This window comes from Acipenser ruthenus, chromosome 26, assembly GCF_902713425.1.
Source record: "Acipenser ruthenus chromosome 26, fAciRut3.2 maternal haplotype, whole genome shotgun sequence".
Taxonomy (NCBI): Eukaryota; Metazoa; Chordata; class Actinopteri; order Acipenseriformes; family Acipenseridae; genus Acipenser; species Acipenser ruthenus.
The window spans coordinates 18,711,652-18,956,492 of NC_081214.1; the positions used below are offsets into that span (position 1 = coordinate 18,711,652).

The 244,841-nt window shown below is 37.2% G+C and overlaps 3 protein-coding genes across 6 annotated transcripts; 2 read left to right on the forward strand and 1 right to left on the reverse strand.

The window, feature by feature from the left end:
• Positions 1-95,400: 95,400 nt before the first annotated feature.
• LOC117430781 (neuroligin-3-like) lies at positions 95,401-210,989 on the forward strand. 4 transcript variants are annotated; one of them, XM_034051249.3, is made up of 8 exons: positions 95,401-95,703; positions 141,846-142,562; positions 143,821-143,880; positions 151,335-151,394; positions 154,953-155,102; positions 180,237-180,422; positions 202,001-202,790; positions 209,111-210,989. In XM_034051249.3, the coding sequence occupies exons 2-8, from the start codon at positions 142,085-142,087 to the stop codon at positions 209,937-209,939; spliced, it is 2,553 nt and encodes an 850-aa protein (XP_033907140.1). In that variant the 5' UTR covers positions 95,401-95,703; positions 141,846-142,084; the 3' UTR covers positions 209,940-210,989. The 4 variants fall into 4 exon arrangements, with proteins under 4 accessions (XP_033907140.1, XP_058857124.1, XP_033907144.1 ...); XM_059001140.1 differs by lacking the exon at positions 95,401-95,703 and adding an exon at positions 118,386-118,407; XM_059001141.1 differs by lacking the exon at positions 143,821-143,880.
• Positions 210,990-226,731: 15,742 nt separating this feature from the next.
• Positions 226,732-230,149, reverse strand: LOC117430838 (regulator of cell cycle RGCC-like). Its single transcript, XM_034051350.3, has 5 exons — positions 229,978-230,149; positions 229,515-229,676; positions 228,487-228,567; positions 228,105-228,167; positions 226,732-227,356 (listed from the first exon to the last, which is right to left on the reverse strand). Exons 1-5 carry the CDS (start codon positions 229,997-229,999, stop codon positions 227,340-227,342), a joined length of 345 nt encoding a protein of 114 aa, XP_033907241.3. The 5' UTR covers positions 230,000-230,149; the 3' UTR covers positions 226,732-227,339.
• A 5,114-nt stretch (positions 230,150-235,263) lies between these two features.
• On the forward strand, positions 235,264-241,621 carry LOC117963468 (protocadherin-20-like). Its single transcript, XM_059001430.1, has 2 exons — positions 235,264-235,383; positions 238,167-241,621. Exons 1-2 carry the CDS (start codon positions 235,336-235,338, stop codon positions 240,729-240,731), a joined length of 2,613 nt encoding a protein of 870 aa, XP_058857413.1. The 5' UTR covers positions 235,264-235,335; the 3' UTR covers positions 240,732-241,621.
• The last annotated feature ends 3,220 nt before the right edge of the window (positions 241,622-244,841 follow it).

Here is a 244,841-nt window from a genome sequence, read left to right on the forward strand (position 1 = left end):
TATTATCACACCTGAGAATTTGCAGCCCTTTTAAAATTAATACCAGAACACCTACTGTGTCATCTATATTACAAACCAACGGCCTTTTGATCGAAGCAGTCTGGGGATCTGAATGCCAGCACCAGTTCAATATTCCAAACCTGTAAAAACTTTGTTTTACAGATGTCACTTTTTACTTTTAATAATTTCATTGACTAAATTATTTAGATCAATTGAATAGACCCCAGTATCCAGTACTGTCTAAAATGTTCCAACAGTGTTTTTAATGATGCCTGTTTTGCTGTGGCATGCAGGTGTTTTTCCCTTAGCTTTGATCACTTCCTGGCACCCACTTGGCAGGAAGGCAAGAAGTGCTTGGACATACTTGATGCCAAGTTCATGATAGCAGACTCAAATCAGAGTCTTCACTGTATCTTGTTTACTGCCACTTTCTTATCCATCCATCCATCCAAGGCGACTTACAGAGACTAGGGTGTGTGAACTATGAATCAGCTGCAGAGTCACTTACAATTACGTCTCACCTGAAAGACGGAGCACAAGGGGGTTGTGACTTGCTCAGGGTCACACAATGAGTCAGTGGCTGAGGTGGGATTTGAACCGGGGACCTCGTAGTTACGAGCCCTTTTCTTTAACCACTGGACCGCACAGCCTCCTCTAATAGTAATAATAGTACAATATCAGTCCAACCACATTGCACATGCAGCTGTGCTTCATTAGCAAAGCAAATGTATTGATGCTGACTAGTAGCTGAATTTTTGCTCAACCAACCCTTTGACAATTAAAATCTCAGCAAATGTTTGTGCAGAGGAGCATCTGTGTGTGCATAGGAAATTAATTTGTTCTTTAAATCTTAGCTTATACCATATTCACACTACCTAAACAATGTACGATCATCTCAATTGCAAATGTTTATTTAGCATCATTTAGGTAATGTGAATTGGGTATTAGTGTTTCCCAGACTGTGCTATAAAATGTGTTTCTTTAAAAACTGCACATTTTAGACATAAGTAGCTAATGGAATTGCACAGTAGGTAAGATTTATGGACTTATTTTGTTGGCTACAATTACTTTAAACAATGTGCGACCATCAATGTGATTGTGAATGGAGTGAATGACAATCACATGATTTCAGTGTGGGATTATCTTTTGCCCACGTTCACTGTTGGAACTCTTATGGAATTAAATGTATAATATATCTCTACAGCTCTATTACATAATGAATACACTCTAAACATAATTCCAGGCCCATACTATGTTGAGCATCAGGGAAATCTAGATTAAAGAGCTCTCTGACAAGCCAGGCTGAAGCATGTGAGATATTTGTCTCCACTGTGAACAAGAAACAGCAAATCCCTAACTTACCATTAAAGCAACATTACTTATTGAAGGTGGTACTCGCAGGTGTGAGATAACAGTGGTATCCCAATCATTAAAACAAGTGTAGCTTCACTAATTAGCACTACCCAGGATCTGGAAAGAACTCCATTAGCAGATGTCATTACGACTGAGCTGTTAACCTGTAAGGAGCACATTCTCAGTTGCAGGTCAGAGTAGATGGAACACTGATTTGGGTTGGCTTGAACAGGTCTGTACAGTCTTATACAGTATTCACACTATCTGTTAGTAACTGCCCATTTATTTTCATCTAAATGTTTTGTATGATTGTCTGTTCTTCTGAGTTCACATCAATGTATTCATTTATGAGAGTAAATGACAATAAATTAATTTTACATTATAGGGTTTTTAATGGAACATGTTTGTCATGAATTAGCTTATCCATGTCATCAACCACCAAGTCTACTGAACCAGTATAACCAGCTGAACCCAGCATATACCAGTGCTAATCACTGCTGTGATTTTCCAGCAGGGCATTTAAACTGTTGTGAGCATTTTTAGTCCTTTCTATTTCAATTTTGTATTTCAAATATCACAGTCATTTTCACATGCAATATTCAATCCCAGTGCTTTAAAATGTACGGTATCAAGATTATGTAAGTGATAAAACTTTTTGAAAAACAGGGCATTTTCGTTCAATTGCTAGTAAAATACTATGCCGTTTTTTGAATTTTGATTTCTATTTACCTTTTAAAATATTGTACCTTTACAGTCTTAAATGCAAGGATGACAATAAGACTCCCCTTGCATATCTGTTTGAGAAATGCCATTTATTAGGCCCATCTGAGCCTTTCCTCTTTGCTGTTTTGCCTGATTAAGCTCAATTGGACCTAATAAAGCTGTGGTTTATCATTCAAGAGCTGGGCGAGGATACTCCTGTGATTAGCATAGCATCACAAACAACAAAACAAAAACGATGCGCCTGTTTCAGTTACCTAGGGGAAAGATGATTTGTTGTAGCAGACACAGATGCTATGGTTTATTTGTCCCAACATTTTCTCCATTCATATGTAGTTTATGGAAATGTAAGGGATAAGACATTACATATTTTAGCAAAGCTTTAAAATATTTTTCTCTCTTATTCTCTCTTTCTACTGAATCGCACAATACGCATGACCTCTCCTGCAGAGAAACGGTATGTTGGAATTACATACTGTAGATTCTTTTTTTGATGAATAAGTCACGCTGAATAGAAATGAGTCAAGGATAAATGCTATACACTTTCTTCCACAGAATATATATATATTTTTTTTGATAAGCTTGGTACTGGTGCATAATATAAAAGTCTGACCTCCCAGAATGCATTAGCAACACAAGCTTACAGTATATCATACAACAAGATGTTCTTTCACTCTTGTCATTCTATTTTAGAGTTATAGTCATGATATTTTGGAGTTACAGACAAACACTACCATTTCAGCGAGGAATTACATTCTACTATATTGCTGGATGAGAAACAAACCGGCAAATTAACACCCGCCAATAGTATCCTATTAAAAAAAAATACAGATGGAGATCAGCAAGAACTTTATGTATTATAGCTTGCTGCTCTCTGTTACTTCAGTGCAAATTAAAATGTCCATATGTAAAACACATTATAAAAATAGCCTGTAGTGTTTTCAGGAAACACAGACTCACTGAAAGACCAACCCAAACCTATAATCGGTGTCTGGTAATACCAGGGGTTTACCATGACTCAGAACCAAGCGTGTGACCCACAGCTTGTACCATAGATGCACTGCACAGCAGCATTAGTAGGTTGCTTAAATTTGTTGGTTTAAAATGGCTTCATAATTAACTATTCATCTAAGCATGACATTTAAAAACAGAAATGGAGATTAAAAACATACCCCCCCCCCCCCTTCAGAAGCAGTTGTGGTGTACTAAACTTCCCAGAAAACCAAAACTAAACAAACCACCAATAACAGGTGTGTTTGGGCAACATGGTAATAGATAACCAACTTCCTCCTGTGACTGAGAAATTACCCATGGACATAAATGTCTAGAAAATACTTCAGAAGCAGTTCTGGGCAAAAATAATCAAGCAAACGCAACAGTAGAGACTCTTAAAGAACATACACAATAGGATATTCAAGAGGTAGGAAAGTAAATATAAGAAAAATGTAGCTGATAAAAACTATTCCTTTCAAGTGGTTTCAAAAGAAATCCTTCCCAGCAGATTTTCTCCTTCAAAAGTACTGCAGTGTGCTTTTCTAAAACTTTTTTTTTTCTTTGCAGTTTAGGTTGCCTTGTAGGTTTTACAAAACCGTACACAATTAGTATTCTTTTTGTTTTGATGTCTTGAGCTGTGCATGATGTGCAAATAGATTGCTTTTCAGACATTTACCGGTTAATCTTATGATTTACCAAACCTTTTTGGTAAATGCAGGTATGTCATCGAAGTATTTATTCCTGCATATAAGTTGTCAATTAACAAAATAATCATTACTGTCAAATAATATATGTATTTCTGCATACACATTTTCCATTAACAAAAAACATTGATGTCGAACAATATATGTATTTCTGTGTACAAATGTTCCATTAACAAAACAACATTAATGTTGAACAAAATACTTATTTCTGCATACACATTTTCCATAAACAAAATAATGATTTTGTTGGAACACTTTTTATTGCACATACAATGTTTGAACCCTTGCCCACCAGAAAGAGACGCTTAGAAACAACTTCCCTGCCATGTTGGCAACTACAGAAATGCACGAAAGCAATTAGAAAGACATTCAGTTATTGGCCAAAGGCACTTAGTTATTCTTGAGATTTACCGGTAAATGTCGGAAGCAAGCGTTATCATGTTTATTTCGAACACTTACTGCAACATATACATCTTTTCTTCCCAAGGCAACACATTATCTGGTGCATGTTCCTGCTTGCCAGCTGTGCCCTGAGCACATCACATCACCTGAAACTGCAAGCAAAGGGGTTACTGTTATTTTACTGACTTTGCTATATAGAGAAATCACTGGAAGCTGTGTTTAGACAAACATCTTCACTGGTGTGCCTCTGCTGTCCTTTTTTCCTTTCTAAAACTAATAAACAATTTAAGACCACTTCTAACTAAGGCTACGATTTTGTCACCGAGGTCACGGAAATCACGAAAATCATGAATTTAAAAAAACAAAATCAGGGAAATCTTGGAAATGGATGTAAAAACACTTTTGATTAGGCGGTTCCTTTATTTCCTTTAGAAAATGCTGTATGTCATGCACTGAAAATACAAATCTGCGAATACCCTACTGTATCTGTAAATTGTTGTGTATACACACAGCATTTACGTGTAGCTATGTAGGTCAACGAATGATATAGAAGCAAGCATATAAATTGGTGACAGCTAAAATGCAACGAAAATTGTGAGTAAGCTGTTTTCTGTAAAGACAGAAGAACAAATGCAACAGAGAAGTGAAGTTTACCAATTTACAGAGGCTTTCTTTACAACATGCTGTTTGTTTCAGAATCATGGAATATTAAAGCCTGGTTCATACATTACTTCTGTTGCAGATGAATGCGATATGTCAGGCGCAGACAGCTACAAGCTGTGTAGCTAAACTATTTGCTGTACGGGAAGCATCGTGTCGCAGTCCTTTTGACTGCGCAAAGTGGTCACAGCTGTTGTTCATACTTTAAATACAGACTGCATTCGCAAAATTGGATAAATTTACTTTTAAATAGATGTGCTGAGTTTGTACCTCCATATAAGAGGATTTCGAAAAATACAAAGCAATGTCATTGGTACATCTGTCCTCTCAACCAACACAACAGAGAACCCAAAAGGGAGAATTTAAAACATTATTCAGAGATGCCGGTATGTGACAGTGAAAGATATTTTAGGTATTTTAGAATGACAGATGAAAGGTTTGATCTGTTAAGGCTGTACGTCTTTCCAAAAAGACAGACGCCGCAAGATTGTAGATTACGTAATTCCATCCAGAAATGATGTCAGTCTGAAGTATGTAGCCTACTGTAAGATTTGTACTGTCATCAAAAGCAATAGTCTTTATAGTATTGGTTTTGGTGTACTATTTAAAAGCATTTGTAATGGATGTAGCTAAAACTACATTATTTGAACTTTCCGTGAATTCTTTTTTTTTTGCCACACCTCGCTTCTGAAATGTACTAAAAATTACAGTGTCAGAATCGTAGCCTTACTTATAACCCCCGAAATCAACCCTAAATTGAGAACATTAAGAAATCAAATATCTACAATGCAAAAAAAACTTTGAGTAACATGGTGCAACAAACTAAACTTTGCTGCCTACTAGCAAAAGCAGGCAGCTACAGCCTACTGTAGATTTCAACAACCCTTGTATAAATGAGAAGAAAGATGTGTCCAAACTAAATCATTAACCATTGAGAATTCCGGGTCCACATGATCTTTGCATGTCTATTTACAGGTCTGACATTCAGAGTGAAAGATGAATGTTTCTGTTGTGTTTGACAAACAAACTCAGATACTACATTTTAATGTTGTGCTGTTTACTAACACTCAATACACAGAGGCAAACGCGCTTCCATACTCTCGTATCCCTTCATGCAATGCTCTCTAACGTAAAGTTCCTTCCCTCTTTACGGTACCTAACCCAAGTTCCCTTGTTTTAACAAGAATGCAACATTAACTGTTGTAATGAACAATAACCCATACAAAACAGTTTCATCAATCAGATGCGATTCATTTTACGATGTATGGACGGAGTATTGTTTGTTGCAGTGAATCTTATTATGCTTCAAAGCTTTTTCAGTTGTAGTTACACCTCCTACATCTTCCCTTTTCCAACAATGGCTATTGTTAAACCAGTAATGATTCTATTACTTCCAATCAGCAAAGGCAAAAGTATGCTGTGGTCGCATTTTCTGGACCTTATCTCTGCGTGATAGAGTGCAATCAACTGGCGATGCTTTAGCTGCCATTGTGACTCCACACCCTTCATGAACTTGCTGTAGAAAAGAATGATGGAAGAGAACTTCTACTATTTACTTTCAGACATCAACCTTGTAGTTCTGCTTCACTTACAGTATGTACTGCTCAAGGTCACAGGACACTGGCCTCATACTACTTCACAACTCACATATCAACACCATCTTCAAATGATGCGCTCTCTTTGTAGTAAGAAAGAATGGTATGCTTCTGCGATAAGTGCCGATGCAATAGATATCTAGCTGCTATTGTTGCTGGATGCAGTTGTGCATGACTCTAAGAGACATGCCCAGATGTCTGTTTAAACAAATGATTTCCCCTGAAAAAAATATTATTTTATTAATAATACAATAAATAATACAAAGTAAACATTTTACTGGTTGTAGTTCTTACTGCAAAATCCAAACTATACAGAAACACATACCAGGTCAAAATTAAAAGCAGTTTCCAGCCGTAACCAACGCTTTGCATTGTATTCTTCACAGTTTTACAGAATAACATTTTCTGAAAAGATTAACATCCATACACATTATAGATTATTCCCTTCCTGCTGCTCTCTTGTCATTTTAAAAACACACCTCCTGTAATTATAATTAGTACAAACTTGCCCAGGGGCATGGAAGAGATAGACTGCTCTGTCTGAACAACTATTTAAAATTGGTGTCATTTTGAAGTACTGGAAATAGCAGCCACAGATGAAGTGCAGTGTTTAGAGGAATTCATCCAAGACTGGCATGCTGGTTCAGAAGATGTGACCTCCCACTCAAGAATACCGATGAGCTGACATTTTCTTGACATGGTGTATGATAAGGCAACACGTGTGAAAAGCATACTAAATCAGGTTAATAGAGGTGGAATAATAAAATAAACATTACAATTGTACTATTTTGAATGTTATTGCTAGATTGTACTTGTCTGTAGTTATTTTGTCCTAACCATTTGTACAGGTAGTGGTAGCCACATAATATTTTTACTATTGGTTATGAACATATTGACAAACCTGCTGTGGGTATTGACTATATACTGTGTGTGGCAGCGTGCAGAGAAGCAGAAATCATTGAAAAATAATTCATTTGAAACACATAGTAGTATTCTGTCAGCAGGCAATGTATGGTGTTGGATTTCAGCACTTGCTGTAGGTTTGAATTATGAATTATCCAAGAGAGTTCAAATATGAATATTATTACCAGTTGACAAATCTCAACAAAACAAATAAAGTAGAAATTGTTCAGGAATAAAAAATCATAAATAGATTTTAAAAGGTTTTAAAGGATTTCAGCTGACACTAAGTGGGTCCTTCTCATACAGTATTTAAAAACAACGCTTTGGGTGAAGGGAATTAATATAATCCATCGGAGGACAGAATGACCTGTTGGACCATATATACAATGGCCTTTACGGTGGGGTTTTGTTTGAATAAAACTGTTGCATCTTGTTCAGAACTCTGTGAGCTTGGCAAGTAGTCTGTTGCTTGTCATAATACGCTCCCTATGTATCTTTTAATTGGCCTATCAGTGTAAATCACATGGGATTCTACAGCCCTGAAATGCTGGTTGAAGAGATGGTCAAGGTACTCCACTAAAAAAGAAAACCATCAATTAAAGTCCCTGTACCGTACATTTCTAAAGTCAATCAATTCTTGTCTAGGCTCCCAGCTGAATCTAATTTTTGTAAACCTGTGCACCATTTTATATGCCTTCAACATATAAAACAAACCAGAAAATTCGGGGGGGGGGGGGGGAGGGGGGGGGGGCAAGGGGGCAGGGGGGTTATGGAGTGCGCTTTGGGGGGAAATATGGGCGAGGGGGGTGTGACTTGTGCTGTAAGATCCATCATTAGTTGGGGGCTTTTTTAAAATGTATTTTTGTATTTAGTTATTTTAGTCACTGCAGCTGTTTAGCAGATTTATTTGCATGGAGAACCATGTGTTAAGATTGATGTGATGGCCAGTCTGAGCTGGGGATTCATTATGTTGGCTGTGGCGCCCCCATGGGTTAAGGAAGCAAAACTGGCAGGGACTGTTTCTTCTCATCGGGCTATAGCGAGCCCTGCTGGCCAGTCGCCCAGTGAGCTTAGAACGGACACCTGCAGGGCTGACCTTTGTCCTCCAGAGGCCGGTAGATCGCTGACATCCGCTTTTGATTTCCTGGGTGTAAAAGAGAAAGCCGGCTCAGTCATGGGATCGGAGGACACTCACTAAACCTTTGGTTCTGAGCTGTTTGGGGAATTGCTGCAGTGAGGGGAAAAAATGTAGGACTAGTACCTTTTGAAACTTGCAGTCCTGATGTAAACTTGCTAGTCCTTATGTGAAGAACCTGGAGTTGGAATCAACAAAAACAGTTGGGGTCCCTAAAAATAGGCTTAGATTTTATTTTGTTAAAAACATAAACACCGTTATAAATTTATATTTACATTTTTTTTTTAACAAAGCACCTTCGTAAATGCTCATACAGATCGATCAATTCACCTGTTTGCACCTTGTTACTGAGCGACACTGACAGCACCAGACGGGATGACAGAGGAAAACATTCTGTCAGCTGTGTCACCTTGCCGACCATGCAGCTCCACCTGAAATTGTATTTTATTGTACATTACATGTGTTGCTATTTACAAGAATGCTGGCTGGCTATGAATTACTATCTACAATAATTAATGTACTCATGTACACACGCGGTCTTCACTAAAGGCCCAATTTAAAGACAGTACGTTTCACTGTAGCTCACAGGATGAAATTGTTAACAAGGTGGCTATATTTCTTTTTAATTAGCAGTGGGAGAAAACCGCTTCAGCAAGTAGAATCTGCCAGAACTGACAGACACTGTATCTACTAGGTTTAGATACTAATTAGAGCATAACAAATACAAATGAAAAACTAGGGAAAAGGAGATCTTTTCAAGAAAGCTGGGAGACTTTGTATAAATGGATTTTATATTTTTAAACGCTGCAATAACAGTTCTGCTTGTGAAGCATCCACACTATAATTTGACAGAATAGGTGATTTATTTGCACTGTGCGGGACCTTATTTTTCCCCATTGGTGCTTGAGTTCCAGAGCGCTCACGGAATCACTGCCTGTGAACCTATTATCAGTGATTAAAGCCCGGTTTTCAAACAAACTGATTATCACTCACCAGTACTGTATTGGTATAAGAAAAGTGTGTTTTAAAAAAGCAATTTCAGCTTCCAATCACTTACAATACGCTGACGATAATGTAAACAACACCAAGCTACAGACAGTGAGTCCCAAGTTTTAAACGTGTTACTGTTTATAGATAAGAACTCAACTTTAGAATGAATATATTGTGTTATTATGTTTTAAGTAACATACTACGATAATGTTCATTATGGTAATTGTTTGTTTATTAGTTTTAAAATGTTAAGTGAAATGTGGCCTATTGTTTGACCTCATTAGTACAACCGCCCCCCTTTGCTAATGACATCTTCAGTCAGGGTCGTAACCTGGTATAAATCTCCAAATTTTTGTAAAATGACTTTACACTTACTTCAAAAGATGCAAAGTGTTTTAGTAAATTCAAACGATAACTTTGCATCCCGCGCAGAGGGAGAACACAAATGTAAAACTTCATTAAGTGGGGTTGACATTGCAGGGGAGATGAAGGGAGGTTTCAATTCCAAGTTTTCTAAGTATTATTTGTCAATGCTTATTCACCACTGCTACACCCATTAGAAAATTGACTTCCTTGCAATTTTTAACGCAAGACTGAACGTGAGAGTATATGTATACATTTGTTTAAAGTACTCGCCCAGAGGACTACTGAGACACAGACATCAACTAGTCCTCATCAGATTTAATTCACCGTGGGCGAGAGGGTGGGTGTGTGTTTCTAACCCTGAATATATGTTTTAGTAAAAAATGTTCTTCAGACATCAAGAATGTTCGTGTTTTTAACCCCTTTATATAGGGTATGGATATATCTATTGTAGGCACTGTAGTTCTGATTGCATTTGATACAAAACATATATATCAACACACTAGTAAGTTCATCTAGAATAGACAGGGGTTACATATATACCATTCTCGTTTTCTGTGTGTCTGAGCTTGAAGTGTAGGCTGGTCTTGGTGGTAGGAACCTTTTCAGAAGCTGTCTAACTTCAAATATTGTGCTGCTTCACTGACACAAGCATCCTTGCTTGCTCCAGTGCATTCACAATATTCTGAAGAGGCTTGATGCCCAAACAGGCATTACAAAAGGTATCAAGCCTTCTAGCTTTTTCTTTTACATGTTGCCTTCTTTTCATATTTTGCATCAATTATTAATTATCAATTATTAATGTCACTATTGCTGTCTGTCTGTTGCAATTGCATTATCTTTAATCTGCTAGTGTTGTAACAAATCAGCCTGATTCATTTTGTCTGATGTCGCAATGGCATGTTTTTTTTGTTTGTTTTTTTTTCCAGAAAAAAAGAGGCTTTCTTAGTTGGGGCTCCCCGGAGGTTTCTTGCAAGTGTTTTTATGCCTATTCCTGTGATTTGATGCATAATATACTGTGACATGAGAATTTATTAGGATAATTCTTTCATGAAGTACATCTTTTTTTAGTGCTTACATTCTACAGCGTCACAGAAAGGTTTAAGAATCCTTCATTTGCACTTGTCCCTGATTCAGTGCTTCCCTGATTCAGGGAAGACACCCCCCCCCCCCCCCCCCCCCCCGAAAGTGGTCCTCTCTTTATCAATCAAAAACTTTCATACGGTCCATTTCATTGATGTTTGCCTGGAAAAACAAGGCACAATGCACCCACATTTAAATACTTTAAACTGTTCATAAATATGTAACTGTCACATACAGCAGCCTAATTATTATCCTGCATTCTAAGCAGGTTAAGTCTTGTCCTTGTTAACCACTCAATTATCTTTTGGAAACTGCTCTATTTCAATTAGATTTAATTTGATCAATTAATTGAAATATTTGAATATTTTATTTCAGTGGATAAATATTTGAAAACAATGAAATATCTTTAACCTCTGGTTTAATGGCCTGTTTTGAAGTTATTGAATTGAACATGTTTAGCATTTTCCTCTTTAGAAATCCTCCTTAATCACTATGTGTTGAGACTGGGTACATAATTATACATTTAGGGTAATAATTAGGTTTTAGTTTTTTATTATTAATTAACTATTTGGGAATAGCTGAAGGTATTTATTATTTTATTTCAAATAACTTACATGTATTTAAATATTTTCAAATAGTATTTGTTTTCTGCAATTTAAAAAAATATATATTTTCAAATAATATTTGGCTTTGTGCAATTAATATATTTTTATTTATTTTATTTTTTATAAATGTAATCGTTGCCAATTATTTTTATTATTTTCTCCCAATTTAGAATGGCCAATTATTTTTTAAGCTCAGCTCACTGCTACCACCCCTGCGCTGACTCAGGAGGGCGAAGACGAACACACACTGTCCTCCGAAGTGTGTGCCATCAGCCGACCGCTTTTTTTCACACTGCGGACTCACCATGCAGCCACCCAAGAGCTACAGCGTCAGAGGACAACGCAGCTCTCAGGCAGCTTACAGGCAAGCCCGCAGGCACCCGGCCAGACTACAGGGGTTGTGGTGTGCGGTGAGCCGAGGATACCATGGCCGACCTAACCCTCCCTCCCCCTGGGCGACGCTTGGCCAATTGTGCGCCGCCCCCTGGGAGCTCCCATCCACGGTCGGCTGTGGAATAGCCTGGGTTTGAACCGGCGACCTCCAGGCTATAGGGCGCATCCCGCACTCCACACGGAGCGCCTTTACCGGATGCGCCACTCGGGAGCCCAATATTTGAATATTTAAAAACAAAATTGATTTATTCGAGCATATATATTTACATATTTCAACTATTTGAAATAGTTGGTGTTTTCAAATTAAATATCAAATACAACTATATTTGTCGCAGGTTTACAAAAAAACAAATTGTCAAAAGAGAAAACATTGTATACTTTTCTTGTGAATAGGACCGCATTTCATTGCACTATGCAATCACTTTAGATGATTTTGTATTGTTACAACTTTCAAGGCTCACAGTTCTGTTCTCAGCAATGACACAATTGTCAAACTTGGCAGGAAGGCAGTGTAGCTTTGAAAGATTAAAACATATTTACTATTTACTATGTTTACTGTAAACATCCTATTCAGAGTAATCACAAATGCTTTACTGCGAACACTGCTATTCACAGACTGATAGTCTTCTCTGAATAGTTATGAATAACATGTATTTGATTATTTTGTAAGACTGAGAGGCTATCTTTTAAATACCTATACAGTATACCCCATTACACCTTTCTTTATTTACAATTCGTATCATTTATAAAAAGTGTGCAACTCTGCCCATATTGATTTAGTGCATAACAATGCAGAAAAGGCTTTTCCTAAATCAAATGCCTCCTTTTGTGTTTTACACAGAAATATAAGAAACTCAAACTCTTAAGAGATAAGGAGTAATTCTCTCCGCTCAGACTGAACAATCCCTTCTAGTCACGAGACTTACGTTTTTTCATTTCTTTAAGGGCAAAAGGCTTGCATATCGAAATCATACAACATAATAATATCCAATGTAGTTTCCTATTTTCTCACATACCTCACATTTAGGCATTGTGATTGAGTGGTCCTACGTGTCTGACTGCGGAGTGAGTCATGCTGGTTGAAATCCTGGTTTTGCCAAGTTAATTTAGGAACTTTTTGGTCACAGTTTTCTCATTCCAAAAGAAAGGTAAATGCATTTTCCTACATGAGGGATTACATGTTACACAGTGTTCACTTTTAGCAGGGATTACCCATTTTATACAGTATAGTTATTATATAGTAAGGGGTATTTTCAGAATATTCTCCCAATTAGTGTGAGTAATAAAACAGGGGCTGTTTAATATGTTTCCATGTGCTGAGCCATCTGTGCTGTTTTAAGAATGCCTGTTTAAGAGCTGGCACCAGAAAAGGGAGCTTTAGCCAAGCAGTATAACAAACAGGTCATAAACAACCTCATATGATAACTAACAAGATAATTTCATAAATCTTAACTGTTGTGCACTTTTGTTAATAATTACATAGGTCTCAAATGTGCAGTTTTGAAAGGCACATGCTATATTCATATTTTTGTTTGCAGGCCATGCTTTCAGATTGAGTTAAACTTGCTGGGCCATTTAATCTGGAAATAGCTTCATTAACAAACCAGCTGCTTCCCCTTTTTTATTTTATTTTTTATTAAGTTAGTCGTTGCCAATTATTTTTATTATTTTCACCCCAATTTTGGAAATGGCCAATTATTTTTAGGCTCAGCTCACCGCTACCACCCCTGCGCTGACTCGGGAGGGCGAAGACGAACACACGCTGTCCTCCGAAGCGTGTGCCGTCAGCCTACAGCTTTTTTTCACACTGCGGACTCACCATGCAGCCACCCAAGAGCTACAGTGTCGGAGGACAACGCAGATCTCGGGCAGCTTACAGGCAAGCCCACAGGCACCCGGCCAGACTACAGGGGTCGCTGGTGCGCGGTGAGCCGAGGACACCCTGGCCGACCTAACCCTCCCTCTCCCCGGGCGGCGCTCGGCCAATTGAGCGAAGCCCCCTGGAAGCTCCCATCCTCGGTCGGCAAAGGAATCGCCTGGACTCGAACTCGCGACGCCCTGACTATAGAGCGCATCCTGCACTCCACCTGGAGCGCCTTTACTGGATGCGCCACTCGGGAGCCCCCTGCTTCCCCTTTTTGACTGACATGCTTTTACTTAGAAGACACTGTTGAGGTGAAATGACCCAGGAAGTGTAACAGATTTCCTCAGTGTAAGACATGGAAACTGAAAACTTTCTTTAACTTAATGAAGTAGCAGATATGTTTTAAAAATGAAAATGCAGATTTGTTGTAACTATATATATATATATATATATATATATATATATATATATATATATATATATATATATACAGTACTGTGCAATAGTTTTAGGCAGGTGTGAAAAAATGCTGTAAAGTAAGAATGCTTTCAAAAATAGACATGTTAATAGTTTATATTTATCAATTAACAAAATGCAAAGTGAGTGAACAGAAGAAAAATCTAAATCAAATCAATATTTGGTGTGACCACCCTTTGCCTTCAAAACAGCATCAATTCTTCTAGGTACACTTGCACACAGTTTTTGAAGGAACTCGGCAGGTAGGTTGGCCCAAACATCTTGGAGAACTAACCACAGTTCTTCTGTGGATTTAGGCAGCCTCAGTTGCTTCTCTCTCTTCATCCCAGACAGACTCGATGATGTTGAGATCAGGGCTCTGTGGGGACCATACCATCACTTCCAGGACTCCTTGTTCTTCTTTACGCTGAAGATAGTTCTTAATATGTTTGGGGTCGTTGTCATGCTGCAGAATAAATTTGGGGCCAATCAAATGCCTCCCTGATGGTATTGCATGATGGATAAGTATCTGCCTGTACTTCTCAGCATTGAGGAGACCATTAATTCTGACCAAATCCCCAACTCCATTTGCAGAAATGCAGCCCCAAACTTGCAAGGAACCTCCACCATGCTTCACTGTTGCCTGCAGACACTCATTCGTGTACCGCTCTCCAGCCCTTCGGCGAACAAACTGCCTTCTGCTACAGCCAAATATTTCAAATTTTGACTCATCAGTCCAGAGCACCTGCTGCCATTTTTCTGCACCCCAGTTCCTGTGTTTTCGTGCATAGTTGAGTCGCTTGGCCTTGTTTCCACGTCGGAGGTATGGCTTTTTGGCCGCAAGTCTTCCATGAAGGCCACTTCTGACCAGACTTCTCCGGACAGTAGATGGGTGTACCAGGGTCCCACTGTTTTCTGCCAATTCTGAGCTGATGGCACTGCTGGACATCTTCCGATTGTGAAGGGAACTAAGCATGATGTGTCTTTCATCTGCTGCAGTAAGTTTCCTTGGCTGACCACTGCGTCTACGGTCCTCAACGTTGCCCGTTTCTTTGTGCTTCTTCAAAAGAGCTTGGACAGCACATCTGGAAACCCCTGTCTGCCTTGAAATTTCTGCCTGTGAGAGACCTTGCTGATGCAGTAGAACTACCTTGTGTCTTGTTGCTGTGCTCAGTCTTGCCATGGTGTATGACTTTTGACAGTAAACTGTCTTCAGCAACCTCACCTTGTTAGCTGAGTTTGGCTGTTCCTCACCCAGTTGTATTCCTCCTACACAGCTGTTTCTGTTTCAGTTAATGATTGTGTTTCAACCTGCGTATTGAATTGATGATCATTAGCACCTGTTTGGTATAATTGTTTAATCATACACCTGACTATATGCCTACAAAATCCCTGACTTTGTGCAAGTGTACCTAGAAGAACTGATGCTGTTTTGAAGGCAAAGGGTGGTCACACCAAATATGGATTTGATTTAGATTTTTCTTCTGTTCACTCACTTTGCATTTAGTTAATTGATAAATATAATCTATTAACATGTCTATTTTTGAAAGCATTCTTACTTTACAGCATTTTTTCACACCTGCCTAAAACTTTTGCACAGTACTGTATATATATATATATATATATATATATATATATATATATATATATATATATATATATATATATATTATTTCTGAACTCCCTTTGTAATTGTAGTGTTTTTTTGTTGTCTGTTTTTAGTTTTTTATTTTGTCTCCTCTGTATGTATGTGTGTATATATATATATGAATTCTGGGGTTGCTGGATCCTAGGGGGAAGAAGCTAAACGATCTATGAAAAGTTGAAATATGCACAAAACAAAGGCAAGCAAAACATTAGTCAACTTTCATACCTATCAACAGTTACTTTAACATAACTAGGGTATTGTTTAAAAATGCAAACCTCTGTAAAAGATTAGACTAGCACTCTTAATCAGCCCCTACTGATCATACAAACGCACAATATTTCCACAGCTAATTGGAATGGGACTGTGATGTATGATAATTTGTGCAGTGATTATAAAGATTAATTTATCTCATGCTGTTATATCCATGGCAGGGTAGTTTGTCATGCACCGAGTTCTCTTGCTGCAGCAGCTACTGCCTCCTAAATATATACAATTACCCTTTATGTAGAAAACTAAGATAAGGTGCATATCTGAATGTAATGCTCAGGGACTGTTGTGCCAAAAGCCCTACCACCTTTGCAACAGAGAGCTAATTACACCCTCCCAAATGCATCACAAAGGCTTAGTCTGAAAAATGTGTTGATGGCTGATCTGCAGGTGCCCTTTTGAGGATTCAATTGTATAGCAACTAGTAAAAAATAAAAACAGCTTGGGGTCAAAACAAGCAATTTATCTTAATGTGATTTATATACAGACCATACTGTAGTATAAAGTGCTTTATTAAAGCTGTTGCAGCAGCACCACAGGATACTGTGGCAACACATGTCCCTCAAATAGTGTTACATTTCCTTACGTTCAGTACCGTATTTTATAATTGTAACGGTGAGGACGAAGAAATACATCCAAATGGATTTATATAGTAAGATGGTTAGGGTGGTTTATTGTGCCCTCAGCTTTTGACAATTACTCAAATACGACTGTATGTGTAAAAGTGTGTTCTCCTTAGCTGAGGAGCTGCACTTCACCTCTAGTGGCCTGCCATAGATCTATATATCAAATAGTATCACTCGCTCTGTATTCTAAATACTGAAAACCTTGTGCCTGGAAAAATAAACAAGGTAACCTCATTATTTCCTTTGCTTTTAGATTCAATCTGAATAAGTATTTTGACATCATAAACAACACAAGCCAAGTGGTACACAATATCTGATAATTCCCTAATACATGATTAGGGTAACAATACAAAGTCTATGCACTTAAGCATTAGTATAGCTATGGTTATATAAGTCATGAATTTGCTATAAAGAGCTTACCACTCCCCTAAAATTAACATTGTAGCATTATAACACTTGTAATTATGCAGTGATCACATACTGTGGTAATTGTCCTTTTTGCAAATCACATTTTAGCATTTTTGTTGAAAAAAAAAATTGACTTGACACAGAAATACAATTTTGGTCAATAAATCTTGGATTTTGAAGAAAGGAACATGTTGGTATATAGACCAATTCTTTTTTTCCTGCTTTATTTTGATGTTTCTTTTCTCTTTGGCTGAAGGCTGGAGTCTAGTTTTGAGAATCAATATGAAGGCTGATACGTCTTATTTAAATGTACTGGTAGATTAACTTTGCTGTTATCCGTCAAAAGGCTGAAATCTAAGGAGCTGAGTGATTCATCTCATTAGATTTTTTTTATAAAATGCAGTAATGAAGTAGAAATGAGGGGATCTGTTGCTGAAATGTGAATGTGGCTGCACTGTCATGTATTACCATATATGGCAGAAATTGATGAAAAGAGCCCTGCAATCTTTGTTCTCTTTCTGTAATGTGCCAAAAATCACTCTAAGATGATCTAGCCAACTGTCAATTTAAAAATCCCATGCTGATATTGCAAGGTGTTCATATTTCTTAGATGAAAAATAGGGTCATAGTGTTTAATGAAAAACTACACAAATACCGTTGTAGTGACATGGCTTTGTTTAGTTATTAATAAACACTACACAAATATACTTGTAGTGACAGGGCTTTGTTCAGTTATTAATACATATATAGATATATGCCAAAATACCATGACCCCTCTGTGGCACTACATGTTTATATAGCTGGGTCTACATCATTTCCAGTGCATTGTCTGTGGTCTGTATATCGATGTGTCTCTAAAGAAACCAAAATATTTCTTACATTTTATATCTACTGTGGCAGAGCGGATCTCTGCCTGGGAGAAATGTGGGGGTGTGGCTGTATTCGCACAGCCACAGGTGTAGTTAGTTTATTGAGTTTAATTTGTGTCACCTGCCTGTAATTAGCAGGCCTAGGTATACTACAGAAAGAAAATGTTTGTTCTGGGCAATCTCCAGTCTGTGCGAAGAGAAAAAGAGAGGCTGTCATGGTGAAGAGACCTGATGTATATTTCTAAAAGGCTTAGCCGTTTACTGATTCACACAAAACAATTTTAAACACACACACACAGACAAAAGATTTCCACACTACCTTTTTAGAGACCACACAGGCCTCTTCACCATGACAGCTTCTCTCTTCACAAAGACTTTTTTTAAATGTGTAAATTAGCTACTGTATTGACCTTTTAGATAAGAACATACATACAAAGAAAAGACTGGGAACGAAAAAAGGCCATCCAGCCCATGAAGGCTTGTCTCCTGTTAGCACACCATTCACTCCTACTAGGAAGCTCTCATTTAATAGCACAGAATCTAGTCATTTTTTAAATGTTCGCAGTGTTTTAGATCCTACCACGCTATTCATGTATTTATAACTCTTTGCATTATAAAGTACTTTCTACCTTCCGATCTAAACATACTTTTATTGAGCTTCCATTTATGCCCTCCGGTTCTATGTGGTCCAGTGGTTAAAGAAAAGGGCTTGTAACTAGGAGGTCCCCAGTTCAAATCCCACCTTAGCCACTGACTCATTGTGTGACCCTGAGCAAGTCACTTAACCTCCTTGTGCTCTGTCTTTCGGGTGAGACGTAGTTGTAAGTGACTCTGCAGCTGATGCATAGTTCACACACCCTAGTCTCTGTAAGTCGCCTTGGATGAAGGCGTCTGCTAAATAAACAAATAATAATAATAATAATAAATATGAAGTAGTGTCTTGGGTTAACTTTATACCGTTTATGATTTTATAGATTTCATTCTTTTTGTAGACTGAAGAGATTTCATGATTTTAACCTTCTTCTTATCTCACGTCATTACGTCCTGGAATTATATCATAAGCGTTGTCATTAGCTGTAACATCCTCAAGAAGTCAAACAGGTTAGTTAAGCACGACCCCCATGTTCTGAATCCATGCCGGCCATCCCCTATAATATTGTTGTAGGACTTTACATTTGAATTAAGCTAGACACCTGGTAATTTCTTCAACTTGTTTATTTTCAGAGAAGTTCAGCTTCTGTGGAGTATTAGTTTGACGTACGTTCTGGATTAAAGGGGTGCATGTCAGAGCTGAAACAATTCCCCAGTTTCACTGGAAAGCTGGTGCGGAAATAAAAGCTGTAAGGCATCAGTGCAAATACATGTTAACTTAAGTTATTGAGCCATATTTTCAAAGCGTTTACTCCAGTTTTTAATTACCTCCTAGTTTTTTGAACGACATAAAACGGCAGTTTGTTTTATAAAACTAGAATCAAACAACAAAGTTATATATTTCAACTTCTCTTAAGGACTCTCGAGGTGTTTTGTTTTCCATTTTGTGACATTGACATGATTTTTTTTCTCTTTTTAAAAAAACAGGAATTAAAGACTAGAGTAAACACTTTGAAAACTTGTACCATTGTGTCTTATAAGTAAGTGACTTACCGTAAGTGGGAAGAATAGAACTGAAATCTCGTTTTATGAAACCTTTCCAACAGCTATTTCTAAAATTCAGATCAACAACTCCTATTACAACCCCAGCAGACAGAAACATGAAATGCATTTTTTTAGTTTAATACAAAATTGGCATCATACACTTTGGTAATCACATCCACTTTAAAACAACAATATGAGGAATGACAGCTTGCTCAATAGATGGAGTCAGGTTCTACACTCGTCAGCAAGGCTCAGAACAGTGACAGACACATGAGATATATGTTTTGCCCAGTGTTTGAATATTCAGCATACAGGAGTTGTGCTCTTTCCTGTATGAAAGTTCCAGGTACACTACTCGGACTGTAGAAACAGAAATTTTCCTTTCAATCTATTAGCTATTGAACCTGAATCTATCCACCAGCCCTGTTTCAGCATCTTGGGCTAATTCAAATTCACATTCCATTTGACAATTTAGTCGAATCAAGTTTAATAATGTGCAGCATAATTTTCTGCCTACATCATCCTTTTTGTAATTCATTGACATTAGGTGTGTATTGCATATCTTTGAAAATGACAGTGTTTCCATGTCTGGTAATCTCGCCAAGGTTTATATGCCAAGCCTGTCTCATGTTACTGGTACCTCCGAATGTCAAGGGATTTACTGTGCTCAATGACGGTATGGAAAGTGATTTATCTATAATTCATTTATAATTTTGAATAGGGCACAGTATTATCAAAATAACATGTTTATCAATCCAGGAAACTAATATTACACACTTGGATAACTTAAATTGTCTGCTTCTATATCTCATAAATGACTCAACACCAATTCAATTTGGGGTTTATTTAGAAAAGGGATTAAACTGTGAAAGGTTAGGTGGTTTGTTTATATGTGCTTTTATGCATTTGCGCTTGTTCCTTTAAAAGCACAAAGTGTGGCAAAGCATTAGCTTAGGCAATCGGCTTATGCTTTTTGCATGAGTTTAAGATATGTTTGATAACTGGTAATTAGCATTGAATTTGGGAAAACTATGAATATAAATCGACAAATTAACAGGTTTATGCATTTTGCATGGAATTTCTTTCTTCTGGATTATTACTAATGGGGTGGATATATACAGTACATACCAAAAGACAAAACTGAGACTACTGTCACTAATTTGTGAGTTAGCAGTGTCCACATTCCTGTAATTTTGTATGCCTGCTGACACTACTTTTATGTCTTGTTTGGATCACCTAAGTAGGCCCAGACTGGTTATTAAATGAATGCAGGTATAACTGAACATTTCAAACTAAACATTTAAAAGCCAATTTATTTCCTATTTTAACCCTGGCTTATTCAGTCATCCCTGCTGGAATGGTTCAGTAACTGATGGGGAAGTGGGAATTGGAACAGGCATTTGCTGGTTTCTTACTGAGTACCCAGCAGAAAAATAAACCTGTTAACAGCAATTACATTCATTCATGTATGGGGACAAAGCCACCATCAGGCAAAATTTGGTGTGTATATCTCAGACAGCCTACATTTTCTTTTATAGATTTGAATTTTACCCCCAAAATGCTGAAAACCAGGTTCCTTAAAATAGAGGGTGGGGTTGATTTGATCAACAAAATGGAAATGTGGCAAGAACAAAATTCAAGGTATTTATTATGGCACCAATTAGTTGTAGATTATTAACAAGAAAAACCTAAGTACCAGTCTTCAAGTCTTAAGAATTTCTAGCATTCGATAATCATTGATACAAAATTGAGATGGGCTGTAAATTAATAAATTAGGGAAAACAAAAAAAACAAACGTTTTGTGTAATGTCCGGTTACAGGTAGGAAATCTTTAAACCAATCCTGTACCTGAAACAAGAACAAATGCTAAGTGCTTTGCTGATGTAGCATCCTATAAATGGTGTTTATGATGCACTGGAGCCTAGATGAGGTCTGGTTCCTAATGAAAAGGGCATTAGAGATGAACAGAATCACAGCATGGCTCTTGACAATATTTGATCTGAAATAGCAGAGATGATGTCATATGATTGTTTTCTAAATATAGTAATGCATTCAACATGCTAATGAGAATTTATCGGTTGAATTATTGTTGTTTTTCCTGTGTTAAAAACCGCCCTCCATGCACAATCTGTGCTAGCATGCAATGCAAAAAGAAGTGCGTCTGTCACTTCTGCTGAGACTGGCCGCAGCATGCTGGGGATCAAGAGCCTTTGTCGCCATGGAGATGGAGCGTTACTGTTTGAACCTGCTGCGGTGATCTTCAAGCATGCTGTTACAGCTGGTGTGAAAAGGTCTGGATTTGTTGTTTTGAGCAATGAAATAAGACAAAAAAATGAACCACTTACTGTAAACGTAAATAACGTTTATTCTAACGTTTACTTTTTCAGACAAAGCAACTTAAGGATATATGAAATACATAGCTGTTGTGAGCAGTTTTATTTCGGTACAAGTACTATATGTGAGTTCTGTAACGGTCATGAATGTTCATAACATGCAGTATCTAGGGCCTACTTAGTGGTGGTGATCAGGGATTTTAGTGAAAATGCTATTTACAAAAATATAGTTTTCTTTTTCTCACCTTTTCGCTTGCCTTTTTATGATGATTGCCGTTGTGTTAACTGCTCATCCAATACTGTGTTATCAACTAACGAGAATTGTACACATTTCCTCATTTCATTCAAATCATATGACAAGATTGCCTTTCAGCTTGATGTTCCCTCCTACTTACACTCTCTAGTAGCAGGTTAGACCGGAGTTCAGAGGTCACATTGTCATGTCGTTTAAATGGAATCAGGAAGTCTGCTCAGTTTTAGGCAGTAAGAATTCTCCAGACACACTCAAAGCAAGTTCAAAGTCATGTAAAGACAGATATGGAGAAAAAACGATAGTTTTGTGTTGCAGATGGAAACACATAATACGTCAGGTATGAAATAAGGCAGTTAGAATTCTCCAGACCTGCTAAAAGAAAGATATGGAGGAAAATGATAACTCAGTATTGCAGCATCCAAACAGAGAACCACTCTGAATGGTTGTAAATATCATGAAAAGACAGGAGGCACACATACATAGAATGACATTTGAAACTATATGCTCATTAAAAAGACATGTGAAGCTCATACATACCATACCAGTTACAAAAGCCTGATCAAAAAGTTTATTAAAAAATAAACTGTTTCTACACACATAATTAAACTGTGAACAGAACTCCAGAACTGCAGAGCATAGCAGCTAAAAGCCCTACCACCACTGCTTGTTAAACCCCCCTTTTAAATACATGGGTGGAAATCAAAAGGCTATCGGTAGCAACGGACAACTTTGATGGTTAATGAAGGAAGAACCTTTAGATGTGTCTTTTTTTTAGCTGATTTCCAGAGGGCACAACAGGCATTTACTGTCCTGCTGTGGTAATGACAATCAATTGCTAAATGCTCTTTGAAAACACATGGCTTACTGTATTCACTTAGAAATCCCTAAGCATAGTGTAGCAGCTAGTGCAACAGCAGTATATATGGTTTCAATGGTTTTTAATCTTAACATATAAAAATGCCCCCAAAACACCTCTTACAATACTAGAAATACTACAAATGTACAAGTTCACAGTTATGTTTTATACATGCTGATCCCATCATGTACATCCCTCATTTGGCTGTACATTAGGGATGCATTGTAATTAGAAATAAAATATGTGCTTCTCAGCACTGCATTCAATTCCACCGCCTCTGCATAATAGCAATTAATCCAATGAAGAATAATGCTATCTCCTCTGTGGGTTTTGGACATGTCAATTTATATTCGCATGGGGAAATGATAACTAGATTTATGAATATTTTTAAATGAATACACTTCAATCATAATGTATGGTAGAACAGACCAATGTTGACTTTAGTTTTGATTGCTAGGAGTCATTAGTCAGTTAAAGTGAAAAGTACTGGGTTTAAATTAAAGCCATTTGTTGAATGACTTACTAAAATAAATGGCAGAATTTAGTCAAAGGGATGAGTGTATGTCATTATTAATGAAGCTATTTAAAGATAATCCTGTTATGGGTATGACACACAGTATACAACGTATGTTAACTAATATATTCTTATATTTGTACATACATTTCTGTTTAGTCATGTGGCAATGTGCCCCGTCCCTGTGTGCATTTGTGTGTTGCTGGCGTATGTAAATGTTGGTGTATAGTCATTGGTACACGGGATATAAACGGGTCTGTGTTTCACGTGTATTTAAAAAGTGTAGATTTGTATTTAGGCACGAGGAGAGCACAAATCACTTCACGTGCTGGTTAAATGTAATATGTGAGCACGGGGTTGCACAGAATTAATTCACGTGCTGGGATTCAAGTGAATAATTAATTAGTAATTGAATCCCAGCACAACAGTATATATAGATGCACGTTTCATTCAGTCGGGGTTGGATGTTCGGTGAGTGGGGAACGGGATTGGAGACGGAGGTAAAGATAATAATAATAATAATAATAATAATAATAATAATAATAATAATAATAATAATAGTTAAATCTGCTCACCATGTTTTGTCTGTGTAGTCCGTTTTGTTTGTCTTTTTATTTTGGCGTGTAGTGCCGTGTCCTGTTTTGTGTTCCAACCTTTTATTTTCTGTTCTGTTTATTAAATGCTGAGCGAAAGCATTCGCTCAGCTTCACCAAACCACACATCTCTGTCTGTTTATTTCCTGCTTCTGGTCTGACGCCACCCACTCCGGCCGTCTTTGTGACACGTGGTGTCCTGCGTGGGATCTACAGCGCCTCCAGGACTCAGGCCAGAGCAGGAACCGCATATTTGGATTAAAAAATAAATAAATAAAAAAAAAGAGGAAATGTGGCAGAAGACGCCATCAAACTGCGGGACTGGATCTGGGAAAATGCTGGGCTGGAGGCCCAGTCAATACCAGTAGCCGTCCAGTTCCTGCGGTTGATGGACAGCGAGCGATGGGAGGCGTATGCAAGGGAACACACCGTAAGCACCTGGGAGGAAGGTGTGGAGTTGGTCCTCAGCTACCTGGAGGGAGTTATAAGTGGAACAGCAGCCCAGGTAGCAGGTCCACCAGCAGAGGAAGAATGCCTGCTGTCCCCATCTCCACCAGCAGAGGAAGAATGCCTGCTGGTTTTGCCTCCACAGCCCAAGCGGGAGGAGCCAGAGCGTCCACAGCCCGAGCGGGAGGAGCCAGAGCATCCACAGCCCAAGCGGGAGGAGCCTGAGCGTCCACAGCCCAAGCGGGAGGAGCCTGAGCATCCACAGCCCAAGCGGGAGGAGCACGAGCGTCCTACGCCTGAGTGGGAGGAGCCCGAACGTCCTATGCCTGAGTGGGAGGAGCCCGAACGTCCTACGCCTAAGTGGGAGGAACCCGAATGTCCTACGCCTGAGTGGGAGGAGCCCGAACGTCCTACGCCTGAATGGGAGGAGCCCGAACGTCCTTCGCCTGAGTGGGAGGAGCCCGAACGTCCTACGCCTGAGTGGGGGGAGCCCGAACGTCCACAGCCCAAGAGGGGGGAGTCGGTGCGTCCACAGCCCAAAAGGGAGGAGTCGGTGCGTCCACAGCCCAAAAGGGAGGAGCCGGTGCGTCCACAGCCCAAAAGGGAGGAGTCGGTGCGTCCACAGCCCAAAAGGGAGGAGTCGGTGCGTCCACAGCCCGAAGAGAGGGAAGTCGGGGCTTCCACAGCCCTAGGACCCAAGCTGCCAGCAGAGGGAGAATACCTGCTGGTTCCACCTCCACCAGCAGAAGAACAATGCCTGCTGTCCCCATCTACACCAGCAGAGGAAGCATGCCTGTTGGTGCACCTGCTGCTGCCATCCCGAGAGCTAAAGGGGGAGGAGCCATCGCTGCCGTCCCAAGAGCCAGAAGGGGAGGAATTGCAGGCTCAACCCCCTGAATTTTTCTGGGGGGGAGAAGGGCAGGATGCTGGTGTCCCCCAGCAGCCTCTAGTTATGCTGCTGAAGGGAGCACGGCGCACGCCAGCCCAGCCGCCACAGCCTCCCTCTGAGTGGCCAGCATCAGCCCCATGGCCTCTGCCTCCACCGCAAGGAGCAGAGCAGCAGGAGCTGCCTCTGCCTCCGCCACCTCCACCGCTTCCTCCACTAGGAGCAGAGGAGCAGGAGCTGCCTCTGCCTCCACCACCGCCAGGAGCAGAGCAGCTGGAGCTGCCTCTGCCTCCGCCACCACCACCGCCAGGAGCAGAGGAGCAGGAGCTGCCTCTGCCACTTCCAGGAGCAGAGGAGCAGGAGCTGCCTCTGCCTCTACCACCACCAGGAGCAGAGGAGCAGGAGCTGCCTCTGCCTCCGCCACTGCCAGAAGCAGAACAGCAGGAGCTGTCTCTGCTTCCCATACTTCCACCACAGGGAGTACGGTGGCCGGAGCCCCAAAAAGGGGAGCTGTTGGCCACGAAGAAAGGGGAGGAGGTCTGGAGACCTGCTCCCACTGCAGCAGTTTCGCTGCCGGAGATCGTGGGGGAGGTCAGGAGACCTGCTCCCACTGCAGCAGTTTCGCTGCCGGAGATTGTGGGGGAGGTCCGGAGACCTGCTCCCACTGCAGCTTCTTCACTGCCGGAAGTACTGTGGTCGGAGCCCCACCAAAGGGAGCTACCAGCTACAAAGACAGGGGGAGAGGTCAGGAGATCACTTTCCCCAGCAGCAGTTTCGCTGCAGGAGTGGACCAGCATGCTGTCAGCCGTGCCACTACCGGCAGGGGTGCTGACAGCATTGCCAGCCATGGGCCCACTGAAGCCTCCCTTCCCAGCCCGAGACTTTGTCCTGGACTGCTGGATTTTTAAGGGGGGAGGTGGCCGTTGAGGCCATGTGTGCTGCGCACAAGGGGGGGTATATGTGGCAATGTGCCCCGTCCCTGTGTGCATTTGTGTGTTGCGTGCGTATGTAAATGTTGGTGTATAGTCATTGGTACACGGGATATAAACGGGTCTGTGTTTCACGTGTATTTAAAAAGTGTAGATTTGTATTTAGGCACGAGGAGAGCACAAATCACTTCACGTGCTGGTTAAATGTAATATGTGAGCACGGGGTTGCACAGAATTAATTCACGTGCTGGGATTCAAGTGAATAATTAATTAGTAATTGAATCCCAGCACAACAGTATATATAGATGCACGTTTCATTCAGTCGGGGTTGGATGTTCAGTGAGTGGAGAACGGGATTGGAGACGGAGGTAAAGATAATAATAATAATAATAATAATAATAATAATAATAATAATAATAATAATAATAATAGTTAAATCTGCTCACCGTGTTTTGTCTGTGTAGTCCGTTTTGTTTGTCTTTTTATTTTGGCGTGTAGTGCCGTGTCCTGTTTTGTGTTCCAACCTTTTATTTTCTGTTCTGTTTATTAAATGCTGAGCGAAAGCATTCGCTCAGCTTCACCAAACCACACATCTCTGTCTGTTTATTTCCTGCTTCTGGTCTGACGCCACCCACTCCGGCCGTCTTTGTGACAAGTCATCACTGACTTTTTAAAAGTCAGAAGTTTAAAGCCTAAATGTGGCCGCAACAGAGCTCTCAGAAACATGTCACACCTGAGACTATCTGGTTAAGCATAGTGTAACCAGCAATCAGCCCCTGCAGCTCCACACCTAGTTGATTTTAGAAACACTACATGGGAGTCTGTTAGGTAGGCCTATGTTGAAAACCCTACTATTTTACCTTCCTCTCCATGAATGTTGTTCTAACCCAATACATGTAATAGTATTTTACAGGCATGTTGTTTTTTTGACTGAAAAAGAAACACATTTTTGCATGTTTCACGTTCAATCAGTCTTTATATATTAAAGCGCTTGCCAGCTGGCTTGTGAGAATGCTGAGGAATATTGTAGCGCTTGCTAGCTGCCTTGTCAGAAAAAGACCCCAGCCTCCCAGCTGAAGGACACTTTATTAAGGTATACTCTAAACTCAAACCCTGGAGAAGAGGCCTAGTTCAGAACTTTCCTTAGGAGTCACATGCTGAAGACAGATTGCTTGGTCCAGTCACACATGCACATCTGATAATCTTGATCCATGACCTCCAGCCCCAAACTTCTATCCCCTTCATTGCACCATGCATTCAGCCTCGGAGCAACAATCAATCTTGAAAATATATTTTTTTGTGAATCAAAATATGTTTACTCATCTATACCGCAGGTAAGTTTGGCACACACAACTGAAATATTCCATTCAAGAGAGCATTATAATGTCTGCTACACTGCCTCCCTTTAATGATGAAATGCTCATTGTTTCCTTTAGGCCAGTACATTAGCCCCAATGTACCAAACAAAAAGGTTAGGATCTGTGAATTGGAAAAGAACAACCTTAAAATGCTCCAAGCAAGCCTTATGCAAACCCTTTAATCACATCAAAGTGAAGAGAGGCATCTGCTGCCTTTTTGTCCTTTGTAAGGGCTTGCTTGATGTCTGTCATCTTCCCAATGTGTCTTTTTCCCCTCAATCTACAGAGAAGTGCAAATATCACTGGAAGCAAAGATCTCCTCTGGGGTTTCCCTTTTTTAGATGTGTCGCTGCCACTTTTCAAGGAACCCATAATGAGAAGGTAGTCAGTCTGCCTCCCGCTGACAAAGAAAAAGAATAAACATCCCCCCCACAAGGCATTAAAGCAAAGGGAGAAATAGGATCTCTTTATGAATGCAGCTTTGATCCACACTTATCCAGAATTTTGTGAAGAATGTGTTCAAGTATAGACACTTGCTATTTAATCGGTTGTATTAAAACATCTGTGATTTACTCTGCAGGGAAGTTGATTAATTTAGAACTAGTTTAAAACAAATACACAGTAAGTGCTATATTGATTCTTCAGATGACACACTCCTGTTGATTTACAGTAGCTGTCTTTTAACACTTGTTTTGGTAGGCCATCTAAACTGTCCGATTTAGTAAAAATCCTTATTTTATGTAATATTTTCAGTATGATCCTTTTTTAGGAATGTATGAAAATTAACTGGTAAAAGCTCTAGTTTCTAAACTGCTTGTAAACCTGTCAATGTTAATCATTCTAAATTGGCACTGACCTACCCTCTCCAGGCCTTGGAACACTTGGAACTTGCGTTTCAAAAATGTAGAATAGTTTATTACGATGATAGAACGATGACATCAACATTCTAGAAAAAGAACATTCCATTCTGGGTGACAACAGTCGTTGTAAATGTGGCCATTGTTATGCTTGGCTACAGGATCTCTGCGATTTAAAGAGAACTTCAATACACTACTCATAAGTGCTTTACTTGTGCTGTAAAGCAGTGTCTCTGTCTTCAGTGCTATAGATTATAACAAAAAGCTTTACTGCAATCTTCATTTTTTTATATAACAGAACTGTAATACTGCAGGTGTATAGAAGAGGATATAGTGGAAGCAGTCATACAAATACAGGGGGTGGGGTCTGTCTGTTCGTACATTCGCCCATCTGTATGTCACACTTAGATATTTGCACATATCTGGAGAATTGCTGATCCAATTGTCATGAAATTTGATAGTAACATTAGGCTATTAAGAGGAATATATGGAGCTGTCAGTTTGTTCATTTATCCTTCTGTACAGTTTGTCACCCTAACAGTTGTGTATATATCTTGGAGAACTGCTTATCAACTTGTGATTAAACATTCCATTACAAATTCGTATTCTATACTATTATGGACTTGCTGTTGATATACCCTATTGTCATCAACTTATCATACTGATAGCTCTAATTTAAACTTTGGCCCCAGGTGCACATAACAAAGGGGAAATAGGGTCCAATACATGCTAAGACTAATAGAAACAGTTTTCAAATGGAATTAAACTACATTTTTTATATATTTGAAAATTAAATTATTTAAAAAATATATTGGTAATATATAGAGCACCGTGAAATTCTTTTTATTTTTTATAATTTTTCGTTTCATTTTTCACAAATTTTGTTTTATTTTTCAAATTTCGTTTTATTTTGTTTTATTGCAGATACACATTAATAAAACAACTCAAATAGATGTATATCAATAATAGTATAGTATACATCATGTTTTAACCACATACATATTTTTTATTAAACATTATCTGTTTTTTTTTTTTTTTTTTGAGCATTTTGACATAAACAGACCTCACACAGAAAAATAATTTAGTTACCATAATTTCTCATTAACGGCAGTAACGGTAATGTAAGTCCCCCACTCTTTTTAATGAACTGCCTATTTACAGTAAATACTGCCATGCCCTCTATAAAAATACAATAAGATAAAAATATTATATTATATATATTTTTACTGCCTTACAGTTGTGGGGCTGTAATAATAATTGCACATACAGCAATCTACCCATTCAAAGAAAAACACTAGGAATTGTATTTCAATCCCATTGCACTGAAGCAGGGCTCCAGTATACAAGCTTGGGGTTTCTCAGTGTTTAAACACTAAGCAAAGCAGATTCATTCATTCAAAATCATTAAAAACCAAGACAGCATTTCCTCCAGTGCAAAGTTTGCATCACTTGAAATAAAACAATTTGCATACTAATACAAAATACAAGCAAACAAGCCATATTTTCCCCAAAAGGAATACACAGCTAATGCTTAACAACGGTATCTTTCGACTCCCATTCCAGCCGATAGTTGCAAAATCTGCACATCATTATTTTGTCACTGTCAGCTGCGTACATACCCTCATGCTCAAATTATTTGTAGCATTGTTGAATTGTTTGCATTTCATTTTATTTCATGCTATTTCGTATTTGTGAAAAACACAGGGCTCTAGTAATATACATGTAAGACCATGTATTCCACGTCTCTGTCCTTTCCTCCACTTTTCTGTATGAAGTATTTCAGTAACAGCTTTGATATTATTTTATTGGGAACAATAACAACAATGCTGAATATCGGCCTTCAAAACAGCAAATGGAACAACTTTAACAGTGAGACCCTCAAGTGGAGTAACAGAAAACTGTAACAAAAACACAGTGTAGTTTTGTGTTATGGTGGGATGCAGGAATCGTTTTCAAACTACCAGCATTTTAACTGCAGTAACCTTTGCGATTACTCACAGGAACAGGTATGCCTTGCTGTGGGAGTGTTATTTAAAATATATATATATATATATATATATATATATATATATATATATATATATATATATATAACATTTCTGGTATATTAAAATCAGACACGTTGACATCTGAAAATAATAACAATAGAAAATACTGGGAATATGTCTAAATTCACATACTCTGAACACAATTTCTTGATCCACAATTCAAAATAAACTGTTTAATTGTTCAACAACCCTGTACAGGATTCACAAATAAAAAGAGAAAGAGAAAAATATTTTTTAAAAGCATTCTATATCTGTATAAGGTCATCAGTTCAGATACAATAGAACCATTTAATCATTCTGCTCACTACAGTCTTTCTCGAGCACAAAGCATGTTCTGAACTGAACTGTATCAGCATCTGGGCATTTCTTTATGGTGCAGGGTGAGGGAGGTACATAACACACAACCTCAACAGTAAATGTAATCATATTTGAAAAGTGGTCTTACTAATCACAAAGAAACACAAGCTAGTTATTGATTGTTTTTAAAGTGAGTCAAGCATTCTTCAGCATAATTTTCATAATGTAAAAATACAACATACGTACACAAATAAAACTTGCACAAAGCTTCCAATATTTGGTATAATTATTTTTCTGCTGCTGTGTAGCTTCTTATTCGATAGCTACGTCTGGTTCAGTATCAAATGGTAACAGCTGCCAACGGTAGAATTGTAACACAGTGGTAAAAGTTTTATACTTTCACACACCAATCATATAAACACGCTGGCAGTCTATGTTTTGATCAACGAAAGTGTGCTACTGTACCAGGGTCTCACTTCAATATTTGTTCCAACTTCTAGTGTGTTTTAATTGCTGATGATGCTATGGTTGTGTACCAGCACTGTACACAGTATCTCCATGACATTTTGTTTTTTTTTTCTGCCACTGTACTTCAGTTTTGTACAGCTGACTCCCATTTTCATAAGACCATTTTTTGGTTCCTAACCTCCCTTATTGTAAAATAAATAATGGAGGTGTTGAATGTATTGTTATAGCTACAGTATATTGATAAGATTACATCTGTAACAGTTGTACAATATGTGTAAACAAAACAGGGCTCTGCAAAAGGGTTAACAGCAAGACATCCGGAGTGGTTTAATGCCATCTACTACAAATCCCCTGCATAATGGCGAATCCCTTGGGGGACGACACAAGGATTAGAATACGAAAATAGCGACTGTGTAATAAAGCAGTTCTTGGATTAACCTGATTTATGAAGATGGCAACCTTCGTTTGCGGCAGTTCCTTTTCAGAATTCGATTAGTATAAACAGTAAAAAGCAACTAGAGGAATCAAGATCAAACACCATTTTGTTTTCCACAGTAGAAATACAGATGAGTACCATCCATAAATATGTAGCCCCCTACAACTGGTGAATGGGAATGAGCTAATTAAATGTGTTGTGTATGTTACTTTATACCTTGCCTCAATCCTGCCTGGCTGAGTGGCAATAGGATACTGGGATAGTGTTAACCCTGTTGTGACTTTTGTTCACTCTTAATATTATCTGTAGGGTCAAAAACACAAGACCTCACCAAAGAAAATAATAATGGTGTTAAATCAAGGGGTCATACAGCTGAGCAGGTGGGTTATACAGTATCCATCTATATCACAAGCATTTTTTCCTTAAAGCTAAATACAGTAACTGTTGTTTGATGCTTTTGTGGCAAGTCTACTGTGGAAAGGAAATAAATAAATACATTGGATAAATACATTTGGCAAAGGAATGGAGCTAAAGGCAACATGAGCTAACCTTAACCTCTGAGCAAAAGTATACAGTAAATGCTTTTAAATAAGCTTTTATATTATTTTACATTATCTTCAATGTCCTCTGTTATCGGTTTTCATTTTGTAAAAATAGTCCTGAGAATGTATCAACAGTCTGTTTGACATGGAAAGCCAGTAGTTAACACAGCATCTGTATTACAGTGTGTTAGCCTTGAATTGCACTTAAACTATTTATTTTACATAAATGTATCTACCGACTGTAAAGTTTACTTGGTATAAATCAGTACTTTAACATGTCTGTTTGTGGCAAATGTCTGAAAAGTGTTAATATGGTAACATAACAAACAACTTTCTGCTCGGTCCCTAAATGAACCATCTGGGTTGTTTAGTTACTCGATTTGTAACATTAATGTTTTACTTTTGCAAAATGTGCATATTCCCTTTTGGTATAAACATCTTGATAAATATAGCCCCCCCTAAGTCTGAAATGAGAGTTTGAAGCTTTATGTAAAGCTAAGCCAGGATAATGCATGTCATAAAAACGTGTGGAACCATGTGCCTGTTGTACGTTGTATTAATTACTGTCAAAAAGGTTGCTCATTTAAAATGTTAATTTGCGCATTTGCTCTTTTAGACATAGTAATCAGCTGAACCTGTATAATGGCAGGAAGCAAAAAACAAAATAATTGCCGCTGTTTTAGCCATCCAGGCTTGGTTTACAATGATCCGGATGATGCTTTTCTTTCAAAGGGCAATGCCCAAGGCTTTGGTATTATACATCCAGGGCTGCCCTGTTCCTATGGTTTCACAAAGTCTTTGTTTATTGGTGCATGAACAGGTTACAAAATAGATTTCTGTAAATAATTCTAAGATAACTACCAGGAAGCTGTTGTTCATCAACCTTCAGGGGATATTCTAGAGATGAAGGAAGGGAAGTGTGCAGCTGATCCATTCTCTTTTTCTCTATAGAAATGTGTTACTAATACAGCATTTCAGTTATATAGGCAGAAGCTGCTGTCACTGGATGATACAGCATTGCATATATTTCCAAGCTGCACAATGACTACAGCAGACAGTTTGCTTGTCACATCTCAGACCTGGGTCTAAATCTAACACAGAATGTGAAATGTGTTCTGATAGTCTCGGATTACTTCATGAGCTTATTCCATAACAGACTTCCATTTTATTCCATAAGAACCTCCATCAGAAATAATTTGGGGCACAGTACCAAATTTTGAAATGCGACTAAACTCCTTAAAAGTTTATTTGTAGTTTGTAAAGTGCTTTCATGTGGGGTTGAACCAATGCCCCAGCATACACATTCAGGAGGTTGCCATGCTGTTTGAGATTGTGTCTTTAGAAGGTCCTGCCTGCTCCCACTGTGGACAGAGAAGATCCAGTGTCACTTTTAAAAGAACAACCCTGTTGCTGTGGCTAAACCTCTCCTAATCTCCAAAAGTGACCAGTAAAAAAAAAAAAGTGATGTATGTTACATGCTGGTGCAGAATCTACTGCCATCTTTCCACCTACAGTGGTATCTTATTGACAGTAAAGTGTTTCCAGGCTTGGCTTATGTGAAATAGGCTACGTGGAAGGGTAGCATTGCAGTCATGGCAAGCAATGGGGATAGCAGAGGCAGGAGATACAAAAAAAAAAAACAGTCAAGCAAGAATACCAAATCAAAGACATAACAAACACTAGCTTCACTATCACAGCTCTAGGTAACTCTCCCAGCCCTACAATAAAGGCTGGCTATTCTTTTATACCATGTGGCTTGGCCTAATTGACCATCACTTAATCAATTGGGATCCAGCCATATTCTGCACATGGATTAGCAGGGATAGGAATCTCACTCCATCGCTTATGTATTTAGCACACAGTGCAAGGCCCTTCCATTGGCTTTTTATTTTTATTGTAAACTGTAAATGTCATCTCTGTTCATCAATGCTCACACATTATTTTTTCTTGTATGGATGTTTGCTTTCATGTTCTAGGACTCATAAACTGTGAATGACTTAATTAGAGTTTTGTATATGCCATCATAACGGTAGGGGACATATGTACAATTGATGATTGTTACAACAAAGTATTTTCACAAAACTGAAAATATCCACCCACTTGCAGCTTTTAGATCTATGAGCATAATCCTTTGTGCAAACTGGCATGATTTTCTGTGTTTGACAAAAACACCCTACTAGATATGACTTGTCTTCATTACTATTTAACTGTTTTACAGAGCTAGGGAGGTGCTACACATATTGTATTACTTTCAGGTTCTGTGAAGTCTACAGTAGAATCATCATTTGTGGTGTGGACTAACCACAAAATAACAATACTGGTATTTCATTAGAAACCTACCCCGTGTATCTGTTTTCTTGTATCTGCAGTGGCTGGCATACATACAGTAGATGTCAAAGAAAATGAATCACCAACATAAAGGCTAATTTTTTAGTTGCTTGGCTTGTTACCCCAACCTACATGACATGGAAGTAAGCTGACATTATTGACAACATATTTAGCCAAAATGCATCCTGTGCGAAAATAAATGGCCTCTTAGTTTTCAAGAACAGGAATATGATTTTCTTCACAGCTAGAATGCATAATAAATGGTGAGTAGCTTCAAATGTCCTTTTATTTCTTATCTTTTTATGATGTTTACAGTTACTGTGAGATTCTTAGTTATGTTGCTCCAATATTACATGCGGAGAAACAAAACTCAGAACCGCTCAAAATAATTATAAACATTATAATAAGGTAAGGAAAAGAGTTGAAAAATAACCTTTGAAGATACTTATCATTTAATACGTTTTTATTCAAGGGATTTGAAAGTGGCCTGCTCAGAAACAATTGTTCTGACCGCTGCAATAGCATAGACTCCCATTCTAGTCATGTATGTCACTGAGTCACTGTAGGTTTTTGTGCAGTAGTATTGTACACTAGTAATATCAACCATTCACATTAAACACAACAGTTTAAGAGCCTCTGGTGACAAAGTCATGGGGAAATAATCATTGCTAAGACATGAATACACATTCTAGTACATAATATTTATTTCTATTTAAACTGGGTTACATATTGGGTTTGTTTGTATTTAAGCCTGTTAGGTCCAAAGTTACTTTACATGTATGAATTACATTATTTATCCATAATGTTTTTACATTTTTTTGTTAATAATGTGTACATGTTTTTTGCAGTATAACTACAGTATATTTAATTATAAAATCACAAATTGGGCGATTTTAGTAGATTGAAAATCTACATACAATCTATCCAAGAGTTGGTCACCCAGTGAAATCAGTACAGACAATCAGCAAAATGTTCTGATATCTAACTGTGACTTTCTATGTGAGAGCAAGAAGCAATTGGTTTTAACCTTTGAATTGTAAGTTATAGGTCAAAAGCAAGCTTAAGGTAATATAGCATTATTTAGTCAGGTACAATTTAACTCCTGTTTTTTTTTTTTACTGTTTGCAGGGTATGATAGAACATATAATGTTATTCAACCCTTAAATAGACATATACAATGCCGAAGGGACTAGTAGATTGAACTATTGAACAATGGGTCCAGGCTTTAGCATGTATACATACTGTATTCTCACTTATTTAAATCTACAGAACTACAAATCCAATTGTGGTGAACTTGGCTCAGGATATTTTTTTAGCACAGATCATGAGAGTATGATAATTGAAAGATATACGTTTATTTATAATGGTCTGTATATGTCTGTATGTACATATGCACGCCACACTTACATTTGTACTGGTTTTTAGGTGTTTGTGAATAGACCTGGTTATGACATGATTCTTTCAGATGCTGTATATGTTGGAATCTCTTGGTCCGTACATCACACTTTCATTTACTTGCACATACAGTGGATGTAGGTCATGGTGATCCACTTTTTGCTTCAATTTTATATTCAGTGCTGTGGCCGGAGGATAAACGTTACTGGTGCAGTAACTCGCTGTATAATCTTGTCCTGTCCGATCAGAGGCGTTCTCTTTCATTTCCTTTATTTCAATCTTGAAATTTAGAAAGACTTTATCTTTAAAAAAAAATCATTTGTTTTCTTTTTTTTTTTTTTGATATCCAGTATGAGAGAAGACCCCAATCCAACTGCACAATACTGGAATTCATCCAAACTTTTCAAAAATAAGTTATGTGTGATGAGTCATCCTAATGCTACAGGAAGCCAAATATGTCAGTAGAGGAGAGTGATATTGTCATTGCTAAAGTAGAAGAAAAGTTGGGCTTGCTGGTAAGGCTCTAAAAGAAACCCCCAGATTACAAAATACAATTTGACAGGGATAATATGGAGAAGGCTGTTGCCATTTCTCCTTATCATAATGATACTGTTGATGCACAACAGCTACTGTGTGGCTTGTTTTTTGACACTTCCTTTTACTATGTAAAACTTTGGTATATTAACACAAACTCGCTGGTCTAAATACTGTCATCTTTTAACATCTCCCCTTTTAAGAGGCTAGAAGTCATTTCAATTCTACATCTGGTGGCACATTATGATTCATTCTGTCTGACCTGTGCTTCAATTTTAGTATACCCTAGAGATGTCATAAGCCTTGGACTTCAAACCACTCCACTGTCATGACTATTCTGTTAACACGCCACTCAGCGTAGCCTCCGGGTCTCCAGCCCATCTTCTCAACAAGTAGCAACACACTGGGCTATAAACGCATCAATTTCAGTGTCATACGGTTGGTAATATTGTAGTTTAAGGATCCATTAAGAAAAAAAAGAAGAACTTGTCTATAAATATGATAAGATCAAGCAGCTGTACATAAAACTGCAGTAATTCATTTGGGGGCTTCAGGTGACAAATTAAACCACAAGAGCAAATATAAACTACAGATGGAATCCCTGTGCTCAATTTGAATTGAATGTATTTTACATGCTACCATAACACACCTTTATATGGCACTTTACTGAGAGAAGTGTGTTAACTGAGAGTGGGTCTCAGGATTTTTTAAAGTAATATCACTCAGAGTAGATGATCAGATTTTTGTTTATTAAAATCGGTATCAGAAAACCGGACATTTACAGCCTTAATTGCTACAGTACAACCTAAGTACTAAATAATAATACAACTGTAAAAATCATGTTGAAAACGTGACCTGTTTTGTTCTTAGTAGGTACCCATGATAGCAATAAAGCTTAGGCAGTGATGGCGGTGTGGTTTCAATCTCTCTCTCTCTCTCTCTCTCTCTCTCTCTCTCTCTCTCTCTCTCTCTCTCTCTCTCTCTCTCTCTCAAAGTTTGACATAATTGGGGCTACCCTGGAGAATAATTCCAACTAGTCTACATTAAGGGGTTAAAACTAAATAAACATGGTCTATGGGTTTTATAGTTTCACATAAAATTTACAATTGAGTGTTTAACGTTGTGGATGAACATACGAAATACAATACAGTGCGTCCCTTTAAAGTAAGATAGCTTTAACTGGCATGCAATATACCTATTTATTACCGCATTCACTTTTTTCCCCAAATTAGCCTAGTTTGACACATTTGTGGCTACCTAGAATAATTCAAACTCAGATCGGTAATTCAAAGTAGCCTCACTTTGACATCAAGGAATGTATTTATTTATGTATGTATTTATATATTAATATTGTATGAAACTGAAGATGCCCAGATAAAGAGAAATAAGAGATTTTTTTATTTTTTATTTAGTAGTCGGCAATTAATTTTACCCCGTTTTTCTCCCAACTTGAAATATCCAATTGTATTTAGGCTCAGCTCACCGCTACCACCCCTGCACTGACTCGGGAGTGGCGAAGATGAACACACGCTGTCCTCTGAAGTGTGTGCCGTAAGCCGACTGCTTCTTTTCACTCTGCAGGCCCACCATGCAGCCAACTCAGAGCTACAGTGTCGGAGGACAACGCAGATCTGGGCAGCTTAAAGGCAAGCCCGCAGGTGCCCGGGCCAGTCTACAGGGGTTGCTGGTGCGCGGTGAGCTGAAGACATCCTGGTCGACCTAAGCCAAGAGTCCCTCTCCCTCTCTCTCCCAGTGCAGCCATCAACTGCATTGAAACCACACTGATATACCGCACTGACCTGACACCCAGCTCAGCGGCCAGAGAAACTGCACTCCTCCACTCCCTCCTCTCCACATCTATTAACTGCCCAATCTTAGTGACCCCCTGCTGACCAGCAATGACACAAAACTTTACACTTGAGAGCAGAATTGTGTATTAAAGGCTCTTCCAAAAGCCAATACAGCCCCACTGACTCAAACCCCGTCCTCACTGCCATAGTGTGCCAGGTGAGCAGCTCCCCTCTATAGAACCCAGATACCACAGACAAGATCAGCCGGCTAGTTCTCATTAAAAACAGCTGCCTGTCAAGACTAAACCCTCCCACCCCGTGAAAAAAACCAAACACAATTCAGGAAAAAACAAAACCTCTGTAAAGCCTGAAGCTGCCATCTCACTGGAGATGTCAATTAAGCCATGCCTCCCTTCATCTACTGGCAGATAGAGAACACTTTGTTTTACCCAGTGCAACACATCCCAAAAGAAATCGAACAGTACTCTCTGAATTTCTTTTACTAGAGCCGGTGGGGGGTCCACACACGTTAACTTGTACCAGAGCACTGAGGCGACCAAGTTATTAATAATCAACACTCTGCCTCTATAAGAAATCTTTGCTACCAACCACCTACATCTCTGCAATCTACTCTTTACCTTATCCAACACTCCCTCCCAGTTCTCTTGAGCTACTCCCTCCCCTCCCAGGAACACCCCAAGATGTCGAAACACCCTCTTATTCCACTGTAACCCCCCTGGTAGATCTGGCGGTCTGGTGCCCTCCCAATCCCCCATTAAAAAAGCATTGCTCTTCGCCCAGTTAACTCGAGCAGACGACACTTTTTCAAACATTTCCTGGCATTGATTTAAGGCCCTAATGTCTTGGTTGTAGTATTATCACGGCTATGTCTTCTGCATAAGCCACAACTTTAAATGACTGATTGGAGCAGTTTGGAATAACCAGACCCTGTAGTACCTTTTTCTCAATAAGGGGTTGAATAGAGAGAGAATAAAACATTCCAGAGAGAGAGAGCATCCTTGACGAATTCCTCTCTGCACTGGAAAGGAAGAGCTCAACCCACCATTTATTTTCAGGACGCTGAACACATTACTATAAAGCACCTGAATTTTCCCCACAAACTTAGGTCCAAAGTCAAATGCACTAAACCCATTTAATAAATATCTGTGATCTACCCGATCAAAAGCTTTTTCTTGATCAAATGAAATCAACCCAGCTTTAAATCTAAAGAGCTTGGAGGCTGCTATCAAATCACCAATTAAAAACGCATTATCAAGGATAGACCTGTTGGGTACACAATATGGTTGATCCTGATGCACAATAGTATTCATCACAGTCCGTAGTCTGTTTGCCAGTACCTTAGACAGTACTTTATAGTCCGAACACAGAAGACTTACAGGCCGACAGTTTTCTAAGTTGCAAAGTCAACACTGCCTGCCAGCAGCTTGTTCTCTCTCATGCACTTCCCACAGATCTATCCCCACCTGAGCCCAGAGAGCTTTATAAAACACAACTAGAAGTCCATTGATTCAAGGAGCCTTTGCATTATTTAGCCCTTCCAGAGCCACAATAAGCTCCTGGAAGGTCAGCCCCTCCTTAAGCCGCTCCCTCTCCTCTTCAGGAACCTGAGTCAGACCCCTGAAGAACTGCTGAGCCCCCTGGGACTCTTCCACATCCTCTGCAGTGTACAGGTCCGTATAAAACAATACAGGATGTGTCCGGATGGCCTCAGGTTCCCTGAACTCCTGCCCAGTGTTAGTCTTTAGGCAATGGATCAGCTTGCATTGAGCTGACAATTTTCTCTAATCCAAATCGACCTGTGAAAGATTTTGAAATCTCGAGCGCATTAGCGCTCCATGTACCCATCAACCAGATCTAACAACGTTTTTTTTGTTATATTTTTAGGCTTTCAAACAGCCTGTCATCAAACCCATCCTGCAGAGCTCTATGGAGCTCAGTGATAGCCTCCTCCAGCTCTTTCATAACTCTAGCTGTATTTTGGGTAGTGTGTTCAGTGTGCTGCTGACACAACAATTTCATCTGGACTTTAGACACGTCTTAGTGAGGAAAAGATGTGTTTTTTGCTGCCAAAAAACTTAAAACATTTTACAAATATGTGCACCTTGCAACTGCATTATATTAAAGTGTCAGTAAGATTTATACTGTGATCAGAAAAATCTACAGGGTGAATAGTAGTATCTGTTGTTAGATTTAAATCATTTTTAAAACAATAGAATCTGTCTAATCTGGCCAATGATATATGGCCAGAATACCCTTTTGCCCACGTATACTGCCTGGCAGTGGGGTGCAGATTCCTCCATGTGTCCACTAGTTCATACGTGTTTAACACAGAGAGCAATTCCCTAACCGACCTGGATGGGGCTCTGAACTATTCCTATCTAAACATGCATTTTCAGTGCAATTAAAATCTCCAGACACCAACACAATCTCCTCATTCTGGCACTGAGCCAATACTTCATTTTAGGGTTTTAGAAAAATACCCTCTCCTTCCCATCACTAAGGGCATAAACATTTATAAAGACAAATGTCTTCTCTCTTCCACACACCTGAACCTTTAAAAGCTGCCATTTAATTACTTTGTTAATGTTAAATGAATCAGGACCAAACCCTTTGCAAGTCGTTGAATCATTGACTTTTTATTTAGCAAAGGGAAGTGCATGAATGATTCTATCTTTTTACTGGCTCCATATTTTAGTTGCAAACTTCCTATGGCGTGAAGAATGTGTGTGATATGTGTGCACTACCTGACATTCTCACCACAATGGAGAGAGAATTTGGAGTTTCTAAACTGCATGAAAACCATTCCAGTGTTCTATGGTTTGTTGATGCTTTTGCAGCTGTTGACTCCACTTACTATGTTTGAACAAGTAGCCTATTCACTGTGACAACATGTAATTAGAGAATGATCTTACAATTAGCATTCCAATTACTTGTAAACACTTTAATATTGTTGATAGTATCTAGCATACTAGCATGGTTCTCTGGATACTAAACACATATAACCATAGATTGTTACAGTTTTGCTGTGGTGCATTGAAGTGAATAATATTGCAATTTGAAAAACTTCAAAACTGATATTCCACTGTATATACCCCATACTGGATAATGAAAACAGGAACAGATTACACAGGCACAGCAATATATTATTATGTCATGTTTCATTATCTGTGTTATGACAGGGTCTGAAAACAGGTCACCATCTTTAGCTCAGCAGTTAATAATTATCTCAGAGTAGTTCAGTCATCAATATGTGTTCTCTCAGTTTGTGTGCCCCGGTCGCTGGTTTCTAGTTTACAAACTATAGTGGACTGCCACCAAGAGAATTCTTGCTGGGAGCAAAGATAGAAAAAAAAATCAATTGCTTGTGAAAGTAGAATTTGTACACTGCTTCCCTGTTCCACTGTGCTTGAGATCCATAGAGGGGTCATCATGGAAGTGCATGAATGATTCAATCAGGATTGGAGCATACTGAGTTTTTTCCTTCATGCAGTGCTGCTTGTGAGAGACCCAAATTTATTAAAGGTGAATTGTCATTAGTATCGCCCAAATGCTTAATGGCCCAGATTGTGTCAATATAAATATTTAACATAAATGTTAATAAATAAATAAGGGAATTCCAATCCCCTCCTTGTCTCCAAATGTGAAACCAAATGTTATCTATAACAACTTAGTTCCTAGGTTACCGAAATTAAAAAAAAAAAACTGAAAGACCAAAAAAAGTTAGAATAAAAGGATCTGTTCAATAAATTCCATCTGGGTAGTAATTAGTAAAGCTCTGTACTGTCCTGGACAACCAAGGGTTAAATTACTCAAATTTAAAATCAATTAATGCATGTGATGTCTTAATCAGTGATTTAAAAAGAAATGATGATGATTCTCTTTTCGTAGTGTTTTTATTTAGTCCACTTATTCAGTATTTTTCACTTACTTTATAGTTTAAAAGATTGTGGACTGGTTTCTAGTCATTGATATTGTATAATATAAGTAATGTTGTTTTAAACATATGGATATTGTGCATTGTACTAATTGAGAACATATTGAAAATGGTCTACCAATGAATGTGTTCATACTTCATATTAAATATTGTATCCATAAATGCCAATTTCCAAATAATATCCCTGTTTTTATAGAGAATAATATAGATGTTTAGCTTTTTTTTTTTAAACTACAAACTAAACAGTTCTGAAGACAAAGATTTAATATTGGTAAAATGGATAGGAGAGGAAAACTCAGTGTTGTTGTTCTGTATAAGGGAGTGTCTGTTTAACTCACATTTCCATAACACTCTCAGAAGCAGCAATTCTTGATGTTCATACTTCCCACATTGAGGACAGAAAGGGAGGGATGCAGTAAAGTGGTCGCTCTCCCATCAGCAGGTAATCGCTGGCTGGGTCTGTGATTGTGAACATTTGCTTGGTTTTTGCCGGGTTCAGTACCATGGAGAGCGTCCAGTGCTGAACAGGTACAGTATGTGCTTAGAGGATCTGCTTTGTGTTGACAATGACCATTGTAAGATAATTACCTTGTTAAACTGTGTGGCTAAGCGGAAAAAAGGGTTTGTCAAAGAATAAAAAATCATAAAAATGAAATAAAAAAAAACAGGATGAGTTTTAAACTTTCACCAACAAGAATTGGTTATTGCTAACAACCGATAAATCCTGAAAATTAAAGCATGATTGATTCTCAGGGTCCCTGGTCATTAACAACAATAACTAATTAATGCAGAAAATGAATTGAAATGATCAACTTCAACCACTGATGGTTGTTGACAATTACTGGTTGTCAGCTTTAGCCATAACATATACATTGCTGTCCCCATCTTTGATGGTTATATCTGTGGACAGTTTATTTATGGCAGTAACTGGTTAGTATTAAATGCATGTGGCCAATAAAACAGCTGGCTTAGTTTCAATTAGTTTTTCAAGTTCAAAAATGTCAAGCATTTTTATTGGCAGCTTACCAGGAGCAGGGTAATGCAGTTAAAATAGGTCAGGAAGCAATTTGAGATGTCATTTATTACTGTACATTCAGCTTCTAGCAATGTAACGTTTTGCAAAAAAAATTACATTTGGACTTCTAAGGCAGATATTGGGGGAATGCTTCAGAAACATTAGGAAACGTTTAAGGCAGTGCATTGCCTAGTATCCGTTGTGCATAATTACATGGGAAGACATTAGCGTTTGTAACCTTTCTAGTGTATTACTTTATAAAATGGTCAAACTTAGCTAGCAGTATTGATGTTGGGGGTCCATTCTGAAGTGAGCAGAGTGGCTGTGTGCTTTAAAATGATGCGAGTACATAATCATGTATCTGCAGTTCCTCTGTCATTTCTAATGTTTTGTTTTGTATGCTGGAATCCTTGCATTAGCGTACGGTATTGAAGGTCAGCTCCTGTACTGTAATCCCTTGGTATGGAACTGCACACAAAGTTAATTGCAGTTTATTAGCAGAAGAAAGCTGTTCATAAAGTGTAGTGTTCATTGGTGCTCATATGATTTAATGTCATGGTTGGAATAATGCCCGATTCCTATGTTTTTTGTTGCATCTATGCAGTAAGCGGACTTGCATCACAGAACATGTAGGTTCTGACCTGCTTAACAAAACTTTGTTTGACAACTTTCGTAAATGCTTCAATGGATGATTACAATTTGGTGTTAGCATTATTACTTGGGTCTGATTTGGGATTACGTTGGTAACCGTGCACCTGATACACACATTGGGGTGTATCAATGGATCTAAACAGAGACCAGTCTAAATATCTCCACTGTGTTTGGATGATTAATGTAAGACCCATTGGTTCTGAAAATCAAACATGTAAAAGTGTATCTCTTTCATGTATTTCTCATGGAAAGTATCAAGAAGAGGCCTATTGTAATGATGGAATGTTAACAAATCCTTAGCAGTGACAGTGGAGTTCTCATACATCACTTATAATGAAGAATGCATTTACAGTAGGGGATTCCATTTACATTACAAACTAATCACTACTGTTAGCGGCAGACCTTTCATTTACACAAAAGTGTGTATGATTAAGAGAGCAGAGTCTGGGAGAGACTGGGCGACCACACACGCCCCAAGCGCTAATTATATAACTCAAGCACAAGCACAAACAGTTATAGAGCTTTTACACACGTCTCACAAGCAGGGGCCAGAATCCATAACAGCAGTGTGTCACACAACACTGCCTGGTAATCTCTCCTGAGTCGTCATGGCACCAAACTAACATGGCAGAGTAGAGTAAATGTTTCTCAGCCAATAAGAGACACACTTTCATTCTTTTAGATTTATATTACTTTGTAGTCCCAGACTTGAGACTTCTACCATCTGCCTGTGTCAAGATGTTGACAAAGGATATAAAAGTGATTCACTTTGTTCTTCCTTAAAGAGCAACCATTGAACCCATCAGTGAGTAGAGAACTTTGCTGTCTATTGTGTATGATTTAAAGTTACTCAACCCATAGCTGAGCCAATTCATATCACAACATGGATGTTAAAGCTGTTGTTTTATCTTTGTGCTTTATAGTTCTTTGGGGGGCATTTTTTCAATGTACATGGACTTCAGTTTTTACTGTCCATACAAATCTAGGGAATAAAATCTTCATAGATAGATGGTACATCCAGTCAGTTCTTATGAAAGGACCTGTTTAAATATCAATGTAAAATATTGATGCTGTATTAATAACAAATAGTTGTGTTAACGCATAAACTCGATATAAGAGATATGCTATTTTATCTCAGATAGTTGATGGTTATATTTCAGGCACACATGCTTATAAATACTTATGTAAGCTGTATGAAACCCTAGTTTTTAGTGCGACAATGTAGGACTTGTGAAAGGTGTAGTAGCACTGACTACAGTCAGGCACCAGAGGTCATGAGACCACCTGACAACAGAGGTCATGTGAACTTTCCTTTACAGCTCTGTGAGCAGACCTCAGTCCTGACTGACTGACCATCCCTGCTATTCACTCCTGTGCCCCTCTCAATCGGGGACTGACAATTGTGAAAAAAAAATAGTTTGAGACAAATGCCTTACTACAAAGACTTTACTTAACGAAACATCTTTGAAAGTGCCTTAAAAAAAACACTGTTTCAATAATATAAAAAATAGATATTTTTTAATTTACTTTACAGAATGTTACTCTGTATTAACTACCACTTGACAAAAGTGTTTGTGTTAGTTGTTAATGGTTAATATAGTGTGACTGATAAATCTTCTATAACTCTGGTGGAGTTTGTTAGCCCACTGTATAGTGTAGTGTCTATACATATAACTCATATACAGATCTTTTTCCATTTGCATGTTATAAAAAGCCAAATTCTTGTGCCGTGCAAAGCTGATTGGAAATGCCTCAGATGAACAGTGTAACATTTCCAGTGGTATGAAAAGCTTGCCTGTCACGCACTAATAGTTATTAGATTTGCACTATGAAGATAGGGTCTGAGGCAGCTGACTAACGATGAGCGATTGGTAATGCTTTCGTTTTTCAGGCGGCTGATTCCCTTCTTGTGTCATTCCTGCAGCTCGACGGCAGATCAGAGAGGGATTTGTTCATGGTTTAATACATAATAATCCTGTTAAATGGCAAGGAAATCAAAGTGGTGTATCTATTTACTGTAGCAGACGAGTTTTGATTCAGTCATTGAGAGTGCAAGATGTTCAATTTCTTTCCTTTTGCTTAAATAAAGAAGGAAAGGAAAGATTATTTAGAACAGCCACAGGTTAAACCTTTCCGAATTTCCTTCAATAACAATAAGCAGTTGTTTTTACCGCTACGTTAGAAGTCATTTTCAGTTGATCAGTTTATCACTGCAGTACAAAAACACCATTTGGATTTTTTATTTCTGAACTGGACTAGATTTCCAGATCTTTACTCCAAATTGTTATTTGGCAAATAAAAAATTATGAACACAGACATTTACTTTTGGTGTTTGCAAGTAATCTTTTTTTTAATTTATTTATTTTTATTTTTTTTATAGAAAGAAAGACATTGTGCATTATAAAAATATAGGGTAAAAGTACCTGGCTCTATCCCACTGTTTTCAAAGACAAAGTATTGTCCGTTATGATTCATGAAACAATGAACTGCATTTATGTACTTTAATTAAGTTGATAAGACTGTACTTATTTTACATTTAATATTTCATTTAAGCAACAGAACGCCAATTATTAGGCTTACCGTGTGGTAATTGACTATGTCGGAAAGGTACAGCAAGGGTGATTACTGAACAGACAAGGTCAACTACAAGGTGTGAGCTACAGTGGTGGATGGAGTAGGGTATAACATGAACAGAGTTGCTGTATGGGTGAGAGTTAAAGATTTACAACAAGAACAATAAATCTACCCTGAACTCCCTCAGATCCTAATCTGCTGGGTCGGTTTCCTGATTTTTGGTAAATGTATGTATTCGGCTTCTGAATCTCAAATTCATTGCCGTACCATTAACTACAACAATTGATATGAAGGTCAGCAATTGCTTAATGATCAGCTATCACAAGATAGAATAACTATAACTAGTAGAATAACTGTGATCCTGAACAGCAGAGAGTTAGTTTGACCTTGCAAGGGAAAATGTATGTGACACTAATTAAGAATGCAAGGGAATGGCCGACTGTGGCAAAGTGGTTAACAGTGTGCAGGTGCAGGAATGCAGCAGTGATCAATGAACAGACAGACAACGATAATCCAGGTGCAATGATTTTTTATTTGTAAATCCAATGGTCTGATGACCCAAATACAGGAAACAATAACAATGCTAACAGGCAATACAGCAGCGTGTATTGCTCTGTTTTAATCCATGGGTTGGACCCGAAATAATAATAGTCCTGTTCCTAAACACTCACATGTAACACAAAAAACAAACACAAGTCCACAGTGAGTGTGATAGTGCTCGTGGTGTAAATACCGTTATTTGTGAAGCAATAGTGTTGTCCGGGTAAGTGCTGGCCTTTGGCAACAGCTCCGGATCGTGTTAGCTGTCTAATAATAACAAACAAGTATTCTTTAGACACAACAAACAAAACAAACAAAACACTCATTCCGGTTCAACATTTAACCATACAAAGAAACAGATCACTTCATTATGCCCCCTTTTGTACCGTCAATCATGATCCCTTGGTTAACTAGTGCAACTGCTCCTCCAATCCGCGGCTGCCACGTCGTTTCCCTTCCCGATGATTTAGTGTATCGCAGCTCCACCCCCTTTCTAGATGACCGACTTCCTTCTAACCCTGGGAATGAATTGTCTGACCATCCAGCCCAGGGCACTCTGTTCCTTTTACACAGCGCCCTCACAGGTCGGGAGAGAGATTTATCACCAAGAATCATTCTGTCTCTGTCACACTGACCCTGAAATAATAATTGCATTTTGGAGACTTGGTGTATCTATCCGATTAGTTCAGATCCCCTTTCTGACAGGCAAGGCTGTAATTTTGACTGAAATGCTTTTGAAGCATTTGATGAATTTTTAAAATGTCCATGCCATCATATTTGCAAGGCATTTGCCGACTAGAAAACATTTTTAAATAACCATGCTTACACACAAAGGGAACAGAACATAGGCAGGCAACTGGGAAATGTTCATTTTCACATGACAACCTCAAGATGAAAACAGTGTTAGTTTGTATTTCCGAATCTGACAATGAACCCCATGATGATGGGAACATCATCGTCTGCCAATGTGGTTAGAATGAATAAGTAAGGGTTCTGCTGGGATAAAGCTTTTGTCGCTGAGTGAAAAAAAGGCTCTAATCTAGGGTTACCACCATAAACACTTGAAGACAGGTCAGGTTTTTTAACTCGCCTCTAAATGAACCAATTTTAATCAATAAGTAAAGTGAGTGTGAATCCTGTGAGCGGCTTCAATAAATGTATTTAGTTTTTTAATGGTGGTGGTGATTCTATATGGGGATCATTGTAATAACATGGATTCAAATTGTACTGTTTGAAATGTTATATGCAAACCATATCTATTAAAATAGTGCAATTCTGTTACTACAGAAAACTTTGCACTCACCCACAATCTTCTTTGTTTAACCTTGTGGTTAAGTTTTGTATTTATTTAATACGTTTTCCTGCTTCACCCCTGGAGGGGTGTGCTTTTGGTAACTAGTAAGTAAAACAATTCATTAATTTAGCGACAGTTCATGCAATTCAGACCCACTATCTAAATAGCTTGAAATGGTTAATTTGTACTGGATAAGAGTGGTCTGTATCTTTAATATGGCGAGAGGTAAAGAATGTGGCACTGACAGGGTTAATGTTCGGCACCTGTATTATACACCTACTGTGTGCTCTGTGCAGGATTCTGGTACAGAACATGATGTCGGCACATGGTTAATTAAATGAGCAGCTTTTAAAGCTTTTTTTTTTTAATCCTCAGCCATTTAATGTATCACCATATCGCTTGGTAATGTTGTCACGCAGTGTTAATTAAACATGTGATATAGACTTCAACAGTGGACTTTTTTTATTGCTTTCATTGTGTTCTCCCGGGCTTTTTCTGTGCTAGTACCAAAGTTCAGTGCTCTACGTCAGCTACAGAGCATGTGTGGATATACCCCAAGTGACTTAATGCCAGCCCTGTGCTTTTCACTAGCAATGTATAGATAACAAGTACAACATATTGGCTTTGAAGTCTTAGATGACTCTGCATCATATACTTTTGCAAGTACTGCTATAAGCATGATCTATTTTGCCATTAGGAGTGCTTATATAATTGGCTTATAAATCTTACAGTGATATAGCAAGTATACATTTATCAATGTGAAAATCCAAAGACCAGATTAGTCTTATATTGAATTGGGGGAAGGGCAATAAAAAGGTTAAATGCGCAGTGACCTGTTTTGCAATTAAAGCTACTTTTCCTTCCACCCCCTCTCATTTCCACTTTGTAACCAGGCAACCACGGAACGCCCTTGGCTTGTAGGATAACATTATCTGGTTCTATTCTCCCAGAGTGGAAGCTCTCTCCACTGAAGCAGAATGATCCAGCATAATTGAAACTAGAAGCAGTAGGGCAAGGATGAATTAGAAAGTGTATTTTATTGCTATTCCTCTTCAAATCTACCACGACACATACAAATGAAAAAGAAGCGGAATTCAATCACACGAGAAAGCTAAATTCTGGAGTCCCAATCACAATCATGATACCAGTACACATGTGCAACTAAAAATAGTGGGGGGCAGTGGTGGAAAAGTTAGTATGTATATATATATATATATATATATATATATATATATATATATATATATATATATATATATACTAACCCTTAATTCATTTGTTAATATATTTGCACACTCGTTTTTAACAGTTAATTACACAACAAATGGATATTAAAATAAAGCAGGACCAAACATCTATAATACAGTATGTGACCCTGGAGCAAAGCAAAGAAATTGTAAATATTATTATTATGTATTTCTTAGCAGACACCCTTATCCAGGGTGACTTACAATTGTTACATTATTTTTACATACAATTACCCATTTATACAGTTGGGTTTTTACTGGAGCAATCCAGGTAAAGTACCTTGCTCAAGGGTAGAGCAGCAGTGTCCCCCACCTGGGATTAAACCCATGACCCTCTGGTCAAGAGTCCAGAGCCCTAACCACTACTGCACACTCTAAATTTGGTCTTCCCTAACCTTAGTGGCACAGTCCTTCTGTCATCTCTAACAACCTCACAGCAATACGATAAAAAGCAATGCACATTTCTACACATGTTTTCAGTTATTTTAGTAAAATTGCACTGGATATTGAAGCCGTCATCCAAGCGCAGGAGGTAGAAAGAAATAAACACCACACATGACAACAGCCCCTTCACCAGGACAGTCCAGATTCCCACACACATTTTCTGTATCATGATGCATGGTTACAAAATACCAATACTTAATAAGATTCATCACAGTCCCAAGATATGTTTGTGTCTACCACCTGACCTACCTACTGACAGGAATGCTTCTTTTGACACACCCAGACCCTGTTTTATTGACATCCATCAGTTCTTGGCACAGTTGGGAATATCCCACGAACCATTTGAGGAAAACCATGAAGCAAAAGAAGGAAGTAACATCTCACGTGAATGAAAACAATGGCATCTATGGTCAGAGTGCTTTGCAGCATTACCGCCTTCCTGTATGATCAAGTCATATCTCCGTATAAGGTTGGACCTGACTAGTAAAACCCCAGAGGCTGCAGGCTGTGTGGTTTGTTGCCGTGCAATAAGAACTCTCCCCTGAATCTAAAAATCACATAACCAAGCATACTCATTCAGGGGTGCTGTGCTGGAGGTGCTGTCCTACGAAGAAGAGTGTGCTACTGTATCAAACCACACTGCACTATTTGCTTCAGATCCATGTGTTACCATTGCTGGTCATGCTGTGGTCTGCTAACAGTTCTGTGAGAGTTTCTTCAGGGTAATACAATAGCATTATAATTATATCACAATTGCATTTTTCTGACTTTCAAGCAAGAGGAGGTGTTGAGAGAAAAAGAAGGGCTGCTGAATCACCACCTGATAATCCTACCGTAGACTCCAGTGCACTCAAGTATTATTTCAAAAATCGTTATTTTACACTCCAGTCAATACTTTCGATCACACGAAAGTATTGACTGGAGTCTGTCAAGGCAAGTCTGTCAAGGCACTTTCAGCGTGCCAGAGGATAGCACTAGTTCTACAGTTCTGTATGCAACTCATTGAGTATATTGGAAACTCCTTTTATTGTTGTAACGTAAGGTGCGGTGCCTTATTTTTAGAGATATTTCCTGTCACTCAATCTGACTTGGAGGAATGTCTGACAATCTGACAATGGCCGAAAATCCTGTTTTACATGTCTCAAGAACATTGTTTTTGATTTACAGGGTTTTGTAAGAGCTGTGGAGCAAATGTAACAAATACGTAACAAATAACAAATACAGGTTTGTTGCCGATTTACAGAAAACTTTTTGGACCCATATATGGATATCATATATAAACCATGTAACACCCTAGTAAACCATGTACTATTTATGGTCAACCTTGATTTACCATGTGTTTAAATTATAGATTGTAGATACTGTATATTGTTTGATTTTACTAATAAGTGAGTACTGGAAGTATTGAAAAGGTTATTGCCATTGTATAATTTAAACATTCATTCATAACTTTAAAGTTAAAAGGTACATATTGTAACTCCTAACCATCTTTCATTACAATGAATGTCTGTTCTTGAACTGCCTCAATCCTTTCTACACTGGGGGTGTTCTTGGCTGAAGCTGAGACCTCAGTTGAAGTCTATTATGTATTACAAATTGCTAGTCACTCTCTCAGACATGGTGGTCAGTTAGAGGCACAGTGTTGCTTTTGTATTTTTCTTTATGCTGCAATTATAAAACATCTAATCTTTCATGCAGACTTCTCTACGTCATTTGAAAAGGTCATTATAAAACTGTCATTATCATATATATAGTACTAAAATAAACTTAAATGTAATGGCAAATGTTGTGACTAGAAGTCTATTTCAATGTCTTCCAATAAATTTGAAAACATGAGATTGAATTTAACAATATATTTATGAAGAAACCTCTTGTCATTGACACATAAGCAGATACTGTAAATGACAAGACCTCATGGCAACAGCATGAAAAGGTTAAAATTTAAAACCACTTCCTGATTTAAAAAAAAATGAAATTAATAACTGAAAAACGACTTTATCTCTTTCAGCCCTCCAGCTTTTCCTTATTAGTTTCTGAGAGAACCAGTTTGTATATCTATACAGTTAATGCAAACATTAAAAAATAAATTATTTCATTCATTCATGTGCCTTTTCATTAGAAATTATCAATAAGACGTATTTGTTATACCCATAAGCATGCATACATTACTTTACAGTGACAAACATGATGCTATCAAGTTAATGCGGTTTACAAAAATTTAATTATTACTGTTTTATACGGTTGTTATTAACTGCAGGGCAGGATTAGTATTTTGTATTTCCAAAGCATTCCAAACAAATGTTCTACAAAATGTGCTTAAATACAATATGAGGATTGTCTCAATTAAAGTTGCTAAACCTGTGTCTGCCATTTTGCACTTTATTTAGCAGATTTACAGACACGTGAGTAGGGTTGCCACCTGTCTGGGTTTAACCCATAGAGTCCTGGAATTGGCATCTGTGTCCAGGTGGCAGGAATTAACAAGCCTCTACGGGGGATGTCGGTGAGCTACTGAACTGTCAGGTACAGGTAAGGAGAAGTCCCTCCCGGGCTAGAGCGACCCATCAGCAACTTTGTCGACTTTGCACCTTCAGGGTGTTAACCTATGATCCCCTGACTTGATCACCCTGCACACCACTCAGTCGTGCCTGTACCAGGTGAGCCCTTTTGGTCATCAGGGCCCACACAACCTAATCATAGTTACAAGTGCTTCACCTTTCTTGTAATAGGATGCAGTATTTACATTAAAACATGCTAAATAGGTTTCACTGGGAGCCATTAACAAGAGCAACAGAAGCCTTTATGACATCACTTGCACTTAATGAAATCCCACACTTATTACTACCAAGACATGCTGCAAAAAGTCAGCTGTGAGATGCAAACCCAAGGTCAAGCAGGATTGGATTATATTTAGAATGAATGGCATTGTGAGCAGTTATCAGAACGGCTGTAGCAATACTATATTATTGTAGCAGAGTTTGTGGTGGGTGGAGGAAGTACCTCGGCAAAAGAAGAGATCATCAGTGCGAGGCTAGGTAATCTAATGCACAGGGTACCTCTGGCTTTATATCACTAGATCTAAACACTGCACAAAAGACTCCTCTTAACTAGTGCCACACGACATTATAAGAAAGCAATCATAGCTGAGAAGTGGGTTGTATCAGTACAACCCATGCCTTCATAAATGTTATTATAAAATGGCTTGTGGTGTATAGATATCAAACTGATTGCAATGAAATTAGATCTGTAATATTGGTTTTACCCATATTGGATTGGAAGAAGTCTTGTAATGCCTGGCAGTTAGGATTTTTAAAGCAAGCTCATAGTCAGGAAAATTCTGGGAAAGACAGATATAGAGGAAATGGATAATTTAGAACCCAAAACCCCACTATACAAAAAGCATAGGGTACAGTAAAAAAAAAAAAAAAAAAAAAAATTGTTGTTCAGATGTATTTCATTCAACCATTAAGGCAGTTATTATTATTATTTGTTTATTTAGGAGACGCCTTTATCCAAGGCGACTTACAGAGACTAGGGTGTGTGAACTATGCATCAGCTGCAGAGTCACTTACAATTACGTCTCACCCGAAAGACAGAGCACAAGGAGGTTAAGTGACTTGCTCAGTGTCACACAATAAGTCAATGGCTGAGATGGGATTTGAACCAGGGACCTTGTGGTTACAAACCCTTTTCTTTAACCACTGGACCACACAGCCTCCTTAAACCCATTACATGGTTTAAATGTCCTAATTGGAGGGTATTGAGCTTCAAATACCCCTTTTAATGGATTTTTATAACTTCCTGTTTTGATATTTGCAATTATTCTGTGTGGTTCTCAGATCTGTTACTCCAACATTGAGATTCAGTCATTTTTTAAGTTTGCCTGGCGTTTGAAGCAACATAAAGACATTCAAACGATGTCACTACCTTATTGCTCATGTGAAATATTATAGATCTGAACAAAAGTACTGCCTGCATCACAGTTAGCAATTTATTCTGAAATGTCAATTACACTGCTCCTTATATAATTGAAACTTTGAAAGTTCAGGGGGACCTGCTTTGTCTTAAAGTAGTTTTCCTAGTTCTAGCAGTAAAAATAATAGCATGTGAAGCTTTTCTTCTTGGCAGTACAAACTCACATCCGCATTGTGAGACAGTCTGCTTTGATCTTTTTGCAGTCACTGTAAATGAACACCTGCATTATGACTCCTGGTGTGCCACAAAATAAACCTCAACCTGTTCCATCAAACAATCTTCAAGCTTTGAAATTATATAGATTTCAATGGGGAGATCAGGAACAATAACTTCTGGTGAGTTTTCTTTTATTGATTGTTTTACTTGTTCATGTACTACAACTTGTGTGTATGTGCAGAAACATCTCTATTAAGTACTGATCTCTTACAAATAAGTATGGGTCCTATTCACAAAGCTTTAACTTGTGGGTTATTAAAAAAAAAAAAAGTTAGTAGCACCATAATACACTGTCATCAGTGGGTAATTCCAGATGGTTCCTGCTCTTACATGGGAACTACTTGATACATACATGGAAATGTCCTTGCGACCAACAAATTGTTGCTCGATGTATTAACATGGGAACCCATAATCTTAAGTGCTACCAAAAAGTCTATTACATGAATAAACCATTAGTACCATGGGTCAGTACTAGTGCTTTATGGAAGACCAGTGGTGCAGCAATATAAACCTGCACACTTCTGTTTGCAATGTGCAAGCCTTGGAATTGTCCTAGTACTAACCACAGGAGCAGAAGCAGCTACGTCACTGTACTATATGCCCTGGTGCCATGCAGGTGCTTGCTCTCCCTGTTTGACATCTCAATACTGTCTGTTTGAAAATAACATGTTTTTAATAGAAATAAACTTAGTTTAACGTATCACTAAATGTATCTTATTTGTCAAGACTATCCTAGGTGATTTGCCTTAAGATACACATACAAATAAAAATGGTTAAATTCACTGAATGCTTCTCTGCAGCAGACTTCTGTTCGCACTGGCACATGCTGAGAATAGTCCACAAACACTACACTGCAGACAGTTAGCTGTATGACACTGGGAGCTTGACATTAGTTGTACCTGTCGACAGTTTGACACAGTTCATTCTGGCATTGTGCCTCCTCCCTCTCCAGTACCCAGGCCATATGCCAATATCAAAACTCTGCAGGGTTACAACTTCAAAGACCGTCTCTGTCTTAGTCTGCCTGATAAACAAATCCTACACCTTAGAAGACCTGCTAGGCCATTCATGCTGACTTCTCTGTGCTACCCATTGCCTGAGTTTGGAAGGTGTGTTTGTTGACATTACAATATTTAAGGTATTCCTAAACACTTTTATATTAAAATACAAAATATCTCTTTAGTCTCTCTAGCTGGTAACTGGTAAAGCCACAATACCAGTATCTACGGAGTTGATCTGCCTCTTGGGGGCATTAGGAATCAGAAATTATGAGACTAGTAAATCAACTGCATGGGAAATTTGCCAAGCATTCCATAATCTCAGAATGTTGATATTCAAAAGTGGATACCACCAGGTCAACTGTGAAGCTAGACTAAGGTCATGTTCATTTGGCCACATTTCGAACCAGTTGCAGTTTTGGTATTACACTAACATAAGACATTCTGACACCCAATGCATTCTGTAACGATTGCCAGAATTAGAAAAAATACATACAAATAGTAATTGCACCAAACCAATCCCTATACACATATATATTTGGATTTCATGAGAAAAGCACAGAGCTTCAAAGACTAAACAAAAGTCAATGACTCAGTAAAAAATACCTTTACTTTGAAGTTAAATGTCAGGGTTTTAGAATATACTTGATTCAATTATATAGTTTCTGCTACTGCCAATTAACCAGTTTACTTACAAAGAACCTATGCATCCCTCCCACCAATATAATCAATATGACAAAGAAAATGTCTGTAGTTAAGTACAAGCCATAAAGGTTCTGACATTAATTAAATTGTGTAAATGGAATTTACAAAAGTCAATCTTTTCACACATTAAGCTTCTGTGTCTGTCACTGGCTGAACAAACTCAGAAGAGTTGGACCTCCAAGATAATTCATGGTCAGTCGAGTGATAATTTTCTGATCCGTAAATCAAAATATCTTATTTTAAGTCAAGCTCATTTTTGAAGGCACTGATCTGAATAATCAGTTGTGTGCATCCGAGAAGGAGACTGGGGGATCATATTAGCAGTGTAATTAATGACTGCACCAAACAAATTCCAATATGCTGCACATGCATTTCTCTGTCTAAAAAACGTAGTCACTTAACCTCCTTGTGCTCTGTCTTTCGGGTGAGACGTTGTTGTAAGTGACTGAAGTATAGTTCACATGCCCTAGTCTCTGTAAGTCGCCTTGGATAAAGATATCTGCTAAATAAACACATTATCATAATAATAATAATAATAATAATAATAATAATAATATGCCATTTTCTTCAGTGTATCATCCAATGACCTTCTTGGTGTAATATGACTGACTGATTAATAATTTTACAATACACTCAGTAATTAATTGTTCCTCAGAACAATATTATGGTTTTACACAATCAGTATTATTTTAATGCTCATTTCACATGTGTGAACTGGTACCATATTTGCCAAACTGGTATGGAGTATATTAAATTGTTCTAAACAGTGAATGATCTAAATACCACCACTCTCTTGATCATTTAAAAAAAGGCTATTTTTTGAGAACAAAGCTTATGCCAATCAGACTGTTGTAATGGGCTTCACAGTACATTGAATTAAATGGCAAAGTAGAGGCTGGAGATGAACCGGGAACCTGGCGGCTCAAGGCAGATGTCTTACCTTTCAGCTAAAGAGCTAGTTGCAGCCAGGTGGTTAAGAACGTGTCACACTGTTCATGTCGAGCCTTAGCATTGCCATTTATTGAATCAGTTTCTAGGGGTAACCCATTAAATTCTTCCCCTGCTAAACGAAACCTTGTCTTCGAGCGCAACCCAGCACTTATCTACGCCCTGTCTCCATCTATGTGGAAAGTGTGGGAGAATAGAATGATTCAATTACAAGAAATGAACATTCGGGATTTTAACTGTAGGGTGTCATTGTAATGGATTGGCATCTTAGCCCACTGAATGAAATAACTATGGGGGTTCATATTACTCATCTAATAGTGCAATTTTGTCTGTAAAAGTATGTAAAACATTAGGGATGGTCCTATTTCAGTCATTTAAACTACAGCATTTAGATCAATAGATTAGACCAATGTCCTGAAGTTATCAAGGTCTTAACACCAAAATTCATAATTTTTTGTGAAAAGAAAAAAAAAATGTGTAAATATATATATATAACACACAGAATCTAGTCATGTATAAGTTACAAGGTAGTACCATGCAACACAAGTTTGAGTTCCTAAATAAGGTGTCTCATTTGTTGGGTTACTTGTTTTGTTATATTGGAACCATTTGCATTCTGGTGTAAAGGCTTCTGTGTTCTTTGTTTGTAGTTTAACAAAATGCAGTTATAAACATGAGCGAATAACTGAGCATTGGGCTAACCTCGGCTGTGGCCTGCAACATGTTTTGCTTACTAAAAATCAAACAAGTTGATAACACTCCTACATTTTGTCCATTTATCCTTTCCCTCCAATAAACCTTCAAGCCAATTTTGTTTATTTTTTTTCTGTGTGTGCTTCTATTCAGAGCGCTTTCATTTCTAATCTTTTATTGTCTGGCATATTGTTCTGGAAGCTTGGGACCTCCCCTGGGTTTGCAGAGGAAAATCCATTTTTCAGGGCTCTATTGAAAATTATAAACTATCAGATATTTCTTTCCAGGATAAGTCTCCTATAATGATGTGGCAATGTAGCACAACATGTTAGTGCACACATCCATAACATGTTATGAGACAGTGTTGAAATAGGCTGGACAGTTGAGTTGTAACAAATGTGTAGATGAAGCCACATATTTATGCCACCTTTTTAATTTACTCGCTTCGAGATATATATCAAGTAATTATGGTATTGCAGTTAAGTCTTTATTAGGAGACCAGTTGTGTTAAACAGCTTTCAAGGCTAAGTGGATAGGTCACTTGCATTCAACTTCACCCATGCTGCCATGTTACCAAGTTCAATCACTACTTTTAAGCTACATTGCATTATATACTAGGTCTAACGAGGCAATTTAAAAATAAGTATTGTGTTATCTGTTCATCTGTCCCAGTACTGTATTCAATCCAAATTACCAGAAGATGTGGAACAATTATATACATGGTACTGTATTGATTTTACCTGAATTGTTGTCGTTGGCACTGCAGTCGTGGTCTGTCTCGTTTAGCCACTGTGCTCCTTGTATCATTCTATTTATATTACAGTTGAAACTGAACAGTTGGAGATCTTTATTTTCAGTGGCTGAAGTTGATCATTACAAATTGAGAATGTATTTATAATTTGGACATGAAAATTCACTAAATCCATATAGGGTGTTATGCAAAACCATCTGTTTTTGTTGGTTTTACTGGCATGCGTTTTTTTTTTTATTCATAAAGAGGGTTGGCTAGCACCTTAGTTTGAGCCTTTCCCCATAATTTACATAGATGTTAAATGATTCATAAAACAGAAAATTATGTAAAATGTGTTTTATACATTTAAAGAGTAAGCGGGGTTTCCAAAAAATATAGCGTTACACATCCCCACGTGTTGCTATAACTGTTTAAATAACGTGCCTGTATTTTTTCATTTAATTGTTATTAACATCTGACAACTTTATACACATCTGACTTTAAACTCTGTTTCAAAGCTTTTTTCAAAGTGGCTGCTCTAGTGCACTGATGATAGTGTAAGGATTATTGCCCACATTGTCAAACAGGTAACACAGCAATAACAATCCATGATGTGGAACGGAACAAAAAGCCAGAGCACTTGTTCTTTATTTATTTATTTATTTATTTATTTTATCACTCCTCCTGCAGTGATTTAGAGGACAGATCTCAACCCCCAGTGCACTAGAGTGGCCATTTTGAATAGAGCTTTGAAACAGAGTTTAAAGTGTCAAATGTTGTCAGAATGTTAACAATGAACAGAAAAATTACAGGTACATTATTTAAACAGTTGTAGCAACACGTGGGGATGTGTAACGCTATATTTTTCAGATCCCCGCTACTTACTCGTGAAGGGTTACTATGTTTTTTGAAGCAGGTGGCAATTTAACACAATATTTATTTCTGACAATATATTCATGTCAAGACCTCTTTCCATTGGTAAATTAAAATGACGAGACCCGAAAAGGTTAAACGCTGACCACTCACATTCCTAAACTTAAAAACGCCTCATACTCCCCCAGGCCAGATCAGTTGGGGTCTCATTTAGAATTGTGTGAGATTGATTTTCCATGAAATATTAATTAAATTTCAAAGGAAGAGCTTACAGTGCCATTATTTTATTTTTTTAGTCATCTTTATCCTTGCCAATAAACCATGCATGGTTTATCCTTGCCAATAAACCATGCAGTCCCAGGACATTGGGGGGTGGGGGGAGGATATTTGTGATATTTTAGTTTTTATTTTCTTTTGGCCTTAATCCAAATTTCATTTTACAAACAAAACTACATAGAAAACTGTGCAATGGTAGCTCCTGTTGCTAAGCAACTTAAAAGGTTATGAAAACCATAAGAATTGAAACATCAAAAAATAATTTAATATTTCTTACAAAGCAAAAGTTGTTCCAAAGATATGTGTCTGGTATAACCTACAAATATTTTTTGTGGTTCACATAATGTACGTTCAATAGCTCTGCCAGTAAGATTTTGGTACTGTTATTGTTTGGTACTGCTACATTGTACCCTTAACAACTTGGAAATTCTTACTTGGCAGTTAATAACTGTTATATTTTTAAATTTTAAAATGAAAGTTATCCTGTTTTTATAAACTTTTATACAGTTCAACATGCCAGACATGACAATGAACATTCAGAAACAATTAACAGTAGAGGTATTTTTAGATCTTCTAATTACACAAATTAGTTGATTGCCACATACAGTATTTCCTATTTATGTCAGTTCTCATTGATCTTCCTTGTTTTTTTTTACCATCCTATAATGAGGTCCATTGCTGGTGATGAACTACAAGCCAAGTTTTTTTGTCTCATAGGGTTTACTTTTAAATGCATTTTAGTTTTCCATCAGTATCTCTACATTAATTTTGCCTGTTAAATTCAGCTTTGGTTTAGCTTGTTATTGTTTTGTCATTGTATGTAAGAGCATTTCTTGGCTGTATTTTAATTGAAGCCTGCGGTGAAAGTACTGATAAGTATCACCGAATCAAAGAAAAGCTCATTAGAAGATTCAGATGAGGGTTTCTTTCTCTGACTAGTTATGCTAAAAACTACTCAGAGGGCTTTGATGCATTAACACATGAAACTTCAATTCTATTGCCTACTGTTATGCAACTTACTTTCAAGACTTAACTCAAGATGACATGTACTTCCACTGATGATTTCAATTTACAAGGCATTTTGGATTCTTGTTATTTTTTTTTACATGTTGAAATATACAGTATCTTGTTGAGAGGATTTCACATGGGATGTCTTTGAAACACTGACAGGACCTTGACCCAAATCGGGACCCTGGGTTTATTAAATAGAGAAACACACGCCATCTGAGCTCATGTTAAACCAAACTATGTATGTTTACAAGTATGTATTTGACAAGACGATTGTGACAAGTTAATAACATGGTACAACACATATACGCACACAAAGTGTTGTGATTAATATTGGTAATGACATTAAACTCCTTGTACATGAGTTATGTATTAATGATATACTTATACAAGATATATGTAATACATTAGCTTAATTTGCAGTTGTAAAAATGTCAATTAAAATACCCCCCTCCCACCTCACTGTATTTATAATAACAATACAGTGTATAACAAATTACAAATTACTTTCCTGATGTTGCAAAAAGTTTTGCAACCTGTTTTCCCTATAAATTAAAGGCTCTTGTAATTTGATCTTCTAGATACCTATACTTTATTCATTCTGTCTTTAGAGACTACAAGGGCCGAAAATTCATCTGTAAAGCAGAGTTTCACACGAATACCCTATCTACACTATAGTACTTAAATAATGTGATCAACACACGATGAAACCATGTGAATGCCATGTACTTTGATATGTTTTAATTCCGAACAGACTCAGGTTCTTCATTGGACCATTATTAAATGTGTTTATTGTGTAACAAGTTGGCACTAATGGCAGAGGATTTATCGAACTGTTACTAGACTTTTTTAGATTCTACATGAAAGATAAATATAAAATGTAAGAATTACATTAAAAGAATATGCAAAGGTTACATTTGAAAATGAAAAGATTAGTTTTCCATCCAACTCCTTTGCTTTCTTATTTAGTGTCAAAATCAGACTATTACATGGATTCATTGAGGAGTCGGCTCAAAACAAATACTTTACTCCAACAGCTGATTGTATTTTGGTATTTTTTGTGCTTGAGAATAAACAATGAAAACTAAGAACCCAACAGTATCTGTCCTTTAGCTCGTGTGAATAGGGTAGAAATGAATTATAAGAACATAAGAATATAAGAACGTTTACAAACGAGAGGAGGCCATTCAGCCCATCTTGCTCGTTTGGTTGTTAGTAGCTTATTGATCCCAGAATCTCATCAAGCAGCTTCTTGAAGGATCCCAGGGTCAACAACATTACTGGGGAGTTGGTTCCAGACCCTCACAATTCTCTGTGTAAGAAAGTGCCTCCTATTTTCTGTTCTGAATGCCCCTTTATCTAATCTCCATTTGTGACCCCTGGTCCTTGTTTCTTTTTTCAGGTCAAAGAAGTCCCCTGGGGTCAAAGAAGTCCCCTGGGGTCAAAGAAGTCCCCTGGAGTCAAAGAAGTCCCCTGGAGTCAACACTACCTGCATGTGTACAACAAAATATCCCCTTATTAAAAAAAGATTCTGCACAGTATGGTGTTGATATTGTGTTAGAATACAAGGTCAATTAAAAAATGAGATCCGTTCAAAAAGTTATTCAAAGCTGGAGCATTAAGTTGCAAATTTACCCAGTGAGATATCTTTCAACACTTGCATAAGTGGAACCCAACCTGTACTGACAATTAAAATGAAGCCGAAAGAGAAGATGCTACCACACAGAAGTGCAGCTTCATTTTAACATTATCACCTCAATTTGAATATCATTTAATGGTGAGATTTCTCAGGTGGTAATGACTGTCACTGAGGGGTTTCTCCTCACTAACTGCAATAGAACTGAGCTGAATTACATTACAATTAGTGTGAGCAGTGGCAAAGACATTGGACTATATTCTCATTAAGTTATACATATAGATTCGAATATAGTAAAATGTGGGGGGGGGGGGGTTGAAATATTTCTGTATAAGAGTGTTAAGATACAGAAGAAATTAAGATAAAATGCAAACAAAAAAATAAACTAAAGGATTTATTAAAAACATGTGTAAGGTACAGACTACATCTTTTTTGTATTGTTGTTTATCATTTTGGATCTTGCACAATTCATTTTGGTCAATACTATTTATTAGACATCTAATTGACTGAAAGTTTGGCTTTTATTGGCCTGAGAGGCATTCATTAGCTGCTGGGAATAGTTTCCATCTAAACAAAATCTTAGCCATCTTAACAGTTCACTAATTAAATAAATAGGAAAAGTCCAAATAAAGGTACATGTAATAAAAGTTAAAGAAAACAGACAAACAGAATAATTCCAATCTGCCTTGCTGCCATTTCAAAACCAAGAGTAAACACCAGCACTTGTGCCACAATTCCACCTGTGAATGGGAATAACTTGAATGTGATTCTGCTATCAGCCTTTTTCTTTTCTATCTGAAACAAAAACACATTGGAAATGTGAAAAAACACCAAGTTATTGAAAGTGGTTTTACAGTTGTGACATCCTAGTATATTTCCATGTTGACAAAACAAGTTAATTGTCTTAAACTCGGATGTATTGTAATATACATATGTGTGGATAAAAGTGCCTGGGGTCTGCAAAAATCTGCAAAAAAACAGGAGAAAAGGAGAAGGACATTTTTACCATACTTTGGCCACTTATTTCTCCTACTGTATGACAGGTATTGACTTTTGTTTCTACATTTCACTTAAGAGTGTTGCGAACTTCAAATTAAAAGTGAAATGGTGCTTTTGGCTGATTTACTTTTGCTGCGTCATACCCTGAAAACATGTAAACTATACTTGCTGTATAGAGAGTCTCTGGCAGTTCTCACTGATAAGTTGGTGCGAGGAACTACCATTCCTCTCAATCAGAAGCAAGCTAAAGTCTTACTGGTTGGAATTGGGACTCTGTCAGCTCCACTTAGGATTTGTAGCTAGCAGAAAAATCGGTCTCTCCATGAAGTATCATGTAATAAGGTCAACAACAAGATCTTTCTCAGTATTGGTAGCCAATGAAAGTTTCTTAAGACTGGAGTGATGTGCTCCACAGAGCAGGTGCAGAAGAATTCATGACCAGCTTAGGATTTGACAGGCAGTATTACATTTAGAGGGTTTTTGTGTAATGTTTGGTTTCAGAACAGATTGGATACTGCAGATGAAAGCTGCAGGTGCTGCTGTTTGCTATTGTAATGAGATGAGATTGATTGACTTTCACAGACTGGTAACATGGTGTAGATGGAAATCTGGGAGTATTTATAGCCATCTGTCAGTCTGTCTTTCTGTCTGTAGAACTAACATTTTTACAAGTTACATGTTCGTGTTAATGTTAATGATGGATCTAATTTTGTATTTACAGTCATGGCGTGGGATGAATGTCACTGACATGCTTATTGTACAGTAGCCAGTGTATGTTCCCTTCATTGTTTATCCCACAATTGACTGATATCTGTATTATGCATGTTTTATCATGGCTACACTATGCACTATTACCATAGTAAACCTTACTGTACAATGCTTAATATGGCACCAGCTAACTTATGCTCAGCAAAATACTGTACAGTTTCATAGTAAGACTATGGAGTATCAGAACATGGTGATACAGTTCACCATCACCAGTCATTGTTATAGAATGTGACCATGAAACGATCAATTGCCAACATAGTCCCATAGTTTACTGAAGGGCTCTACATTTGGGGTCTGCACATGGAAATTCTGTTAACTTGATCAAACAGCTTACATTTCTATGTGTTTATTTTTTATTTAAATGTTGTATAGCTTTTTCTTAGAACCAAGATAATCTAGAAAGCAATCCATGCCCAATTACTTGGCAATAATATAGATTATGATGTAAATGCATCAATAGAAAGTTCGAAGGGATTCAGGGTTGTTTTAATGGATGTATTCAGTATTCTTTCCATGATTAATTTGCTCCAGGCAATCTCAAAACAAGCAAAAGCTTATGAGTTCTAATTTATTGTTTTTCATTTATTGAGCATCGGTAGAATAGAACAAGGCTACGATAAATAACAGATAATAACAGCACATGCACCATGGAGTGTACTACCAGTGAAGGATGCTCTTTATTATTTGAGGGGCTTTGTGACTCAAATGGGTAATTTACACTAAAACTGGCCTGCTGTAAAACAGTTTTTAGTTTGAAGAGTGGATTACCAATAGTTACTATTGAATAAAGCTACTACAGGAATTGATGACTATTGTTAACATCTATGTTTGTATTTGAGTTGCATATGTTCATATACCTGTACGTCATACCAGTAATTAAATTCTCATAGGTCTAATGTCTCTTAAACAGTAGGCATAGAACTGAAGATGTATTTGTCAAATAAATAATCCCCTGTTAGCAATATGGTACCAGGTTCGAGCAAGATCCTGTAAATGTTAGCTTGCGTGGTTCAGGGGGCGTGGAGCTGGGTGCTTCCAATCCTTCAATCTCCCAATTTTCTAATTTCCTCTTAATTAGCATCTATTTTCTATTTAAGCCCTGATCACCTGCACCTTTTCTGTCTAGTGTTTCGTTTTTGTAGCAAACGCTCAGACGCCGTCGTTTTGTGCTCCACCGCTAAATATCTAAACTTCGCTGCCTCGCTCTGCAGGTCATTTCTCTGCACAGCGCTGCCAAGATATATTATCAATCATTTTCCTACCTGCTCAGGTGATCCTTCTTTTCAGACAGCGTCTCTTTTCGGCTTCAAGAGCTCCAACGTTTGTCTTTCCTGTTCCATCCAGCAACAGCGCCGTTCAAGAGCAGCGTTATTACTCAACCTGTCTGCAACTTTTTCAGAAAGACTGGTCCTCTGCTAAACTTTCAAGCTCCTTCGACAAGACATCGACATTCACGTTGTCAGCGATTGCCTTACTTTAAATCTATTAAATCCACCATTAAGCTTTGTCGGCGGAATCTCTCTTTACTCCTCGCCTGCAATCAGACGCCCCTCCCCCGATCCCACAGAGCCAGCACAGTTACCGTTCCATCGGAAGATCCTGCCCTGGACCTCCATTAGCTACGTTCAACCTTTTAAAAGACGTATCCTGCCCATTTCAACCAGTGGCGGCTCGTGGTTTGACTGGTCACAACATGTTCCAACGACAGTGCTGCACTGCAACTTTTCCACCCGCGCCTTACAGACCATGGTTACCACGGCAACGCCCTCATTTGAGACTGCGGGGAGTGGTTTGTTGCGATGGTGACCAGGCAGCTTCATCAGGCTCTGCGTGCTCTGTGCCTCAGTACTGCTGTCTTCCGGCTTCCTGTTGCTGCGCTTTCACAACTGGTGGAGACGAATTCAACGCGCTGAATCATGACCTCTAAGTACTGCGTTTACTTATTTATATACATGACTAACTGTCCTAACATCTCTAGAACATTTATTATTTAAATCTAAGGGAATAAGCAAATGTTGTTCTACATAGACAAGGATTTTTATCGTAATAACTTCATAGATTCTACCCTGCTTCACTCAAGTCAATGGTTTAATTCCAATCATAACCTCTGGATGGCAGTATAATACCACAAGTTCTCTCTCTATATATTAAACGAGTTTGGTATCGCTGCGAAGCTCGGACACTACTGCTTTTCTATTTATTCTCGCAGTTATTCTCGGGAGTTCCACTCCTGCCTCATCCTTTGTCTATCTATATCAACTGACATTCTTCAATTTCAACTCTACCTGCCCCCCCACCACCCTTCGAGGACATGCTCATGAAGCCACGCACTTGTCGGCTTTCTGAGATGCTCCGAATCTACCGTCACGTTAACTTCCAGCTTCCCTGCATCAGGCTTCCATCCCAGTGACCTCTTCCTGTTCCCGGATTCGTGCTTCCTCATCTGGCTTCTCTCCTTCAAACCGACAAATTTCTCCAAGGCACTTTATTCAACCTTCAAGTTTTCATTTCAGCAACGTGAGCTGCCAGTCAGAAACGGAAACCATGTCCTACAACTATCATCATTTCAGTCAAGTGTCCTCCTACCCTGCGATTAGACAATACACTCAGACTGCTCCCAACCAAATCATAGATTTTGCAATAGCCTCAGAGCAACGCATTCTTTATCCTCTCAGGTTCTACAGCGGCCTCAGCTCTATGCATTCTTCATCTCTGGCTTTATCTAAATCACTTTTCACTCAAAGACCTTTATCCATCGCATTCAGCAGATCTCTGTGCTCTACAGCAGACCACCACACTACTGATGGCAGTCCACCGTTCACCATTACAGATCACTGCTTCAGCGGATCTCTGCGCTCTGCAGCAGACCACCACACTCTACCAATGGTAGTCCACCATTCACAATAACAGATCACTGCTTCAGCAGATCTCTCTTTCTACAGCAGACCACTGCTCATCATTGACCGCGCTTCATCGTTACTTCTTTAGATCTCCGCACCGTCCAGCAGATCCCGTCCCCTCTGTTAATTGCTCCTCACTGCAGCAGATCTCTGCTTCCTCTTCAGATCTACTCACTATTATAGCACGCAAAGTTGCTTTAGTTTACAGTTTAAATCTGTACCTGCACTACTCCAGAGCTTCCAACGCTTCCGATTTCCTCCAATATGCAGATCACGGCAGCATTCCACAATCAAGGCTAATGCTAATCCCCATCTAATCAAAATACGAGGTGCTCGACCTTCTCAGCAATCTATTCAGATGTCCTCACATCCTCTCAAATATTACAGCATTAATGCATGGTGAGAGACGTGGTATGAGACTGGAAATCCGTCTTGATTATGAGTTAAGGAGTTCCACTACTAGGAGAATGACTGGAGTTGTGAAACCGAATCTCTGAACGCGAGTTCACCTTTTCCATTTCAAGCGGACAGGATAGTAGCAGACCGCTGATCGATCCTGTATTAACTAACTTATAGGATGGTCGACATCTCCTCTCTTCCCTTGTTTCCAGAAAATGGAGCACAAAGGGTGCTGAGCTTCCCCAGCAGTCAATTTACAATGTTCGTTCAGTTCCAGCCGCTACCTCAACCCTCAATTCCAGCTCCCCTTCGGCCTCTACTTTCGGTATCCAAGTTCCGTCTGCTGCCCCCCCCCCCCAGACTCCCCAGCTTCATCAGCTGCTATTTGACTGAAACCTACTCTCAGTAACCTGCTTCAATCTGCTCCGCATTTCATGTCTGCATCCCTCGCCCTTCTTCGAGAGCTGCATATTCGACAGCTTGATCAGTGTGTTCAGCCTTTTGTGCCCAGAATCAGATTCATCCTATTCCTTCAAACAAAACCAGATCCTGGCTTTCATCATCCACGGTAGGGATTCTCTCTCTCTCTTCCCCCCCCCCCCCCCCCCCCGTTTTCTCCATACCAGCAGTTCGCCTGACCCTCCGTGAGATTCTTAAGAGCCTTCCCTTCTGCCTCCCCTTCTCGCCTGTCTACATCAATGAACATTCTGTTTGCTCATTCTACTGTCCGGAAACGCCACTTCACCCCATACAAGGATCTACCTATGGAGATCATCTGCATCTGAGCCCTCTTCTGTCTTCTCAGGAGCTCAGAATCCACAGTTTCTTCTACTTCTAATTTTACTCCATCATTCAGTTGTGTACCTCCACGACGGATCCATTTCAGCGTGGTCACTTCATTCAGCGGTCAAGCAGAGTCCCCTATCTGCCCATTCTTTTCAATGTCAAGGTATTTCTCTGCATCTCAGCCTTCTTCAGTCTCCTCAGAACTCGAAGTTTCTTCTGCTTCTAATTTACTTCATCATTTGGCCGTACCTCCAAGATGGATCAATTTCAGCATGGTTAGTTCATTCAGCTGTCAAGTAGAATCCACTATCTTCCCTTCTTTTCAGCATCAAGGTATCTCCCCAGCAAGAAACCTTAACCCCCCCCCCTGCCCCCTAGACCCTCAGTTCATTGATTCCTCTCACTCCTATCATCTCTCATCGCTGGTTCTCAACCCACCTCTCCACCCTCCAGAGCAAGCCTCCTTCCTCTACCCCCCCCCCCCCCAAGAACCCTCAGTTAATTGATTCCTATCATCTCTCATCACTGGTTCTCAACCCACCTCTCCACCCTCCAGAGCAAGCCTCCCTCCTCTACTCTACCCCACTCCTCGGATCACCCGTCACTGGATCTCAACCTACCTCGCCTCCAGAGCACGCCTCCTCTACCCCCCCCCCCCAAAATCATTCTGTAGGCACAGCCCCCTCTGCTGCAAGGGCCAACATCAATCACAGTCAGATCATGAGTGTGGGGAGTTGGCCCTCTTCTGCAGTGGATTCTTTCATTCATTCATTCTCCTCTCATAAAGTTGCAGCCCATTTTAAAATCGCTAGCATGCCCGGAGTGGGGGCTACCTGTCTGCCGGAGCCACCAGAGGTTTTCCCCTAATCGGCCTCAAGGGGTTTTTTCCTCTCCACTGAGCGGCAGGTATACACATAGTCGCATCCTACTAACAAATTACTAATCTCCCTCTGTTTGTCCTGTTTGTCCTTCTGGTCTTTTGTTTATGTTATGCGTAGGCATGTACTGTCTCTTGTTTGTCGCACGGTGTGGGAGTTTTCGTGAGGTGCCGGGGGTCCATCCTTTGGGGGGCAAGTGAGTCTCACTTCCCCGACCTCAGGGCTAGGCATCCGCCTCCCTTACCTTCAGGGGGGTTCTCACCATGTGAGTCAGAGCGGACCCCCGGCCAAACTCTGTCCTGTCGCAGCTCCTGCGCTCATCTTGCCTTACTCGAGGCTCTGTTCTATTCTGCCTCTCTTTCAGGACGTGGTCACTCGTGCCGAGTCCTATACTAACCTCAATGCTTTGTCCTTATTTCAGGTCCCAGGCAGCGTGACGTCTCGGCCTATCAGGGGTTTTACGAGCGCCTCTTACAGAAGTCTCAGATGCTGGGTACCTCTCCAATCTCCTCTCGAGGGGCGGCTTTTCGAGTCATAACCCTCATTAGTGTTTTCGGTTGCTGGGTCCTCTGCCCCTGGGATGTGTCGGCATCGTCGCCCTCAGTCAGCGACCTCTTTTCTATCCTGTCCTCGATTGCTGGGTCCTTCGCCCCTGAGATGTGTCGGCATCGTCGCCCTCAGTCAGTGATCATCTTGTCTATCTCATTTCGGTTGCTGGGTCCTCTACCCCTGGGATGTGTCGGCATCGTCACCCTCAGTCAGTGACCACCTTCTGTCCTACTAACAGCTTCTTGCTGCTTCTTCTGCCTTACTCTTCAACCCAGCTCACGCCCCGTGAAATGTTAGCTTGCGTGGTTCAGGGGGCGTGGAGCTGGGTGCTTCCAATCCTTCAATCTCCCAATTTTCTAATTTCCTCTTAATTAGCATCTATTTTCTATTTAAGCCCTGATCACCTGCACCTTTTCTGTCTAGTGTTTCGTTTTCCTCCTCCTCCCCTCCTCCTCCTTCTTACATGCCTTCGCATCGGTCGTCTCTGGGGGGCAAGTGAGTCTCACTTCCCCGACCTCAGGGCTAGGCATCCGCCTCCCTTACCTTCAGGGGGGTTCTCACCATGTGAGTCAGAGCGGACCCCCGGCCAAACTCTGTCCTGTCGCAGCTCCTGCGCTCATCTTGCCTTACTCGAGGCTCTGTTCTATTCTGCCTCTCTTTCAGGACGTGGTCACTCGGGCCGAGTCCTATACTAACCTCAATGCTTTGTCCTTATTTCAGGTCCCAGGCAGCGTGACGTCTCGGCCTATCAGGGGTTTTACGAGCGCCTCTTACAGAAGTCTCAGATGCTGGGTACCTCTCCAATCTCCTCTCGAGGGGCGGCTTTTCGAGTCATAACCCTCATTAGTGTTTTCGGTTGCTGGGTCCTCTGCCCCTGGGATGTGTCGGCATCGTCGCCCTCAGTCAGCGACCTCTTTTCTATCCTGTCCTCGATTGCTGGGTCCTTCGCCCCTGAGATGTGTCGGCATCGTCGCCCTCAGTCAGTGATCATCTTGTCTATCTCATTTCGGTTGCTGGGTCCTCTACCCCTGGGATGTGTCGGCATCGTCACCCTCAGTCAGTGACCACCTTCTGTCCTACTAACAGCTTCTTGCTGCTTCTTCTGCCTTACTCTTCAACCCAGCTCACGCCCCGTGAAATTCTTATAAACATATTTTTTCTTGGATCCCCCAAAAAATGATCCATCAAAATAGTAACAATGATAGTGAAATGTACAGTACTGCTTGCTGGTCCCCTTACATTATACAAAATCCTACAAAATGGAAACTTTCTGAATCTGAGTTTCTCAAGAAGAATTATTACTGCCAACTCTAGTCTTAACCCTTAAACTAATAGACAAATAAAAAAAGTGGATATTGTTGTTATTGTACCAGTTTAGCTGCAAATGAAGTACAGAACTGTTTATTCATGCACCAGTATTTACTTTGAATAAAGAAAGTGTTGACAGTTGCTATTAGAGTGATGAATTTGTATGTATTTCCTGCAACTCTGTTTTAAAAAACTCATTAGGGCTTCACAGCAAGAACTGCTGAGCAATATGTATAAACTGCTTCAACATTTTGAATTTATTAAGTGGTATTTTCTTATTTGTTTTATAAGAAATCTAGTATGCCCTTAAAATGGTACATCCCTATTTGTAGCTGTAGGGAGTCCAGGGACATAAGCTTTTTGCATCCTTGAAATCTGCTTGACACAACTTCACTTTCTGGACCAAATAGTCCCTGCTTCTGCAGTCCTTCCTTGTAACCAGCAAGTACAGTACAAATACCAAACTGGTGCTATTGTGTCTCAGTTAAAAGGAAGGTCATTAAAAACCCAATAACCCCAAAAAACTGCATGTTGGCAATCAAAACATTTTATTTTACAGTACATGAATGACAGAGATGTGGCTTGTACAGTAAATAACATGGAAGATATTGTGACAAGCAGCTATTTTCTGTATTTTAACTGGAGTATTTTGGTGATGGTAGTACATTTTCTTGGGTTGCTGCATTGGCAGATTATGGACAGCTAGGGTGGCGGTTTGTATTGTTTTATATTGGTGCTCATTGGTGCAGAAGGACTATCTAGAGGCACTGTAATGACAAGAAAGGTCTGTACTTGTCACGGTAGAAAATTTAAAAGGAAAAATTGTAAAGTGAATCACCATATGTTGCTTTTAATACAGTATATACTGAAACATCTTTAGTGCTGTTTTTTAAATGTAAGGTAAGGCATTTCTTAAAAGGAATTCTAACCAAAAATCAATTATCCAGGCTGCCTTTTATAGTAAGGTTTACTTTTGTAGTTTATTACTGTAACTGTTAACAAATGGATAACACAGTAATAAATGTTGTTCTTTTTTGTTAAGTTTAGGTAATGTATAGTAACCTATTGATAAACTAATAAAAAGACCAGTTAATCCTTTAAAAAAAAGACTATGTTTGGGAAAATCTATATATCCTCATCTGTAATTATTGTGAAAATAAACAAATCAACAGATTTTTATCATAGTGAAAATAGGACTGCACATAGTTTAAAACCACATGGGACATTAATTACCAGGTCTGAAATAGTTCCATTAATCAATGAACTTGTCTTTTTTTAACCTTTTCTGCAATTCTTTTGCATATGCTACCAAAGAGAAATTGAACATGAATACAAAGCAGTGTGACAGGCAATTAACCTGTATCAGTGGACCTGGTGATTACCAATTAAACCCTATGATTGTATCACAGGAAAATACCCACCTCACAAATATATTAATGTTGGATTTTTATACAAGCCACAAAATGACTGGACATTTTATCCATCTATGCATTGTGCACAGTACATCGGATTTGTGTTGGTCAAAATATACCACATCATTTGCACAGGGCTTTTGCAGATTATTATTTTATAAATGATTATAGTTTACATTTTCCAAACAGATGCACATTTAATTTTTTTTCCTACCTGAATTCTGCTCCATTGATTGACTATGCCCTTGTTTCTATCTTGACACTCTCCTCGTGTTTTCAGTTGTGTACAGCCCCTAATGAGCCCTGTGCTTCTCCTTCCCAGAATCCTACTGGAAAATGACAATGAAGCGTGGTTGAGAGTTCACCTGTGTATAATACAAATAGTACTCCAAACCAGAAAGGGCTGAATTCAAGAGAGGGATTAAACTAGACTCCTGCAGTTGTGAGATGGGAAAACAGAGGCTCGTCCCACAGGCTGAACTGGCCCGTTGGGAAGCATTGGACCTCCACATGGTCACAGTGAAAAACAATAATAAAATCATTCAGGTTTTTTTTCTTAAGAAGGGGCCTTGGTTAGATGAATCAATGTGATTTAATCACAGTTTAAGCATCCACACAGGTTTTAGGAATGCAAACTGCAACAACATTTTGTGTGCAACATGAAAACCCAGCTGCCCAACATGTTTGGGTCCTACAGCACAGCAGTCAGAATATGTGGATAGCTATAGCAAGTAAAGGCAGGTACGCATTTCAAATATATATTTTTTGTGCGATTAAAAAAAACAAAAAAAGGCATATGTTGTGCATTTATCTTCTTTTCCATCAATATATTATACGTCCAGAATACTCCATGAACGAGTGCTTTGTTTATTACACTTATGAGGTAGCTGTAACCCACCTAGGCTATCCTCATGGGTTGAATTACCTCAGTACTATAACATTCATGGTGTATCTTCTGCACATCAATTTATAGTTGTTGTTTGTTTTGTTTGGTACAATTTTAAAATAACAACAATTCAGAATCACTGAGAATCTAGTAAGCACAGCCGCTTCAGTGGTGGAAGATGTTGTGCCTGCACCTCAAACAGCAGCTTCATTGTATCCTCCACCACCCCACTCCATCCCCCAAATAACTATGGTTTATATTTTGTCCTCGTAAGCCACCAGAATGGGTTTGTAAAAGACAACTGTTCAAATCATGACTCTTCTCTAGTCTTCTTGGTCAACCAAAAGTCCAACTCCTTCACTGCAGAGAATTCACATCCCGCACTTCCTCTTTCAATACAGAATGAGATCTCACCAGTGACCTGGAAGATAATTGAGTCACTAGATGACCCATATAATTGTTTTTGTTGTGCATTTTGTTAACATTTTTTTATTTGTTTTAACATTGAGGACCTTACTGTATGTTGAAAGCTATTGTTATGTGTCTATAGTATTTAGGGCCCCACTAAGTCACAGCTCATGTTAATGGTATGAATGTGATTTGTTTTATGTCCTGGTACCATGCAGTCACTGAGAAGTGGAAGTCCTTTATTGCAAAAGGGACAAAGCTAATTGAAGGAGCCTCTTAGGTTAGTCACTACAGTACCTGAACTGCCCAGGGTGGTTAATCTCTTAACCCTCGATTCATCCTAACTCTATTCTCAACCACTTAGAATTAGAGCTCTTGGAGGTTATGGAACTGCATTTCCTAAAGGTGATTGGCCCACAACCAGAAATATTTTTATTTAATTTGTTACAGGAATTTAATTGACTTTTTAAAAGATTGCACATTAGAATAGTAAACGTTATATTTGTTTCATATTCCACATGCAAGCATAAGTAGCAGGGTTCTGAAAAATATAGCGTTATACATCCCCCTGTGTTGCTACAACTGTTTAAATAACATACCTGTAATTGATCTTTTCATTGTTAACATCCTGACTTTTTACACTTATAACTTTAAAGTCTGTTTCAAAGCTCTTTTCAAAATGGTCGCTCTAGTGCGCTGGGGTTTGAGATCTGTCCTCTAAATCACTGCAGGAAGAGCAATAAAAAAAAAACACGACGAGTGCTCTGGCTTTTCTGTTCTATATCACATGGATCCTTACTGCCGTGTTAGCTGTTTGACAATTCGGGCAATAATCCTTACACAGTCAGTGCACTAGAGCGACTATTTTTAAAAGATCTTTGAAACAGAACTTAAAGTTATAAGTGTAAAAAGTTGTCAGATGTTAATAATGAAAAGAAAAAATACAGGTATATTATGCAACACGTGTAACACTATTTTTCGGAACCCCACTACTTACTCTTTAAATCCTGTTTATCTTTGACCATCATTTACTAGCAATTCATGATCTGCAGGGCTAGTAAAAACAAACACAAAGTCTTCAACAAAATTGTCTTATATAAACTGCTATTAGCATCTTTTCATATATAGAAAAACTTACCTTTAACAGTTTAAATTGACCCCTTTTTAGTCTCATTGAAAACATATTAACCTGGCAACTTCTGGGGTTAGAAAAAATATGTATGGGATTAGTATTTGTTAGTTCAACAGGCCAGCCATATTACAAATGTTAGATCATGGGACAGATTATATCAATATAACTATTGACTACAATCCCCTTTAGTAAACTCCCAAGAGACTATGTGACATTTTGTGCTGACATAAATATCATATGATATCTGAAAATGTAAATAATGGTTTGCCTTATTTTAAGACTTGAAGTAGACACACATCAGACACAGTGTGATTTCCTTTGGGATGACACAACATATCTGCAATTATCTAACAGGCGACTCTGATGAAATCTAAAGTATAGGCTACTTTTGATAATAATTAGAAAATAATTTGTCTAGATATTTTTAATAGTAACGCACAGTCAAACATAGACTGAATTTTATACAGGCTTCCATGCTCTAGACTTTTTACAGAAATTCAAACTATGTCATTTTCCAGAATTATCATTGGTACAATAGTTCAAACATTTACCTGGAAGATAATTACATCAATAATTGAGTCAATATTGCAATGATGATGACATTGCAATATCTGCTAATAAATATTAATAAACATACTGTAATTTACAATGCCAGGCATAGTCATCTATAGTGGATGATTCTCTTTATGTATGGCATTTCAACATATATTTAAATCGGTAAATCACATACCACAAGTATATCCACTTCTTTGACACGCTACTCCATGATATTCACCTTCATGTTTTTGTAGCTCATAATAATTCATTCATTTAAACACTTAATCAAAAATATGTAATTTGAATGGCCTTTGAAATAGAGCTCAGACTAATTAGAACCACAATTATGAATACAAAAAGATATCCTTTTTTTCCAGTTCATTTTTAGAATCTGTTATTTCTTGGTAGAACACGTGCTTGGATAGGGAGCTGTCTCCTTCTGTCGCACAACATATTTGCTAAAAATAGGATTCAATTCTATTTTTGTTTTTGCATCGCTTCAGTATCGCGCTAACGTTGGCTGTGAAAGGTTCTTATCAACAGTATAGGTTTTATTAGTTTTGCCGCATCGCTGGGCAGATTAGCTTGTTTCGGGCTTTAAATAAGACTTGGAGCTGTATTATATCTGGTTGACTGCTCAGCCGTGCGGCCTGTTATGAAAGGAAGCAGTCCTGTGTTGTTTCTGAGTCGCTAATAGAAATTCCAGTGCTGAGATGCTCTACGTCTGTGAATACCACTTTGGCCTTGATTCTCAGTGTCAGCTACCTTTATTTTTTGGAGAATGTCTAGGGGCCCATTCTGGTTACATTGCAGTATCTTTTCATTAAAACTGCTTTCATTAAAACTATGTTTGGGAGTTGTTGTTGTTGTTGAGCTCAGACCTGAATAGACTTTGCAAATGCATGTGTGATGACAAAAAGATTCAGACTAGTGGGACTAATGGCCTTTTCTTTTCCTTTTCGTGACAGCTCATCATTATTCAATGACCTCTGATCCAGAGATCCATCAGAGATTTGTTTTATGTGAGCATATGCGCTCGCTGGTCATGATCCAAATTTTGTCTGACGTAACAAGTATGATTAATTGACAGACAGGAATCTTAAAAGGCGAACCTTTGGTGTGTAGTGCTAGCTTGTTGCACACTGTTCCTTTTCTCTTATCTAATGTGTTACTTAGCATTTATTTTAGAATGTTTGGTTCATTGTCTTCAACAAACAATTGTCTTTTGCTATTGCCTGGAATGCGTTATTACCAGGCCCAGAAGGTCCTCCAACCTTTTTGGTGCATATCAGTATCACAGATAATATCCATATGCATGTTGTGCCTGTTTGTTTTACTGAAAAGTAGAAGTACAGTATGTGCTATGTTGATTATTCCAATATATTGTAAATCTCTTTCTATCCACTGGCTTTTTTTCAGAAAACTTAAAATCAGTGTTTTTGATGATGACAAACATTGCTGTGTTGTACATTGCACATTTCATTTCCATTTAAATTTACGGTTAAGTTATTGGATTTGTTGATTCACTCAAATACTGTTTTTTTTTTATATACAGTACATCTATTTTTGATATCAACTTCTTTTCAAGTTTTATTTTAATATTTTTAAAGCATTTTTTATGTGTTTTGTCTTTGCTGCTGAGGATAATGGGTTACATTTGGTAGGCAGGATTACTGAGGGCAGTACTACAGAGAAATCATGAAAATATTTATTAATTTTGGCCACTCTGAATGTCAATCACGTTGGCTTCTCTATCGAGGCTGTTTTGGAGCCATAAAGAGCCTTAAAGATGACTTCTACATACACACATACATGCACACATATTAAAATAGTGAGTTTTCAGTTTATTGATTACTTTTATTCTTCATTAAGTATTTCTAGTGATTTGATGAGTATCCCGTTAGATCTTGAATCTCTTTGGCTATAGAGCTTTTTGCTGTTTTTGAATTCTCTGTACTTTATGTATAAATATATGCAGCTACTTTTCATTATAAAACACGGTATGATCAATTCCCAAGTGGTTTGTTACACTAGGTTTGTAAACTGACAAAGAAGAATGCAATATGTCTTTTTTTTCAACTTTATACAATACTTCTGCAAAATGAGCATACTGAGAAAACCTTACCACGTATTAAGTCACGATGCGTATCATTTTAATGATGGTATTGTCTGTAACAGTGCTGTTTGTGTGAGTTTTTCTTGTGTGAGTAAGTTTTCGTTCTAAAAGCTCTGTGTAATTTTTGTTCTTAATTATTTTTTTATATAGTAAACTTCAAGCAATTCAGCAGGGTCACTTTCAAGTCATTGTTACACATACATTCCCATTTTCAACCACCTGGTCTGCTTCTAAAATCTGAATTTCTAAAGTGAGGTGGTTTTATAAAATGACTACTAGAGGTGAGTAGCTGTAATTTCAGCCCCCCTGTGGACTTGTGATTGTGTAGAAATTTACCATTTACTGACTCACAGTGCAGAGGGGCTGAAATTACAGGTCTGTTCATTCTTAAAATCACTTCAGGAATTCAGCTTATAGGACCCTGCTTTGGGTGACCAAAGGACTTTATTTAATAAGCTTAGTTTTTCTAAATAACTGTATATAACCAGACCTGAGCAAAGGCATTTTGAACCCACTGGTTTTGTGATTTTCAAGACAAGAGGATCTAGTTGAGGTGAGGTCTCTGACCACTGTGTGGAATACCTCCCCTTCCCCACTGAGCCTCTGAATGTTTTCGCATGCTCTCGGACCACTTCATCTGTTTGCTTTCTAACATCACTTTGTCACATACCGCTGCATCATTTCACTTGGTAAATATTTTAAAATAAAAACTAAAAGCCTTTCTGAGTATCTAAGATCCATTAGAGCAAACATTCTTTATGTGATCCTTTATTATTTATTGGTGGCTGAATATACTAAATAAATAAATAAATAAATACCTCTATTTGATTATCTACATATCATCATCACTTTTGTAATTCAATTGGGTGCCATTCCTGGAGATGTTTTAAAATGCATTAAGGGGATGCAGCACTAGGTGTGAATTACATTTCCATCTTACATCTCAAAAACATTACCACAATCTATACAGTACAATCTATACAGAAGGCTCCAATTCTGACTTATTCTATATAATACACAGAATTCTCCTTCCAAATTTCTCTGGCCATTTTTCTAAAACAGTAATACAGACTTAAAACTAAATAATGTATGGTTTCTAATTTTAAATAACATAGCCAGTACATCCTTTCTTTATTTTCTTCCATAAACACACAACAGACAATTGTTTGTACCTGTATCTTGTTTTTTAGTGTTAAGCAAACTTTCCCCCACTATTTGCCAGTTTTCTCTCTATAGATTTGTATTCTTCAATACTCGTCGAGTCAGTCGAGTACGAGAGCTGGTTCTTCACTCTGAAATAGGAGCGGATGGACGGAGCACCACGGGGTAAAATGGCTACTGCTTTCTGTTCAGTCTATTGAAATTCTTTCAAATCGCTAATCTTCCTCTAAGAATTTAAATGTGATATATAATGTAATAACTGGCTTTTTAATTTGTTTAATTACCTAATTTCAGTACAAATAAAATTCATCTTAAAAAGACTCTTTTTCCCTTGTCGGTTGGATTCTTTACAGTCATTTCAAATGATGTGAGTCACTAAAGCTTATTCCATTATACCATCTGTTATACCTGCTGCTATATCAGCGGGCATAATTAGCTACATTTTTTAAACATACCACAGCTATGTAGGTTTCAGAAGTCTTGAAATATTGAGAGTCTACAAGTAACCCATTTATCAAAATGGCATCAATATTGTTATGAATAGTTGTGTAACAATTAAGTAATAATGCCAGAGAAATCGGTCCATTCCTCCTAGTTAATGGCCACTTGGTCAGTTAATGCTGTGAGATGAAACCAAGTTATGTGCAGATTTGTTAGCCATGCTGTTTGTGCTTCTGTTTCTTATTCCTATTATGGTTGCAGCACAATGGTTTCTGCTTTCTGTATTTTGACACAAAAGGTTGCTCTGAGACCGTTTTGTATTTCATTCTATTCAATTTAAAATGAAGTTTTGGTTTGCCTCTTTTTTTAAAGGTTGTTAGGTATTTACATGGCTATCGATTGCCTAACAGCAAAACAGGCACCTTAAAACTGACTAGGATTATGACATTAAAATGATAAAGAATTGCTTACAAATGTAGTGCATTATTTGTGTGGCGGTTTGATAAAAAAAAAAAAAAAAAATCTTAATAAGCTCCATAATCCTTTTACAAAACCTTTCTTAGGAAAGGACATTAGTGACTAAGGGATTGAAAGATATGCTTGTGGGAGGGAAGATTTTTTTGCTTCTATTAGTTGCTTTCCAGGGATTGGTACATTGAGTAAGAAGACAGTCCCCCAAACTGAGCTACTGAATTAAAACATTACACTTAAAAAAAAAAATACATACATACATATCTCATATAATAAGGTCCTCTGTGTCATTCCCTTGGGAAAGAGCTGACCGTTCTGATTCATTTGTGAGCAGGTACATTTTGTTCTTTTTGTTGGCTGCTGGCCAGTGTCCAATATATATATTTTTATATATTACTGATCAATTTCTTCTGCTTTGTAGTTATAGATATGCTGTGGGAGTGTTGTTTTTTGCACACTGAAGTTATTAAAAATAAGTCTAAGACAATTCTTTGTTTTAAATGACTATTTCATTATTCACATTCAAAACTGACAATATTTTCCCCAGAATTCTCCAGAAAGGGTTGAAACCATAGGAAACTGAATACTTAAATCAGTCTCCCCTTCTTTTTATACTGACAGCCTCACTTTAACAGTTATTCAATGGGTTGTTTATTACGTCACTTTCCATTGACAGAGAAAGAATTCAAAAACAGCAAACAGCTCTATAATCCAAGAAGAATCAAGACCCAGCAAGATCGACCAGTCACTAGGAATACTAACTAAAGATGAAAAGTACTTGATAAGCTGAAAACTCAGTATTTTAATAATTAGCTGCAATGTTTCAATAGGTAGACTGATGTCAGCATCAGGACTTGTCGATTGCAATTATCAAGTTCATCAAATTATACATTATTCAGATGATTTTGGATGGGCAGGGATTTTAGTCAATAATTGCGGAACCTGCAGCAAAGGCCTGTGTCCATATTTACCTCTTTCCTCCGGGGATAATGAAATTGACTTCATTATACAACCTTAATGAGTTGCAGTGATTTATGATTTAACTAAGTCAATTAGCTAAGCAGGTTCCCCATTTAAAGTACATTTGTAAGCATTTTATACCGGCAGAGTAATCTCCTGTTTTCAGTTGACACCAATCTAAGATATTTATACACTACCCTCCAACAAGTATTTGCAGTTGAATAAATGCAGGACGACTGGGTGGGGCATGTTTTCTTTTTGCAACAAAGAAAATCTTCAATGGTGACAGTCATGACTGGTAAAGGTAAAATAACAAATAAATGTCCTATGCAGTAACCCACATCCTCAGAATATGGAACAGTATCTCACAATAAGTACCTATGTGAAGTTTCATCAAATATGTTTTGGAATTGAATTTGCTGCATTGTTTGAAAAGGCACACGATCCCTGTATGGTGATTGCTTAGTAATTGCAAAAACCATTACCCTGTGATTTTAGATTGGAAGAATACATAAACTGTGTAAATATCTGGGAAGTATGAGCAACCCAGCAATGGATGTGAGCAAGTAACACAGCGGTGTCTTTTTCATGATCTTTAACTCTGTTTATACCATCTGGTGTGTGTGTCCCACACCCCACTCCTCCCAGCTGTTTTATTGACCCACTTATTAACATTACTACAATAAAGTTACAGTGAAACAAAGCTGTATTAAGATGTAGCACTGTTTAGATTATTAAAATATACCCCAGAGACACGTTTGAATGAGATCAGCCCATCAGGGATTTCCACCTGTGTTGGTGAAAACTAAACAGAGTTCTAAGACAGAAACCTAAATAGAAATATTAGCATTTGCCATTGTGCTAATATTAGATCGCAGTACTGAATAATTTTTCACCAATTCACTTTCAGTGCATTGTAATTGCAGATCATTTGATAAGAAAAGAGAGGGTCCTTCTTGAATATCAGTTTCATTTATAAATATACAGTATGTATTTAAAATTAAATCAGGATAATTCACATCACTGACTCTTGGATGATGAAATAATCACTTTGGCATTACTTTGAAATCCAGTTTGAATTAAAAATTAAAGGAATTTCGGAATCAGAAGAGTTTTTTTTTAATATATATATATGTAGTATTTATCAGACTCTCTCTTGAAGAGGATGACTTTTAGGTTTAAATTTTATCACTTACCCATTGGCAATTGTTCACTTTGATGTGACTACAATTAACTCAATATGATGTGACTACAATTAACTCAATATAATTACTTTTCTGTCTGGGGTTTAATAATGAACAGATGGAAACCTTATAAGTGGGAGATAGCTTTATCTCTCTATTTCTCCCTCCCTAGGACTTACAAGGAGTAAAGTGGAAATCAACCTGAAAGACAGGCTGTAAATGCGTTCAACTTGGTATCAAGTTTGGTGTTACTTTTCACTTGCGATAAGTACAAGCAGTTGAAACTTATTAACCCATAACATGTTATGGAATATGTTGGTATGATAAAACTGGAGCTAATCCCTATAACAGGGAGTGGCTGCTGAAACCAAGGTTTGGTTTCCCTTTCCATAAAGCAATATTGCATATTGTTGAAAAGTGGAAACTTGAAGAACCAATTCTAAAAATAATTATTATTTATTATTATTTGTTTATTTAGTAGACGCCTTTATCCAAGGTGACTTACAGAGACTAGAGTGTGTGAACTATGCATCAGCTGCAGAGTCACTTACAACTACGTTTTACCCGAAAGACAGAGCACAAGGAGGTTAAGTGACTTGCTCAGGGTCACACAATGAGTCAGTGGCTGAGGTGGAATTTGAACCGGGGACCTCCTGGTTACAAGCCCTTTTCTTTAACCACTGCATTAATATTGCCAAATTCCACAAACTGGGATTGGAAATGGGTTTACACACAGTCTAGGATAAATTAAAATGACAAGAATAATGATTTGAAGCACTTTTTACTTTTCCTGAGCATTATCAGCTGTACCGCATACATATCTGACACCCTGGGATCCTTCAAGAAGCTGCTTGATGAGATTCTGGGATCAATAAGCTACTAACAACCAAACGAGCAAGATGGGCTGAATGGCCTCCACTCGTTTGTAAACTTTCTTATGTTCTTATGTTCTTATATAAAGACATATAAACACATCATTAAAAATCTTACTTAAAGTCTTAATAAAAAAAAGTTGTGGGCTAGTTTAGTTTAGTTTAGTTTAGTTGGGTTATAACCAGTGATGATAGGATCCTGTTTGGTGCATGAAATATATCGATTTTTTTTTTGTTATCAGAATCAACATAAACATATAAGTTCAATATAAATCAGATTGTAACAATAAATAAAACCCTGTGTTAACAGATTTTTAACCCTATTGCGTGGTTATTTATATTGTGGCTGGGCAACTCAATTTTAGTGTTTTATTTTAGAACATGAAAAAACACTTTAAACTTTTAATTATCAGATAATGTAGTGTTTTTATTACTGGTAATAATTCATTCATACATATTCGCAATTTGCCATTTTTTCCAAAATCGTAGATTTTAGAAAATGTTGTTTGACGTTCTGCTTGAATTCAATTTGTTTGAGGTGATTAAAAATATTAATTAAACCAGATTTACTCTTGCTTTAAATAGAGCCCAGAAGCTGATGGATGTAAGACGGAGAAATGCTTAGAGAGATAGAGCAGTGCCAAATAGCTGTTTGTAACCAACACCATGACCACTGATGTCACACTATTTTGAACGCCTCTTCTCTTTTGCTTTTAGAGGCTGACAGTCGGTAGAGCAGAAGTGTTCTTCTGGAAGAGGAAGGATTGACTCAGCTCTCTACCTCAGTAGAATACAGTAAAATGAAAAAATGCAACACACCTACAGTGCAGCTGCTTTGAATCAAAATATGGGTTACTATGTAACTACTATGTAAATACACAGTAATTAGACATTTACTGTAAAGTTTTAAAGAAAGAACAACATTTATATTGCAAAACAAGAAACTTTTATTTAGATTTGATTTATTTGATGTATTCTACATAGATAGTTTAGTGAGCTGGCAGTGGGCACTGACAGTCTTACAAAACTGGACAAATCGTATGCAGATTGATTTTGAATGACAGCTGATACACTGGCATTACAGCAATCTGCTGTCTGCTAGATGCCTGCTGAAGCTGGAAGCTAATTTACTGACTGCACTGAATCCTTCTGTAATATTTCATTTGATATAGTTGTTGAGTTTAAATAAATCACCGGATGAAACATTCCTTTGTCCACACACAGACCAGTAAAACGTTTGAAATGATAAAATCCTATTGAATTCCAATAGGCATTTAAATATTTGTTTAGATGTGGTTTTTAAAAAAGCACCTTGGTCCTCATCTGACCTGTGCAGTGCTCCAGAATATTTTCTTTCACTTTTCTTCACCAGAAATCGATAAACTCAGCAGGTGGTAACTTTTAATAATGCTTTAAATTGCTGCAGGCAATAATGATATTGTTATTAGTTATTATAAAGTCATTTTGAATTCCCCTTAATCTTGCCTCAATCGTCACCTTAACTCAATTGACTGTCAATGAGAAACCAAGGGAAAAAAAACGATAATTATTGTATTAATTAGTCTGTAGTCGTGTTATTGCCCAACTCTCTTTGTGCTTTGTGTATATTTTTAACTCCTTTGCCATGGCTAGATGGCATTCAATTTCAAGAAAAGAAAATCTGTATTGTATTGTATTTCTACATTAAAGTGTATTTCTGTTACTTTGCTTTTTTTGATGGCTAGATAGACAGCATTATTTAAACATGCTTAGCGATGTTACATTTAAAAATATGCACAGGATAAAATCCATATTGCAATTTGGGAAGAAGACGCTTGTGTATCTCAGTGGTGCACAGCGAGTGCCTTTCTAGCCCCAATATATGTTACAATCATACCCTTAATTACTGTATTAATTGAACAAATAGCATCTATTTTCAGGTTGTATTCCATGAATTAGTTCATTGGTAACCTCTAAAGCATGATGTGGAGTTGTGTATCCCTACCTACCTTCATAAAGAGTTGAAAAATAAATAGTGGAATAGAGAATTTCATATGGTATTGGAAGATGAAATATGCAATTATGTGTGTATCGGTATAAAGCTGCAATGGCTATTACAATTCAAGTTTCTCATAAGACCAGCCGTGTTGTGTGTGAGTTAGGGAGGGGATATGTGGTAGAAGCCTTTTAAAATATAAGCAGTGTGAAGCCTTGGCTTGAAAAAATGCAATTTACATTTACCATGGGGAACTTTTGATAAGAGAGAATTCAAGGACTGGCTACACTTATTTGGGCAATTCAGTCCATATATTATTCTTGTGAGTAGGAAAGTAAATCCCATCAGACACTTTATCTTGCCACTCTGGTAACTTTAATATAGTCACTGGGGCTACATCTATCCTATAACATGCTTAACAATCCGATATTCAGGCCATAACAGTAGTCAAACGGATCATTTTAGCTCACTTTTGGTTGTGGAAGGACTGAGCAGTTTAAAGAAACAGTATAACAATAATATAATATCTATAGTTTTATATAGCAGCTTTCATATTGGACCACCATCACAAGGCACTTTACAGAGGTAGGTTGTGAATTTATGCCTTCACTGAACTGTCAATCATGCACTGTGCTTCATAAACTCATGCTCATTGAAGGCCTTTGACCCACATGTAGGCATAAAAAAGTCATGCAAGGACTGCGGGGTGCCTTTTGGCCAATGCTCTATTTTTAACATTCTTCTGATAGGAATAGAAGCAATGATCCAATATGGATATACTGTCACCCTGTTATAGCATTGAGTTAGTTACAAACTTGGTTCTTATTCATTTTCAAGGAAGCCTGTTCTGTGTAAATAGATCATATCGCTATCTTTAACAAGGCACAGTGCAGATTCTAATACCGGTAGCTACAGATACCATAATACATGATTCAAGTTGTTATTGTTAAGGGGGGCGTCTCACTGGAGCTTTCCTAAGATAAATTAAAAAGGCACAACTATTTGGAATCACAAATAAAATCTCTGAAATTCCTCGCCTTTCCTCGTTATAGCTAGCTAAATATGCTGACTGCTATTCTGCAGGTTCAGGCATGTTGGGCCATTAAGCACTCACGTTGCTCCAAACTTATTTAGCAGGGTGATAGAAACCCAGAAGGCTCCATTTAAGTCAGCAGCAATATTTTCCTTTTGTTCCTAAAACATATGTGGATGTTTGTTTGAAATGTGACCAAAGCAACTGTTTCGTCTAATTTAATTATCTACAGCATGTCTTGTAGCATTGTTGCAATGTTAGGGGTTGGTTGAAAAACGAGAACACCAGCTGTGCATCCTTCACTTTTGTAAATACCTGGTGATAAGCTCTTCCCACACAAATACCCGTACAAGTTAGCATAGCATAATATTTCTAAAACAAATCTAGTACATCTAATGCCTCAGTAGTGGTTTAAACATAAGTATAAGTTCTTCAGACCAGAAGAGTGGATCATTAAATAGAAATGCCTCCTTTTTCCTAGTTAGCTTCTCCTAACCGTATGAAGGTCATCATCTTGAGCCCCAGCACCATTGTTCAGTTGACCTCACCTGTATTTATTGGGTGCAGACTGAAGAGAATGTACTTCTTCAGTAAAAGCTTTAATCTTTTGAAAATAGTTTTAATGACCTTCAACGTGAATGACAAAAGATGCATGAGTTTCAAGGGAGCTTTGTGCATTTTACCACCGACATCACTGTGCACAGACCTCACAATCGGACACCCATGGTGGCTGTATAGGAGCTGTTTAATCTCCCAGAATCACTGGCAATAAAAATGATTAGTCAGAGAGCAAGACAATGCAATTTATTTCACAACAATGTACACGTTGGAAAATTAATCTTTATATAATGTGATTGTGTGTGTGTGTTTGCTTTATGCAAATTAATAAGCATTATTAAATAATGACGGAGAACGTATATAATAGGATATTGAACATGTAAGAAATGTAAAAAGATGAAAATATTAACGTATAAATATCCCTTTAAGATTCACTTTTTTTTTGGAAGAAGCTTGTGTCAAATAGCAGATGATATACCTTGGGGCTAGGCTGATAGGTAGGGTTTTTTTTAGCAAATCTGGAGGAGTTGTAGTTCATCAGTGGTCATATGTTTCATCCTCTTCACCTCGACTGAAGTGAATTCCAACATCAGGTTGTTGCCCTGTTGGTTATGGAAAAACAGAAAAAAAGTTTCTACTAATAAGACTGCTAGTAATAATATGTTGCTGCATACTGTGATTACTGGCTTCAATATATCTCCTTGCTAGCACAGAAGAGCATGAGCAGTAATGTGTGTGGGGGAGGACTGGATCATCCATTTTAGAAGTGTAAAGAACTAATATGGAAAAGCAGATGAGTCACCTATGCTAACTTCACTGTTGGTGAAATTTTTTGTCTGTAGCTAATCTGACAAAGGGTCTCTGGTTAAGTGTACTTTAAATTGTGTAATTGTCCCCTTAAAATGCTTTAGCTCACAATATAATTAAATAACGCCAACAGGTTGTGCACGTACATGTGTTATATAATGTCCTGTTTTGAAAGAAATCATGTTATAGTAAAAGTGTATTTTTATTTCAGGACGTCATGTATGGTACTAGATTTGGTTGAAGAAGTCTCTGTTTGCACACCATACTTCAGCTAGTGTTTCACTTGCTTGGCCATTTCATTGGTCATTCTTTACTTTCATAAACCAACCAGCTGTTTCCCCTATTGACAAACCTGCTTTAACACAGAACACAGCCAAGGGGAAATGACCAAGGGAGTACAAGATACCTGAGAATAAGGCATAGAAACTGAGAGATTAGTACCAGATGCAATGTTTCTATCAAAACTGCACATTTCAGATATATTTGGCTAATGGAAGTGCAAATCAGATAAGATTTTTTTAATTATTTTGTTTGCTAGAATTATGTTAAGTGGGTGACTGTATACGATATTACACTGCAAAGTTAAGTCCAGATACAAGTTGTCACTTTTAGAATAAGAATGGAACCTTTCTTTCCAGCATTCTCTTGTCTCTTGAAAGTTTTAAAGTTACTGTACTTCCTGGTGCCCAATCTCTTCCTGTGTTGTAGTTCAAACTCATTACAGTGGTCTATGTGCAATGAAGACTTACTGCAAAGTTTAAGCAGTAGCAATGTTTTGGAATATTTTCATAAACCTAAATTAACATAAAAACAATTAAAGAACCAAAAGATTATCAACACAGTACAATGTAGGACCAAGTAAAATGTTCATAAAGTTAATATGTATTTTAAAGCATTGAATTAAAAGAGAAAGTTTCCTTTTGATACAATACAAAAAAAAATAACCTCAAACACCAATGCCACTATAAAGAAGTTCGATTGAAATCTACACATTGGAAACTTGGCCCTATTTTGAAGCCAATGCAAAAGGAAGGAAGCTTCATATGCTGTACAGGATTGAATTTCCTTTTGCAAGATAATAATCTTGTTGGATAATTCATTTAGGATGTTCAGGATTAGGATGAGCAATGGAAAGCGTACAATGCCAGGTATAATATCATGACATTTTAATCCGGTTGGTAATCGAGCTAGTGCCCTGTGTGGAGGTGCATTTTGTTCGAGAGGAAACAAGCAGGAGGCAGAAGGTAGGGATGTAAATCATGGATAATCCTTGGATTCAGATGCAAAGATTAAAATCTGCAGCATTGGATTGAAGCACAGGAACATGTATCTTTGATCTTTTCCTTCTTTACTGAATTACAAAACATATTCTGGTTGTTAAGAGATAAGAAAACTTGGGTAGCGGTTGTCTGAGTTGTGGAAATTAAAATGGAAATGTCATTTCAGACAGGCCAATCAGAATCTACCTGAGGTTATTCTACCTGAGGCATTCCCACCACTGTCCTCTCCTGCACCTCTGCTGCAGCGGGAAGTCATTGTGGACGAGATTCTGCCCTTTCTTATGCTAATACGGATCTTAAACCAAATAACAGATTTGTGACCATGTTTTTTGTTCAATGGCCGACTATATCTTCTACAAATAATTTTTATGAACATTTTGGCATTACAATTAAAAAAGAATAGGAGTTTAGTAAAGACTGGAGTAAACACTTTGGAAATTAGGCCCCTATAGGGTCTATTAAATTTGTTCTAGTTTGTAGTTTGTGATAGTTTATGATTCATGATTTCTCCTCTTTCTATCGGAACAAAATTGACAACATCTATTCTACGCTCTCCCACCACAAACCCAGTTTACTGCTTGACCACCTTGACGCTCCTCCGGTCTTATTGTTGTCTTATTGTTGTCCTATGCACTGGAAGTTTAATGTAGATCACCTGATGATGTCGTTGTCCCCTTGTTTTCTATGAAGTTCAGCTGTTCTGTTTCTACTTAATAATGGAAGGGCAAATAAAGCATGGCTCAAAAGATGATGCTAATTAATGACACCTGTTCTAAATCCACTGCTTACTGATGAAATGCTTCAAACTAAATCTCGAGTCCTGCTCTCAAAAAATTAATTTTTGGTGGTCTACAATTATTATTTCAGACAAAGGTAAATAAATAAATAATAGAAACACTTTTAAAAGTTGTAGTATATTTGTAATAATGAACTAAGCTTTTGAACTAATTTAATCTAAACATGGCAGATCCAAGTACTGCTCTTGTTTAAATCATTAATATGATCCTTCACGGCATGTTACATATTTTTACAGACAGAAATACACTTGATAAACTCAAATGCATTGACAGATGTTCGATTTTCATAATCTTGGTTTAGATCAAGATTATGAAGGTGACACCTTTATAAGCTACACAACATGGTATAAAACATACAGAATCCTTTGAAAACCGACATTGCAGGCATATCAGTATTCAGAACATGCTTTCATAACATTTGTTATAAACCAAATGTACTGTTATATTCTAAATTCAGCATTTCAAGTGCAAGTCTATAACTTGTACCCATTAACCAGTTTATTAATGATCTATTCAGTTTACAGTAAAAAGAAATGCTATGGTAACACACTCGACAAAAATGTTAGGAATGCTTCTATGTAATGTCGGTTTTCAAAATGATCCTGAAGGATCTGTCTATACAGTGTTTTGTAATTAGTGCTGAGCTTGTTGGCTAAGGTGGACCTGCACCCTATTACCAGCATTATGGCTGGAGTTTCAATTTTTTATCCAAAAATGAACAAACAAAACTTGTCAAAAGAATTTGTTGGGGGACAAGACCTTAAATGCTTTATAAGATCACAACAAAATGTTAGCATCCCAATCTGTCACTTTCCTTTTATTCTGATAGATGTGTGTGTGCCATCTTAAAGCAACAAGACAGCTTGAGCTAAAACAAACTGCCATCAGCAAAAATTGTTGTTTTTTTTTAATTATTATTATTATTATTTTACAATCTGTTAATACTTTATTTAGTTCACCAAATTTTTAAAGGAAATGCAGCTGGCTTCCACATTATTGTCTTTTTCTGGTAAATAATTTCTACGGATGCTTTCCTTAGGCTAATCATTCGACCAGCTGCACATAATATAATCACATCAAGCCATTACTAAATCTATTCCCAACATTAATTAGATTATTTACAAAAATCATAAATGGGTGGACAGTGAACAGCATGGAAAGATATTTACTGTGACAGTTTGATGAATTTCAAAGGTTTGAATTATGCATTCTTTCCCTTTTGATAAATGGTAGGTTCTGTATGTGTTGTCTTATTTGATATTAAGACAGAAAATAGAATAGGTTTACAACCCTTATACAAAATTGTGTTCATTGGTGTTGTTTTTATAGGTCTATTTCTGATGCTGTTGTAATAATGAACATTTATTGTCCACATGATTAAACAGGATTACATGGCGCGTACATGAGAATGAAAATTAAATAAAATAAAGAAGTTCTTAATTGCCATTCATGAATTCAAAGTACTACCAATTTGTGAAATGGCATTCAGTTGCTACCAAATATAATTTTTTTTTTTTAGACCCCAGAATGTAAAACCCAAAACAGATAGATGTGGAAGAGAGGTTCTTAGTTTTATCAGGTAATTGAACTCATGAGCAATATTTAAATATATTATTATACATATCTCATAAGTCCTGCATTATATGGAATTGTGATGGCAGTCCATCCTCAAAACATTCACAGAAATAGAAACTTTTAGAACAGAATTATGCTCTAAAATAGAAGGATAATAGAGCTGTTTCAGTCAATCCATTTCTATGTTTTTAAACATGTTTTTCTTTTAGTTATAGTTTAGTTTATTCAATTAGACTGTAGATTCCATTAATTGGTTAACAAAATGTTAATTCATCCATACCGGTAACTATAAAACACACAGTGGTGGTATTATAACAATGTATACATTGCAATGATACACTTCAAACCAAAACATCAAAATGTATACATTTTATTGTACTTAATTTTTAAAATTACTAACAAAAAACTATATCAGGTGAAGCATATTCAATTAATGCCATTCATTTTATTATCCTTGTGGAATTTACACTCTTTTACTCATACTTTATTTAAAAACAGTTCATATGAAAACCGATGAAGAGCAAAGCATATTCTTTAAAACAGGCTTCAACTGGTAAAAGGCACTTTGTGCTGGGTGAGTCATGCATCAGGAGCTTGCTGGTTCAAATCTTGGTCCTGTAGAGTTGTGAAACTTGGCCAGGGGTCAGGGACAGGAATTTGCCTGGGGCTAATTTGTTTTCCCCCAGCCACAGTGGCCCCTACTGTCCGACTCCAGACAAGGCCAGACAGACAAGTCAAGCTGTCCTCCAGGGTTTAGTTGCTTGGTTAAAACACTGCTTTGTTTCCGCTGTGAAAAAAGATGATTAGCTAGACCTCAGGAATGAATGACCTCTGTCTTTACTTCTTCTGGGTCAAGATATGGGTTACATTGGTGAGGTGACATTCAAAGAATGTGGGTACATATAACAAAAACACTCTAAATTAAGAAGAAAAATAAGGTACAGGTAGCAGACAAAAAAAGGAAACACCAATGTAAAGTCACTTAATAGGGAGTTGGGCCACTATGGTATCCCGCTCTGTGAAGTTCTCGGCGGACCATTTTTGGTGAAACTGGCTGCTTGCACCCCAGGTTCAAATTTGCAGTCAATTGATCTGCAGTTGCTCGTCTGTTTTGCCTTGCACTTTGAATTAATGCACGGATATCACAATCCTGGAGTATGCGCTTCCGCCCACTGTTGCCCTTTGCTGATGATGTCTTTCCCTTGGAGTTCCATGCCGACATCACCTTAGACACCATTGCTCGTGAAACATCAGCAAGTTGAGCTGTCTTGGTCACTGAAGCTCCTGCCAAACGCGCCCCAACAATCACCCCTCTTTCAAAGTCACTGAGGTCACCTCGTGCAGCCTTGCTAGCCATAATTATAGGCAACCAGCCCTGTCCAGCATTTTTATACATGACCCTAAGCATGCTGGGATGTTATTTGCTTAATTAACGCATGAGCCACACCTATGTGGAAGCCCTTGCTTTCAATATACTTGGTGTCCCTCATTTACCCAGGTGTTTCCATTTTTTTGTCCACTACCTGTATTTAACCAAAGAATAAGTTAGAATTGTATGAATAGGATCTGATAAAATGAAAAAGAAGAACAATTCCTCTGTGTCACTGAGCTCTGGTGGCGGGGTGATTGACTGGATGCTGATTCTATCCAGCTTACTGAATCTTTTGCTGCTCCATCTTGTTATTCCCAAGTCAGACAGCCAGCATGTGTTATGCTAGGATTGCGATAGGGGAGTGTCTAGCATCAATCAATCTATATATGATGTAGATAGCAGCCCTTATATCAGCGAGAGAAAGTTTGAAAAGTGACCCTGTTTACTGGGATACATTTATCTTTACACTGAACGATAAATCTAATAAACGGCTGTTCAAGCATTTGCACATATTGTATTTATTTAAGAGTAAACAGTGACATATGCGTAGTGCTATGTTTTCCAAATGATATGGTAGTTACTGATCATTATTCATAATGCAAAACAAACTGGCTGTCTGATTCTCCGGGAGTATCAAGATGGCAACACAGTGATTTCACTGAGGTGCATAAAAACCGCTGGCTGTAGACTGTCCAGTCTTTCCTCTGCCATATGAGACTGACTTAGTTTCACCTGCTTTGTACTGTAGAAATTCACACAAAATCAAAATAGTGAGTAGATGAACAAATTATACAATAAACTATGCAATAAATAATAAAGAATATTTTGTTGGCAATTTGTTACTTTAGTTTTTTTGGTACTAAGTTGGAGTACACATCTCCCTTCCCATCTAACACGCGCTAACTTCTACAGTCTACAGCAGGTCTACTGCAGCCTCAACATCCAACATTGAACTGAACTCAGTATAGTAGAGCACAACATTATTACATCTCAGCTTTGGAGCAACCAAACTCAGAACCATTTAGAATGATTGCAAACACTATTAAAAATAATGGAAAAGACTAAACCCTTTCCATTAAATCAGCATCTGAAGCTTTTTATTCTTTAAATGTCTTGACATATTCGACATTTGCATGCCACCGCCAATGCATCTGAACAGATTAAAAACCATTCTGGCACATTGTGAATATGGGGCAAGTTCAGCTTGGGTCAGGATGGCATGAATTCAAATGGGTTTGAAATGAGAGACAAAGTCACCATGACCCCAGGAGATGAGTTTGTTTTAATAACCCCCTGGTGCTGCAGAGTGACAGGGTGGCATGCAGGGAGAAAGATTGCGTCTCTTCTGTTGTCGTTTTTTTTTTCTTTTTATGAAATACCGTGCATTAAAAACTACTGTTAAACAAGATTATGGTAAATATTGGCTATGACCAGGAAAGGGGCTACAAAATGATTAAATGAAATATTTTAGAGACAGTATATATGCATTCACATTTTCAAAAACTGTGGCACTTGACATTTACTTGTACAATTTATTTCCTTCTCTTCTGGTCCCTTGACTGACAGTGGGGAGAAGCAGCTAATTAGTTATTTCTGTTTCTGTTAAGAGGCTGGACTATGTCAAACCTCTCGACATTATTATGAGCTACCTAGTTTTCTGCAGAGTAAATGAATAGACACAATTGGGACTTTGATGACAGACAATTCCTTTTTTAATAGAAAAAAATACATCCTTTATTTGTATTTCCATGCTGTTCCCTTCATAAATTACTGTACAATTTGGATTCCTAATTTGCCCGTTTCACTTTTGGGACATGAAAACAGATGCTGTTTAATGGGAATTGCCCCAGACCATACTTTATGTTTCATTTGCTTGTTTTGCGTTGCAATATCTTAATAATGTAGCCCATTTTTATAATACTGATAATGCATCTAAGTAGGCTTCAGTGGGGGCTATTCATTGATCTAAATACTGCCACTGTTTCATATCAGAAAGGGACAGAACCCACTTACTTCTAGAGACAAAAATAATCTAGAGACTCACATTGGTATAGAAGGTGGCTTTCACAAAGACCCTTTCTTTAAAAGTTTTAAACAGCAATGACTGCCGACATCTAGATCAAATTATAAATAGTTATAGAACTGGTTACTTATCCAAAAATAATTGTAGGACAAGTGAGCATAAGGTTTGAGCATTATATTTGAGATTTATAACATGAATTGTTAGAACTGGAGGATCTTGATGCTTCTTTAAATACAAACTGATTATTTGAATATATGAATTCTGGCCTGTGATTGGTTAAAACCTCATCATAGGAGCAAAAATAGATTGAACTATTGCCCTAACATTCTTACACCACCGGGCAATAGTCTCCCTCTGTTATGTGATTGGTTCACATCACTGTCAGTCCAGCACCTTTTCAAAGGAACGCCCTTCTCCCCTGCACTACCTACAACAAGAGAAAATGGCTGAATCTGAAAAAAACCTGCTGAATAGTGAATTCTGTGACTTAACAGACAATTAATTACAAAACATTCTACAAAAGAAACATGTTCCAAACGCTAAAATTGTGATTAAACGTCGCTGTCACTGTTTTGTGACTTTCTGAAATTCAACTTGACGATGTAAACAAATATGACGGCCGGGATAAACTGAATTATGCAGCAGTCAGCAAGCCAGACGGAGAGCTGGACGCCAAAAAAAACTTTGATAACTATTCAGTATGAACTTCACAAAAATGTTCTGTTATTTATTTCTGTTATTTATTTATTTATGCTGTATCAGCTATATTTAAACAACATATATAGAGTCATATCTACTATCCAGCCTTGCTTCACTTATTTTCTTGATTGATTCATATATTAAATATGTACTGCAGACTCAGCTCATAGTGGAAAATTAAATGCCCCTCAGGAAGACTATTGTTAACTCCAGGGTGCAATGTCCTCTATCAGTAACAATAGTCTTACCTCAGGGCAATCATTTTCCATTATAGCCCTCTTCTCTAATCCATATTTACTGTGTGTGTGTGTGTGTGTGTGTGTGTGTGTGTGTGTGTGTGTGTGAAGGGAAAAAGGCCAAACACACTTTTAAAGGTTACCAAACTGAATGTGTGGTGAAAGTTTATGTCAAAGTAACATTTTTTTTTTTTTATTAAATACAGATATTAAAAATTACAAATTGTGTTCAGTTGTGTCTCGTATAAATTAAGTTGATTCACAACATTCATATAGCCAATTCCATCTTCTATCTCTGTTCCATTACCAAAATGATTAAAAATACATAATAACAAATAATAATAATAATACATAATGTAGAGAAAAAACTTAAAGTGGAAAGGCAGGTTTCAATGGATATCTGTACATTGTTTTTCAGTGAAAGAATTTGGAAAAAGTATCAATAACAAAACAGAATAGCACATTGAATTAGTTACTTTTTCAGCTACCGGTTCTTAAATAGTTAAACAGCGTGACCCTGAAAGCGTGTGCCCCCAGTTGCTAAGGAACGCGCATCTCCATGCGCGCACATTTTTATTGCACCATGACCGCGCAGCGCGGACACAGACAGACTGAAATCTCACGGATGGGCAAGATTGTGGAGCATCAATACGGAGCATTGAACCTGGATCGAAAAAAAGGGTAAAACCACATTTGGATGCAACGGGAGAAAAGGTGGTAAACGTTACTGAGAAGCACACGGTAAAAAGGAAAGGAAGAATCAATTTCGGAAAATATTGAAAAGACAAGGTTGTTTTTTTTTTTATCAACTGTAAGTGGCTTTTTATTCAGCAGGCAAATGTGTAATCTGATAGTTCTTCAAAGCAGGTGAGTGGAATTGGGGAAGATTTTTCTTATTAGGTGTTTTGTTGTTGTTGTTGTTTAATCTAGTTGAAGGGTCAAATTAGTGGTCGTTATGGTTTTCCTAAATCCCATGGTTATATGACGAGAAGCATAACGAAATGTAATGACATATCAAGTAGACAAAACACCTGGTTATTAACGTTTTATTTGTTTGGTGGAAAAAAAAAAGTTTAGGTTTTGAAAATAGAATGTATCAGCTGTTTTGTATTAGCAAGTAAGTATTTAGAAAATGCAAATCATTTTATGCAACTAGTACCTGAAAAATACTTTAAGGTGAAGCAATCTGAATTCAGTTAAAAATGCACTGGAAATATATTTTCACCATATACCGACAGTACATTATTTTAATCTCCAAGATCTTTTACTGACTATGTAGAGATAAGATCTAAAGACAATAGAGGGACCCAAAATATGAAGAGAACACAATATTTATCATTAAAAAAAGAAAAAATGATTTAAAGCCATTAACAAGACATGTACTTTTTACGCTGCGGTGCTGATACAGATCCAGAAGTGGATACGGGGCAATAGTGAATAGCCTATAGCATTTAGGATTGAAAAATTAGATGCTGCGGTTATTTAGTTACATTACTGTTACGGTAGGATTTCTGGTTGCATGACAGCGGTTTATCAATGGATATGTTTTTTTTTTTCTGCAGGCAGCCTAATTAATACTTACTTAATTATAACATAACTGTGAAAATCTTTGAAACCGGCTGTGTTTCAGACCGGCTTCTGTAGTCGTTTATTGAATAAACATGGCTGCAATTCGATTCATTGAATTAACTTGATTCCAAATTTGTTCATGTGTGTTATTTTCCTCCTTTGGCACATTAGTGTAGTCTCGTGAAAGGGAAAATGGCCTACGTTTCTGAAAATGTAGCAGCTTTCTTGAAAATGTTTCTTCAGAAAATGAGATGAATATGCAAAACTCACGGCTGGAAAACATGTTAGCAGAAAGTGCTTGCAGAATTAGTTGGGATTTGCATTTCTTGATATTAAATACATGTTCAACATGTATACAAAGACCTGTTGGCTAAAGGTTCACAATGCAGTTCAGACCATTGAGACACTTTTAAAGCACTTTTTTTGCCCAAAATATTGAAGGATTCAAATTCAAGTGTTCAGCTAAAGCTTTTTTTATGTGACTATAGGCTGTTCTACTAGTCAGAAAAATGTTAGCTTTTTTCTGTTTAGTCGTTTTCATTATTGTGACTAACTAAGTTGATGAATGTATTTCTAAAGGAACGCTTGCACGAATCTTCGTTATCCAGCAATGTGAACGCCTATATTCTGTGCGTTATGACTTTTACATATTTAATCTGAATGGGTTACCATACCACCTTAAGTTTTAAATATAATTTATTGTAAAGTTCAGTGTAAGTATCGTCAGAATTTGTATGTTGGTCCCGTGCATTTGATATCATTAGAATTGTGTTGTAAAACTTAAAACATTAATTAATTCATGATGAATTATTTTGCAAACATGCCGAAGGGGCCAGCACCAAAGCGGTTAAATTCTGTCATTATTAAGAATTAGCAGAAGGATTGAATAGCAAAAATTGCCAACCTCGGAGTTGTCATGGTGATTTTTTGAATAAGTAATTGTGCGAGTTGAGCTGAAACATTTAAACTGATAGTTTTTTTTTTATATATATATCGTCAAAGGGAACAACATTAACCGTTATACAAAGTAGAGTGCATATTATTATTTTAGAGTTTCACATAATATTTTTTTACCATACAGTTTTTTTTTTTTTTCTGGTGTGGAGCCATGTTTTTCTTTATTTTTGTGGCAGGATTTTGCATGGATATGTACTTAGAATGTGTTGTGTTTTACTTCTATTTATATTCCTGTCTCGTATACTGGTCTCTACCAGGGACCCTGCGGCTCCACACACTCAATTCAAAAGGAAGGAAAAAAGATTCCCAGTTCTACTTTTCATTTCAATCGAGTATCGGCTGCATCCAAACAAGTTTAGACTGTAATAGTTGTTTTGTTTTAACAGGTATTAATATTTATTAACGGACTGGCAGAGAAAAAAATAAATAAATAAAATAGAGAAATATATGAACAGATTTTTATTTCAACAAGGTAATAACAATCTATTACCAATCTTTTTAATTCAACAAGGTAATAACAATCTATTACCAATCTAATTCTTGACATTAATTCATGCTTTGTTCTTTTTTTCTATAATGACACGTCATAAACCAGTTAAAAATGTAATACAGTAATACAAATGTTTAGCTAGTGTTTTAATTATAAGCATGTTTAATGTGCAATGCAGGCATGGACTAATAATACTGTGTTGTCTAGAATCCTACTATATTCTGTTTATAAAGTGATGCCATTTAAGAATAGGCCTATTGAATACTAAGTGCCATTGTTTGCAGCAGTGAAAAACAATGCCTGGGGCATATCCATAAAGGTGGAATCAGTGGCTGCCATTCATAAAGCTACTTGGATTATTTAAATACAACATAACAGTATGGTGATGAAGATAAAGATAAGGAGAAAAGCTGACATTTTTACCATGAAATTTAATTTCTGAGGGTTTTGTCTATGATTAGGATGTCAGTGTGTTTTGTTGATTTAACATGAAATATTTTTAAACAATCCTGTTTTATGAGTGGAATCCAATATTGCCACCAAATGTCAGTTTGCTAGCAGGCAGGCATGCTAAAAAAAACTGCTAGGGGGAAGGTAGTGGAGGACCAATCAATGCTGGCTGTAACTTTCAAAGGGGAGACTTTATAACCATTAAACTGCATTCAAGGCAGCTTGAATCACCTAGTATATTCAGCTGGTCAAAAACGAAATGTTGACTTTGCTTGGCCAAAAACTGTGTTTTGGAAGTCATGTGACTGTTACCATAGCGACCTTACTAGTACTGCTCTGGTGACAAAGATGAGGTGAGTGGTGCTGCGATTTGTATTCTTGGATTCAACCCAGGTACTGTTACACTGCTGTTCAGCACCTTTGGGCTCATTCAAGTAAAGCTGCTTATGGTAATGGAATCAATCACATGTATATGCTTCAGCCAGGATACCAGAACTGTGATGTACCATGTTATATATAATGGCTGCTAAAATGGCTGATTTTGCATGCTACGCACAGAAATGCACTAACTGGTTGTGTAAACCCATAGAGTGACGCCTATGTTACTGTATGTAACAAGGGGGTAGAAGACATGGGGGGCATATAGACAGGGACAGCAAATAAATACAACATGTATTAAATATAAAAATTATATATGCGACAACTTTACTTCATGAAGCCTCCTCTTTGTGATGTTTGTCTGTCACCTTAGTTGTGTCACCTTCAGACGGTCATTGGATTAAATGTTTTACCTTGCAACAGAACCTTTGACAGGGAGAGTGAAAACAAAAGCATAAGTTATTATTAATTGCCATGTCATGCGGGTGCCATTAGACTGAAGAGCTGAAACTGTCTGAATATTAAAGTAGCTTATGGGAGTACATTTAATGGCAGCAGCTATTTGGTAAAAAACTGAAATTGTGCCATGTCATGTGACACAGTTCTGTTATGGATAATGATCCCTGTAGGTGAGACAAGGTAATAGAAATGAAAACAAGAGCTATTACTACCATGCAAAGAGCATATCAGTGGTCAAGTTGCTTGTTTGATATGGATTTGTTACTTTTGGTAAAGATTTATGGAAATGGTAACCTTGGAAACTTTTTATTACATTTTTTGATATATTGGTATTTCACTGTTACCACAAAAAAATAATATGTTTTCCAAGGTCTGTTACCCGAAGTACAATTCACAAAAAAAAAGTGTGTGAAAGGAAAATATCCTGATGTCAACCAACTCAATAGGGGCCTCTGTGAGGTTTATTGAAGTTATACACAGATAATGATCTGCATATATATGCAGGTTTTTCTGTAAATAAGTCAAGAGTTAAAGCTTTGCACATTAATCAACAATGGAATTTTTCTTTCAAAAGATTGTGTGTGAAGACCCTTGTAAATGTAGTTTTAAAGATACCTGTGTTATCCTTTCTTGGGTATATAGGCATTTCTATCCCACTATCTTTATTAATGATTCACCTGAGTAACACTGCACAAATGTAAGTAAATTCTGCGTATACATGGTAAAAAGGTACATTATTCAGTTGGGTGCTTTCAGGGGATGATGTCTGATTTCATGATTCCTCAGTCGGCTCTTTTGATGGAAATAGAGTTTAATAAGAAAGGAGCAGAATTTCAGCAAACACTGTCTGCAAGGCAAGATTGCAAAAAAACAAACAAACAACACATTGCCAGTAAGTAAGGTCAAGCCACAAACAATTTTGACCTTAAACACCAGAAGCTTCAATTGATACTAAAATGTCTTGGCAGGGTATGCCATTCTTCAAGTTTCTGGATTGTAAGGTCAAAGCAGCTTGTCTCTGCAACAGAAATGCCACTTTTCATGATCACTGTTGGATGTTCATAATCGCTTAAGACAATTCCATTCGTTTTCATAACAATTCTATGAGGTTGGCTTTTACGTTGTTTTGTTTTTTTTATTTTTTTTGCACCAATTGACATATCCCAATATGTTTGATTTGTTTGACTAGATGCATTAGCATGACTGAAGAGCTGTTTTAGAAAAGTAGTATTGTTCTTGCTCAGAAGATATGATAACAAGCATAAACTATAGTATCTAAGAGAGGGAAGAGTCACATTGCTGTTAGCAGCTTCAAACTAAATGACTAACATTGATATTTGCATAGGCAAACCTGAACTTAAAGTGCTTTCAATTGTAGTATCACTTTTAGTAGTGAAATGGTCATAACAGCAGTCTTCCTTTGCTGAAATTTAGATGTTGTCATAGCAACAGTTGGTTTGAGTGAGAGGTTTACTTGGAATCCATTTGTAAACCGTAGGTGAGAATAAATTGTTTGCCTTGATCCCATAACGATTTAGAAATAGCAGTTTTATTTCAGTGGCTCATTTAGATAGCATGCAGAACTCTGAACATCACTGATTGATTAGCTCTGATTCATGAGAATGGCTTATTGGCTCAGTTTCTTGTCTGTCAAGATCCTAGTTCCGCCCCCCAACTGCCTGTTTCCCGGTCTGTTCCATCCGACTTGGTGGCAGCTTATGTAATTATAGGGTTGTTGTGTTTGGGTTAAGCCATGTATTAGCTTTTGATTTGACCCCCAATTTGCTTTATGAAAGCTTTGTTTTCCGAAGCTTGGTGTAGGTTCTCGCAAAGCTATCCACAATCGAACAACTTATCTGAATTGTAATTTGTTTATATTGTTGTGTTTTTTAAAGCAGCAAGTGGCCTATGTAATGTACAGAAATATAATGTGTCATATGGGAAATACATTGTTTTCCTGGAGGTTACACGTTCCATTGTATTTAAGTATGTATGTATTCCACTTCATTTCTCAGAAACACATATCTCCCTGATGGGAATGTTGTGTTTTTTCAAGGCATTCGTCACAGTACATTTAAAATGTATACAGTATTTATATTAAAATGCATATCTGACACATAGGTCTGGGTTGCAGTGTTCTCCTTAGTGCATTTTAATATAAAAAAGCTGTGAAGAGCTGCTCTTGAAGTTGATATACGAACATGGTTTACCCAGAGCTACCATTAGGATGCATTGTTTAGAAAGATACTACATTTTTGAGCTGGGGGAAGCATGGTATTGACTCAATCTTCATAAACAGCAAAATCAAAACTAGTTTATGCTTAGATATTTTGACAAAATCTTTAAATATTCAGTGAAAATAGTAATTTATAGTAATGCATTTAAAACAATTGTAGACCTGGTAGTTAAATGATATGATTGCATGTTATATATAGTTATATTTAATAAGCTGTATTAAAATGCAATTTTCTAGAAACAGAGCACTAACCAAAGCAATATTCAGGCCTGGCGTTATGGGAGAATGCCTGTTCAAACTATACATCCTGTACACGAGCTTTCTGAGACAAGGCAAGGCTATTCCTTTGAGACTACCAGATTACGGTGAGTTGTACAAATACAATGCAAGGCACAAAACAACTGTACAGTATTAGCAAACAAGAAATGTCAAATAACAATCAACAAGCAGTAGCTTCAGCATGTTTGATACAACAGCAATTATTTGACAAAATACTTGTGGTATTAATTTCAACAGTGGATTTTGCATTATTTAACCATTATGCAAGTTGTTCCTTCTGTGTGATCATTTAGTAGGGATCACCTTTTTGTTAAGACATAGCAAATATAATTGTCAAATGATCTGCCTTTTACAGTTCTTATTTTCAAAGTTTTTTTTTTTTTTAATGATTAGGTGAGAATTGTGTTTTGTGCTGGTTTTCTCACGTTTTCCTTTCCCATGCTCTTTTGTATTTTCTAAACTGTGAATTATTTGCCTGCGGCAGCATCAGGATTTCAAAATGATGCCGCAGTGTTTGATCAAACAGCTCTAATACAGATCATGAAGCCTTTTATTTTTGTTTTTTTTTGTTATTTCATCTCAATCTCTGTTGTTTTCAGTGTTGTTTATCGCACGAAAAACTGAGACACTTAATTAAGGCAAGTTACTATGCCATCCATAACTCCCAAACATAATATATAAAGTAGTACTTTTTAGTTTTGGCGATATGTTGAAAGACATATGAGACTTCATTAAATCACTTTGAATAGCCTGTGAGAAACCCTTTGTCTTTGTTAGAGCCAATCAGTAATATTGGAGGAGGGCAAAGAGAGATCAAATGAATTGACAGTTTTAAGGGTACCCGAGTCGCTCACTTGAAAAAGGCATGTGGTGTGCCTGGTGAGCCAGTATAGTAGGTTTGTGGCTATGAAAAATTGCAGCTCTTCACTGGGAATTCCACAGAGACAGGAACTGGTCTCCTCATCTCACTACAGCGGTCCCTACTGGCCAGGTGAGCGGTGTGCTCACAACGGACACTTGCAGGACTGGCCTTTGTCCTTAAGAGGATGGTAGCTCACCGTCATCGGCTGTGAAGCCCCTGGGTTAAAATAGGCCACTGGCTTGGCCTGAGCCATTGTGGGGATTGCTGTGGTGAGAGAACATAAAATTGGAAATTCTACATTTTTATTAATTTACAAAAATACTAGTCCTGCGCGAGTCTGATTTTTACGACCTGCTGCAACACTATCTTCTTACATGTGACCCGACCCGTTTTAATAAGACCTGCAACCCAATTTGAACCCACAGGTTTTACAAGCAATTAATCCCATCACGTTAATTATATTCATTCGCTATGATTCAAAAAGAATTCCACACTTTTGATTTAGCTTTCAAACTATTATCCACTACATGATATAAACCCTGCGATATATTTTGTTTCACCTTGTCCACATACATTTTTAATGTCAGCAAGCAGACGTGATAAAACCATCTTGCAATAGTCAGCTGATTCCTCGCTAATCACCTCCTGATTTAGTGCAGGAAATACTGGTACATTTGCCTTCTAACACGTTATTTGGGAAAGGGTTACAGGTGAGGACAGATAACGTTTTTTGTGATTCATTTTCAGACCCGAGCCTGACCTGAAAATTACATTTTATGACCTGAACCGCAAACCGCGATAAAGTTCACATTCTGACCCAAACCTGACCTGATGCAGGACTCTATTCTGCCTATCCCAATCGTCTATTGTAACTTTTGTTCTCTTATCTTTAGTTTACTGACAACCATCTCTGGTGGATGGAGATCTCAGGAAATCATAGCTAGGTACCTGACAGTACAGTGCCTGGAGGACAATTCAGTTTTGAATAAAACACATGGATCTTTCATGTTAATCTTTTTATTTAATTTTCAGATAGTTGGTATTTGTGTAATACTTTTATGGTACTATGTCACTGTATAAATCTTAATACTCCACATAACTGCAAAACAACAGAAGCATTTTTTTGTACATTTGAATACAAATAAAACCTTTAAAATTATTTCACAAGGGTTGACATTTTTGTATTCTATGCTTTATGGTATATTAGAATATTCATTAAATTGAGACGGTACTTTAAAATAAGGGGAAGTAGGACAGTCTGCATATTCAAGCTTAGCAGTTGCCTTCCAAAGGTTTGCATTTGCTCTTGGAGATTGATGTTATCCATCTTTCTTGAGTGCATTGCATATTTTAATTTCTCCACAGGATCAGGCAGAAATGCCATGGCTGCCAGAGGTCCTGGCTGTCGGTTTAAATCAGTGCTCACCTAGTAATAGGTAGTGACAGTTCGTAGCTAGTCTTGATTGTTCTCCTTATAAAAGAGGAACCGTTTTTATTTTTAATTCATCAAACCTAGTGGAAGAGATAGGACACCATAAAAAGTGTGATTTTGTTGAGTGCAGTCTATTGTTGTGTGCATCACCGTGCATGAGATTTAGTTCACTGAAGTATGGGGTATCTTAGGTTCACAACACAGAGAATGTCAGAATTATTTTGAGCCTAAATGAACAAGCATTCGACACTAATCAGTTGTTAGTTTGATATGTACAGTAACTGGCTATAGATGACTGTGTGCCTGTTTCTGGAGCCAGGCAAATAATAAGCCTTATCTGATTGGGGGTGGAGGTGGGGGTGGAAATCCAGCCTTGTACCAATTTCTTACATTGAATTCAAGACATTTCAGCCAATTTTATATTATAATCAGTGAAACAGGAGCTGTAGTTTGTGCTTTCTACAAAACAGAATCCACTTTCCTAGTTCCCATTTGGAGGCAGTGTTAGAATGGAGTAGTAATTATAGCTTAAATAAGGTGTCACCAATAAGATGAATGGCAGTCGCTAAAAGAGCATGCAACATCTCAGTTGCGGTCGACAATTTTGTAACACATCACAATACTATTTTTATAATATGTTGTTCACAGCTGCATTGAACAAAGCTACAGTACATGACATGGACTAACACTCTACAAAATGCATGTAAAGGTTCCACTAAACAATATCTGTCACATGGACTCCAATAAACCTATGTTCTCGATCCCCAGTCAAATCGTAGCGTGCCTAAATAAGCACGGTCATTTACCATAATAAAAAACAGTAATGAAAAAGAAAATGTAGAGTATAAAAAAGCGCAACCAGATATAGCCAACGAAAGACAACACATTATTCAAATTCTTTGTCGTATTATATATTTAACGTAAAAGGTAAGTTTATTTTTCCGTTAAAAGTGCTCCCGGCTATAAAGTTCTGCCGCCTGGCTGTTCAGAATTCCTGGGGAGAACCCTGTGTATATATATACTGAGCATCAAAAGAAACGTATCACTTATATTTGAGCATCAAAAGAAACTTATCACTTTTATATTTGGATAAAATGACAAACTTTAGAGAAGGTGCAGTGACTTTTTTTTGTGCTTGGATATTATTGTCTTTGTCAGAACAAATAGAACTACTTAACAACATTTACTGATGAATCATACTACCTGACTTCCTATGTCTTTCCATCAGTATAGATGTGTACTACAGAACATGCAGTGTTCGCTGTTGCTTAATTCAGAGATTGGCGGTAGCAATTTAAGTTCATTATGTAAAATGCATAAATTGCATGCTGCTCAGGATTCGTTCTGTTGAAAGGACTGAGGTTTGAAGAATACTATCAGAGTGCCCTTAACATCACTGTGGGTAAATTACCATGGAAACTCTGATACCCTGGGGCTAGCCCTGATCCCTTGGGACAAGCTGTTAAGCAGCTTAGTAAAAGCTTGTAATATGAAGACATTGCTGGGGTCCCAGTAGATGCTTGGCATTTGAATACAACATAAAAGCCATAATATTTGCCATCGAAACATAGTAATTTTGCAGTCCTTTGGAAACCCATAATCTGTGTCTTTTTGTAAATACTGTACTGCATAAACTATACTTTAAATAAACTGATTCTAAATTAGCATTTTTCCTATGTATAAAAAAAAAACAGTAATGAATTATGAATGGGCTAACAATCTGAAATTATCTGCATTTAATTAATTTGGTGGGAGTCACTATAATTAAAATAATTCATAAATCAAAAAATGTATTGAGATTCAAGCATTGACTAGGCCTCTTCCTTCAACACAAGTGAATAAAAGGATGCTGAAAACATTGAAAAACTGAGCCTCTCTTATTAGGCCAGATCAGTAAAATATGCAAGAATGGAAGTGCCAAGTAAAAATATACTGGCTAACAGGCCACCAGTGTCATGGCTATTAGTTAACGTCATAATTCCGACAGATTGGGGCTTTAACTTCTTAAAATCTAGGATAGAACATAATGAAAAGGCAATGATTTGAGTGATGCAGCAGATTACTGCACACTTCCATGTGATGTGCGTAGTTCTTTTATAGAATCATGAAACTAGATGTTCACCATACTCACCTATAGATCACAGGAAACACTGGACTGTTTTGTAAATTATACATTGAATGCAGGTCTATTCATAATACTGGTCTCAAATTCTTATAAAAAAAAATAACTGACAGCGGACAGGTAAATTCGATTTTTTTTTTATTATACATTTCCCTTATAATTGTCTCTGATGAGTCTTATGATTGTGTCATTTCCGTAAGCCTAGTAACCAGAAAATCATGGGACATGGCTGTTACTAAAAATACCATTCCTCTGAATCGTGGCTGTTTGATAGGTCACAGCTTCCAATTAATTGTACTTCTTTTACCTGCTTAATATAGCCTACTGTGTGTGTTTTGTATTGTTCTCTATTGCTCTTTCTGCTTAGATCATTGATTACCAAGCTTACTAATGTAACAAATGCCCTTTTTCAACCATGGAAGCTGCTTCTCAAAAGTTTCCTAACACTCCTAAAAAAAACTTCTAATTACAACTATTTTGAATGATTGTAAACCTCACAAAAATGTAAGGGAACAGTATTTAATAATTAAAATGTAATGGTAAAAATGATAACAGCACTTGATAATTAACTGTACTATTATTGTATTAAGCTGAAGAGTAGGTGTACTCTCGTGTACTCTCTTATGATCCATAATATGTGAGTATGAGGTGACAGAGCACTTAATGTGTTAAAGATTCATCCATACCTTACATGGGCACATGAGAGATGTGTACTTTGGCATTCAGTTGCAAGAATCTAGCCTGAAATTGAGTGTTATTTGTGTGAATCCAATGTGAATGTGAGTGAAGACTGGCTGTCGGCTCATCACCATGAGAGGCAATGTGGAGCAGACAGCAGGCAGTTTTCAGTACAGTGCAGTTTGGAAATTATATGACAAGGCTGAATTTTCTTAAACGTTATTCAATCAGTTTGCTTGGATAGCTTGTAAATATTTACTATTACTATTTTACACATACACTTAAAGGGTACTTAAGTACCCCATTTGTTGCTACAACTGTTTACTTAAGGTGTGTGTATTGTTTTAATTTTTTTTTAACATTTTGACCACTTTCTTAATCTTGAGTTGCATTCCTTGCCTTAAGATGGCTTCCCATGTACCGGTATGGACGTATCAGAACTACATTTCCCATCATCCTCCTGCTCACATATGTAACTGAGATGGATTTACCAGTGAAAATGTCAAAACAATACACACACCTTACGTAAACACTTGTAGTAACACATGGGAACATGTAACACAATAAAATAAAAAGGTCCTTATGTACTCTTTAAGTGCAATATGATCATTTATTTATCGGAAATGATGTATGCGTTTATCGAGGTTTAAAAGATTTAATCTATTGATCCACCAGAGGCTTATGATATTTAACATCATACCCTTATTAAAAAAATAATAAGATTTGGCTTAAGTGAAAGCATTATATTGATTGTTTAACTAACACATGGCAGAGTATTTTGCAAAGTGTATCTTGAAGTTTTGCCTTAACAAATTGTCCCTCATTAATTTATCTTTTTTATTTTTATTTTTAATTGTCACACAAACTGGTTCATCAGGACCATTGCACGCATTGTAATACACATTTGATCATAACTTGAGTGTGTCATTGTATACATTTTGCATGATTTTTTTTTTCACGTTTCCCAAACCTAAATCCCAAATATTCTAAGCTTCTTCAGGCCTGGGTGTACGGAGAAGCTTTTAGCAGTGTCTTCGCTCCCAGTGTATTCACCAGGGCACCCGTCATGTAGAAAGCTGCTAACACGTGGTCCTGTCTCAAGATCGGGCTTAAGCTCACCTTCTCCTAATGCAGGAATTCAATATTGCAGAGTTTCAGCTGGTTACCATTTGATCTGTTATATCCAGTGTAGACACACACCTGCAAGAGACTGTGTACCCCTCTCTGAAGAATGCACCAGCTTCCTTATGCGATTGTATTTAGAAATGTAGGACTCTGGGATTAATAGCATCACAGGTTTTGTTTGTCTCATGCCACTCCTCACAGCTCTTTCCTGTCAAGGCCTGGAACCCGTAAATTAAGAGAGACTCCAAAAGAAAAGTTCAAATTGCTGTGATATCGCATGAAAGAGTGACCTTTTCGTAGAGTGTTGGGGTGTCTGTCATTTGCTGACATATAACACTTAAGATCTGTCTGAAATGCAGATAAACCGAACGCAGTGTTCTGCCTCCCTGTTGCTGGGGTTAGCTTTCTCTTTAATTTCATCCATTTTTAGATATTAGCAATGAAGGCAGTTCGCAGAATTCTCAGACTGCAACCAGTTGTAGTGGGTGGTATTTCTTCAAACAAGTGGGAAAGGCATGTGTGGTATAGGAAACATTGTCGGCAGAGAACGCTTGGAGCACTCAATAACACCCCCTCACTAAGCCACTGCTGCAGAGTTATGCTATAGGCTAGTCTACATACAGTTTGTGCCATACTATATTAAAAAAAAGAGTATGGAGATATACTTTAGGCAGGCATAAGTAGTGGCTAAAAACCCAACTGTGGTTCAGTATGTCAATTGAGATCCTATCCCCCATGACCCAATGTAATGCACTTATGGGACCTTGTGATTCACAGTCAGATATCACAGCTGGCCATCCGTATTCCAGGTGTTCCAAACATAATGGAAGAATGCTTAGCTTGGGAGGACAGATTCTTTACCAATAGTCTCTTTCAAAAGGAAAAGCAGTCTGACTTCACTGTTTCTAAGGGTTAACATCAACAGATACATGCAGATCCAGCTGTAAGAAGCCCTATTGAATGTATCCCACATTCCATGATATTTAAGAGTGTGGGGGAAATAGATTAAATGTATTCAAAGCCATTCGCAGACCACATGGTTACCCAGTGGTGTTACGCTCATTGTGGAATAATGGGCTGTAAAAAGCTGTCATAAAGCTGTTGCAAAGCATAGTAAACATCAAAAGCTTGATTAGCAGAACTAAGGGGACGTTTCAGGTAATGAAGTGCAAATAACGACTTGAAAATGTTGCATAAATGAGAGCTAAGCTGTTGGACTGCAAATGTCTACTTGCAATGGAAATGGCCTTGGTAGCTTGCTTTGGATACAGGTCTTTTACCTACAGGTATTTTGGTTGCAAATGTAAGCTACGTTCGTATGTTACTCGCATTGTGGGGCCATGTTTACAGTGTCATGTATGGATTTGCTGCACTGTCACTTCCTACCTTCCTTATGTCTCCCAATGTGCAGATCCCCACCATTACAGAAAGGTGTTAGCTTATAAATATGTATGCCGGTGTTATACAGGTAGATTTCTTTGCCTCATTAACTTGACTGTGGAATTGTATAATGTCCCCATTCTGTTAAGATAAGTAGTCAACAAGGAGCAATCAGCTTATTGCTCATGTGTTCCAGGACACCTGAAGTGCTTCTCAGAACAGATTTTTTTTTTCTTATAATGAAGGAGGTGAAACAAATTATATAAAAATAAACTTTACAAGACGTCACATTTGTTTTCCCTCATCATTAATCTTCAACCTCGGTTTTATATATTACACAGCCTGAATGCATTATCTAAATAGTTTCCTAAACTCTTAACCTTGCATGTAGTTTTCTCTAAAAATTCTCTGAACAACTTAGTTTGTGTTACAGAACACCCTGCAGTGTATACAAAAAAAAACAACTAATATTTATTATCCCTTTTTCCCGTATTGCAATGTTTTTCAATCTAATCCGAATTGTTTTGACATTTTTATTCACACATCATGAGTCACTAATGAAAACCTTGAGAGTGGCAGGAGAAAGCATTTCTCTTATAAGCCCTAGAGTATGCAGAGTATGCTCCCTCCTGCAACATTGCTCTTCTGTTTTCTGTTCCCATAATATGCCATTCATTTCAATTGGAGCACCAGCATGCATGAACCAGATACTCTGATATGTTTTGTGAAAAATAAACGACTGGCAATATTTAAATGTTGATGTCCATGCTGTGAATAAAGTTTGTACAGTGCAGAAGAGCTTGACAAAAATCAATATTGCAAACAAAGATAACAGACATAGTGAAATCAGGAAAGAAATGTTAATGAAGCAAGGATGCAGCCTACTGTATACGGGTACTTTAAATAAGATAGCAACATGTTATTGTAGGTACATGAAAGGGGTTAACATTTGAACTTATTTGTCATAAGGCATACGTAGTGTTCTGTGTTGCCGATTTATTCCGAATTTTACCGAAACAGGATTTTACTGATTTATACCCGATTTTTTGTCAATTATTCAATATTATCCTGGGTACTATTTTCTAGAAATACACAATAATTTGATTAAAATGCTGTTTTATTTTGACTCTGACATTGTAATAAGCAGCCCTACCCTACACTGTATCCTAAGATACAGCAGATGTTTAGATGTAGGATCAAATAACATTCAACTATGGTTCTCTGTCACTTCACAAACACACTATCATCTGATTATGTTGGCCAATCGAAGTCTGATTATTGTGGCAACTGCTTGGCATAGTAACTACTAGCTTGATCAAAAATTAAATTGAAATACTTACAAGAAAATATAATATTTTTAGTGGATGAGGAATGGGGAGAAAAAGTAAATCAGTTATGAATATTCAAAAGAAAGCGTTTAGAAGTATACAAAAAGCAAAAATAACAGAAGTGGGTCAGATGAGAGAGGATGCATAGCGCTGCAGATACTGCTGCATGAGGTACATGTGGGCGCTGACAATAAAAGAACATACTGAAAAACAAGCGACACATTAAACTAAAACAAGAAAGTGAGCTGAGAGGCAAGCAAGCCCTTTATCCTGCTTTTACACATGCTTTATAAAAAAAAAGCGAAGAATGACTGTGTTAATGAGTTTTTTAGAGCGCTGTGCTTTGCTGGACAGCCACTGTTTATTGCTGATCAGTGTGTATTGATGACTTCGTACTTTCTGTAGTAAAACACTGCCTAACGCCAACAATCTTAATTGTAAATATTTAAAGATACTATTTCCGTCATCATAGCAATTGCCCAAACGTTCGTAAAGTACCAGCTGACTTGGGAAAATGTGGCTTCGACTTGCACAGATTCTGCTTCATCATACATGCCAGGGACATTATTAATCAGAAACCAGAACTGCTACTCATCATATTCCACATGTAAAGTGTTTTTTTGTGAGATTTTATTCCTCGATTTTTACAGATGTTTCAATTAAAAACGATTTTGTACCGATTTTATCCCTATTTTAATATATATAAAATAAAACGCGGAACACTAGGCATACTGTGTTTATACTGCACTGCACTTCTCTCTATTCAAGGCATCCTCAATTTAATCTACCAGTATATACCATTGAACTGTTTCATGATTCATTTGTAGGCACATTTAACTTTTAATTCTTTAAATGATGTTGTTGAGTAGGCATCTTCTATTTTCAGAAGTACTCTTTTCATCTTTTTATTTTTCTAGATGAAAGCTCCTGATTTACAAGAACATTCTGTTTGCAGGGCCACATGAGTACAGTTCAAACATTTCAGAATGTTTTTCAGGTCTATTGTGATGTGTTTGTTATGCAAATCTGTTGAAATGCCTAGTGAGGATACATCACAAAATATAGACATGCATTGTAAAGATCATTTTAGTATTCCTCAAAAGATCAGTGGTCTGGAAAAAATCTATCAACTGGGCTTCAGTTGTGTTGCAGAAAGTATTTTGGTGGTCTTTGATCTAAAGTGTTATCTATTTTTGGCTGTTTATATGCATCTGTAAAATCATTAAGTATTCTGGAAAAATTGTGTAGACTAACATCAGACTACCACTGCCTCTCTGCTTATCTTGTTTTATGAAGTAGGCTTACTAGAAACTCCTACAAAATAAATAAACATTTGTCAAATTGTATGCATAAGTTTCTTTTTAATTCTACTTAATACTATCTTTTGGGTGAAACATTTCAATTTTCTAATGCTGTACTGTATCCCATGTGTGACGAAAATTCGTATTATACATTTGTGATTGTCCTAAAAGATTTAGGGCTGCATATGTTCAGAGTTTTTTCCATTCTTTAATTGATTTCTAGTTTTTGAAAGGAGAAACAATCATGTTAATGTTACAAAATATAAAAAAAACCTTGAAAGCACTTAAAAGTACTTGAATATATATATATATATATATATATATATATATATATATATATATATATATATATATATATATATATATATAGTTTTCTGTTTTTGTTGTGAAATTAACATGTGTTCTTCAGAAAATCAGAGTTGATTCAAGACTGGGGTTTGAAAATATCACACTTAGACTCAAAAGAAAAATACTAATTGTGAAAGCAAATCAACAGAATTTGAATTCACAATTGGTAGATATTATTGACTGATATTTATGTACGGGATTAACAATGGTAAGTGTTGAATCAGTAAAAATAATTAACTGTTTAGAGTGCCTTTAGGCACAAGAGACCGTGGGTTATTTTCTTACCGATTTCAACACTTTGAGTTTATGCCACTTAAAACATGTCTTCCCAAGTCATACTAGTTCGTAATGAGATTCAATTCAATTGCTCTTTTGTTACACTTAGTTCAATGTTAAAATGTTTGTCTCATATTATGGGAATGTTGTCATGAGTTCCGCGGAGTTTGAGTTTGAAATTCCACTTACAAAGTGTCTGCTGTAAGTGAAGATAGTAGCAAGGTTTTAGATGTAGAACATGACAGTAGCATTAGAAAAATAAAAATGCAAAAAACTAAGGAATATGAACCAGGTACGGAGAGTAAAGTTATTTATTGTTTTGATGAACCTAAAACAGATGTTGTTATGCTAGGCCTAATCCTCTCAGTATTCACTTGTGCTCCTTTGTCCTCTGTGGTTCAGTTTTTATATTCAGCTGCACTTCACATTCTTGTTGCCATAGAATTGATTTATTAATTACGATGTCCTTGTAGAGCGATACTGTCTTGAGAGGGGACTAGTGCGCTCGTGTACCGATGTGACTAAAATGCTGCAAGTTGATTACTTTGATAGCAAAATTATATTGAATGCATAGAGGAAGCTCCATTACAGGGCATTACCACATCGTAGATGGACGGCGGACTTTCAGATAGATTAGATTGTCTATCTTTAAAAAAAAAAAAAAAGGTAACTACACATGTAAATTGGGAGGCTCCCGAGTGGCGCATCTGGTAAAGGCACTCCGTGTGGAGTGCAGGATGCATCCTATAGCCTGGAGCCCGGTTCGAGTCCAGGCTATTCCACTGATGAACGTGGATGGGCCGAGTGCCACCCGGGGGGGGGGGGGGCTTAGGGCAGCCAGGGTGTCCTCTGCTCACCGCGCACCAGCGACTCCTGTAGTCTGGCAGGGTGCCTGCGGACTTGCCTGTAAGCTGCCCAGAGCTGTTTTGTCCTCTGACACTGTAGCTCTGAGGTGGCTGTACGGTGAGTCTGCAGTGTGAAAAGAAGCAAAAGGGGGTGGCAGTGGTGAGCTGAGCCTAAAAATAATTGGATATGCCAAATTGGGAGAAAATAATAAAATAATTGGCGACTACTAAATTATAAAAAATAAATAAATAATACATATGTAAATTACAGATTTTAAATATTTAAAATGACAAAAAAGCACCTGTTTTTAATCGCAATAAAACCCTGATTATTTTGGTAGTTGACCTTGTCTGTACAGTAGCCCTCAGATGCAGTCAACTGCCAGATCATAATGCCAGCAAGTCAGAGTTATATTGCTTAACTAGGCAGCCACTGTATGCTGTTGCTCATTGTAACCTGAATTTTGTAAGCCATTATTATATTATAAGTTTGTAAGCCATTATTATATTATAAGTGTTCTTCCTTCTTCCCTGGAGTAGTTCAGCATAACTGGTCTCATGTAAATGTATGCATTTCTAGTCTTGGGGTGCCAAGAAATAAAATATAGTGAGACACAGCTTCATTTCATATAAACGTAGCCTATATTGTCAATATTGAAAGCCTTACTACTAGACATACCTCCTGTCATGGTCAACAAATCCATTAGATGACTATCAAGATCCTTGCATTACCAAGTCTTTTCTTTTTCGTTGTTATCCAATGACCATTATGGTGCATTTTGCTGTGATTAAGGTAATGGCTGCAGTTAGTTGTCAGGAGAATTTTGCAATTACACTTGCATCATTTTTTAACAGTGCAAGCAATTGTGGTGTTTGCTGCTATTTCATAAAAGCATTTGGTCATCTCCACTTTTATACTCAGTATGCCATTTACAATACTTTGCTAGCTGTATTAGCTGTAATGGTGATCATTTTTTGAATTATTGTCAGTATTGTTTGCCAGGTACACTTGGTAAATGTACTTTGACGTAACGTATTAACCCAGGATACAATCTGTGACGACCCCAATCATTGCATTAGGTAAGACAGTATCAATGGTTTTGGACTAAAAAAAAAGGGTTTTCCATCTATACAGCTTAACTGATGGATTGAGCTGTGTGGCAGTTTAGTTAATCATGACTTCTGTCTGTGTAGATTCACGGTACAATAAGTAAAACCCTTTGCACTGATAATAGACTTTGTATCTTGTTAAGGGTGTGTATAGTAATACTATATTTCATAGAGCTAATGTCTGGGAGTTTCATATATTATTTTGTATTTAGCTTCGGGGCTGTAAACACATTGTGTTATAAATATTTCATGTTCTTTTTATTAAATATTCACCTCTGTCAGTCATTCTGAGGCACAAAGAGCAAAAGCTTTTTTTCTTGTCTGTGGTTTTGAGAATAACTTTATTCAGCACACATCTGAGTTTATTTTACCTGCAGTCATGGAGTAGGCTTGTATCAACACCATTAAAATCTTGAAAGAAAAACAGACCATTGCATACACTGCCTCCCCAGTTTAATACATATCAGGCCAGGCCACCATGTGATCACAGCCTTGACAAGATGTGGGATAGACTACTATAGGTGCTGCAAAGTGCCTTGAGACCTGTAAACCCATTCAGTCATTTACAGCATATTTTAGTTAGGCAGAGGATTGCAATGCAAATTGTATTGAGATCACACCGTTCTGGCATGGTGGATTGGTGCATTATACTGAAGTCTTGAAAGTAGCCATCACTATGTGCAGCATTGTTGGGTGGACTTGATCCACAACAATGCTTAAGTAAACTATGCATTCTTTTGGCCTTCCAAAGTAATAAGGGACCCACGGTATACATGCCCACAACAGATCGATGCCAAATAATATCGGGTAGACACATTCTGATCAGGTGGCAAGGCAGTGTAAATCTCAATAAAAGGAAGCGATTATCACAAATTTTAAATGCAGTTCTCTGTAGAATGTTTTATGATTTTAAAATAAACACTTGAAATGTATTTGCTTGCGATTGTAAGTCGCTCTGGATAAGGGCATCTGCTAAGAAATAAATAAATAAATAATAATAATAATAATAATTAAAATAAATCTCTTTCATGGGGGAGAGAGCTTTGGCAGACATGCAACATGGAGAGTTTTTAGCAATGTACTGGTATGTGCGTAGGTAGAAAATGAAAAGCAGAGTAATTTAGCTCAAAATTCTGGTAAAATTCTGGTAAATATATTCAAGGCTGCAACACGTTAGAAAAAAAACCCTGATTAACTACACAATTAGAAACTTTTTTTATGATCGATAACTCCAACCCAGACACTAATCCCTAAAGGCTCTGAGACCATAATGCTAAATGTGTAATCAGTGTATTTCTTCTTTTTTTTTTTTTTAAATGTCAGGATTTTGTATGGGAGCCAAGTTTTGGGTTCTCTCAATCAAGTTGACATGCCTTAAGTATTGTAACCCAACTGTTGGGCTCAGCACACACAAACGCATCTAAAAGTTTGACTCATTTAGTTCTTAAATGCAGTAATGGCGTGTATATGGGGCTGCACATAATTCATTACAGAAGAGTGTATTTTAGTTCATACCGTATAGAAAAGTTCACGCTGTAAATATGACTGGCCTGTGCGAGCATTGATGGGGATTTTATTTTAAGCAGTTTAATAAAGGAGTCTAAATTACAAGATCACATTAATTGGATATCAGAAGTATTACCAAACTGGTGGTTACCTGCTAAAGGCTCGGCTGCGTGGTGTGAAGGGCGAGTCATACAGCCAGAGGAACAAAAGCTGGCTGTTTGAGGTTGATAATCTTCACTGGGGATTCCACAGGAGATGCTGCATTGGCTCTGGGGCTCCCACCAATCAGGGAATCACAGTCGCTCAGACTGTTTCTCCTCACCACACAACAAACTGGCATTATTACTGCAGGGGCTGGTAGCTCCATGACATCCACTTGGGGCTCCTGCGTGTAAAGAGGTGAATGACTTGGTCGTGGGATCGGAGGATCTGAGCTGGTGTGAGGATTGCTCAGGTGTGGAAACAATTATCCATTCTAAATTGGGGAGGAAAGTGTTTCCCAAGCTTTGGGTCTCAAATAAAACCAAATAAATAAAATATTTGCCCCCTTGAAATTTACATAGCATACGGGATAAACAAATGACACATTATCAGTGATTTTGCAGGATGGGCTTCATGTTAGCTGTTAAAATAAAATATTATTTTTCATTAGCTTGTAGTAGGCATACATTTTCTCAATCACTCGAAAAAGTTCAAGTGTTTAATGATGATGGTTACCATGGAGACAAGGTCAAGGTTAGCATCATTATCATGGGCAGTAGGGCAGAGTACCTAAGCCAATGGTATTGCTACCATTAAAAAGCGCCATTAATTGTATGGAATTGTAGCAAATGGCAAAAGTTTTGTAAATGTCTATTACATTTTGAAACAAAATGTCCATTCCAGTAGGAAACCATTGACTTCATTAATGCTATTTCTGTGAGGTCAGTCAGTTTTTTAGAGGTATTTGTTTTTAAATATTGTTTGGCAGAAGTAAGCTCCTTGTCATATCAACCAGACACCCAGCACAACAGTGGAAGCCAGCGGTGATCAATGTAATAGTGTGAATTCACTGAGATAACAGGTTAAGCCTCACACGGCTGGACTAGTAAATCAGTGTTGTTTTGTCATCTGTCTGAAATTGGAACTGTTTTGTATTTCCCTCAGTACATCTTTTGGCACTATCCTTAATTACTTAGATTCTACCAGTGCTGCACATGAGACACATAACAGATTCATCTTTGAATCACTACAAGCCTCTACTGTATTTTAAGCCTGCTGCAAACTTTTACTACTTGAATTATTTACAATACAATAATCTGGTTCCCCACTTTTTACATCAATCATCCCTCTGTGTTTCAGATGTAAGCATAAAACTAGATTAAGTGGTTAGTATCACTCTGTATCCATATCCTTCATACCCCAGTTTCCATGAATTCCCGTGAAAAGAAGGTGCTTTCCCTCCAGAGTTACACATGCTTTCTCAGTTCACAGTGTGCTTACCCCTTGAAAAAGCTGATTGTCCAATGAGTTGGTCCTCTTATGTACTGTAAGGAACTCGTTTAGTTGCTCCTTTGGTCTACACCAGAATTCTCCACCAAAAGTGGTGGGGTGGAAGTGGTAGCCACAGTCTCTGTGATTGTTTTTGTTAACAAATCTGTATTTCAGTGAGAAACATAAATTGGAAAATTCTGGCATTCATATTGATCAGTGAATAAATAAAATATAAAATGATTTACTGTGTGGAAATTGAAGACTGCATTTAATGGGAAGCTGATATCAGTCATGGTATTTATACTGAAGGTAGTGAAAATACTGTTTTATAATATGACCACTAACCCCCCCCCCCCCCCCCCCCCCCTTGTAAACGGTTCATGTAAAAGCATATGACATCTGGCACCCCTACCCCCCCACCCCCCCCAAAAAAAAAATTATATGTAGGTAGGTATATAGCTACTGGTTTTCAGAAACGGTTCTTCTGTGGCTGTTTAGATCAACTGAATAGACCTATCTTGGGAATTGCTCGCCTGAATCTGATGAAAATGTGCTTGGACAGAAGTTTTATAAGTAACGCTGTAAATCAATTGTGTGTCAACATATGTATGGGATGCTGCTGTAGGTGGTATGGTCAGTTAATGCTAAGGGGAATATTGTCCTGGTAGGAAAGAAAATAATATCTGAACACTGACAGGGTCAGCTGAGCTCTCCACAGCACATACAGTAAGCTTTCAAGTCAGATTTTCTTTGGAAAAGCATTGGGAAAGAAGACCCGCTTCCCCTGTGTTTCTTCTTTCTATACTCATTTTCCAAACCATCACTTCCATCAATCTGACATATTCTTCTGAGTCCATATAAAAGCCCCTCTGATGGTGTACACTTCATTTTCTGCTGCAGGATTACTTGTATCATTTATGGTTGGATGAAGAATGCATATGGATCAGTGGTTGGAAGGACACTGGTTGTGAGTAAAACTACTCTTTAACAAGATAAACATTGATCTGCTTCTAACACAGCACATCCATCTATAGCCTGATAGTGACTGGTCAAGTCTCTAGGGTGAGAAATCGAAGAAGTAAGAATCCTTGGATCACAGTGCTCATATCCAGCTACTCTTCATGCTGAGGGATCGGCAGCTTTTTCTGTGGTTTTAGGAGAGATTGTGGATTTGCTTTGTGATTTAATAGTGTTAGGTTGGGGTATAGGGAGTTTGTTCTAATTACCCGGTGTTTGTGATGTGGCTACATCCATCAGGGCCCGATCTGAAGTGTGGCTTACTCAAGTTAGGAAAAGATTAAGTAGCTTCAAATTCAATTTTCTTTTACTGTCCCCTTGCCTTTTACAATGCTTGAAATCAGTCTGAATTATTGCAATTACTCAAATATTGTGGTGTTTAATTTTTGAAAAGTCTGTTAGGGTGCTTTGGTGCTGCTGTTCCATTCTAGTTACCTGCCATAGACATATGTAATGTAGGCTAGATCAGTCAAAGTGTCTTTTATATTAGTAAGAGCCAGCAATGTATTACAAGGGGAACAAAATGAACCAAAAGATCTACTAGAACTGAAGAGCCGCTACTGAACTCAGTCAAAGCAGGCTATAATAAATAGAGCATTTCTTTGCACTCAGATCGATTGCAAACATCATAAAAAGGTAAGGAGAGAGATGGAGGCTGGACACGAATCGGAGACAACACACATTCCAAACAAGTGTCTTAACCACTGTAGAGAAGAACCAGGCCTGTTTGCACAAGCAGTTTATGGATATTTTAATTCTGTCTCATCTTCAGAGGTCAGAAGGATAGGGAAATGACAACTTATTTTAAATGTGCCCTGTAATTGCGAGATAAAACAAAAAAAACAATGACAGTTTCTTAGGAATAGACCAAAAATAATTCAACAATATTTTTTTTTATATCCATAAATGTGGCTGATAGTTTTGTGATCATAATATTTTTCGCCCCTGTTTCCCTATTCTAGTAGAATAGTCTTTAGGAGTTTGCAGTTGAACATTGCATTATTACCAAATGAATCAATGTGATCAGTGAACAAAATAAACAGAATTATCACATTTTGTCCCAGGTAGGGAAAGGAAATTGATTTAGAATGCTGCTCATTAAACTTAATAACACTTGCAATGACTCTTGATATTAAAAAAATCCAATTACCTAAATATAATGAGTATTTAGTTTGAGGAATATTGCATACATTATAACCAAGATGTCTTTAAATAAATATTTGTTAAGTTAATGCATTCATTTAAATGATTGTGGTACTATTTTGCTTGCATAACAGTAGGCTTACACAAATTAGGTGTTATTATCTCATTTAGAACTCTGTTATATCATCTAAGGTAACCATGCACAAAAGCCCATTATTAAATGGCACATATTTCGACCTGTCTAAATTCATTATGTAGGGTTACCAACAAACCCTATGGGTTTTAATTGTAAGTTACATTCAGGTTTAAATGATGCCTGAGCTTGCTTGTGGACAGGTGCTGTTTGCATGGTCTGTCACAAAACAGAATTCAATTAACCATTCCTTGGGGATTCCTTCCACAAAAAATATAAAGATCGGTTAATGAGCATTCTTCAATCTGTGTGGTCTTGGGCTGGAAATGTTAAACTTTGGGGCTACAGCTTGTTGAACGTAAGTCACCTGGAAACTAAGTTGACCTTTATATTGGGTCTTGGGTCAGTTAATGTTTTGTGGCACATATGCCCCCATTTTAACAATAACCTATTTCATACAGCATGCTAAGAGGCTGTTACATATGATTCCTGATTTCAATAGTGTGCAAACTTCACAACATTCGTTAAACAATGTGCTTAACCACATACTTATTAATGTTTCCCCTCTCTCAAAATCAGCTTAAAGTTTTGTATTACTCAAAAAGGAATCCATGCAGGCCACAGTTGCTCTAATTGTTTTCAGAGTCAGACAGGTGCTATGCACTTTTTTAGACTTCGGTGCCTCCTACTTCACATTACAATGTGACCTTGCTTCTGAAACTAGTTCCTTGTTTATGACTTCCCAATCTCAAGGGTTGCATGTCAACATCATTAAACAGAGATACAGATCCTCATTAAAGCTGATTTTGCAAAGTTTGAACCTGTGATTAATTTCTGAAATGTCAGAACGCAATTTAAAATCATAAAGGGCATCATTTATGAATCTCAGTAGCCCCAAGTTCATTAAATTAGCAATGCAAAATGTGTGGATTGGTAGCACTTGATTACACTGGTCAGATTGCTATAGCATTAATGCAATGCTAGATCTACTGGTGCAAGAACTGTTTCTTTCTCTTACTAGCATCTTGCTGCAGTCACCGTTGAATCGGTTAGCCCTTTACTCTGTTGACAGTGTTATGGCGGGTATTTTTCTTCTTTGTAGTGTAGCCTTTGTATATTTCCTTGTTATTTGTTGTCCATACATTCAGGTTATTGTGATATTAACTATTAAACAGAACTATTTGTCATCATAAAAATATTCTCAAAGTAGTAGAGTACATGTGAAATGTCAAATAGACTCTGTAGGGTCGTACATATTATCATGGTGTGATAATACCTCCATCTTCCATTTAAAAGAGGTTGAGAAATGAGAGCTGGCCTATAAGATGAATGCTTTTCATTAAAAAAAGCTATATATATATATATATATATATATATATATATATATATATATATATATATATATATATATATATTAGTATATTCTGCAATGGCTAGTTTAATTTTAAAAAGACTTCTTCAGACCTCATAAATGAAACAGGTCCAAACCCTGGATATGAGATGCTACATCTCAACAGGCTAGAAATCTTCAAATAAATAAGTAATTGAATAATATAGGCCATTGAAACTGGGAAGGGCTAGTCTCTCGTGGTGTACAGGGGGCAGGAGTTGGTAATATGACCACTGCACACATGATTGCTGGCACACTGCTTCAGTCAATAAAACATGATTCGTTTAAATAATCAATACAGGAAGAAAAAAAATGAGACAGCGGCAATATCTTAAACACTGACACATATACTGTACTTCTGATCTGAGGAATTCAAGATCCAGTTTTAGACAGCAATGAATTAGAAACGTGTCATATCTACTTTTTAATAAAAAATACTTATTTTAAGAAACAGACTCTATATTAGGGGACAACTGCATTTATTAAAAGCAGCACAGAACTGCTACCAAGAGGGACCAAGTTGAGCTGTAAACAGGATTCAACCAATATATAGATTGCTAAGAGGTAAACAAGCTAATTAAGCCCAGCTGCTACTCAATCCTCTTAATTAGAATGCCCTTTAGGAACAGGAGTTCACTTTCCGTGTCTGCAGGGGGTCATTTCTTTTCCACTGTTCTCCCTATAAATAAAGTAAAAACTATAAAAGAACTGTTACAAATTACAGGGTTAAAATCCCATTATTAATACATGAATGCTACTTTTGGCTATAAGGTATTGTAATAGCTTAGTAACAGTTTTATTCAAAGGGATTAATCAGTTATTGGTTTGTTAAAGGGTTTAATACCTGTCAGCTCATAAAAGCCAGGGGATCCAAAAATCACCTGGTATATGACATTAATATATTCTGGCTGTCCACTGCACACACTGTAGATGTATCTTTATCATAGACAGCTTTCTGACATGGGTCTCATGTGCCCAAATCACTTGACTGTTTTTTTGTATATTGTGTCTGTGATGTGTGTGGCTGCTATGATTCTTTGCCTTTGCTTATTTATTTTGGTCCTGTCGTACCATCTGCTCCTGATTTTGCTCAGGTGGAATTGTTCAAAGGCATCGATTTGTTATTCTTCCAGCTGTGAGGTGCCTAGTCTCTCGCTGCCAATCACGACAGAGTTTCAGATTTTGACTTTGACTGTGAGTGAAATATGATTATGACCTTCACACCTCGTGGAAGAGGATGAAAGCACTATTACGGATGTGATAATGCACCTTAGAATGCCTTTCATTACCACTGAGACGAGATACTGGATGGGAAAGAGGTGTTCGCTCCTCTCCGGTCAGTGTTCCTCGCTTTAACATGTCAGCTCTCCTTTCAGCTTATCCCCAGATGCGATAGTAAAAGCTTATGTCAAAATGCAAGCTGGAGTGGTGCATCAGATGGTTGAGATTAACCAGCTTCATGTGTGGTGAAATTCAAGATTCAGTAGTGCTGCAATTAAATTAATTCTGAAATGCCTCCACCCCATCCCCTTAAACACCCACACACTGATGTTAGTTAATTGTGTAGAGAGATTATATTTGAGTCTAGCATTTGAGGATATTGCTTACACTAATGTAACAATGCACTTTTACTTTTAGTATCTGCTTTTTTCATTTAAAACTGTGGCATCCATAATCCTGTTCACCAAAGTAAATTATAATTCCTTGTCGTTCCTTTACATGTATTTTTTATTACATTCCCCAAAATCATCACAAGAGGAACAAAGCTTCCATCTCTCGTCTGCAGGTGGCTGCATTTCAGTATTGTGGTGGAATTTGTTGATGATGTTTAATTAATTACTTTAAAGAGATGATTATGAACTTTCGGGTAAAACGATTACTCTTTTCCAGGCTGACCATTTATCATGCAGTAATTTGTCCCTGAATTTCTTGAAAGTCCTTCTGAGTTTTAGCTGCCTTTTAAAATGAACCATTTTTATGTGTGCCAGTTATTAACCTCCATAATGAATTCCTCACTGCTGCATTGTAAGGTACAACTTAGAAACTCAAATAGCTAAATATTATTTAAATTAAACAAGTTTTTTTTTAAAAAAAGAAGAACATTTACCTTGTTATTTATTGTATTCCAGGTGTTCTAAATTTTAAAATAATTAGCACCCAGATACATTGTTGTCAACCATTCCTTATAAAAAAAAAAGCTCAGAGAGGTATGGTACAGCATTTAAAAATAAATGGTGAACAATGGTAATCTAAAAGCACATTTACTGTGGTGAACTTTTATAAGGGGTCAGATGTATATATTGTGTGTGGATAAAGAAGACTTCTCATTGTACTGAGATGCTTTGAGGGTTTGCTTCAGCACAGGTCGTTCTTTAAATAGTCAAGCAGTCAAGTGCATAGCCTTTAAAAAGGACTATTCCATTCCTTGAATTCACTGTTTCACTCATTTTAAGAATTATGGTAATGTCAGCCCAGGGCCAAATTGGAGCGTTACCTCAGACACTGTATATATCTATACACCTTTGCCAGGAGGAAGCTAGACTGGAACATTTCAATAGCGAGGTACTACCACCAATTTCTCACCTTACTTGTGCAATAAATTCACTGGAAAATACAAATTCCCTGGGTTCACCTCTTGATATTTTATAAACCCAATCAGAACCGGGTATCATACATTTTCCTTTCTAATGTATTTCACAGAACACTCTTCTACGAATACAGAACACACTTCTAAGAACACAAGCGTAAGCAGAAATGACTTTAGTGGTATTCGTGTGTTGCACCAGTGAGTACCTTAACCACTATGCAGTAGAAAGGCTTGTCTGCTTTGTGGTAAAAAGAGTTTTTAATCCCATCTCTCCGATTGGTGGTCAGAATCCTAGCGGCAGTGCACTGCCCGTTACAGATACTTAAAAATGTAGAGATATTGATTGCAAAGCAAATGGCAACATGACAACAGAAAATGAGTGGTAGGCTATGTGTTAACTATATCAGGCCAACTTGTGTTCAGGCTTCAACTTTTGAAATCTTTCTTAATGGTTAAAAACTGTATTTCTGGGGAAATTAATATAGAGGATGGCCTATTTTTGGGTTTTTTTTTAATGTATGGTAAGCCTTTTGGGATGTCCTTTATAATGAATATAATTTAGAGCAGTATTTGAGTGTCTAAGTGTGACAGATTGTGTAGCTGCTGCCAACTCAAGGTCACCCCTGTAAATGCGTTTGCATCTTAGAGAATCGTTACAGATTAATACAGTACTTGCAATAATGTGTTTGTGTGAATGTCTTCAGTATTAAAATCCCTTTGAAGTTATTAAAGTAACCAAATAGGTACAGTTTTGACAAATATGAATAGAGCTCAAAAGCTGGCAACTACAGTAGTGTGCTAGTTACAGACCAATACATTCTCATTGTGGGAGTTATTTTCAAAGCTTGGCAAATTTATATACGGTACATTTCTGATAATCCATGCTTATACCATTCGGGCCGTATGTTCACCGATCTTCCAAATTTATATGGCCTAATGTAGGTTACTGTAAATGTATATTGGAAATAAAAATACACTGAGAGACATAGAATAGCAGTAATTGATCTTAAAACATATTTGTATGGTGGGTTGCAAATTATAATGACATTTATTTTCGGTATGAAAATAAAAAAAAAGATGTAGTCAAATACAACCTTTGCCAAATATCAGACTTGTGACACTTTACCATGAGCAGAACTTTTTTATATAATGCTTTATTCAGACTCCCAACCTTTGTAATGGGAGTTCATTGAATTATCCAAAGCATGGGGTAAAGTCTGTGTCTGCTTATTCAGTCGCAGTTCCGTTCATCACCCAGCCCCTGAGCAAACAAGGGCAGAGTGAATCAGACCCCAGTCCTGCCAAAAGGGACACAAGCTTCTTTTTGTTTTTAGGGAATTTTTCAAGGAGCGGAAATGAAAACATATGCCAGAAATAATCTCTGTTTCAATGCGTTATGGGTGATCAATTGCTCAGCCCTTTTAATTTTCAGTACGATTTTAGATAATGCAAGCATGGTGGTGTAGTAGTAGATTTGAAAGTGGCAGTTAAAAACATCCATTTGTAAATTAATTGCTGTTCCATTGAATGCCATGCACTTGATCAGTTTCTGGCACTATGAGGGCCTAAAGTGATTGTTTCCATGGCAACGCAGCTGCTCTGTTGGGAATGAAGTTTACATTTAAATCAGTAGCACTCTGATATTATCAAACCTTTTCTCTAAACTTCCTTGGTGGGGTGAATACCCCCAGAGCCCCCAGCGTCATTCTTTGCCTTGGCTTACACTGGTAGTTTGTATTTGAATTAATGGTTGCGCAGTTTATGTAGGCCAGCATGCCTTTCTTGTGGCATTGGCTGATGTTAGCAGTGCTTAGGAAAGCAAAAGGATGTTCTTCTTTACCAGTTCAGCAAAGTGGTAGTTTTACTGTTTTTGTTTTGTGGTTTTAATCTTGGATGTTGGTCTGTATTGTTATAATTAGTATACTGTACACAATAGCAGTATATTTGGATTACTATGTTTGGATTACAACACAAAAATTGCACAATAAAAGCAAAAAAAAAAAAAAAACGACATGGCTATATAAAAAAAAAACGATATGGCTAATCAAGTACTGGAAAATAATTAGACATGAATTAAGAATGAAAAATGGTAGACGATAAGATAGAAAACAGGCTTTATAAAATTACTCAGTATATTCTGCTATTGTGCAGCGCTTATAGGGACTTATCTTGATGGAGTGTTCCTCAGGTAATTAACATAACATTGATGTGGGAAATTTCAGATTTTCTTAAACCATGGTGACTGAAGGTGGGTTAGCTGTATAATGAATAAGAGTTTCCCCTGGAGTGATATCCACTAAGCTAAAGGTTACAGTCAAATTACTTTCCTAAAGCAGAGTACATCTCAGCAGTACAGGGCGGGAACATACAGTAAAGTATTGTCTGTGAAAGAAAATAGAATATCGTTTCCGTAGCATTTTTCTGCCATTTATGTTTATTCTTCCCCATTTAAGTTAATTACTCAAACGGTTCTGGGGTTTCTATCCGACTGCCCCTGGTGTCTGTCTTGAAGAACCATTTGGGGTCAAAGATGGTTCAACTATAATAACCTTTTTATTTCCAGTACCACAGTTTGGGTTGGTTCAAATCATGGGCATCCATGACTGATTAGAAATGATGAGATGCAGTGATTTCTTTCTCAAAATAAACTTTTTCTTTGTGAGATTCTACATGCTGGTGCTATACATTCTTTGCACTTTGATTTTATTAACATTTTTAGTAGGAGAGTTTGTATCTTTTTAATATTTAATCTGGTTAAAATATGTATGTAATATGATTATGTTGAAGATATAGATATATTGTATTATATGTAAATGTTTATATACCACAATGCTTGCCTGGGGACGCTTGAGGTAGCTCCAGTTATTTGAAACCACATTCCATCGTGTCGTAATCATTTCACTACTATAAACCTTTCAAATGCAGTGCTGTTCAGATTAATGCATAACAGGGTGCTTCGTTGTCTTTTACATTACATAATCGAAGCCAAAAAGCCCTTTACTTTGGGAAAAATGTACAAATGTTTTTGTAGAAATGTTTTCTAATAAAGATAAGATTCTACAATTCCATTTCAAAGAGAACTAATTAGCTTGTGGTTGCATTCAGTGACTTGTCTTATCAAACAAAAGAGTGTTCAGTTTTGCAGTAACACTAATTACCTTCATTATTTTTATGTATGGGGTTATTTGAAGACCTTTCTAGTTTGACGCATAGGAGCAAGGCTTCACATGACATACCTTCAACCCAGTCACAAAAGACAAAAGCAGCCATAGCTGGGTCGCTTGAACTTCATGGTTGATTATAATTTTAATTAACATGGCAAGAACCCTGAATTTGCTTTTGCACAATGCAATATTTCTTCCTACCTTATTAAATACAATACATTCTGTCGTAATTGTAGAAATGTTGATAGGAGACCTACTGTAATGATGGGGTGTTTGATTCTGTTTAATTTCCTAAAGGTTTTAATTTTAGGATTAAACATTTAAACTCTAACATATTTGGAAAATATGTTTGCCATTGACATGTTGTTTCTTTTAGTATTCCTAATATAAATGACTACAGTATAATTTATATAAGACATGTGGTCAACACAAATGTGTTTATGGAATAGAATGAATACTGAATATTAAACACAAAGACCAGCACTTTCAAAAGCATATTTCTGATAACATGTAAAAGTTTAAACAAATATTAAAACTCTAAACTGTTGTCACCCCCACTGTACTGTACAGTATGGACTTTCCCTTTAAATATTGTTCAGACAAGTGTGGTCAAGCCTCCTGCCCCTGATCTTTGCTGTCCTACTGACTAGACATTCAATCCCCTTTAATGAGACAGACTGCAGATGTGTAATCTAGAGTACCATTATGCTTCATTTCAAGCAATCAATGATATTGTCAGGTGCTGTATTGGCTTTGCAGTGTGAAAGAATATGGCTATAATGCATCACACCAACATCCCTCATTATGATAGCAGCAGGAGTACTACAAATAACGCATTTGGACTTGCATTAAGGTTTCCCTGTGACCCACAGTACTCACAGCCCTGATCATAACCAGAAAGAACAGCAGTCATCTAGTTTCCTGTAACCAAGCCTAGGATAAGATTTTATCATGATGAAGATCTTTTGTTTTAAAATTATTATTCTGATGTTGACTACAGTGAAATACAGGAACCATTGTTGACCTAGTTAAAGGCTTTTTTGTCTTATTGATTATTCAGCCATAACTTTAAACACATACAAAACTGTAGAACAAAGTCAGGTAGACATGCCCTGCTCATAACTGGTGATTCTGGAAGCACTTTACAGTTTTAGTTCTTATGAGAGGTTGAATACAACTGTCTATATATTAACAGAGCTGTCTTTAAAACATGTATAGAATTGAATCTTGTTGAAATACAAGATGTTTCTTTTTAGTGCTATTGTATGATTAAGTGATATGGAGGAATATCAGGGATATACAGTAGGGGAGGTGCCACGTTCATAAAGCACACAGCCACGTTTACATTGTATAGAGGTTTAGATATATCTTGAGAATCACATTTGCAAAGTGTTTGAGAGTTTCTATGGATATAAGGAGATGCCTATATGTCTTTATGTAAGTAAATATGTTAGACTTACATTTTTACATGTGCATATACTGTGGATGTAGGTCAGGGGGATCTACTTTTTCATGATAACTATATCCTCCCTTTGTGGAGACCCTGAATAAGCTACTTTACATATATTTTAGTTGAATCATTGAAATGTTGCAGTAGATTTAAGCCTTTTACCTGGTTTCTCTACGTTGACATGATCTGAATCCTCTCTAGTATCTCAGTCATGTCCGAATACTGATCACCACACTATTGCAAAACAGGAGATAATTGCAGAATGTTAGTGGTCATTATGGAGCTTTAGACTGAAATGTAAACAATTAATGTTTCTTTTTTTTTTTTAGACCATTACAAATATCTGAAGGACCACTGGCTATGAAATAATATAATAACAATGTGTAGGAAAAGTGTTAACTTCATCCTGTAATTTCCTTGAAAGGATTAAAAAAAAACCTTGTCATTTTACAAATTGGATGCCAAATTACTAGTGATAAATTGACATTTAAAAAACTTTGAAAATACAGTTTAGCTTTGTTTCTGAAACCACACGACAGAGCTAGACAGAACCATGCATGATAATATTTTAGGCCTATAAGGCTGTTTTTTCATGGTTTTCATGACTTTCACATCAAATAAACATGAAATATTGAAAACTGAGAATTAGTCAAGGGCCGTTTATACCATAAAATAATTTGTAAGTATTTGTAAGATTTACTGTCAACATGGCCTAACCATGAATGAACCACATTTGTGAATGACAAATCGTGAAATACCGAGGGATTTTTAATTTGTTTTTAAATGTTCGTTGTCACCCACTTGCTCGGATGATCTCCGTGATATTAATAAAACAACATTTGCATTAATTCCATTCCTCCTTGACAGCAGAACAGAATGTTCATCAATATTTATGTTCTGGCTAGCTAGATGCAGCGCAACATGAACCTCCCCCATATCTGAAAAAACATTTTATTTTCATATTATTCCATTGGGAAGAAAAACAATATTTATGAATAATAAACTGCTCTTTCCCATTCTCTTTACTAACCGGCACATTGTTGACTTGGCAACGTGAGACCAGCTAATGATATCCCTGTATGCTGCCACTACACACCACTGTTTTTACTTAAGCGTGTTGTTTCAACTCACAAATGTGTAACAGAAATGGGATAACTGTTTCTGCAATAGTATAGTTCACCCGTTGAAACAAAGCTTTAGTCTGATACTGTAGTATAGTGTGCTGCAGCTGGGTTGTGTGTGTCTGCTGTCTCTCAGGACCCCCTTAAAGGGTTATTAACCCTAGCAGGCTATATGTACGTGGAGGCTATAACTATAGCATGGGTTTCAAATAAAACAATATACAAATTATTATCGCTAAGCAGAACCCTAACTGCTAAATTATTTTAGTTTGTTCTGTAATTATAGATTAAATGTTACATTTGGAAAATACACATTTTGTAGCATTCCAAGTGTTATATATATATATATATACAGAAGGTCGAGTAATTTATAAACTGTCACAGAAACCAGAGATGGAATTGTTTTCCTGTAACTCACTGAAGAGGCCCCTCTATTATTTTATTTTATAATACATGGATACCCTTGTGATGCTAATATTAAAGAAGTCGAGGTTCAGCAGTACAGTTGTTGTTTTTTTCTAAACATAGAGTTTCAGTGCTGTACAGACGTTATCTGTTAGTGCGTCAGCTTTATTTGGGTGACTGGCTTTACCTTGTTTTAAGGAACATGGGTAGGAGAGTTGATTGATGTTGTTCTGTGAAAATGTGTTACATTTACTGTAAAAAAAAAAGCTTTTAAAATGACCAAATTCCAATTGGGCTATATATATATATATATATATATATATATATATATATATATATATATATATATAATATTCTATTTTATGTATTACTATGCAGGACAGCCACTATACACACAGTATACCTTTTCAGGTCAAGAATCACAGTTTAATTTGGCATTCCTATAACAGAGTAAATAGTATTGGAAAAACAAAAGCAACTATTCAGTCGTGCTGTATATAATTGTATACAATTAGATTAGACTCAATTAGACTCAAGCCTCAAATCTTCAGTCTGCCAGAGAAAGAAGATCAATGAATGTACTTTCAATATCCACGTCGCTGATTATAATTTGTGATGCCAATTTTACATCAACGTGAGACAGGCATTGATATATTTCGTGACAAACTCTAAAAATAGACAGTAAAGCAGTATGCAGCAACAAAGTACTTTTAGATAATACAGTTTGTAAATACTGTATAGCATGGTATGCAGAGTATTCATTCTTAATGAGGAGACGTTTTGTCCGGTAATGCTTTAATGTGTTTACACATTAAGAGGATTATGTACAGACCCAAAAGTTGCCCCTCTGGTTTTGAAATATTCTCCTGTGTTTCCTTAAGCAATTACCGGCTTTAAATACTCTTATGTAGACAGGCAAGTGGCACCCACGCAGGAGTGGATCAATAGAAGCATTAAGATGATGAGCTGTCAGGAAATTCTGATTAGGTAGATAAGCTCTTCTTTTCTCTTTACAGCTAAATGGGCAGTCTTGGATCAGATTCAGTGCTCCATTGTAAAACAAAACAAGGGAGATATGACATTACAAATGTCCATGCTCTGACCCTTCTTCCCCATGTTAACTGCCTTAGTATTTCCTGATAATTAATGTTCCAAATTGGTAAGCATAACAATGTACTAATATGATGCCTGTGTTATGTTTCTGTGTATCCATCTTACCTGCCACATTTTTTTCATAACTGCTATTTGAATTCAATGCGGTGATTTCAGCTGTTAAACAGGCAGACAAACCAGTGTAGATATATAACCCACAACACAGCTGTAATTTGTTTAACTTCTGAGTGACTGCATTGTTAAACTGAGCAGCGTTTTTTGCCCAAATAATTGGATTAGCAGGGATATGCACCCTAAGAAGGGGGTGTTAATAATAATAACCGTCATTCCTGAGCTAGTGGGCACAATTATCCCCAAAAGAGTAGAATTGCCAAGCAATAGCTGGATCTGTACTTTACAGTTTAATATTGCAGTGTTACTTGGTTCAGTGCCTAATACCCCAGGAACATCCACGCCTCCAGGAGCATCTCTGACACATACACCTAATCCAAACCTTAAAGTCACTGACAGATTTCAAAACTGCTATTTACATCCCCAGGGGGCGACTGAAATACCATTTCTCTATTCAGTAGAAACTCTTCAAAGTGTGGGTGTGGAAAATGTATCTAATTAAACAGGTCTACTGCCACTCTTAGCACACAAGGTAGTTAATAGCCTGGTACAGCTGTCAGCTTGTGATTCTAAGTTTTGTGCTTATGAATTTAGTGGTCATAAAAAGGTCAGGGACAATGGCACTGGCTACAGTCTGACAAAGCTGAGTCTGGGCCTCTTAATCAGGGACTGGCGAATTGAGCTGGTTTTGTCAGGTGTAACCAAGCCAGACATCAACCCAGGCCTCCAATAGTCTATGGCATGAAAAGCTATATTTGTGGCACTGCTTATCCCTGTATGTGCACAGATGTAATATATTTTTCTAACTGCCAACCACAAATGACAGCTGTAACAAATGGAACCCATTAAACCAATAGATGCATATCTACAAAAGAAAAATATAGATATTGATTTACACAGCCACCTATTATACAATAAACTCCTTCCTTCTGACCAGCTCAATACAAAGACCTGCTCACCATTAAGAACACTCTGCCCGCCCCCTTTCAATTGGAATCTGAAGATCTCGCTCAATTATTGTCACCTATTAAGATCGTTTTACTCCGTCCTTTAGGTTGCTTATAATAGAGAAGTCGTATGGTGCCTGATCTCTTTATATTGCTCATGATTACTGGAAATAATTTTCTTGGAAGTCCAGATGGTTTGCTATAGAATACCAAAGTACTTGCAGACAGCGGCATTGCCAGCAGTGGCAACATAATGGATTTAGATCAAGTAGAACACAAATCAGTTCTGTTAGTCAAACATCTTACAGCTCTAGTCGGCTCTGTCAGTCATCAGAACATCTTTCTTATCAATCCGTTAAATTCACTTAAGCCTGTCAGTGTCCATTGTCAGCTCGACTCTTTCAAGTAATGAAGATCAGCATAGGTTAGCACCTGATTCACTGCTGATCTAAACTCAACACTACTGGCTGCCTTGTGCTACATATGCCCATTAGCACAAAATCACTGCATTTTCATTATAGTGCCACTGCATTGTCATTGCAGGTCATTTGTTAAAGAGCCTTCACTGATAAGAGTCTTGGAAGTACAAGGATAGACAAACGAGCAGAAAATTTGACAGCATGTCTTTTTGTCTTCTTTAAAGTTTGAACATCTCAGAATGTTTTGTCTTTATTCATTGCTGTTGAATGCCCCAAGGGACAGCTTTATTTAGCTGTTCACACGTAAAATTAGGATTCTGTTAATCCATTGTGCTGTTTTTTTTTTTATGCCACAATTGCAGGGATTTTTTTTTTTTATGTAATTACTTAAATGGGTTAGAAAATATTGGTATTAAGCTGTCTGTCTGGATCCCAAAGAAATTAATTTAAGTTATCCATTTTAAATACTTCGGAGTATTGCCTGAAGTACTAGTAAAAATACTCTCATTCCAGAATGCTCAGTATAGAACAAATACAGTATGCCAGTGTTTTTCTTTTTCAACGGAAACAAAAACAGAATATTTAAATTAATTCTCTGTGTTTATATATATATATATATATATATATATATATATATATATATATATATAATTTACTGCTTGGCAACTGTATCTCCCTGGTGTGGGGCATATTCTCCTGCTATACTCTGACTTTCTTGATTACTCTGATGGTGGTGGATAATTTCAAGATGACAATGTACCAATCTCCCATGTGCCAGAATTGTTATTGAATGGTTTGAGGAGCATGACAGAGACTTCCAGGCATCTTCCAAAGGAGCGTGATTGGGATGAACCTGAAAGATGCATTAATCATAACGAACATCCCCCTACCTCTGTTTAACAATTGGATGGAATATCAATGACTGGATGAACATCCTTCAAGACACCTTACAGCATTTTGTGGAGCATATGCCACATTGTGTCAAGGTTATGATTAGGGCAAACAGTGACCCAACCTGATATAAGGTACCTGATATTATTTTTCTACTTTAAAATCAATTAAGGTAGTCCTAAAATTTGCTGAAGACTTTGATTTAATTCCCTTCGATGTTGACATAACTCGATCATACCGTATAATATAGGGGCTATAGTAGTACAATAATTACATGAATGTTACCTGTCATGGACTTTTATTATGAATAAAAAAGCAGCAATAAAGTGACCATTCTGTTGTGTTTCTGTTCTCCACGTGAAATAGCCATCCTCTAATCAAGGCACTTTAGGGGTATTTGATTTGAACAGTGATGGGTGGGACCCCAGCGTTGTACAATAATAGGAGCTTGCTACTCGCTGGGAGACACGTATTCCGGGCCGTGATCTCTCAGCAGCTTCTAAGTGCTGAAATCCTGCTTCAGATTCTGATGTCATTTTAAATGTTTTTTCCACTTTTTATCTTGAACTTTCATTGTAGGCAGTGGGAAAATGCACACTGCACAATTGGAAGGCAACTGTGTGGTATGTGAGAGCCCTTTTATTGTTGAAAGTATTTTAAGAGATCTCTTGTTAGGGAATGTCCTGCTCGCCTTTATAAGGGTTGTCAGGGTAAGAGAACATAAGGCCAGAATTTGCTACAAATTAACCTGTCGACTCATAAAAGTTACATTTATTATGAGTAAATTATAAATCTCATGGATCGTGTCAGGTTCTGATTAGAGCAGTCTTTATCCCACAGGTAGAGGCCCTCTAAAAGTTAACAGGACTTAATCTTGAAACTCGTTTGAAACAGTGACATAAACTCCAAGCAGCCTAAGCAATCTATAACAAAAATGTAAAAAATGTCTTACACAAAACAGTTGTTTGGTTTATGATAGCATTAATATTCTCAGCAAAAGTCATTACCTGTAGATAATTTACCATGTCATTCATCAAGTGCCCTTCGGCAGGGACACCTAACTGCAGGTAATGGCAGCTATGTCGGACATCAATGCTTAAAGCTGTTATTAAAACCTTTCTAAAAAAACTAGATTTTGAAGTGTATCCAAAAGTTTAAATATCTGTAAATATTAAATTTTAAAGCGGTAAAGCTTTAAAATTCAGTAACTTATATTGCTGATAATATCTTCACTGAGAATGGGATTCTAGCTTTGTAGAACTCCTGGCGACAAATTCAGTGGTTCTCCAGAAGCACAAAAAGAAACATCTAAACAAAAGAAAGTCTGTTTCTTCTTCGCAGTATGTGTTCAGAATATGAAAGACCATATCTTTGGGATGGATCCTAATTCTGATTGTATTGAGTCTGTGCTCTTGCCAGCATGCATGTTATTTTCATTTTACTGGCTTTCAGAAGCAATGTAGCTTTAAAAATAGCTTTTGTAAAGATGTCACCAGATACCAAAATATTAAGAAAGATTATGACATCTTGAAACCTACAGAACCTCTGCCAATTTAGACAGAAGAACCCCAGTGTCCCTTTGTCTTGAAGAGCAGGCTTTTATGCACAGTGATTGATGGATCTTGCTGGTTCATTACCCTTTGTTTATAAATAATTTTGCCCTATCTGCAGTCTGCTTTCGCAATACAATTTCAGTGCCTGGTCCTCCAGTTATTATTGGAAAACCAGAGGTTTTTATCCTATACTTTGAACACACACTAAATCATAACACTATGTAACACAATTTTTGTTCCTGGGTAGTAAGTGTTATTTCCTAATTGCTTATGCCTCAAAAGTATAGAAAATGGCTATTATTCCCCACAAACTTTGCTTTTGTGACCAGGACAGTGATATTTTGAAATGTACCTATTTCCAATGAGAAAACGGGCGAATTTGTGTCTTTTCGTTCACATAAAGTCAGAAAAAAACAACATATGAATCCAAATTAACATGTATTTATACTAAAGTAATACAAAAATGACTACAAAAGATTTAGAAGCGAGTAGTTTTTCGAGATTTACGATTATACTGTAAATCACTTTCACGAATCAGCCCCCAAATGTAGTCTCCCATCATGTTCTCGTTATACTGTCCTTGGTAGCGGCGTTCAAAGTCCAGTATATCCTGGTGGAAGCGCTCACCTTGCTCCTTCGAGTAAACTCCCATGTTCTCCTTGAATTTATCAAGATGAGCATCAAGGATATGGACTTTGAGGGACATCCTACAGCCCATTGTGCCGTAGTTCTTCACCAGAGTCTCAACCAGCTCCACATAGTTTTCGGCCTTGTGATTGCCCAGGAAGCACCGAACCACTGCGACAAAGCTGTTCCAAGCCGCTTTCTCCTTACTAGTGAGCTTCTTGGGGAATTCATTGCACTCCAGGATCTTCTTTATCTGTGGTCCGACGAAGACACCGGCCTTTGCCTCAGACAGCTTAGGGAAGAAGTCTTGAAGGTACTTGAAGGCTGCCGACTCCTTATCTAGAGCTCTGACAAATTGTTTCATAAGGCCCAATTTGATGTGCAGTGGTGGCATCAGCACCTTCCGGGGGTCCACCAGTGGCTCCCACTTGACGTTGTTCCACCCCACAGAGAACTCGGTCCGATGTGGCCAGTCCCGCCTGTGGTAGTGCGCCTTGATGTCCCTGCTGTCCCAAAGGCAAAGATATCAGGGAAACTTGGTAAAACCGCCTTGGAGACCCATCAGGAATGCCACCATTTTGAAGTCTCCTATGACCTTGATGCCATCTCAGAAAAATGCAGATATGTATCCACTTAGGCAGCTGGAACTAAACTGAACTGGTGGGCTTAAGGCCCCTGTATTTATACTACTATTTATATTACTGGAAAGTTCTAGAAAGTTCTAGAAGTTACTCCAAGTTTACTCAGCACTGAATCTATCTGGAATGTTCTGGAAAATAGGTAAATTTCAAAATATCACTGTCCTGGTCACAAAAGCAAAGTTTGTGGGGAATAATAGCCATTTTCTATACTTTTGAGGCATAAGCAATTAGGAAATAACACTTACTACCCAGGAACCAAAAAAAAAATAATAATAATTGTTACACAGTGTAATCTGCAACATTACACAAATGATCTTAGTTGGGTAGTCTACATATGCTAAATGTAACATGACTCTTAATTAAATCTTAGTTCAAATAGATATCAAACACAGGGCCATAGTTTTAATGTGCATAATGTAATCTTTCCAACACAATGTACAGTATCACATGTAATAATGTCAGCTAACTGCTAATTAAACACAAAACTGTTTGCATAGATTCAAATCAGACCACGGTGTAGGTTCTGCATACAGAAATTACATTAATGTAAAACAAACAGCTGCCTCTGCCTACACTGGAACCAAAAACAATGTATTTTTCCATATAAACATATCTGCTTCAAAATGCATTCTGTAAACAACCTAAAGTGTAAAGTGTGTATATATATATATATATATATATATATATATATATATATATATATATATATATATATATATTGTACTGAGTATATATTTAAGAACACGCTATTGCCACAAAATGTTATATTGCCAGAGATTATAGAATGTAATGTATAGTTTTGGTAGAGTTGGAGAGTGTTATATTATTGCTATAACCACTTATTCAATTGTCATTAAACTGTTCATTGACATTGGCGGGGGATTTAGTGTATGTTAGAGGTGGACTTTTTTAGTTTAGGATTGACACTGCAGCTTTAAATAGCTTTACCACAGGTCATGGTCAAAAATGTTTTTATTATTTAAATGCAAGGACAGCAACCAGCCCTTTTCTGAGTCAGCACTGTCTGTTTATAGTATTTATTAGTGACAGCAATGCCAAAGGTGGCAAGAATCAATAGAATGAGCGCTTGCATGATTTTCAGACATTTGTCTTGCTTGGGTTCATTTGGTACTTTACTTCTGGACCATGGTGAGCTACTGGATTATTTGTACTAATTTCACAGTAAGGAAGGCACATACATGTTTATCTGAGCCCTGGTTTGTCTGCAGTGTCTCTCTGTGCCTCTCCTGGTCTGAGCCCTGGTTTGACTGCAGTGTCTCTCTGTGCCTCTCCTGGTCTGAGCCCTGGTTTGACTGCAGTGTCTCTCTCTGCCTCTCCTGGTCTGAGCCCTGGTTTGACTGCAGTGTCTCTCTGTGCCTCTCCTGGTCTGAGCCCTGGTTTGACTGCAGTGTCTCTCTGTGCCTCTCCTGGTCTGAGCCCTGGTTTGACTGCAGTGTCTCTCTGTGCCTCTCCTGGTCTGAGCCCTGGTTTGACTGCAGTGTCTCTCTGTGCCTCTCCTGGTCTGAGCCCTGGTTTGACTGCAGTGTCTCTCTGTGCCTCTCCTGGTCTGAGCCCTGGTTTGTCTGCAGTGTCTCTCTGTGCCTCTCCTGGTCTGAGCCCTGGTTTGTCTGCAGTGTCTCTCTCTGCCTCTCCTGGTCTGAGCCCTGGTTTGTCTGCAGTGTCTGTCTGTGCCTCTCCTGGTCTGAGCCCTGGTTTGACTGCAGTGTCTCTCTGTGCCTCTCCTGGTCTGAGCCCTGGTTTGACTGCAGTGTCTCTCTGTGCCTCTCTCCTGGTCTGAGCCCTGGTTTGACTGCAGTGTCTCTCTGTGCCTCTCTCCTGGTCTGAGCCCTGGTTTGACTGCAGTGTCTCTCTGTGCCTCTCCTGGTCTGAGCCCTGGTTTGACTGCAGTGTCTCTCTGTGCCTCTCCTGGTCTGAGCCCTGGTTTGACTGCAGTGTCTCTCTGTGCCTCTCCTGGTCTGAGCCCTGGTTTGACTGCAGTGTCTCTCTGTGCCTCTCCTGGTCTGAGCCCTGGTTTGTCTGCAGTGTCTCTCTGTGCCTCTCCTGGTCTGAGCCCTGGTTTGTTTGCAGTGTCTCTCTGTGCCTCTCCTGGTCTGAGCCCTGGTTTGACTGCAGTGTCTCTCTGTGCCTCTCCTGGTCTGGGCCCTGGTTTGACTGCAGTGTCTCTCTGTGCCTCTCTCCTGGTCTGAGCCCTGGTTTGACTGCAGTGTCTGTCTGTGCCTCTCTCCTGGTCTGAATATGTGTGTCTAGAATATGTATTTTTCTGGTTTTGTTAAATACAAATACATATATCCTCTGGATATCTGTTTATTATGCTGTGGCATGTGTTTTGAATCTTCCTTTATTACTGTCTCTGCACACAGTGAAATGTGGCATGTTTATTAAAGTCACCAGCGTGTTTTACCTTTGACCTGAGCAAGGTCTTTTTGTAATGAGGCTAGTACAATGTCTGCTGGCAGTTTTTCATTCATTCTCATACATCCTACAGTTCAAAACATATCTGAGGAATACTATTATAATTCAGGAATGACGCTTGGTAGAACGCTGAACAATTGATTTTGAATAAATATTGTGCAGTGAACCCAAGCTAGCAGTAAACTGCTTACTGTACCTGTGAGTGTTTGTTCAAACTATTGGGTTAACATTAGTATTACAAAGTATAATATGTTATCACTGTGAATGCTAAGAGACAAAAGTCCAGCTGTTTAGTCACATGCTCAGAGCCTCAGGTTCTACTCTGTGTACAGCACAGCTAAATGAATTTGCTCATTGCTCTGAGATTATTTGTTGTAGTAGATATGAAAAAAATACCTTTGGGGAATTTGACCTTGACATCCAATCCAGAAAACTTACATATTCAATTAGTTTACTGCAATTTGTTCTAAAGAGTATGCTAGATAGATACCTTCCCCTATTTCATTTTCTAAAACACCTGTATATTATTTTTTTAGTGAGTGAGTATCCTTTTTCAAAGGTGTACCAATTATATTCTTGTGAGAACTAACACTTAGTTATCCATTTTAATTTTGCTGCAAATAATACCACATCAAGACACTGAAATTACTGAAAAGCATCAGGCTGTAAGTCTTCTTTGTGAGCAACTGTTCTCTGTTTTTCTGGAATATTGTCTTTACATGGGTGGCAAAATAAGTTAGGATGGGCCTTGGGCCTTAGGGGGGCCTATTTAATTTTGTGTTGATAAACACATATATCTAGTTCTTTTGCTCCACAGGCTTAAAACGTATTTAGCAAGACCTGTGTTGTTGCACAGCTCAGTTTCTCTAGATAATGTACTACTATAGTTCACAATTGGCATCTTCCAGTGGTGTCTTGGGGGCTAGTGAGATTACAAAATATTACTTTTAAAAATGACATTGCATTTAAGGAACAAAGAAACAGACTTTCCTGGTTTTTGTAGTCCCTGGGCAATGGACCTCACCCCCAAATCAAAAATATTTTTCTATCAAAAAGGTTTTCATAATCAGTAGTCTGTCACTAAACCGGACATATCTGGAGACATGAGTTGTCCGATTTAAAAAAAAATTATAAAAAAGTAATTTTGTAAGAAATACAGTAGTAAAATCAAATAAATATCTGCAGTGCACTTTCTTTTTACTTTAGCCTACCGGTAACACAAAATGAATCATGCTGCTGTATTGTACACATTACTGTACAGTGTGAAAATAGTAAAAGATTATTTTTAATTGAAACTCAATTATTTTAGCACATTTTCTTTTTTTACTGTAGCCTACTTAGTACACAATTAACAGAAAACAGAACACACACTACAGAAATAATCATTTTAAAATGTACTTAGAAAATGTGACAGTGCTTATTGCAGTTTTTTTAGATGTTTTTTTTTTTTTTTTTGTAGTATTTTCCTGTTTTTGACATCCAGATTTGTGTTTCTTTTTATTTGGGTGTTTCAGAGGTTTGGCAGGTTTCATTTTTAATGGTTTAAAATCATATAATTATAATAGGCGTTTACGCATATGATAATAGACGTTATGATAATGAGGCTCGACAAAACGCTTGTCGATTCAAAGTCTTGGTTGTTGGAAAGTAAATGTGCCAGTTAAAGAATGTCTTTAATTGGCACATTTGTATAATTCTGGCATCGAGATCAGCCAATAGCTTTTGGCTTTACGAAGAACTGGGGACGATGGAAGCCAATAGGGAGTGAGAAGAGGCGGGACTAAGTGAACAGGACTCGAGAAAAGAAGGGAAGCAGGAAAAGAGAAAAGAAAAAAGGGGAGATCTGAAATGTTTCACTGCACTGCACGCATACAGTTTAGTTTACTGAAAACTAAACATTTCTAACCCTAAAGGCTGCTTGAGTAGGATAGCTGGCACAGGAATAGTACATTTACTCATATTTGTAATTTTTTCTGTATGTGTGTGGGCCCCCCTCTGGCGTTGGGGCCCCGGGCTCTTGCCCGGGTGCTGACACCAGCACTGTCAAGGTCTGCAGTGCCACAAACTGAATGTGGTTTAGACATTAAGAGAGATGTCACTCTCTGTACCGTGAGTCATCTATGAAAGCTGAAAGCTACAAATATTGCAGACAGCAGATCTTACAGGCTTTGACTGAGGGTTGAAAGTAAGTATATGTGTATCAAAGTCTGCTGAAATGATTGGCTTGAGATGACTCTGGACCAGTCTGGACACTAGACTTCTCTGTCAAATCAGAGGAATTAGAATCAGATATATTAGGCATGGTCATGTATCCATCCGCAACCAGTCTAATAACTTCTGACAAAATGAAAGCTATTAGAATCATTAAGATCAGCAGGATCTACATCAACAGTATGGACAAACATACCTTTATATCTACAGATGCTCTCAAACACTTGCGCTAAAGAACATAGCAGGTTTTATTACAATTGGCAGTTAGATAACAACTTTAGAAATGTAAAACTCTGAAGTGTGACATGCTTACAGAAGGTATGTATATATGTATGTATGTATGTATGTGTGCACATGTGTGTATCAATGCATGCATGGGGGCCTCCACTATAGCCACCTCGCCAGCGTTATGCATGCAAAATGGACAAATCAAAAAAAATATGGACTCGTCCTGAAGACACAATTTTTCCTTTTGATTAAATTATTTAATGCTTAAGAGTCTGTCCAAGTCAAAGTTCTATCATCATTTAAAACTACTGTGAAACTGTTTTCTTGTCTCATTAGAGATGTTCTACCCTGTCACCTGCAGTAGTGAAATGGACACATGTGCAGGCGAAATAGTTTTTGCATCTTTGAGAACAGTTTAGGAATATGGAATCATGCTTTGTCAACTTTCCATTCAAGTGTAACAACAATACTTTTGTGTTTCAGCGAGGGTAAGCATGACTTTTAACAGTTGATTGATATCTGTCTTAGAAAAGCAATTTACAAGCCATATGCATTATTAAAGGACTGTTTCGAGTAATACAAACTGCTTGTTTAAGTGGTGTCGTCTTTTTTTTTTTTTTCAACAGATATCCCTGCTCATGACAGACTTGAGTTATCATTTTTATATGTGTATAAAAATGGAAGTCTAGAAAATAAAATTAATTTATAAATTACAGAAAAAAAATGTGAACTGTTTTCTGCATATCGTTTGGATCAAATTGATAGATTGCTTTCTAAACAGTGTGGATTATAATTTCCCTTTGTTTTTTTTTTCTTTACAGTACCAGCTAAGTGCCCTGCTCAGTGGACTGAAAAGAGCCATCTGTGAATGAAGGCCCGGCTTCAACCAAGGGAGTCCCCTGCTTCGTCCAGAGGGAGATTTTTACTGACTTATCTTCATCTCTACCAAACCCATGTTAACAGCATATCAAAGAGGATTCAACAACTGAGAGGCAAGAACATCAAGGCTGAGTTTGGTGTTTATGGTGGTGTCCCTCACTAGCGGTCTTTCTCACGGACAATGTGGCTTACATCTAGGAGACGTCGTCCATTTTCATTGTTACGAGAATGGCACTGTCTGATGACTGGATCATACTGTAATGTTATCCTGTGGATATTGAGTTTCTGTTTGTCCGTCATGGTGGTCGATGGCCAAAGTTACTACCCAACTGTAAACACTCACTTTGGTAAGCTCAGAGGAGTGAGGGTTCCATTACCAAGTGAGATTCTGGGACCGGTCGATCAGTACCTCGGAGTTCCCTATGCCGCACCTCCTGTCGGAGAAAAACGCTTTATGCCCCCTGAACCTCCATCTTCCTGGTCTGGAATAAGGAACGCCACCCATTTTGCACCTGTTTGCCCACAGAATATTCATAACGCTGTGCCAGAAATTATGATGCCCATTTGGTTCACCTTCAACTTGGATATGGTTGCAACTTACATACAGGATCAAAACGAGGACTGTTTATATTTAAACATCTATGTGCCAACTGAGGATGGTGAGTCTGTCGGGTACACGGGAAAACAAATTTTATTATTTAAAATTTTTTAACTGGTCTATTTGTCACAAGAGTGTTGTGTTTGAAGCATGAAGTGAGTGTTGTCTGCTGCATGATGCTGTTTGTGTCCACCATGTCGGTCTCCCATCTTGACTTGACCTCTTCATCCCATCTGTCATCAACTCCCCCTTTCCATGGCACTGTTATGGGTTCCTCTTTTGTGTTACATAAAGGAAAACAAAACCAAAAAAAGCAACAACTGGGAAATTAAACAATCAAAAAGATTGGAATGTAACAACGCGGTGCATCTTCTTCAATGTTCTGTCTTGATTTCTCTGGGGTTCACCTAACCTGTTTCTTGAAAGAAGGGTGCTGATTAAGGTTGATGAAATATTCTTTCTGGTACACAGGAAAACTGTGACGTTAATCAATTCAATGTAAGACCCTTTGCAGTCTATATTTTCAACAAAACCATACAAAGCCTTGGAATATACCTCCTATTTGAGTAATAAACTGACTAAAACAAATGTGGCATGAATTAAATAAAGGATGTGGAGACAATAATCGCTATTACAGGTGAAAATGAAACAGGCAGACTAACACAATAGGATTCAGACTGTAATTAATGTTCAACAGTGACATTGCATGAATTGTACCTTAAATGAGTTAGTCTTTTGTTATGCTAATGTCCTATATTCACCAGACTTTCAGTTTGTTTTGTTTGTTTTTTTAGATTTTTTTGTTAGAGTAATCATCTTAATAATAATTGTTTTTTTATATATATAATTATTATGAAAAACAGCTTGCATAACACGTATGGCTTTGCTGTTTTTCATATATGAAATGATACCTCAAACCCTCTCATAAGTGCTTCATAATTTGTCATTTATAATTTTTAGTAGAACATGGCTTTAAAAAGACTTTGGTATCTCAAACAATGCTTTGTTTGGTGTTAAGAATTCTCCTTGTTTTCGGTTCTTCCCAAATAATGGGTGCAACAATTTCCCCAAAACATTGTAATGGGTCTTATATGAAAGTGCATGTATACATGGACTTCTTGTGTCCCAGGATGCTCTTATTGGAGAATATTTTTGCAACCAGCACCCATATCCAAAAAGTTTATTTTGTATTTGTTGTTGTTGATATGGGGGGGGGGGGGGGGTTGGGGATGGGCGGGTTCAGTTAAGTTGTGCTTGCATGCGTCCGGTATTTCTACTGGAGCCTCCTGTTATTTTGTAGTCTTTTATTCATTTTTCAGTAAAACGAATATCCAAGGAATGTGCCAGAAAACCCAACAAGAAAATATGTAGAAAAGGAGGTATGTAGCAAGCTGACAACGAGAGAGAAGAGAGGCGACTGGTACGTCCTCTCAAAAGCCTGCAAGATAACACCATCAATCAACTTCGAAATGAAACTGCTAAATGGGTTAAACAGAGCCTTGCGATACAAATGAATGATGTTTGTGTTTGTTGTCTTTTGAAACAGTGTTCCTTCTCCACGCCTGCCTAAATTTGCATTAAGAACTGCACAGTACTGTGCACAAATGGGTTCCCACAGTTCAGGTTGCAAATGTAAATGTATGGAGTCGACATTAAGACAGGGAGTAGTGATATGAACTGCTACTAACAATTAGTACTGTAGCAAAATGTCTGAGAGAGAAGCAATTTAACAAGTGTATAATGCATAACAGATAACGTGAAAGTTTTTTTTTTTATATATATAGCTAGCGTATAATCACCCAAATAGGGGGTGCATGCATACACAATATTAACACCACACATTTTAGTTTCACAACACTGTCATTCTGTTGAGTAGTAATGCAAATGTGCAAACACCTTTTCCCCCACATCTTGTATTGTACATATCTTCAGCCACATTGCTTATATAGCTATGCAGTTGCATGGACTTATTTGAAACCAAAGACACAATTGCATTTTCATAGAAAACAGTGTATACCCAAATATAAAGGCTATGTGCATATTTGCATAATTATATGGTTTTATGGTACCAGATTGTTGGCATCTGGTGCATGTACTAATAGCATTTTTTCATAATTTAATCAGTTTATTCTGTAAATATTTAAATATTAAACACAGCCTCTGAACACACGTAAACAAATTACTAAGGATATTTTAATAAAATCACATAACATTGTAATATTCTTATCTAAAGAAGAGGCTCTGCAAAGCTAAATTCACAAGTTCATGCTGACAAGTCATGTAAGAAAAAACATCCATCAAGGCAGCTCAATTCATTAGATGTAGCTTAAGTTTATGTCTTTTAAAACGTTTTTTAAACATATTGCAAAATCTTACTGGAGCAATTTTCCAGTTGCGAACAGTTTAGTTTTAAATAGAGTTTCATAGTGTAGTGCAATACTAATGGCAGATAATAAGAAATAGAAATGCACCTGTGAAACACCTTTTAATCATTTAGTTATTCAGTTATTAACATTACCGTTTACCATTAACTTTTATTAATTGTCCAATAGGTGGTATGTAGACATTTGTATAAAAGTCACATGCAGTTTGTGGTCCTGTAACCTGCAGGCTTCTGAATCAGAGCTTCAGAGCAACTTTGAAGCTTTTACAAAAAGGGCCTGTCTTTCGTAAAGCGGGTTCTATAATGCTTGAATTACTGTGTCTTTATAAAATGACACCCCCCCCCCAAAAAAGGTACATTGTCAGAGAAGCCGCAAAACATTTTTGCAACGTTCTGAATTTTTGCTTTCATTCCAAAGAATTGGAGGATACATTTATGCTGGCAGATCAATGGGTGAGTGTGAAAGGCTGACGTCACTGTCAAGGCTGGTTACCATCAGGGAGAGAGACACAAGATGCTGCAGTTTAAGCGCTATTGTGCATGTTTAATTAAACACAAATAAGAAACAAAACACACAAAAAAACAAATAGGCGCAGTGTCCAAATAAACTGTTTAAACAAACAACAAAAATGACTGGACAGTCACCGCACAGCACAGCACAGCACAGCAATCTAAACATCAACCTTAACACCAACAGACAGTTTTTGCCCTTTTTATACACCTGTGGTTGGAGCCTAATAAATCATCAACTATTCCATTATGGCCCCAGCCACATTCCCACATGTGTTCTGGCAGGGAGAAATTTAACCCCTTCCCTGCCAACCCAATATTCCCTACACACACCCACACATTACACCGGCAGGGCTTCCACCCTGCATCAGTGAGCCAGGGGATTCTGGGTTTAGTAAGGAGCTACTGGGAAGTGTCCCCAACATAATATAGAGGTTGTAACTGAGTATCACACCCCAGGCTCCAGGTTCAGAGACCCAACTGGCCAACTGATATGGTCTATCCAATACTATCAAGGCTGTAAAGAAGTTAATAGAATTATAGGAGTGCGCTGTATCATCTATCATATTACCTCTCAAACCTTACATACTCACTTAAAATGAATACAGTATCTGAGATTTGAGAGCTGTTTTGTATTGGCGTATGGGGAAAGAAAGCTGTTTAATTAATTTTGTGTTAAGTCGATCTGTAGATAAGGAGAGAAGTGGTGGTTTAAGCTTTAACAAAATGAGTAGCTGCTGATGCTTGCCGAAAAAAAAACAACATACTGTTTTCATTTTTCAGCTGCTGAATCATAAATCTGTTTTAATTAAATGTTTATTGGAATGTCTTGTCTTGGTTCAACAGACTTCTTGAATGCTTTTAAAAAGTAAAGTGATGTTATGAATATCCAATAATTCTTGACATACAGGTGGATAAACAATATTACTTGCAGGCAGCCATAAAAACTCGGTAATGAATTGGCCAGTTGCTTTTAATTATTTTCAGTTGACATTTAATCACCTAGCAGACACCTATTGTATTTTTCCAGACCCTCTAGCTTTCTAAATGAGAAATTATTTAATTTAACACATATGAAATATGCATATACTTATGTAACGGGTGCCTGTTACATGTGTGGGTCGTCACAGCCAAATACTGAGGCAGACAGAGCATTGGGTGTTGGCATGCCGCACAGGTGCACAAATTTAATAACATAAGTGCTGCAACTAGGGTACCAACAGTGGTATCCCTAGTGTCACATTTAATAAAGAAAACAAAGCTAAAAATAAAAGTTTGCCACACAAGGCGAGCACTAGTCTCACTAAAAGGAATGTCCTGCTCCAGGAACCTACTAAACTACGCAAACCCTGTCTACACTATTTGGGATCAACATCCCCTAAACTGACCTACTTTTGGGATCCTGGAGTCCCGGCATTCACACAGAGACACCTGCCTCTTCAAACGGCCTTTTCAAATGGCCTCGGTTGGGCAATGCCTTCACGCGCACCGTCTTGGAGTGGAAGGGTTTCGTGTAGTAGTTCTCTCCATGGAGCAGACGCATTCCTCCTCAATGTAAACACAGCACCCGTCTGCTTAGCATGGCAGAGCAGTTGCCTCGAGCTGTGGTACAGAGGCATTTTGAGCTTCGCGCAGCCTCCCCGGGCACGCCCCCTCCCCGGACACGCCCCCCCGAGCAATCCGGAACTCCCGGTCAGCTCAGCACCGGGCGAGCCTAACTGCTCAACTGGTTGCCTAGCAACGTGTCTCAATGTTGCACGTCCCAGCTACTTCCATAAAGACACACACACACACTCAAGAACCAGCGACAGGTTATCCCTGTCACAGCTTATTATAAAAAAAGTATTTTAATCCCATGGCCTTCTACCTGTAGATCAAATAATTTGAAATAAAAATGTATATAATTAATTACACCCTGACCCTTTCCATATTGAACAGGAATATTTTGAAACAAAATACATCAGTTCCACGTCCACAGTTTATTTTATAAATAAGTGTTCTTTCTCATTTGTTTTTTTGCACATTTTCTTGTAAATCATTCAACACATTTAAATTGCTGGAGGAGCACATTGCCTATATAAACCTGGATTGTTTCACCCTGTTGAATAATTACAGTTGATACTACAGAGTATACAACAAACACTATTAGTCACATACATTACTAATACTCTGTTTCCTGACTTGTTTTTTACTTCCTTTTCTATATTATTTTTGGTGATTCTTGTGCTGCTTTTGCAGCTTTCAATCCAATTTTTTGTTTTTTCCATTTTCATTACCATCTGTTTCCCTTGAGTCTTTTGTTAGATTTGTCAAACTTTTAAGCTGTATTGAAGGGCTGTGTTTTGAAAGGTGAAAGTGTTGCAGCTTGAGAATATTTTCTCTTGCCAACACTTTGGTTTCTTCTCCTCTCTATTATTTAACAAGCCCACTTAAATTACTGAGATTTAGCAATATAAAGGGAAAGTCTCATTTGGGCTTTTGAAGATCAGTTTTAAGTGTATAACATTTTTGGTTGTAATCGCCTGTAATTGTTCAGCAATTCACATTTTAGCATTATATATATATATATATATATATATATATATATATATATATATGAAACGTGGGCAGCTGGCTCTTTGAGCTAAAATATATATATATATATATATATATATATATATATATATATATATATATATATATATATATATATCCCTATCCCTACATATCCGGACAACAGGCCACAGAGTCACTTCAGCCATACAAAATTGCTGCCTGTGAGATGAAACTGCCTTGAGGACAAAATCCCACTCCACTATAACCTCACCCTTCATTCATCTGCACGGTATTGCCATTGCACAGATTTGCAAGGATGAACATGCCTCCATTTCAGAATGGAAATGCAAATGTTTTCAACACCCCCTTGATTTTAGTGGCTGACAGAACTTAATTTATTCTGTGATTTGTATCAGTTAGCAGACAGTGTAAAACGGGTATATTGGGATTCGTATTGGATTTGTGTCTGCAGTTTTCTTTTGTAAGAAAACTTCTCTCTTTGATATTCCGAATCCTTTCCTGAAACTTGTTTTCTTTCTCTCAAGAGTCTTAATCTCAGTTAACTGGGTGTTCTCAAGATAATTACTAATTAGGGCACTGGTTCCCACCTCCTGGAGCTTCTCAATCTGGGATCCTGTGTGAAAACTTAGGTTGTCTATAAGAAGAGAATTATTCACTTGTGATTCATTATCTTTTCTTCTCCTAGGGCCTCCAGCATCTACAATATTTTTTTACTCACTCCTCTCCCTAATTCTTATGCTATGGTCTTTTTTTAATGAACGACCACAACTGATGGATGATAGCCTCTTTCTCTGTCCTATAATAACCTATACTAAATTTCTATGCCACTTGTGCTTCTTAGTAGATTCACGATAGAAAACTGCGTTTTGCTTTTTTAAACTCCAAATGCTTCAACAAGAATCTTCTGAAGACGTTGTGTGTCGGATGAGCTCTTACTTGTGTTGGTGATGGGATGGATGCCTGTTGTTCTGTGCTGTGCAGATTAATAGGTTATGGCTTTTGTCATTCAGAACTCAGATAGGGCTGATTGTGATGATGAATTATTTAAACCAGGTTTACAAGATTGCAGCACCTAAATAATACAACTTCAGGAAAGCTGCTGAAGTGATCATTAGAGACACATAATGCATTGGATTGCCATCAAAAGCCATCTTTACTGCCTTGCACTAAGCAGCAAGGTGGAAAGGAACCATAAAATACATAGTATACAGACACGGAAAAGAAATAAACCCAACAGCTAAAATATAAATGACATTGACATTTAAATTGATTGAATTTTGCTTATGGGCAGGATGACATTATTATGTGGGAAGTTTGGCAGCTCCCAAATCTTTCCTTTTAAAGTAGAATTTCCTTTTTTTCCCTTTTGTTTAGAACATGGCCACCAAACCTCACTGTGCTCTTTAGCATGTTTGTTTTTGGTCATTTGTCTTATATTTAGTTCTGTGTCTCCTCGTCTTTGAATCAGGAACTGCTTGAGACAAATGACATGTTGGATTGATCTTTACCACACACCCTTATTTTCATCTCCTCCTCCTATTACCTGTTCCTGATTCCAGACAAACACTCAGAGGTCAGTAGGCGGGGAAAGATTCATGTGATATGTCATTTTTCTCAGTGGGAGCAGTTGCTGGATCAAATGAGAAACAGCAGCAGAGATGACAAAACTCCTTATTCATTGAAAATCCAGGGATAGCAATCGGTAAAAACCATTTAAACACCCCTCCAAAAGAACACAGCCTGTGTATCTATTTATAGATGTTGGGATTTTTATTCAACACAATGTGGGATGTCACACTCCTATTGTGAGTGTTTTATAATGAAAGTTTCAATATCAGTTTAGCTGAAGTACTGTCCAGATGCAGTCAACATGTTTACACCAATTATACTAAACATGACATTTGAAATAATTTGGTTTAATTTACATAAGGTTTTTGTTATCACAAGTACATGTATCCACTACAGTTAATCACGTCACCTTGTCTTTACTGTTTAGTCTTGATTTCTAAAATGCACTGACCAGATAATTACATTTCAAATCAGGAACCAAACAATGTGTCCATCTGTTTTTCTTACGTTCTTCGTTGAAGTTGTGTCATACAGTATCGTTCATTAAGAATGCCGGAAAATAATTAATGTGAGCAATCTAATTAAAAATACACAAGTGCAAGAGAACAGAAATTATGAAAAAAGTCAACAAGACAAGTGATCTCCAATGTACCTTGTCTTCTGAACACTTTTAACAGGGAAGGGCCTACTAATTAAAAATTGCACAGTTATTGTAGACAGACATTTTAATTTTGGTGATGTTTTTGTAGATTATTAGATAGCATAGTTTGGTGCATTCAAGTTTCTTTTTCTTTATGAAGTCTTTATAATTTCTGAATATTGATGCAAGGAATACCAGTGTAATTTTTGTATTGTGATCAAAAAATATGTCAGTGTTGCATGAATGTCATATATTTAATACAATATACAATTCCTAACTAAATGCATTTTTAGAACAATTAGATCTTTTTTACATATGACCTTCTCTTCCCTGTAAATGTATCAGTTTTTTACATTGGCTCATTAAGAACAGAAAAAGCAAACATAAAATTAACATTTCAAGCTTTCAACATTTTATACCTTTATTTTGAGATCACAAAATAAATTAATTCAGAATCTCGACATTTCGAACAATTCTGTTAATGTCATTTATCCACGTCATCAATAAGGTTTGAATAAATGAATAGTATGCATATCAACATATGTTTCAATTAAAACACATGCAGTACTTAAACAGACTATTTTACAGCTACAAACTATTCTAATATTAAATTACAAAATCCAAACTGACTTTTGGACACCTTGTCGAGTTTTTAAGGCGATGCAAAGGATTATCGGATATAACGAGAGGCAATGGAGCGGTGCAGGATTGAGCTGATTTAATCGAAGTTTAAAAATATATATTTTTTAAAGTTTGCTTCTTACACATTGTTATGCATTCAATTAATGTTGTTTGAACACCTGCACAACAGAACCTACTCCAGTTTTTTAAGCACAATGCAGTCAGACACAAAAACATTGGTTCTGTTGTGAAGCTGAATTGTGGGTGTAAGTCTGTGCTATAATGGGTTATTTCCTTACAGGTGCTTTTAAGTGGATATAATGTCACTTTTGGAAAAAACAATTAATTGAAGGGTTTTGATGAAGATGATCCTACTTTCTTCAATCTAGAGGGGTGGAGTAGATCATTACAAATGACCATCTTTCCTGCACAATAACTTAGACAGTGAGCTTTGAAGATGAATGGCTTGCTGTTTTTCCTCTTTTTTTGTCAATCATGCTGTTTTGAATTTTCTTGTTTCTTTGTTTGTTTTTCTTCCCTTGTTTTGATGTCAGGAGCCCACGTTAAGAAACAAGGCGAGGATTTATCTGATAACGATGGTGATGAAGACGAAGGTATTGTTTTGGTGCTCGAAGCAGAAGCATGACATACCAATTCTTGAATTTCATTATTTACTAATTTGTTCATTTATGTCGCAAATGCATGTTGTCTTGCACTTATACCGGAAATATAAATACAAAAAATAAGCCTTTAAGAGAGGAAATGTTTTTTTTTTTTTTTTTGGATCAGAATCGAATGGTTATTATTCTATATTAAAAAAGTTATGAATGATATAAAGCCTTGTTTTATCTCTACAACTGGTAAGTGTAACCACAGCAGATATACATAAGTGATTTCTTAGTCAGGGAAACTGAATTTTACGCTGATGTGTACTTTCACAATAGAAATATATTGTGTTCATGTAATAGAATATCAATACCAAAACATAGATAGACCTACACCCACTGTTGCTCAGAGAGATCTTTAAATTACTCCAATATTAGAAGATTCACTTTTTCAATATTAAAAGTGTTTTGTGATGAGTGAAGTCTCAATGATTGGAAGCCGTATCCCCAGGGTTACCCCCGCCCCCCGCCTTCCATTTGAACAGTGATGTCTTTCTCTGCATCTTGTATTTCTGTATTTGTGAGCCATAACTTTGTATGTGTATCATTTCATGGGGTATGTTTCAGGCACAGAAGCATGTTCATTGTTCTTATGATCCATTGTTGTGTTGCCACTTCAAGTATTAATTATGTATATGCACAGTATATAGTGCAGCCTTACAGTTTGGAAAGATGCACATGCTTACATAGTGAAGCTGTAACCCTACATTATTTTAAAATGGCTGTTCCTTTTCATTAAAACTGCTCAAGGTTGCAATTATAATGATAACTGATTCATGAATAACTTACATAAATTAATACTTTAATGAATAGAGACCAGGAAGACACCCTACTAATGATTCTCCCTGGAACAGTGAAAGTAATTGAAATCAGTTTGTTGCCTGTGTGTAGGAAGATCCAATCTAATTGATTGAACATATTAATACTGTTGTGTATTTTTTTTTTTTTATGAATATCTATTGTATTTAAGTATAGCACGTACAATTGAGATATATATGTAACCCTGTCGCAGAGCTGTGTAGCAAATACCATTAACCATCCTTCTTCTTTAGAGGCCAATTATCAAATTGTAATGTCAAGATAGGGACTATCACAAGGGTTCTTATGTTTCCCATAATTTCAATAGCAAGCCCTGTTAGATACAGTACACAGCTATATACAGCAGCTCCAGAAAATACTTGGACACCTTTGTCATCCTGTTTTCAGAGCTGCCCTGAGTGACAAGAATTCCCTCAAATACATTTGTGTTTAATAGCATTCATATCCTCTGCAGCGATCATTACCTGGAGATAGTTAGCTGCCCTCATCTTCATGTCATGAAGGGCCTCTGCGTCAGACATTAATACTTCAATAACGTTCACGTCTTGCCCATTAGGCCCACTCAGACCCCTTGTTTACTTAATATCTTGGTATCCCTGAATAGGTAATCTTCCCCACATCAAAAATAGGACAAATATTTTAATTAACAGGTTGTGCCACGAATGCAGTTGAATATTTGTAATAGTGAAATTGCTAAGACAACATACTAGCGTGTTACTAATTTATTATTATTATTATTATTATTATTATTATTATTATTATTATTATTATTATTATTATTATTATTAGTTACAACAAACCAGCATCCAGATACTTTTTGAAACTGTTGTGTGCATGTTTGTATCATGTATTTTAAATGAATAATGGTATTATTTATACATGTTTAACTGTACCTGGTAGATTCGCTTGGTATTTACCTCTACAACAAACTAGGTTTTTAACTCACTTCACAATGCATTCTGGTAACCCTGCATGTCTTAAAAAAAAGACAGGAATGAATTGGGAAGTAAAAACAGAACTTTTATAAACTGCCACAGTGAACCTGGAGCCATACAGTCACCATACATCCACCCAAACCCCAATCCAACCTCACCCCTCCATGTCCTTTATTGACAGTATTGACACTCAAGCTCAATGTCAGTGGGCTAAACACGATGAATAAAGGCATGGAAGACTACTTCTTTTTCTCAAGTATTCATTAACATTCCCCTCATCTCACAGATCCTGTAGCACTGCTCATCTGCTTCACATGAACAACCCTTTTACATTATGTTGCTGCTTTGATGGTCTTGATTATAGTCTCAAAATCCAGTATCTCTGCCTGATAATAATGTATTTTCAGCTGTACGTCTTTCTTGTCAATGGTGTATGTGCCGGATGTGTTCAATGTGTAGTACTTAATTATGTTTTACATTCACAGGCAGAGGGACACATTGTTGGAGGTAACTGTTGCCTAAGAAGGCATTGCTTGAATAAAGATTGTCAATTTTCCTACCTAAGCCATTTACGGCCAGATTCTAAATGGAGAGGTTTCAGGTTCCTGCACACCTGCTTTCCGGTTTCACAGGTGCGCAGAGCGCAATGTCAAAGTATAAATACATGAACAAAAGAGGCAGCTGATAACTTGATCGTGACATGACTAATCTGTCTTCCTATTTCTCTCTTTTTTTTACCTTCTTTGCATTTGGATACATGTTTTAGTGCCCCTGGGTGCTTGGTACAGGAAACATCAGTGGCTATTCCATCTTGTGTTTTCCATGCATTTGTTCTTATGTGTGACGTGCCTTAGTGTGAAAGAATAGTGTTTGTGGGGAATTGTTTGTTTAAATCCTTGTGATGCTTTCTTTTTAAAATAACAGTATCAGATACCAGACAAAGACGAAACTTGAGAATAATAATACAAAAAATAATCAAATACATTATACCATGTCCTTTATTGGAAACAATGTGAAATATTTCAAATGTTTACTGTAGGGTATTTTAATACATAAAAGGAAAACCCATGTGATTAGCTATGCTTTAGTTTTTTTTTTTTACTTGTTGCAGGTTTCTATGGCAACCTGACTACAATATAATGAATTAGAGCCTGTGTACTAACTCACAAGTGTTTTTGATTCACAAGGTCACAAACATAAACTACAGTACAGGCCCAACCTGTCTGTTAAGCAAATGCACAGTGTGGCCATTTTGTTGAATAAAACAGTAAAAGCTATGTTTACAATAACCTAAGTGGTCACTTGGTCTAACAACCAGTAAACCCCCAAAATGCGTATTAATATAGATCTCAAATCTCCAGTTCCTTTGCGGACCAGTTATTTAGGGGTTCACTGTGAATTATTTCAGTTTCCAAAATCCACCTGCAAAGACAATTCTGTGTTACAGTCATACAGGTTTTATTAATATTTACCTTTTCTAAGCTGTCTAAAAGCTATACTGTTAGTTACATTAAAGATGTACTGAAGCTATGGAAATGCACATCTATCTCTATCTAGGCTATTTATTCAGATAGAAATGTATTCAAATAAGCAACATACAAATCCAGTTGGAGCTCAGTTCACTGGAACCCCCACTGCAGAGTTGTCTCTAGCTGGTATCTGATATTGCTAATATGGGTTTTACAATGCCTTGATGTCTTGATTGTGCATTTGAAAGTGCCAGTGAATGTGTTAATGGTCCAAACTCTTGCAGACATCCGAGATACTGGTGCCAAACCTGTGATGGTCTACATCCACGGAGGGTCCTACATGGAGGGCACTGGAAACATGATTGATGGGAGTGTTCTGGCAAGCTATGGTAACGTCATTGTCATCACGCTTAACTACAGGGTTGGAGTTCTGGGTAAGATCATTTTTTTTTATTTATTTATTTTTTATTTAAGGAACAAAACAAATGTAAGCTGCAGAGCCTGTCCTCTGGGAAAAAACAGGCTGATAACCAGAAAGAGTTGGGAATTGTCAGATTATATTATAATATTAAATTATATATTAATATTCAAACAGCTACTACAGAAAGTACTACATCTATAGTGTGACAGAGGTGACCGGTGTTCTTTATAGAGTAGTAGTTGTTTGAATATTTCTAAGCCTGGAAAATTTTATATAAAATGCAAGAGCGTGATATATATTTAAAGAAAAAATAGGAATACAAATGTATTAGCACTAATCTTGGACTACCTTACCAAAAATAACATAGTCCAAGACTAGTGCTAATCAGGGTTGGTGAAATATCATATCCAATATAACATTCGATAAATACACCGTTTTGATGTAAACTAAGTGCAGTAGTAACAGACTACATTCATGAAATAGAGCAATAAATGACTATAACAATGTGTTAGATGAGGGGAACCCAAACTTTCTTAGCTCAAGCCCCTACTCCCTCCCCATGACATACCACTACAGCATAAACCTGCCTGTAAGGTAAGTGGGAGCGATATGGTTTATTTGATTTATGTTGGGTAAGTACACATATGAAGAACGCCTGCATGTATTTATTTCTTTATTTTAATAAAAGCAAATGGTAAAGTTATAATTATAAACTGCATTGATATAATTGCCTTTTTTTCTCATTACAATCGCTCCCTTTTGTTGTATAATGGTATATACTGTTAGCACGAGCACAAACTGACTTCAGTGTTTCATTCGAAATAACCCCAAGCACCTCACAGCAGCATGTGTGTAAATGAATCGATCCCCCGGTCTGGGAAGCATTGCTCTGTCATGGTCATTCGGGGGAGGACATTTTTGTATGTGTTACGGCCCCCTGAAACTACCTCGCGGCCTGCATTAGATGCACCACGTCTACTTGAGTGAGAAAGAGCTGCAGACTGACTGCAGTCATCTTGCTGGGATTCCCTATGTGTGATGTCATGGCAACAGGGGAAGCAAATCAAAATGGAGTTTAGCTGAGCCCAGTTTTCAGCACTAAAAAAACAAAATCAAAAACATGCTTTTATATATATATATATATGAAGGTACCAAACATTACATTTTATTTTCAATACACTCAAAGGAAGCTGTTTAATAAGGAGTTCTGCAGATACTGCTTTCTATTTATTTAATGTTTATAAATGTATATTGGGACATATTTTGGAAGCTTATCCTCGGTTTGGTTAAGCCAACTGTAAGTGGTCCTCTACTACTCAGTTTTCTTCAGTATCTGGTGATTATTTTAATGTTCCTGTAGAAAGTAATTATTTATTAAATACGTATGACACATTTTAGCTCACACTCTATTACTGTATGAAAAGTATTTAATAATGTATAATGGGCGCCAGGCAGAGTGGTGTATCTAATAATGCAATTACTTATTCTCTTTCCAGAACACATCAGTTTCTTTTAACTCGCTTTGTTTCTCAATAGGTTCTGCTAAGCTTTTTAATTAAATCGTTTTTTTTGGTTTTTTGGTCATTTGCCATTTGCAATTAACACACAAAGATGTTCTGGCTATTGCAGCCTTTTCTTGATGATTTGTTTTCTGGTTTTGCATGGCATACTGTAGCTACTTGTGTTTTAAAAGTTTATAATCAGGAAATTCCTGGCAGTTGATCTTTTTGCAGCATTTTCTTGCTAAGGAACCACAGCATTCATGTAATTCATAGCATAAAAATGAGTACATTTCGCACAATTAAATCCTATGGAAGGGGAAGTTGAGTCAAAATACCAATGCAAATAATAAGTGAAGTTGAGGCACATCTTTTATGATGGAGTTGTACGTTTAATCACACGATAAATCGTTGTAGTACCAAAATGATGCAGGTTGCTGATTCAAGTTTATTTTAAGCTGCTTTGTTAAAGAAAGGATGCAGAGTGCAATGTAGATTTGCTTGGTTCAGTAATTTAATTGAAAGGTGTAAGGAGTGAGAAGCTCATTATCCTTTGCTTAAGGAGATTCAAGCTGGGATCTATGCAGTTATTTTGTGCGGCAGCCTTGGAAACAAGCCTGGATGTGCCTCACGTGATTTATTAATTTTGTATTGCTGACATGTATTCTGTGATATATAATCTACCAGAAACATTTCCTAAGTACAAAAAAGCCAAGTAAGAATAAAGGGACCAGCCATATGAAGATGTGATATCTACAACAGGGGCCAAGATATACATGTATACAAAAAAGGAACAGGCCTGTAAGTAATTTAAAAGTGGAAAATTTAAACATGTAACCCCATTTGTGAATTAAACAATACTGTTTAATTCACTAAACTACTAACACACAACCTTTTACGTGCAACTAGGTTTATAACGTTTTATTTTCCGATTTCATCACGGACATTTGAAGATTCGTTATGGTGAGGTGAAGGATGAAATTCATGACTGCAGGCCAAGATTTTTCCAAAGTAATTCTCTTATTTTTGTTCAACGTATTAAGAGCTGCAGCATTCTGATACATTATTTATTTACAGAATGGAGTTGAGTTCACAGTAACTTTTCATAAAGCGTTTGACGAAACGTTTGATTTAAAACACTGCTGCAGAAACAGGATCTGTTTAGTGATGTGTAATGAGTCCCAGACAGAGGGGAGTATCTTGTATCACTGCTCTTTATAAATATAATTACTCATTCGCTCTCCAGAGCATGTCAATTTCACTGTCCTGTAGGGAGGACTTAATTACCACTTCCAATCGCATTAAGCAGTAGCTGACTCTCCTCCTTGGCAAATTATGGATAAAGGCTATATTTGCATCCTGAGCCATTCGAAAAAAGGCATAATACCACAGTAGTGACGTCAAAAAGTGATAATTCCTCGACAGGATAATATACTTGAACTTTGACCCATTCAACTCCTCGAGACCATCACTTTCAATTTAAACACAAAGTGTTTTGTTTTCAATCACTCGACAACACCCACAACAAAATGAGAATATGTTAAAAACAAAAAAAAAATAATGTAAAGCTTGTGCACTCGAATCGCAGAGAAACTGGAGAGTAACGGGAAATTAAAACAAGGTAAAGGCAATCATCCAAGTAAAGCTGAAGCACTAACGGATAACGACATAGAACGTCTGTACAGCGCTGAAACACTGTTTAAAAAAAACTAAAAAAACAACTGTACTGCTGAACTTCGTCTTCTTTAATATTAGCATCTCAAGGTTATCCTTCGGTCTAGTAATTTATGACGTCATAGAAACCCTAGATGGAATTATTTTCCTGTAACTCACTAAAGTCCATCTATCTATCTATCTATCTATCTATATATATATATATATATATATATATATATATATATATATATATATATATATATATATATATATATAATTTAGCTCAAAGAGCCAGCTGCCTATATATATATATATATATTGTGAGACAGCAGGGAGGGGGTTAAAACCTCTCTGCAGTAAAAACATGTGCGGAATGCACATTTGTCTTGGTTAATTGTTTTTCTGTTAATTGTTTTATTAGTTTAATTATCACCCGCACCTGGTTAATTGTAAATTAGAGCCAGGTGCAGGGTTCAAAAGAAAGACAGCCAGTCTGTTCGGGGCTGCCATGAAGTAAGAAGCCCGATTGTTGGTTTAGTCAATCGTATTGAGGGAAAAAAAAAAAAAAGAGGAAGTAACTGTGTGTTCTTTTTGGTGTTTTGTTTTAGCCGGTAAACAGCTTAGCTGTCCGGCTTATTAGTTAGGTTCCTGTTTGTTTAGTTAGTGCTCGTACAGAGCTAGGTGTTTGTTTTGTATTTTTGTTTATTTGGTATTTATTAAAATTAGCGCACCAGCGCTTAAATCCATTTCGTGTGTGCTGGGTCAATTTTTAAAGGGGCAACGAACCCGAGTGGGTGAGTGTCATTTACTATATATATATATATATATATATATATATATATATATATATATATATATATAAATTGCATCTATCCCAGCATGCCATGCTGGCTCTATTCCAGTATTTTGACATTGCCTTCCTTTTTCATAGCAAAGGAGACTGTTCCAGTGTCTGATGAGGTAAATGTAGACTGAAGTACATAATTCCCAGTGAATTTGAACAGATAAATGGTTATTAATCCAAGAGAAGAGTATAAACAAATATGAATTGCTAAAATCAGATTGCTGAAAATAGGTGGCATTTAGTTATTTAGAGCTAAATATTCAATGCATGCTGTATGCACTCATTCCAGAGAAGCGTGAATTGCATTATTTCACAATTACCCTAATAAAAGCAGAGATCAACTGAGGGGAAACTTGGAACAATGACAGTGTATAAAATGATTACGCAGAAGTGCAATTTGCAGTTTTGTATTTTGCAGAAAAAGCTCATGGTATGCACAATGATTATCACTGTATGACATACAGGATGCTACATATGCTCTTGGCCCTTACCAAAATATATTTATATGGCTACGGCTATGCTGTGGCACACAAATGTACTAAGAGGCAATGGAACTGGGCAGCTGCAATGAGCCATTGGTAAAATGGTACCACAGTGGTATAATTTCCATATATTGACAATGGCATTACAATGGTACAAAACAATCAACAGTGGTAATCCATTGCAGTGCCATGGGGTCTTATCAGTACTATTGTGCTGGCATATCAGGACCTACCTACAGTGTGTTACAAATCCATTCTTTAGTTGTGTTGAGTTTCTTCAGCATAATTAAAATCTTATATAATGATATTACTCAACCTTTTTGTAGGTTCATACAGTAACATGATGGGACCAGAAAAGATTTGTATTTCCAATAAACAGCGTGTCTCTTTCAGTTGGATATGATTTCATGTACTGTAATGTACTGTAAGAAAATATTTACTTTACCCGTTCAGAGTAAAGTATATTGAAATAATGGTTTTCATTATTTTTTTTTCATTATACTTACCTCTCAGCTACACAGCTTGCTCTTTAGTTGAATGGTAAGATGTCTGAACCGTGAGGTTACTGGTCCGCACCTGGCGCATGTCAAACCATTACAAACTTCATCTGGTAAACTGTTCCATATATTTAGAACTGTTCTCAACTTACTTTTACTCAGCTCTAGGACCCTGTGCTCTGTCCTAAGTTTGAAATAGTACTCTCTAACTTGGAATAACCGAATGCCATTTATGATTTTATAAACTTTAATTTAATTCCCAGTTGCTATTCTAATTCTGTTTGCAATTACCAGAGCTGTTTTCTACCAGTTGTGACATTAGTCAATTTAGAATATATCTTGCAGCTGATTTGATTTCCACAACACCCTGCTTGTCTTTAATGCATCTCATGCAGATGGACGCCCATGAGGTCACTTTCTCCATCAAAGCAATTTGTATATACTGATTTCTGGCAACCCTGAATGCCTAACTGGAGCTGATAGGGTCCCGGTTGAACTTATTTTTGTGAATTCTGCCACTGATGGAAACAAACAAATCACTTTCAAATCAGTCCAGATGGCAGGCAGGAACTTGGCATTTATTTTCTGTTTGTGGGGATAGTTCTATGAAAATGAGATGAGACATGTATAAAACAAGTCTGTATGGAAATGTCTTGGTATGCCTGATTTAACTGCTAGTGTTTCAGAGGATAAACCCTAAACAATTATTCTGTGCTTGAGTGGAGATTGCAACAAAATCACAGGGCTTTAACAAAGCATCAAAAAGCTTCAACCTTGTCTCAGGCATTTGAAGCATTGCAGGGAACATTCAAAGCTGCTGTTGATAGAACTCCTATACACTTAATTTCTCAGTCCTGTAGAGAAATGGCAAATTCGTTACTAATATTGTCAAAATAATGCAGTAAGGTTTATTTCCCAAGGGACAAGTTTACCTTATTCTGCCCAATTCGAATGTCAGCTCACTGATGTAACCCACTTAGGAGTACTATAACAGGCAAACTCTGTTCCAATGTCAAGACATTTGCCTCCTGCAAAACTACAGGACCTCAGTCTCCACCTGGCCAGTAGTGGTTGCTAAAGCCTGAAGAGATTAACTATCCCCAGTTCATTTTCTTCCCTAACTCGACAGCTCAGCAACTCACACAAATGGTACTCCACATGCCTTTCGTAAAATGAGCCACCAGGAAATGTTTGCCTTTTTGTGTTTAACTTATTCATATATGGAGAAACCTGTCTGACTGCACCATATATATATATAACTAGAAACAGAGCACAAGAGGCTGAGCCATATATAAAATAATCATCACAGTGAATAAGCTATGACTCTAAAGGACCTGTTAAGAGATGTAGACACACCAGAAGCACTGCACCTCAGAGACTAACACTAAACCTGTGAGATTTACAGCTGCATTTTCCCAGTGAAGAGAATTCTCAAGAGGGATAAAGGACTCTTTTGAATCTGACTGACTTATACATCATAGGAGCTGCTGAGAGTTTCATATTGAAGCCTGTGCGTTTGTTTCAGCAAATATGACCGTGTTCACTTTACATTTGTTATTGTTTTATTATTTGATTGAAAAAGAGCTTTTGTCAGTTTGTATTAATATAACATCAGTTTTCATCACGTTAATGTATTTTAAAAAGACCATTCAGAAAAATTAGGGCAGTAAAGAGTCCCCTGTTAAATAAAAAGTGTAATAAATGTGCTGTATCAAATCTTGTTAATAAATGTATAATGGGCATGGATTTAAATAGAATGCTATACTGTATGTCTAGCCGTATACTAAATTCCCTGCATAAGTGTTAGCTACATCAATGTAATTTGGTTAATATTGAATATATTGAATTCTACCCCCATGACGCTTTTAAGCTTTTTGAGTATTGTTCAGATATATAGTGAAATATAAATTAACTGGTCACAGAAGGGCCTGTACATTTGTGGCTGCTTAAGACAAGTGGATCCTAATTTAAAGTGGCTTTGTCATTCATCTGTATTAAAATAATAATAATAATAATAATAATAATAATAATAATAATAATATGTTGTTGTTTCCCTGGCTTCTCTGAGCTGGAGGCTGCTCAGTCCAGGTTGCAGTGATATGCATTTTTACTGTGAAGTGTTTGCGAAGTAAATCTTACATTTTAATTTTCTTTACATAAATAACATTTACAGAGGATAAACCATGAACGTTCATAGAGTACTGCAGTTATTCCTCCATTGAGTATAGCATGGTTGTTAATGTCTTTCCTTGTGTGTGAAGTAGCTTCAGCACTCTGTGAACATGTATGGAGTATTCTATTTATATAACAAGTACAATAAATGAAAAATAAAGTTTAAACCTAATTACTTTCCCTAGATCAAGCTCTGCATCTGCAGTGTGGACGGATTGAATTAATTCAAGAGAGATTCCAAAATTAAAAAATAAAAAATCACTCCCAGCAGCATCAGATATGAAAAAGTTTGATGCTAGATCTCTTAATTATATTACTATAATATATTAAGGCATTTGTTTATTTTAAGATATATTGAGGTATAAATATATCACCATACAATACATTTTCTCCCTTTTAATTTCAGTCTTTAGATCATGACTCCTGAAAACATTTAATATGGGAATTTATTTCCGAGCTTGTGTAGATTTGGTGCAAAACAGCTGGCTCAAGAGTGTGTATTCATCCCAACTTTCACAAGTTCCAGCGTTGGAATGTTTTCTTAGTAGATTACATCCAGCTTTCTGTGAGAGAATGTTCTTTCTTTGGAAACAAGCTGTCCAGCAAGTTAAATTAATTTGCAAGAGCCAGGGTTTGTGTTATTCAGCATTGTATCCCCCCAAGAAAGCTTGCAGTACTTTGAGTGAAGCATCAGGAGAATTGAAATGACTTGCAGTACAGTCCAAAGACTCCCCAATATCTGGAAATAAAGGAGCTTGTTTATCATCAGCCTTGTTGGGTTGGTATAGTGGAGTCAAGGCAGTGTAAATATATACTGACGCATGTTTGTGAAGTTCCTGTCAAAGAAGATTTATATCTGCTCTGTAAGGAGCGCTTGCTGCTTTCTGTCTTGTTAGAAGATTAATCGCTGGTGCTGGGGCTGCAATCTCAGCAGAGTGGCTAAGGCCAGCAGCAGATTACCCAAACAGGTGTGTAAGTTTACAGCTGTGTGCAGTTTGTCTACAAATCACTGTTTCACATTGGGAACGTAAGGGGATTGGGGCGAAGTTAGCAAGAGGTAGGAAAAGTATTCAAAGTGACACACACACCATACTGTGCCCAGATGCCGTGACAAAGAGAGCATTAAACAAGGGTTTGGATATGCTGGGTAGTGCCTAGGAAGAAACAGCATGTTTTAATTTGTCAGATAGCAGGATGCTTTACTTCCTACCATGTGGACTATGGGTCCGTTTAGCAACTGGGGTGATACAGAGCAAAAGTGTTATAGTGTACCTAAGCAAAGGCGTAAGCAAAAAAAATAGGGTGGATGATCACCTTGGCCAACCAACACAGTGGGTTTGTGCTGTGATTTTTGTATTGTTGTGTTTCTGTAGTGAAGGCTAATGTCCAGCCTACAAGTGATTTATTCTTTTGTTGGAACATTGTATTTTGGCCCTCGTGCCAGTTTATTTTGTTCTTGTGTTTTGTGTTTTTTGTTTAATAACCGCTCACACCAGTGCTTAAACTGCAGCTTTCTGTCTCTGGGTCTCATTCTTGACAGTAGCCAGCCTGGGCTGTGACGCTACCCTGTCACAATCCCATAGGTTCATCACTCTTTACACTCTTCCTCGTGAAACAGCATATTTTGTGCAGCTTCGGAAGCTCCAGTGCCTCACAATGTAGGGAAGAATGAAAGCTATAAAAAGGGAAGCCTCGTATTCCAGTGTGCATTTCGTTCAGCCAGTGAATCAATGCATGTCTCCTCATGCGGATGTGCTGAGCATCACCCAGCTGCCTGTGCATAGGTGTTTGTATTCCGAGATGTCAGTTCAAGACACCAAAAGAGAAATGGGAATTTTGTCCCCCATCATACCAGGCAGCCAAAGCAGACCATAACTGAGTTAATATCAGTTGTGAAATCGAGCCAGGGAAATGATTGAAAACAGAGCTGGAAATGAATAATGATGAGATGATAGCAGCCTTCCCTCTTGATCAATAACCAGAGAACATGCTGTATGTCAAAACGAGTCCACACAGTATAGATTTTGCAGTTTTAACAGGCTGCAGACCACTCTGTATCTCACTGTTATATTTGACAGATTGTTTTTCTTAAACCATATTTCAGTTTGTCTTTATTAAATTATGCAGACATTGGAAGATCCATTTTGCACCATTAAGGAATCCATCATTAGATTTGACCACTGTCATTATGATAATTGCATTGAGATCTGGTTCTTCATTTCAGCTGCTTGGAACTTGAAATCAGAACCTCAAATAACAATATATATATTCGGAAAGGAAAATTGTATTTTCATTATTTTATTATATATATAATATTATGTTCCTTGACCTTTTTATTGTGTTATGAGGAAATTATTATTATCTGTGCTTGGTGTTGGTGGATTTGGCAGAGGCTCCACTTAAACCAATATTAACACACAACCCACACGTGCACATATTCATACAACCCTAAATAAAGATGAACACAGATGCAACCTCACACTCGCAGTTATGCCTTTTACCCACACAGATACTCACTAACATAATTGCTCCCTTCATTTGCCTACTGATGTATGGACTCCCACACAAATTCACACTTGAAATGATGAGTATGTGTACAGCTCATTATGCTTCACACATGAAGGGCCTGATAAGAAAATCTAAACCTGAATAATATTGTGTCTTGGAAGTCAAAATTCATATGAAAATTATGAATTCGTATTCATGTACACTGTCTGGCAAAATGAAAGGTCAGATGAGTGTGAATAACATCCGTTTGAAATGAAATGTATTACGAATAAATATGTTCTACGACTTGTTTCTAGAATTTGCTAATGAACGTAGGTCTCAGTACAGCTATTGTGGGCTTTGGGAATCCAGTTCTTAGAATTGAACTCAGTGGCTTTTGGTCAGCATCTGCCAACATTGCTAGAATTACAATCTCGCAGGAGGCAATTTGTATTGCCTGATAGTCCTTCAGGTTTTCCAAGGGCAGGTTGTACAATAACTTCATTTTTAACAATTAGTCTGTGACATGTCTTTCAAAGGAAGATATAAGACCCCAAGAATGTTTATTTATAACAAAGATGAGTGGTTAACACTGTATGTATGTGGCATGTACGGTCCAAATGCTAGATTAATGCTAGAATAGAATAAAAAGCTCTTCATCTATGTCTTGCAAAAAGTTTTATGTGATGGAAGCCTTTAATGTCTGTCACCTACAGTAAATACAGGTCGGTCAATAGGCCATTTTGTTGCTATTCGCTGAAATGAATGAAACAGAAGAAGTGATAAAATGATGGGCAACAAGCTTCTAGGTCCTGCCAGGGCAGCAGTGTGGAGTAGTGGTTAGGGCTCTGGACTCTTGACCGGAGGGTTGTGGGTTCAATCCCCAGTGGGGGACACTGCTGTTGTACTCTTGAGCAAGGTACTTTACCTAGATTGCTCCAGTAAAAACCCAACTGTAAAAATGGGTAATTGTATGTAAAATAATGTGATATCTGTATAATGTGAAATAATGTATAATGTGATATCTTGTAACAATTGTAAGTCGACCTGGATAAGGGCGTCTGCTAAGAAATTAATAATAATAATAATAATAATAATGGATCACACAGGTGCACTGTAACTGACACCTATTGTATACAGTGCATTCATTGATTAATATGGACTCCATTTGTCACTGAGATGCTAGCAGTATTATCACTACCGCCCCTTGTATTTGCTTGTATTTATACCTCCGTTCGAAATGTGCAGATATTTCAAAGAGAACAATATAGTAGTATGATTTTTTTATTATTATTATTATTTACTGTGTTGTACTTAAAATCAGAATTAAAGTATAAAACACAAGCAAAAAGCCAACAGATACACACAAGAAAATAGGAGCCAATAATATTACTGGCATCCTTCGAATTGTTTTTTCAAAAGCAGCCTTACAAAGCAGACCATGGACTTTATAATTGCCCTCTGCTGTAGAAAATGTAATTAATGCACACATGCAGGGTTAAACAAGCACCAATTACAGTAGTAAAAGCAGTACCTGGAATAGTTCTTATGATGTCTAGATAAGCAGTTTTATTCTCTTGTTGAATCTGTCTGGCTGGGCAAATATACAACTAGTGCTAAACCATGACCTTGGGCTGGTGGCAACCTTGAAGCCTTGTATTATTGGATTGCTTTCTAAAACAAAAAGAACTCCATCTGATGCCGTAATGAGATTCGCTCTGAGCTGTCCCTAGGTTTCATCTATGCTACATATTAAGAGGGAAATAAACCTGACATTGCTATTTGGTTGCACTGGCTCAAATAAGACAAATGCAGTAGCTATGGAGATAGTAAATACTGTAGCTCTCTTTTGGTTCCATATTAAGCGTGACGTCATTATCAAGTTAGACACATAACAGGAACATGGCCACATTCACATAGGTGCAGGTGTTTTTTTTTTAAAAGTGAAATATTAGGATGGCATACTATATAATTCAAAATGGAAAACAAAAACAAAGTGGATATAAAGTGATCATTTTCTCAATTACCAAAGTATGATCACTGTGCCACATTTTTGCCAATGGCTTTTACCTTTGCAGCTCCACGTTGCCCCTTAGTACAGAATCACTGCATTGCTTTTGTAGTTCAATTGCATTATCCATACCTATTAAACACACCAAATCTTCTAGTCAACTTGTTTGTCATTACATTTATTAGGTTTATTTTACTATTTCTAAAAAATTAAGTTAAACTGTATTGAAGATCATTTGGTAAGAGTTCTTCAATACAAAAGGCTCAATAACTACCTTGGGTATGTTGGTAGTTTAGATAGTGTTCTTTAGAGTGAACTATTCTGAAGTTAAATGTGATTTATAGAGGCCAGACACTCTCATAATAAAATAATGAATGAAAAAAAAAGCTTTGCAGTTTTTTAAAATGACTTAACCTAATTTTGCATGAATCCAATTTGGCCTACAGCAAAGATAGGGAGGTTAATTCAAAAACCAATATGTTAGTCTGGGGTTGCTCAACAGGGGAATAGACATACACTTGTATATCTACAATAAAATCTTTCATTCCTTTTATTTCTTTATTTTCTTGTTAATTACAACATGTTCACTGTTGCAGCTCACCAACCACAACTTCAATAGATAAACATACTGCAAAATAATCTGACTTTCGGTAAAACTGTCATCAATGGAGAACAATTCTGCATATACTGTAAACAAATCCTGCAGAGCAGCAATCTGTGCAGAAATAGATTCTAGGCTCCAAACTTATTTTTTTTTAGCACTTTGTCATGTTCAGAAAAATAAAATCTTTATCTTGAGGTGGTCTTTTGCAACGCTTCATCCTTTCTGTCAAACAGTGTGATGCCAGACAGATGCCAGCAATTTATCAAAGATTGTAAGAGTGCAGTATGTGCAAGAGTTGCTGTCTTCAGTACTGTATGCAAGTAAATGCACTGCAGACCACACTTAAAGAACTTGAAAGCTAATAAATAAATGTAGCTAATCTTACCTTGACATGCAAGGCTCTTCACTGTGCTCAAATTGCTGTTTAAGATAGACCTAAAAAGAAGTACTAAAAATTTATAAAGATTTCTTGTTGAAAAATGTATCTTGTATGAAAAATTACCTATATGGTAACAGTATCCTGGGAGACAGTCAGCATAGTTTTAGGAAAGGGAGATCATGTCTAACTAACCTGCTTGACTTTTTTGAAGATGCAACATCGACAATGGATAACTGCAAAGCATATGACATGGTTTATTTAGATTTCCAGAAAGCTTTGACAAAGTCCCACATAAAAGATTAATTCTCAAACTGAACGCAGTAGGGATTCAAGGAAATGCATGCACATGGATTAGGGAGTGGTTAACATGTAGAAAACAGAATGTGCTGATTAGAGAAGAAACCTCAAAATGGAGCGAGATAACCAGTGGAGTACCACAGGGATCAGTATTAGGTCCTCTGCTCTTCCTAATCTACATTAATGATTTTGATTCTGGTATAGTATGCAAACTTGTTAAATTTGCAGACGACACAAAAATTGGAGGAGTGGCAAACACTGTTGCAGCAGCAAAGGTCATTCAAAATGATCTAGACAGCATTCAGAACTGGGCAGACACATGGCAAATTACATTTAATAGAGAAGTGTAAGGTACTGCACGCAGGCAGTAAAAATGTACATTATGAATATCAAGTGGGAGATACTGAAATTGAAGAAGGAATCTATGAAAAAGACCTAGGAGTTTATGTCTTCATCTAGACAATGTGTGGAAGCTGTAAGAAAGGCCAGCAAGATGCTCGGGTATATAGTGAAAAGTGTTGAATTTAAATCGAGGGAAGTAATGTCAAAACTTTACAATGCATTAGTAAGACCTCATCTAGAATATTGTGTTCAGTTCTGGTCACCTCGGTACAAAAAGGATATTGCTGCTCTTGAAAGAGTGCAAAGAAGAGCGGCCAGAATTTTCCGGGTATAAAAGGCATGTCGTATGCAGACAGGCTTAAAGAATTTAATCTATTCAGTCTTGAACAAAGAAGACTACGCGGCAATCTGATTCAAGCATTCAAAATTCTAAAAGGTATTGACAATGACTTTTTCGACCTAAAAAAAGAAACAAGGACCAGGGGTCATAAATGGAGATTAAATAAAAGGGCATTCAAAACAGAAAATAGGAAGCACTTTTTTACGCAGAGAATTGTAAGGGTCTGGAAAACTCCCCGGTAATGTTGTTGAAGGTGACACCCTGGGATCCTTCAAGAAGCTGCTTGATGAGTTTCTAGGATCAATAAGATACTAACAACCAAACGAGCAAGATGGACCGAATGGCCTCCTCTCATTTGTAAACTGTGTGTGCAATCCATTGTCATGTTTTTGTCTGTTGCTTAACCGCTGTATCTGCTCAACCAGGGAAAACACATTTCTAATAGTGACATACATACATATATAGCGTTTTTGCAATGAACAAATAATGAAAAAGTACATACAATCTTTCTAGTTTTTAATCCATTGGACTCCTATAATGTATATACAGATGTGGATTTTACAGTAAAATTATATTTTTATTGTGTTATTTTCTATTAAACTCAATGTAAGATTGCAGGATATATAAAGGTGTCCCTTTATACCAGGGAACAGCTTTTAAGGCTGTATGGTTATTGCTCCCATTTGCCCCGTTATTCTATTCCACTAGTCCACTCTCATTTTAAGACAGAACACAGAGTATGGTCTCTAAACTCCTGACCACAACTATGCTAAAATAAATCTTAATATTGAGTCTTTAATGTTATGGATATTATATAATTACATGTTATGAGAAGCCTGTAAAATATGTTTTATGTGGGGTTTTTTTAAGCTTGTAACTAGGTCTATTGTTGAATGGAAAATTACAAGCATGTTTAGTCTCCTATGAGTTCCAGTTGTTAATCAGTGCTTACATTTTCAATTTTGTATCGGGAATAACGTAATCTCAGATACAAATATTTTGCGGTATGCATCTCCCATTCAAACCTGGTTTGGGTCTGTTTCCACACTGTGCTTAAATACGCATTTGAGCTAGCCTCACTTGCATTTCTCTATGCTCTGCAAGCTATATGTCAATACAAAGAAACTACATAAAACAAAGATAGATATGTATATAAAATAGGTGGGTACTTTGTATTGTCAATATGTCAACAGTCAATCTTTCTAAGTTTTGCATACAGTGTGTTCATAAACAGTGATCTAATTTAACATCTAGACAAACTAGTTACATGTATTGATATGCTTAGGTATGAACAGTGTACTGTTAATACCTCAGCAGTAAGATATTCAGTTGATCAATCTACATTCTGTACACAGAATGTATAAATCTTCATAATGACTCAAGGAAAGTCCAAAACAGCAGCACTCTATGGGAATGTGCTCTGTCTAAATAAGACAATTTCTTCCTCACTTCCAAATTAATAGCATATATCATATGAATTCAGAACAGACAGATAGCTATGCATGAAGTGCATTGGAATTGGATATATGTGAGTTTTCATTCCGTCAGGGAAGGTCAAACAGAGCTCAAAATAACCATGTCAGTGACATTCATACCCCTGCCAAGGCTGGAAATACAAAATTAGAGCTATCAGTAGCATAAACAAGTAAATCACCATGACCTGCATACTCATGTAAAAATAATTTTAAAAAAAATGTAATTAGCACTGGTTCTCTATTCTCTATACGACAGACAACATCTATTTACCTCATAGTCTGATAAATAAGCCAGTTACATCACAATTGGGTAAGACGTTATCTATATATGTGAACATGTAAGGCATACAGACAGACATCCTCAGTATACCCTGAGATTATAAAACACACACGTATGTATTTGCACGTCCCTCCACTACTGCACATTACAGTCTTCTGGGATGCTTACACAGAGGGATAATAGGGGTATTGCAATGTTTTTAATGACACTGGGGGACACGTATCAAGATTGAACGACGCAACGCTAAATGGGCGGAGTGTAAAGTAGCGCTCTGCCACGGCACAAATTTTACCCCATTGAATGTATTAACTGGCACAAAATTAATGAGGCATGGCGTAAACTGCCACATTTATATGCTTAAATGGGATTACCGGTAGCACAGATTAATAGACTAATCTGAAAAATAGCACCTCCTCTCCAAATGGGCTACGTCATTTGAACAATAGGTAGCTCATCTGGAGAGGCAGAAATTACCCAAGATGACCAAGTGTCTAAAACCAAATATACATAATGAAAAGGATAACTTAATGAACCAAGTTTATTATATGACGAATACAAACAATTGTACTTAATGAAATAGCCGGTATCGAGCTATAATTTCATCCTCAGGGAGATCAAAATAGGTAATGCTGACACTAAATACTCTCCCTTCTTCTCAGTACTCTTCCTCTGTTCCTGGGTTGTTCAGGAAGGTTAGGAGCCTGCAGTCTCCGTTGTAAGAAATACGTTATGACTGCTGCCATACTCTTTCCTATCAGCTGCTTTTTTATTTATTTGCCCCCAAATAAGACCAATTTGAAATCAGACTTATTTGTGGACCCTTTTAGAGCCGGCACAGCTGTTCTGCTGCCTCATAAATCTAATTTTAATATCACAGACTTAATTTACAAATGAGCCCCACCTACAATTGCATATAATTAAGGCTTGACACGCCTTAGAGTGCATGGCTAATGAGCGGCGGAGTTCATTGCATGGTGGAGCACATTTTGGCTGTGCTAACACGGCCTTAACTTGCCAAAAGTGTCATGATACATACGAGGCAATTTTAAGTCTGGCGTAAACTTGGTGCTATGTCCTTAATGCCGTCGCAAACGGTTGATACATATGAACCCCATTGCTTTTTTTTCTGTCAAGATTTTCAGTATAATATCCGGTTAGCTTTTCAGTCCTCCCAGATCAAATCAGCTCAGTTCAGTTCTAATAGGGTGATTGAAGTAAAGGTTTATGGAATTATTTTATTACATTTGACCATTTAGCAAATTGCTTTTTTTTTTTTAATCATCATCTAGAACAGAATGACAAAACCAGCATGGAATTCTCTCTTAACTCTTAACATTAATGGTGATAAATAACATTTCTAATTATGGTAGTATTACAGTATTGATGCAGAAAGTAAGGCTGTAATTTTTTTTATATACATGTGATGCAGTAAAAGAGATTTTGAGCTTTCTTCTGAAGAAATATTGGTGCACTTCAAAATATAAATTCTCAGATAAATTGAATTTGTACTGAATGGAAATTTGAATAAGAACCCTTTGTAGTCAAGCGTCTTATTAACTTAATTCACAGGCTTACAAAAGTAATTCATTGTTTTAGTAATAATGGTTAGGAAGGTTGAGGCGTTAGAATGTTAATGGTAGTTAATTCCAAGTTAACATAAGGCGGTACAATACCAATATTCCTATTAAAGGAAATAAATTTGCTTTAAGATGCTTGATGTCAGGAAAAGGAATGGAGCAGCTTGAAACTAATTGAAATGAGAAGCGATGTTCCAGTCGAAGCCAACAACCCTGGGCAATTCGTCAGGGTGACATCACTGCGCACACACTCCATCCATCTTGCCTTCGCTGCGAGGACTTGCACCCAGTGCTCTGATTAATAACACTACTCGGAGCCCATGGTCACTCCCTAAGTATTAAAGCCAAAGACACTGTTTTTTTTATTTTTGTATCTGTGATATGTGTACTAAGAGAAAAAATTAGCCACCAGGAATATACAGTATATGTCTCTTTCTTCAAACCTCATCATTAATTTTCGACCAGCAATTTACATCAGCCACAAACAGTGTGCTAATTTCAATAACGGATGAGTATTGTGATGTGTAGAGGACCACCCTTCAGGAAGCTAGGATCTAACATAGGTGTTCCAATGTACCACAACCTGGATTTAAAAAATAAAAAAGGACTAGGTTAGCTTTATTTGTTTACAATGGGCACCATTCTGAGTCTCTGTGTCATCTAAGGAATGACCAGTCACTCCTACTAAGAATTGTCAACCTAGATTTAGGACCTAGGAACCAATGCATAAAATGTGCCTAAAATGTATATTTCAGAGCACATCTAGTAGTGTGCAAGTTTAAACTTTGCCTTCATCACTGTAATGCTTTTTTTGAGGATCTAAACAGCAGCAGGCTTTATTACCACTGCCCTACATTTAGGGCTGTTTGTTTTTGTTTTTTTATTTTTGGTCTTGTGGTGTCCCTTTTAAAGTTATATTGAGTCGACTCCATTTGTTAATTAAATTCTTGATTGGGAAACAAGATCACTTTAGTTTTTTTCTCCCGTAACTTGAATGAGACGATGATTCTGTTTCATTGATAAGAAACCTTTCTACCAGATACCTGTCCCTTTGCCAGCTGCATAGTGTGGCCTCATTCAATCAACAATGATGATCAAGAGCTTTAGTAGAATGGGGCAGGGGTAGGATGAAAATGAAAAGATATTTGCATCTACTGTAAGTGTACCAACCAATACAACAAAATACATAAATAAAACCATAATGTGCACATTTTATCATTTATAATGACTGATTTTAGATCACATTAGGGTACATTATAATGGTCTAAATAACACCAGACTTTAAATCTTTTCTTCCTGATGGTCTTTTCATCGCATGGGTGATTTATCGACCAATTTATTATCACTTCTGCATACCATACAAATATAGTGAAGTTCTGTTCAGAAAAGTAGGAAGGGCTCTTTGTTTTTGGTTTTTATTTTTGATCACGTGATGTCCCTTTTTTTGAGCCTACTCCATTCAATTAAACTCTTGGAAAAGTGTTGATTGTGAAACAAGTTCACTTTCATTTTTTTTCTCCCGTAACTTGATTGAGACTGATTCTGTTTTATTGATAATGTAAAAAAAAAAAAAAAAAAAAAAATTGCAGGTCCTTATTTTTAATTCAAACCGAACACAAAAAGCGAGTTCAGTTAAATTGCTTTTCCCGGATTTAAAATCTTAATGACTCGTTGCAAAAATGTTATAACCTGTTTTGCAAATAATAGTTTCCTCTTAATTAGTATTTAATTAAATCAATTTAACTTCTCTGTCTGTTTGCATTCTGTTTGAATTAAAAATAAGGAGCTGTTATTATCAATGAAACAGAATCATAGTATCAATCAAGCTACGGGAGAAAAACTAACGTGATCTTGTTTCACAATCAACTTTTCCAAGAGTTTAATTTGAGTCAGCGCAAAAAAAAAAGGGGGACATCGCGTGATCAAAAATAGTTTTGTTATACTGGTTGGTATACTTACAGTAGATGCAAATATCTCTTCACAATGTCATCCTGCCCCATTCTACTGAAGCTCTTGATCATCATTGTTGATTGAATGAGGCCACAATGTGCAGCTGGCACAGGGACTGTCAGTCAGGTATCTGAGGTAGCAAGGTTTCTTCACACTGTTCCCTCACTTATTCGTACATGTAGGTGTTTTTTTTTTTTGTTCCTCATGACTCGTTGCAAAATAGCTTTCCTGTTACCGAGCACCCCCTGCCCATTGCCTTTTGAAATTTTGTATGTAGGATGAGAGTTAATCATTAATTTAGGTAAATACCACTCAAACCCATCAGTCCTTGACTACAGAGGTACATTAGGTTGTGTGGGTCATTTTGACCCTGTCTCAGATGGCAGTGGTTACAGAATGAATGATATCATGCACAGAACATACAGAAAACTAAAGCAAAAAGAGATACAGATTCTTGCTAGAATTTGAGACAATAAAATGAACCGCAACTAATATGAACATTTAGATTTCCTGTCATTCAGCTACAAATCCAATAAGTAAACACCACACTGCTGGCAGAGAGGGATTTATTTAGGTGAGTGAGAGGTGATTTATTTAGGTGAATGAGAGGAGGCTAGGCCTTACTGAACAATTGACAAATGTAATATATGTGGAAAACTGCAGCATTCGTAGAGCCAACGAATGAGCTGAATACCTCCCACTCCTATTCTACAAATGGCAATTCGGACAGCAAACAACAGACGCTATCATTATGAATCCAGTCTGCTAATCAATGCATGTACAGCTGCATATAAGTCTTACAAAGTGCTTAAACCATGGTTGGCTTGATGCATTCACTTATAAAAGTGTACCATAGTAAAAGAAGAGCAAAGTGTAATAAATCATAGTGAAAGTATGGTAAAGCATGTTAATAAATATGGGAAATCAGGGTCAACTATGGTACAAGCATAGTACAAAACATGGTAAAACTGTTAAAATACTGCTGTACTTCCCAGGTTCTCAGCAGTGTCTTTGGTGTTAAAGCATCTCTGCAAAGCATAAAGGCCATGAAAATCTGAGAATCTAAACTGCTCTCACCAGCCAGTAAACCCTAGAGTGGGGCAAAGTAGCTGTATTTCTGCACAGAGAATAGAAAATAGACAATAGTTTGAACCTAGTGTCATTGATAGAAATAACAGTGTTGTCTATTTATAAAGCATTACTCCAGTCTGAAAAAAACAGAACTAGAACCAATGACTCACATATATAAGCTCGTTTAAGCAACTGTCAGTTGATGGAATGTTCTCCTTTCAAAAAAAGAGTAAACAACTTTGATAATAGGCCCCAGTAAGTACTTGGTTAGAAATGGATGCAATTCAATATCTGTAGTCTAATAAAATACCCCCCTTGTTCTAAGCTCACATGCTTTGTGTGGCATTACTGAGCAGTGTGCAGTAGACCCCTCTGCCTTACAAACTAGCAATTGGTTTCTTTCAGCGCTTACAGGCTTGGTATTGGAATGCAGAAAACATGACCTAAAACTGATTCAATCCGGTGGGAATGCCTCCTCTCTGCGGAGAGAGAGAGACCGCAGGGGTGTTCACAGCCCATCATGGAATTAACACACTAGGCCATTATGTGTAGGAGGTGCTGTCTCTCCCCTTCCCCCACATCAACCCGGGGCTGCCTTATTGAATCTGTTCTGCTCGGGAGTGGTAGGCTGAGCCCTTTGTTGCGTGTTTTGTGAGTGTGTCAACGCTGCGATTGTGTGGATTGCTTTCAATAGAGAGAGTGGGCCTCTGTCAGAGAGGAGGAACACACAGGCTGCGTTGTTATCTGGCACCCGTGGGGAGGCCTGAGCAGAGCACTGGAAAGAGGCCAGGATGGTTCTGTTATTGCGTCATCACCTTTCCTGTCCTTTCCGACCTTTCAGCTGTGCCATTCCGGTACCCTGACCATCTTTTTTCATTAGGCTGTAATGGAGGAAATGGAATGAGTTTATATGCAGTTAATTACTGGCCAGACTGCTAAAAGATGATGCTTGTAGTGGGTGACATTTGGTAGCCTATTTTTTATTAGATTTATGAAATACTATTACTTAGTCATGATCAATATTAAATATCATTAGAGAAGTCAAGTTTACACATTAACCCTTGGGGCTCAACACTGACAAAGAATATTAAACTGAATGTTTATTTGCCTGTTGTCGAGTTAAAATAAATCTGAAAGTAATAATATTGAAACAATGCATGTTTTTATATAAAATATTTGCTCATGTATTCTTTGTAGAGGTTACTTTGCATAATGCTGGCTGGAATTGTGTCTGTTTTAAAGAATACATATTGATTTACTGTGTGTATTCAGTTGTTTAAGTAAGGGATAAACAACGATAAGTGTTGAATCAGTAAAAATAATTCACTGTTTTGAGGCACGAGAAACTGTGGATTATTTTTTTATGGATTCAACGCTTTGAGTTGTTTATGCCACTTAAAACATTTCTTCCTAATTGATACTTGTTCGAGAACGAGATTCAATTGATTGTAAAATAGGTAATTGGATTTGGTTTTTATTCTTTTGTTACGCTTAGTCTCTCATATTGTGGGAATGTTGTCGTGAGTTCCTCTGGGTTTGAGTTTGAAATCACACTTGCACAGACAAAAGTGTCTGTTGTAAGTGAAGATAGTGGCAAGGACTATTAGATGTAGAACATGAAAGTGACTAAAATGCAAAAAACAAGGGAATGTGAACCGGGAACAGAAAATAAAGTTATTGATCTTTTTGCCAAACCTAAAAGAGATGAAGACCTTTATTTTATATTTACAGTACATTTATGAATTTCCGTTTTCTTCTCTAAAATGATTCATAGATTAGGCATTCATTATTTTGTTCTTCTGTTAAAATATTTAATGACAAATTACTCCCACACATCATTAGTTCTTATACATTATGCAAATTAATTAAAAGAAAAGTTCCTGACCAATTGTTTGAGTTTTTGATAATTAAATCAATCGAAGGATGGCTTCATATTTGATTACAATAAGGCTTTAAGGAACATTAAGTCCCATCTTATTAAGCTACTGAAAAATAAAGCTGTCTGACTTTGCGAAGGTCACAAGCTTGGTTAAATCCCATTTAATGATTATAAAACTTAATACATTTGGTGTTTGATTCCATCACCATGCCAAAGTTTAGAAAAAAAGTCCTGCAAGGAATTAATTTAGGATATTAATGACAACAATTGAATTACAGGTGTATTATAAAATTAAGAACATACTGGGCCCAATTCACAAACATTAACCCAGGAGTTATTTACAGAGTGTTTTAAGCAATTGTTTTAATTTATTAAATGAGAAAATCCAATATGCTAACCCAAAATAATTAAATACAGTTTGATATTCATGAAATTGTTCTACAGTCAACACCTCTCATTTACCCCTCGGTGAGCGCAGTAACCGATAAATCCGATTTATAAAATGCAACATATAACCCTCACGTGCTTTTTCAGACTCTTCAGAGTTTTTTTTTTTTGTTGTTGTTACATCAGCACTATATTGCTTGTTATTAACCTTCAATATCTGACCAAACACATGCACCTGGGTTAAAAGCAGCAGGAATGAGCTGTAGCCTATTGATATTTTTGTTTGTTGCTTATTATATTGGTTTTACCTGTTGAAAAGCCATTCAAATTTTTTTTTTATTTGTTAACTAACTGAACAGTTGCAGTGCTGTATTGGAGCTTATATTGCATGTGATAAAATAAAAACAAGTGCTAGCTGTACAATGGTCTTTTTTTATGTTTTTTTTTTAAATTATAGGTTTCAGTGTTGCAAGCTGAAAGTATGCTGTTTTAAATTGTTTTTCAGTGCTTGAAATACCATTTAAATGCAGCGCAGTACAGAACTGTACTGTGAATGTTGTTTTCCAGTACTGCAGAATAAACTGTATGGCTGTTATTGTAAATGTAATGTTTGGAAATTTACATTTTTATACAAATGTATGTGCTTTTCATGATTATTTCTGGTATAATGGTGTTAGATATTCAGGGTTTTTTTTTTTTTCTGGTTCAGCATCGTAATTAGTTTATGTTTCATAAAACTGTCACTTCTATTTATCCATCAGAGGAACCTTGTGATGGGAGGGGTTGGATAAACAAATGCTGACTGGAGTCTGTTGTGGGCTTGTTAACAGAAGCACACATTTTACAGTTTGTATATATTTATATTATTTATTTATTTTTCTTTTTTCACCTACGATTTCATTACAATGTTGTAACGGGATTGGTTGCTTTATGTTAGGTGATTTATAATTGAATATATTGCAAGCTCAACTAAATCTCACATACCTTGAAAAGTGCCATCTTGCTGTTCTGTTGTAATTGTAGAGATCGAAGTCATCTTTGTATTGTGTCATCGATATCCTTATGTTAAAATGACGTGAAAGTGTGACACCTTTGTTGGGGGCAACAACGGGGGCAACTAATATGACATTTAATTGCTAAAATTGAAATATTCCAGACAGACAAACCTCTATCTAGGAAGGTTGTGTGTGGTTGCAGATGTGGTCCATAAGCTTGGGTTATATAGTTTTGCTACCCCAGTTTAGGTATGTTATTTAAGCGACCAGGTGCCAGGAATGAGAGCAATCTGCATTTAGCACCAGAGTGTTAATGCATTAATGAGTGTCACCGGAGATTACAGGTCTGTAATTAGTTACCTGTGGGGAGTTGTGCCGGCAGCTGTCGTGGGGGAAATTTATTTAAGCAGATCTGTGCGGATATAACATGGGCTTGATTGCTCCAATTCTTGGCACCTGATCAATTAAATATGGTAATTCGCCTGAACTAGTGTAGTTTTAAAAATCAAAACTGGTGCCAAAGCACTGCAAATTACTTTTTCAGCTTACGTAAATAGACATTACAGTATTGGGATCTGTGCTAAGCAACACACAGCTGTATGGATTCTTTCATGTGTACTAAACGGGTGAGGGTCTATTGTGTTCTTGCCTTAGTCTCAGCCCTTGGTCATATCTGATGGTATGCAGAGCTGAATCACATGCCTTTGCTGGTTTAATCATCATTAACATCTAAGCTTAGCATCTGCCATAGTGCATCATCTACAATGAGCTGTGTCCTTTCATTCCAGTGTTGTTGTTGTTGGTGGTGGTGTTTTTTTTTTGTTCCCCTCTCAGAAGATATGCACAGGCTTGTCACACATTTCACATAGATGAGCACAGCTTAGAGGCAGATCACAAACATGGCAAGCATTTTCAGATGGTGATGGCTGGCCGTCTGCTTCAAACTCTGGGATGATTTCCTGTCCATATGACTGACTAGTTTCCCCTCCAGGGCTCTGCAGTGTGCCATTGATGACATCAGTACAATTTTTAACAGTATTATCAGATCTTGACTCCCCGGTTTGTGCCTCTGTTTCTGTCTTTGGGCAGATTTGTGTGCTTGATGGGGAGAATGATTTATACTGCTGTGGTGGTGTCTGCTTGTCTGGAATATCAGTTTAGGCTAACTGTATTTTTGACCTATTCATCCAAGAAATCAGTTTTAGGTTTACAGCCAGTTGATGTCTAGGTCAGCCATTGATAAAAAAAAACACTTATGTATGTTTCTGTACTTGACTTTTCTTCAAGTTTAACTCATAATGTATGGTTGAGTGCTTGAAGCCCAGTGCCAATCATTTTTCTTTCCTTTCTGCAGTAACACAGATGTAACCTTTACTGGTTTTTAAACCTAGGTGGATTGAGTGCCAAAGGTGTATTTATTTAAGGAAATTAAAATCACAAATACAGCCAAAACTCTATGGGTGGTTTTACCTTTAATACAACTTCACTGAATCATCTCTAGAAATGGCAACAAACGCAATTAATATATAAGATTATAAGGCAGTGTTATAACAAAAATTGTACACCTGTTCTGTGTTTTCTCATTAGACATAATTCAACTAGGCTAATACGAATATGACTTGTGTTCTATACACTTCCAAAGACAAAAATACATGTAAAAGATGCTTTGTCATGAGACTTACCCAAAGGGCTTAATTTTAATGATTCAAATGTAGTATTATTTACATCTGCCACTCTTAAGATTTACTGACTACCCCCTCTCCCCTTGTGTTTGTAGCAAAAAGCAATTTGAAAAAAAGAACTCAGTTATAAGACATTGTCAATCTAGAAACTCAAATCTTCATTTGTGGCTAAAACTACTAAATAATTTCCCAAGACAGAGAATATTTAGTAAATTAAATACCATTTTTTTTTTTTTTTTAGGATTCCTAAGTACTGGAGATCAGGCTGCGAAGGGGAATTATGGACTGTTGGACCAGATCCAAGCTTTGAGATGGATCAGTGAGAATATTGGCTTCTTTGGAGGGGACCCTCATAGAATCACAGTGTTTGGATCTGGGATAGGAGCATCATGTGTAAGCCTTCTCACCCTGTCCCACCATTCGGAAGGTAGGTCCATAAATACTCATTTTGAAACCTGATGGGGGGCTACTGGGCCTCAGATATCATTTCCGGACAGATTGTAACACTTAATGTCACTTATTTAGTTTATTGAGGAATTATGTGTGTCATACGTAAGGTGTCTCTTATTGGTATAGAGATGTCATCTTGTGCAGTCGAGAGGACCACAAAATAAAGCAGAGCTGTTCTGTCTGCTCCAATAGTGCAAAATGATAAAATGTTTTAAGAAGACACCCCCCCCACACGACGTATTATTTATTATAAATCACAAAAACTGAGACTGAACTCTGAAAGTAGTATTAAAAATTAAAAAAAAGTTTTTTGTTTTTTTTCGTAACTATAAAATTGTTTCAGATGGACTATGCTACATCTGTTCACAAGATAGGATGTTCTGTAATTGTGGTTGATTTCTTATACAGTTTCTGATTTCTCATAGCATATTAAAACATATTGAATGTTCAATAGATTCCCATCTAGCTACAGCAGACACAACCACATGCAGTGGCAATCTGTCTTAACATAGACCTGCTATGGAAGAATGGGTTTCAGAGTTGACTTTAGCTCTAAAATCTCATGTACAAGATAATCCAAAAATCTGAAATCCTGACAAAAGGCAAATTGAGCAGTGGGCTACATTTTCAAAGATTGGTTTGGACAGATTAGAAGGGGTGCTATATTCTGAAATGTCTCCCCACCATCTGTAAAAAATCATTTGGGAATCAAGTAGCAATACTTTGTCTAACCCCCCCCCCCCCCGGATAACCTTTTGCATTCATCTTGCACCCTTCTAACAACCCTTTAGGATATCTTTCTATACACTGCCATCTGTCACAACCTCTATCTTTGTGTCCTGTTGGAGCGTCTCAGTCGCTGCATCTTCCCAAAATGAGTTTACATTCTTCGAAATGTTGACTGCCCAATTAAGGTACCATACCTTATGTGTGTGATGGGACGTTCCTTGTGAAATGAGCACATTTAGAAATACATTCCTGCAAAGCTATGTTAGATTTAAATTGGAATTTGGCATGCTATTCATTTTAAAATGGAAACTTGCCAAGTTTTAGATGAAAAGATGAAAACGGGTTCATTTTGTTGCGACCAAGAATTTTTCTGCCTAACTGTAGCTTTCTTTGTTAGATTTCTTTGCCCTATTTACAGTGAGAATATGTGTTGTTTTGTTGCTGAAAGGCATTTAGATGTTATATTGACATGAAACATGCATCAGTCCTTAATTTTGTCTCATAGCATCATTTTCTCCCAGTAAAATGTATCTTCAAAAACTGTTTATAAAACCAGAGAGTTTTAATTAGAATCTGAACAGATTGTATTATGTAACCTTCAAATCTGATTGGTTAATTTTCAAGACTTACGTTGAGCACTCAAGTTCTGGAGCTAAATTGGGGAATAACATTGTGTGCATAATTAGTACAACATTACTTACAAGGTCAAAATAGAACATTACTTTAAAAACACACAACAAAAGCAAATGTATACTTTAAAAAATGTAATTTACTTAAAATCCATTGGCATTTAAAAAACAAATAGGCAAGTTCTAAATTAAACCTTTTACAAACTGCCTTTATATTGAGCATTTATAAAATACAGAAAGGCAGGACTGAATACTAAAAGCTTTTAAATGTACAAAAATGTCACGTTTGTTTTTGTTTTTCATCTCCATTTCCGGATTTAAAGGTCAGCTGTTGTCAATAAATTCTCTTTAAGCTGCTGAACCATTTGTTAAATTTAAGAAGAAAATAAAAACAATGCTCTAGAATAATTCTTTTTGACATTTTAATGTGCATTTTTTGCAGATTGATTCCTAAAAGTAGTGGCTATGAAGAGGTTAGTCGATATGAAAGGTTGCCTCAATATAAAAATTCCACCTTACAATTTATCAAACACATTTGTTTTTTTTAGTGCTGTTGGCATTGTGCATCTTGCAATGCCTGGTCTGTGTGTATTTTCACTGGGAGGTATTTGGTTCTTCATTGGCAACCCCACAAACCACAGACTTCGATGTGACAGCAGCACCCTTATACATTGCTTTGTGTTAAATGATCTCCCTTAAGTTCCCAAGTGATTCACTGGGTAAAGGTACAGGTGGTGTGTAGGGTGAGTCATACAGTCAGAGGAGTGCAGGTTCACATCCTGGTGGTGCAGAGTTGCTGGGGATTCCTCAAGGAATGTCACATTTGACCGTGGCACAATTAAGATAGGCAAGCTGACCTCCCTTGCTTACATACCATTTAATTAATGTTTAAATTTAGATTTGGTTTCAATGTGTTATGTGAAAAATAAAATCTCTCGTTCATTCGCCCCTGTTTAAAATGCACTAATGTCACTAAAGTTTGTCACCACCCATCAATCTCTACTCCTGCTTTGATTGTTTTAATGCTGCACATGTTTGCTGTACTGTACCAGGAGTCGATGCTGAAATGAAGTGTCTGCAAATTGTTTTATTACATTTTCCTACAAATGCAATTGTTAAAAGAAACAAGAGAAAAATTCTTGTCGATGTTGATAATTGACAAGAAAACAAACAGGCATATTGAAGTCATTGAAGAAAGATGTAAGGATACGGCTGCCACCTAGTAAATTAGTTAGGTCTAATGTATTGAAACAAAATTAGATCCATTCAGATCTGCTGGTTATTAAAATCTGCAGGGGTTTGCTTCTCAGGCAGTAGTATATAAGCAAATTCAGTTTAAAATATAAAGATGATTAAATCGGTTGTCATAACCTGCCGTTTACTACAAAAATAGACTCAGCTGTTAAAATCATTTTTCATGGTGTCATAAAGCATCATTAGGACGGTCAGACAGATGAGGGAGATTTGAAACATAAATGTATCTACACTATCCTATATACTTCATGTGTCTTGCTAACTTCATCACTTGTTTAATTTAGAGTCTTTGTTTAAATTGCATCTTTAATAGTGGGGCAAAGCTTATTTCTCCATGTTTTTGTTGGAATACATTCCACTCCTTCTGCATTAGTCTCCATATAGTTACCATGGAGACTATTGCAGAAGGGATACAGGTACACTTTTCTGTAATCTACCTAACAAAGTTAGATGCCTCTCTTACGTTGATCAATTACAATAATATACCACTTATCTGAGTAACAACTAAGACATTAAAAAGGTTTTTCTGTTTGACCTTTACGGATGAACAGACAGGAGTATGCTGTAGGGAGACATCATGTTTTCATGTGTAATTTCCCATCAGTTAACCAACCCAATAATTGTTTCACATCCTTTATAACAATGTTTGAGAGCTCTGTGAATGTGTTTGGCTTCAGGGTGTTTTTCAGTGGGCAGCTAGGGTTTTAACAGAATGTTCACTCCCCAACCATTTGTTCTCTGCTCTCTGTACCCCAACAGTAAATATTAAATTCATGTATAGTCCTGCAGAAAGTGCAAAAAGGTTCCTGTACAATCATAGCCTCCCAACATTTGGGGGAGCTGCAGGTAAACATTGAATTCAAAGATCAAGGCAAAGCATTGATAGATGAATTACTGTATAGCATGTAGTAGGGAATTATTAGACTGTTTGGCCTAGGATCTGTCCTTTCAATCTGACCTCCTCAGTTGAGGAGGTGTGCCTCCAATGCCAATTGGCGGTCAACCAAAGCCAGTTGATGGAGGACCATGGACCTCCCTGAACAGCGATACAGCTGCAGAGGCGGTGAGTGCCTATGCCATATAATCCCCTAATGAAGTAGTCGACACTGGGGTATCTCATTTCACAGTATGTAATTTAACAGTAGTTTTCACAATATTGTCAATACGTATTTTAAGAGTAAGCAGCATCAAAATGGCATTTTAATTGAATCATCACTTTTACCTTGCATTTTATAATGTTTGTAATCAAGAAAGATGTGAAAAAGTCAATTAAAATACAATTTAAAGCTACTTTACTCTTTAATTGTTCATTGTAACTACAGTATATGTTTCTTCTTGTGTTGAGCGGATCCTACAAAGTCGAAGGCAATTATCTGTGACGACAAACACTTTAGATGCTTTCAGCACAGCAATATTCTAAATGGTTCTTAGAACCTTTACCTCACGATGTATAATTGAGTTTATTGCAACATGTTTTTGTCAGTTATGCAGTACCAATATGAAATCTCCTTTGTTTAAGTAAGCGTTGGCTCAAAACTGTTGAGGATGATAGCATTTTATTTGTTATGAGAGAAGTTTGGCTGCTATCATAATTATAAACGTGCATCTTGAAAGCAAGCACAGATTTTAATCATGGTTTTGGCAGGCTTGGAATAATAGGCTTTTTGTGGAAGTCAGTGGCTTTATTTTATTGTGCATATTTTGCAACACAAAGGTGGATGACACTGATGATATTGTTTTTTTGTTTTTAGATCTGAATACTTTTTGAAGAAACAGGCTGTATCCTCAGCCAACACACTTATTACATGATATTAAGAGGTTGGTGTTAAACTAGTGCCAGTGTACTGGATAACCTCCAGCATATGAAAAAAAACATGTACTGGGCATACAGTAGATTTCAGATGGATTTTGGAACAGAAAAATAGAGACATTCCAAATTAGAACAGGTTTGTTTTTAGTAGCAGTAACTTATCAACAGCTATATGCAGCTATATACTCTTTTTAGGCCATTTCAGTTTTTATAATTATAGTTATCTCAGACCTAAAAATAGAATATAAAACTTAAGTGCCATATAAATATCAATATTATATAGTATGCTTTACTCAACACACTTAGACGCACAATTAGATTTCCAATTACTTCCTCTTATCATTGACTGCTATTAGCTTTGATTCATTTGAATGTTCTTTACAATTGGTGATGCAAGTTTATTGTTAGATGTGATTATAACATTCTCTTCTGTAGAATGGATAATTAATTCTGAGCCAACATGCACAGGCTAAAAATACCATGCTTCATGTACACTGCTATAAAATCGAAACCGTATTTGAAAAAGTCATTTCAAGACGTATGTATTGAGTATTTTGCTTGAAAGCAAGTGGGGTGCCATGTAGTTGTAACAAAATGTGGTGAAGAGTGTCAGTTCAACAGATTGAGATACAATTAAAAAACAAGACTCTTCAGAAAGAAGATGGTGAATGGCATTTTTCTACCTTTTCTGTTATCTACAGATTGTGAAATGTTCTGATTGTGTGAAACCTGCTTTCTGTAGCATATCATTATATCCTGTGGAAATGTAGCTCAAACAAAATTAACTAAAGTAATTAAGGACAATTGAATTGAGTATACACCAACAAACTATCACACGCTGTAAGCCAAAAAGCCCTAGACAGTAATTCAGCACATACAGGTTGCACAGGATTTTGTACAAGCAGCTTGCTTCATAAAAGACAGCGTACACCCACCTATAATGTTGTTTCATTTTCAGCTATGGGGTTCTTTGCCGGCTCAAGACAATTTCTGCATTCTATTTATTATTATTTGTATGTGTGTTTTTCTTTAAACCTTTCCATAAATGTTGTAGAACCCAAGGGAAGTAATAAACTATAATAGATACTACATAACTGAAATATACATGTAATTCATGTTATATTGACATATTGACAGAGTAGCGGGGTTCCGAAAATAGCATTATACATCCCCACGTGTTGCTACAACTGTTTAAATAACATTGCTAACATCTGGCAACTCTTTACACTTATAACTTTAAACTCTGTTTCAAAGCTCTTTTCAAAGTGGCCACTCTAGTGCACTGATGATAGTGTAAGGATTACTGCCCACATTGTCAAACAGATAAAACAGCAGTGACGATCCATGATGTGGTACGGAACTGAAAAGCCAGAGCACTTGTTATGTTTTTTTTAATCGCTTTTTTTTAAAACTCTTGTCTGCAACATCTGGTCCTTGACACAAGCTGACTGCCAGTGTTGAAATCATGGAAAATGGAAGACAAACAAAACAACATTTTGCTGTCATGCTTCACCGCTGCTTCAAAGGCAATTTATGTTTTTTTCTCTCATGGAATACATTTTCATGTGAAAACAAAAAATGATGTATTCTGTGACAAGAAACCAAGACCTATGATAAGATATTCTCAGATATCAAATTAACTGTCGTTGCTGCAGTCAGGGAGTACAGACAGAGACAGACAAAGAGAAATATTTGTAGTGTTGATATGAACATGGATTTCTTTCATTTTTAATTAGTTGAAAATGTTACAAAAATTATAAAATAATGTATTGGACATATAATCACAGAATAATATAGGTGTTGAGTTCGATTTGGTACATCATGTTCAAACTCAGTAGCAATTAGTTAAATACAAGTCCAAAAACTATGAAAACCATATCAATTGTCATTTTAATAGACAAATAACAATAACTATTGCAAACACATGTGCTGGTTCCAGCCTGCCACCACACAGAGTGATCCAATGGGTACCCCAGTTTGCTTTGCTCAGAGTGGCTCTTTTTGGCATGATGATTATGTGACATGAAAACATGGAATGGCAATCAGGGGTCATGTGTCAAGTGATCAACAGACAGCATAGAAGAAGACAGTCATTACTCAGCTGCCATTTAAACATTTCGTTTTCCACAGACAAGCCAGCGTGAAGCCTGTCGGTGATAATTAGATTAGATTAGACCAAAGAGTAATGTTTTCCAGCACAATCATCATCCTCTTGATCCATCTCCAATCTGCTACTGGATGTAAGTATATTGTAGTTTTTCCAATCACACTACATCAGTGATATTTACACCTATCTCATGCCTTTTTCTGTTATTATTATTATTTTATTGTTATTTATTTCTTAGCAGATGCCCTTATCCAGGGCAACTTACAATTGTTACAAGATATCACATTATTATTTTAATTTTTTTACATACAATTACATTTTTTTTTTTACACATTATTTTTACATACAATTACCCATTTATAGAGTTGGGTTTTTACTGGAGCAATCTAGGTAAAGTACCTTGCTCAAGGGTACAGCAGCAGTGTCCCCCACCTGGGATTGAAACCACGACCCTCCGGTCAAGAGTCCAGAGCCCTAACCACTACTCCACACTGCTGTTATCCCCATTCTACAGTCTTCGTTGGGTAAAATCATTATGAGGACTGTTTGTGTTTTTTTTTTTCCAAGGCTAAATTAACTGATGACTAACTTCATCAAAAACACCAAGCCAGCCTCATCTGTTTCATCAAAACATGGCAGCGTGCCAGGTAGTCTCTTCAGCATAGCCAGTGCAGTTACACAAAATAAGGCTCTGTTTTAGAAATATAAGTTGACTTTCCAAAAGGTACAAACTTTCCCCGGGAGCACAAGCTTAATAAATCTGCTCCAGCATGTTACATTTTATATATAAAAAGAAAATTCAATCAGGATCATTTCTTCTTTCTTCTTTAATGTCTTCAACAGTTTAATCTGGAACTGCTGGCTCATTCGTTCCGAATTTTGAGTTACAGCCTCACAGAAGTGCTTGACACAGAGTTCAACTAATAACGCACTGCTCAGAAATCCTTCCTAGGGTCAATATCACAGAACAGTTAGCAGGTCAGATAGCCAGATGTCATTAAGTTGCAAGTGCAATTGAAATCATCATTTTAGAAATGCTAGAGCAAAATGGGCTCTTACCACATGATCTTCAACAGCAAAAAGAGACCCACAACACTACTGCAATGGTCCAGTACAGACTGATAATTCATTAAATTGTACCATAAAGTACTACTGTATTAGAAATACCATGGAATATGTTCTCCAAATGTCATTGCTCGTAGTGCTGTGGTCTATATGAAAATTGTTCCCATAATGGTATTTTTTTAAACTCTTCTGTATGGCTAGTCAAGCAAATGCTATACATCTAGTTTGCAGACTTAAATTACACAATTATGTTTAAAGTTAACTGTATATTAGACATCTGGAGACATTTGATATTTTATGATTAGTTCTCACTTTATGTGTTTTGCATGTCAGGCACATTAAAAACCACTTAGAGGTACAAAGAGTATAATTTCTCTAGGCAAAGAGAAGGGGCAATCATGTTCTGTAGTTGATGCAGTGAGATTGATCGCATGCCATTATCTTTCTGCTTTCTGGGTGGCTTGCCGTGATTCTCGGAACAAGGCTACACCCCACCCCCGCTCTACAGTTTGATCTAATTACTAAAGCCCAGGGTGTGCAATATTCCCTTCTACTTGTTGCCTCCATTGCAGCTGTATCTCCACTGAAGATGGTCATGGGACTGCCATCAGAGGCTCATCCTGAACTGAGGGTGACTCAGTTCTTTCAGTTTTAATCCCAGTCAGAAAAACAGATTTCTTATTTAGCATTTATTGAATGTCTCCTTTCAGAAATGTCTTGGTGCAGTACTGTAGGTACGACTTCAGCGATAGCGCCTGTTGATGAAGACTCTACCGTGTGATGGTTGACCGTGACTGGAGTTGTCTGTCCCGAGCCTGGAAAATAATGATATAATCATAAACAGCATTAGAGAACAAAACACACATAATGTGTTATTTAACTGGTCAGAAAGTAATTATTAAAAATAAAGTATCCCTATAATGCAGAAAACTACAGCTTGAAAGATAAAAACGTTTTACACTATTCAACTTCAATAAACTGTAATTTGTAAAACTATGGGCATTAAAACCTATGGTAACAGTCTGAATGTTATACTGGTGCCACTGTATGTGCATACATTGACTATGAAAATTGTGATTTAACAGTTATGGGGCTTTGACGAGTACTGAAACCACTAGTACAAAGTTGTAAGCAAGGGCATAGACCCCTTTCTGGATTATCATCTTTCCTCTAATAATAATTCTGATGTAAAATGAGAGACAGCTCTGTGCTTTGTCTGCTGAATGTTAAGTAGTTAGAAACTCAGATCTGTTTTGGGAGACGGGTACAGCGAAGGTCGTTTCTTTTCTATTCCTGTAACTAATCAGACTAAAAGCTCTGTTTCTAAAGAAGCGCTACCCTTTTAATGGAAACACTAATACATTAAAGGCTGAGGACCTGTAGGATTCTTCATTGCGATGTCAGCTTTCATTTTTATTAAGAGTTCTGGCTTATTGAAGACTATAAATGTACACACTTAATGACAGTTTTATTGCGGAGATGCAATGCACTGTTAATGCAATAGAACTACCCTTCGGCATTTAGTAAACTACAAATATACTTTGTATATTAACAGCATACTGTTAGAGCATGACTTGTATTACTAGTGTTGGGGATAAAAGTGCTCTAACACTGATATCATTACTCAGTCATTTTGTTGTCTCTAATGGTTTTATGAATTGGTTAGAAGATATCTTAGTTATTAAATATTATGTTATACTGAAACTGTTTCTCCCAATCTTGGTGTGTGCTTTACCTACCTATTGTAGCACGCAAAAGTGTACCGTTATCAGGCAATAACAGCAATTGTTATCACTGCTTGAATTCTCTTTTCAAAACAAAGGATTATGCCGCTTTGAAAACTCTACCGAGACTAAAAAAAACTGGTGAAACTATACCACTTAAATACATAACATTAAAACTAACATTTCCTAGTAAACCTAAACACCAGAATTATACAAGCTCACTGCATTTGTTCGAGATACACAAAGTAAAATAAAATCCTTATCTGTTTTATGTGTAGTTGAACTAATATAATAGTCTTACAGTATTATGTTATTGTGCATGTTTTTACTCACATACCAGAACTTCCGGTTTGTGCACTCCTTCTGGCTGGCATTCTGATATGAGAGTGGAACAGTGGCAACTGCCGAAGTGCCCCGCACCGCTGCCTGAGGGCCCTGCACCACTGCCAGCATGGCTGCTGCCAAAGTGCCCAGCACCGTTGGCAGCATTTTCGCTGCCAGCGTGGCCACTACCGGAAAGCCTCGCACCACTGGTAGCTTTGGGACCCCCCTTTGTAAAGAAGCCTCGCAGGGAAAGGGTCACTCGGGCTTAGGCTGTAGAAAGGGGGTTAAACGGGAACTGCACAAAAGCCCAGGGGTAACAAGATGTGGGCCTAGCTCCCAGGTCGCTGCATCACCAGGCAGTTGGTCGCCTGGTCTGCTTTGCTCCCCCTGGTGGCCCAGACGTCGCTCCACGGTCGCCGGGGCTCACGCCTCTGCCGGCTGCTGCATCAGCCCGGTTACCAATCTGCACTCTGGATACCCCGAATCCACAGGGGGAAAGATGGATATGGTGTTTCAAGGGGGGAGATGGCTGATTGGCAACCAGGCGTGCAAAAACTGTTTGTTGGTGTTTAGATGAGTGCTGTGCTGTGTTGGGATATAAGGTGAATTTTCAGTCATTTTGTTGTTTGTTTAAACTGTTTGTTTGTGTGTTTTGTTTGTGTTTAATTAAAAGTATGTAATAGCACTTAAACTGCAGCGTCTTGTGCCTGAGTCTCTCTCCCTGACGGTAACAAGCCTTGCCAGTGACGTTACCCTGTTACAAGAACACATTAAAAATAATGCCTTAAACACTAATTATTGGGTATTCTACGCTTTGGATGTGGTGTCAAATTTAATATGCTGACATATTTTTTTTTTAATTACACAAACTTGATCTGGGAGAACTGGGTGATTTTAGATCTTAGAAAAGGGGAATGATAATAGCACCGGCTACAGTCAGGCCAGATACCAGCAATGTGAGCATTTGTCAATTCAGTCCTGGCATCTCTCATTGCATTGCCTGTCAATTGTGTGGTTTTGGATTTATAATGAAGTTGAGAACACCAATCTCATTTCACTTGTGAATTTGAATTAAGGAACTAGCCGACGGAACCACCTGCCTCCGTAAACTACATCTCTGTAGGATTTCGAAACAGAATCCTAGCTAATCTGCTGCTCGTCTGTGAGAGAATTTCTAAACCCTGCTAATCACAGACACTGCCACATCCAAAAGCCATTTGTTTAGTGAGAGAATCACCATTAAATCAGGACCTGTTTAACAAAGGCTGTTTTACATTTTACGCGCATGTGTGTATTATTGTGTGGGTTATTAACAAATGTGACTTTCCCTTTTAAAATATATAGAAGCTATTACAAAAGATCATTTGAATTGGAGGGTAAATAATATCTTAAAGGGAAAGTGATTTTTAAGCCACACTTTTCAGTTACTTTGCTTTTAGTTAATATTTGTTGGCTTTCCAGTGGCCGCACCCTTTGGACACATTGTACCGATATCACAGGTCATGAATATTCAGTGGCCTCTGAATGCTTCCTCCACATCTCCTAGGACAGCTGCTGCTTCTCCATTGAAATGGCATGATTGTCTCCATGAGAATATTCTGGAGCCCTGACATTTTAAACAAAATGAAATAAATAGGCCTCTGTTCTCAAACTCTGCATGCAGGTCAGATATCTGTAAACTGTGTAATAACAAGGAGCCACGGGTTTGAAATGCAAACACATGCCGTGGAAGTTTCTATTGCTAAGAAAAAATGTACTTCCGCTGTTCTCTGCATGGATACTGAATATGGTTTCCTAATTGAAAAACGTTAAACCTTTTCCAGGTGTCTCTCAGTAAAGGCAATGAGCAGTCTGTAATTAACATATAAAATACATGTGCAGGTTTCCCATGCTTTTCCCATTCTTATTCTATGCATTTACCTTCATTTACCACACCTTCCTGGCATTTACAATGCTATGAATTACCATGCTTTGACTGCGCTTTATTAGATTTTTGCCATATTTTATGGTAAACCTTTATAAAGAGATTGATTTTAAATAGATGTAAGTTCATTACTGTATAAATGTGAACATACCACACAATGCATTACCAAGTAGATAATAGAAATAAATGCTACAAGTAAAGCAGTAATACTGGTTATTTCTGTATTTTCACACTGTAACACAAGAGAACTACAACATAGAAGCCTTTTGCCAACTTAAACTTTGTTTCTGAACCGTGGCATTAAAGGAACTGCATTAGTATGCAAGAATGTTGCCAGCAGTGGATAAATGTGTTTTATAAAGCATTGTGGATTTTGGGTTAATCTCTAAGCTGAGAGTACTGGAGCTTTTGTGTGAAAATTCTGTTTTTGCTGAAGCGGTTGTCACATAGAATTAAAAAAAAAAAATACAAACATTTGCTTTTTGAACAGCAAGTCAGTGTCATTTTTAGTGTTATCCGTATTCAGATTTACATATTGTGATTTTTTGTTGCAGAAAACATTATTTTATGTCAACATGGGGTGAAATATGAAGGAATCGACCAATCAACCAGTGTTAAGATCTTGAAAAGTATAAACAGTGTTATTGAGATGTCATTCTAATAATTCCAGCAGACCACAGCTTTACCAGAAATGCAAAAACAGTGGATTTGGAATGAATATTGCAGTGGCAGAATTGTATCGATATGGTAATTCAGAGGATTTGCAGTGTGTTGGTTCAGACCATTGTGATGTCCTTCATCTGGACTGTTAGGTTATTCTGGGGAATCCACACTGTTAGGTAGGGTGTTTTAACACCTTTGCATGAACTTCGAATCTGGACCATTTATCACATTGGAGTATAATTGATGGTGCGAGCTACTCTTCTTCAGAGCTAAACAAGAAGGGCAAACCTAAACAACACTTCTAGGACTTGTACAATACTGAGGTCAAGATGAGAAAAGAGGTTTATTTCCCAGATGCCATGACAAGAGACTTGGCCAACATATATGGTGGTAGGTCAAATATCTATAGCTAATCAGGTGAAGTGAGTTACAGTCAATTCTCATTAATATAAACTTGTGATAACATTAAGTGCCTCTTAATACAGATACTGTCCATTGTCCCAACCTGAACATAGTCTTATCGTAAAATACATCTTATAATACAAATTCACTAAGCATGAATGCCATTTTAGTTCCATAATTTTCAGCTAGTATACAATAAATGTTGTGTATTGGAAGACGGATCATTTCATTCAGTAATCATTTTGGTCAAGCTCCCTACTTCCAGGGTTCATCTTGCTGCAACCCAGACTGGTTTGTTTTCACTGGAGACAGATCCTTAATCATCACTATTATTATTATTATTATTATTATTATTATTATTTTTTTAAAAATATTATATTGGCTTACATTACATTCAAAGATGAATCTGCTGATTGAGATTGCTGTTTTGCAGTTTACTCTCTGTCCCTGGCCCTCCTCTTTAAAAGGACATAGCACAGTAAGCTATCTAAAATGGACAATATACATGCAGCAGTTCAGTGGATGCTGTATGTGCAGTAATAGCAATGTATGTTACATATCAATGCACAGGAGTCGGCAGAACTATGTGGCATAGACTTCTGATAACAAGAATTCCTGTTTTTTTTTTCTTGAAATTCATTTTAGCGAGAATTGACTGTAATTAATTTAGATAACGGGATGGCATTTTCTGTTGTCCATATACTTATGTCACTTCTTTATTTTATAATGTATTAAACAGGGATTGAACTGGGAAGTAAACGTGTTCTAGTAAAAATGATGCTGTATTGACCCTGCCTGTATCATAGTGGTTTCGTAAAGCTCTCTAGTCCACTCTCTTCACAGAAACACTTTTTTTTTCTCTGATTTCTTTTGATTGGCTTTTAAGAAAGACTTCCATTGTAAGCTCTTAAACTGGAGAGTCTTATTCCACATTTGGGTTTGGCATCCCACTTTTCCCACCTGCACAGGAAGTAGTACAGAGGAAGGCACTGGCAGCTGGATATTGCATCATTAATCTACGTTTCCCTGAACTAAATTCTGTTACTAAATAAAAAAAAAACACTTTTTATTTGAAAAAAAAAAAAATTAGATGACATGACAAATTACCCAAATAGACTGTAATTAATGTCTTTAACTATGGGGGCTCTTGAAATGTACTGTATGTACATCTACTGTGTAGGTGTGCATTTGTTATTCCTGAAATGACCATTGTCCTGTCTTCTTGTGATTTATGTGCATTGCAGGGAACATGTTTAGAGGCAGTGTTCACAAACAGATCCGTAATGAAGACCTAAGATTTTTACAGTAATTTATGATGTGTGTTTACAAATTGTCTTTTGTCCTAAAAAGGTACTGTATGTTACATAATCCATCTGTAGGCCTTTACATATTAAAATGTATAAAAGTTTACAGTATATCACATGAAGCATGTAGTAATCCATATAAATAACAAGTTTCCTATGCATCTAGTCAGAATATGTCATCTGGAGTAGTATTACACAAATTTAAAATGTTGGATAAAATGTTTAGAGAAAGAAGGACATTAAGGGGTAGATGTAAAGATACCTGCAAAGTGATTTGTGGGTACAAAACCCCCATAATGCAGCTGTAAATCGTGTTTAGTAGCTGTAAAGTCTGATTTATGCAGGGTATGTAAAGAATGGTGTTCACCCTTTGCCATCATTAATCCATTAAAATTATATTGAAATGCATTCAAATGAAGAAAAAAGCATGTCATTGGGCGGGATCTGGATAGTAAGCGGGAGCAAACATTATAATGTGATGTAAGGATTTTGCCTTGCACTTAGGCAATTGCTGACACTCCAAAAACTTTACACCTCTTCTTACAAGCTGTAAACCATTGTGGAAACGAGTAATTAAGAGCTGTATAAAAGCAGATGCGGTGGCACTTGGCTGTTGTTGAGGAAAGGCAGGAACACATTCGGAGGAGAAGGGCATGACGAAGAAGACCCGCATATTCAATTAGGGTCACTTTGTTTAAAGCGTTATCGTCTCACTCCGCAGGTCATCCTAGACGTAATAGCTGAATTGAGGACTGAGTTAGACCAGCTGTAAGAACTCTCAGCTCCTTCTCAGAAAACGTTTCTTTTCCGTGTGCCATGAGGACTTTGCTGCCCTTCCTCTGACATGACTTTTTTGGTTTGTATTTGTGCTCCACAAATGTCATACAGCGCCTACTGCTTTCTGTACTCCTAACTCCGTCACCTCTGGACTGCAAGTACGGCCGCTGTGGTTCAGGCAGGTTGTATACATTTCCCTACATGATGATGCAGTTTGTAGCTTTAGCACTGCTAGTTAGACTACGTTTTTAATATAACCCAATACTCTGAGCTTGTAAGGTCCCTTACATTACCCTACCTTTGGTGGCCATGCTGGCAGCATAGTTCCGTATTGTAATTAACCAATTGCTGTCTAATTGTCAGATATTGCAAGTTCCTATTAAAGCTATAAGTAATGTTCCAGCTTCAGCGTTGGCAGCTGTGTATTTTGCAAGTGGCTGGCTGAGTCAGAAGTCCTTTTAGAACAGCACTGGGACATATACAGTTGGCAAAGGTTTCATTAATTGCTATGGGTTCCAAGCATAAGTACCATCTGTTTTCTAATTGAAGAAATATGTTTCTCAGCCTCCTCCTTATGTATCTGCCAGCCTTAAAGCCTTGCTTTGTTGCCCCCAGCTTCTTAATACAGTGAAAGGAAGAGAATATCACATCACCTTACATTATTTAGCATGTAAAACAATATTGAAAAGTACTTTAAAACAATGCTTTGGCTATCCCATTAGACACTGTCCAAACATTTTCCAGTTGTGTTTTAAATATACCACTGATTGCTTCTGTAAGTCTTTGCGAGTCCTCCTTCGCCTTGATCACAGCCTTGGCATGAAGGTAATACAGACTTGGCTGCTCTCAACGCACAGATAGAAATATCAAACAAAGCAAGGGGTTGGAGTTATTCCTGGCCATTTCAGTCCAGATTTCATACAGTAAGTATAATAAAATAATAAAGTACTTTGGGACGTGGAGGTAGAACATTTAGGTTGTCAGTAAACCTAGACACAGTGGCCAACTTCCCTCACCCCTTAATAAACACTTTAAACTGTTTATTGTATAAGCCATCTGGAGCACTCGCCTTGGTCAACTTGTCAATGTCTGTTCCTGGATTCCACATACAGATGATTTGGAAACTAAAGCTTGGTAAAGTTACAGAGATGTCTCTAAACCCCCAAAATATCTGCACGGGTTTTCAAAACATGTACAGTAACTAGGCCTGAATTTCTCTACTGAAAGCCAAGGCATCAACATTTTTTCTGTTTCCTGGTTTTATCAAAGTCAACTTTCCATGATGGCATAATTAAATAATAATCTGTGTGGGACCTATAATAAAAAAGAGCTTTATTTGAGTTAATGTAATACATTTCTTGGACTGGTGTGGTCCAAGTTGCCCACCCTCATATTAGATTTCTTCTTCACGCTTCATATTAATTGGACAATAGTTACCAGGAATTATTGAGATAATGATCTATAATGTTCTCTGTTTCCCCTGTAATGATTGTTAATATTGATTAGGTTAAGAGTAGGATTAAGATTGAGGTCAGATTAATAAAATGAAATATGACTAAACTACTTGATAATATATTTTTCCAATCATGATTACTAGTAATTATTGTCTGGATAACATGAAGAGTTGTTGGTTTATTTAATCTCAGCTAAGGAGTTTTCATAGTATTTTTATTATCCATCTGTCCCTTGAAACTAGCCTGTGAAACTCATTTCAATTTGAACCTGCAGACTACAATCTAATCCCCAACCCCACACAAACATCAAAGATCACCTGTATTATTAAACACTGGTCTTTCCCTCATGGTACATTGTATTGACAGCCCTCCATTGTCATTGTTCTTTAGTCTAAGGTACCAGCATCATTTGCAATGGATGCTCATTTCTTTCTTTAGAATTGAAAGAACCTTTACTGGATACCTTTTACTGGGTCAATAATATGGTGCTCAATAATCCAGTAACTGCTGTGGTGGTTTCTTCAGGGTAACACAATGGTATTTGTTTTCTGTGGAGGTACTTCAGTATTTCTTTCAGCTGTTTTAAAAAGCACAGAATCAAACTGCACATAATTTTTAGCCTTAATAATGTATTTTCATTTTTATTTTAGCCCGAAGCTTATTTGTGAATGTTTGTTTAAGGTTGATAACCTGAGATGTGATCGCTGAACCAGAAACTATCTTTTGAAAGTATAAAAATTGTCGTAGGGTAGGGAACACAGCGCTGTAACCAGCGCTAAAGTTCAGTTCTAAGCCTAACCTAGACAACATGCCTGGTCTACATATGAAACTCTTTACTTAATATTGATGGTTATTTAAAACAATGTTGAGTCTATTTTAATGATCTAAACAGTGGCAGATCTAAATAGTCTTTAACAATATATTAGTTCTGTTTGTATTTTCCACCAGAGTTGATTTATGTATCAATTCATTAACATTACTGCATGCATGCACATATATATATATATATAGGGTAACAGTGTTAAGATCTGCCACTGTTAAAATAAAATACATATTTATACCTGAGTATTTAATTTAAAAAAAAAAATGATATACCTTTGACTTACATAAAAACAATATAACCCTACTGTACATGACTAATGTTCTTACAATTGACTGTTTTTTAAATTTACTTTCCTTATGACCTTGTGCTAAAAGTTTCAGGAAAGTGAACTGTCTATACATCAAGGATGCTGTTTTTCTGCAATAAAAACATATTAATGCAATTTCCACAGTGACAACATAGAGAACCAAGCAGAAGTTAAAATAACATTTAGCACAGAGCGTAATTATTTTTACAGTTTCAAAAGGATGTAAAACAATCTTTTAAAGTAATTTTTGGTTTTAAAAACTAAAAATTCTCCGACCAAGTTTGTAAATCTGTGTTTTATGAATTGTTATTGAATCAAACAGTTTTTTCGCATCCCTGCTGATCATCCAATTGTTTGAACCATCAGATTTTTTTTGCTAGTCCATGTGAATATCTTCAGTGCTGTGGTATTGATTAAAGTAGGTGTTTCTTATGACCAATTTTTTACTTTGAGCACGTTCAAAGAAAAACACCTGGATGAATCAATCAGTACATAACATTTCTCAGCTGTAAGTCTCCTTGTTATGAGATCTATGCTCATCAACTTCTTCTATGATGTCAGCAATATTGTGTGAAGTCTCTGAAGTAGTTTATGGTCCTGCGACAGCATATTGTCTAATGATTAAAAACCAAGTTTCTAAAATTGTTTTGTGAGTTACCTCAGTTTAAACGTTTCATATCATGAAAAGTTTCCAGCAGGAACTACCTGTAATTATCAGGGTATTACAATGGATTACACAACTATTCCTGTGCTGTAATAGAAAGTGCTGCCAGCTGTCATTTAAGTTATTCTTACAAAATGGAGCATGTCACAGTCCTGTCCTTAATAGCTCTGGGCAATATGTTCCTGGAGGTGTAATGTGGCAAAATAAGCTGCCAAACAAGGTATCTGAAGACCCTGCGGGCACAGGGGAGTCAGCAGTTTTGACTTGGAGCTTGTGACAAGGTTATGAGAGGCTTTGTACTGTAGATTAGAAGCAGAATCTTAAAGCTAGTGGGTCAGCTGCCAGATTGAAGTACAGGTATGAGAGACCTGTACCTGACCTTAGCAGGGGTCTGCTCTTATCAAATTATTTACATTTAAAAATAAAACCTGCTGCTGTAAGCATGTTCAACATGTCCTTGTCACTCAATGACCTAAGACGTAGTGCCACATAGGGTTTCAAAAAAGGTGTTTCAGTAGATTTTTACTGATTTAAAATCATAATCTGTGCTGTAGGGGTAACATTTTATCAGTATATAACAGATATGTTTCCTAGACTGTAACAGCTTGAGGATGTCATTTATAACCCGCTGCTACATCAAGTAGGAGCAGGAGCATGCTAATTAAATTTGACTCACAGAGAGATGTGTGTTTAAGATCAGGAGGGGAGGTATCTTGTGTCCCTAAAGCTAAAAAAAATGCCATAGGGATTAAAAGAAACTGTACTGTCAATAATGAAATGATTGTAATTTTGATGTTGTTATTGTTACAGCAGTTTAAAGAGGATCAAAAAACAAAGCAAGCAGAAAGCAAGATAATTGCCATTTGTGGTAATCAGTTTTAGTACAAGTGTAATTATCTTCATCACATACTTTTTTTGTACTTCTTTAAAGGCACTATAAAGACAGCAGCATCCTTAACAGAATGCAGTCCCAGAGTTATCTGATAACATAGAGTGCAGCAAGGCCAAACTGTTAATGAATGTGTTACACCGTCATCGAACTATGGAATTAAGCATCCCCTAAGAGCAGCTTGTATGTTTTTGGTAAACCAACTGCCATGCCTTTAACTGCTGAAATATCAGATTTCAGTTGCTGGCTTCATAATTTCAGTGGAAACAACTCTTGCAAAATCTAAAAGCATCCATCACTTTGACTAGTGATCTAAAATAGATGCCACATTTTTATTTCTAGATGATATAGACCCAACGGTCAAATTCAATTGTGTCTATCATACAATATAAATTAACCCTTCTGTGGCAGTAATTCGACAAGGCAGCCGCCACAGTGCCAGAGCCTCATATTTCAGGCACATGTGTTGGTAACCTTGACATAGATCTCTGACCTGATATGACTGTTTGAATTATTGCCTTCCGCTGCCTGTGTTGTCCAGTAATAATGAACTGTTTCACTGCCACATTGTTAACTTCTGATCATACCATCAGTGCCACAGATCTTACACTTTTTTGATTTGATTCACCTGGCTGGGATAAGCCACTCCTGGATTTTATTAAAGCATTCTACAGCACTGGGGAAACCCCAAGGGTTTTATCAACCACTTCATTGTACAGGGTAGTCCTGGGATAACCAAGGATAGGTGGTTGATGCAATCCTGAGTGATTCTCCAGTAAAATGCAGCTGTGGCGTATCCCGGTGTTGTAATGGTGTTTTCACATTTGGTACACAGCTGTTTTCTATGATTCTTTAAGTCAAGCTCCATGACAGAATTCACGCAGTAAAAATTGCCACACTGTTTTACTCTCCAGTCATATCAGTGATACAGATTTTTTCACCTCATGTTTAACTATCAGATGTTCGATTCCCTTTAACTTACACCTCCCTAAACACATATTCTTGTTTTATTTTAAGAGTAAATGTGAGTACAGTTTTAAATGTCAAGAGTACATTAAATATAAGATTGCATACTGTAGAAAGCTGTGAAACTGAAGTACCAGTATCCAATTAACAATAAAGAACATCATCAGAATGTTTTCAATTGAAAATTGTGTATTTAAACTTCAAAGACATCATCAAGACAAGAAAAAAAAAATAAGTTAAGTAGCCAGATGTTGTTGTTTTCTTATTTAAAGTGGTTCCGCTGTCACATGTGTTATTTAACCTTGGGCATTTGAACAAGAGAATCTCCCTATCCAAAAAAGAATAAATATAAATTTGCTAAACTGAGTGGTTAATTACACAGCAGGGGTGACCTGACAAGAAAAGACAAAGCTATTTTCCCTCTGCCTTGTTTCTCTGTGCTCTACAAATACAGGGAAGAAAATCGACTACAATTATTTAGAGATATTTTAACATTAATCTATTCCTGGTGATCTAATCCATATGGGTTTATATTTCAGTTCCTGTCACCTTTTCTAGGCAACACTTAAATAATTCAGAAGAATCCTGTCAGTGTCTATTTACATGAAGACATGGGGAAATAGTAAAGTCTCTTAATAGCCCTTTGTTTGCTTTTTTGAGTGTGCAGCTCAGCACTGCACTGTGCCTTTTGGTGTGATACAGCATGCAAATATGCTAGGTGGTGGCAAAGTTGCACTGCAACACTACAGTTGCAGGAGATTTGAATTGAATCTTGTTCAGTTGAAGTTCACACCAATGGTTGGAGTAAGTTTAGCACTTTTGGCCTTATGTTTACCGTCCAGTCTTCAGATGTCTTTGGGCGGTTGGTCTACTTAGCAGACCTTGATCGTGTCTTTACACGTATAAATTTGACCTGAGCCACCTTAAAGTTTGATATGTATCCCTAGAAAGACACGTCCTTTTTTTGGGGGGGGGTTATATGTAAATTCTGATAAAATGGAGCAATCGCATTTTGGTCAATGGGATTCTTTCAAGGCATTATATTGCCAGCTTTATAATGATACTGGTGGAGGTAAGGTAAGGAACATTGCCAGGACACATGGGGTCATTTTATCAGTCTTTAATTAACTTCAACCGTATTGTTTTTAAAAGGAGAAAATTCCACATTCATGACAGAAACTTGAGAGCACTTAAGAGGTCTTGAATTGCATTGCCTAGTTTGTTTCTGGTCTTTTAAAACAAAAAACAGGAGGAAATTAAAGACTGAACAAAAACACTTTGGAAGTATGCACAGGCTGTACCCTAAGTTAGAAATAAAGTGAACATTTCTACAAGAAACCCATCACTTCCATTTATGTGCGGAGATCCCTGAATTGGAAAACAAGTAAATTGAACCTGATGCAGAATGTGAAACTGAGTCTGAACAGATTTTGAACCATAATCCATTTACAGCAAGAAAATAAACTTACAGCAAAATCAATAGTAAAGCAGTGCCACAAAGCACACTGTACCAGGTTGTAGAACCCCACAGTGTAAAATACTTGCATGTATTTCAGAAACTTGTTGCCAATGGTGAAATATTGAGAGCTGCATAAACAAAATTAAGTTTGGGGGAAAAGGCAATCTCCTTTTAATTATTATATGTCTTCCTGAGCTATAGCTTTTACGAGCTTAACAGTTTGCCCTATAAAAGGATAGAAGACACTAGAGACTAACATTGATTTTTTCTTTGTCATTTAGGACTGTTCCAGAGAGCCATCATTCAAAGTGGATCAGCCCTCTCCAGTTGGGCGGTGAACTATCAGCCAGTGAAATACTCACGACTGCTGGCTGAAAAGGTGGGCTGCAATGTCCTCGATACACTGGACATGGTGGACTGCCTGAGAAAGAAGACTTACAGAGAGCTGGTGGAGCAAGACATCCAGCCGGCTCGGTACCACGTAGCGTTTGGGCCGGTCATCGATGGTGATGTAATACCTGACGACCCCGAGATTCTGATGGAGCAGGGTGAATTCCTGAACTATGACATCATGCTGGGCGTTAACCAAGGAGAAGGGCTCCGGTTTGTGGAGAATGTGGTTGACTCAGAAGATGGAGTCTCTGGAAATGACTTTGACTTCTCGGTGTCAGACTTCGTGGACAGCCTATACGGCTACCCTGAAGGGAAGGACACACTGAGGGAGACCATTAAGTTTATGTACACAGATTGGGCTGATCGAGAGAATCCTGAAACCAGAAGGAAAACTCTGGTAGCCCTTTTCACAGACCATCAGTGGGTGGAGCCAGCAGTGGTGACAGCAGATCTGCATGCGCGCTATGGATCTCCAACATATTTCTACGCGTTTTACCATCATTGTCAGAGTGTAATGAAGCCTGCTTGGTCGGATGCTGCCCATGGGGATGAAGTGCCCTATGTATTTGGTATCCCCATGATTGGACCTACAGACCTATTCCCCTGCAACTTCTCCAAAAACGATGTGATGCTGAGTGCCGTTGTAATGACCTACTGGACAAACTTTGCCAAAACTGGGTAAGTTACAGAAGGTTTTTCTGCATTCCTTCTGTCCTTGTGTTCTAATTGACCACCACCCAACTTACAGGATGGAAGCTAGGACCTGAGCCAAATATAAGTCACCAAGCACATTCACCATCACAATTGCTCTGTCTCTTGAATTTACTTTAATGGAAATGTATATTTCTGAGAAATTATAGACCACATAAAGGTGCATAATGTGTAACATGGTGGGGGGGGTGTAAGTGGTGAGTTCCAACACGTGTTTACTTTTGGAAGATACCCAAGAGACTGACATTGATTCTCAAAAGATTCAAACAATGCATCCTCCCCACGGAGCATAACTGATCTGAAACCTTAGTCGAGCACAACCTTTTTCAGCAGCAAATACAGGTGTTAGAGAAAGATTACTCTGGCGATATCATCGTCAAATGAGTGTTGAGCCACAGTGGGCAACCAGGACAGCACTGCTTCAATGTGAGAAGCCTGCAAGGTAATATATCCTTTTTAACCAATTATAGGAAGGTTACTATGAACCTTCATAACTCAATGAGCAGCTTACAGGATGTAATTGAAAAAGTCAGTGTGATACACATGCAGACTAACTGGCACCCGAACCACTTCTACAGTTATGGCCAAACATTTTGCAACATCTAGAACTTTAGAATGGAGATTTAAAAAAAAAAAAAAAAAACTATAGGAACACGTTCATTAAATATATGGAAAAGTACAAAAGTGTAATTCAATATGTTGATGAAGGTTTCATTCGACTTTATGAAGCGCAATTAGTTAATTCTACAGGGTCATGCAAAACTTTTTTGGCCATAGCTGTACATAGCCAGAGAATAAAAGGCTGCTGTACAAACTACTCTTTAATTAATGACGTAAGCAGAATACTGAAATAGCATCTAGCTATATAACTAACTGCACAGCAGCAGGAGCAACAATTATGTCTGAATCACAGATTTAAATATTGTTGAGCAGTTGCATATCAACCCTATATATATATATATATATATATATATATATATATATATATATATATATATATATATATTCTCATTTGGAGCAAGCACCTGATAGATATACATATCAAAGACAAAGGTTTTGGGTTTTTTTCAACTCTCACCGAGAACAAATTACTCATACCTTTCTTCTGCTTTGCCAAAGGCTACACCAATATTCTGTTTGTTCTAGATCACATCTTAATAAGCAGATCGAATCTCTAGAGGTCTTGAGAGGAAGTTGCTTTGAGGTACATAGCAGGGAAGGGGGGCTGACATACAGAAGGTAAAGGAGAGATACACAGGGATTTCCGTCTGTCTGAGTTGAGGTGATCCAGAAATGTACAAGCAGAGCACTGTGAAACAGATTGATATTATGCACCCCTTGTGTGTGTGAATGGAATGGAAATATCCTCTGAGAAACGTAGCCTGAAGCAGTAGGGTTTTAGGCCAGAAAACATAATGGAACATGTGTGTTAAAATAATTTAACTGAGGGAAAAAGGCCACCTAAAAATAGCACTGAATGTTAAAGAGTGTAATATTGAATCGTCCCAGTGTGGAAATATATGTATAGCCCTTGGATTACGGGAATGCCTCTGCGTTTAAAGAAGCCCGGATTAGATGTGCGGTAAATAGATAAACCTCTTTGGATTTCACTGGGGCAATTTCACAAAGCTGGTGTTAAGTTGCTTTGGCAAAGCTGTAGGGGAGGAGGACGTGCCATCCTGAGGGAAGGAAAGCATACATCTCACCCAGTTTAGGAAGTTTAACCTGGACCTGGTCTTTGCTATGGGAATCCTACTTTTGTTGTGTAAATTGGCTGGACTTATGATTGCTGCTACTGATAGCACACATTCTTCATCACTGTGAGGAATTAGAAGATGAGTCCAGCCAAGAAGCCAATACAACTAGTGTGTTTTGTTTTTTTTTAACAATGAAACATCAGATAGGATATTAAGCTGTTTTATTTAAATGGGATTTAGTTAAATATACATTTGGAGTTACAGTGCACAGAATGAAATATGCTACAAACACAGTCTTCCTTGAGAGGTATTTGAACTATACCTTAAGCTTTGAGGAAGACAAAAAAAATACTTTATATAATCTTTTAGAAATGGGCAACTAGGGGTGTAATTTCTGTCCCTTCTGCAACTGTTAGTAAGCAAGTGAAAAATCTCTACATTAAAATCACTTTTGTGCAAATTAATATACAATTTACACAAAATCAGTGTCATACAAATCCTAAGGGCATAGCCAAGAACCAAAAAGGTTCACTGGTCTGCCATGTCTTATGTAGCAATATTTTCCTAGACTGCTAAACAATATATATATATATATATTTCAAAAAGCAATACATCCTAGAACACCTGCTTAAACCAGGGCTGATTTTGTTTAGCATGGCATCTGTATTGCAGCACAAGCAATCTCCAGAATGAAAGTTCAGAATCCTATTATGGTACTATTGCCTAAACTGAAAATAAATATTGGGTAAACCTTACTGGGCTACCAGGAACAGTTTGTTTAGCTCACAAGGACACTGTAAAAGGTCATTCAAATGCCTGTTTTTTGCTACTTTTAGAAATACCAAGCAATGTGTTCTTTTTTCGGCAGTGAATCAAGAACGTTATTACAGTGGGACGGGCCTGCCTGGTGTTATCAGCTAATGCAGCTCTTGTGCACCAGGTTTTTCTGTTGGCTTAGTGTTAAAAATTACCTTGACAGCTCAGTGCTTTACCACCAGGGTGATTTATTAAAGAATCAGACAGGAGTTTAGAGCATGGGCAGCAATAGCATCATTTTATTAGCATCCCAGTAATTACCTTTTGTGTACCCCTTAGGTGATACAAAGGAACATTATTTATTGTTGTAAATTAAATTAGAAAAAAAAAAAACTAACGAGGCTCCAACTATGCATTTTTGATAATCTCAGATCACTTAATTGATTCTGAACCGTTGTTTCTTTCAGCGTTTAACAATTCCAGTAGGGACTTGAACCATGAAATCTTGCTAGCCGCAATGTGCATACTGCTTTATTCATCTGCCCCCCCCACCCCCTCTACCCACCCATCCCCTCTCCCGTGAGTGTGCTTGCTCACGTCCCTAGTTCCAAGCTCAATATTTTGTGTGCCCTTCACCAAGGCTTGCCCCATATGATTTATCACTGTGAAACTGTATCCAATTGAACCATAATGCACTCGCCAAATGCAACACGTATTGAGTTCTCATCAGTTAATTAACCTTTTTATGTAAGATTTTCAAAGATTTATGGTGGGAGGATGTAAGTGCGGTAGTTTTAACCCCTCTCGCTGTGTGTTTAAGTGCACTGCGCTGTAGGGGGGTCTTTCTGTTCATCATTTCTATTTCTCATTATTTATTCCCTGTCAAGGAGGGAGATGTTCTGATTACATTTTTGCTGAATTTGGTACTTATGAACAGTGACACTGGCTACTATCGGGCAACTTCCTCACGCAATGGCATTAAGACGGTTCAGTCTATAGCAGAAGCAGACAATTGTGCTGTGTTTTTATTGATGTATGGATGAATGCCCACTGGGGACTAGATTATGTTCACTAAACACATATCACTCGAGGCCTGAGATGGATTTAAACCCTGATCACTAGAGGTGAAATGTTAAGGGGTCGATTTGATTGACTTACACCTGGATAAACCACAGATGGATTTTTTTAGGCATCCCCCTGCATTGCATTAACCACCTAGGGTAATCCCAGGATAACCATTGATAGTTGTTGTACTGTAATCCACGTCAATTCCTTAGTGCTGTGAAACAATAAAATCCAGCTGCAGCTTGTTCCTGCAGGGTATAGCTTGAAAAATCGACCCTTAAGTGAATAAGCCTGTTCAGATTACCCAGCATGCAAAAAACTCACAAAGGAGTTTACCTGGAATGGCCTTCTAGCAGGGGTATAATATTCAGTGTACAATATGCTGTACCTATTGATTCATGAGTCAACAGGGAGCAATGTGGTACAGAATGCTCAGGGATTCTAACCATATATAAGATATTGGTTTTGATTGCTATATCAGCAGTTCACAGAAGCTCAACGGAAGGCTTATAAATCTTAATGCTTTTATCACTGTATTCCTGGCCAATAGAGTAAGCTGCTCCCATAAGTAGTTCAGTCTTGCTGAAATGTGAAACTCAGCTGATGTCATAAAGCATGTACAACATGCAACTGGGTAGGATGAAAACCCTGTGTGTATGTATGTATGTATGTATGTATGAAGTATTGTGCCATGTTTTTCCATACTAACTGTGCATTGCCAATCAATATATTTTATCCTCCCTCTGTTGAGCTCCAGTTAATTACTGCTAATCAAGTAAAAAGACCCTTTTCATTGTGATATAAATCACTGTTCACTCAAAATCATTCTTACCCTAATAAAAAGGGTTTCGGAGTTTCCAGAGACAGCAAGCTGCTTTAAGAGCAGTTCACTGACCATAACTTACCTTTATTTGTACACCTGACTGAGACCTTGATCCCACTTGAGTTAAAATCCTTAAAAAGTAAGAACTCTTCTCTTACCTGTTCACGAGTTTCTTATTACCATTAGTGAAACACTGTTTTTTTTTTTTATGTATTGTGTGTATATATATATATATATACAATACATATATGAATCTGATTGGAATGCAATAAGCAAGTCATGCTTTGAACAGAGTTAGGAACCAGTTGTTCATCTCTAGTTGAGATTCTTTTTCACCATATATGTAACACATTTTAGGGGTCATGAAAGTGTTCTGTATTCTGTAGTTGTAAGAGCCAGCACTATCTCGTAAACAGGTACTGTGTATTGACAAGATCGTGCTGGCTCTTAAACCTAAACAGACACTTTGCTGATCTAGCCCGTGTTACATATGCCTGCAGTGAAAGACAATCTTGCAATAACTCGAGCAGCTACTGAAATCCGGTCATTGCACCTTAACACAGACTGTATATATTACAAAAGTACACAATATTTAAGAAACTGGAATAAGAACCACTCAAAATGATTGGAAATATCATAAAATGGTACTGTAAGAGGACAGTAAAAGAAAATATGAAGGTGTAATTTGAAGCAGCAGTACATGCTCATTAAGGAGACATAGTGGCAAGGGGAAAGGTGGTTTCATGAGGAAACTACTCTACAGCTACTACTGTGGAAACAGGCTTTAAACAGCATCTTATAAAAGGCAATAGTAAACTGGGAATGCTTTAATTAAATAAGATGCAACTTAAGAATGAAGTGTGCCACACCAATGGGAGATTGTGAGAGTCACATATTAAAGTATGAGGTCCTTGGCATGGACAAAAGGAATTCTAATAAAGGCAAAAAGGTGCATTCTAGGGCAAAAAACCCACACATTAAATGTGTGTCAATGTCAACAGATACTTTAAAAGCTGTCAATAGGGCCTCATATTTTAACCTTCTTTAACACTAGTCAGCGGTCACTCCTTTTAATCAATACCCGGTCATATCACTCCAGTGGAGGCAGCAATTGATAACACTGCATTCGGTAATATATTTTTATTGAGCAAATGACACTGTCTTCTGAGATAGCAGTTGTACTCTAGGACTATTCAATGAGGAGACTCCTTGAATGCCATATGTAAATGCACCCAATAAATCAATAGAAATCAGTGACGTTTCAGTGAACTCTAGCTTCCTGTCACACAGTGCCCTCCAAAGGCATGTTCTGGTAGCTAAACCCAACACCCCCTGTCTTCTATAAAATTGGAAGCCTATTTTGCCTCTCATAAATGCAAATTGAGTAACCTGGTACTGTAGTACAGGTGTTTATAACACATACTAACTACATAGTTGTAGTAATCATTAATTAATCCATATTTCAGACTGCTGGGAAAACAATGAAGGGTGACCCCTCCCTTCTGTTACAAACAAAAAGGGTGTTTCATAACAAACCAGCTAAATGATATAAAACATAACTCCAGAAACTGCTATACTTGTTACACTAGCAGTTACAAAAATGTGTTTTGCTGGCATTTGCTTGTAAAATAAATGTCTTTCTTAAATAATCTTTTGTGGTGATAAATTAATAAATATGTAAATAAATGTATTAGGTACAGTGACTTATGACAAGATTATATGTGTGTGTGTATATATATATATATATATATATATATATATATATATATATATGTGTGTGTGTGTATATATATATATATATATATATATATATATATATATATATATATATATATACACACACACACACACATTAGATTTTGTAGGTCTAAAGCACTGCAGATCATTTTTTCTGTGTTTTTCTTTTTTGATTCTTGTGCTTGAATTTCTGTTTTGTTTTTCCAAAGGGACCCCAATAAACCTGTACCCCAGGACACCAAATTCATCCACACCAAGGCCAATCGTTTTGAAGAAGTGGCTTGGTCCAAATACAACCCCCGGGACCAGCTCTACCTTCACATCGGACTGAAACCGAGGGTCCGAGACCACTACCGGGCAACCAAAGTGGCGTTCTGGAAACACCTGGTCCCTCATCTCTACAACCTTCACGACATGTTTCAGTACACCTCAACCACAACCAAGGTGCCCCCGCCTCATACCACATCAAACTCCATCACAAAAAGACCCAACGGAAAAGCCTTTAACACCAAGCGGCCACCCATATCCACCGCCTACACCAATGAGAACTCCAATGAGAATTGGAATACGGACGAGGAGAGCGGGACTCTACTTATTGAGAACCCCCGAGACTATTCGACGGAGCTGAGCGTCACCATCGCGGTGGGAGCCTCTCTCTTGTTCCTTAACGTGCTCGCCTTTGCCGCGTTGTACTACCGGAAAGACAAACGCAGACAGGACTCTAACCGGCAACCCAGTCCGCAGCGTAACACTATTAACGACATTGCGCACGCCCCCGAAGAGGAGATAATGTCCCTGCAGGTGAACCAGAGTCACCACGAATGTGAGGCCCACGACCCTCTGCGGCTCACTTCTCTCCCAGACTACACGCTCACCATGAGGCGCTCCCCTGACGACATCCCTCTCATGACCCCCAACACCATCACCATGATCCCCAATTCGCTGGTCGGGATGCAGAACCTACACCCCTACAACACTTTTACAGCTGGCTTCAACAGTACAGGCTTGCCTCATTCACATTCCACCACCAGAGTATAGCTTTACAATAAAGAAAATCTAACTGTTTTGGGGTGGTGACAAGAGAAATCCTTTTTTTTTTTTTTTTTTTTTTTTTTGAAAGTATTAAAAAAATTCAAAAAATAAAAAGACTCAATAAAGAGAACACATGGTTTATTAAAACTGGAGCTGTTTCTGCTGCAGTGTGATGAAGACTGCCAAAATAGTATATATCTTCTCCCGAGGCGACTGGGAGACTGTGGACAAAAACATTTTCTTATCAAGCCTTTTCAGAAGACAAGAAAATAAGACATTAACAATTTGTTTAAATAAAAAGTGCTTTTTATTTCCCATTTCTGTCTCTCTTGGGAAATGAATAAAAAAAAACTAAAAAAAAAAACTAAAAAAAACAATGGCCTCTGAGACATGTCAGATTTTTTTTTTTTTTACAATGCCTTAGATATGTTCCATGTGGGATTTTTTTATTCCAACCTGCAAGCTTTTTGTGGAAAGAAGGTGCGACGCAGGATGAAAAAATGTGAAAAAAGGTTAAACAACCATTTTATCTGTTGCATACAGCATCTTTTTAAAACAAACAAAAGTTTTTTTCTGACTTAAAATTGAAATAGACTCTGCCAATGAATAAGATAATGCAGAGACAAATGTACAACTTTACTGTGATTGTTTTGTTAATAAGAAAGTGCATCTTTTGCTACAAAGTATCTATCGCTCTATCTAGCTCTATCTATATACATGCATACATACACACACACACCTGTGTGTGCGTGTCTGTGTGTGTATCAGTCCTTGCGTTTGTAGAACATTTGTGTGTAAAAAGGCCTATTAACAACAATGTTCATTTTATTCACCACATATAGTATATCAGCTATGTCAATGGTTGTCTGTCTTTGCGGAATAGCACTTGTGTTCTTTAAAAATTATTTACATCTAATTTCTCTTTTACAAAAAAATCTGTTATTTTAAATGTAAGGAAATCTAGCTGATGAATGACAAACTAACGGACGCAATTTCATCAAACTTTGTAAAAAGAAAGCGCTGAAAAAATGACCATAACTAAAACCAGCGCATATATATATATATATATATATATATATATATATATATATATATATATATATATTATATATACCTGATTGTGCCACGTGCCAAATTAGAACCAGCAAACTTGAGAAGAAAAAAAAAAAAATTTTAGTGTAAATGTGTTCTGTATTTTGATAAGCATTCTGTTTACTTGTGTTTTATTTCTGTTAATATTAGTTTGTAGTGTGATGTCAATTATGATGGGTTCAGTCCCAATGCAATGAGTTTGTGAGACATTTCTGTTAAGTTATTTTTGCTGTAGCCACAGGGAAACAGGCTAAAACTTCTGCTGGCATCTTATTAAATGAAAGCTTAAAAATAACTAGAAGGGAAGGATGAACGAATGAGGCACAGTGAGGAAGGGATTCTCACATAGATCTTCTGTCTGAAGTCTGCCTCCCGTATATAGTACCAATCAAACTGAACCATAGACAGGGAAATGCCGTTAGCACATCACTTTATGAAAACTGAGAAATGTAGTTATCGTGCTGGAAAGGTGAAAATTGATTTTCTCAAAGGTTAAGCAATGACACCGTCTGTGCACTAAGGAAATCCCACCATTCCTTCCAACACTTTTTAATTGAATGCATTTTTCTTTGGTGCATGTTCAGAACTGGCCAAATGACCAAGACATACGTGTGAACAGTGTCAGAGCTGGAAGATTATTACTTCAGATTTTCTAGAGGCTCCCTCGTCACAACACCCTCACAAGCCGGATAATGTGTAGTTGTTGTTTTTTTGTTTTGTTTTGTTTTTTTCATAGGTTTACGAGAACCTTCAGTTCTGCAGAATTCATATCATGTGAGCCTTAAAAGAGCCGTCGGACAGAAATGACTCTGCATGAAGCTTTTTAGGGAGAGGGTGTGATTTTCTTTCTTTTGCCAGTAGCCGTCTGGGAGAGCGAGCACCAGAAGGTCTTGTGGCTCTTGTAGATCTGAACTAAGCAGGCCCCTGCTTATGATTGTCTGACTAGAATTGGATTGTGAATCTCCTTAGATGATGCTCTCCTGAAAGTTAAAAAAAAAAAAAAAAAAAAAAAAAAAGAATTGCATGTTTTTTTTTTTGGTTTGTTTGTTTTGTTTTTTGTAGATATTTACCGTCCAACTAAAGGTATATTATAGGATAGGATTTTAACTAATCTGGTCATTTTACCTGAACAATACCCAAAACTGTAATGCAAATACAGGCCGAAGACAGTGTTGATGCATTGACAGGGCAGTAAGAGGTAATTGATTTACATATTAGAGATAAACATTAGGGAGAGATAAGGACAAGGTTTTCCAAAACCCACTGAATCCATTTTCATATGAGATGTATACAGTACAAGCTATATTAAAGTGCATGAAAATGATTTTCAATAGATCACTTGGTACTAGGTCATAAATCCCTCTGTGGATTCCACCACTTGGCTTTGCAAAAGAGGAGGGAAAAAAGATGGGAATGTGCCAAAAACACCCTTCCAGCATGAAAATGATAGCAGGTGCTTCTTTGGCCTGCTTAGAAGCTAATCTCTAAGGTACGTGTACAGAGAGTAGGCCAATTGCCAAGATAAGCACTTGCAAAAAAAAAAAAACTGGTACATTTTTTTATACCGCACAGGAATTCGATTACATTTTTAAGTTAAAGCCATCCAAAGCTCTACAGTGAAATAATGTCAGACTGGAAAAAAATATATATATTTACTGGAAATGCAGTACGTTCTTGATCTACTATAATAATGTGCCATAATGAGAATGGCTCAAATTTAAGTGTGTGCATCCAATGGAGTATTTTATTGCAAACCAGATATACATTCTCCCATTTTAGTGTGGACCTGTTAACAAAATCACACTTTATTGAAAAAAGAAAAAAAAAATGGTTGGATATTCATGAAACCCTTCTCAGCTGTTCTGTTTAAAGGGTGTTTGGTGTTATATCAGATTTCAAACCACTCTTTAACTTTAGAGAACATTTAGAAACACTTGTCTTTAAAAGTTTTTTTTGTCTTAAGAATTTTCTTATTTCTGTTGAAGTTGAAATTGTAACGTAAAGCCAGAAAAAATAAATGGATAATACTGCTTTTTTTTTTTTCCCAAGAGTAATTTCTAAGAAAAAACAACCCTTACTGATACAACTGTTATCAGTTTCTAAGAAATAAATGTCCCCTTACTGACTTAACATTAATATTTGATTTTTTTTTTTTTTTTTTGTAAATGCCTATAATCATGTATTCCTTGTATTCCTAATTCTTAATGGGCTATGGCTGTTTTGGAAAATCGTGTAGTACAGTACTGCATATAAACTGTAAGATCACCTCAGAAGTTATAGCTTGCTTGTGAATGTGACTGCAATGAAAATAACACGTTTCTGATGCTAAAATACAGTAACACCCCACAATCACATTTTCACTAGAACAGACGTTTGGTATATTTTACAGGTTTTTAATTGAAACAAGCAATGGTACTGGAGCTGTGCAAATCACCTACCTTAAATATTTTGAAACATTTGTAATTAAAAATAAAAAATAATAAAAAGGGGTGTGTTCTTTTCTCCAGATAGACTGCCTAGAGCGTCACCATTGAAGCCATGGTGCAGAGAAAGGGTCACAAAAACCGGAAAGCATCATCTAACAGTATTAAATATTTATAAAATGTATTTATACCAGATCACATCAGAGTAACATATCCTAAATAAAATATATCTTTATTTGTGAATAATCTCATGTTTACAAAAATGAAGAAACAAAGAGGATTCAGTCTTTTGTTTGTGTCACTTTCTGTCATCGTAAATTTGTTTTTTAATGAACACAGTTTGTAAAATACAGCCCAAGGGTCTCCCTGGTAAAGGCATGACCGCGGGGTGAGAAGGATGAGTATACACTCAGGGGAGCGCAGATTTGCATCCCAGCTGTGTGAAGTTGCAGGTCTTGGCTGGTGATTCCACATGGAGCTTTGCATTGGCTCTGGTGCTCCTGTAGGTAAGGAAGTCACAAGCAGCAGGGACTGAGTCACCTCTGCACTCTCTAGTGGCCTCTGCTGGCCTGGCACATGCTGAGCTCAAGCGCTCACCTGCAGGGCTTGCATTTGTCCTCCAGGAGCCGGTAGCTCTCCGAAATCCGCTCTCGAGCTCCTGGGTGTAAAAATGCGATCGTCTTCACTTCTGCTGAGCTGTTGTGGGGAACTGTCGCAGAAGAGAACTCAATTGGACATTATAAATTAGGGAGAACAATGGGGGTCGAATAATAGGATCAGTCAGCAAAAGCACCATGCAAGGGCAGGACCATGCAAGCCTAGTCCTGAATAGAATATTTCAAGACACATGTTACAGTAATGCAAAACATAGTTGTGTTTCAGCAAAATATTTCCATGCTAATTGACTGCTGTTTTACAGGTAGTTTGCAGTACACAAAGCCACCTGCCAAAAGACTCTGCATTGCCTCTTTAGATTAGGACAACAAAAAAAAGCAAGTTGCTGGGAAGCAGAATGCAGAACAGCTTTGGCAGGTCCTCTGCAGTGTGACTGAGTAAAATGAGATTGGTCATGTCAGCGCGCAATGAGACAGTCTGTGCTTCAGAGAGACCCAGGACTGAGTGATAAGGGGGTTCAGGTTAGGCTTGAGGTGCGCTTGCATATCTGTCAGGGGAAGTTCTGGTGTTGCCTGCTGGCTCTGCCTGACAGTCACCAGTGCTACTGCCTCTCAACTTTCATGACCACTGAATTGCCTACATTTATTTTTCATCAGATATGTTTAAACTCTTAGAAGAAGGGGGAGACCACAGAGCCTTGGGTTTGGGTCTGCAGTAAGATTCGAGAAACCAGTTTCCTGGGTATGGTCAGAGCCTTAAGGGAGGATTTACCAAGACTCCTAAGCTAGCAGTATTTAAAACAATTATGTCATTCATTGACAAATACATCCGGAACACTTTCGAACAGTGTTAAAATGTTTTTTAAATAAAACCCGTCACCAGGGAAAGTCTTTGTACACGTGTTTATTGAAATAAACAATTACTTATCACTGTTCGACACCTATTAAAAAGCCATTTTAACTTTTCAACCTTGCATTGATGATAAAAATGGGTAAGAATGGGCGATGGTAATGTAAAATCCATGGCTATCGATGTGCACCAGATGTTTTGAAAGGTCTCTAAATTGGAAATGAAATTGGTGGATCGATGTGAGAATCCCAAGTGTAATTCTGTTATTATTGAAAGTCTTTCCTTTTTTTTTTTAAACTCGTTGCTTACAAACAACCCCTCAGTTTCAGCTCATAATGGGATTTATAACTGGGCAATCACAGTGGCATATTTGAAGGTCGTTTAGACATAATAATATTGAAACTGTAACATAATAAAAAAAGATTAGTGTGCTCTACATTTGTCCAATTTCAGTGTTTCCTCAGTAAAAAAAATACAAGAAAATGAAAATAAAAAAGGCATTCCCGGTACTTCAGGCATTTCATTCCAAATTAAATTGCGAGCCATTTTTCATTTGAAAGATCTTCACACATGCTGTTCAAATTCAAGAATTGATTAAATTTAACACCACCTGTCAGAAGGTGAGAAATGATTTCGCAGCTCACTGCCATTCTATTACCAATGACTACAGTAAACTCCATGCATATTTATTAATAACCAAAGTACAGTTAAAAAAATAAATGCAAAACACATAATAAAATGTCATATAAAACTCCACACAACAGTGACTGAGGAAAACAGATCTGACATGGATATCCAAAGGCATGCTAACCAAGGCTTTACAATCCATTTCCTTGTCAAACCTAGCAGATAATTCGAAGACAACATTATAGATTTCAAAACTGTTGCAAATCCCTGGTACCTACACTACCGGTCAAAAGTTTTAGAACACCCCCATTTTTCCAGTTTTTATTGAAATTTAAGCAGTTCAAGTCCAGTGAATAACCTGAAATGGTACAAAGGTAAGCAGTAAACTGCCAGAGGTTTTAGGTTACCAAAAACTGAAAAATAATGTACATTTCAGAGTTATACAAAAAGGCCTTTTTCAGGGAACAAGTAATGGGTTAACAACTTACAGCTGTTCTGCAGCAATGGAAGTAAATTAAGCCTTGAAAGTTGATGCTAACAATTCCTACAGGTGTCCCAACTTTTGTTGATTACTTACAAACCCTCTGTCTGTATAAAAGCAGTGTTGGAACAGACTGTGTTTCTACACCCTCTTAAGAATTATTTGGACAGTATTGTACTGCAGGAAGTAGTATATTGCTCTCATAATGGCGAGAAAAAGACAATTAACAAAGGAAGACAGACAGACCATTATAACCCTTAAAAGTGTAGGTCTTTCCTTTAGAGAAATTGCAAAGAAAGCCAAGGTGTCAGTGAGTACAGTTCCCTACACCATCAAAAGGCACTTGGAAACTGGAGGAAACTCTGACAGGAAGAGGTCTGGCAGACCCAAAGCCACAACAGAATCAGAAGACAAGTTTCTGAGAGTCAACAGCTTGCGTGATAGGCGGCTCACAGGACAATAGCTTCAAGCATAGCTTAACACTGGTCGAAGTAAGCAAGTCTCAGTTTCAACTGTGAAGAGAAGACTTCGAGCTGCAGGTTTGACAGGTCGAGTGGCAGTAAGAAAGCCATCGCTAAGATGGCAAAATAAGAAAAAGAGGCTTGCCTGGGCCATGAAGCACCGCCAGTGGACTACTGAAGACAGGAAGAAGGTCTTATGGACCGATGAATCAAAATTTGAAATCTTCGGTTCATCACGCAGGGTTTTTGTATGCCGTCGAGTAGGCGAAAGGATGGTTCCTCGTGTGTGACACCAACTGTCAAACATGGAGGAGGAAGCGTGATGGTCTGGGGCTCTTTTGCTGGATCCAGAGTCGGCGACTTGCACAGAGTGAGTGGCACCCTGAACCAAAACTGCTACCACAGCATTTTGCAGCGCCATGCAATACCCTCTGGTATACGCCTAGTTGGTCAGGGGTTCATCCTACAGCAAGATAATGACCCAAAACATACCTCCAGGCTATGTCAGAACTACCTTAGAAGAAAAGAACAAGACGGTAGGCTTCAAATCATGGAATGACCAGCACAGTCTCCATACTTAAACCCCATCGAGCTGGTTTGGGATGAACTGGATAGAAGGGTGAAAGCAAAGCAACCTACAAGTGCAACACATCTGTGGGAACTTCTGCAGCAGTGTTGGGAAGAACTTTCCGAACAATATTTGATTTCCATTGTAGAAAGAATGCCACGAGTGTGTTTGGCTGTTATATCTGCAAAAGGTGGCTACTTTGATGAGTCAAAAATTTAAATTAAATTTTGTTAAACAAAACGATTCCGTGATTTCTTTTTTATCTCCAATTGTTCATTTGTTCTATGCTTTAATTTCAGAGTACATTGAGACATTAAACTGCGTAAATTTCAATAAAAACTGGAAAAATTGAGGTGTTCTAAAACTTTTGACCGGTAGTGTAGGTCCTAATCGCATTTTTTGCAGTTTATGTCAGTGGTCTATCAGGAGCCAAACCAAGTGACCTACAGCACGGGAAGTATTTTTTATCTCCTACGTTTTACTCGAAAAACAAGTATAACTGGAATTTAAATAAAATGCATGTATATGTATAAATATACATATAAAGCAGGGGTAATGTAAAAGTGTAAAGCATCATTTAAATGTACAGTATATTTCCATTTTGGAGTGAGGTGCAGTATTTTCCCCTGTAATAATCAGTTTTTCTTTGTTTCCCCTGTATCAGGTATTGTCTGTATTCCATATTGCACACCACTAACTAATGAATGCCATTTGGTTGAGCAAGCTCTGTGTAAATCCTGGTGTGGTACAGTAGATGGCTTTTCTGATTGATAGGATTGTGCCATTGTTAATTGCTCCTGGACAGATGGTTGTAGGTTAAGAAGGTTAATACACTGGTAGCCAGTGATGCATTCCACAATATGGTATTGCTCCTTTAGATATTATTTGTGCCTTTTTAGTTTGTCAAGCACTTGGGTTTTGTTTTGAAGCTACAAGAAATGGCGCAGTTTGACATGACAGCTGCAAACTGGTCCTTCAGAAATGTATATTTACATTGGCTATGTGTATTTTTGATTGGCTTTTTTATCAAATAACTACAAATCAATGGAAATTTGTTTCCACATTCATTTTAATTTCTGGGTAGATGAAAGATATACACGGTTCAATGCTTTGCTGCACGCACTGAACATAATCGTCAATGTATAGATTAGTGTAGTCAATTTATATCAACAATAATGTTATATACTTCCTAATGAATGATGTGGTTGAAACAGGTGTTCATTCTAGTTTGAGAGCGGAGGTGCAGTTAACTTCCAGTTACAAGAGATTAAAAAAAAAATATTTCAGCTTCAGAAGACTTCTTCCATAGCCACTTCCTCCATGAAGATCACAAAGGTAAGAAATTCATTGAATTTTTTTTTTTTTTTTCAGCAGTTTTATCAGCTTTTAAAATTAGAAAAAAATACAGTCATCCATCTACAATACCCATGATATTTCAGGAATAAAGTGCTTCGTAGGCATTATTCCAATTTCTTACCCAAGGTTGTCTCGGGGGTGTTCGTCCATGACATGAAATCATTTGCCCTGCTTTTAATCTTGCCCCTCACTAAGGAGGAAAAACAACAGAAGTCCCTGTAGCTGTGAAAATGGCTTATATAACCTGGGCTTTGAAGGATAGATATTTGGGACAATAATTTATCCCCTCAGAGCTCCGGAAATGAGAATCAGCAATCTGAAAAACATACATGAGCTCCCGAACTGTATGAAATACTGGAACAATCTGGAGAAAACTCTCACTAGGTGTTATTCACGCTGTCTATGGGAGGTGTGGCAGCTAGCTTCCTGGATGAACTGCGCCCATATTAGACATCGGCTAATTGACACAGCTGACTACTTGTAATTCAGAACTAAATCTATTCACCTCTGTTGGACAGGTCAGTTGAAACCAAACCACCATTTAATTCAGTACAAGTGCCCATCTCTGCAGTGGAATATTTGTCACAAACCCTTTGTGTGGGGTTGCTGGTAATGCTATGGCCTGCTATTGGTTTAGCTGAAGATTCTTTACATCTGCTCTTGAACTGGCGCTTTGATGGTTTCCCAATGTTTTTTTTTTTTTTTCAGAACTGACCACAATACAGTATAAGGAATGTGGAATAGCTGTGGAGACCCATAGATTTGACATAAAATGTTGTTCTGTATAAAAAGAGTAAATTGGCAGGAGACAGTATCATAATTCAATGTACAATGTACAGGTGTTGGACAGATTGAAACCCCTACTACAGTAGCACAAACCTTGGTGCAAAACAGCTGCTCCTGTTGTCTGCTGCAGTCACAATGGGTTAGACAACAGGCATGCTACAGTGACGCTAGAAAGATAACTATATCTCTCCCTCCAGAACGATTACAATCAGTGCCGTCAGTCTGTCTGTAGGTGCCCCTATTAACAGTAGTATGGCAGGTGGTCCTAATGTTTTGTCCAATGCCCTGTACATTTATATAGTGCAATCTCAAGGCACAGCACAACATCTGAAGTGACAAGTTCTGAAATGAGACCTGAACTTGTTGGACCATGTCATGTGTATCCCTGGCAATCAGACTCCATCGTCTAGGGGCATGGGAGCCAGAAGCAATTGACCAAAAGCCAAAGTTTGGTGAAAAAAAAAGTCCTGAACTCATTACATGGAGTGGCTGAGGATGGAGACCCCTGAGTGAGGTCAGTAAGATTTGGCTCTGAGTTTTTCTCTGCCTGAAGCAATTGAATCTGGCTGTTGTTTATGTCCTTGAAACAGGCATCAGATTTCAGTTTATTGATTTAAACAGACAAAACCCATTTCAGTATCAAGGGTGCCTTTGCAAGAAAGGCCGTTGAAGTACCTCTTAATAGTTTTAATATTGCAGTATTAGCTATTTACACTGAGAAGATAGAAGGAGATGAATAATCTGATTACTGAAAAGCAATCTACATTATCCACTGTAATGGTGTGGTTTGGATGGATTTTTTGCCATGTCTTGACTTTTCTTGGTTAAATATTGATAATAGTAATTAAAGTAAAGTGGAACTTGATTTAACTAGTCACCAAAAGGACTGAACTTTTCTGTCTGCTAAAAGCTAGTGGCTGCTTAGCGCAATAATAATAATACTAATAATAATAATAATAATAATAATAATAATAATAATAATAATAATAATAATAATAATAATAAGCAGAGGTGAAATGTGTACCTACTTTTACCAGTGACAGAGATACATGGCTATAATAATCCTGTACATTTGTCACACTTTAGAGCTTACATATATCTAGAGATTTTCTTATCCAGTTGTGAGAAATCTTTAGTACATTGAGAGTATCAGGATTTGTGAATATAGGGAGGAATGTGTCTTGTCCTGTCTGTCCCTTTGCCCGTACGTGTACATACAATGGGTGTGGATCAAGGTGATCTACAAGCACTGACATGCTTGTTATGATGTGTTGCATTATGGATTTTGACCACTGGAGGGCAGCATATGTTTAACAGCACATGATTCCAATCGGTTTCAAGCCTAGAACCTCATAGAGCACCTTGGTTATACTGAATCGCTCATTATGAGTATTTTCATTTTCGTAACTATTTATTATTTTAAGATGGGAGACAGTACAGATGTTGATTTTTTATTGTATTTTTTTTTTTTTTTTTCAAATATGTGTGGGTGCACAGCTGCTACTATTGAAAGAGACACACAAATTTCATCAAGAACTTAGAAAAGTCCTAGGAATCATATAAGGAGGTCATTTCTATTGTTCCCTGTGTATTAAAACAGTGGCACATGTACATACGGCAGTCATTATCAATGTTGTGGGAAACCACGAACACTGTAGAGTCTCTGTGGTGTATTTTGTCCTTAAAGTTAAAATGCCAGCTTTGGTCCTAGTTTTTATATTCAAACGGTGGCGATTCACCACCATTTAGAACAATTGAATTGATCCCACGATACACTGTGTGTTTTAAGCCCCTAAAATTGTTAAATTGTAAACGATTCCTCTTTTAAACGTGATGTACTTAAAGGATCTCTGGACCTTTCTGCCTGATTAGTTGTTAAATTGGTCGTTTAATTTATTACGTTTCTTTTAGTATTTCTAAATTGCACTGTTGAGTATTGAATAGTTATGGACAATATTTCAGTTCTGAATTATTACCACTGGGTGGCAGCACAGAGGATATTTTAACAGAAATTCAACATCTCCTTGTCCTCATTTATAGGGTGTGTTGAAGTTTTTTTGAGAACTAGCTAGGACAGAAGTGGGGGATCTGGCATTTTTAGGATGAGACGTGCGAGGAACGTTCTGTTGTTGAACCTATCCTAATCGGGGGTGGCGGGTCTGTCTGTCTGTCAAACTGACGTGCTGTGCCATGCTTCCATTTATCACGGATGCCGAGTTATTAAGGGGTAGATGCAATCAGAATACAGCGTCTCTTTATGTTATTTCCAGGGAAAGTAACGCTAACTATCTAAATGTATTTCCTACCACAAAAAAAAAGACACACACACACACACAGGTGGCAAATGATGATCAATAAAATACATTATTTAATTTACACAAAAGAAAAACTCAAACTAATGTTTATTCTGACAGTTGAGATACATAAACTAGTGTAACTAGACACTGCGCTAATTAAACTAATTAGTGTCATTCATAGGACGTTTGTCCTATTTATCAGTGGTGTATACAGTATAAGTAACGACTGAGAAACACATCATATACTGTAAATTACCTGTAATATATAAGAACATAAGAACATAAGAAAGATTAAAAAACGAGAGGAGGCCATTCAGCCCATCTTGCTCGTTTGGTTGATAGTGGCTTATTGATCCCAGAATCTCATCAAGCAGCTTCTTGAAGGATCCCAGGGTGTCAGCTTCAACAATATTGTTTAAAACTATGGCTATTATTATTATAACTTTAAGAATGCACTAAAACTGCCTAAGCCGTGCGATTTGAAGTAACATTATTCTCAAGTGATGTCGCTTGTCTATCTAAATGTAATATTCAGAGTCTTTGTGTGAGACAGTGTGCCTCTCCACAGATCTCAATGTTCAGACAGAAAGCTTCTGTTCATGTTTACAGGCACGTAGTGTATTGCTGTGCCTTCCTGTCTTCTGGGCTTGGCCTCATTAAAAAGGCAGCCTTTCTAACTAAGCCCCTCTGGTAATCGCATCAGGAAATATTAAGGGTCTCTCCTGAAAAGGCCAAGTCTATACAAACACACATTTGTACCAGCGAGATTTCATCTTCTAGACAATAGCGGGTTTAATTTCCGGTTTCCTGTCTCTAGCAGTCAGGGGGACCCTTTTTTCTCAGAACTACGTCTTCAGAAAACATGTGAGAGGCAAGGAATGTGGAGAATGGCAGTTAAAAAGTTCTTATAAAGGGCTATTGGCTTAGTTCCTAATAATGCACCCGAAGAGGGCATCTGGGTCTGGAGGTGTGATAATGACTTAGCAGTGTGCTTCTGGGGGTGTGATATAATAAATATAACATGCCAAATATGCCAACAATTTCAGACAAGCAACACTCACATTCAACACCATCATGATACAAATAATCCTGTTCACGCTAAATAGTTACACCTCTATAACATAAATATTGCTGTCTTTTAGTATTCCCCAATACAGTGCAGATATTTAACACCTATCGCAATTTGACTGTGTCTGATCAATAAAGAGAGTAAACCGCTTCTCTGCTTGAGCTTTCCTGAGAGTAAAACTGGAAACCAGCAAAAGCATGCAGATTATATTATTATAGTCAATGGGGGCAGATTCTTATGCAGCCATAATCGTCTTTTTCAATAAAGTTATAGATAGAATGAGTCTCCATAGCAACAATTGCAGACCTGTATCCAACATAACAGGAAAATGAACCCAAAATGATTGGATGCGTTGCTTTTGACAAGTGAAGGCCAAAGCATTAAACTTTGAAATGAGTTATTAGTTATGTTGGGATAAGCGCTAAAAAGAGCTCCAAAGTACAACAGCCTGAATTAAATAAATTAATTCAGCAATAAACATTTTCATTTCTGTATTTGTCTGTCTTAGATTTGTCAGTCATTTGGTCTCACTGTCATAACATGTAGGGCACTAGTGCATAGCTGAGTAGAGCAGTAGCATGCATCGATCACATGTGTTACAGTGGTTTCAGATAAATGAAATGTCTGAGAGCAGAGGCAGGCTGATGTGATGTTAACCCAGGCCAGAAGGCAGAATAGAGAGTCCAGACACCGATGAAGGTTAAAAGTACAGAGCACATTTATTTCAGTTGTCAAATGCTTCAGACCATACATAGCCTAGGTCCACAGTTCTATTCTATAACATACAAACAGTTCTTAAAGGTACAGTAACCAAGTTAAGCTAGGGATTATTACATATAACACTTAACAATAACATGTTTAGTGAAAAAGTCTAATCATAAGTACTGAATCCCATTAAGTGTCTCTTTATTAACATCCTCGTTAGCCTGAGTTTGAAAATCCGCTGCTGCTAAGTCAGCTACATAACTAATACCTTACAAACCACTTGAGATGCTGGCTTCATACTTTCAGTGTTACAGAATCTCCTCAGCAAAAGCTCATGGTATAGCGAGCATTTTCAGCTCAGAACTGCATACTGACTGGACCAGGGAATCAAAACCGCTGATGTTTCCATCTCACATTGCAGGCTACTCAGGACAATCCTGTTAATAGAGTGTGTCAATACTGATGGTCACCGCTTTATACTGTGTAGTGAGTATATTGTTTGAGCTGTCAAACAGACATGATTCACTAACATGATATGAAATAATATTATCAAAGTCATTTCCCTCCAGAGAAATGACATTGGGTGAGTTGCACTTCCCTATATACTGTGCTGCTGTTTTTAACACAATTTCTGTCACAAGTTTCACGAGTACATGTGTACTTTCCCTAATAGGGGCTTTTTAACTAGGATGGTTTCCTGGAATAAGCTGGACTTACAACTATCCAACTGCTGTATGGAAATATCTGAATAACAACAGTAAAACCCTTCCCAGAATCTGGTCAATTTTTGGAGAATTTCTTTTCTGCTGATAATGAAAATATGACAATCAGCATCAATGTTGGACCCTCACCAGTGTCCACCATTTACATCAATGAAAACGCTACAGTAGTATAGGTAGGTAGGGTAGAATGGTAACGTTTTTCATATTTGACATACCAAATACACATTTAGTGATCAATCATTATTTGTTTATTTAGCAGACGCCTTTTATCCAAGGTGACTTACAGAGACTAGGGTGTGTGAACTATGCATCAGCTGCATGTCACTTACAACAGCGTCTCACCCAAAAGATGGAGCACAAGGAGGTTAAGTGACTTGCTCTGGGTCACACAGTGAGTCAGTGAGCGAGCTAGGATTTGAACCGGGGACCTCCTGGTTACAAGCCCTTTTCTTTAACCGCTGGACCACACAGCTTCATGGTGCCATATCACTGCCAGTGGGTTACTATATTAGAAACGTGTCTCAAATCCATTATGTTACCATCCCTGCTAATGCGAACCGTTTTACTTGGGTTACCTCAGGATAGTACACTGGTATTTTAGAAACTATCCTGTAACAGAACACAAATGCAATCTAATATTTAAAAGCTAGTCGACAGCAATTAAGATAAACTTCTATCGGCATTGTATCTCTTCGTTATCTCTAACACACATGCTTTTACCTCACATTGCATTGTCATAAATATACAGGGACCCCTGGTTTGATAAATGGTGCTGTATGTTAATGAGTTGCCCACTACAGTATTCCTAGGTGTAAATTGGTGAAAAAATTGATCCTTACAATAGCTTCCAACAGTTTACTAATCAAATAATCTTCAGGTGTAAATAGTGTCAATAAAAAGTTTTTTTTTTTAACAAAGGTGTAATCCTCTCATCTCGTACAAGGGCTTACACGCTAATAGGGGCAATTAGGGGTCTAGTATTCAAACTGAGTTTTTCTTTGCTTGTTTTAACTATTTAAATGTGATACTGCAGGCATTACTGTACTGTTCATACTGCGCTTGGAGTCTTGCTGTAATACTACAAAGTTTCAAGGTTTGTGTATGTTTTTGTATGTGTATGTGTGTATATATATATATATATATATATATATATATATATATATATATATATATATATATATATATATATATATATATATATATATACATTTAGTATGCCCACTTATTTTGACCCCGATTTTCTCCCCAATTTGGAATGTCAAATAATTTTTTCTACACACTGCAGCAATTCCCCACACAGCTCAGGAGACCTGAAGGTTCAGTGAGTGTCCTCCAATCCCACGTCTGAGACAGCATCCTCTTTTACACCCAGGAAGTCGAGAGCAGATTTCAGCGACCTGCCGGCCTCTGGAGGACAAAGTGAGCTGCCGGCCTCTGGAGGACAACCACTCCAGCCCTGCAGGTGTCCACTCTGAGTTCACTGGCACCATGAGGAGAAACAGTCCGACAGTCTTTCCTCCCTAACCGAAGGGGGAGCGCCAGAGCCAATGAGATGCCTTAGAAATCCCCAGTGAAGACCAGCCAGGACTCACCATGCACACCACACACCTGCTCTTTTACCAGGTGAGCCACTTGGGGACCCCATTGGCCATGCTTTTAATGCATCTTTTTACACTTTGCAAATATACCACAGGAAACTTTCATAAGGGTTTCGTCCCAAAATACTGCTTGTCAATGGATGCACAGAACAGCATTTCAATGGAGCCTCCATTACCAATGCTAATTGAGACCTGGAGGTGTTGTAAAATTGATTCATTCAGAAAATCAAGCTATTACTGTTATGTACCATGGTTAATGTGACCTTCCCAGTCCAATAATTACAATCCAGCCCCTGGACTACTGCTCTACTTTGCAGTTTTCATTGATAATCTGGATGAGTGAATATTGAATAAACCTGGTTACCTCAAACAGTTCAATAAAAGGTTGTATGTACTGCAAGCTTGGTTTAATTTAAAATAGTCTTTCATAAAACATTGCTTAAAATCATTACATCTCAAAATCCTAAATGATGAAAGATAGGTTCAATAAGTGATTTTTGTGATATAATTGAAAACGCTGTAGTATTAACTGACTATGACTTCAAAGCGTTATTAGCAAGCCAGATGTTCATGCTGCACCACAAAAATAATGATGTATATTAAAGCCTTGCAACAAACGTGATCTTCATAACTTTTGTGTTTACAGCAGAGAATAGCTCTGGAATATTTTTGATAGTGGAAAATGTGAAGGCACGTGAATTTCCTTGTGTTGAAACCTTAGCTGTGGTTTAACATACACAACGGCACATTTTAACTTTCTGTCAGGAAGTGAAAACCAACCGACTGAAGCACTGTAACTGTTGAAAGGCTAAAAGCACACACATGCTAACTGACACTTTCTGGCTGACAGGAAATCTGCATTTTCTAAATTAAACGGCCAGCTACCACAGTTGCATTGCACTGCTTGCAATCTGCTAATTAAAACTGTTAACAGAATCCAGTGCTTCAAAGGCATTATTTGCAGATCATTTACTAGCTTTACAATAACAGGCTCACTAAACAGGATTACAAATATGTGCAACAGGCTTGCAAACAAAACCTTTCACTGATCTCTACAACTGGAACATTGCTCATGGCTTTCATTGGAAGTTGTACCTAGTTTTTAAGAGTGTTTTTGAAATTGAAATAAACATATAACAAAAGCACGGATACAATAAAAATCCATAATAGTTTATTTTTGTAATATTCACAGTCAAATGTACAATGTTTATATACAAGTACAACACTTTTAAATCAGAAGTGGGGGACATTTTTCCAGCAGATACAACGACTCAATCACTGAACTCTGACCTCCCAGTAACCCAGTACAAGTGAATAGCTGAAGAACCTTGAATAAGCAGCCACTTGTCTTAAGTTCCAAACACTAGCTGTTTGGCCCTACTGTTGCCTGGTTAATTCAGGTTTCACTGCATTTTCAATTCAGGGACTATTTACAAATGCCATTATTTTATAAAAATGTACTGAAGTGATTATCAGGATTCATAATTATAATTGTTGTTTGTCATACACATAAGGAGTAATGTAGTTATGGTTCCTTTGAGAGTTCTTGGTCGCTCAAACTACAGCTCTCTCATCAACCCCTCCCCCCCACCTTCAATAGTGCAAACTGTCGAACTGACTTTATAAACAGCTCAGTTTGAAAAAGGATTTGGTATCTTTCGAACAGAAATTTAGTTCTCTATAATGCATATTACTTAGTCAGTTTTGGATCATTTCTGAATACAGGCAGCAAGGGTCCTTCCTCTATTTGTGTCTGTTTAGTCATTCCACATCTCTGGGGAAAGAAACAAAACACTGAGATTAGTGTTCAGCTCAGACAGCAAGTTGGAGACAAACCAATCAGCTTCTAAGCAGAGGAAACTGCATTTTAGTAAAATATTAATTAGAATCTGTATAATAAATGCATTGTATATGGGGCAATATTGACTGAATAAATTAAGGCACTGTAAATAAAAGTATTACTAAATATTGTGCATCTTCCTTTTTATTGCATGAATAACATTAAAATATGTGCCAATAGGATCAACTGTGTATATTAATATATGTAATGCATACACCTCTATTTATATATTTCATAATTTGTAAAGCTCCCTTCACATTTAATGTAAGGCCGATATATTTACTAAATACCATATATATTTTTAATTGTAACAAAACTGTCTTCTTTTCATAATGTATATCTTTTTCAATATTTATGCAGGTTTATGTAACTTATTCTACTCTGAGGTCATGTGCATTCTGCAGAAAGTTGTACAAAATATTTAAAAAGCAGCTATAACTAGCAAATACAGTCATTCTTTCATTATGATTTTTAAAATGAGTTGTATATGATATATATCTTTTAAAATAAATGGTAATACACAGTACAAAATACATTATCATAGAGGGGACTAATGGGAAATATATGCAAGTTTTTACCATATTAATAAATAAAGTGAACTGCATGGCATTTTAAAATGCAATGTTAACACCTTTTAAAAGAAAGTGTTTATTTCCTCACAGTATTAGACAGTATTACATACCAGCTAATACTCTGTCTAGGTTTTCAATGTAGCTTTCCAGGTTACTTGTGTCTCCAAGTTTTGCTAAAGAAAAACAAAAGTAAGAGAAATGCAAAATGATTATCTTAAACAACATATAAATGGCAAAAGAGTTTGTTTGTCCTGTTGCTGTAACTGTAAAGGGTACTGCACAAAACATAAACCACTCAAGTGAAAATATAAAACTAATAAAATGTTTAATGATTTAAAACAGGATTATGCACTGAAAAACATGCACAAAACATGAAAGAAAATGGAGTTCCAGAGATTGAATCAGCCAATTACACAAAGCTGATCCGGCACATGTATCTTTCCTACATGCACTCACTCACAGACATGCAATTGTCTTCATTTCTTTTCCTACCTTTTGAAGGTGTCATCACTTCGGCTATAGTCAGATTTTCTTCACTGTTGTTTAGACTGCTACCAGGGGAGGAATTGCCACCTGATAAAAAAAGACAACCCTACATTTAACATCATTTTAGTTTTCTATACACAGGGTTTTTTTTTTTTTTTTTTTTTAACTCAAGTTTCTATTTAGAAAGAAGCTATGCTGTTAAGGCTTTCACTATTTTTCTTTATGACTCAAATAGTGAAAATATGTGAGTTTAACCATGACATACTGCATGCGGCCCTATCCAAAACGCTTTATTCTAGAAATAACTCTACATTCATGAACAGTTTTTATGAATAAACAGTTTGCTATTTATTAAACAGAAGTACAGTTTTATAACACTGCAGATGCGGTACTACTGCCTCTGTGAGCAGAAGAAATAGCTAGCCACACATTGCAAGCATATGAAACACAGATAACAAGTACATAAAATCGGTTGTGAATAAAACATAATAATAATAATAATAATAATAATAATAATAATAATAATAATAATAATAATAATAATAATAATGTTCATACTTATATTAATTATATTAATAACAAAAATTCCAAACCTGGGTACAGGGGTAATCCCCAAACGCCCAGCATGTTTTCAATACCGTTAGTCTTCTTCATAACAATACATACGTCATATTTTCAAAGCGTTTACTCGTCTTTAATTAACTCCGATTTAAAAAAAAAAAAAAGCCTAAAACACCTGTTCATTTTGCAAAACTGGAACCAAACAACTGTTATATAATTCGAGTCCTTTTAAGTAGCCTACTATCAGTGTGTTTTTGTTTTTCATGTTGTACATTAACATAATGTGTTGTTCTCCTTTCAAAAAGCAGGAGTTATTTAAAGATTGGAGAAAACGTTATGAAAATATACCCCAATAACTCGTTACAATTAAACATAACACACGTTTCCTAATACATTTACACAAAGTAATCGTATCACATTTTACATGTATATGAAATGGACTCATGTACAGAACATTAAAACCGTGAACTTACTGTCGACTGACTCGTTAAATGCGCTGTCGCCCATGCTGGTGGCACTGTCTTTTTTCGCTTGTTTCAAATGCTGATCGTAATTTCTCTTTGGAGTGTGCGTTTCAAAGTCCTCCATCACATCATCGAATTCTTTCAGTAGGTCTTCAAATTCGTTTTCTACCTCTGAAAATAACAAACAGAATTGTTAGAATCGGTTATGTGGCAGTTGCAATGTAATTGAACTACTTACAAGAGCTTAAATTAATACATGTTTAAACGTTAAATGTGTAGTGTGGTTATATTTTAAGAAGCTACAACTAATATATGTATTTAATTGAAATATACATTAAAATGTGTCTTATCTGATCAGTATTTTCAATGTTTACTGCTTATTGGTGAAAATATGATTACAAACATATTTAAACAAATAAGACCAACTGTTTTAAGACGAGTATAGTACCCTACAAAAAGTTGTTAGACTTACTTGAATATTTTTCTGACGCCATCCTTAATATCAGCTCCAGATACTATTCCAACACAATGCGTTTCAACTATTCTATAGTTCTGCCCAGAAATAGACAGCTTGTCTTAAGTATGCAACCTTGACATGGGATGTTGACTGGCACTCTGTGCAGCCAATGATAGAAAATAACACAGAGTGGGCGTTATCTGTGGGCGGGCTGGAACATTATGAATGAAATGGAATTTGATGCGTGGAAATGGTACACTTAAATGCTGTTGAAGATTTTTTTTTCCAGATTTTAAAATACGTTATGACTTAAATGTAACATGGAAAGTGATTTTGACCCCACAATAAAGTAAATAGGATATACACTACTGACCTACATAACAGTACCACAAATATACTGTACCTGTGCTATAAAATGCAGTAAAATAGGGGGCAGAAGAGCAAGTAAAGCGCATTTAAGGAAGAGTGTCCATAGGGTAAAAAAGAGGAGTTCTACAGGTGCTGTCTGAAGAGGTGAGTCTTGAGGAGGCGCCGGAAGGTGGTCAGGGACTGGGCAGTCCTGACATCTGTAGGACTGACAAATATACTGTACCTGTGCTATGACAGTATTCTAAAAAGACCAAACATTTCAGATGTATGAAAGGAGGCAAGGTTGTGGACAGAGGGCAGAATTTATTTAAGGAAGTAATTAAGTGTTCCCTGCGAGCCCTCGCAAGTAATATTGGACAATATATTTCAGTTTGATAAGATACTGAACTGGAATGAATAATTAACGAGTCAAAGCACAATGATTAAACTGAGGTACATCTTCCTCAGAATAAAACTAGAATTTATATATTTTTAAAATATTTGTGTTACAGTGGGTGGTGTTCACGTAACCCTCACGCGGAGCATACTGTACTTGTGTGGGTGATGGTGGAGCAATTACTCTTAATGGGTTAACTATTGAGTAAGTGTGAATCTGGCATTGAGCCTAGGGGGCATTCCAAGTACACGGGAAGCCCCAAATGAATGCGGCACGTTCACGCTGTAGTATTCTTTTGGCAACACTTAAAATGAAACCGACACGTTGAATTCGGCATCTAACATCTCTGTTAATACAAAACCAGTAAGAAACAATGCAGGTCCATACCAGTCATTAACACTGAGGGGTTCTCGGCAGCCTGCAATAGTTCAGCCATCTGGAGACTACTCAAAACAGCAATTAATAATCATATTAGTGGTATTAATTGATAGTTTTATACTGCACTCAAATTAGTTCTTGTAGATGGATCATTTGTTAGACTTACAGTAGAAGATAATTGACTTTTTTTTTTACAGGAAGAGAGTAAATAAAATAAAAATAGAAATGAAGGGCAGAGCTATACAAAAATACACAAACAAACTCAATGCCAAAAGCCACATTATATTACACTGAAAAACCACACTATTTGCAGATAAAAACAATATTTAATATAAGGTTTTCAGTGGTATATTGTCTTAGGTTTCAAGGCATGATAACGCACAGGCAGGTAAAGTACATAGAAAGTGTGGCAATTCTGGCAGTTTAGGCTGTTCAATTCAGATGATAAAAAGTAAAAACGCCCCAAGAAAAGCTATATCCAGTAAAATCAAGAAGATATAGGTGGCAAACAAATTCGTATTGAAAATCATTTTCTGTATTTTATAATGTTATTCTAAATCACAAAAATACATTCGTGAAATAAACTGCAAATTAGTGTGCACTGCAGGTCCATACAACATTTTTTTTCATTTCCTGTTTATTTTCTTAAAGTATCACAAAAATAAATTTGTTGGAAATTAAATAAACTCAAAGCTATTTTAGGTGTAATATTTGGTGTATGACGCTGAATACATTTTAAACAGATACAATGGTCTAAAACACATGTAGGGTAATTACCAACTGTGGCCACAAGATGGCACTCTTATACTGGACATTTTGAGCAATCCTCTGTAATACAGGTTTGACTGCGCAATTCAATTTCCATTTATTTTTATAGTGGATTACAGTCCACCTGCAGGTGTCACCTGGGTACGACAAAAACAGTGTGGAGGAAAAAGAGGAAATGCTCGAAAAAAGTGATGTCAGCTACTGTTCCTACAGGGAATTAACAGAGAAAGAAACAAACCACAGACACACAGTTTGATCTTCTCCAAATAACGTATTCAGATTGTGGGGATTGTTTGAGATGTTGTGATCTTTCATGACAAACATCTGTGTACTACAGCAGTCAGGTCCTGCCAAAATAATTTGTAATGTATTTGTAATGTAAAATTGCTCCACAATGCAAGGAGAACAGGTTGAGGGCTAGCAGGGTTCTTAAACCGGGTTTTATGGGTAAACAAAAAGAGCACCAGCAACAAAGGTATCATTTTCGGCTTATCGTTCCACTGCTGTGTTTCTGTTTAGCATTATGTCACGAATGCTGCGTCAATTCAGCTATTGTATAAATGTATACAATGACTTGTCATGACAAGGGGCATAAAAGCCCTTCCCTTTTCTCTTAAGGGTTAACATCTCTGAAGCATTTGTTATTATTGTTGGTGGTGGTTTTTCCTTTATATCCAATTGTCATGAAAATAGGTACTGTATTAAGATAAGGTACTGAAAATATCAGATTTCTGTCCTTCCCTGCGTCCATTTACCTGTATGTCACTCTTACACATTGCTATTTCGTATTCTATACTACTCTGTACGTACTGTGTATATATCTTCTATACTACTCTGTATGTACTGTGTATATATCTTCTATACTACTCTGTACGTACTGTGTATATATGTAGGTCACTTTTGAATGTACAGCCCTGGTGGGTGGGTGGGTGTTACTGACCTACTTGCTGTTTCAGCCACCATGGATATTTGGTTTAATCATCTCCTATATATTTTTCCTTTGGGAGTTTCTCTGTGAGCAGGTCTGAGAAGGGTGTTTTTTTTCTGTAATGTAATCTGACACACACTTTATTAAACATGCTAATGTTAATGCACACTGTATTTGTGTGTGCGTGTGTGTGCGTGCGTGTGTGTGTGTGTGTGTGTGTGTGTGTGTGCGTGTGTGTGGTGTGGTGGTTTTATGTTTACAGTATTCCTTTCAGAAAAGGCAAGTAAATTGCTTCCTTGCCACTTCATGGCAAGGAGGCTCTCATGGACCACATTGAGAAACACTGATACAGAGCACCAGTATCTATACTATACTGTATGTATCTCCAGTCTTTACACATGCCTTTGTAAGACTAATTTGGCTGGAGTCTCTTCCAATGTCTCTGCAGTGGGCTAGATGTCATAAACACTTAAACCAGTGCAACGTAAGATTAAAAAATAATTAAACAAATGAAGCAATTACTAATAAGCCATACAATAAATAATGGATTGCATAAACCCTGGTTCTCAAATAACACTTAAGCAGTTATTATTATTATTATTATTATTATTATTATTATTATTATTATTATTATTATTATTATTTATTTCTTAGCAGACGCCCTTATCCAGGGCGACTTACAATCGTAAGCAAATACATTTCAAGTGTTACAATACAAGTAATACAATAAGAGAAAGAAATACAATAACTTTTGTTCAAGAAAACGAATCGGCATGAAACCGGTTGAGTTACTTCTTTTCAGGGAGAGCCAGGGTGACACAACCATTATTTTGTGATAACTCACAGTACATTTACCTGCAGTTATTTTTTTCTAAAGCTGATGTTATGAAGCTTCAAATAAAATGCCTCAGACCTCCTACATGCCTCTTAGTTTTACTTAGCAAACTTAGCACTATGAATATGGCCCAAAATATGAAAGACACATATTAACCAAAAGTTGCATGCTGCTGCCTGTGCCGTGCCATTGTCGTTGTTTTCTTTCTCTCTGTCTTCCGTGTCTTTGTCTCGTTTACCATGGTCTTGCAGATTGGAGGAAGGCCCAGAATTTCAGAGTTCTGAAGTTCTTCCTTTCAGCCTCTAACAGAGCGGTAAATCAAGAGGAGATTTTTTTAACAAACAAGCCTTCACTGCATTGCCTACTTGAAACCATCAAAGCGCTTTGAAACCTGCAGATATTTAAAAAGATTTGGAAAATTCCCACTCCACTGACATCAGATCCACTGACATTGTACTGATGTCAGTAGTAGCCTATAATCAGAGAATTAAGCACATGATTTTATAGGGAATTATCAGTTACACTGGTATTTTCATAAATGTACTGGAAGATTTCAAAGATTTCTCCAGGAGATAGCTGGAACCGGTGAGATTTTGACGATTCCTTTGTGTCAAGGAACAATTCAAATTATTTATACCCTGTTAACTATGTGCATAGGCCAGGGATCTTCCAATTCATTCCTGCAGAAGATTATTAAATTAAAGTGCCTGGTGGAAAAAAGTCCTGCACCAGAATGGACTGAAAAATCAATTCCCCAGTTTGTATTTGTTTCAGAACTGACCCCTTTCATTAGGCAGTTGAATTTTCTTCGCGAGACACTTTACCAGAGTTTTTGTTTGCCACACATTTAAATATGGGGTAGCAGCAGTAAATACGGTAAGAACAAATATTGTAAATGAAAGAATAACTGCATAATGTATAAAGGGCACTGAAGCTAAAAAGGGGTGAAAATTAATCTTAAAACCTTTAAAGAAACAACAATGAGGAAATATTTTTTTCTGTGCTATCTGTCATACAATCTTAGGAACAGCGTTTTTTTTTTGTTTTGTTTTGTTTTTTAAATAATTGGATGGGGTTGGTCAGGCAGGTTCTGCATTAAATAACACTGTCGGCTTGTTATTGATTGACTGATACTAAATAATTGTGTGAACAAGGGAAACTGAGGGACCACATTGTTTTGTTTTGTATTCCATTTAATACCTAATAACTTAACATTTTGTAAAGATAATTACTCAGAAAATACAGGATTATTTCTGAAAAGACAGATCTCCATACGTGTTTCACTGCCTGGGGAGTATTTCCTACTCCTCACACTACCTGCAGCCTCAAATAGACAGGAGCTCAATAGAAAATTACAAACAACTGCACTGATTACACATGACAGGTCTGCAAGCTGTTTAAATTGTCCTGGGGATATAGCTAATTCCATCAGAGAAGTTCGGTTGAGAATATTTATTCTGGAGAATGGTTAGCTATAGGTCTTCAAAATTGTTTTGGGTTTGTTCCTTAAGTTCTGCACCATCCTGAGTTTCAGGAAAGCCTATTGCTCTGAAGGGAGGGGATGGAGGAAGGGAGGGGGGGGGGGGGGGGGTGGGGCTGGGGGTACTCCGGGGAGAAAGCCACACCTCTTCCAAGGAAAGCATTCCATTCAATCAGATTTTCCTCATAGAAGTTCAGTGCCAGGTGAATGAGTTAGAAGGGAACACACATGATTCAGGAATGGATTATAGAAAACATTTTAAAATGGACTGGGCTAGAATACTTCAGGTCAGTAATAACACTGATAGCTCAAATAACTTCATGATTAATGTATATTATGGTAATTGTTTTTTTTCATGACACATTAATGACAAGATTTTGTCATTTCTGCAATTAGAATGTCAACATGATATAATTTTGCATGCAATATTGAATATTAATTAAAGCTTGTGTTTGATTTTTGATGATAATAGATACTAAAGTAATTTTTTATTGAAAATGTTTGTTTAAATTGGGGAGGGGATATCTGAGAGAGGAGATATTAGTTTTATATATAAAGTACATCCTTCTTTATTTTGCTATGAAAAACACTAAATTAGTACACAAAACTATTTATTCTCAACATGGCCTAACCATGAATTAATTAAATAAGTGAATAATAAAATTGAAGACTATAGAGGGAGCACTGGATTTTTTGAAAACTTTGTATTTCACTACTGTATATAAGATTTGTTGAAAAAAGTTTCCCCTAATTTTGTAAACCAAAACTTCTAGGAGTTGAGGTTTTTTTTTTCTATTTAGTTCATTCATACTGCTCAGAAGTGTTTTCTATTTTGACACAACTGTGGTTCTGTGCCATTTAAGACCTTTAAAGACAAGGGTTAACTTACGAAGGTCGACATGCTGTTCCCGCTTTAATTAGTGAAAGATACAAGAATAACTGGTATTTAATCTTTTATATTATTACAACACATCTACTTCTAAGTCAAATGCTATTGTAAAGAGAAAAAAATACATAATGGTACAAGATCAGTGTATGTAAAGCTTGCTTTTCATAACCAATCAATTCTCCTAAATAAGGAACAATGGAATAATAAAGGTGATAAGGAAATGCCTTGCTTATTTAAATGAATGGCTCTGATTGATTCCTTCCTTTACAAGGGAAATCGGCTATAACTTATAACATTTAACCCTATTTGAATGCATACTATGCCATTTCATTTTTGTAATTTTAAAGATAAGCGGAGTGTCAATAGCATTCATTGCATGTCACTATACTCATTGCAATTCTAATCAACAGTAGCTAACATGTTACTCAACCACTGCATGACTTTCCATTTTTTGGCAGTGCAAGCAGGAAAAGAAAAAATACCTATGCAAATTGACCAAAATGTACCCCAAACAGGTTTTCTGTTAATGTTCTCTAAGGTGTGAAAAACATGTTGTATTTTTTTCACCTTCACTAGTGCAGAATGTTGAAGGGGGCAGGTTAATGGTTACACTCTGTTATACCGGGTGTACTTGGAAGTTAGAAATTATTCAGAGCGCTATATTGAGGCCACATGGTCCTTGACTCAATGTGCAATAATCATGCATCAGGGCAGCAGTGTGGAGTAGCGGTTAGGGCTCTGGACTTTTGACCAGAGGGTTGTGGGTTCAATCCCCAGTGGGGGACACTGCTGTTGTACCCTTGAGCAAGGTACTTTACCTAGATTGCTCCAGTAAAAACCCAACTGTATAAATATGAAATAATTTGATGTCTTGTAACAATTGTAAGTTGCCCTGGATAAGGGCATCTGCTAAGAAATAAATAATAATAGTGCAGGGTTTCGCATATCTGGCCACCAGTTTGCTGTTTTTTGATGATTTCTTTTCAAAGAAAAGTAACCTACCCAGAACTGCTGTTACAGGAGGTGCTGCTCCTACTTTTTAAATATATTACCCATTATCACAGTATGTGAACTCTGCCCATAACCATGTGGTTATTAAGCAGAAGGCTATAGACTTTGAACTTGTTAGCTTGTCTCAAAATGGCAACACAGTTCACGAGTGATGAATGTTATCACAATTCTTAAAAACTACAGGGGGTTATAAAAATACTTGTGGCATGTTTTTTTGTAAACAGGTTGTCTACACATGACCGATTCATTTGTTTGCCATTTGGCCCTATACCATACTGACAGTGTCATGACAGGTGTGTTTGAGTGAATTTTATTTAACAGCCCTTTCAGTAAGTTCTTATTAACAATTTTAGAACAGCTGTTCAAACAGATTCTCCAGTCACTGGTATCCTGTAAGTACTTTGTTTGATTGTTTTGTTTTTTTTGTCAGTTTTGTGTAAAGTGTATGTAAAACTACAAAGTGGTATGTAATTCTGTATGTTAACGTAACATTATTCAGCAGAAATGTGTTAATTCTATATGGTGATGCTAAACTTTTGGCCATAGCTGTACATGTAGGTGTCTATTGACCTGTTTATGAACACATTAGATTTGTTTCTTGATGTTTATTAAAGTATCATTTATTTTCAGGAAAATCACTTTCAGCATTGGAGCTACAGCTGGTAAACAAGTACAAGTACGAGTACAAAAAAAAAAAAAGAAAATTTGGAAAGAAATTCCAGGCAATTAGTCTTTTGTCCAACAGTTAACTGAAGAAAATCTGAATTCATCCGTTTAACATACAATAAACACCCAATATTATTCAGACATTTACCATACATTTGAATACCTATTGTTCTACGTATTTGAGCATTTCTAACACAAGAGGTCACTTGAGAGATCTTACCCATTGCACGGGTGAAGATGTCATGCATATACTTACACAATTCATTATTATAATGGACCAGAAGGTACACAGATCGTTATAGTGGTATATTGTTATTACTACAGGTATAATCAGCAGTATACATTGTTTGGGTTAAAAAAAAAGAAAAAAAAAAAAGGTGTTTTTTCCAGTTTCCGGTTGAAAATCGATTTAGGGGACCTATTTAGGTTAAAAATAGAAATACAGCTTGATGACTGTATGGACTGCTTCAGAAATGTAACCATTCTTCCCATTTGTTTTTTCAGAACTGTATTGGCATGCTCCTGCTGGCCCACATGGTCTCCAGTGAGTCAGTATCTGAAGTTACATTCAGTGTCAAAGAGGAAGAAGATGCCGGTGTTTCTATTGGGAACATTCAGCAGCATCTCTTCCCTCTGGTATCCGATGGAGACACGTTAACTTACAAGTTCTTGGAGAACAATCTATACGTCACCCTGGATGAGATAACTGGGTTCCTGTACACAACCAAACACAAACTTGACAGAGAAATCCTGTGTCCACCCGACCACTTGGGTGACTGTGTGCTGCAATTAAATGCTATTGTTATGCCTGATAAATATTTTAAAATGATTAAAGTCAACATAGACATAGAAGACATTAATGACAATGCACCCTACTTTCTGGAGAACAATATTTCCCTGTCAATATCCGAGAACACCCCAGTGGGAACGACAATTGGAATTGACCATTTGGCCCTTGATAAAGACACCGGGACTAACAGCATGCTCACTTACCTGCTTGAAAACAGTGATGGGTTTTTCAGTATAGCACTAGAGGGGGAGTCACTTTCTGTCATCATTGAGAAGCCACTGGACCGGGAATCTCTGGATGTTCACCAAATGAAACTCATTGCTACTGATGGAGGGCATCCATCTTTATCTGGAACTGCTGCCTTGAATGTCCAGGTAGAAGACGCCAATGATAACTGTCCAGTGTTCACTTCAGCAGAACCCATCCTGGTCACTATTCCTGAAAATGCAGCCGCAGATAGCATAGTGGCACAGGTTCACGCAACTGATGCAGATCTCGGCTCTAACGCTGACATTATTTATTCCTACAGCCCTCGAGTTTCTGCTGCATCCAGGGAATTGTTCAGTTTGGACCCATCTTCTGGCATTATCACTTTCTCAGGGGTTGTAGAGACGGAGACACCTCCTGAACACAAACTAAGTGTGTTCGCAAACAGTGCCCCCTGCCCTCCAGCAATAGCAGTTGTAATAGTTTATTTAAGTCAGGATACAAATCAACAACCAGTGATAGACATCAGCTACATCGCAAGTCTGGATAATGATGATGTTGTGTTGAAGGAGAATGTACCTGTGAACACAGCAATAGCCCTTTTGGATGTAATTGACCCACATAATATTAAAGGCTCACTTAACATCGAAGGAGATGTCCCTTTCATTTTAAAACCACACCATGGGAAATATTTACTGCTGACATCAAAGCCACTCGACTTTGAACTTGATAAACAATACAATGTTTTTATTGTTGCACGAGATGCCAACCAAAAGAGCGTTTTCCACAAAAGGTTCATCCGAATCAGAGTAAATGATGTGAATGATAATGCTCCAAGGTTCTCCCAAAGATCCGTTGAAGCTTCCATTGAAGAAAACAATGGGCTAGACACTCCTTTGATCAGACTAACTGCAATAGATGCAGATAGTGACCAAAACGGAAAGGTGGTTTACAGTCTAGGCCCAGATGCACCACCCATGTTTGCGATTAACACATCAACAGGTGAGCTCACAGTGTCTTCAGTACTAGACCGGGAACAACAGGATCTTTACAATTTCACAGTGGTTGCTGCTGATCAGGGTACTCCATCTTTAGAAACCGTAACCACTGTCCTGATCCGAGTGCTGGACCAAAACGATAACAGACCACTTTTCATTACCAACGAGTTTACCTTCTTCATTCCAGAGAACTTCCCCCGCCTCGGGGAGGTGGCAATTATTAATGTGACGGATGCAGACACGGGGCCCAACGGTAAAGTGATGGTTTCCATCCTAAACAGCACTGTACCATTTGTGATGGACAATGCTAGAGGGACACTGCGTTGCTCTTCTGATATAGACAGAGAGACAGCAGACATACATGAAATTTGGATTATGGCTATAGACAGTGGGAATCCAGCCTTATCGACCACTGCCAAAGTGACCATCTTTGTTTTAGATATCAACGACAACCCTCCCAAGGTTCTCCTGCCCAAGAACAACTTCTCCTGCCTGCCAGTTCCTGGAAGCACAGCTCAGGGGGCAACAGTTGCTGAGATTTATGCTATTGATATGGATGCCGGGATGAATTCAGTTATCAGCTACAAGATCATTGGAAAAGAAGCTCCTGGCCCCAGTCCCTTTAAGATCGATTCCTTGACGGGCAACATAACCCTTCAGGAAAAGCTTCTGACTAATCATTACGGCATGCACCACTTATTTATTCAAGTAAGTGACGGTGGATTACCCAAACCTCTACAATCCACCATTTGGATTAATCTTTTTGTGAATGAAACTTTAAGCCCTTGTGTTTTGAATACAGTGCCTGAAGGTTTTTTTCAAGAACAGCCTCTAGAAATGCAAAACTTATGCGGACGTGAGTTTTCTGAAATCCTGTGCTTGCCATTAACGTTTATTGTTGGTCTGGCAATGATGACAGCTTCCCTTATATTTTTCGCAGCAGGTATATATATGTTTCGAAAAGCAACAGTGAGCAACTTGAGGAATATGAATAGGCCTGCTCATGAGGATGCTGAAATCCCTTTAAAACTGAACCAAAACTATGACACTAGAGACTGGGTTGATGTACAATAACAGAATACCTCAAATAAGCCATACCCTGAACTGGACAAACACTGTATGTTGTACATAAGATTTTTTTTTGTTCACAGTATTTTTTAAATGTTTTATACATGAATTAAATGGCATTTATGAATGAGTTTGCAACATTTTAACCAAAATATGTAACTCGCAAGTTTAAAACTGAAATTAGACAGCTCCAGTCAAAATAACTTCCACAGGGGCTCAGGTGGAAAATCTTCACGGCTACGAGAATGGCACGCAGTCTCATCAGCAGATTAGAATCATGTACACTTGGGAAATCTTTGGAATATAGAAGTGGCGGTACTGCGTAATTACCAGCCTATTTTAAGCACTATACATGTATATATGTATGTAGTGTTGGGAAAGTTACTTTTAAAGGGTAATCTGTTACAAGTTACCAATACTTGAACAACATTGTAACTAATGTAGTTACAGTAACTTATTACTTTGAAAACAAAAATTGTTACACTTAGAAATGGTTACATCCCAGGCATAGTTTACAAGTTCCTGAAAAATGTAATCGGATTACAGTAATGCGTTACACATGAAGTGTGACTCCCCAGGACTGTCTATATTTTAGCCTTCAGTGCGCTGGACTTCAACAGAAAGAATGCATTGTTGACCACCCAGTTGGTTTAGATTCATTTAAGCCTTTGAGACACAAGCTTCCTCCCACTATCCTGTTCCTGCTACCACTGCAGCACTAATATGTATTTGATTATCTCTTCAGGGTCTGGAAGCAAAGTTTTTAAGAAGGAGATTTTGTTTTCAGATAGTGTGTTGCATTGATAACATCTTGGCAGCGGGTATTTTCAATATGATTTTTGTAAAAAAAGAAATGGTAAATTATTACTTTGTCCAAATAAAAGCCTTTTTACATGTGTTGGTATTACTCAATTGAATCTGCTTTTATATTTTGATCTAAAAATAAAATGCCCTTTCAGACACTGTCAGTAAACTTGGAAAAACACCTGCCATGACACTACCAATTTGGGATTTTGTATTTGGGGTATTATTTCATAGCTACTTCCAAACGAAACTCTGACATACGTCAGGCAAGTTGGATCTAAGGGGTGTAATGCCACACGCAAGGATGAGGAAGTGGGGTCTATCCACAAAGTATAACTCCTATTCTTTGAAAGGATAAAAACACCTTGTAGTAACAAAACCAAATTCGAACGCTACAACTAGAGAATGCTAAACAGACCTCATATAATCACTGTGTTTATTTGGTTCTAGGTTTGTAAAATGTTCAGGAGTTTAAAAAGAATAAAACTAATAGAGTAAAGCTGAGAATAAGGCCCTATAATACTCTATTTACACTAAACAATGCATGATCATCACGTTCTGAAAACATGATTGAAGTGAATGGCAATCGCATGGTTTCAATGAGTGTTGATTGTGCATTATTTACTGTAGGTAGGCTGGATAGTAGTGTGTTACAGGTAATATATCCCACTTGACCCAATGTTCCTATATGCATCATAGTAAGCACAACTAGCTTCAATTCTGCAAAATAAAAAGATGAAAAGTAACCCAGGTATGTGACATACTGTATTGTACTGTACATTCCCAGCCACCGCTGCACTCACAATTAGAGCTACCAGTAACACGAAAAAGTAGATCATCCAGTGCACATGCACATGTCCCCCACTGATACTCTCAACAACTTAATGAACATCACAATAGGATAAGTGGCTCTTTAGATATATTCAACAGTGTAATGTATGGACTTATGGTCTTGTGAGAATGTTGTTAGTCATCTTTTTTATGCCATTGTTATGGCCATAAACTATACCTGAGGGCAGGTACAAAAATACAAACCGTGTCATCACATGCATATACAGTATCATTAATGTATAGGACTCTGTCATGACTGTATTCGTTTTGCTAGGAAATTATAATACCCTCATCCACAATCTTTGAAAACTGTCCAGTCTAAAATAATGTTACAGTCGTTTTAGGAAATTGTAAGCACAGCTGAAGGTCTTTATAATTGTTTCTAGACTGAGTTCTCTGTTTTAACATGCAATGTATTCATTAAGCATCATTGTGGATTTCACTGCAGTTATGTTATTGTATAACGTATTGTGTGTTTAGGTGGGTGCTCCTGTGGGTGGATTGCATATTGAATAAAGTGTTCAGGTGTTCTGTTACATAAGCATATTTTTGTGAAAGCAGAATGCAGTTCCATTTACATCCAAATCACTCACCCTTGAAAGAACCCCACTATTGTAAATACATGTTCCTTATAACTAGACAGTAACACTACCAAACAATTTTACCTGGTGTCAAAATTTATTCATTGATGTGAACACACACACATTTTCAAAACCCCTCACCAAATGATCTGGGCGATGTAGTGGGTTGGCAATAATGGGCAATGGTAGAACAGCTACAATGGCACAAGTAATTGGTACCCCCATAGCATCCATTTCCTATTTTAATCTACTTTGACAAACAGTTTGCCTTTAGACAATCAGGAGAGACTCTGTGAGCATGTCATCGATCATATGACTATGGAAATTGGTGACTTCTACAGAAGATGGTTTGGAATCCTGTTGCAATCAGTGGTTTTACTGATATGTACGCTGACGCATTGTAGTGTCATTCTGGGTCATTCGTCGTCCTGAAAAGCCTTCCTCAAGCGTCTGGATCCATACAAACAAAACTATGACAACTTAAGCGTAGCTCATTTCAAAGTTCACAGTCCGCTCCTCTCTCCTCATGATTCAGGATCCACTCCCTTGTCCACACGACTCTGTTCCAGTGCTTTCCCCTTATTTTACAAAGAGTTCGTGCAATGAGACGTGCAACACCACTCAGTGTAAAAAAAGGCTTTCCTCCATTTTTGGGGCAGCAGGAATGATCACATGCTGATTGAAAAACGTTCCTGACAATTTTTGAAGAAACATGTTTCCTCGTGCATGCAGGGCTTAAGAGTATATGACAAACATGTTTAGTATAATTTAACAGCCCCCCACCCCCCATTTAGTTTATGTTTAGGTTATTTCACAGAATATGTTTTGTGCTAGTCAGCGACAAAGTATTGAACAGCCTCCCCCAACTGACACTAACGACATGCATGTTTTAACAAAAACTTTAATTAAGCTGTTGTAAATAAAATGAATTTAACGATGTTTATGTCTGTGATTATATTATGTCGTTTTGTGCACTAAATATTACAATACACGTTTTTGTTTGACTGAAATTGTATGAATGCAGATAAAGATGGTTTGGGAAGTTAAAGCAGTATTAAATAAGTGCACATAGTTGTGTTTTATTTGCTCTGTAAATTATTTCATCATCAAAATTATTTATAATCTACGGAGCGGGCCCAGGAGGGGACATGAGGGAAGAAATAAATAATGGCCACAAGATAGCAGGAGATATATATTTTAGCTCATGGCCACGCTATCAGAAAATTTATAAGGCAGTGGTTATTTCATTCTCCAAACGCTCTTTCCTCTGAGCTTAAAACCCTAGCAGCTTTTATTTGTTCTTGTTTTATTTCAGCCTTGAAACAGGAAAGCTGTAAACATGAACTTTATTTTTACATAGCGTAGAAGACAAGGTTGCTTGCGGGCTTGGTTTTCCACTGCAAAATACTTTACATTTTTATTATTTTATTATTAATAAACACTAAACAAAATATACGTTCGGAAAACACATGTTTGATCCAGCACAAAAAAATGCCCCAAAATGTTAATTGTCAATTTTACAGCGGCATAGCAGGGTTGGTCTTATGGCAATGAAAAGTATATTAACACAGTCGTCACAGGTATCTGGAACATAATATTGTACATAAAAGAACAGCGCCGTATCAGCCTAACATCCACTTACTGGCAAATGAAAAGATAGAAAAGATAAAATGCCTGGGATTCATCACAGAAAGAGTTCTGATGAAGAGAAACTTGATCTACTTTGTTTTCACTATGTTTTATTGTGTAATCCGGGCTCTTAAAATCAAGCAGCATATTGTCCTTTCAAGTTCTTCCATTGTTAAACATTGTGTTTTTTCCATGGGTAAGTGTTTAATGTTTTTTGTATGCTGTCATTGTGACTAGTCCCAGTTGTCCCTTTCTATTGTTAAGTGGTTGG

Bases quoted from the DNA above. Each gene is read 5' to 3' on its own strand.
- LOC117430781 (XM_034051249.3), top strand. From the start codon at position 142,085: ATGTGGCTTACATCTAGGAGACGTCGTCCATTTTCATTGTTACGAGAA. The intron at 142,563-143,820 runs GTGAGTCTGTCG...TTCATTTTTCAG, and splicing joins CTATGTGCCAACTGAGGATG to TAAAACGAATATCCAAGGAA. The intron at 151,395-154,952 runs GTATTGTTTTGG...AAACTCTTGCAG, and splicing joins CGATGGTGATGAAGACGAAG to ACATCCGAGATACTGGTGCC.
- LOC117430838 (XM_034051350.3), bottom strand. From the start codon at position 229,999: ATGGCGTCAGAAAAATATTCAA. The intron at 229,677-229,977 runs GTAAGTCTAACA...TGTTATTTTCAG, and splicing joins GGCGTCAGAAAAATATTCAA to AGGTAGAAAACGAATTTGAA. The intron at 228,168-228,486 runs GTAGGAAAAGAA...GTTTTTCTTTAG, and splicing joins AGTGATGACACCTTCAAAAG to CAAAACTTGGAGACACAAGT.
- LOC117963468 (XM_059001430.1), top strand. From the start codon at position 235,336: ATGGATTATAGAAAACATTTTAAAATGGACTGGGCTAGAATACTTCAG. The intron at 235,384-238,166 runs GTCAGTAATAAC...TTGTTTTTTCAG, and splicing joins ACTGGGCTAGAATACTTCAG to AACTGTATTGGCATGCTCCT.